Genomic DNA, 288358 nt, shown 5'->3' on the forward strand with positions numbered 1-288358 from the left:
GCTGGGGGAAAGAGGGACAGAAACGGTAACCTAGTACGACCAGCAGAGGGAGACAGGGTGAAAGGAAAGGACAGAAAGACACAACATGACAATACATGACAGTACCCCCCCACTCACCGAGCGCCTCCTGGCGCACTCGAGGAGGAAACCTGGCGGCAACGGAGGAAATCCTCGATCAGCGCACGGTCCAGCACGTCCCGAGAGGGAACCCAACTCCTCTCCTCAGGACCGTACCCCTCCCAAACTACGAGGTACTGGTGACCACGGCCCCGAGGACGCATGTCCAAAATCCTACGGACCCTGTAGATGGGTGCGCCCTCGACAAGGATGGGGGGGGGGGGGGGGGGGGAGACGAGCGGGGGCGCGAAGAACGGGCTTGATACAGGAGACATGGAAGACCGGGTGGACGCGACGAAGGTATCGCGGAAGAAGAAGTCGAACTGCGACAGGATTAATGACCCGAGAAATACGGAACGGACCAATGAACCGCGGGGTCAACTTGCGAGAAGCCGTCTTAAGGGGAAGGTTCTGAGTGGAGAGCCAAACTCTCTGACCGCGACAATATCTAGGACTCTTAGTTCTACGCTTATTAGCAGCCCTCACAGTCTGCGTCCTATAACGGCAAAGTGCAGACCTGACCCTCTTCCAGGTGCGCTCGCAACGTTGGACAAAAGCCTGAGCGGAGGGGACGCTGGACTCGGCGAACTGAGATGAGAACAGCGGAGGCTGGTACCCGAGGCTACTCTGAAAAGGAGATAGCCCGGTCGCAGACGAAGGAAGCGAGTTGTGGGCGTATTCTGCCCAGGGGAGCTGTTCTGACCAAGACGCAGGGTTGCGAAAAGAAAGACTGCGTAAGATGCGACCAATAGTCTGATTGGCCCGTTCTGCTTGACCGTTAGACTGGGGGTGAAAGCCGGAAGAGAGACTGACGGAAGCCCCAATCAAACGGCAAAACTCCCTCCAAAATTGAGACGTGAATTGCGGACCTCTGTCCGAAACGACGTCTGACGGAAGGCCATGAATTCTGAAAACATTCTCGATGATGATTTGTGCCGTCTCTTTAGCAGAAGGAAGCTTAGCAAGGGGAATGAAATGAGCCGCCTTAGAGAACCTATCGACAACCGTAAGAATAACAGTCTTCCCCGCTGACGAAGGCAGTCCGGTGACAAAATCTAAGGCGATGTGAGACCACGGTCGAGAGGGAATGGGAAGCGGCCTGAGACGGCCGGCAGGAGGGGAGTTACCGGACTTAGTCTGCGCGCAGACCGAACAAGCAGCCACGAAACGACGCGTGTCATGCTCCCGGGTGGGCCACCAAAAACGCTGGCGAATGGAAGCAAGCGTACCCCGAACGCCAGGGTGGCCGGCTAACTTGGCAGAGTGAGCCCACTGAAGAACGGCCAGACGAGTAGGAACGGGAACGAAAAGAAGGTTCCTAGGACAAGCGCGCGGCGACGGAGTGTGAGTGAGCGCTTGCTTTACCTGCCTCTCAATTCCCCAGACAGTCAACCCGACAACACGCCCCTCAGGGAGAATCCCCTCGGGGTCAGTGGAGGCTACTGAAGAACTGAAGAGACGAGATAAAGCATCAGGCTTGGTGTTCTTAGAGCCCGGACGATAAGAAATCACAAACTCGAAACGAGCGAAAAACAGCGCCCAACGCGCCTGACGCGCATTAAGTCGTTTGGCAGAACGGATGTACTCAAGGTTCCTATGGTCATTCCAAACGACAAAAGGAACGGTCGCCCCCTCCAACCACTGTCGCCATTCGCCTAGGGCTAACCGGATGGCGAGCAGTTCGCGGTTTCCCACATCATAGTTACGTTCCGACGGCGACAGGCGATGAGAAAAATACGCGCATGGGTGGACCTTGTCGTCAGAGAGGGAGCGCTGAGAAAGAATGGCTCCCACGCCCACCTCTGACGCGTCAACCTCGACAACGAACTGTCTAGAGACGTCAGGTGTAACAAGGATAGGAGCGGATGTAAAACGATTCTTGAGGAGATCAAAAGCTCCCTGGGCGGAAACGGACCACTTAAAGCACGTCTTGACAGAAGTAAGGGCTGTGAGAGGAGCTGCCACCTGACCAAAATTACGGATGAAACGACGATAGAAGTTCGCGAAGCCGAGAAAGCGCTGCAGCTCGACGCGTGACTTAGGGGCGGGCCAATCAATGACAGCTTGGACCTTAGCGGGATCCATCTTAATGCCTTCAGCGGAAATAACAGAACCGAGAAATGTGACGGAGGAGGCATGAAAAGTGCACTTCTCAGCCTTCACAAAAAGACAATTCTCTAAAAGGCGCTGGAGGACATGTCGAACGTGCTGAACATGAATCTGGAGTGACGGTGAAAAAATCAGGATATCGTCAAGGTAAACGAAAACAAAGATGTTCAGCATGTCTCTCAGGACATCATTGACTAATGCCTGAAAGACAGCTGGAGCGTTAGCGAGGCCGAAAGGAAGAACCCGGTATTCAAAGTGCCCTAACGGAGTGTTAAACGCCGTCTTCCACTCGTCCCCCTCCCTGATGCGCACGAGATGGTAAGCGTTACGAAGGTCCAACTTAGTGAAAAACCTGGCTCCCTGCAGGATCTCGAAGGCTGAAGACATAAGAGGAAGCGGATAACGATTCTTCACTGTTATGTCATTCAGCCCTCGATAATCTATGCAGGGGCGCAGAGACCCGTCCTTCTTCTTGACAAAAAAAACCCCCGCTCCGGCGGGAGAGGAGGAGGGGACTATGGTACCGGCGTCAAGAGCTACAGACAAATAATCCTCGAGAGCCTTACGTTCGGGAGCCGACAGAGAGTATAGTCTACCCCGGGGGGGAGTGGTTCCCGGAAGGAGATCAATACTACAATCATACGACCGGTGTGGAGGAAGAGAGGTGGCCCTGGACCGACTGAACACCGTGCGCAGATCGTGATATTCCTCCGGCACCCCTGTCAAATCACCAGGCTCCTCCTGTGAAGAAGAGACAGAGGAAACAGGAGGGATAGCAGACATTAAACATTTCACATGACAAGAGACGTTCCAGGAGAGGATAGAATTACTAGACCAATTAATGGAAGGATTATGACAAACTAGCCAGGGATGGCCCAAAACAACAGGTGTAAAAGGTGAACGAAAAATTAAAAAAGAAATGGTTTCGCTATGATTACCAGAAACAGTGAGGGTTAAAGGTAGCGTCTCACGCTGAATCCTGGGGAGAGGACTACCATCCAGGGCGAACAAGGCCGTGGACTCCCTTAACTGTCTGAGAGGAATGTCATGTTCCCGAGCCCAGGTCTCGTCCATAAAACAGCCCTCCGCCCCAGAGTCTATTAAGGCACTGCAGGAAGCTGACGAACCGGTCCAGCGTAGATGGACCGACAAGGTAGTGCAGGATCTTGAAGGAGAGACAGGAGTAGTAGCGCTCACCAGTAGCCCTCCGCTTACTGATGAGCTCTGGCTTTTACTGGACATGAAGTGACAAAATGACCAGCAGAACCGCAATAGAGACAGAGGCGGTTGGTGATTCTCCGTTCCCTCTCCTTAGTCGAGATGCGGATACCTCCCAGCTGCATAGGCTCAGCTCCCGAGCCGGCAGAGGAAGATGGTAGTGATGCGGAGAGGGGGGCAACGGAGAATGCGAGCTCCTTTCCACGAGCTCGGTGACGAAGATCAACCCGTCGCTCAATGCGAATAGCGAGTTCAATCAAGGAATCCACGCTGGAAGGAACCTCCCGGGAGAGAATCTCATCCTTTACCTCTGCGCGGAGACCCTCCAGAAGACGAGCGAGCAAAGCCGGCTCGTTCCAGCCACTGGAGGCAGCAAGAGTGCGAAACTCAATAGAGTAGTCTGTTATGGATCGATTGCCTTGACATAGGGAAGACAGGGCCCTGGAAGCCTCCTCCCCAAAAACAGATCGATCAAAAACCCGTATCATCTCCTCCTTAAAGTCCTGATACTGGTTAGTACACTCAGCCCTTGCCTCCCAGATTGCCGTGCCCCACTCACGAGCCCGTCCAGTAAGGAGAGATATGACGTAGGCGACACGAGCAGTGCTCCTGGCGTAAGTGTTGGGCTGGAGAGAAAACACAATATCACACTGGGTGAGGAACGAGCGGCATTCAGTGGGCTCCCCAGAGTAACACGGCGGGTTATTGATTCTGGGCTCCGGAGATTCGAAAGCCCTGGAAGTGGCCGGTGGATCGAGGCGGAGATGGTGAACCTGTTCTGTGAGGTTGGAGACTTGGGTGGCCAGGGTCTCAACGGCATGTCGAGCAGCAGACAATTCCTGCTCGTGTCTGCCTAGCATCGCTCCCTGGATCTCGACGGCTGAGTGGAGAGGATCCGAAGTCGCTGGGTCCATTCTTGGTCGGATTCTTCTGTCAGGTGCGTGAATGAGGACCCAAAAGCGAATTAACAAACAGAGTTTCTTTAATGATGAACACACGTGGGCTCAGATGGACAGGTAGATTCCGACAGGACAGGACAAGGTTGCAGCAAACACGATGATAGTCTGGTTCAGGCATGAGACACACAAACAAGAATCCGACAAAGACAGGAGCAGAAACAGAGAGAGATATAGGGACCTAATCAGAGGGAAAAAGGGAACAGGTGGGAAAAGGGGTGAATGAGGTAGTCAGAGAAGACAAGGAACAGCTGGGGGAAAGAGGGACAGAAACGGTAACCTAGTACGACCAGCAGAGGGAGACAGGGTGAAAGGAAAGGACAGAAAGACACAACATGACAATACATGACAAAGTTGTCTGTGCCTTTAAACCGCTTGGAAAATTCCAGAAAATGATGTCAAGGCGTTAGAAGCTTCTGATAGGCTAATTGACATCATTTGAGTCAATTGTACCTATGGATGTATTTCAAGGCCTACCTTCAAACGCATTATTCATCAGGTGTTCTGTAAATGTGTTCTGAAAATGAGCCATGTTGTGGACAGTCACTAAAGTTGTAAACTTCATAAGAGCAAAATCTTTAAACCACAGGCAGTTTGTCTCACTGCCGGGAAGAGACAATCGGGTCATGCAGATCTCCCCTACCACACAAACATGAGATGGCTGAGTTTGGGGAAGGTGCTTAAAAGGGTGTGTGACCTGAAGTTGGAGATTGCTGAGTTTTTGCTAATGAAAAGAAAATATGTGGATTTTCCTCAACTGGAAGATAAATGGTTGTTTGATTTTGCCTTCACCGTGGGCATCCTGGCCCTCATGAATGAACTGAATTCCGAACTACAAGGGAAGGGCCTTTTTGCACATCAGATATACAGCCTTGTCAAAGCCTTTAAGGGAAATTTACTACTCCTGTAGAAGCCAACAATCTCACCCACCTTCCGACACTACTAGTATGTTCCCTATCAGATGACCAACGGGAGAAGTATACACCACTGCTGTGAGCATTGAACAGTGAGTTCTCATCGTTTTGAGGATTTCAAAGTGTTGATAAATGGCATGGTGTTGGTTTCCTATCCTTCACCTTCAATGTGGATAACGCTACCACTGACCTGCAACTTGAGCTTAGCGATCTTCAGTCTGACGAAGTGATTGGAGAACTATTCAAAACAATGTCACTTATGAGGTTCTATGCATCTCTCGATGAACAAAACTTTCCAAAGATTAGGAGTCATGCTCAGAAGATGTTTGTACTGTTTGGGTCAACCTATGTATGTGAACAGACATTTTCAGTGATGAAATACAACAGCTCAAGGCACAGATCATATCTTACTGATTCTCACCTCTCAGCAATCCTGCGCGTAGCGACGTTAGAAACTGACTTCACTGCTCTAGTCAATACCCATCAGAGACTTCACTCCTCACACTGATTGAGTAGTTTAAAAGTAATGTTGAGCTCTCTCGCTTTCTTGTGTTTTTGTGCATACAGTAATAAGAGTTCTGTCCCTGGTGAGGAATGCACAGTGTACTTTTGCCTCCGTGTAGTTCATTGCATGTTTAATAATGAAAATACCTACCAAAAGGGGAACATGGATGTGGTTCATTTCTGTTCATGTTAAAAAGTTAAATAAGTAGCATATCTGGATATGATTTACAGTAGATAGATCTGTCAACACAGTCACACACATGATGTATTATCCTGTAATATAATTCTGGCTCGCGATGGCAAAAATATATTCTAATGTGGCACTCCATGAAAAATAGTTGCCTAGGCCTGGTCTAAACTATCTGATCCAGATGTTTTTTGGGGGTCAAGTTTAAGGAGTTCCTTTAGCACCTCGGACTCAGTGACTGCCTGCAGGGAAAAACTCTGTAGCGGGTCAGTGGAAAAAGAGGGAGGAGCATCGGGGCTAGTCACATTAGAAGGGGTGTGTGATGAGGAAATGTTAGATAAGCAAGGAGGCACGGCTGAGTTAATTAGGAATCCTGACTTAATGAAGTGATTAGAGATCAGCCATGTGCTTCTTGTCAGTAACAACCATATCATCAACATTAAAGGACATGGGCAGCTGCTAGGAGGGACTTCCGTTCGGATGTTCGGTGATGTTCTAGCTGCCACCGATCCACGTTTCTTTTTCCATTTGTTATGTCTTGATTGTACACACCTGGTTCCCATTACATTATTATTATTTCCCTATTTAACCCTCTGGTTCTCATTATGTTTTGTGCGTGATTGTTCCTGGTTTTGTGTTAGGGTTTGTTATCCCTGCGTGGTTTTATTGGCTGATTATTTTTCAGAGTAAAGTACGTTATTTTACTCAGTTCTGTGTCCTGCGCCTGACTCCGTCCTCACCTCTGCACAACTGACACTTGACACCAGTCCTCCGGTACCAGTGGAGGAACACGTCCAGCAGCGGAGGAACACTCGAAGATGCTCCAACATCTTGGCACAGCCATGGATCGCGTGCTGCTCACCATGGAGCGATGGGAAAGAGGGGGCTTTCCCACAACCCCATCAACTTCACTCCAACCAACACCAACACCACAACCCACACCGCTATCCACCCCTCCGTCACCTGGACCCAGTGGGATTCGGCTCTCACTCCCGAGCGCATATGATGGGACGGCTGCCGGGTGCCAGGGGTTCCTGCTCCAGTTGGAGCTCTACCTGGCAACCGTCCACCCGGCACGCTCGGGATACTAGAGCGTGTCCGCCCTCATCTCCTGTCTGTCGGGGAAGGCGCTTGAGTGGGCCAATGCTGAATGGGGAAGTATAGACGCAGCATTGGTCCACTATGAGGATTTCACCCGCCACTTCTGGGAGGTCTTTGATCATCTACCTGAGGGGAGAGTGGCGGGGGAATGCTTGTTCCATCACAGACAGGGGATGAGGAGCGCACAGGAATTCGCACTGGACTTCAGGACCCTGGCTGCCAGCGCAGGATGGAATGAGAGGGCCCTGATCGACTTTTACCAATGTAGTCGACGTGAGGACGTTCGTCGGGAGCTGGCCTGCAGGGACACCACCCTCGACCAGCTGGTGGATTTATCCACCCGGCTGGATAACTTGTTGGCCGCCCGCGTACGTCCGGATCGGGGTCCGTCCATTCCATCCCCCCGCACCTCCGATCCTACACCTATGGAGCTCGGAGGTGCTGCTCTAAGGGTGACTGGAGGGAGGGTTGTTTCCTGCACTACCTGTGGCCGCAGAGGACACACTGCTGGTCGGCGCTGGAGAGGTTCCCCAGGAAGTCGAGGCAGCAGGCAGGGCACTGGTGGATCATCCCAGGTGAGTATGCACCCAACTCACCCAGAGCTTTCTGTTGCGCACATGTATATACAGTATCTATAGAATTTCCTGAGTTTTCCCCGCTTTCCCAGCATAAGGCGCTAGTAGATTCAGGCGCAGCTGGGAACTTTATTGACCGTTCTTTTGCTCGTAGATTAGGGATCCCTATTGTTCCTGTTGATGTGCCCTTCCCTGTACATTCCTTAGATAATCGTCCTTTAGGGTCGGGTCTGATTAGGGAGGTCACAGCTCCACTATGTATGATAACGCAGGAGGGTCATAAGGAGAGATTTAGTCTCTTCCTAATCGATTCTCCTGTGTTTCCTGTGGTGTTGGGGTTTCCCTGGTTGGCCCATCATGACCCCAGTATTTCGTGGCAACAGAGGGCTCTCAAGGGATGGTCACGTCAGTGTTCAGAGAGGTGTATAGGTGTTTCCATAGGTGAAACTACGGTGGAGAGTCCAAACTAGGTCTCCACCATGCAAGAAGGTGACTCAACTCTCTACTCCAAGATCGCATAGCAGTTCAGACGTCTTTTGTCCTCGTCTTGTTGTGTCCTGTGTATATATATATATATATATATATATATATATATATATATATATATATATATTTACAACTTTTTTCACATACATTTTATTTTTATTTTCCATCAACTCATCTTCTAAACACTCTCCTGCAACCAGCCTCACCATTTTATATTTATAAAAGTATTATTTACCTCAGATCTGTAATCCTCCAAGAAGCTAGCCAGAAACTAGCCAGAAGCTAGCCAGGAGCTAGCCCAGAAGCTAATCCAGAAGCTAGTTAGCTTCTTTACTGGCAAATCGTTAGTATTCAGCTAACCACGGTTTGTGGTCATCAGCTATCCTTTAGCTCGAAAATCTATCGCCAGTTTTGTACGGCGCAGCGCGGCTCGGAACGGAACATACCGGACCAATTTTTCTCTCCATGTCCCTGGATTTCAACTGCTCTCTGGACATTCATACCCGGATCTCACAGCTAGCTAGCTGCTATCCGTGTGACAGTCGGCTTTCGTCGATTCCGGAGCAAACATCGATTGTTCCGGTGCTAGCCAGCTCCGTCAATCACTCCTGAGTTCCATCATTCACTCCTGGGCTGCAGTCACCTATCCGGACCCGTTTTACTGCCTACGCGGAGCCCCACCGGGCCTTCACAACTGGACTGCCGACGTTATCTACCTGAAGGAGATCCGGCTGGCTCCTTCGTCGCGACGTTACCTGAACGACCATCTGCGGCCCGCTAACCGTTAGCTGTCTTACCGGCTGCTATCTGAATAGACAATCGGACAATTTATTTATTTTTATTATTATTATGTTTTCTTCTCGGGCCTCTATAACTATATCTATTGTTCTTATTTTTGTTGTTGTTGTGTGATTTGGATTAATCCCCTCTACCACACGGAACCCCACTAATCTACTGACCGAACGCAAGAGGTGGCTAACAACAGACCTCCATCCTATGCTAGCTTGCTACCGATGGCCTGGCTAGCTGTCTAAATCGCCGTGACCCTCAACCAACCTCTCCACTCACTGGACCCTTTTGATCACTCGACTAAGCATGCCTCTCCTTAATGTCAATATGTCTTGTCCATTGCTGTTCTGGTTAGTGTTTATTGGCTTATTTCACTGTAGAGCCTCTAGTCCTGCTCACTATACCTTATCCAACCTATTAGTTCCACCACCCACACATGCAATGACATCTCCTGGTTTCAATGATGTTTCTAGAGACAATATCTCTCTCTTCATCACTCAATACCTAGGTTTACCTCCACTGTATTCACATCCTACCTTACCTTTGTCTGTACATTATACCTTGATGCTATTTTATCGCCCCCAGAAACCTCCTTTTACTCTCTGTTCCAGACGTTCTAGACGACCAATTCTTATTGCTTTTAGCCGCACCCTTATTCTACTCCTCCTATGTTCCTCTGGCGATGTAGAGGTGAATCCAGGCCCTGCAGTGCCTAGCTCCACTCCTATTCCCCAGGCGCTCTCTTTTGACGACTTCTGTAACCGTAATAGCCTTGGTTTCATGCATGTTAACATTAGAAGCCTCCTCCCTAAGTTTGTTCTATTCACTGCTTTAGCACACTCTGCCAACCCGGATGTTCTAGCTGTGTCTGAATCCTGGCTTAGGAAGACCACCAAAAATTCAGACATTTTAATTCCAAACTACAACATTTTCAGACAAGATAGAACTGCCAAAGGGGGCGGTGTTGCAATCTACTGCAAAGATAGCCTGCAGAGTTCTGTCCTACTATCCAGGTCTGTACCCAAACAATTTTAACTTCTACTTTTAAAAATCCACCTCTCTAAAAACAAGTCTCTCACCGTTGCCGCCTGCTATAGACCACCCTCTGCCCCCAGCTGTGCTCTGGACACCATATGTGAACTGATTGCCCCCCATCTATCTTCAGAGCTTGTGCTGCTAGGCGACCTAAACTGGAACATGCTTAACACCCCAGCCATCCTACAATCTAAACTTGATGCCCTCAATCTCACACAAATTATCAATGAACCTACCAGGTACCTCCCCAAAGCCTTAAACACGGGCACCCTCATAGATATCATCCTAACCAACTTCCCCTCTAAATACACCTCTGCTGTCTTCAACCAAGATCTCAGCGATCACTGCCTCATTGCCTGCATCCGTAATGGGTCAGCGGTCAAACGACCTCCTCTCATCACTGTAAAACGCTCCCTGAAACACTTCAGCGAGCAGGCCTTTCTAATCGACCTGGCCGGGGTATCCTGGAAGGATATTGACCTCATCCCGTCAGTAGAGGATGCCTGGATATTTTTTTAAAATGCCTTCCTAACCATCTTAAATAAACATGCCCCATTCAAGAAATTTAGAACCAGGAACAGATATAGCCTTTGGTTCTAGAAACCATTATACACAGGCAGTTAGAAAAGCCCAAGGCTAGCTTTTTCAAGCAGAAATGTGCTTCTTGCAACACTAACTCAAAAAAGTTCTGGGACACTGTAAAGTCCATGGAGAATAAGAACACCTCCTCCCAGCTGCCCACTGCACTGAAGATAGGAAACACTGTCACCACTGATAAATCCACCATAATTGAAAATGTCAATAAGCATTTTTCTACTGCTGGCCATGCTTTCCACCTGGCTACTCCTACCCCTGTCAACAGCACTGCACCCCCAACAGCAACTCGCCCAAGCCTTCCCCATTTCTCCTTCTCCCAAATCTATTCAGCTGATGTTCTGAAAGAGCTGCAAAATCTGGACCCCTACAAATCAGCCGGGCTAGACAATCTGGACCCTTTCTTTCTAAAATTATCTGCCGAAATTGTTGCCACCCCTATTACTAGCCTGTTCAACCTCTCTTTCGTGTCGTCTGAGATTCCCAAAGATTGGAAAGCAGCTGCGGTCATCCCCCTCTTCAAAGGGGGGGACACTCTTGACCCAAACTGCTACAGACCTATATCTATCCTACCATGCCTTTCTAAGGTCTTCGAAAGCCAAGTCAACAAACAGATTACCGACCATTTCGAATCTCACCATACCTTCTCTGCTATGCAATCTGGTTTCAGAGCTGGTCATGGGTGCACCTCAGCCACGCTCAAGGTCCTAAACGATATCTTAACCGCCATCGATAAGAAACATTACTGTGCAGCCGTATTCATTGATCTGGCCAAGGCTTTCGACTCTGTCAATCACCACATCCTCATCGGCAGACTCAACAGCCTTGGTTTCTCAAATGATTGCCTCGCCTGGTTCACCAACTACTTCTCTGATAGAGTTCAGTGTGTCAAATCGGAGGGTCTGTTGTCCGGACCTCTGGCAGTCTCTATGGGGGTGCCACAGGGTTCAATTCTTGGACCGACTCTCTTCTCTGTATACATCAATGAGGTCGCTCTTGCTGCTGGTGAGTCTCTGATCCACCTCTACGCAGACGACACCATTCTGTATACTTCCGGCCCTTCTTTGGACACTGTGTTAACAACCCTCCAGGCAAGCTTCAATGCCATACAACTCTCCTTCCGTGGCCTCCAATTGCTCTTAAATACAAGTAAAACTAAATGCATGCTCTTCAACCGATCGCTACCTGCACCTACCCGCCTGTCCAACATCACTACTCTGGACGGCTCTGACTTAGAATACGTGGACAACTACAAATACTTAGGTGTCTGGTTAGACTGTAAACTCTCCTTCCAGACGCATATCAAACATCTCCAATCCAAAGTTAAATCTAGAATTGGCTTCCTATTTCGCAACAAAGCATCCTTCACTCATGCTGCCAAACATACCCTTGTAAAACTGACCATCCTACCAATCCTCGACTTTGGCGATGTCATTTACAAAATAGCCTCCAATACCCTACTCAACAAATTGGATGCAGTCTATCACAGTGCAATCCGTTTTGTCACCAAAGCCCCATATACTACCCACCATTGCGACCTGTACGCTCTCGTTGGCTGGCCCTCGCTTCATACTCGTCGCCAAACCCACTGGCTCCATGTCATCTACAAGACCCTGCAAGGTAAAGTCCCCCTTATCTCAGCTCGCTGGTCACCATAGCATCTCCCACCTGTAGCACACGCTCCAGCAGGTATATCTCTCTAGTCACCCCCAAAACCAATTCTTTCTTTGGCCGCCTCTCTTTCCAGTTCTCTGCTGACAATGACTGGAACGAACTACAAAAATCTCTGAAACTGGAAACACTTATCTCCCTCACTAGCTTTAAGCACCAACTGTCAGAGCAGCTCACAGATTACTGCACCTGTACATAGCCCACCTATAATTTAGCCCAAACAACTACCTCTTTCCCAACTGTATTTTATTTATTTATTTATTTTGCTCCTTTGCACCCCATTATTTTTATTTCTACTTTGCACATTCTTCCATTGCAAAACTACCATTCCAGTGTTTTACTTGCTATATTGTATTTACCTTGCCACCATGGCCTTTTTTGCCTTTACCTCCCTTCTCACCTCATTTGCTCACATTGTATATAGACTTGTTTATACTGTATTATTGACTGTATGTTTGTTTTACTCCATGTGTAACTCTGTGTCGTTGTATCTGTCGAACTGCTTTGCTTTATCTTGGCCAGGTCGCAATTGTAAATGAGAACTTGTTCTCAACTTGCCTACCTGGTTAAATAAAGGTAAAATAAATAAATAAATAAAAACTAACACCCCATCGACAGGGGGATTGTGCGATAAATCTCCTGGTAGACACAGCACTTCCCAGGAGACGGCGTCTATGGAAACATATGTCACCAAATCTCTGGGACAGGGATACATTCGGCCTTCCACTTCACCTGCCTCCTCGAGTTTATTTTTTGTGAAGAAGGATGGAGGTTTACGCCCTTATAGAGGTTTAAATCAGATCACGGTGAAGTATAGTTACCCACTGCCTCTCATAGCCAGTATGACAGAGTCACTGCATAGGGCTAGCTTCTTCACCAAATTGGATCTCAGGAGTGCTTACAACCTGGCGCGTATCCGGGAGGGGGATAAGTGGAAGACGGCATTGGGTACCTCCTCTGGGCACTATGAGTACCTCGTCATGCCGTCGGGTTGATGAATGCTCCATCCGTCTTCCAGTCCTTTTAGATGAGATTTTCAGGGACTTGCACGGGCGGGGTGTAGTGGTGTGTATAGAAGACATTGTAATATACTCCGCTACACGCGCCGAGCATGTGTCTCTGGTGCACAAGGTGCTTGGTCGACTGTTGGAGCATGACCTGTAAGTTAAGGCTGAGAAATGTCTGTTCTTCCAACAGTCCATCTTCTTCCTAGAGTACCACCTGTCCGAGTCAGGGGTGGAGATGGAGAATGATCGCATTTCAGCCTTGCGTAATTGACCAACTCCAACCATGGTTAAGGAGGTGCAGCGGTTCTTAGGGTTTGCCAACTACTACCGGAGGTTTATCTTGGGCTTTGGTCAGGTAGCGACTCCCATTACCTCTTTGCTGAAGGGGGACCAGTGCGACTGCAATGGTCAGCTGGGGCGGACAGGGCTTTTGGTCACCTGAAGGCTCTGTTTACCTCGGCTCCTGTGTTGGCTCCTGTGTTGGCTCATCCTGATCCCTCCTTAGCGTTCCTAGTAGAGGTGGACGCATCCGAGGCTGGGATAGGAGCTGTGCTGTCACAGCGCTCGTGTACGCCACCAAAACTTTGCCCCTGTGTGTTCTTTTCGAAGAATGGCTGTTGTAGGGGCTCTGAAAGCGTGGAGGCATTGGCTTGAGGGGCCTAAACACTCTTTTCTTATTTAGACTGACCACCGCAATCTGGAGTACATGCGGGCGGGGAGGAGAATGAATCCTCACCAGGCAAGGTGGGCCATGTTTTTCACCCGTTTTGTGTTCACTCTATCCTACAGACCAGGTTCCCAGAACGCTAAGGCACTGTCTCGGATCTATGACGCAAAGGAGCGGTCCACGGATCCCACTCCTGTAAGTTAAGGCTGAGAAATGTCTGTTCTTCCAACAGTCCATCTTCTTCCTAGAGTACCACCTGTCCGAGTCAGGGGTGGAGATGGAGAATGATCGCATTTCAGCCTTGCGTAATTGACCAACTCCAACCATGGTTAAGGAGGTGCAGCGGTTCTTAGGGTTTGCCAACTACTACCGGAGGTTTATCTTGGGCTTTGGTCCCACGCCAGGCACCGGTGGTATGGGAGGTTGACGCGGAACATCGAGCGGGCGTCACGTGCGGAGCCCACTCCCACCCAGGGTCCAGTTGGACGCAAGTACGTTCCGTCTGATGTTCGTGATCGATTGATCTGTTGGGCTCATACGTCACCCTACTCTGGTCATCCTGGCATCGGTCGGACAGTGCGCTGTCTTAGTGGGAAGTACTGGTGGCCCACTTTAGCTAAGGACGTGAGGGTGTATGTTTCCTCCTGCTAGGTGTGAGCCCAGTGCAAGGCACCAAGACACCTGCCCAGAGGGAAATTACAACCCCTACCCGTTCCACAACAGCCGTGGTCACACCTATCGGTGGATTTCATGACGGATCTCCCACCGTCACAAGGAAACACCACAATTCTGGTTGTTGTGGTTTGGTTTTCTAAGTCCTGCCATCTCATTCCTTTGCCCGGTCTCCCTACGGCCATACAGACTGCGGAGGCCCGGTTTACACACGTCTTCCGGCACCACAGGGTGCCTGAGGATATAGTGTCTGATCGGGGTCCCCAGTTCACATCAAGGGTCTGGAGGGCGTTCATGGAACGTCTGGGGTCTCGGTCAGCCTGACCTCAGGGTTTCACCTCAAAAGTAATGGTCAGGTGGAGAGAGTTAACCAGGATGTGGGTAGGTTTCTGTGGTCTTATTGCCAGAACCGGCCGGGGGAGTGGTCGGCTTTCATCCCCTGGGCAGAGATCCCCTGGGCTCCGCCACTCCTCCACTAACCTGTCTACGTATCAGTGTGTACTAGGTTATCAGCTGGTTCTGGTACCGTGGCATCACTGTCAAGACTTCCGCCGAAGTTGGTGCTTCTCCTTGTTCGGGCGGCGTTCGGCGTCACCGGCTTTCTAGCTGCCACCGATCCACGTTTATTTTTCTATTTGTCATGTCTTGATTGTACACACCTGGTTCCCATTACGTTATTATTATTTCCCTATTTAACCCCCTGGTTCTCATTATGTTTTGTGCGTGATTGTTCCTGGTTTTATTTTAGTCTTTTGTGTTAGGGTTTGTTATCCCTGCGTGGATTTATTGGCAGAATATTTTTCTGAGTAAAGTACGTTATTTTACTCAGTTCTGTGTCCTGCGCCTGACTCAGGCGCCTGACTCATAATATTGGAGCTATATCGCTAGTGACAGAAGAAATTTGTATACAAAGGACTCTTATTTACCCATCATTCCCCATTTAGCTTCTGATTCCATCAATGTCTTTAAGACAGGAATCCCTGATTTTTGTACCGTATTACAAAATTGAAATAAACACAACTATAGAAATGAGTCAGGTTTTGGAGGCTGCCATTATTTTTCACAGCATTTCCGTTTTAATAGAATGACATTCAAATATTGAGAGAACTGGAAATGTATATATTTTCACATAACCTTGTGAAAGTAAAAATGTGAAAATGTAAACTACAGCCACCTACATACTTTTTAGGTTGCTCATATCAAAATCGAGCAACACTGCCACTATCCGTGGATAATCAAATCCTACCTTCTGAATAAGATAATACTACTTGAAGATGTTTTACTTATTCCTAAATAAAACAGAAACCTGTTTCCAAGCAATGTTTGAGTGATAGGGCGTAGGATGTAGTGAGGCAGTGTACTGTATACATACTTGCATCACATATTCATAAGTAAATGGCAATAGACCATGACACATACAATATAGATCACATGGTCCCCTTTATTCCTGCTAGTCTACATGTTATGATGAATTTTTAACATTACAGTGGGGAATGTGCTTAGTGTAGGAACCTTAGTTGGTATTGTAAGATAATTTACAAGGCAGGAAACAATTGAGATAAGTAATCTCTTCATGTGTGAGACACAGAGAGCTTGTTAAATCAAGCAGATAGGCTTTTCTGACATCCTTATAGGGACTCACTGACACTTTTGTCCATTGTACTCCACTGTATTTCTTAGCTATGCTTAGAGAAAGAGGCAAAGCATTGTGCACTATGGTTAAAATCTCACCATTTTCCTTGTTGCTCCAAAGAAACATACAATGTTTTCCATCAAAAGTACTCCCAACACTCCACTCAACTTTCACAAATGGCAAGGTGTTGATTTGTATCCTTCTATTCCAAAAGGATTGGGATAAGTTCAGTTTAGAGATAAGTCCACTGTTACGCAGACGGTGAGAATGTGAGGATCATCCATCCAATGACGAAGTAAAAAAGGAAGACAGGATACACCACCAAAGCTTTGCGATTGGGAGGCTGGCAATCTGCTAAGAAAGCTGTAGAGGCTGGGGGGAAATCATATACATACATACACTCATGAGTTATCAGTGACTTGTTTTATGATAAGATTAGACAGTAATAATATATTCAAATGTAGTACTAATGTTATGAGGAACATTAGAAGGTGAATCTTTATGCAACAGCTCCACCTACTGGAAGTCAGTATGACTGCAAACAGTCAATGTGTTTGTAGAGGTGTGTTTGCACCAATAAATATAGCCAACTAAATTTAAACAAATATAATTGTCTCCTTATGAAAAGGACCTTCCTTACCAAACGTGGACCAACTGAATGATGCTGTGACCACAATTAGTCGGACGATAAAGCTGAACCCCCAAGACCCACCCAGCAGCACTAGCCTACAGACGACCATTGCCACGGTCAGAGGCATGATGCAGTAGCCTAGCACACACAGGCTCTGGAAAAAAGATCTAGAGAGGGAGGGAAAACAGGCATTTATAAACAAGGTTTAAATTAATAAATTAAATTAAGGAACTAATCATATTACAGTATACAGTGGGGCAAAAAAGTATTTAGTCAGCCACCAATTGTGCAAGTTCTCCCACTTAAAAAGATGAGAGAGGCCTGTAATTTTCATCATAGGTACACACTTCAACTATGACAAACAAAATGAGAAAAAAAATCCAGAAAATCACATTGTAGGATTTTTAATGAATTTATTTGCAAATTATGGTGGAAAACAAGTATTTGGTCAATAACAAGTTTATCTCAATACTTTGTTATATACCCTTTGTTGGCTTCACAAGGTTTTCACACACTGTTGCTGGTATTTTGGCCCATTCCTCCATGCAGATCTCCTCTAGAGCAGTGATGTTTTGGGGCTGTTGCTGGGCAACACAGACTTTCAACTCCCTCCAAAGATTTTCTATGGGGTTGAGATCTGGAGACTGGCTAGGCCACTCCAGGACCTTGAAATGCTTCTTACGAAGCCACTCCTTCATTGCCCGGGCGGTGTGTTTGGGATCATTGTCATGCTGAAAGACCCAGCCACATTTCATCTTCAATGCCCTTGCTGATGGAAGGAGGTTTTCACTCAAAATCTCACGATACATGGCCCCATTCATTCTTTCCTTGACACGGATCAGTCGTCCTGGTCCCTTTGCAGAAAAACAGCCCCAAAGCATGATGTTTCCACCCCCATGCTTCACAGTAGGTATGGTGTTCTTTGGATGCAACTCAGCATTCTTTGTCCTCCAAACACGACGAGTTGAGTTTTTACCAAAAAGTTATATAAAAGTTATACCTCCAAACGAGCTTCAATGCCATACAGCACTCCTTCCGTGGCCTCCAACTGCTCTTAAACGCCAGTAAAACCAAATGCATGCTTTTCAACCGTTCGCTGCCTGCACCCGCACGCCTGACCAGCATCACCACCCTGGATGGTTCCGACCTTGAATATGTGGACATCTATAAGTACCTAGGTGTCTGGCTAGACTCTAAACTCTCCTTCCAGACCCATATCAAACATCTCCAATCGAAAATCAAATCAAGAGTCGGCTTTCTATTCCGCAACAAAGCCTCCTTCACTCACGCCGCCAAACTTACCTTAGTAAAACTGACTATCCTACCGATCCTCGACTTCGGCGATGTCATCTACAAAATCACTTCCAACACTCTACTCAGCAAACTGGATGCAGTTTATCACAGTGCCATCCGTTTTGTCACTAAAGCACCTTATACCACCCACCACTGCGACTTGTATGCTCTAGTCGGCTGGCCCTCGCTACATATTCGTCGCCAGACCCACTGGCTCCAGGTCATCTAAAAGTCCATGCTAGGTAAAGCTCCGCCTTATCTCAGTTCACTGGTTACGATGGCAACACCCATCCGTAGCACGCGCTCCAGCAGGTGTATCTCACTGATCATCCCTAAAGCCAACACCTCATTTGGCCGCCTTTCGTTCCAGTTCTCTGCTGCCTGTGACTGGAACGAATTGCAAAAATCGCTGAAGTTGGAGACTTTTATCTCCCTCACCAACTTCAAACATCTGCTATCTGAGCAGCTAACCGATCGCTGCAGCTGTACATAGTCTATTAGTAAATAGCCCACCCATTTTCACCTACCTCATCCCCATACTGTTTTTATTTATTTATTTTTCTGCTCTTTTGCACACCAATATCTCTACCTGTACATAACCATCTGATCATTTATCACTCCAGTGTTAATCTGCATAATTGTAATTATTTGCCTACCTTCTCATGCCTTTTGCACACAATGTATATATAGACTCCCCTTTTTTTTCCTTTTTTTTTCTACTGTGTTATTGACTTGTTAATTGTTTACTCCATGTGTAACTCTGTGTTGTCTGTTCACACTGCTATGCCTTATCTTGGCCAGGTCGCAGTTGCAAATGAGAACTTGTTCTCAACTAGCCTACCTGGTTAAATAAAGGTGAAATAAAAAATTTAAAAAAATTTTAAAAAAATATTTTGGTTTCATCTGACCATATGACATTGTCCCAATCTTCTTCTGGATCATCCAAATGCTCTCTAGCAAACTTCAGTCGGGCCTGGACATGTACTGGCTTTAGCAGGGGGACACGTCTGGCACTGCAGGATTTGAGTCCCTGGCGGCGTAGTGTGTTATTGATGGCTTTGTTGGCTTTGTTACTTTGGTCCCAGCTCTCTGCAGGTCATTCACTAGGTCCCCCCGTGTGGTTCTGGGATTTTTGCTCACCCTTCTTGTGATCATTTTGACCCCATGGGGTGAGATCTTGCGTGGAGCCCCAGATCGAGGGAGATTATCAGTGGTCTTGTATGTCTTCCATTTGCTAATAATTGCTCCCACAGTTGATTTCTTCAAACCAAGCTGCTTACCTATTGCATATTTAGCCTTCCCAGCCTGGTGCAGGTCTACAATTTTGTTTCTGGTGTCCTTTGACAGCTCTTTGGTCTTGGCCATAGTGGAGTTTGGAGTGTGACTGTTTGATTTTCTGGATTTTTTTTCTCATTTTGTCTGTCATAGTTGAAGTGTACCTATGATGAAAATTACAGGCCTCTCTCATCTTTTTAAGTGGGAGAACTTGCACAATTGGTGGCTGACTAAATACTTTTTTGCCCCACTGTATGCATGTTTAAATGCTCTCATGTCAATATTTTTAATACTGGAATAATTTCACTATAATGATTGGAAGCCAGATATAAAGTTGGGCAGTTGGAAATGACAGACACGTACATGGTGCCTCCCAACAGCTTTGAGTTCAGTGTGATGATGACAGATCCAAACCAGATGATCACAAACACCTCTGCAAACTGGGGCCCTCTGTCCTCCTTACTGTCAACTGAACCACCCTGCAGCATCCTAAAAAAGCAGGAAGGAAAGATTATCAATCCATAGCTCATCCTTCTCTAGTCATCCTTCATTCTCAAAGAGTGTTAGCAGTTAGTATATTCTGCTACTACATTGAAACGTTAATACTCACAGAGCCAGTGTCACGCAGAGCAATAATGGTCCCCACAAGTCCCCTGGAAAAGAAGACGAAGTAAACACAATATTCCTACTAAAACATCAAACACATTTAACATTGTCACATTTTCCTAGGTAGTATTGGAGAGAGCTAAAATAATATTAAAACACCTAGCACATTTTGTTTGCCACATTTTCCTAGGTACTACTACAAATGTAATTTAATATAATGTTTTTCATATCATTATACTGTTATCCTTGTACACATTGGTTAAATATATTACCAAGTTAGATACAGCTTTGTCATATCATATAACACCACTTGTTCATTGTGTTGGAATAGTTTAAAAGATGAATTCATCTTTCAAAGTACACAGTACTCACAGTCTCTCAGTAGTGCTGAACTCTTCTTGGGATACATCACATGAACAAACTTTTTCCCCACTGCTTTCAGATCTCGCAACTGTAAATGAGACATGAGGGAGATTTTAGAAGTGCCATGTATCAGGGAAGGGCCAAATTAAAGGTGTCATTAAATGCATACATTTTTATATCACTATCAAATAATTTCAGGGTAAAAGGTACCTTTACTGTAATAGATTTCAAATAGGGAAAAATTGCTTTTTAACAAAAAAACGATTTCTCAAGCAAGAATAAGAATGGTCTGAGTGGGAGGGGAAAACTGAAAACTAGCCGTTATTGGCAGAGAGGTTTGGAACTCTCTTTGTTATTGGTCTATTTTCCACCAGATCAGTCTAATCCTGAATGCTGATTGGTTAAAAGTGCATACATGCTGGTGTCTATTCCACAAGTTACCACCAGCTAAATCTCATGTTAAAATGTTGATTTACTCTGTTTCATCTGACAGCACAATCCACTGTCTCATCAGCCCAGCCAGGCACTTAATAAACTTGAGCTCCACTATAAAAAACATCTAGACATTATCTCACGTCTTGTAGACTAACATCTTGTTTTCAACAGCGGAGATTTGTATAAACCTTGCAGTCTGTCTCTCTGACATTTCAACATTGTTTCAATATTCAAATTCCATCTCCTGCTGTCCCATAGTAATGAACGTGTCAGGAGTAGAAATCATGAATCAGCTGGCATAATTTTATGGATATATACAAAGAAATGTAAAAAAAGGTAAAAAGAAACGAAGTGCAGCTAGTTTGCAGTCTTCCCAGCTTCAGTTTGAAGTGATTGTGTTAGCTGTGTTGTTGGCTAGCTCCTTTAAACAACAGTGTCCTGATGAGAGAGCACAATGTCTATGTCAGGCGAAATCACACCTCATTAGCTCATTGTTATGGATGTATCCAAATAAATGTTACTAGAAAACACCTTAAACATAAGCAAATGCAGCTATTTTTCTGTTATTCTTGATGCACTTTTTGAAGTGACTGTTTGCTAGCTGGAGTTGGCTAGCTAGTAAGCATGGGATAAGAATGTTGCCAGCCAGTATGACAATGGAACATTTAGAAATAATTACTGGGACACGTCCATAGATACAGAACAAAAACAATGAACAACTGGGTCGCGTCTCTGGCAACCGAATTGATAGAACGAATGACCAGCCTGCTTGGGTAGCAACCCTAGATTTGTGTCGGGACAATATCTTGTGGAAGGATGAAATAGTATGAATAGTTTTGAAAAGAAAATATGTCAATCATTATTTGAATACGTTGGTAACCCAACGTATTATAAGTGATAATGCCCTCTTAGCTGGTGTTTGGAGGATATATTATCACGGTTTGCTAAACACCAGCTTGTCAGGCATTATCACTTAATTATAAAACAGGTTGTTCAAATCCTGGATGCTGATTGGTTGATAGCAGGCAGTTATTCACGATAATTCCCATAAGATGCCTTAATTCAAATTGAAGTAACAATGGGCATCCACTGTCCCGCAGACCAACCAAGCATTCATAAACTTAATCTCCCCTGGAAAAAAAAAAGAGTCAAGACATTATTTCCGCATGCTTCTTGCCTAGCATTTGGTTTGGTACAGCGGAGGTTAATGTAAGCCTCGCTGTGTGCCCATCTGACCTATGCAACATGTTGCAGTTAATGGATTTTTCCAAAGAAAATGCACATAGCTTGCTGTTATTTCAGTTGCTTGATGCGATTGTGTGTAGTTTGCTGCTAAGCAAAGGAGGAGTAACAGAATTTTCCTAGCTAGCCTTCATAATTAACTTTAATGTTATATTATTGACTTGACAATCTGCTGATGTTTGCTTATTTATACATTATTTAACAAATCATTATTTGATGAAGTTCTTGTTACCCATTTATACAATATTTATGAAAACATTATTTATTGAAGTTCTTGTCTCTCATCATCATTGAACCTATGCTAGCTAGCTACATGCCAATGATTTGTTTAGCATAGCAGCATGGAATGAATAGAATGAACGACTGCGTCAAAACATCCCAAAATAATTCATGATCAGCCTGTTTGGTTAGCAACTTCACAACTAACTGGCCTTTGCCCCCGAATATATCATCTGGTGGAAGGATAAAATCAAACTAATCAAATTTACTCATTTATTTTATTTCACCTTTATTTAACCAGGTAGGCTAGTTGAGAACAAGTTCTCATGTACAACTGCGACCTGGCCAAGATAAAGCATAACAGTGCAACACAAATAACAACACAGAGTTACACATGGAATAAACAAAAGTCAATAATACAATAGAAAAAGTCTATATACAATGTGTGCAAATGAGGTAGGATAAGGAAGGTAAGGCAATAAATAGGCCATAGTGGCGAAATAATTACAATATAGCAATTAAACACTGGAGTGATAGATGTGCAGAAGATGTGTGCAAGTAGAGATACTGGGGTGCAAAGGAGCAAAAAAATTTATAATAATAACAGTATGGGGATGTGGTAGTTGGATGGGCTATTTACAGATGAGCTATGTACAGGTGCAGTGATCTGTGAGCTGCTCTGACAGCTGGTGCTTAAAGCTAGTGAGGGAGATAAGAGTCTCCAGCTTCAGTGATTTTTGCAGTTCGTTCCAGTCATTGGCAGCCGAGAACTGGAAGGAACTGCGGCCGAAAAGGTTATTTAAATAACCTTTTTTTAATGAAAACATGACGTTAATCTTTTTAAATGTTGGCAACCGTTTTATAAAAGCAATAAGGCCCTAACAGGGATTTATTACACGATAATCCTCTGGTTCTCATGTTTTATTACTTAATTAACCAATTTTTCGCATGGTGATGTCACCATAGAAAGCCGAAACTCCCATCCATGCAAACCTGCTGATTAGAAGATCCTGTGTAGATTGTATTTTCAACTAGCAACCATCAGGCAATAAAACTGATATAAATCTTTCACACTTTTACAGTGTCACACTTTTACAGTGTTCGCTTCATCAGCTGTTGTACAATTTGATATAAAACACAGGGGGGGGGACACATTTTTGACTGCACTAGGCCTTTAAAGATTCAAGTATGTACACAAAGAGGGAAATCTTACTATGGTATCTTTAACAGGTTCATCCAGTGTGGAGTATTCTTTGTCCTGACTCGGTGTTCCAACAGGGACATTGATCTCCCCCTCAACAGCAATGTCCCCTGAAATGGACACATCTGACAGACCTGCAAACTGGAAATAAGAAACACAGGTACAAATAAATTAGACATTTGGCTCTCAATAATGACAACCGATTATTCTATTTCAGCTTAGCTATAAAGTTAGTTTCTATATGATAATTCAATGCGGTCTTATTACAATATTTGGTTTGGGTGCTGCTGTTGGCACATGCATGGTGGAGAGCTAGCTTGGCTAAACAGACATAATACAGTAACGTTAGATAGCTACTGTTCTCCCTCTTGCTTCGTTCCGCAACGAGTCATTGTTTACATGGCTAGTTAAAGAACTAATCGATTCTCTCTCCAGGTTTTGGAAGCCATTGAGAACTTTTGCATGGACGGTGACTTTACTGAACATACAACAATGTTACTGTAAGCGTTTTCCTTTCCATGGAGTGTTGGTTGTGTAGTGCTAACCAACTTCAACACCAATGTTGACATTCCCTCATCTGTATTTAATATTAACACCACGCCTACAAAAACATTAATGTATACTATGTAAATGTGGTATATATGAACACGAATAGTTACGTTATGTGCTTTCATCTTACCATAAATTTACTTGTCTCCTCCACTTCCACCATTTTCTCTGTCCACACGGATATGAAACGTCATCCAAATGTTTTGACCAGGATGTCAAGTGCCTAATGCTGCGTTCTAACCAGGTGGGAAGGTGGTATTTACCAGTTGTGAAATCGTAAATATCAGTTGGAAAGTTTCCACATGCTAACTTTTTAGCATTTGTGGCACAAATCCCATTCAAGTCATGGGACCGATATTAGCATTGTTTTGCATATCATGTCCAAATCATCCGAAAGTATCTCGGATTGATTGACAGCTCAGCATTTAACACCATAGTGCCCTCCAAACTCGTCATCAAGCTCGAGACCCTGGGTCTCGACCCCGCCCTGTGCAACTGGGTACTGGACTTCCTGACGGGCCGCCCCCCAGGTGGTGAGGGTAGATAACAACATCTCCACCCCGCTGATCCTCAACACTGGGGCCCCACAAGGGTGCGTTCTGAGCCCTCTCCTGTACTCCCTGTTCACCCACGACTGCGTGGCCATGCACGCCTACAACTCAATCATCAAGTTTGCGGACGACACTACAATGGTAGGCTTGATTACCAACAACGACGAGACGGCCTACAGGGAGGAGGTGAGGGCCCTCCGAGTGTGGTGTCAGGAAAATAACCTCACACTCAACGTCAACAAAACAAAGGAGATGATTGTGGACTTCAGGAAACAGCAGAGGGAGCACCCCCTATCCACATTGATGGGACAGTAGTGGAGAGGGTAGTAAGTTTTAAGTTCCTTGGCGTACACATCACGGACAAACTGAATTGGTCCACCTACACAGACAGCGTCGTGAAGAAGGCGCAGCAGCGCCTCTTCAACCTCAGGAAGCTGAAGAAATTCGGCTTGTCACCAAAAGCACTCACAAACTTCTACAGATGCACAATCGAGAGCATCCTGTCGGGCTGTATCGCCGCCTGGTACGGCAACTGCTCCGCCCACAACCGTAAGGCTCTCCAGAGGGTAGTGAGGTCTGCACAACGCATCACCGGGGGCAAACTACCTGCACTCCAGGACACCTACACCACCCGATGTCACAGGAAGGCCATAAAGATCATCAAGGACAACAACCACCCGAGCCACTGCCTGTTCACCCCGCTATCATCCAGAAGGCGAGGTCAGTACAGGTGCATCAAAGCAGGGACATAGAGACTGAAAAACAGCTTCTATCTCAAGGCCATCAGACTGTTAAACAGCCACCACTAACATTGAGTGGCTGCTGCCAACACACAGCCACTTTAATAATGGGAATTGATGGAAATTGATGTAAAATATATCACTAGCCCCTTTAAACAATGCTACTTAATATAATAGGTACACTTAGGTACACTTCATAGGTACACTTCAACTATGACAGACAAAATGAGAAAAAAAATACAGAAAATCACATTGTAGGATATTTTTTTATGAATTTATTTGCAAATTATGGTGGAAAATAAGTATTTGGTCAATAACAAAAGTTTATCTCAATACTTTGTTATATACCCTTTGTTGTCAATGACAGAGGTCAAACGTTTTCTGTAAGTCTTCACAAGGTTTTCACACACTGTTGCTGGTATTACATAGAGTAATGAGTAAGATTCTGTGTTTTCACATGCAAAAGTGATTGCTTTTGATAAGAAGTATTTCTGTCTGTAATAAAGTCATTTTGTTGGGAAAAACTCATTCTGATTGGCTGGGCCTGACTCCCCAGTGGGTGGGGCTGACTGCTAAGTGGGTGGGCAGCCCTCCTAGGCCCACCCATGGCTGCATCCCTGCCCAGTCATGTGAAATCCATAGAATAGGGCTAATGAATTCATTTCAATTGACTGATTTCCTTATATGAACTGTAACCATAACTTGGCTTCCGAGTGGCGCAGCGGTGTAAGTCACTGCATCTCAGTGCAAGAGGCGTCACTACAGTCCCTGGTTTGATTCCAGGCTGTATCACATCTGGTTGGCCAATAGGGCGGCGAACAATTGGCCCTGTGTCATCCGGATTTGGCCGTCATTGTAAATAATAATTTGTTCATAACTGACTTGCCTAGCTAAATTAAAGTTAAATAAACAAATACAATTTTAAAATCTTACAAATTGTTGCATGTTGCATTTATATATTTGTTCAGTTTATTTTGAAAATTCAAACATATATTTGATGGAAAGATATGTTGTATGTTTCTGGATGATGCTATGCTGCCTTGTTGACAACATGACCAAGCAGCGCAGATTACTGTTCGATTTGAGAAGGGTACTCCTACCTCAACGCCTTTGCCTGTTTAAATCCCGGGCCATAGACTGGTGTCTAGCGGCTCAGCATAATCGAATCTGCCCAATATCAAATTACATTTTATTTGGTTGTGTACATACATTTTGCAAATGTTATCGTGAGTGTAGCGAACTGCTTATGTTCTTATCTCCAACAGTGCAGTAATACCTAACAATACTACACACGCAAATCCCAAAAAAGAAAATAAAGGAATTTAGAAATGTAGAAAAATTTGAACGAGCAATGTCAGAGTCTGGAATATAAATATATATATGTATATGCTGGTGTGTATAGACATTTTTATAGAAAATGTGTTGCCAGCAGCAGTAAATAATAATGCTGCATTCATAACAAATTGGTAATTACTAGTTGTGAACTCGTAAATACCAGTTGTATGCATTTACTTGCTTTGAACTTGTTGAGAAATGCTGATTGGCTAATGGCCAACAAGCTTCGTCAACGATACACTAAAGGTACAGCTATCATGCTTTTAAACAGATTATATGTTCAAAATCTATATTAATAGATTGCGTTTTATAAATAATGTTTTGTTGTTGCATTTAACTGTGGAAAATGCTGTTGTAGAGGTAATATCCTTATTAGGGGAGGTCAGCATGTGGGAGAAGTTGGAGCTCAGAGATGATAGAGGAGTTTCCCACTCGTTACTAATTACCAGTTGGATTTTTCCCAGTCGTTTATTTTGACCATTTATGAACACAGCATATTAGCAAATTATGGAACATTTGACTATTCAAGAGCATGGGCGTTGGGCATTATTATGGTTGAAGTGGTTCAGAGAACAAAAACGTATATTGTCTTGCCTTGTCAAGTTGACACGAAGTAAGCACAAATTAATAGACAAAGGCAGTCAAATATCACAATGTATTAACATATCTACAATTTTATATCATCAAAATCGTGCATATGGAAAATATTTTGTGTAGCTGTCCCTTTAAGAATTCTACTATGGGTGTGAAAGGAGGATGTGCTTGGCCAAACCCGCTTTTCGCAAGTCACTATTTTAACCCCCGCAAAAAGGAAAAAGTATCCAACGGAAAAATACATTTATGAGATGTAAAAAACGGGACCCAGATATACTCGAAGATACTTTGTAACAAAAATCACCTAACATTGTTTATTTGATGAATGAATGCATCAAGAATCTCTCATCAAGAATTACTGCGTTTCACGGGTCCGGTTCGACTTCATTCGTTTTTTGAGGAGCGGGCTAACCAAATCTCAACTTGGAAAATTGATCAACAATGTTCTGCAATATGTTGTTTTAATCCGAAGACTTCTCGTTCTAACATCTAGGCAGCTGCACAGCATTCTAAAAATAAGTAATGGGGCATCCTCCGCTTGAGTTCAGCGACTGCTATGGGGATAGTCCGGATTTTAGAGAAAGACTAAAATGCTATGAATTAGAATTGGAAAGAACAAGCAAATTTCTCAAAGATGTCATCAAAGATGGCAACAGTGTAATCAATGCAATCAAGGGTAAGATTCTCTCTTTCTCCCCTTTTTAATGTTTTACTTTATAGGCTGTTTGTGGCTCACGAGACAGCCTACCCACTGTTTGTAGGAGAGGAACCTCATTGTTGGGCAATTGTTTCCAAAAACAAAGCCTGCCTGATGCTTTCACTTGACCACCAGATAATCTGATTAGATATGGTGAAGCAGAGCCTGACAGATGGAAAGAATCTACTCTAGCCAATTTGAAAGATGCACACTGAGCAGTGGTGTGAAAAGGGGAGAGGGCTGGCCCTCTCCAAATTAAACCCATCTGACCCCCCCCCCCCCCCCCCCCATCTGTTGTTCTGATGGATTACTGTAAAAATACATGTGTGAATGCACTTCAACCACACATTCATAATTTGCTGAATTGCATCTGAATTACGAGAACACAATTTCAACCAATTTATCAGCCTAACATGTAACTTTTCTTGATAAGAATTGAGTGGATGGCAGTGGGCTGTGACAGCAGAATATTCTTTATGCAACCTATTTAAGATGTCAAAAACATGACCTGATAGACAACCTAAAGCTACATTGTAAATTAACTCTGAACTCTGGTATGACTCATCCCATGCTGACTTGTGCATGTTTACCTTTATTTAACTAGGCAAGTCATTTGAGAACAAATTCTTATTTTCAATGACGGCCTAGGAACAGTGGGTTAACTGCCTTGTTCAGGGGCAGAATGACAGATTTGTACCTTGTCAGCTCAGTCATTCGATCTTGCAACCTTTCGGTTAGTAGTCCAATATTCTAACCACTAGGCTACCTGCCGCCCCACATGTGACTCATGCACCTTCTATCCTATACTTCATAAAGTCAGTCCAAATCCACAGAGCACTGATGGTGGATAGCCTATGGAGTCAAGATCAGGAATCATTTAGAGTCCTTATGTAGGAATAAATGTTTCAATCATTAGAAAAATATGATCTGATGTTTGCAGCACAGTCTATAACCACACCCAAACCATGTGGTAAACAAGCATAAGTAAACAATGAAAGCCCTTAGTGATTCCTTATTATACACAAGATGAACTTGTAGCATACGTTATAACCATGTTTTTGTCAATGTTGTCGTGCTCTGCGTTTATTATCCATGCCATGGTCCTGTCTCTTTTCCTTCCTGTTTTCTCTCCACCAAAACCACTGCCATATGATATTCTACTCTACATATAAAGCGAGAGTGCTGCCTTTGCAGGTCTCAAGGAAGCAAAAATGTAAAACTCATCAACCAAATAATGTATGCTGACCAGTGTATTTGCCCTTGTGTTTACAGAAACTTGGTTGATGCCTTTTGCACTGTTGGAGTTGATCTTACTTAGGCTACTGAAGGCTAACCTCAGTATTTCACCAAAGTACCACTGTGCTAATCCCAAACGTCAGCTCTTGGACATTCTCCATGAGTACCACTGCCTTTTGGTATAGGACCAAATGACTGGAACAGTATTTGAATTGTTTGACCCACCAAGATTCCATTCCGTAGCCCAATTCACCAATGTCAAGCTTTTTATCTTGAAAACAGAAACTGCCATTGTAAAGAGAGATGAAGTGCTGAGTAGGGGATATGTCACTTATTCAGTCTTGGTGATAACTGGAGGTCACTTGAAGAGTGTTCATTGTCGATGTACAAGGGATGGGTCTCAAATAAGAGTCCCCCCCCCCCTATGATATACTGATTTATCATAAGTCATAGGCCTAACAACACCCATCTGGTGGTGCAAACAAGTCCACAGTGAGTCCCCTAAGATTTATTTTAGCAGCGGTGGTAAAGTTAGTGTGGGGGGGCGTGTGGTAGTGGGCGTGGCCAATGGCACAGTCTCCAACCATACTCTTGGTTGCTGAGACATAATGTTGCTGTTTTAAAGCTGCAATTTTACACATTTTGCCATGGGGCAGAGATACTTTTTTATTTTAAAAGCTAATTTTCTGCAATTCCACACATTTTGCAATGGCTTGTGCCGTGTTATGTTTGAGTGACTAAAACATTATAGCAAAGTCAGTGGGGGCTCCAATAAATTGCTCCATTATCGTTTCTTCATACTTTATATCTGGTTTTAGTCATTTGATGTTCACACTGTTTTACCATCCTGAAAATATTATCTTATCTTTTTGAAGTGGAGTTAATGATATATGTAAGTACTGTAGGTAGCGTTTGCTAGCGCTAGTCTGCTGTACCTGAGTAAAAACAGTATTTTTCATCCCATAGCTTGTTCTCCAGATTCTTTTTAAATAGTGAGCCAATAGGTTTTCAGCACTTTTATTTACCTGACTGATCAAAACTTGTTTTCTCATGCTTTCTTGTATGTCTGCAGCATACACATACTGAGCAATATGTTTGTTACGTCAATTTGCAATAAAATCGCAGTATAGAATCGCAATATATATTGTACCGGCACATAAGTACTGTGATAATGTCATATCGTGAGGTCCCTGGCAATTCCTGGCCCTACTGCTCTTTCGATGACAGACTGACCAGGTGAATCCAGCTGAAAGCTATGATTCATTATTGATGTCACCTCTTATATCCAGTTCAATCAGTGTCGATGAAGGGGAGGAGACTGGTTAAAGAAGGATTTTAAGCCTTGAGACAATTGAGACATGGATTGTGTGTGCCATTCAGAGGGTGAATGGGCAAGACAAAATATTTAAGTGCCTTTTGAACAGGTGCACCGGTTTTAGTGCGTCAAGAACTGCAACACTGCTGGGTTTTTCATGCTCAACAGTTTCCTGTGTATCAAGAATGGTCCACGACCCAAAGGACATCCAGCCAACTTGACACAACTGTGGGAAGCATTAGTGGGCCAGCAAAATGCCTTTTTTGCTAACTCAAAATCTAACAATGTGTCATGACATTGTCATAAACCTACCCCCCAGGCCAATCATAAATACCTCCCCCCCCCCCTTTTTCCTCTCTCTACCCTACTGAGGTTACATTTGCAAAACCCTTGGTTAACATAGAGATTCTGGGAACGTCAGTAGGTGGGGGGAAATGAACTATATTCTGGAAATCCGAACAATTGAACATATGCGGTGGTACTTAATGAATATGATGTCAGTTCGGTTGTCATCTGAGACATTTTCATCAATGATAAGATGACATAAACTCTACAGTGGAAAGTCTACACATCGGAGTTATCGGATTCACATGGAATTGTGGTTCAATTTAAATGTTTGAATATAAAATTATTTGTGATGGGGTGAAATGTGATTTTAGCTTCTAAAATGTGACATTTGGGTTTTCAAAAGATAGGCTGCTCAATCAGGGGCCCTCTCCTGTGAAGGGACAAGGGCTATAAAACTTTTCAAACACACCCTCCTCTCCCTTCCTATATAAGCCCTTGATGACAACATAACTTCCTGTTCCGATGATGTGAGGACGACGATCCAACTAACTACAGAACGAAGCCAACATCAGCGTGAGCTTTGGTTGAGAATGGTATGAACTTTGAACTCTTATTCACTACAGAAGTGATACCTCCTAGTCGTTGAGTTAGCAACAGCTGCTGCAAACGAGGGTTAGGAAGGAACAGGCAACACGGTCTTCCATCTACCACCAACCTACAGCTCAGAGTAAACATTTATTGCATTTTCCTTTTCCAAATGGGCGGTAATTTAGAATGCATAAGATACTGTATTTACAATAGCACAGCTTTTTCCCTTTGTTCCTCAGTCTCCCGCTCTTTCACTCAACCCAGACCCTTTTCCATTGTGTAACAAGCTGTCATATCTGTTCTGCCTGCTAGAGACGTTTTCCTTTATGATGTAATTTGTAATCAAGTTATGATTAATTGTGTGCATGTGTGATTCTGTGTGATTAGTTAGGTATTTAGTAAATAAATAATTAAACCCAATTTTGTATTGCTGATTCAACTTGTTAGCCAGGGTTCAATCAATCAATCAAATTTATTTTATATAGCCCTTCGTACATCAGCTGATATCTCAAAGTGCTGTACAGAAACCCAGCCTAAAACCCCAAACAGCAAGCAATGCAGGTGAAGAAGCACGGTGGCTAGGAAAAACTCCCTAGAAAGGCCAAAACCTAGGAAGAAACCTAGAGAGGAACCAGGCTATGTGGGGTGGCCAGTCCTCTTCTGGCTGTGCCGGGTGGAGATTATAACAAAACATGGTCAAGATGTTCAAATGTTCATAAATGACCAGCATGGTCGAATAATAATAAGGCAGAATAGTTGAAACTGGAGCAGCAGCACAGTCAGGTGGACTGGGGACAGCAAGGAGTCATCATGTCAGGTATTCCTGGGGCATGGTCCTAGGGCTCAGGTCCTCCGAGAGAGAGAAAGAAAGAGAGAATTAGAGAGAGCATATGTGGGATGGCCAGTCCTCTTCTGGCTGTGCCGGGTGGAGATTATAACAGAACATGGCCAAGATGTTCAAATGTTCATAAATGATCAGCATGGTCGAATAATAATAAGGCAGAACAGTTGAAACTGGAGCAGCAGCACAGCCAGGTGGACTGGGGACAGCAAGGAGTCATCATGTCAGGTAGTCCTGGGGCATGGTCCTAGGGCTCAGGTCCTCCGAGAGAGAGAAAGAGAGAAGGAGAGAATTACAGAACGCACACTTAGATTCACACAGGACACCGAATAGGACAGGAGAAGTACTCCAGATATAACAAACTGACCCTAGCCCCCCGACACATAAACTACTGCAGCATAAATACTGGAGGCTGAGACAGGAGGGGTCAGGAGACACTGTGGCCCACTCCGAGGACACCCCCGGACAGGGCCAAACAGGAAGGATATAACCCCACCCACTTTGCCAAAGCACAGCCCCCACACCACTATTGGGATATCTTCAACCACCAACATACCATCCTGAGACAAGGCTGAGTATAGCCCACAAAGACCTCCGCCACGGCACAACTTAAGGGGGGGGGGGGGGGGGGGGCGCCAACCCAGACAGGATGACCACATCAGTGACTCAACCCACTCAGGTGACGCACCCCCTCCAGGGACGGCATGTGAGAGCCCCAGTAAAGCCAGTGACTCAGCCCCTGTAATAGGGTTAGAGGCAGAGAATCCCAGTGGAAAGAGGGGAACCGGCCAGGCAGAGACAGCAAGGGTGGTTCGTTGCTCCAGAGCCTTTCCGTTCACCCTCCCACTCCTGGGCCAGACTACACTCAATCATATGACCCACTGAAGAGATGAGTCTTCAGTAGAGACTTAAAGGTTGAGACCGAGTTTGCGTCTCTGACATGGGTAGGCAGACCGTTCCATAAAAATGGAGCTCTATAGGAGAAAGCCCTGCCTCCAGCTGTTTGCTTAAAAATTCTAGGGACAATTAGGAGGCCTGCGTCTTGTGACCGTAGCGTACGTGTAGGTATGTACGGCAGGACCAAATCAGAGAGATAGATAGGAGCAAGCCCATGTAATGCTTTGTAGGTTAGCAGTAAAACCTTGAAATCAGCCCTTGCTTTGACAGGAAGCCAGTGTAGAGAGGCTAGCACTGGAGTAATATGATCAAATTTTTTGGTTCTAGTCAGGATTCTAGCAGCCGTATTTAGCACTAACTGAAGTTTATTTAGTGCTTTATCCGGGTAGCCGGAAAGTAGAGCATTGCAGTAGTCTAACCTGGAAGTGACAAAAGCATGGATTAATTTTTCTGCATCATTTTTGGACAGAAAGTTCCTGATTTTTGCAATGTTACGTAGATGGAAAAAAGCTGTCCTTGAAATGGTCTTGATATGTTCTTCAAAAGAGAGATCAGGGTCCAGAGTAACGCCGAGGTCCTTCACAGTTTTATTTGAGACGACTGTACAACCATTAAGATTAATTGTCAGATTCAACAGAAGATCTCTTTTGTTTCTTGGGACCTAGAACAAGCATCTCTGTTTTGTCCGAGTTTAAAAGTAGAAAGTTTGCAGCCATCCACTTCCTTATGTCTGAAACACATTCTTCTAGCAAGGGCAATTTTGGGGCTTCACCATGTTTAATTGAAATGTACAGCTGTGTGTCATCCGCATAGCAGTGAAAGTTAACATTATGTTTTCGAATAACATCCCCAAGAGGTAAAATATATAGTGAAAACAATAGTGGTCCTAAAACGGAACCTTGAGGAACACCGAAATTTACAGTTGATTTGTCAGAGGACAGACCATTCACAGAGACAAACTGATATCTTTCCGACAGATAAGATCTAAACCAGGCCAGAACTTGTCCGTGTAGACCAATTTGGGTTTCCAATCTCTCCAAAAGAATGTGGTGATCGATGGTATCAAAAGCAGCACTAAGGTCTAGGAGCACGAGGACAGATGCAGAGCCTCGGTCCGATGCCATTAAAATGTCATTTACCACCTTCACAAGTGCCGTCTCAGTGCTATGATGGGGTCTAAAACCAGACTGAAGCATTTCGTATACATTGTTTGTCTTCAGGAAGGCAGTGAGTTGTTGCGCAACAGCCTTTTCTAAAATTTTTGAGAGGAATGGAAGATTCGATATAGGCCGATAGTTTTTTATATTTTCTGGGTCAAGGTTTGGCTTTTTCAAGAGAGGCTTTATTACTGCCACTTTTAGTGAGTTTGGTACACATCCGGTGGATAGAGAGCCGTTTATTATGTTCAACATAGGAGGGCCAAGCACAGGAAGCAGCTCTTTCAGTAGTTTAGTTGGAATAGGGTCCAGTATGCAGCTTGAAGGTTTAGAGGCCATGATTATTTTCATCATTGTGTCAAGAGATATAGTACTAAAACACTTGAGTGTCTCTCTTGATCCTAGGTCCTGGCAGAGTTGTGCAGACTCAGGACAACTGAGCTTTGAAGGAATACGCAGATTTAAGGAAGAGTCCGTAATTTGCTTTCTAATAATCATAATCTTTTCCTCAAAGAAGTTCATGAATTTATCACTGCTAAAGTGAAAGTCATCCTCTCTTGGGGAATGCTGCTTTTTAGTTAGCTTTGCGACAGTATCAAAAAGGAATTTCGGATTGTTCTTATTTTCCTCAATTAAGTTAGAAAAATAGGATGATCGAGCAGCAGTAAGGGCTCTTCGGTACTGCACAGTACTGTCTTTCCAAGCTAGTCGGAAGACTTCCAGTTTGGTGTGGCGCCATTTCCGTTCCAATTTTCTGGAAGCTTGCTTCAGAGCTCGGGTATTTTCTGTGTACCAGGGAGCTAGTTTCTTATGAGAAATGTTTTTAGTTTTTAGGGGTGCAACTGCATCTAGGGTATTGCGCAAGGTTAAGTTAAGGGTTCGTGCAGATAAAATAATTTACAACTTTCAGATTGATATTGACTATTATGGATGTAAAATATTACTAGGTCTTTAAGAGTTTATTCAGAAGATAACAGCTCTATAAATATTATTTTTTGGTGCCCGACTCTCTAGTTAATTACATTTACATGATTAATCAGGTAATAGTAATTACGGATAAATTATTTTATAGAATAGCATGTCATATCACATAATCCGGCATAGCCAAAGACATGACAAATGCAATAATCAATTATGTAATACTAGAAAAACACAAGAAATATGAAGAACACAAGTTTAAGCATACTTTAGTATATACAGGGTCAGTTCCAATACCATATTTACAATGTGCAGGGATACTGGAGTGATGGAGGTAGAAATGTGTAGGGTTGACTAGGTAACAGGATATAAAATGCACAGAGTAGCAGCAGCTTGTATGTGAGTGGGTGTGTGTAGAGTCAGTATAAATGTATGTGCATATTATGTGTGAGTAAGCAGAGGATCGAGTGAGTGTGTAGGGCCCTGTGAGTGTGCATATAGAGAGTGCAAAAATATAAGGTCAAAAAAGATATAAGGTTAACACAGTCTGTGTAGCTATTCAGTCACCCAAGTCATAGACTGTTCTCTCTGCTACCGCACGGCAAGCTGTACCGGAGCATAAAGTCTAGGACCAAAAGGCTCCTTAATAGCTTCTACTTCCAAGCCAAAAGACTGCTGGACAACTAAACTAATTAAATGCCACCCCCCACCCCCCTTTGTTTTTACACTGCTGCTACTCTCTGTTTATTATCTATGCATAGTCACTTAACAAAGTACCCTGACTAACCTGTGCCCCTGCACATTGACTCGGTACTGTCTGTATATCGCCTTATGTTACTTTTTGAAGTAGATTTTTTTTTAAATTTTTTACTTTAGTTTATTTAGGGCTTGTAAGTAAGCATTTCAAGCATTTCACTGTAAGGTCGCATGTGACAAATAAAATTAGGCTATTTATCAGTCTTATTCCTTGGGAATAGAAGCTGTTCAAGATCCTGTTGGTGTCAGACTTGTTGCACCAGTACCGCATGAAAGCAGAGAGAATAGACTCCAACCACCCAAGCCATTGACTAATGATTTTCCGGGCTTTCTTTCCATACCGCCTGATATAGATGTCCTGGATGGCAGGGAGCTCGGCCCCAGTGATGTACTGTGCTGTCCACACCACCCTCTGTAGTGCTATGCGATTGAGGGCGGTGCTATTGCCATACCAGTCAGTGATGCAGCCAGTCAAGATGCTCTATGGTACAGTTGTAGAACTTTTTGAGGGCCCATGCCAAACTATTTCAACCTCCTGAGGGGGAAGAGGCCCTGTCACACCTTCTTCAGGACTGTGCAGCTGTAGACTGCGTGTGTGGACCATTTTAAGTCTTTAGTGATTTGCTCCACTGCAGCCCTGTGCAACAGTATTGCTTCTGTCCCTCTCCTCTCCCCAACCTGGGCTTGAACCAGGGACCCTCTACACACATCAACAACAGTCACCGTTGAAGCATTGTTACCTATCGCTCCACAAAGCCCCGGTCCTTGCAGAGCAGGGGAAATAACTACTTTAAGGTCTCAGAGCTAGTGACTTCCCCGATTTCAAATGCTTCTAGCGCGCACCGCTAACTAGCCAGCTATTTCATACCGGTTTCACTAGTCTGTCTGATATCTTGGGCCTCCTCATTGGCACGCCTCTTCTGATGTAATTTAAGAAAATATATTTGGCAGCAGAGCAGGAGACGGCAATTAAGCAGTGGAGCAACGTTCCAATTCTGGGTCCAGCGGAGTAGGCTGAACCTGAAGCTGAGTTTGCCCTCAGCTCTTGTAGTGTTTTACCTTGTTGATCTATGCCCCAACCTTAAGAACCATTCTAACCATTAGCATGTCCATGTCTTATCTGTATATTATACAATGGGTGGGTCTAATCTTGAAGGCTGATTGGGGAACTGCATTCCAGCTGGTGTCTATTCCACAAGTTACCACCGGCTAAATCTATGACATTTAAAATGCCTATTTACTCTGTTTCATCTGACTGTGCAATCCACTGTCTCATCAGCCCAGCAAAGCCATTTCTAAACTTGCTCTCCACTATAAAAAGCATCTAGACATTATCTCACATTTCTTTTAGACTAACATTTGTTTTCAACAGCGGATATTTGCATAAACCTTGCTGTCTGTCTCTGACATTTGCAACATTGTTTCAGTATTCAAATTTGATCTCTAGCTGTTCCATAGTAATGAACGTGTCGGGACGAGACGCGGGCAGGCAACGTTTCTCAGCCAGTCGAAACCATGAATCAGCTGACATTGTTATGATCTATACAAAGAAATGTAAATGTAAAAAAGTCTAACTTAATTAAGTGCAGCTAGTTTGCAGTCTTTCCAGCTTCGTTTTGAAGTGATTGTGTTAGCTGTGTTGTTGGCTAGCTCCTCTGAACAACGATGTCCTGACGAGTGAGCAATTTTTCGATGCCAGGTGAAATCGTGCCTAATTTCAGTCATTGTATGGATGTATCCAAATAAATGTTACCAGAAATCAGCTCATGCAAATGCAGCTACTTTGCTGTTATTCTGGCTGCACATTTGATGTGGCTATAAGTTAGCTGTAGCTGGCTGGCTGGCTAGTTAGCAAGCAAGGGATAAGGACATTGCCAGCCAATTTTGCAATGGAACATTGAGAAAAAAGACTGAACGATTGTGTACTGAACGGCTGGGAACGAATAGAATATTAGGGAGGTAAGGCAATGAATAGGCCATAGAGGCGAAATAATTACAATTTAGCATTAACACTGGAGTGAAATCAAATTTTATTTGTCACATACACATGGTCAGCAGATGTTAATGCGAGTGTAGCGAAATGCTTGTGCTTCTAGTTCCGACCATGCAGTAATATCTAACAAGTAATCTAACCTAAAAATTTCACAACAACTACCTTATACACACAAGTGTAAAGGAATGAATAAGAATATGTACATAAAAATATATGAATGCGAGATGGCCAAATGGCTAGATGCAGTAGATGGTATAGAGTACAGTATATACATATGAGATGAGTAATGTAGGGTATGTAAACATGATCTAAAGTGGCATTGTTTGTGGATAGTGATACATTTATTACATACATTTTTCCATTCGTAAATGGAGTTAGAGTTGAGTCAGTATGTTGGTAGCAGCCACGCAATGTTAGTGATAGCTGTTTAACAGTCTGATGGCCTTGAGATAGAAGCTGTCTTTCAGTCTCTCAGTCCCCGCTTTGATGCACCTGTACTGACCTCGCCTTCTGGATGATAGCGGGGTGAACAGGCAGTGGCTCGGGTGGTTGTTGTCCTTGATGATATTTTTGGCCTTCCTGTGACATCGGGTGGTATCGGTGTCCTGGAGGGCAGGTAGTTTGCCACCGGTGATGCGTTGTGCAGACCTCACTACCCTCTGGAGAGCCTTACGGTTGTGGGCGGCGCAGTTGCCGTACCAGGCGGTGATACAGCCCGACAGGATGCTCTAGATTTGTGCATCTGTAAAAGTTTGTGTTTTTGGTGACAACCCAAATTTCTTCAGCCTCCTGAGGTTGAAGAGGCGCTGCTGCGCCTTCTTCACCACACTGTCTGTGTGGGTGGACCATTCCAGTTTGTCCATGATGTGTATGCCGAGGACCTTACTTTCCACCCTCTCCACTACTGTCCCGTCGATGTGGATAGGGGGCTGCTCCCTCTCCTGTTTCCTGAAGTCCACGATCATCTCCTTTGTTTTTGTTGACATTGAGTGTGAGGTTATTATCCTGACACCACACCTCCTCCCTGTAGGCCGTCTCGTCGTTGTTGGTAATCAAGCCTACCACTGTAGTGTCGTCTGCAAACTTGATTATTTAGTTGGAGGCGTGCATGGCTATGCAGTTGTGGGTGAACGGAGTACAGGAGAGGGCTGAGAACGCACCCTTGTGGGGCCCCAATGTTGAGGATCAGCAGGGTGGAGATGTTGTTACCTACCCTCATTACCTGGGGGCGGCCCGTCAGGATTCCAGGACCCATTTGCACAGGGCGGGGTCGAGACCCAGGGTCTCGAGCTTGATGACGAGTTTGGAGACTACTATGGTGTTGAATGCTGAGCTGTAGTCAATGAACAGCATTCTTACTTAGGTATTCCTCTTGTGGTTGCGATTGCGTCATCTGTGGACCTATTGGGGCGGTAAGCAAATTGGAGTTGGTCTAGGGTGTCAGGTAGGGTGGAGGTGATATGATCCTTGACTAGTCTCTTAAAGCACTTCATGATGGCGGAAGTGAGTGCTACGGGGCGGTAGTCATTTAGCTCAGTTACCTTAGCTAACTTGGGAACAGGAACGTGGTGGCCCTCTTGAACCACGTGGAAACAGCAGACTGGGATAAGGATTGATTGAATATGTCCATAAACACATCAGCCAGCTGGTCTGCGCATGCTCTGAGAACGTGGCTGGGGATGCCGTCTGGGCCTGCAGCCTTTCATGGGTTAACACGTTTAAATGTTTTACTCACATTGGCTGCAGTGAAGGAGAGACCGCAGGTTTTGGTAGCGGGCTGTGTCAGTGGCACTGTATTGTCCTCAAAGCGAGCAAAGAAGTTGTTTTGTTTGTCTGGGAGCAAGACATCGTGGTCCGCGACGGGGCTGGTTTTTCTTTTATAGTCCGTGATTGACTGTAGACCCTGCCACATACCTCATGTTTGAGCAGTTGAATTGCGACTCTACTTTGTCTCTATACTGACGCTTATCTTGTTTGATTGCCTTGCGGAGGGAAAAGCTACACTGTTTGTATTCGGTCATGTTTCCGGTCACCTTGCCCTGATTAAAAGCAGTGGTTTGCACTTTCAGTTTTGCACGAATGCTGCCATCAATCCACGGTTTCTGGTTGGGGAATGTTTTAATAGACGCTGTAGGTACAACATCACCGATGCACTTGCTAATAAACTCGCTCACCGAATCAGCGTATTCATCAATGTTGTTGTTCAACGCTATGCGGAACATATCTCAGTCCACATGATCAAAGCGATCTTGAAGCGTGGAATCTGATTGGCCGGGCCAGCGTTGAACAGACCTGAGCACGGGTGCTTCCTTTTTAAGTTTGTCTATAGGCGGGGAGCAACAAAATGGAGTCGTGGTCAACTTTTCTGAAAGGAGGCCGGGGGAGGGCCTTATATGCGTCACGGAAGTTAGAATAACAATGATCCAGGGTTTTGCCAGCCCGGGTCGCGCAATCAATATGCTGATAAATAGGGATAGGGAGCCTTGTTTTCAGATTAGCCTTTTTAAAATCCCTAGCTACAATAAATGCAGCCTCAGGATATGTGGTTTCCAGTTTACATGGAGTCAAATAACGTTTGTTCAGGGCCTTCGATGTGTCTGCTTTGGGGTGAATATACACGACTATGATTAGGATCGAAGAGAATTCTCTTGGTAGATAATGCGGTCTGCATTTGATTGTGAGGAATTCTAAGTCAGGTGAACTTGAGTTCCTGTATGTTATGATCACACCACGTCTCGTTAATCATAAGGCATACACCCCCGCCCTTCTTCTTACCAGAGAGATGCTTGTTTCTGTCAGCGCGATGCGTGAAGAAACCAGGTGGCTGTACCGACTCCGATAGCGTGTCTCGAGTGAGCCATGTTTCCTTGACACAAAGAACGTTAGGCTCTGGAAGGCAACCCTTGCTCTGATTTCGTCTACCTTGTTGTCAAGGGACTGGACATTGGCAAGTAGTATGCTCGGGAGCAGAGCGCGATGTGCCTGTCTACGGAGCCTGACCAGAAGACCGCTCTGTCTGACCTTTCTGCGGCGCCATTGTTTTGGGTCGCTGGCTGGGATCTGATCCTTTGTCCTGGGCGGTGGGTCAAACAGAGGATCCGCTTAGGGAAAGTTGTAATCCTGCTCGTAATGTTAGTGAGTTGACGTTGCTCTTATATCCAATAGTTCCTTCTGACTGTATGTAATAAAACCTAAGAATTCCTGGGGTAACAATGTAAGAAATAACATATAAAAAAACAAAATACTGCATAGTTTCCTAGGAACGTGACACACGGCCATCTCTGTTGGCGCCGGATGTTAGATTTGCAAGTAGATATACTGGGTCCAGCGGAGTCGGCTGAAGCTGAGTTTGCCCTCAAAAGCGTAAGAAGATACATAACAATATGGGGATGAGGTAGTTGGGTGTGCTATTTCCAAATTGGCTGTGTACAGGTACAATGATCGGTAAGCTGCTCTGACAGCTGATGCTTAAAGTTAGAGAGGGAGATATGACTCCAGCTTCAGATTTTTGCAATTCGTTCCAGTCATTGGCAGCTGAGAACTGGAAGGAAAGGCATCCAAACGAGGTGTTGGCTTTGGAGATGACCAGTGAAATATACCTGCTGGAGCGTGTGCTATGGGTGGGTGTTGCTATGGTGACCAGTGAGCTGAGATAAGGCGGGTCTTTACCTAGCCAAGACTTATAGATGACCTGGATCCAGTGAGTTTGGCGATGAATATGAAGCAAGGGCCAGCCAACGAGAGCATAGAGGTCGCAGTGGTGGGTAGTGTATATGGGGCTTTGGTGACAAAACGGATGGCACTGTGATAGACTACATCTAGTTTACTGAGTAGAGTGTTGGAGACTATTTTGTAAGTGACATCACCAAAGTCAAGGATCGGTAGGATAGTCAGTTTTACGAGGGTATGTTTGGCAGCATGAGTGAAGGATGCTTTGTTGCGAAATAGGAAGCCGATTCTAGATTTGATTTTGGATTGGAGATGCTTAATACGAGTCTGGAAGGAGAGTTTACAGTCTAACCATGCACCTAGGTATTTGTAGTTGTCCACATATTCTAAGTCCGAATCGTCCAGAGTAGTGATGCTAGACGGGCGGACAGGTGTGGGCAGCAATCGGTTGAAGAGCATGTATTTAGTTTTACTAGCATTTAAAAGCAGTTGGAGGCCACGGAAGGAGTGTTGTATGGCATTGAAGCTCATTTGGAGGTTTAACAGTGTCCAAAGAAGGGCCAGATATATACAGAATGATGTCGTCCGCGTAGAGGTGGATCAGAGAATCACCAGCAGCAAGAGACATCATTGATATATACGGAGAAAAGAATCGTCCCGAGAATTGAACACTGTGGCACCCCCATAGAGACTGCCAGAGGTCCGGACAACAGGCCCTCTGATTTGACACACGGAACTCTGTCTGAGAAGTAGTTGGTGAACCAGTGGAGGCAGTCATTTGAGAAACCAAGGCTATTGAGTCTTCCAATAAGAATGTGGTGATTGACAGAGTCGAAAGCCTTGGCCAGATCCATGAAGACGGTTGCACAGTACTGTCTTTTATCGATGGCAGTTATGATATTGTTTAGGACCTTGAGCGTGGCTGAGATGCACCATGACCAGCTCGGAAACCGGATTGCATAGTGGAGAAGGTACAGTGCGATTCGAAATGGTCGGTGATCTGTTTGTTAACTTCGCTTTTGAAGACCTTAGAAAGGCAGGGCAGGATGGATATAGGTCTATAACAGTTTGGGGCTAGAGTGTCTCCCCCTTTTTAAGAGGGGGATGACCGCGGCAGCTTTCCAATCTTTGGGGATCTCAGACGATATGAAAGAGAGGTTGAACAGGCTAGTAATAGGGGTTGCAACAATTTCAGCGGATCATTTTAGAAAGAGAGGGTCCAGATTGTCTAGCCCAGCTGATTTGTAGGGAGACAGATTTTGCAGCTCTTTCAGAACATCAGCTGTCTGGATTTTGGTGAAGGGTGGCGGGCAAGTTTCTGCAGGGGTCACAGAGCTGTTGGCTGGGGTAGCGGTACCTAGGTGGAAAGCATGGCCAGCCGTAGGAAAATGCTTATTGAAATGAAATGATCGATTATCGTAGATTTATCGGTGGTGACAGTGCTTCCTAGCCTCAGTGCAGTGGGCAGCTTGGAGGAGGTGCACTTATTCTCAATGGACTTTAGTGTCCCAACAATGTTTGGAATTAGTTCTACAGGATGCACATTTCTGTTTGAAAAAGCTAGCCTTAGCTTTCCTAACTGACTGTATATATTGGTTCCTGACTTCCCTGAAAAGTTGCATATCGCGAGGGCTATTCGATGCTAATGCAGAACGCCACAGGATGTTTTTGTGCTGGTCAAGGGCAGTCAAGTCTGGGGTGATCCAAGGGCTATCTGTTCTTAGTTCTCAATTTTTTTTGAAAGGGGCGTGCTTATTTAAGATAGTGAGGAAAGCACTTTTGAAGAGCAACCAGGCATCCTCTACTGACGGGATGAGGTCAATATACTTCCTGGATACCCGGGCCAGGTTGATTAGAAAGGCCACGCTGAAGTGTTTCAGGGAGTGTTTGACAGTGATGAGGGGTGGTCAAACGGATCCATTATGGACGCAGGCAATGAGGCAGTGATCGCTGAGATCCTGGTTGAAGAACGCAGTGGTGTATTTAGAGGGCAAGTTGGTCAGGATGATATCTAAGAGGGTGCCCATGGTTACGGATTTAGGGTTGTACCTGTTAGGTTGCTTGATAATTTGTGTGAGATTGAGGGCATGTAGCTTAGATTGTAGGACAGCCGGGTTGTTAAGTATATCCCAGTTTAGGTCACCTAACAGTATGAACTCTGAAGGTAGATGGGGGGGGGGGTCAATCAATTCACATATGGTGTCCAGGGCACAGCTGGGGGCTGAGGGGGATCTATAACAAGCGGATACAGTGATACTTTTTTCTGGAAACGTGGATTTTAAAAAATAGAATCTTGAATTGTTTGTGGACAGACCTGGATAGTATGACAGAACTCTGCAGGCTATCTCTGCAGTAGATTGCAACTCCGCCCCTTTTGGCAGTTCTATCTTGTTGGAAAATGTTGTAGTTAGGGGTCGACATTTCTAGATTTTTGGTGGCCTTCCTAAGGCAGGATTCAGACACAGCTAGGACATCAGGGTTGTCGGAGTGTGCTAAAGCAGTGAATAAAACATACTTAGGGAGGAGGCTTCTGATGTTAACATGCATGGAACCAATGCTTTTACGGTTACAGAAGTTAACAAATGAGAGTGCCTGGGGAATAGGAGTGGTGCTGGGGGCTGCAGGGCCTGGGTTAACCTCTACATCACCAGTGGAACGGAGGAGTAGGATAAGGGTACGGCTAAAGGTTAACTGGTCGTCGAGTGCGTTCGGAACAGAGTAAAAGGAGCAGATTTCTGGGCGTGGAAGAATAGATACAAGGGTATGGAAGGATGTGAGTACATTGGAGGTAAACCTTGGCATTGAGTGACGATGAGAGAGGTTTTGTCTCTAGAGGCGCCAGTTAAGCCAGGTGAGGTCACCGCGTGTGTGGGGGGTGGGACAAAAAGGCAACCTAAGGCATATTGGGCAGGGCTGGGTGCTCTACAGTGAAATAAGACAATAATAACCAACCATAACAGCATTAGACAAGGCATATTGACATTCGGAAGATTCATGTGTAGCCGAGTGATCATAGGGTCCAATGAGTAGCAATAGGTGAGTCAGGGAGTCGTTCGGTAGTCACTACTACACTAGGCGAGCTGGAGACACGGCGATTCAGACATCTAGCAGGCCGGGGCTAGCAGATGCGGCGCAACGGAAGAGCCTGTTGAAACCACTTAGATTTACGATTTACGACGATTTACGTCGGTAGCATAGGGTTGGGAGGTATCCAGATTGTCATACCTTTTCTGTATCCGAATGTGCACACAAGGAGCGCTATAAAATAAAATAAAAACATTTAGGCAACAGGGCTCCTGATTCAGGAGGGGATTGAATGTCTCTGCTCTAACTAAGCTTGATCTTGACGCCTAGCCAATTAGTTAGCTGGAGAAAAATGAAAACACGAAGTACACAAACTCTTTGTTCCTTTTAAAAACCTGCTGTATATTGTGTTCTGTAGCTTAGAAAATAAATCATTGTTACCCGATGACAACATAAGGATATTTGTTTCTTACATTATAGCTGTTTTCCTGAAGAAGATAAATCTACTAAGTTCTTTGTTTCCTTGCCACGTTACACGATACTTGTATTTATTATGGATCCCTGGCAACAGCGACTCTTCCTGGGGTCCGGCAAAAATTAAGGCAGCTATACAATTTAAAAAAAACATTACAATACATAAATTACAGAATTCACAACACACTGTGCCCTCAGGCCCATACTCCACTACCACATATCTACTAGACAAAATACATACAGTACAGTGTGTATGTTATCGTGTGTATGCATGTGTCTGTGCCTATGTTTGTGTTACTTCAGTCCCCAGTGTTGCATAAGTTGTATTTTTACTTTCTTTTTAAATCTGATTCTACTCCTTGCATCAGTTACCTGTTGTGGAATATAGTTCCATATAGTCATGGCTCTATGTAGTACTGTGCTCCTCCCATAGTCTGTTCTGGACTTGGACTGTGAAGAGACCTCTGGTGGCATGTCTTGTGGGGTGTGCATGGGTATTTTAATCATACAGCTCAGTCCCTTCAGCTTGTCAACACCTCTTACGAAAACTAATAATGATGTCAATCTCTCTTCTACTACTTTTAAAGGACGGCCGTGCTGCCCTGTTCTGGGCCAGCTGCAATTTTCCCAAGTCCCTAACCACACTACTGAACAGTAGTCCAGGTGCGACAAAACAAGGGCCTGTAGGACCTGCCTTGTTGATAGTGTTAAGAATGCACACTACCGCTTTATTATGGACAGACATCTCCCCATCTTAGCTACTATTTTTATCAATATGTTTTGATCAATCCAGGGTAATTCCAAGCAGTTTTGTCACCTCAACTTGCCGTCGTGACAATCATTAATGTGGTTGATTGTGACATACCACATTCAATTATTACACAATTAAATGAATCATATAACAATGAAGTAGTAATCTGGGGCACCACGGGAAAAGTTATTTAACGAGTTACTATCTCCTGACTAAACTCTAAAGATATATATTTATCTTATATCAGTCACAGTCAATTCATTAATTCTTATTTACCTTATCAGTCTCATTCTGAATGTCGCAAAACTTTTGGATAACTGCACGAACCCTAGCATAAATTATGAATCAGCAATATACAAATTGGCTTAGTTATTTATTTACTAACTAAATAATCACACATAATTACAAACAGGATAGCTTACACATTGATTACTACACAATGCAATGAAAAGTCCCTAGTGGACTAAAAGGAGATGACTGCTTGTTACACAAAATGTCGGATTCAAAAGAGAGGGAAAGGGAGAGACAAAGGAATTCCACGTACATACAGTTGATAACTATGCTCATGGTAATGCAAATACTTTGAAAAGGCCCTCGCGCATCTAAGTAAAACTTTTTGCAGGTGCATGGCAACAGTTGAACAAGATGAATGAAAAAGGAAACCGCACACTGCTCTTGATAGTATCACTGATCTTTAATAAGTAAGCTTATTAATGCAAATACTTTGCATATGAACGGCTACTCATTCGAAATAATTGCAATGTACATATTTACGTGTGTATGGGTTTGCTGTGTCTGTTGAAAACACTCGTTCCATCTATGGGGAGTAATTCCAGAGTTTCTGGTTGTCCACCAGAGGTCACCATGTCCTTTGAAGCTGTAGCTTCTCTGTCTCAGAGTGTATGTTAGACCAGCTCTTCCAGAGGAAGTGTTTGTTAGAATGGATCTTTCTAAGTCCCAACCGGTGGTTCTTGGTCGAGTTTACTAAAGTACTTAAACAGCTGCACACTGAATGTTCCTGTGTAGTCTTCTTCGAGAGAGTTTCAGCATTTCTAACCATTTCGTACCTTTCAGCTCACACGGTCTGTCACATTGGTCTAATGTAGAGCTAGAACCATTTTACACACCTGTAGCAACCCTGCAATGTACTGATCTCTAGAGATTTAAATTCCTACCATTTCAACGTACAGCCACGCTCCATGTTTTTCTGGTCTCCTAGATTCTAACCTTTCGTGACATCCGGTTCAACACCATCCGCTTGCTTGGTCTGATACGTTAATTCTTCACGAGGGGTTTTATGCACTCTGGCAAAAGGGGCGTTCCAAGTGCAGCATCTAGTTGCTCCTCGTTACACACCACAGACCAGCAAATGTTCTTTACATCATCAACATATGAATCACTACAAAATGTATTGTATGACCTCTTTATATACTATATTATGCCCAGCCTTTAGTACTTTGGTTTTCCTAGATATGGCTATTATATTGTAATCACTACTATGGATTTGGATACTGCTTTAAAGCAAATTTCTGCAGCATTAGTAAAGATGTTATCAATCCATGTTGATTTAATTCCTGTTGTGTTTGTAAATACCCTGGTAGGTTGACTGACAACTTGAACCAGGTTGCATGCACTGATTACAGTTTGAAGTTTTTTCTTGAGTGGACAGCTTGATGAGATTCAGTCAATATTTAAATCACCCATAATATATATTTCTCTATCACATACATTATCAAGCATTTCACACACATTATCCAGACAGGATGCCCCAGGTGGTGAAGGTAGGAAACAACATCTCCACTTTGCTGATCTTGAACACTGGGGCCCCACAAGGGTGTGTGCTCAGCCCCCTCCTGTACTCCCTGTTCACCCATGACTGTGTGACCATGCACACCTCCAACTCAATCGTCAAGTTTGCAGATGACACAACATTAGTAGGCTTAATTAGCAACAACGACGAGACCGCCTACAGGGAGGAGTTGAGGGCACTTGGAGTGTGGTGTTAGGAAAACAACCTCTCACTCAACGTCAACAAAACAAAGGAGCTGATCGTGGACTTCAGGAAACAGCAGAGTGAGCACCCCCCTATCCACATCGAAGGGACAGCAGTGGAGAAGGTGGAACGTTTTAAGTTCCTCTGTGTACACATCACGGACAACTGAAATGGTCAATCCACACAAAGTGTGGTGAAGGCGCAACAGCGCCTCTTCAACCTCCAGGAGGCTGAAGAAATTTGGCTTGTCACCTAAAACCCTCAAACATTTTATAGATGCGCAATTGAGAGCATCCTGTCGGGTTGAATCACCATCTGGTACTGCAACTATACCTCCCACAACTGCATGGCTCTGTTCAGAGGGCGGGGTGGTCTGCACAACGCATCACCGGGGACAAACTACCTGCCCTCCAGGACACCTAAAACACCCGATGTCACTGGAAGGCCAAAACAATAATTGACAACAACCATGAGCCACTGCCTGTTCACCCTGCTACCGTCCAGAAGGCGAGGTCAGTACAGGTGCATCGAAGCTGGGACAGAGAAACTGAAAAATAGCGTCTATCTCAAGGCCATCAGACTGTTAAACAGCCATCACTAACACAGAGGCTGCTGCTTACATACAGACTTGAAATCATTGGCCGCTTTTTAATAAATGGATCACTAGTCACTTTAATAATGTCACTTTTATTGTTTACATATCTTGCATTACTCATCTCATTCATATATATATATATATATATATATATATATATATATATACACACACACACACAATGGGGAGAACAAGTATTTGATACACTGCCGATTTTTGCAGGTATTGCTACTTACAAAGCATGTAGAGGTCTTCAACTGTGAGAGACGGAATCTAAAACAAAAATCCAGAAAATCACATTGTATGATTTTTAAGTAATTCATTTGCATTTTATTGCAAATGAATTACTGGATTTTTTTTCTCATTTTGTCTGTCATAGTTTAAGTGTACCTATGATGAAAATTACAGGCCTCATCTTTTTAAGTAGGAGAACTTGCACAATTGGTGGCTGACTAAATACTTTTTTGCCCCACTGTATATATACTTATTTCATTCCTTTACTTAGATTTTTGTGTATTTGGTAGTTGTTGTGAAATTGTTAGATTACATGTTAGGTATTGCTGCACTGTCGGAACTAGAAGCACCAGCATTTCGCTACACTCGCAATAACATCTGCTAACCATGTGTATGTAACCAATAAAATTTGATTTGATGCTGACTGTTAGCACTTGGTGGTCTATAACAGCTTCCCACGAGAATGGGCTTTAGGTGAGGTAGATGAGCCTGTGGCCATATTACTTCAACAGTATTTAACATTAGAAAGTCTCTAGGCTTTACAGAAATGTGGTTCTTTATATAGACCGCAACATCGCCCCCGTTGGCATTTCTGTCTTTTCGGTAAATGTTATGACCATGTATTGCTACTAGAGTTCGACCGATTATGATTTTTCAACGCCTATACCGATTTATTGGAGGACCAAAAAAGCCCATACCGCTTAATCTGCCATTTTTTTTATTTTTTATTTTTTTGTAATAATGACAATTACAACAATACTGAATGAACACTTATTTTAACTTAATATAATACATCAGTAAAATCAATTTAGCCTCAAATAAATAATGAAACATGTTCAATTTGATTTAAATAATGCAAAAACAAAGTGTTGGAGAAGAAAGCAATATGTGCCAATATGTGCCATGTAAAAAAGCTAACATTTAAGTTCCTTGCTCAGAACATGAGAACATGTGAAAGTTGGTGGTTCCTTTTAACATGAGACTTCAATATTCCAAGGTAAGAGGTTTTAGGTTGTAGTTAATATAGTATTTGTAGGACTATTTCTCTCTATACCATTTGAATTTCATATACCTTTGACTATTGGATGTTCTTATAGGCACTTTAGTATTGCCAGTGTAACAGTATAGCTTCCGTCCCTCTCCTCACCCTTACCTGGGCTTGAACCAGGAACACATCGACAACAGCCACACTCGAAGCAGCGTTACCCATCGCTCTACAAATGCCGCGGCCCTTGCAGCGCAAGGGGAATAACTACTCCAAATCTGAAAGCGAGTGACGTTTGAAACCCAGCTAACTAGCTAGCCATTTCACATTGGTTACACCTTCCATTAGGCTGATAGGCTTGATGTCATAAAACACTTATCTGGAAACACTTATCTCCCTCACTAGCTTTAAGCACCAACTGTCAGAGCAGCTCACAGATTACTGCACCTGTACATAGCCCACCTATAATTTAGCCCAAACAACTACCTCTTTCCCAACTGGATTTTATTTATTTATTTATTTTTGCTCCTTTGCACCCCATTATTTTTATTTCTACTTTGCACATTCTTCCATTGTAAAACTACCATTCCAGTGTTTTACTTGCTATATTGTATTTACCTTGCCACCATGGCCTTTTTTGCCTTTACCTCCCTTCTCACCTCATTTGCTCACATTGTATATATACTTGTTTATACTGTATTATTGACTGTATGTTTGTTTTACTCCATGTGTAACTCTGTGTCGTTATATCTGTCGAACTGCTTTGCTTTATCTTGGCCAGGTCGCAATTGTAAATGAGAACTTGTTCTCAACTTGCCTACCTGGTTAAATAAAGGTAAAATATATATATATATTTTTTAAAAACAGCACTGTGCTTGCGAAGAGCTGCTGGCAAAATGCACCAAAGTGCTGTTTGAATGAACGATTACGGGCCTGCTGCTGCTCAGTCAGACTGCTCTATCAAATCAGACTTAATTATAACATTAACACACAGAAATACGAGCCTTTGGTCATTAATGTGGTCGAATCCGGAAACTATCATTTCGAAAACAAAACGTTTATTTCAGTGAAATACGGAACCGTTCGGTATTTTATCTAACGGGTGGCATCCCTAAGTCTAAATATTCTTGTTACATTGCACAACCTTCAATGTTATGTCATAATTACGTAAAATTCTGGCAAATTAGTTCACAATGAGCCAGGCAGCCCAAACTGTTGCATATACCCTGACTCTGCATGCAATGAAAGCAAGAGAAATGACACAATTTCACCTGGTTAATATTGCCTGCTAAACTGGATTAGTAGTTATAACTAGAATATGAATGTCATCTGTTACAAGCAAGTTATTGACTTCATGAACGTTGTTTCTTAGCCCATATTAACATTTGCAGCCTATGTTTGGCACTTCTGGGTTTCTTGATTGTTTTTAATACTTTACTGTGAAGCTTATCAGAAATCGACTTGATTGTGCAGCTCACACTGCACAAAAATCTCCCTACTAGGGCACACCGCCTCAGTGCTAACAGTGTAACTCTGGTTCATGGGCTCATGATTACTGCATCCAATAGCTGTAGGATTAACATACACATTTAAGCCCAATATTTGGCAATCATCAAAATAACAATCAGTTTAATTTATAAATTCCTAATACATCCACTATATTTTTGTTACCAAATTATGTAGATTGTGTTGATAATATGCAATATGTTTTTTATTTTTATTAAGGTTATTCTGTGGCAGTTCATAAGTTCTCCCAGACACTCAACGTGTTCCAGTTCGACTTCATTGGTGATTCCCTGACAGATGACGAGATTAATATTGGTAAGTTCATACAGGGATGTGATGTCACACAAACACTTACCTCATTGGTCAACCTAAGACCATATGGGAATAATGTCTTAGTGTGGGGTGGAAAGCAGGCAATACATTACCTTGTATGCAGTAAAAATCACATTGTGGGGGTACCTCCTCGAAGAGTATGAATTAGGTTGCTTGAGATGGTGTGAATCCGAAGCAACCTGCCTACACATTGTTTGAAGGACATTGTACAACGGTTGGGTCTAATCCTGAATGCTGATTGGTTAAAAATGCATTCCACAAATTGCCACCGGCTAAAGCTATGACATTAAATAGTCCTATTTACTCTGTTCCATCTGACTACACAATCCACCGTCTCATCTCAGTCAAGAAACGTATAAGCTTGACATCCACTATTAAAAAGCATGTAGACATGATCTCACATTTCTTTAAGGCTAACATTTTAGTTTCCAACACCAGAGATTTGTTTGAACCTTGCTGTCTGTCTCACTGACATTTGCAACATTGCTTTCAGTATTCAAATTCGATCTCCTACTGTCTCGTAGTAATGAACATGTCAGGACAGACATCCAGGCAGGCAGCGTTTTTAAGCCAGTCGAAATCATGAGTCAGCGTGCATCATTTTTATGGATCCAGTCAGTCCAGTCAGTCCAGTCAGTCAGTCAGTCGTTTACATACACCTTAGCCAAAAACATTCTTAGGTCAGTTAGGACCACTATTTAAAAAATGTGAAATGTCAGAATAATAGTAGCGAGAATGATTTATTTGAGCTTTTCTTTCTTTCATTACATTCCCAGTGGGTCAGAAGTTTACATACACTTAGTTAGTATTTGGTAGCATTGCCTTTAAATTGTAGCCTTCCACAAGCTTCCCACAATAAGTTGGGTGAATTTTAGCTCATTCCTCCTGACAGAACTGGTGTAACAGAGTCAGGTTTGTAGCCCTCCTTGCGTGCACATGCTTTTTCAGTTCTGCCCACAAATGTTATATAGGATTGAGGTCAGGGCTCTGTGATGGCCACTCCAATACCTTGACTTTGTTGTCCCTAAGACATTTTACCACAACTTTGTATAAAGTTGTATACTTGGGGTCATTGTCCATTTGGAAGACCCATTTGCTACCAAGCTTTAAGCTTTAACTTCCTGACGGATGTCTTAGATGTTGCTTCAATATATCCACATAATATTCCTCCCTCATGATGACATCTATTTTGATAAGTGCACCAGTGTCATGTCCTGACCATAGAAAGCCTTTATTTTCTATGGTGGAGTAGGTCAGGGTGTGAATGGGGGGTGTTCTAGTTTATTATTTCTATGTGTAGTCTAGTTTTTGTATTTCTATGTTGGCCTGGTATGGTTCCCAATCAGAGGCAGCTGTCTATTGTTGTCTCTGATTGGGGATCATATTTAGGTAGCCTTTTCCCACCTGTTGTTTGTGGGATCTTGTTTTTGTATTGTTGCTTTTGAGCCCTATTAGGCTGTACGTTTGTTTGTTTCTCTATTGTTTTTGTTGCTGGTTCTCATTCAAATAAATTATGATGCGCCTTGGTCTACCCATTTCGACGAGCGTTAAATCCAGTCCCTCCTGCAGAAAAGCACCCCAACAACATGATGCAGCCACCCCCGTGCTTCACGGTTGGGATGGTATTCTTCCGCTTTCAAGCCTCCCCCTTTTTCCTCCATGCATAACGATGGTCCTATGGCCAAACAGTTCTATTTTTGTTTCATCAGACCAGAGGACATTCCTCAAAGGTACAATCTTTGTCCCCATGTGCAGTTGCAAACTGTAGTCTGGCTTTTTTATGTTGGTTTTGGAGCAGTGGTTCTTCCTTGCCGAGTGGCCTTTCAGGTTATGTCGTTATAAGACTCCTTTTACTGTGGATATAGATACTTTTGTACCTGTTTCCTCCAGCATCTTCACAAGGTCCTTTGCTGTTGTTTCTGGATTTATTTGCACTTTTCGCACCAAAGTACGTTCATCTCTAGGAGACCGAATGTGTCTCCTTCCTGAGTGGTATGACGGCTACGTGGTCTCATGTTGTTTAGACTTGCTTACTATTGTTTGCACAGATGAACGTGGTACCTTCAGGTGTTTGGAAATTGCTATTTTTTTAGGTCTTGGATGATTTATTTTTATTTTCCCATGATGTCAAGCAAAGAGGCACTGAGTTTGAAGGTAGGCCTTGAAATACATCCACAGGTACACTCCCAATTAACACAAATGATGTCAATTAGCCTATCAGAAGCTTCTAAAGCCATGACATAATTTTCTGGAATTTTCCAAGCGGTTTAAAGGCACAGACAACTTAGTGTAGGTAAACTTCTGACCCACTGGAATTGTGATACAGTGAAATAATCTGTCTGTAAACAATTGTTGGAAAATTACTTGTCATGCACAAAGTAGATGTCCTAACCGACTTGCCAAAACTATAGTTTGTTAACAATACATTTTTGGAGTGGTTGAAAAACGAGTTTTAAGGACGTGTGTGTGCACACATAGTTGAAGTCGGAAGTTTACATACACTTAGATTGGAGTCATAAACTCGTTTTTCAACCACTCCACAAATTTTCAAATGTATAGTTTTGTCAAAACTATGGTATGTGTGTACACACACACACACATAGATAGATATCTATATTCATCTATCTATCAATTGAAGGAAGGTAAAACTAAACGCAGCTAATTTGCTGTCTTTTCTTCTATTTGACGTGATTGTGTTACTGTAGCTGTGTTGTTGGCTAGCTCCTCTCAATCCCCTCATCAGCTTATTTTTTAATTTGAATTTAATTTAAAATGTATTTAACTAGGCAATTCAGTTAAAGGACAAATTGTTATTTACAATGACGGCCTACCTCGGTCAAACCCTAACCCGGATGATGCTGGGCCAATTGGGCACTGCTCTATGGGACTCCCAATCACGGCCGTTTGTGATACAGCCTGGAATCGAACCAGGGTCTGTAGTGACACCTCTAGCACTGAGATGAAGTGCCTTAGATCGCTGCACCACTGGGGAGCCCTAACGGGTTATCAACATATTGTTATGGATGTATCGAAATAAATGTTACTAGAACGTTGCCAGTCAGTATGGCAATGGAACATTTAGAATGACTGGGTAAGCCCTTGACATCATCTCGGGCCTAACACCTCTGCCAATATATCCTCAACACTGGCTTCTCTGGCATTATCACTTAAATAGACGAACATAGCTGCTGTATGTCACAGTTGTGTGCTGGAAAACCTTGGTGGGTGAAGTAGGCCTTGTGATGCTCATGTAAATGTCCTTTTTCGACTTCAGACCTGCCTACTTCTCACTTAAAATACAGTCGTGGCCAAAAGTTTTGAGAATGACACAAATATACATTTTCACAAAGTCTGCTGCCTCAGTTTGTATGATGGCAATTTGCATATACTCCAGAATGTTATGAAGGGTGATCAGATGAATTGCAATTAATTGCAAAGTCCCTCTTTGCCATGCAAATGAACAAGATCCCAAAAAAACATTTCCACTGCATTTCAGCCCTGCCACAAAAGGACCAGCTGACGTAATGTCAGTGATTCTCTCGTTAACACAGGTGTGAGTGTTGACGAGGCTGGAGATCACTATGTCATGCTGATTCATTTCGAATAACAGACTGGAAGCTTCAAAAGGAGGGTGGTGCTTGGAATCATTGTTCTTCCCCTGTCAACCATGGTTACCTAAATTCTAAAGGCACTCACACATCTGAGCAATCTTTTTGCAGGTGCATGGCAACAGTTGAACAAGATTAAGGAAAAGGGAAACCGCACACTGCTCTTGAGAGTATCACTGATATTTAATAAGCTTACATATCGAGACTACTCAGTAACGAACGTTTCTATAGAAAACTGGAGAGTTGATCCCACACAGGTGTTCCAAAGGGATATATGCTCTAATCTGGAGCAAGCCCTATTAAACCACCTTGTCTCAAAACCTGAATATGAATATCTTTGCTGTAAATGTGCCATACGTCCATGTCTGTGCATTTTACAGAAAATACACATACCTAAAACACAACAAGGCAATTATCCAGAATGACCAGTGGTTGCAGGAATAGGCTAAATGCTAGAGCCATTGTTGAACTTCGTAGACTATTTTATTAAAACTCATGTGCAAGCATTGCCATCATATGTAAAAGACAATATAGAATATACGATATATAAACAAGATCTCCCCAATAACGGGTTTCGATGGGTTCCACATTCGCTCCGAGCTATGCTAACCTTTTTGAAGAAATTATTATTAACAAAACAAAAATTTATTTTTGAATAAAGTCCTGAAGTGGTATCGATATATTGATGACATATTTTGCATATGGGAAGGAACTGAAAAAGAGCTGTCAGATTTTATGGCACTACCCAATGACATTGACCCCAATCTCAAATTCACTATTGAGTGTGACACTCAACGTGTTCATTACCTCGATATGTAGATTGAGAAATCAAATGGAACCCAGTTTACAACTCTGTATAGAAAAGAAACGGACAGAAACTCTTACAAGGGGACAGCTTCCATCCTGAGCCATTAAAAAGAGGACTTCCAAGAAGCCAATTTTTCAGACTGTGCCTTATATGCCACTCCACAGAGGATTATCTAGAAAAAGCAGCGGAGATGCGCTTTAGGTTTCTAAGAGGCTATTCGCCACAATGTGTGGATGAAGCTCTTAATTTGGCATTGGGAAAAACACGAGATGAACTGTTACAAAAAAAGACCCGCTAAAGAACACTCCGTAATGTTCACAACTACATATACTTTGAATTAGCGAAAAGTGGGTGGTGTGGTCAAGAAACACTGGCATATTTTATTATCGGACTCAGCTTTGCCGGCTGAATTTAAAAATCCACCACTTATTGTGTATAGGAGAGGTCGCAATTTATAAATTGGTTCATGCCAACTGCTAGCCACAAAAGAAAATCAGCCAGGCTCTTTTACGCCCTCTACCAAAAGGTAGCTAGCTATAAATGCAGAGGATGCGCACAGTGCAACAATATGATGAAGTGTGAATATTTCTGCCAACCACACACAGGAAAATGGTTCCAAATAAATTACATTTTTACATGTTCCACCACCCATGTTCTTTACATTATCAAATGCCCATGTGGGCTCTGCTATGTCGGTAAAAAGTTCAATCAGGAGAAACGACAGGGATTATCCAGTCGCAGTACATTTTAATGACCTAAATCATGACATTTCTACCTTTTTAAAAAAAAACAATAAAAAAAAAATTCAAGATTTTGTGGCATAGAGAAAGTTAAGATATCAGACGGGGGAGGTGATATTACTAATACTCTGAGTAAAGGATAATGTTTTGGGATTTTCACCCTCCAGACATTATTTCCTAATGGACTTAATGATGAAATGCCTATGTACAGTGCCTTGCGAAAGTATTCGGCCCCCTTGAACTCTGCGACCTTTTGCCACATTTCAGGTTTCAAACATAAAGATATAAAACTGTATTTTTTTGTGAAGAATCAACAACAAGTGGGACACAATCATGAAGTGGAACGACATTTATTAGATATTTCAAACTTTTTTAACAAATCAAAAACTGAATAATTGGGCGTGCAAAATTATTCAGCCCCCTTAAGTTAATACTTTGTAGCGCCACCTTTTGCTGCGATTACAGCTGTAAGTCGCTTGGGGTATGTCTCTATCAGTTTTGCACATCGAGAGACTGAACATTTTTCCCATTCCTCCTTGCAAAACAGCTCGAGCTCAGTGAGGTTGGATGGAGAGAATTTGTGAACAGCAGTTTTCAGTTCTTTCCACAGATTCTCGATTGGATTCAGGTCTGGACTTTACCTTGGCCATTCTAACACCTAGATATGTTTTATTTTTGAACCATTCCATTGTAGATTTTGCTTTATGTTTTGGATCATTGTCTTGTTGGAAGACAAATCTCCGTCCCAGTCTCAGGTCTTTTGCAGACTCCATCAGGTTTTCTTCCAGAATGGTCCTGTATTTGGCTCCATCCATCTTCCCATCAATTTTAACCATCTTCCCTGTCCCTGCTGAAGAAAAGCAGGCCCAAACCATGATGCTGCCACCACCATGTTTGACAGTGGGGATGGTGTGTTCAGCTGTGTTGCTTTTACGCCAAACATAACGTTTTGCATTGTTGCCAAAAAGTTCAATTTTGGTTTCATCTGACCAGAGCACCTTCTTTCACATGTTTGGTGTGTCTCCCAGGTGGCTTGTGGCAAACTTTAAACAACACATTTTATGGATATCTTTAAGAAATGGCTTTCTTCTTGCCACTCTTCCATAAAGGCCAGATTTGGGCAATATACGACTGATTGTTGTCCTATGTACAGAGTCTCCCACCTCAGCTGTAGATCTCTGCAGTTCATCCAGAGTGATCATGGGCCTCTTGGCTGCATCTCTGATCAGTCTTCTCCTTGAATGAGCTGAAAGTTTAGAGGGACGGCCAGGTCTTGGTAGATTTGCAGTGGTCTGATACTCCTTCCATTTCAATATTATGGCTTGCACAGTGCTCCTTGGGATGTTTAAAGCTTGGGAAATCTTTTTGTATCCAAATCCGGCTTTAAACTTCTTCACAACAGTATCTCGGACCTGCCTGGTATGTTCCTTGTTCTTAATGATGCTCTCTGCGCTTTTAACGGACCTCTGAGACTATCACAGTCCAGGTGCATCTATACGGAGACTTGATTACACACAGGTGGATTGTATTTATCATCATTAGTCATTTAGGTCAACATTGGATCATTCAGAGATCCTCACTGAACTTCTGGAGAGAGTTTGCTGCACTGAAAGTAAAGGGGCTGAATAATTTTGCACGCCCAATTTTTCAGTTTTTGATTTGTTAAAAAAGTTTGAAATATCCAATAAATGTCGTTCCACTTCATGATTGTGTCCCACTTGTTGTTGATTCTTCACAACAAAATACAGTTTTATATCTTTATGTTTGAAGCCTGAAATGTGGCAAAAGGTTGCAAAGTTCAAGGGGGCCGAATACTTTCGCAAGGCACTGTATGTTGTGAATTTGAACATGAATTATGTGCCTGTTTAATGTCTTATTTACACACTTTTGTAATATTTATGAAATGCATGTTATGTGGGAGCACTTACTTGTTTTTCCTTTGCCTCCAACCCCTTTCGATGTGTGGAACGGATGTGGGTGGGGCTAGGTCTACATAAGGGTGCTAATTTCAGAAAATTCACAAAAGGCCGTGAGGCCGATACATAAACATGGTTACCTGCAAGGAAACACGTGCCTTCATCATTGCTTTGCACAAAAAGGGCATCACAGGCACGGATATTGCTGCCAGTAAGATTGCACCTAAATCAACCACTTATCGGATCATCAAGAACTTCAAGGAGAGCGGTTCAATTGTTGTGAAGGAGACTTCAGGGTGCCAAAGAAAGTCCAGCAACGTCTCCTAAAGTTGATTCAGCTGCGGGATTGGGGCATCACCAGTACAGAGCTTGCATCTGCATGCGCAGTGAGGCGAAGACTTTGAGGATGGCCTGGTGTCAAGAAGGGCAGCAAAGAAGCCACTTCTCTCCAGGGAAAAAATCAGGGACAGACTGATATTATGCAAAAGGTACAGGGATTGGACTGCTGAGGACTGGGGTAAAGTCATTTTCTCTGATGAATCCCCTTACCGATTGTTTATGGCATCCAGAAAAAAGCTTGTCCGGAGAAGACAAGCTGAGCGCTACCATCAGTCCTGTGTCATGCCAACAGTAAAGCATCCTGAGACCATTCATGTGTGGGGTTGCTTCTCAGCCAAGTGAGTGGGCTCACTCAGAAATTTGCCTAAGAACACAGCCATGAATAAAGAATGGTACCGACACATCCTCCGAGAGCAACTTCTCCCAACCATCCAGGAACAGTTTGGTGACGAACAATGCCTTTTCCAGCATGATGGAGCACCTTGCCATAAAGCAAAAGTAATAACTAAGTGGCTCGGGGAACAAAACATAAATATTTCGGGTCCATTGCCAGGAAACTCCCCAGACCTTAATCCCATTGAGGACTTGTGGTCAATCCTCAAGAGGCGGGTGGACAAACAAAAACCCACAAATTCTGACAAACTCCAAGCATTGATTATGCAAGAATGGGCTGCCATCAGTCAGGATATGGCCCAGAAGTTAATTTACAGCATGCTAGGGCGTATTGCAGAGGTTTTGGAAAAGAAGGGTCAATACTGCAAATATTGACTCTTTGCATCAACTTCATGTAATTGTCAATAAAAGGCTTTGACACTTATGAAATGCTTGTAATTATACTTCAGTTTTCCATAGTAACATCTGACAAAAATATCTAAAGACACTGGGGCAGCAGACTTTGTGAAAATTAGTATTTGTCATTCTCAAAACTTTTGGCTACGACTGTATATGGTTTTTGAGTTTAATCAGTATATGGCTATAGTCCGCCTCATTACTTTACCCCCTAGCATTGAGTCTGTGCAGCAACAGATGTATTGATGTTTCTCAATGTTTCAGTGTAATTTACTTCATGGAATTAGGATGTGAAACATATTTTCATGTTGTGGCACAAATCTTATGCTATCCTGTATTGATTTCACATCCTCCCCTGTACAGTGCCATGAGCATAATTTTTGCCCAATTATCTCACTAAACATGGATAACATATTTATTTTTGTCCACAGCGGAATCTTTCCAAGAGTTTGCTGGTCTCCTACAGGAAGTGGAGGATGACCGGATGATGCTGGTGGGTTATCAGCAGCACTTCTTTTAGAACCAGAGGTGGAAATAAGAGAAACCCCATCTGGAACTGGCTTCCTGTGCCCAGATTTTCAAAAGATATCTGACCGGATTCCAACAATCAGTTAGGATTAAATGATAGAATTGGGATTTTCAAGACTGTAAAATGAGATTCTTATCCTCCATATAGGGATAAGAATTTGGTAATCCAATCTGAACTTTAATCAGGATTGTATGTCATTTTTGCTTTTTTCATAACTCAAAGGTAGTGTTTTGATGCTAAAAATAAGGATTATCTTGATCCCACTGAAATTGATTTAAAAAGTTGAATGGCACTACAACCAAGAACTGTCAAGGTATCTATAGGTTTAAAGAACTTTCTTACAGCTGAAAACCAAAGGTTCATTATGTTGAATTGATCACAGTATACAGTACCAGTCAGAAGTTTAGACACACCTACTCATTCAAGGGTGTTTCTTTATTTTTTATTATTTTCTACATTGTAGAATAATAGGGAAAACATAAACACTATTAAATAACCCATATGGAATCATGTAGTAACCAAAAATGGTGTTAAATAAATCAAAATATATTTGAGATTCTTCAAAATAGCCACCCTTTGACTTGATGACAGCGTTGCACATTCTTGGCATTCTCTCAACCAGCTTTACCTGGAATGTTTTTCCAACCGTTTTGAGAGTTCCCACATATACTGAACACTAGTATACAGCTTTTCCTTCACTCTGCGGTCCATCTCATCCCAAACCATCTCAATTGGGTTGAGGTCGGGTGATTGTGGAGGCCAGGTCATAAGATGCATCACTCTCCTTCTTGGTCAAATAGCCCTTACACAGCCTGGAGGTGTGTTGTCATTGTCCTGTTGAAAAACAAATGATAGTCCCACTAAGTGCAAACCAGATGGGATGGCGTATCGATGTAGAATGCTGTGGTAGCCGTGCTGGTTAAGTGTGCATTGAATTCTAAATAAGTCAATGACGGTGTCACCAGCAAAGCACTATCACACCACTACCTCCATGCTTCACGGTGGGAACCACACATGCAGAGATCATCCGTTCACCTACTCCACGTTTCACAAAGACACTGGTTGGAACCAAAAATCTCAAATTGGCACTCATCAGACCAAAGCACAGATTTCCACCGGTCTAATGTCCATTGTTTGTTTCTTGGCCCAAGCAAGTCTCTTCTTCTTATTGGTGTCATTTAGTAGTGATTTCTTTGAAGCAATTCAACCATGAAGGCCTGACTCACACAGTCTCCTCTGAACAGTTGATGTTGAGATGTCTGTTACATGAACTCGGAAGCATTTTTTTCAGCTGCAATCTGAGGTGCAGTTAACTCTAATGAACTTATCTTCTGCAGCAGAGGTAACTCTGGGTCTTCCTTTCCTGTGGTGGTCCTCATGAGAGCCAGTTTCATCATAGCCCTTGACGTTTTCTGCGACAGCACTTGAAGAAACTTTCAAAGTTCTTGACATTTTCCAGATTGACTGACCTTCATGTCTTAAAGTAATGATGGACTGTTGTTTTCTCTTTGCTTATTTGAGCTGTTCCTGCCATAATATGGACTTGGTCTTTTACCAAATAGGTTTATCTTCTGTATACTACCCCTACCTTGTCACAACACAACTGATTGAGAAGGAAAGAAATTCCACAAATGAACTTTTAACAAGGCACACCTGTTGATTGAAATGCGTTCCAGGCGACTACTTCATGAAGCTGGTTGAGAGAATGCCAAGAAAGTGCAAGGCTGTCATCAAGGCGGCTACTTTGAAGAATCTCAAATATAAAATATATTTTGATTTAACAAGTTGTTTTTGGGGTGGTTACTAAATGATTGAATGTGTGTTATTTCATAATTTACGTCTTCACTAATACTAACACCACAATGTAGAAAATTGTAAAAATAAAGAAACCTTTGCATGAGTAGTTGTCCAAACTTTTGACTGGTACTGTCGGCATGTGTGCAGTTATATTGAGAGGTGTCAAATAGATGCATCTACTTATTTATAAGTGATATGAAGGCAGGCTCTATTTTAATCTACAGTGCATTTGGAAAGTATTCGGACCCTTCATTTTTTCCACATTTTAGAATAAGGCGTTACAGCCTTACATTTTAGAGTATTAAACAAAACATTTCCCTCCATCTACAAACAATACCCCACAGGGACAAAGCAAATTTATGACAGATTTATTACAAATAAACATACCTAATGTAAATAAGCATTCAGATCTTTTGTTATGAGACTTGAATTTGAGCTCAGGTGTATCCTGTTTCCATTGATCATTCTTTGTTTCTACAACTTTTTTTCCCCCTCTTCCACTTGCGCCAAATACAGCAGTACAGTTTTTTAAAGTCAAAAATAGGTATTAGGTGAACAATAAATAAGTAAAAATAAAAACAATAAAAAATCAAACGACAGTGAAATAACAGTAGCGAGGCTATATACTTACTGCTTATATACTGCTTAGTCAGGCAAATTGAGGTAGCATGTACATGTAGGTATTGTTAAAGTGACTATGCATATATGATAAACAGAGTAGCAGCAGTGTAAAAGAGGGGGGGGGGTGGGACACAATGCAAATGGTCCAGAAGTAGCACAACCTGTCCACTATGGCAAGGTGTAGGACTTTTCAAAGCACTGAAAATCTGGATTCTGTGATCTTGATGTCTCAATCAGAATGATCCTGCCTGATTTGTTTTTTCTTTAAAAATAATTTTTTTTAAATTACTTAACAGCCAAATTGATCTGATCCTGGATTGCAAAAAATAGGATTACAGAATCTGGATCGTTCTGATCCAGATTAAAAAGTAGTGAAGATCTGGGCCCTGGAGTGAACTCTAGTTTTTTGCTTTGTGCTATTGAAGTCATTATGTCATGACACTGCATTATCAGCGTGCAGTGAAAAGCAGCAGATCCTGTTATACTGGGCTTTCTGGATGCTTTAAGGATGTTTTTAAACACAGTTGCTCTCTGATTACAGCTGATGCTCTTTTTGAGGGGAAGAAGAGCAACACCTGCTGGAGTGCAAGAGATCTCGCTGTTTATTTGTTTGATTTCTAGGCTTATAGTTGCTGGTTTCCCCTTTTCACACATTCTTATCATAACTCACCTTGTGTGTTTAATGAAATGCATGAATGTTTTTGCCAAATGGTCAAATACAATTGTATTTGTTACATGCACTGAATACATCGGGTGTAAATGTTAGTGAAATGCAGGCTTACGAGCCCTTCCCAACGATGCAGAGTTAAAAAAAAATACAAATAAAAATGTAAATAGGAGTAAAATACATAGTGCCAGATCAATGTGCAGGGTTACGGGGTGTTTGAGGAAGATATGTACATGAAGGCAGGCTAAAGGGACTAGGCATCAGGATAGATAATACGAGTAAAATAAAGAACCGAGTACCAGCAGCATATGATGAGTGTAAAACTGTGTGTTGTCATTGTGTGGGTTTGGTGTGTGTATACAGTGCATTCGGAAAGGATTAAGACCACCCCTTCCCTATTTCTACATTTTTTTATGTTACAGCCTTATTCTAAAATTGATGAAATGAAAAAAATAAATCTTCAATCTACACACAATACCTCATAATGACAAAGCGAAAACAGGTTTAGACAGTTTGCCAAATGTGGTAGAGAGCGGTGCATTTGCCATGCAAATTGATAATACAGCCAATCAAGATGCTCTCGATGTTGCAGCTGTAGAACTTTTTGAGGATCCGAGGGCCCATCCCAAATCTTTTCAGCCAGAACATATAGTGCCCTCTGTAATTATTGGGACAGTGAAGCATTTTTTATTATTCTAACTCTGCAGGAGTACACTTTATTATTTGAAAAGATGCAATGACTATGAAGTTAGTGTGGACGGTCAGCTTGTAATTTTAGTTATTTTCATCCATATCGGGTGTACCGTTTAGAAATTACAGCACTTTTTGTACATAGTTCCATAAAGATGATTTTTATATCCAAAATAACTCCATTTGGTTGGCGCGTTATGTTCAGAAATCCACAGGCTCGAGCGGTCACGACGGGGCAGACAAATTCCAAATAGTATCCGTAAAGTTCATAGAAACATGTCAAACGTTTTTTATAATCAATCCTAAGGTTGTTTTTACAATAACTAATCAATAATATTTCAACCGGACCGTAGCTTTTTCAATAGGAGAGAGAGAGAAAATGTCTGCTCCAAGCTGCTCGCGCATGCAGAACTCTGCTGGCACCCAGCCATCCACTGAAGCGATATGATCTTTCTCGCTCATTTTTCAGAATAAAAGACTGAAACTATGTCTAAAGTCTGTTCAGACCATGTGGAAGCCATAGGGAAAGGAATCTGGTTGATATCCCTTTTAAATGGAGTGAAGGCATGCAATGGAACAGGGAGCTTTCAAAATAAAGGATCTTCCTCTTTGGATTTTCCTCAGGTTTTCGCCTTCAGTTCTGTTATACTCACAGACAATATTTTGACAGTTTTGGAAACTTTCGATTTTTCAATCCTAATCTGACAATTATATGCATATTCTAGTTTCTGGGCCTGAGAAATAGTTTAATTTGGGGACATTTTTCATCCAAACATCAAAATACTGCCCCCTACACTCAACAGGTTAAAGACCAAGTAAACGTTTACATAAATAACAGTCCATATTTAATCCTCACCTTGGTTAGTCTCATCTGAAAGTGTTAAATTCTTGGTTGTCTTCTCGAACCCTGGCTAACAAGTTGAATCAGCAATACAACATTTGGTTTAATAATTTATTTACTAAGTACCTAACTAATCAAACAGAATTACATATACACCGAATGGATCATACATTGATTACAAATTATGTCATAAATAGAACATCACTGGTGGACAGAGCCGACATGACGGCTGGTTACTCAAAGGAAAGGGGGTTGGGTTTGAGTGACAGAGCGGGAAGACTGAGTAACAAAGGGAGAAGCTATGCTATCTTAAATACAGTATTTTATGCATTCTAAATGACCGCCCATTTGAAAAAGGAGAATGCAATAAATATTTACTCTGAGCTACGCTTCGGTAGATTGGTCGTAGATCGTAAGCCGGTTGTCCAGCATGGATCTCTGGTCCTCTGAAGACTGTCTAGTGGTGAACTGGAGCGTGGTAGAATGGATACTCTGTCCGTCCTCTCCTAGCCCACGTTTACAGCTGCGGGTGCTAACGCAATGGCTAGGAGGTATCACTTCTTTAGTGAATAAGAGTTCAAAGTTCATACCAAGTTGCCATATTATATGCTCATGCTATATTCTGGCTGGTATTGTCGCAATTCATCCTTCCGACATGTAGGTCGTCACCTTCACATTGAAATTTGATGCTAATTTCATTAGGTTCTCTCAGGTTGGCTTAGTTCTGTAGGTGGTCTTGTCCTTTCATTGTGGGGATCTCAAGTCCACACGTCCTTGGAACAGCTTATTACAGTGCCTTGCGAAAGTATTCGGCCCCCTTGAACTTTGCGACCTTTTGCCACATTTCAGGCTTCAAACATAAAGATATAAAACTGTATTTTTTTGTGAAGAATCAACAACAAGTGGGACACAATCATGAAGTGGAACGACATTTATTGGATATTTCAAACTTTTTTAACAAATCAAAAACTGAAAAATTGGGCGTGCAAAATTATTCAGCCCCCTTAAGTTAATACTTTGTAGCTCCACCTTTTGCTGTGATTACAGCTGTAAGTCGCTTGGGGTATGTCTCTATCAGTTTTCCACATCGAGAGACTGACATTTTTTCCCATTCCTCCTTGCAAAACAGCTCGAGCTCAGTGAGGTTGGATGGAGAGCATTTGTGAACAGCAGTTTTCAGTTCTTTCCACAGATTCTCAATTGGATTCAGGTCTGGACTTTACCTTGGCCATTGTAACACCTGGATATGTTTATTTTTGAACCATTCCATTGTAGATTTTGCTTTATGTTTTGGATCATTGTCTTGTTGGAAGACAAATCTCCGTCCCAGTCTCAGGTCTTTTGCAGACTCCATCAGGTTTTCTTCCAGAATGGTCCTGTATTTGGCTCCATCCATCTTCCCATCAATTTTAACCATCTTCCCTGTCCCTGCTGAAGAAAAGCAGGCCCAAACCATGATGCTGCCACCACCATGTTTGACAGTGGGGATGGTGTGTTCAGCTGTGTTGCTTTTACGCCAAACATAACGTTTTGCATTGTTGCCAAAAAGTTCCATTTTGGTTTCATCTGACCAGAGCACCTTCTTCCACATGTTTGGTGTGTCTCCCAGGTGGCTTGTGGCAAACTTTAAACGACACTTTTTATGGATATCTTTAAGAAATGGCTTTCTTCTTGCCACTCTTCCATAAAGGCCAGATTTGTGCAATATACGACTGATTGTTGTCCTATGGACAGAGTCTCCCACCTCAGCTGTAGATCTCTGCAGTTCATCCAGAGTGATCATGGGCCTCTTGGCTGCATCTCTGATCAATCTTCTCCTTGTATGAGCTGAAAGTTTAGAGGGACGGCCAGGTCTTGGTAGATTTGCAGTGGTCTGATACTCCTTCCATTTCAATATTATCGCTTGCACAGTGCTCCTTGGGATGTTTAAAGCTTGGGAAATATTTTCCTATCCAAATCCGGCTTTAAACTTCTTCACAACAGTATCTTGGACCTGCCTGGTGTGTTCCTTGTTCTTCATGATGCTCTCCGCGCTTTTAACGGACCTCTGAGACTATCACAGTGCAGGTGCATTTATACGGAGACTTGATTACACACAGGTGGATTGTATTTATCATCATTAGTCATTTAGGTCAACATTGGACCATTCAGAGATCCTCACTGAACTTCTGGAGAGAGTTTGCTGCACTGAAAGTAAAGGGGCTGAATAATTTTGCACGCCCAATTTTTCAGTTTTTGATTTGTTAAAAAAGTTTGAAATATCCAATAAATGTCGTTCCACTTCATGATTGTGTCCCACTTGTTGTTGATTCTTCACAAAAAAATACAGTTTTATATCTTTATGTTTGAAGCCTGAAATATGGCAAAAGGTCACAAAGTTCAAGGGGGCCGAATACTTTCACAAGGCACTGTATCTTTTAATGTAGGACTGTCGCCCTATTGTCCTCGTAACAGAAAGTTACATTATCGTCAAGGGCTTTATATAGGAGGGGAGAGAAGGGTGTGTTTCATAGTCTATAACCAATGTCTGTTCACATGGGCAGGGCCACTGAGTTGAGCTCTATGACAAACCGTTTTCTCATTAAGAAGCTAAATTACATTTAATCTTTTCACAAATAGTTTCATATTTAAACATTTTAAATTGCACAACAATTCCATGTGAATCTGAAAACTATAATGTGTAGACTTTCCAAGATACATTTTATGTCGTCCTATCATCAGTAATATATCTCAGACGCCAACTGATCTGGCATCATATTCATTTAGTACCAATGCATATTTTCAGCTGGTTGGATTACCGAAATATGGTTCCTTTCCCCCCACTTTTTGATGTTCCCAGACTCTTTGTTTAACAAAGGCTTTTCAAGAGTCCTTCTGTAGAGTCAAGAGAGAGGGGGGGTCATAAACCTCACCCACAGGCCAATGTCATGACGGATGCATTTGCTGTTTGTTTTGGTTGTGTTTCAGATTATTTTGTGACCAATATAAATGAATGCTAAATAATGAATTGTGTTATATTGAGTCCATTTTATTGTAAATGACAATACGTTTCTAAATACTTCTACATTGATATGCATGCTACCATGATTACGGATAGTCTTGAATGTATCGTGAATGTTGAGTGAGATAGATGCACAAATAACATATCCCTATTATTGTAAAGGTGAGGGGTTGGCATGTCTTGGGGTTATGATATTTGTGCGTCTTTTTCACTCTTCATTCACGATACATTCAGGACTATCTGTAATCATGGTAGAATCCACATTAATGTAGAAGTGTTTTATTTACAATAAAAGTGAATCCAAAATTACACTACATTATTTACCATTTTAATTTTATTGGGAACAAAATAATCTGAAACGCAAATGCATCCAAGTTTGTTGGTGTAATCATCGCATGCTAGGAATATGGAACCGAATACTAAACGTTCCACAACTTTAATACACAAGTGAATTTGTCCCAATATTTTTGGTGTCCTGAAATGTCTAAACGGTTCTCCGATATGGATGGAAATACCCTCAAATGAAAACTGACAGTCTGCAGTTTAACCTCTATAGTCATTGTTTGATTTCAAATACAAAACTTTGGAGTATAGAGTCGAAAGAAGAAAGCAATGCATCACTTTCCCAATAATTACGGACGGCACTGTAAATATGTCACGCAATTTTTTTTTTTTTTTTTTCCCTGGTTCAGGTTCAGAATGCTTGTGATCTGCTTATCAAGCCACTGGAGAAGTTTCGCAAGGAGCAAATAGGAGTGACAAAAGTGAGTTCATATAAAGCTTTTTATTCATTTATTTAGGGTGATGGATACTTCAGTATGTACATTTTACAATTATGGGTTGTTGGATTGGATTGTTGAGTATACTCACTTTCTATTAGACATTCATGAGCTGAAGCAACACTCTTTCCTTCTAACAAGTGTGTGCACTTGATGGGAGAAAAGAGGATCAAAGTTTTGGCAGTACATATAAACAATTCTCATGTGTCGCTGAGATGTCACCCTCCAGATTTGCTTGCTGTGAAAATTTAGCAGGAAGCTCACCATGACACCAACCTTATTCAGCAAGGCATTCAGTCAAACTAAATGTATCTCTTTTGTATACTTACCCAGTGCCACCATAAACTGCCCCAGTTGATCAACGTTAAACTTTTTTACCATTGCAAAGACTATTCAAATGTACTAGTTCTATGAATGCTTATGCTGCAATGCAGGTTGACTAAATTGCGCCTTTAGATTGTGACTAAGTCAGATGGGGTGTAGAAACACCGCTAGTGTTGTACTGCACACTAAACATGTGGAAAGTTCAGTGGAAAATGTATAATCGCTAAGCCAAAGCTAAATAAATCAACTGAGTTTTTGAAAGCTGCCTATGGAAAACTGGAGCTGCCTAGTGGTTCTGGATTGGATATCCATTTTTCACATACCCTTGGTCTGTTGACCTACTTTTGACTACAATTGATTTGAGATATATCTAGCACATTGTATTAGGCTCAGTGTTTGTACTGAAAACCATGGAATTTGCTTTCAAAAAGTGTTAGCTTCCCTTTCTCCAACTCACCCTTTGTGTGCCTCTGTCCTCTCTGCCAAGGCAGCTGTGTCTGAGTCCAAAATGGGTTGTGGACTGGAGTGCTTTGACGTCTGTAATCATCTACAGATGACCTCAGCTGAGACATGATCTTAAACCAATTCTAGGCCTTCCAAATGTGTTGGCAGGACTATGTACACCAGTGTTCCCCTACTCTGTCCTGGGTGACCTCCCAGACAGTCCACAGTTTTGTTATAGCCCTGCACTAACACACCTGATTCAAGTAATAACCAAGCCCTTGAGTAGTTGAATCAGATGTGCAAAGCTAGAAGAAAAATGTGGACTGTTTTGTGGTCCCCCAGGAGGGGGTTGGGGGAAACTCTGATCTCAACAGATCAAGGCCAGCTATGGCTGTGTGGAGCAACATGTGCATGTACAAACTGTTGTGATTAAGATCTTGCTATTATTCTTCTTGACTCATGATGAAGTCTCACACTGAAAAAAAGATTGTTAATGTTTTGTTGAATTATGGTGTAATTTAATAAACTTCCTTCTTTTAGGAAAGAAGGAAGAAGTTTGAGAAAGAAAGCGAAAAATATTACTCTCAGTTAGATAAACATCTGAATTTGTCTGCTAAGAAGAAGGAAACTCAGCTGCAGGAGGTTGGTGGAAATCCCTTCCTGTAAACAGTTCAATGGAATTGTTTTTACAAAGTTTTGTTTGTCAAATGTCTTTATTGTATTATAATGCTCCCTAATTGGATAACTCGACTAGCTCAATGGCTTAAAGATGAGCTAATAACACTTATGAAGACTATTTGGAAATAAGCTGCTTTTGTAATCACCATGTGGTTCCTCCACAGGCTGACGAGCTGCTGGACAAAGAGAGGCTGAACTTCTATGAGTCGTCAGTGGAGTATGTGTACCAGATCCAGCAGGTGCAGGACCGAAAGAAGTTTGATGTGGTGGAGCCTGTAAGTGCTTTCTTCTAGTCTCCCACACTTCCTGTTTACGCCTCCCAGTGTTGCTGCATGGCTATCCACACACACACACACACTCACTCACTCACTCATTCACTCACTCACTCACAAGGCTATAGATGCTGCCTGTGTAACCTATTATATGATACGTCCACAGTGGATCAATAGCCCTCATCCTGAACTAACTATAGTTACCTCTGAACACCTGCACATTAAGGAAGGCAAGTCTAGCATGGCACTAGGAAACAATTACTCACAATTGCATTGATTTCTCATTGGACTCAAATGCTAGAGTAGAAATAGGTTAGTGTTCGAGTACATTATGAGTGAATGTTAAGAACAGCCTTTGAACAGCTGTGAGAGCCTAGAAATCTGTTACTCAAGGCAGGTTTGGAGGTTAACTCTTACACTTCACTTCATTAAGTTTTATGAAATACATTTGCCCATTAGAAGAATATAGTGACAGGACCATTTTCTGAATGATTATCAATATACTAATAATTATATGTATGTTGCATTTTCAATGGACAGGTGCTGGCATTTCTTCACAGTATCCTAACACTCAACAACCTGACGGTGGAGATGACTCAGGACTTTATGCCCTATAAGCAGGAGCTGCAGCTCAGCTTGCAGAATGTGAGTAGCTACCGATGATAATGAGATTCAATGATGATGGTGGCGATGGGTGGTAATGGTAGTGATGGGTCTGGTTAGGACTTCAGGAAGCTGTAATAGGGCTTTCTTATAACCATCCAACATGGACTGTTTTGGTGTGATCTGCAGACGCGGAACCACTTCGAGAGCACTCGTGAGGAGATGGAGGAGCTGATGAAGAGAATGAAGCATCCAACCCAGATCGGCAAAATGCACGGCCAACCAACCATTGAGGGCTACCTGTACTCTCAGGAGAAGTGTAAGTATTCATGTTAGTTTGTAAGCCCGCTGTCTTCCCACGAAGTGAGTGCCCTTTGATATTTTAAGTAGAAATTGTGCACCAATATTGAATTTTAAAAGCATGTTATATTAAATTAAGTGCTCTTTAATATAGACCACATGGAAAATTCAAGCAATCAGGTTTTTTATAAAGGCTTGCTAAAGTGCCAAAATTCAGCATTTTTACATGTCCCTCATCAACCCTCTGTCACTTCTAGAAAGATTTTAACTCACTTAATCCATAAATGTCACTTTCACAATCATTGTAAAGACCTAATTATTTTGTTCCTTTGACAAAGTAATTTCTGAATATTATTTATTTCAGGTGGTTAGTGATTCATGTGTCTGTCCCTCATTTTTAAGATTTTAACTATGGATTAAGTGAGTTAAAAACTATTCCATTAAAAGAAACAAAAAGAAACATTGAACATCTAAAAGTCAAATCATAGCGTAAAAGTAGGTGAGCTGGTTCTATGCTTTTTGGCCATTTTATGGTGGAAAACTGAGCAGGTTGAGCATAAACACATCAACCCTGTTACCCATAGATAGACAGGCTAGAATTTATTTATCAAGTTCATGTTTAAAAAAAAAAATTCATACATTTGCCACTCCCTGTTGCACACAATAAGCATCCATTCCCCCTTTCAGGGGATTTATTTATCGTCAACCTATTACTTTATTTGGCTCTATATAGGCACTTACTATAGTATTATTATATCTATGGTTACTATAGTATTATTATATCTATGGTTACTATAGTATTATTATATCTATGGTTACTATAGTATTATTATATCTTGAGATTGGAAAGTCTTTTCTTTTTTTTTAGGTTTAACATGCACTCTTTATGACAATGTTAAAATTAGGTGAAATCAAAAGTGCATTTCAACCAAGTTACACTTCTCAAAAGGCACCTAATTGGTGGAAAGAACCTGCTATATTCCTCTCAACATGTTGTATTGAATGAGCCCTGACATGATATCCTATCACCCTGCTCTCCCAGGGGCCTTGGGTGTGTCATGGGTGAAGTACTACTGCAAGTATCACAAAGCCAGCAAGCTGTTTGTCATGGTCCCTGCTGAACCAAAACCCGCAACCAAACAGGTAGGTCATAAAATTGGTCATATAATCTTGATTAGACACTTGAACAACTATTTGTTCATCTCTGATATGTCAATGGAATTATTCAAATGCACATGTGTTCATATAATGATTTAAAAATATATATATATTTTTTTATTTTCTCCAAAGCTGTAATGTAGAGATTATCTCTCTAGGCCTCTCCACCCTCCTTTTACTCACACACTGTGATGCTTTCTTCCAGGGCCCCACAGAGCTGAAGCTTAAATCCTGCTTCCGCCGAAAGACAGAGTCCATAGACAAGCGCTTCTGCTTTGATATCGAAACTTACGAGAGGTTAGTACAAACAAGCCACTTTACGACTTCGAGATGAGGTAGACTTCGTATAAGATCATACATGCCTTGTGGTATAAACAATTTTGAGTGAGGTGAACAGGTGGTCTACAAGGACACTGAGTGTGTGCATGTACAGAGTGGATGATAGCCCAAACAATCAGTTGGCAGCAGGTGCCTACTTCCTGCTGGAAGCAGATGGCAAACTCTGTGATTTCAGGGGAAGGGAACACCATGAACTCATATTTATACAAGCAAGGCATTCTTTACAATATTTACAGCAGAGGGACGCAAGCCATACACTGATATTTCATTGTATTTATTATGGATCCCCATTAGCTGCTGCCAAGGGTCCGGCAAAATTAAGGCAGTTATAGAATTTAAAAAACATTCATTACAGAATTCACAACACATTGTGTGCCCTCAGGCCCATACTCCACTACCACATATCTACAACGAAAAATCCATGTGTACGTGTGTATGGTGCGTATGTTATCGTGTGTGCATGCATGTGTCTATGTTTGTTACTTCACAGTCCCTGCTGTTCCATAAGGTGTATTTTTTTATCAGACAGAGGGACCACAATGGAAATAAGTCTGACTTTATTGTGATATCTTCGAGGATTTTACTAATGTGTATGTAAAGGCTTTTTCACGTTTTATATGTGCTTGTTCTTTTGGGTTTTTTAATGTTGGATTTAATAAACTGAACTTAAAAAAGGGAGCTCAGACACCATCCAATTAAAAATATATATATATTAGTCAAACATGCAATATTGTCTATGCACTAACTGTGGCACTTGTTCCTATCACAATAGAAACATACCTGTCACTCTCCAGGCTGTTTCGGAGGCCAACAGGAAGTTATGGATGGAGGCCATGGATGGAAAAGAGCCTGTGAGTTTCTTTACTGGAGGGTCCATACAGCCCCCTTGGTCCAAATGTTATTCTGTACTGTAAAGGCATTGTGTTTTATAGTCCTAATATTGCTGTTTTTCTTTGGTAATGATAATGAAATATGATAATGATAGTCGGATCTCTTTATAATATCATATATTCATGGTTATTTTTATGAGTGCCACAGAAAGCTCCACAGATATTAGTTTTTGGTGTTTTACATTGTTATTTCATTCCAGATTTATCATTCCCCAATTCACAAGCAAGCTGAAAGTATGTACCATTACCAATGTTCATTATTTGTTGTTTTTTACTGCAGTATAATATAGTAAATTAAACCGTATTAATCTCACTGAACATCCATAAAGACACATTTGTTTGTCATTCCACTGCTTGTGAAATCTGTTAAATGTTACTTGTCTTCCCCAGTGGAATTGAATGAAGTTGGATTCAAGTTTGTAAGAAAATGCATTAACTTCGTTGAAACTAAAGGTAAAGTAACCAGAAAGTTCTAGTCCATACCATGCGTTTTGTCTTTGTATGCCGCCTATCAGATATCATGCCAGTTTCGTCATAGTCTAGTCAGTTTTCCATATTGCCCGTTAGAGGGCAGAGATGAGTTGTTTGAAATGGACTCTGAAGCCTCACTGCTATCCTAAATGAACTTTCTCACCAGAGGGCAGCAGTAAATAAAACACAACGGCTGCATTATGACGTCCAGAGCTTGACTTTGCCATTTAGCCCACCACAATAAATGTCCTTATAGAAGAGCACTTCAGTCCATACTACATTTGCTGTTTTGCTTTGTTTACAGCAATATAACTAATAACAACGCACTAGTACTATACATAGTTTTTTAAGAATCATACCAGTATGTAGGCAACAAAAGTATTACTCCAGAGAGAGTATATTACCATGTGGCATCAGAAAACGGTTAAATGTGTGGGCACATTCAACTGCTCCTATCTCTCAAGCAGCTCAAATTCTTTAGATTCCATAGGCTTTCTCACTTCAGCCCTCCCTAATTCACTCGTCCAATTTATTTACGAGTTTGGTGAGGCACCGGCACTTTGATTTTGTATTGTTTAGGTGGTCGAGCATGGCGCTTCCAAAGCCAGGATTGTGGGTTCGATTCCCGGGGCCAACCATGCATTAAATGTGTTAACGCATGATTGTAAGTCTCTTTAGATAAAAGCGTCTGCTAAATGGCATACATTAAATTATACAGGCCTCGTATAATAACATAAACTCCAGCCATCCACTGGAGCAGTGAAGCAAATCATTCATTTGGAAGAGGCTGGGAAGTAGGCTAGCATTGTGAAGGCGTTGTCTGCTACGTCCTTATTTTCACTCCAGTTGATACAGGCCTGCACTGAGGAACAGCTTGTACATTTCCACTGCTCTGAATTTCTCTGGAGGAAACTCCCCCTTTTCTTTCCTTTTACCTAAACCCCACCCACTCTCTCCTTCTCTCTTTTACAGGACTCACACAAGAAGGAGTATACAGAACTGTTGGCAGTAACATCCAAGTGCAGAAGCTTTTAAATGCTTTCTTTGGTGAGGAAATTACCCAGTCAACATGTTCTCTCTCTCTCTCTCTCCCTCTCTCGATAGATAGATAGATAGATGGGATTGAAGAATGCATGAAACAGAGGGGCTGTTTGAAGCACAATACAGAGATTAAACTGTTACATTTCCCTGTTTTACTGGCACACACAGCTTGCCTGAGAACTCAAACTGAATTATTCTGCTTCTTTTTTTTTCTTCTTTTTTTTTTTTTTTTTTTACATCATTCTGAGATGGTTGTTGTGCAAAACAAAGACCTTTGTGATTGGATAATTTCTAACTAATCAGAGTATCAAAGCCAATGACAATTTTTTTTAAATCTGCTTTACCCATGTGTGTTCTGACTCTGGCCCAACTCAGCAGTTTTTCTTGGACCAATCAGAACGGTTAGAATGTGTTTGCATTCTAGAAGTTGTCGGGGAGCTACACTGATCCAGACTCATTGCGGAGAACAAAGTAACGTCCGTGGGTGTGGCGTAGCGTTTGGGCGGAGCAAGTATTTTGGGTAGCCAGGCAAACACACAGCAGATTTTGAAGCAATATTAAAAAGCACCAAATGCATATTTATGAAGTAGTTTATGAGTAATTCCCTTGCCCCTACGGCAGATGACTGTGACCGGATATAACATTTATTAAGCAAAGGCTTAATTTATCATAATATTGTATCCATATCATAATCTTGTATCCAACCCTCCATAATAGTTTTATTGTTGTGGAAACAGTGCAAAAGACACTGGCATTTTATATTTACTTGCATTTTAAGATTGAGTACTTTAATTCACCAACACAGTCAGATATTTCAACTGGCTGCACCTACTGTGATAACTTGCCAGTGTGACCTGAAGAAAAAAAAGAACACTAATCAGACGTGTTTGCAAGGGCCCCTGTGGAAAAAAAGGTTTGCCATTTCTGCTTAATTTTTTTAATATATTTTTTAATTAAGTTGAATTTAGAATTTATTCCAGTTTTTTTTAATTTTTATATATATATTTTTAACAAATAGTCTGGGGATGAGCATGCGCATCTTCAATATGTAACCATTGTTCCTCTTTAGTGCATTTAACAATACGAGTAAAAGCCCTGGATGACGAATTGATACAATTCCAAATCTAGAAGGTTAAAACCACCCTCCATTTAAAGAATGTCCTTTTATTTTTATTTTACCTACAGTGGGGAGAACAAGTATTTGACACACTGCCGATTTTGCAGGTTTTCCTACTTACAAAGCATGTAGAGGTCTGTCATTTTTATCAACAGTACAATTAAACTGTGAGAGATGGAATCTAAAACAAAAATCCAGAAAATCACATTGTATGATTTGTAAGTAATTAATTTGCATTGTATTGCATGACATAAGTATTTGATACATCAGAAAAGCAATTACGGAGATCATACGTTTCCTGTAGTTCTTTACCAGGTTTGCGCACACTGCAGCAGGGATTTTGGCCCACTCCTCCATACAGACCTTCTCCAGATCCTTCAGGTTTCGGGGCTGTCACTGGGCAATACGGACTTTCAGCTCCCTCCAAAGATTTTCTTTCCTGTTCAGTTCTGGAGACTGGCTAGGTCACTCCAGGACCTTGAGATGCTTCTTATGGAGCCACTCCTTTGTTTCCCTGGCTGTGTGTTTCGGGTCGTTGTCATGCTGGAAGACCCAGCCACGACCCATCTTCAATGCTCTTACTGAGGGAAGGAGGTTGTTGGCCAAGATCTCACGATACATGGCCCCATCAATTCTCCCCTCAATACGGTGCAGTCGTCCTGTCCCCTTTGCAGAAAAGCATCCCCAAAGAATGATGTTTCCACCTTCATGCTTCACGGTTGGGATGGTGTTCTTGGGGTTGTACTCATCCTTCTTCTTCCTCAAAACACGGCTTGTGGAGTTTAGACCGAAAAGCTCTATTTTTGTCTCATCAGACCACATGACCTTCTCCCATTCCTCCTCTGGATCATCCAGATGGTCATTGGCAAACTTCAGACGGGCCTGGACTCGCGCTGGCTTGAGCAGGGGGACCTTGCGTGCGCTGCAGGATTTTAATCCTTGACGGCGTAGTGTGTTACTTAATGGTTTTCTTTGAGACTGTGGTCCCAGCTCTCTTCAGGTCATTGGGGCCTGAAGGGGCCTGCTGTGTAGTACTGGGCTGATCCCTCACCTGCCTCATGATTATTGATGCCCCACGAGGTGAGATCTTGCATGGAGCCCCAGACCGAGGGTGATTGACAGTCATCTTGAACTTTTTCCATTTTCTAATAATTGCGCCAACAGTTGTTGCCTTCTCAAGCTGCTTGCCTATTGTCCTGTAGCCCATCCCAGCCTTGTGCAGGTCTACAATTTTATCCCTGATGTCCTTACACAGCTCTCTGGTCTTGGCCATTGTGGAGAGGTTGGAAGTAACGAGTTCAAACAGGTGCAGTTAATACAGGTAATGAGTGGAGAACAGGAGGGTTGTCACGGTTTTCTTGGTGAGAAGGAGAGTCGAACCAAAATGCAGCGTGTCTATTGCGATCCATGTTTAATGAAGAAACACACTAAACACAAACACTACCAAAACAATAAACGTAACGAAAACCGAAACAGCCTATACTTGTGTAAACTAACACAGAACAAGGACATCAGGACACTAAGGACAATCACCCACGACAAACTCAAAGAATATGGCTGCCTAAATATGGTTCCCAATCAGAGACAACGATAAACACCTGCCTCTGATTTGAGAACCACTTCAGACAGCCATAGACTTAACTAGAACACCCCACTAGCTACAATCCCCATACATACACACCACATACAAAAACCCATGCCACACCCTGGCCTGACCAAATAAATAAAGATAAACACAAAATACTTCAACCAGGGCGTGACAGAACCCCCACCCTAAGGTACGGACTCCCGAACGCACCTCAAAACAATAGGGAGGGTCCGGGTGGGCGTCTGTCCATGGTGGCGGCTCCGGCGCGGGATGTGGACCCCACTCAATCGATGTCTTAGTCCCTTCTCCTCGCGTCCTTGGATAGTCCACCCTCGCCGCCGACCATGGCCTAGTAGTCCTCACCCAGAACCCCACTGGACTGAGGAGCAGATCGGGACTGAGAACCAGCTCGGGACTGAGGCAGCTCGGGACTGAGGGGAAGCTCAGGAGTGAGCGGAAGCTCAGGAGTGAGAGGAAGCTCAGGAGTGAGAGGAAGCTCAGGAGTGAGAGAAAGCTCAGGAGTGAGAGGAAGCTCAGGCAGGTTGATGAATCTACCAGATCCTGGCTGGCTGGTGGTTTCGGCAGATCCTGGCTGACTGGCAGATCCTGGCTGACTGGCAGATCTGGCAGATCCTGTCCGACTGGCGGATCCTGTCCGACTGGCGGATACTGGCCGACTGGCGGATCTGGCAGATCCCGGCTGACTGGCGGATCTGGAAGAGTCTGGTCGACTGGCGGATCTGGAAGAGTCTGGTCGACTGGCGGATCTGGAAGAGTCTGGTCGACTGGCGGATCTGGAAGAGTCTGGTCGACTGGCGGATCTGGAAGAGTCTGGTCGACTGGCAGATCTGGAAGAGTCTGGTCGACTGGCAGATCTGGAAGAGTCTGGTCGACTGGCAGATCTGGAAGAGTCTGGTCGACTGGCAGATCTGGAAGAGTCTGGTCGACTGGCAGATCTGGAAGAGTCTGGTCGACTGGCAGATCTGGAAGAGTCTGGTCGACTGGCAGATCTGGAAGAGTCTGGTCGACTGGCAGATCTGGAAGAGTCTGGTCGACTGGCAGATCTGGAAGAGTCTGGTCGACTGGCAGATCTGGAAGAGTCTGGTCGACTGGCAGATCTGGAAGAGTCTGGTCGACTGGCAGATCTGGAAGAGTCTGGTCGACTGGCAGATCTGGAAGAGTCTGGTCGACTGGCAGATCTGGAAGAGTCTGGTCGACTGGCAGATCTGGAAGAGTCTGGCCGACTGGCAGATCTGGAAGAGTCTGGCCGACTGGCAGGTCTGGAAGAGTCTGGCCGACTGGCAGGTCTGGAAGAGTCTGGCTGACTGGCAGATCTGGAAGAGTCTGGCTGACTGGCAGATCTGGAAGAGTCTGGCTGACTGGCAGATCTGGAAGAGTCTGGCTGACTGGCAGTTCTACCTGCTCCATGCTGACTGGCTGCTCTGGCTGCTCCATACTGACTGGCTGCTCCATGCTGACTGGCAGATTTGGAAGAGTCTGGCTGCTCCATACTGACTGGCTGCTCCATGCTGACTGGCAGATCTGGAAGAGTCTGGCTGACTGGCAGATCTGGAAGAGTCTGGCTGACTGGCAGATCTGGAAGAGTCTGGCTGACTGGCAGTTCGGGCTGCTCCATGCTGACTGGCTGCTCCATACTGACTGGCTGCTCCATGCTGACTGGCAGCTCTGGCTGCTCCATGCTGACTGACTGCTCTGGCTGCTCCATGCAGACTGGCTGCTCTGGCTGCTCCATGCAGACTGGCTGCTCCATGCTGACTGGCGGCTCTGGCTGCTCCATGCTGACTGGTGGCCCTGGCTGCTCCATGCTGACTGGCGGCCCTGGCTGCTCCATGCTAACTGGCGGCTCTGGCTGCTCCTTGCAGACTGGCAGCTCCTTGCAGACTGGCAGCTCCTTGCAGACTGGCAGCTCCTTGCAGACTGGCAGCTCCTTGCAGACTGGCAGCTCTTTGCAGACTGGCAGCTCCTTGCAGACTGGCAGTTCTGAACAGGCGGGAGACTCCGGCAGCGCTGGAGAGGAGGAAGGCTCCGGCAGCGCTGGACAGGCAAGGCGCACTGTAGGCCTGATGCGTGGTGCTGGCACTGGTGAGGACACGCACAGGAAGCCTGGTGCGGGGAGCTGCTACCGGAGGGCTGGGATGTGGAGGTGGTACTGGAAAGACCGGACCGTGCAGGCGCACTGGAGCTCTTGAGCACCGAGCCTGCCCAACCTTACCTGGTTGAATACTCTCGGTCGCCCTGCCAGTGCAGCGAGGTGGAATAGCCCGCACTGGGCTACGCAGGCGAACCGGAGACACCGAGCGCAAGGCTGGTGCCATGTAAGCCGGCCCAAGGAGACGCACTGGGGACCAGATGGCATTAGGCTCGACGCTCAATCTAGCCCGGCCGACACGCGGAGCTGGAATATACCGCACCGGGCTATGCACCCGCACTGGAGACACCGTGCGCACCACTGCATAACACGGTGCCTGTCCGGTCTCTCTAGCCCCCCGGTAAGCACAGGGAGTCTGCCCAGGTCTCTTACCTGGCGTAGCCATACTCCCTGTTAGCCCCCCCCCCCAATACATTTTTGGGGCTGACTCCCGGGCTTCCTTGCGCGCCGCCGTGCTCGCTTCGCCATCTCCATTCTCCGATAACCTTCCTCGCACTGCTCCAGCGAATCCCAGGCGGGCTCCGGCACTCTCCCTGGGTCGACCGCCCACCTGTCTATCTCTTCCCAAGAAGTATAGTCCATACTGTACTCCTCTTTGGGCTGCTCCTGTTGCCTCTTCTCCTGCTGCACCATTGGGCGGCTACACTCCCCTGGTTTAGCCCAGGGTCCTCTCCCGTCGAGGATTTCCTCCCATGTCCAGAAATACTTATTACGCATCTCCTCTTTGGGCTGCTCCTGCCTGTTGACACGCTGCTTGGTCCTTTTGTGGTGGGTGATTCTGTCACGGTTTTCTTGGTGAGAAGGAGAGTCGGACCAAAATGCAGCGTGTCTATTGCGATCCATGTTTAATGAAGAAACACACTAAACACAAACACTACCAAAACAATAAACGTAACGAAAACCGAAACAGCCTATACTTGTGTAAACTAACACAGAACAAGGACATCAGGACACTAAGGACAATCACCCACGACAAACTCAAAGAATATGGCTGCCTAAATATGGTTCCCAATCAGAGACAACGATAAACACCTGCCTCTGATTGAGAACCACTTCAGACAGCCATAGACTTAACTAGAACACCCCACTAGCTACAATCCCCATACATACACACCACATACAAAAACCCATGCCACACCCTGGCCTGACCAAATAAATAAAGATAAACACAAAATACTTCGACAAGGGTCTGTGAGAGCCGGAATTCTTACTGGTTGGTAGGTGATCAAATACTTATGTCATGCAATAAAATGCAAATGAATTACTTAAAAATCATACAATGTGATTTTCTGGATTTTTGGTTTAGATTCCGTCTCTCACAGTTGAAGTGTACCTATGATACAAATTACAGACCTCTACATTCTTTGTAAGTAGAAAACACTACCGATTTTGCAGGTTATCAAATACTTGTTCTCCCCACTGTATTTAACTAGGCAAGTCAGTTAAGAACAAATTCTTATTTTCACTGACGTTCAGGGGCAGAACGACAAATTTGTACCTTGTCAGCTCGGGGGTTTGAACTTGCAACCTAGTCCAATGCTCTAACCACTAGGCTGTGGTTTAGTGGGGAAATTGGTATTACTGAGAATAAACATACAAACTTTGGGAGCCAGGCCATTCTAAAGAGGTTTATTCTACTTGTTAAATTTATGGGGAGATTGTTCAATTGAATTAGATCTAGGATAACTGTACCTTAATATATTTGTTTTATTATCACTTAAATATCCTAAGTATTTACATTTTTTGTGGTCCACTTAAAGGATTGCTGTAGATCATAAATTAAGTTGTATTTTTCCTATTGCCATAAAAAATTAAATGTTCACGTTTAATTTTATATCCTGAGATTGTATCAACTCGTCACCAAAGGCTTTTACTTACGACATATTGTTAAATGCACTAAAGAGGAACAATGGTTACATATGGGAGATGCGCATGCTAATCCCAGACTATTTTCACGTATTGTCAGTGCAAACATGAGGGGGGAGAGAGGACATCCCAGTCTCGTACCCAGTGGTGATTTTTAACATGTAATTCTTGGTGGGTGGGGGCTCATGGAGCAGAGAGAAAAAAAGTGGAATGCATGCCAGCAAAGCCACAACACTAGACAATACAGGATATCTTTATGAAATGTATTATTTCAGGTGGAAAGTTGAAGGCTTCCAAAGTTTTGAATAGAGAAGGCCACTCGACTGAAAAGCCTTTTTGCTATCAACAGCCATTATTGATACATCTTGTTTTTTAGAGTACTGTATTATACTGAAACATATTTTCATTTGTAAGTCTATATTTCTAATAAACCATGTTGGCTTAATATTTATCAAGTCTGGTAATACTTCTGCCATTCTGTTGCTTATGACTATTGTTATTATTTTGTCCCAATTTATTACATTTATGGGTCTGTAATCTGACGGTACTCCATATTTTCTTGGTTTCAATATAACTGAAATAACTGTTTGATACATGAAACTCAGAAGCGCTGAATTGAGTGACGTGTGTTGTCATTTGAGTAAATAGGGGCACTACTTTGTCCCAGAATATCAAATAAAATGACATAGGAAAGATGCCCATTGTGCTTTTCTCCGCGCTAATGTTTTAAGTGTCCAATATTTCTTCTTGGGGGATTTAAATTTGTAATATTTTTCTTGCTGCTGCTGATTGTTTCAAAGTTATTGAGTCTAAGAAGGCTGTAGGATCAGTCCAACTGTTTAATTCAGATTTTGTAGAAGTGTTTAAAATTGTTATGAATAGTGTTTCTAATTAAAGCATTTATCCTTATTTTTGGGAAATTATAACTGGTTTGCTGTTTATTTGTTTTGGGAGGGCTGCAAGGTGTTTTATCAGGTTTGTTTGCTATTAAATAGTATGCTTTATTTGAGTTTAACCTGTACTTGTTGTCACTCTTCAGAATTGTGTTTTCTTGTTTGTTTTTAATCGTCTTTCTCCTCTTCCTGTAGACCAGAAATGCCCAGGGGATGTGGATTTCCACAGCAGCGACTGGGACATTAAAACCATCACAAGTGCCATGAAGTTTTATCTCCGGTGTGTTCTCGTCCTATTAAATCTTGTCAAACTCATTCCACGGAGGGCTGAGTGTCTGTGGGCTCCTCCTTTATTCTTGATTGATGAATTAAGGTCACTAATTAGTGGAAAACTCCCCTCAGCTGGTTGTCTAGGTCTTAATTGAAAGGAAGAAAAAAAAAACCCTGCAGACACTAAACCCTCCATGAAATGAGTTTGACACCTCTGTCTTAAATCATCTAGCAGGTGACATACAAGAGCCAGTTGCTCTGGAACAACATGTTCTATAGAATGATGTTAGACCAAGCTTTGTCTGATGCCAATTAGCACTCAGCTTCTAAATTAGAGACATTTAAAGAGGGCGAAACAGCGCTCTGCCATTTCCAGACTGTATATTCTATGTTTTATGAGAAAATATAATGCCATGTTTTGAAATAAGTTATGTGCTGTGATTAGATATACTACATATTAAAGTTGTAATCATCTATGCTGGCAAAGGATGAGAGGTTTCTCTCTGCTCCATGAGCCTAGTATAATTGTTTGCTGCTTAAAGTGCTCAGTGACAAGGCCTCTTGTCTTCAAGGCCTCTTGTCTTCAAGGCCAGGTTTTTATCCTCCCCCAATACCCCTCATAATGATTTACTCACAGGTTGTCTCCCCACACTTTGAGGAGGCCAGGCAGCTGCTTGAAGGCTTACATTAGGCCTTTGGTCACTCATGCTTTAACACTGCATTGTTAAGTCTAATTTCAGACTAGGAAGGAACATTTTGATAAGGAGACATTTGTCAGTGGACTCTTAAATTCATTCAGAATGAGTACTGTAGCACTTGTTGATGCTGAAAGTGCATGAGCAACAATTCAGTAGCAGTTATTAAAAAGGCTGTTTTAGGGTATGACGTGAGTGTTGGAGTATTTGTACTGTACTTGTTTACCTGATCGCGTGTGTTCATCCACAGGAGTTTAACAGAGCCTCTGATGACCTACGGTCTCAACAGGGACCTCATCTTAGCAGCAAGTAAGATGTGTTTTCACACTTACTGATATATAGACAATTACTCAGACTCACCTCAAGATCAACATTTTATTTGCACACTTTATTTGCTTACACACTTTAAAAAGAAAAGCTGCACCAGTCCACTAAACTGATGGATTTCTGTTATCAGAACATGTACAGTAGTAGGTCAGATTTCTAGATCTTTAGGATAGTCTCATGGCACATTTACATTTCCTTCTCATGCGAGGGCATGTCTTTGTCGAACACTGTTTGGGTATCGTACAAGTCATTAGAAGTAACGTGTAGCTCAGTTAGTAGAGCAGTGCTCGTTGTGGGTTCGATTACCACAGGGGACCAGTACAAATAAAATATAAAAATGTATGCGCTCACTACTGTCACTCTGGATATGACTAAAATGTAAAATGACATTTAAGGTTGGCTTTGGGAGCTGAGCAACAGGTGGTTTACTTCCACATCTTGTTTTATGTCTTCCAAGTGCTCTTTCTACAGTTAATTGTGCATTTGTTCTCCATCAGACTGAGTTCACTCTCAAGTTCAACAGGCTGGGTTACAGCTATAAAAGGGAAGGGGGAAAAAAAACATTATCTCTGTTCAGTACAGTAAATTTAAAGTAAAATCCCTATTTTCTTTATACATTTAAAAAAATAAAAAATACACTATCTGTGTGTTCCCTGTGAAAAAAGCAATAACAAAGAAAAAGGATATAATAGCATCAGGCATTTTCTTTTATTAGATCCAGTCAATTAAAGTTCCTACCTCTGGATATCTTATTCAGTTCTCCTGCGGGGGATCCTAGTCCCTTGCCTCCTAATGTAATTTTATTTTGGTCCGTTTCTCCCGACTGGATCCACAGTATCATAGTGGGTGTGAAAAACTCCAGATTGCGTTTGAACATACCATAATTAAATGGTAAAACCATTGTAAAAGCATGTTATACACCAGTTCTAAACCTCTTAACTGAGATAAGCTCCCATGCCCCAGGAGCCCGATCTTTTAACTTCTTGAGGTTCACATTACACAGCAATGTAGCAGCGGGTTCTGCATTCGACACCTGAAATGTTTTGACTGGGATGAGGATTGGGCTTTGCTGATGAACTTTCTCATGCACAATGTCTATGCATATAAACCAAAAAAGTGTTAACCAAATCAAAATATATTTTATATTGATGGCAGCTTTGCACACACTTGCCATTCTCTCAACCAGCTTCATCTGGAATGATTTTCCAACAGTCTTGAAGGACTTCCCACATATGCAGAGCACTTGTTGGCTGCTTTTCCTTCACTTTGTGGTGCGACTCATCCCAAACCATCCCAAACCAATTTGGTTGAGGTCGGGGATTGTGGAGGCCAGGTCATCTGATGCAGCACTCCATCACTCTCCTTCTTGTTAAAATTGCCCATACTGTACACAGTCTGGAGGTGTGTTGGGTCATTGTCCTGTTGAAAAACAAATGATAGTCTCACTAAGCCCAAACCAGATGGGATGGCGTATCACTGTAGAATGCTGTGGTAGCCATGCTGGTTAAGTGTGCCTTGAATTCTAAATAAATCAGTGTCACCAGCAAAGCACCCCCACACCATAACACCACCACCTCCATGCTTCACAGTGGAAACCACACATGCAGAGATCATCCGTTCACCCATACCGCGTCTCAGAAAGACACGGCGGTTGAAACAAAAATCTCCAATTTGGACTCCAGACCAAGAACATTGCTCGTGTTTCTTGGCCCAAGCTAGTCTTCTTCTTATTGGTGTCCTTTTAGTAGTGGATTCTTTGCAACAATTTGACCATGAAGGCCTAATTCACATAGCCTCCTCTGAACAGTTGATGTTGAGATGTCTGTTACTTGAACTCTGAAGCATTTATTTGGGTTGCAATTTCTGAGGCTGATAACTCCAATGAACTTATCCTCTGCAGCAGAGGTAAGTCTGGGTCTTCCTTTCCTGTGGCGGTCCACGTGAGAGCCAGTTTCATCATAACGCTTGATGGTTTTTGCGAGTGCTCTTGAAGAAACTTTCAAAGTACTTGACATTTTCCGTATTGACTGGCCTTCATGTCTTAAATGAATGATGGACTGTCATTTCTCTTTGCTTATTTGAGCTGTTATTGCCATAATATGGACTTGGTCTTTTGCATCTTCTGTTTACTACTCCTACTTCCTTGTTATAATACAACTGATTGGCTGAAACGCATTGAGAAGGAAAGAAATTCCACAAATGTAACCAGGCACACCTTTTAATTGAAATGCATTCCAGGTGACTACTTCATGAAGCTGGTTGAGAGAATGCCAAGTGTGTGCAAAGCTGTCATCAAGGCAAAGGGTGGCTATTTGAAGAATCTCAAATATAAAATAGATGTTGATTTGTTTAACACTTTTTGGTTACTGCATGATTCCATAGGTGTTATTTGTCTTCACTACTATTCTACAATGTAGAAATAGGTAAAAATAAAGAAAAACCCTTGAATGAGTAGGTGTGTCCAAACGTTTGACTGGTTGTGTGGTGTGTGTGTGTGTGTGTGTAATGGATTGTGTTAATTACCAATGAATACATTCACATTGCTCTTAACATAATAGGTCTCAATCTAACTTATGTGTCAGTTATTGCTCATGTAAAAAATAAATGTATCTTGTTTCTTAGAATCAGATAGTCTAGATGATCGACTGGGTGCAATCCACTCCCTGACATACAAACTCCCAGAGAAGAATCGAGAAATGTTAAGCCTACTGATCGAACACCTGGTGAAGTAAGAGCTAACCTGATATGACATGCCACTGTTGTGCTTCAGTCTCTGTGTGCCTCCTAACTGATGAAGTTATACAAGTTATGCTTATTTAGGCCTTTTCTTGTTTTGTAATTGCATTTGTGGTGTTGTGTTGCATGTGCGTCAGTGAAGGGATTAAGTGGCATCTGTTCAGATGGGTAAAGTATCTGACTGAGACTCATGCATCTATGCATAGTGTAATAGCTGTCCAATCTTCCTAAAATAATACTTTTATTTAATGCATTAATAGTAGTTGTGCAATTTATAAATTGACATTAACTGGCATTAACTTCCCTATCCCCTATTTGAGAGGTGTTTGTTCTTGTTGGAGATGTCTTTAGAGAATTATGTTTACGAACCCGTCTGGATTCCTGTTGGCAGTGTCTGCAGCAACAGTGGAGACAACCTGATGACTCCCTCCAACATGGGCGTGATCTTTGGCCCCACCCTCATGAGGGCAGAGGAAGAGACTGTGGCAGCCATGTTGGATATAAAGTTCCAGAACATTGTTGTTGAGATTCTAATTGAGGACTACACCAAGGTGAATTTGAAAAATGTCATTAGGGGGTCATGTGATTGTTATTTAATGCACTGTGGCGTCATAAACATTCAAGTATTCCATGTACACTACATTCTAGATTTTATTAAATGTATATTCTCAAGTTGAATGTCTATATAATGTAAGTCATTTTGGACGTGCTGGGGTGATTACAGATCTTCTGCACTGCGCCAGAGGAGAGTTCCACAGCCCCACCCATGCCGCCTCCAAGGATTACCCCAAGGAAACGGCAACCAATCACCATCTCCAAGCGCACGCCCCGCGTTTACCCAGCAGTTAATTATGGCCAGCTCCAGAACATTGAGAGTAATTATCAGCCTCTGATTTAATCATCAATCTCATTATCACCATCACCGTTATTATCATTACCATCCCTTGTCCTGTGAATGCAAATAATTATATTAGGATTATTACAGTGTACACTTGGTATGGGTAAGGTGATTTATACAGTAGGTGGCTGATGTTTATTCTGGGCACTGTATTACTGCAAGTGTGAATCTTAAGTACTCGTTTTGAATTGCTAAAATAGAATAGTGCTTTTACTTTTCTTTCTAAATGTTTGATCTTTACATTAATCGCAAGCCTTTTGGTGGGACGTTTTATCAAGCCATTTTGTTGATTTGGAAACAATAAGCATTACATTTGTTGCACAGTGGCCAATGGCAAATCCAGATGTTGGCTTACTACGACCTCCTCAGCCAAGTTGAACCATTAATTGTTTTTGTTAACTGTGCTTAAAGAAAGGCAATTGGAGGTCTTGCTTAGGCCGTGATCACTGAATGGAAGTTATTGCTTCAGGCTAAATCATGTCATTTATATCTCTTGTAACTTTGTTAAATGTCTGTGTGAGTCATGCCTTTCATTTACTGTGGTATGGAAAGATGTGGAACACTTGCAGTGTGTCCTCCCCTCATTGTGTGGTATTTTATTTATCACTCTTCTTGGTTCCTGCTTGGAGTTACCAAATAACCAGCTCCGATTTGCTTGACGACAAACTACCACCTGTCTAAATCCCTCACAGCATTTGAATAGTGTATGTACCACTGGAAACCTGGCCAACATCATGACTCTAGATAAAAGAATGCAACCTAGTAGTCTGACTTTTAATTATCCAAGATTAATAGATCATTGTTATACACAATTCACTTTTCTTAAAACCATATTTTTCTCCAGCTTAGACTATTAATCCACAAATGTATTTAACTGTAAAGGGTTTGTGCTTTCTGCCAATGCATCCTCCCAAATGCCAACATTAGACGTGCTTTTATAATACTCTAGGAACCCCAGGAAGAGTAGCAGAGGTTTCTGCAAAAGCTAATAGGATCCATATAAACAAATAAAATCATATAAAGAATGTTTCATTTATTTTTATAATGGTTAATTTTTTTTTATTGGTTTTATAAATTTTCTAATAGGTATGCTATTAAAATATGCTATGATCACTCATACTACATGTATAGACATAACATTCTGTAAGTATAAGTATACTACTCGTGGTAGGTAGGAGCTCAGGAGAAGTAATGATATCAAGTTCAAAATCAGTTAAAATGACAACCTCTGCACTAAACCCAACCACAAGAAGGTAAACCAGGGATATGCCTGGGCTGAATGTGTACTCTCTTTGTATGTTGATTTGAAAATGTTCCTGTGTTTGTCTCACAGATGATCAGAATGGTAGCAGACCAGAGGGAGTGGAGGCTGGCGGGGACACCCCAACGAGCCCTACACCTCTCCAAAGGACCAAACCCATAACTGCCCCTCCACGGCTCCCTCGGGAACCTCCTCAGAGGCAGGCCCTCCTGCCCAGGCCATCCATCCGCCAGGACAGACACTCAGACTCTAACATCGTCAAACTGGTTGCTAAGCTACCGGATGGAGGTCAGAGGCCAGATGCAACAGCCAATGGAGAGACGGGAGTCACTGTGAACCGAGCGCAGTCCTTCCAAGGCAGGAGACCACCTCGAAGTGTTGCGGTCATTCGAGAAGGTAGCGGAACAACCTGTAGCCTATACAAACATGCTATGAATTTTAGACTGCATTTTATACTTCGCTTAACAACAGTGCAGCAGTACAGTACCTAGCTGCTCTGTGGTACTGATATCATGTTCAATGAGAAAGAAGGTTGAAAGTGGATTTCATTGTGTTAGCTCTTGGTTCTGTTATGGACGCTAAGGTTTTCGTTCCTTGCATTGCAGCAGAAAATGACGGTGTGATCAAAACGAGGTCTCCAGCTGAGAAGCCTGCCATCTGCAGACCTCCAACCAGACCCCCTGACCCCCCTAGCCGATACCCTGCACCCCACAAGAGCCCCACTGCAACCCCCAGCGAGGACACCCCGGCGTCGTAGTGAGTAGACCTTAGAACTCAGCCAGACCCAGACATTCCATCCAGACTGATTAAAATCTTAATCAAGAGAACAATCACAAAATGCTGTGTTTAGCCTTGAGTTTCCTTTTGGTCTTTCTCCAGTCCTTGTAAGTCTCTTATTAAATGTACCGTTTTGAACCCTTCACAACATACTAATTCCATTGGCTGCATTTAGATCAAAGATTTTACTCTTTCCCTAGTGTGTTCAGATGTTCCCCACTGTGTTCCCCATTTCAGTGTCCATTTATCACATTGTAGCAACAAAATAACTTACAATTTGCTACTCCCCAATGACCAGTCGTGTACTCTGTACATGCCTGCTCCTGTTGTTTTACAAGGGGTATGCAGTGCGATGCCATAATACACTGAGTATACAAAACGTTAAGAACACCTGCTATTCCATGACAGACTAACCCGGTGAAAACGATGATGCTTTATTGATGTCTCTTGTTAAATCCACTTCAGTCAGGGTAGATTAAGGGGAGGAGACTGGTTAAATAAGGATTGTTAAGCCTAGAGACAATTGGGACATGGATTGTGTATGTGTGCCATTCAGAGGGTGAATGGGCAAGACAAAATATTTAAGCATCTTTGAACGGGGTATGGTAGTAGGTGTCAGGTGCACCGGTTTGTGTCAAGAACTGCAATGCTGCTGTTTTTTTTTTTAACGCTCAACAGTTTCCCGTGTGTATCAAGAATGGTCCACTACCCAAAGGACATCCAGCCAACTTGGCATAACTGTGGGAAGCATTGGAGTCAACATGGGCCAGCATCCCGGTGGAAAGCTTTCGACACCTTGCGGAGTCCATGCCCCAACGAATTGAGGCAATTCGGAGGGCAAAATGGGTGGTGCTCAATATTAGTACGGTGTTCCCAATGTTTAGTATACTCAGTGTATATTTAGGGTGATTTTTTTTTCTTTCTGCCTGCTAAACACCAACAAAATGCACAAATGGAAAAGTGTTAGTCATAATACTTGCACTCTGGTGCATCTCAAAAGCTCTCTTTTACAGTAATAAGCACTTAATTTTTTTTAGACCGCTTTTCAATATGAGTAACAAAGTGCTTGACATCATAACATAATAAAATAAAAGTACAAAGGAAGGAGAAGGAAAAATGTAGCTAATTAGATAATGGCAATAATGTGCGTGCATCTCAAGTAAACTGTGTGCACAACAGATGAGATCACAAGCTGCACTGTTCCAAACTCCTTTTGTATTACAAGGCCATCCTGTCTATTTTAAATACTACTGTTTTGTAACATCCTAAGTAACATGCCATTTTCACATTGCCAGGGCTATTTAGTGGGCAGAAAATGTTGCCCATAAAGTTTTGCCGTTGTACTCCAAAAGAGTGTTTGGTGTGCTGTAAAGCCCAACATGCCTCAAATTCATCCCAGGTGATCCCTGTCTTTCTCTTTCTCCAGCGTTGCATCCAAAGCCAAGTTTTTTGAGAATGCTTCAAGGAAATTTGGAAGGTAGGTTCAAAACGAAACTCTTATCTCCACACGCCCCTTTGCCCCATGAAATGCTTATATAGAAGAAATCAGTGAGATATGCATGTTAGATGATGTGGCAGTGGATACAGTCAGGGTAGGCAAGGCCTCAACATGCTGCAAAGCCAAGTTGTTTAAACATAATGCTTCCCTATGATGGCTGAGAAATAAATCGATCAGTTCACTTTAACTATGAACTATTGAAAGTATCCTGCTCTTAAAAATGTAAGTAGTTCCTGTCACTGATCTCAGGTTGTTTGACGATTTACAATTGAACAGGAGCTGAGATGTTTTTTTGAAGTAGCTCAAGTGAATATTGAAACCAATCTTGATCATCAGACAATGTCCATGCTTGTATGACTGACGTGATGCACTTGTGATACCTGTCACAGGCATACATTTTTTCCCACTAAAAGCTTTAAACAAGGGATTGAGTTATATTGAAGGGATTGAATTATAAGAGCATTTCAAGCCAGACAGTAAAGCACATACAGAATAATGAAGTAGAAGCTTTCAAGCTAACAGGTTAATGTAGACAATAGTTGTGCTTGCAAACTGTAACTGGAGAAATACAAATGTATTTTTAAAATGGTATTTGCATCTGACTTTGTTGCATATTTCATGTGTAATGTGTTGTTCTGCTTCCCTCATGTAGCTCATCGGTCTCACCTCCAGCATCTACTTTGCTCAATGTGAAAGAAGAGGTATGATGTCCCTATAGTTTCTTTCTCTCCCCCACCTGCTCCATTTTGGGAACAGGCAGACAGAGGGAGGGTAATGGTTTGAGTGAGATGCTGCAGAGGGGATTTAGAGGTAGTTGAGATAATAGCTCAGCGTCATACATGTACCTGAAACTGTATTTCAGATGCACGTTATGGTTTGAAATAGGCCTTGCTCAGCTTTTATGAACTTATTTGGCCCTTAAATCTTTAAATAGATTTTACAAAAACTATTTGCTTTGCACTTTGTAATCAAAACCAATCTTTATTTTCCCTTAGAGTTTAAGTTGATTAGTCTGTTACCATGGCCTCTACTCCTGTGGAACTGCAGTGAGTATCTGGACACACTGTCCTGTTGTGGAATGGAGGCGCGCTCTCGGAATGACAGCACTTTTGTCCTGTCAGTGGATATCCTCCTGCTTGTTGTTATAAGGGACCAAATTAACATGTTGTTTAACTTGTGATAAAGGAGCTCCGGTCTAGATAGGATGCCTTTATATGTCTCCGTCTGATCCGTAGCTTTTAGCTTTTGGCATCTGGATCGATATTATATGGGATCAACTCTATATAATGTGTTAACTAAATTAATCCTGGTCCAAGTGGCTAGTTCCAGTATCCAGGTATTTGACACACAATATTATGACACGTTTCACATTAAATTTCAAATTGCAAAAAAAAAAAAAAAACCTACTGTAGCTACCTGATACCATTTGGAATTCACATAGTCTATAATGTAGTAAGTACCCTATTGTACCAGGTTGAAATTAAAGCACCCCAAGTGGCTCAGCGGTAGCACAATATTGTTAACTAGCATCTTAAATCAAAACTGATAACAAAAGGTATAGGTTCTAAGAAAGGTTGAGTTATATGCATTACTATCTACTCCTTCTGTTCATGATGCACTTTGATGAATGAAAACAGACCACGGAAATTCTAATGTGCTGAATACCATAATACATTTGGTTAAGCTTGAGGTTAGTCCTACTATACCAACCATGATAACAATGATAAGTAACAAATAATTATCCACACTGTCACACTACAGAATGCTGTGTCTTTGTTAGATCTAGTTAGATGTATTTCACCATTCCCATGTTCTTAAGAATCCTTAAAGCTGGAATACGTAGCGGTGATACTGCCACGTCCAACGAATATGTTACTTCAAACATGTTTCATTTATTTTCTAGGACATCATTGCACATGCAATAGAACAGCAGAGTATGTAATACATTTTTTTATGTCCTCTTCTTCATAAACAAAACATGTAACGAATGCGCCTGGGGGCGACCAGTGGCGCTGTTTCACCTAATGCGGAGCTCAGCTTTAAGGACTCTTAACTAAATTATTTTAGATTGTGGAATCCAAATAACCACTGGTTTATTTTGAATGATCAGCAGTTCAAATGTTTGCAATAGTTTTTTTTTTGTTTTGTTTTTTGAAACCGTTTGTTGGCATCTCTCTATTTCCATGTGGGTACTGTCATTCATACAACACTCCAACATGAATGTTTCTTTTGGTCCTACTTCGTATGTAGTGTCACTAAGGCCATCATTTACGTGGTAATTACATTGGCAGCTACTGTACATTGTACGGAGTGTGGGTACACATTGCTACATAGTACTAGCAACTGTTATACCTGTTTGTGGCTTGCACCATAGCAGATGACCTCACAATGGAGAATACTGTGTCATTTTAAGAAAGCATTATATTGTGAAGGGAGGTTTATGAAAAGCTAATATGTATAGCATTAAAAAAAATTGTCTTCAATGATTTCTGTCTCAGAATATTTTGTGAATGATTGACAGCGCAGGTAAGAGCTCGTCATTAGAATTCCCAGAGGTTTTTGGCTCATCTTAACATTTTGTCTTCACTCCCATTTGATTTCTGTGAAAATTTGGACAAAGAAACATTCCTTGTCTTGTGTGTCTCTTACCTGCTTGATCCTGTCTGTCAACAAAAAATTTAACAGCAACAGCTGTATTGATGTTTTTATGTTAATTGTCTTATTGTATAAAACAAATATGCTCTTCAATGTCCTGTCTTAAACTAATTGTCAGCTTTTCTTTTTCCCTTGTATGCATTCTGTGTTGTACAGATTTATCAAGAAACATGCCCAGATGTATCAGCATGAAAAGTAAAATAAATCAACTTTCCACCTTTTCTCAAAAACGTTGAAAGCGTGATTTTATTTTATTTTATTTTACCTTTATTTAACCAGGCAAGTCAGTTAAGAACAAATTCTTATTTTCAATGACGGCCTGGGAACAGTGGGTTAACTGCCTGTTCAGGGGCAGAACGACAGATTTGTACCTTGTCAGCTCGGGGGTTTGAACTCGCAACCTTCCGGTTATTAGTCCAACGCTCTAACCACTAGGCTACCCTGCCGCCCGTGATAAGAATGGTTAATAAGTTGAGCGTAAGGGGACTAGCGTGGTCATATCCACATCACAGAAAAACAACTATAACTCAAATGCAGGGCAAGAGAATACTGTGTAAAGTTACTCCAAAATGTCCTTTTAGTATTTTTTTCTAAGAGGGATTTTCTTTGTCAGAATTTGAGAAAAGGGAGACTTCGATGGCAATGATACATGCAGCAGTCAAATCAAATGTTATTTGTCACACATGCGCCAAATCCAACAGCTGTAGACCTTATCCACGAAATGCTTACTTACAAGCCTTTAACCAACAATGCAGTTCATTGCTAAATAAACTAAAGTAAAAAGTAACACAACAAGATTACATAACAATAACAAGGCTATATACAGCGGGTTCCAGTACCGAGTCAGTGTGCGGGGATACAGGTTAGTTGAGGTAATTTGTACATGTAGATGGGGGTAAAGTGGCTATGCATAGATAGATGGATAGTAAACAGCGAGTAGCAGCAGTGTAAAAACAAAGGGTGGATGTCAATGTAAATACTCCGATGGCCATTTGATTAATTGTTCAGCAGACTTATGGCTTGGGGGCAGAAGCTGTTAAGGAGCATTTTGGGCCTAGACTTGACGCTCTGGTACTGCTTGCCGTGCAGTAGCAGAGAGAACAGTCTTATGACTTGGGTGACTTGAGTCTTGGACTATTTTTTTGCCCTTCCTCTGACACGCCTAGTATATAGGTCCTCTATGGCAGGAAGCTTGGCCACAGTGATGTATTGGGCCGAATGCACTAGAATCTGTAGCGCCTTATGGTCAGATGCCGAGCAGTTGCCATACCAGGCGGTGATGCACCCGGTCAGGATGCTTTTGATGGTGCAGCTGTAGAACATTTTGAGGATCTGGGGACCCATGCCATATCTTTTCAGTCTCCTGGGGAAAAGGTGTTGTCGTGCCCTCTTCATGACTGTTGTGGTGTGTTTGGACCATGATAGTTTGTTGGTGATGTGGACACCAAGGAACTTAACTCTCGACCCGCTCCACTACAGCCCCATCGATGTTAATGGGGGTCTGTTCACCCCTCCTTTTCCTGTAGTCCAAGATAATCTCCTTTGTCTTGCTCACATTGAGGGAGAGGTTGTTGTCCTGGTATCACACTGCCAGGTCTCTGACCTCCTCCCTATAGGCTGTATCGTCGTTGTCTGTGATCAGGCCTTCCACTGTTGTCGTCAGCAAACTTAATGATGCTGTTGGAGTCATGCTTGGCCTTGCAGTCATGGGAAAATAAAGTAAACAGTTTGGTACTGTAGCCTGCATAAAACCAATGTCTTAGATATTGCACATGAACATATGGAAGATATCTTGGAAGATTAGTCCAAATGAGGACTAAAAAACAAACAAACAAAACATATACAGTGCATTCGGAAAGTATTCAGACACTTGACATTTTCCACATTTTGTTATATTACAGCCTTACTCTAAAATGGATTTTAAAAATTCCTCATCAATCTACACCCATAACGACAAAGCAAAAACATGTTTTTATAAAAAATAAAATACCTTATTTACATATAAGTATTCAGACCCTTTGCTATGAGACTGGACATTGAGCTCCGGTGCATCCGGTTAACATTGATCATCCTTGATGTTTCTACAACTTGATTTCAGTCCACCTGTGGTAAATTCAATTGATTGGACATGATTTGGGAAGGCACACACCTGTCTATATAAGGTCCCCTAGTTGAAAGTACATGTCAGAGCAAAAACCAAGCAATGAGGTCGAAGGAATAGAGCTCCAAGACAGGATTGTTCGGAGGCACAGATCTGGGGAAGGGTACCAAAACATTTCGGCAGCATTGACGGGTCCCCCCATCATTCTTAAATGGAAGAAATTTCGACCCACCAAGCCTATTCCTAGAGCTGGCCGCCCGGTCAACTGACCAATCGGAGGAGAAGGGCCTTGGTCAAGGACGTGTTCAAGAACCCGATGCTCACTGACAGAGCTCGAGAGTTCCTCTGTGGAGATGGGAGAACCTTCCAGAAGGACAACCATCTCTGCAGCACTCCACCAATCAGACCTTTGTGGTAGAGTGGGCACACAGAAGCCGCTCCTCATTGAAAGGCACATGGCAGCCCGCTTGGAGACTCTCAGACCATGAAAAACAAGGTTCTCATGGTCTGATGAAACCAAGATTGAACTCTTTGGCCTGAATGCCAAGCGTCACGTCTGGAGGAAACCTGGCACCATCCCTATGGTAAAGCATGGTGGTGGCAGCATCATGCTCTGGAGATATTTTTCAGCAGCAGTGACTGGGAGACTAGTCAGGATCAAGGGAAAGATGAACGGAGCAAAGTACAGAGAGATCCTTGATGAAATCCTGCTCCAGAGCGCTCAGGACCTCAGACTGGAGCGAAGATTCACCTTCCAACAGGACAATGACCCTAGGCACACAGCCATGATAACGCAGGAGTGGCTTTGGTACAAGTCACTGAATTTCCTTGAGTGGCCCAGCCTGAGCCGGGACTTGAACCTAATCGAACATCTTTGGAGAGACTTGATAATAGCTGTGCAGCGACGCTCACCATCCAACCTGACAGCGCTTGAGAGGATTTGCAGAGAAGAATGGGAGAAACTCCCCAAATACAGGTGTGCCAAGCTTGTAGCGTCTTACACAAGAAGACTCGAAGCTGTAATCGCTGCCAATGGTGCTTCAACAAAGTACTGAGTAATGGGTCTGAATATTTACAGTATCAGTCAAAAGTTTGGACACCTACTCATTCCATGCTTTTTCTTTATTTTTAATATTTTCTACATTGTAGAATAATAGTGAAGATGTCAAAACCATGAAACAACACATGGAATCATGTAGTAACCAAAAAAGTGTTAAACAAATCAAAATATATTTTAGATTCTTCAAAGTAGCCACCTTTTGCCTTGATTATAGCTTTGCACACTCTTGGCATTCTCTCAACCAGCTTTCCAACAGTCAGAATGTTGTGGTAGCCATGCTGGTTAAGTGTGCCTTGAATTCTAAATAAATCACTGACAGTGTCACCAGCAAAGTACCATCACACCACCTCCATGCTTCACGGTGGGAACCCCACATGCAGAGATCATCCATTCACCTACTCTGCATCTCACAAAGACATGGCGTTTGGAACCAAAAATCTCCAATTTGGACTCATCAGACCAAAGGACAGATTTCCACAGGTCTAATATCAATTGCTCATGTTTCTTGGCCCAAGCAAGTATCTTCTTCTTGGTGTCCTAGAAGTGGTTTCTTTGCAGCAATTCGACCATGAAGGCCTGATTCACGCAGTCTACTCAGAACAGTTGTCTGTTACTTGAACTCTGAAGCATTTATTTGGGCTCCAATTTCTGAGGTTGGTAACTCTAATGAACTTATCCTCTGCAGCAGAGGTAACTCTGGGTCTTACTTTCCTGTGGTGGTCCTCGTGAGAGCCAGTTTCATCATAACGCTTGATGGTTTTTGCGACAGCACTTGAAGAAACTTTCAAAGTTCTTGACATTTTCCGGAGTGACTGGCCTTCATGTCTTAAATGAATGGTGGACTGTCATGTCTCTTTGCTTATTTGAGATGTTCTTGCCATAATATGGACTTTATCTTTTTACCAAATAGGGCTATATTCTGTATACCACCCCTGCCTTGTCACAACACAATTGACTCAAACGCATTAAGGAAAGAAATTCCACAAATTAACTTTTAACAAGGCATACCTGTTAATTGGCATACATTCTAGGTGACTACCTCGTGAAGCTAGTTGAGAGAATGCCAAGAGTGTGCAAAGCTGTCATCAAGGCAAACGGTGGCTGCTTACCTCCAACACAATCAAATATATTTTATTTGTTTTAACACAATTTTTTTGGTTACCTGATGATTCCATATATGTTACATTTATTCTACAATGTAGAAAATAGTAAAAAATAAAGAAAAATCTGTATTGAGTAGGTGTCCAAAGTTTTGACTGGTAACGTATGTAAATGTGATGTTTCCTGTGGTGTGTGTGATGTATTATTTTTTATTTTTACAAAAATGTCTGAACAGTTATTGCTTTGTCATTATGGTGTATTGTGTGTAGATTAGAGGGGGAAAAATAAATTACAGCTAGTTTTCCCCTCCCCACTCAGACGACTCCCAGGCAGTCCCAGCAAAATTTTTGCTTGCTTAAGAAATATTGTTTTGCTAAAAACCTATTTTTGTCAGTTTCCATGGAAATCTATTACAGTGAGGTTTTTAATTGTTATCCAGAAATGATTTTATATTGATATAAAAACAGCTGCGTTTCCTTAAGAATCCAGGGGAGCCAGCTTCTAGTTTTAAAGCGTACAAATAACCTGTTCTAAATGCTCTATGGTCTTATCAAGAAGGAATTTACAAGATCGATTGGATTCTATTGTATTTTTGTTAATAAGCAGACGCATTTATTAATTGCCCTAAGGGGATAAGTTGTATTGAATTTTATATGTAATTATTGAACTGTGGTGGCATACTGTATGTGTCCCCCGGATTTGCAACAGTGAAAAATACTTTAAATATCAACCAAAACATTTGATGTGTAACTGTATATCAATGACAAAACATAATGCAAGTGGTTTATACTGCACAACTTGTTTTGCATTGTATAAAGTACTTAGGACAGGGGTGCTCAAACCTTTGGCTTGGTGGGCCCTGGGCTGAACAAATAGACATGTTTTATTTAGAATTATAAACTGGGTTGTTCGAGCCCTGGATGCTGAAAGCCGTGGTATATTAGACCGTATACCACGGGTATGACAAAACATGTATTTTTACTGCCCTAATAATGTTGGTAACCGGTTTGTAATATCAATAAGGCACCTCTGGGGTTTGTGGTATATGGCCAATATACCACGGCTAAGGGCTATATCGCGGCATTCCACGTTGCGTCGTACTAAGGAACAGCCCTAATGCCTTGGTATATTGGCCATATACCACACCCCCTCGTGCCTCATTGCTTAAATATAAAATGTAAAACATTGCATTTTAGGTCTTGAAACAACTGCAGTTCTGCAGTTGCAGAATGTTGCCGTTTTAATTCTACTTCCTTGCAGTTCTACACATTTTGCCATAGCATATGAACATGACATAAGTCATCTGAGTGCGAGACTAACAAAATCAATGGGGGGCCCCTGGAAGTCAGGGCCCCTGGGCACGTGAGTTTGGTTTCCCCGTCAGTAATTTGACTGATTATTACCAGGTTTAATTAACTGGCTAGTGTCGTGTCTTTACTATCATTAAATTGAAGACTTTGTTTTTATCAAAGATTCTCTGTAATTAGTATTACGCGATCAAACTGATTAATCACGTAACTGTAATTAACTAGGAAGTCGGGGCACCAAGGAAAATTATTCAGATTACAAAGTTACAATTTCCCAATATAACCTTTCAAATATTTTCATATCTGATCAATAGTCATCTGATTAATGAATTATTTATTGCAATCAATATATATATTTACGCTCAGTGTCGTCTTGATCGCTGTTGAAAAGTTAGTTTCTGAAACAAATACAGTATGTACATTTTAAAGAAAGTGAAACACACATTTACACTTGATTGTTTTTAATAATATGCAAAGGAAAATAAACAAGGTACACTAAGAACTACCTGACAAATCATATCAATAGCTGAAAATGGACAATCAATTTACAGGTTACGGATGGGGGTCATTCTTAAATAGACTCATTCAATAGTAGTAACTTCACATAAGAGACATTGTAAAAATACAACAAACTTTTAAAGATACCGTAACACCATTTTGATGGTCAGAATTCATCTTTAAGAAGTCATGCAACTTTGCATTTTACTCACAGAATATTTAAATCAATACTACTACAGAAGGTAGTCAAAAAGCATTAACTTATTTTGTAAGAAAAATGTTTTTCCATTACATTACATTTTGTAACAGACATAAAATGTCAGTAACATGTACACAAATAATTGTACCATTTACACAAAAACAGATTAATATACAAATGTATAAATACGTACAGCTATGTCCATTTTGACTTTTTAATATACTTGTGATGTCATTTACTTGTAGGCTTATATGGAAATTTCAATGTTGGTCTACCATGGTACATTAAAGTAAAGTTAATGATGGAAAATCGTTTATTGCTTGACAGAGCAATCCTGTTCTCCAAGTCAATCTAAAAAGAATGTTGAAAACATGTATAATGATAAACACAATAGTAATTGCATGATTACTGGGTGTATGAAGAGCGCTTTATCTTTGATCATTTCCTTAAATCTATTTACCTCAATTCAAATTCAGTAATGTGGAGTCAGTATGGTAGACACAACTGCTGCTAATTTTACTTTACAGATTATTTAAAAGTTACATGAACTGCAAAATAATATATGGTATAACATCCATGCTTTTTTAAGGCCTTCAAATTTAGGGCCCTATAAAATCTGCAGACATCACGGAATCCAGACATAAATGGATTTCAACAATATTCAAAAGTGTGTTGAATTTAGTAGAATATGAATCAAATGTTTATTTGCACAAGTTCCGCACAAGATATGAAAATAATGCATCAGTTTTTTTCCTGAAACTTTCTGAAGAAGCAATGGCATGGGAATGCCCCTGTCTGTGTGGTGGCCACACTTTGTGTAACCAGTTAGTGACGCTAATGATAACTGTATTGTGGGTATTGTAATTTTTACAGTGCAAAACTAAAATTGAAAACTTATCTGAAATCAGAAAACGTAAATGGGGAAAATACTAAACTGAATTTGACTAAATAATTATAGGGCCCTATAGTACATTTTGAATTGAATTAGAATTAGTACCCCAATTTGGGTTGCCTGATTTGAGATGTTTTTTAAGGAAAACCCTGTAATGAGTATGTCATTGCTTATAGGCATAGCCTATGTCTCTCCAGAAGAGAAAATGTCAGATATCTTCAGATGAGCAATTGTAACCTAAGACTGAATTCAATCAAATCTGCTGTAGCAATATTTATGCAGTGTCCTTGTGTACACAACTTCTGTGATGTACACGTGTCTTAATCTGCGGTTTTTACCAAAACCATGTTGCAATTGTGTTTAGCACATTGGACAACTGCTAATGTAAAAATGACTTTATAAAATACATTTGATTGTTTGTAAGGGAAATAGTATATTTATATACATGCTACTGCTTAAAAATTGCAATGGGCTCTGATTGAATTGAGCTACTTAGATAATTGCAGTCCATTTATAAGAATTATGGTCGTCAATGACAAAAGTTTCTCACATCTCAATTGACAGTAATATGCGTTATAGAGAAAGGGTTTAACTCACAATGTGAATACAGCTTTATGCACAAGCTATTGAAGAGATATAGACTCAGTGGCCAGTTTTTATTTACCCCTTTCATGAAAATGGTTCTTCCTACCGACAGTGAGTCACGTGGCTGTGGCTTGCTGTATAAAGAAGGCAGACGGGCATTGAGGCATTCAGTTACTGTTCGATTTAATGTTAGGATGGGCAAAACGAGTGGCCTAAGCGAATTTGAGCGTGGTATGATTGTCGGTGCCAGGTGCACCAGTTCTTATCCAGAGCGTCTTACAGGAGCAATTAGGGTTAAGTGCCTTACACATGAACAGATTATTCACCTTGAGATTCCAATCTGTCAGTTACTGGCCCAACGCTCTAACCACTAGGATACCACCATTTGTTCAATCAGATGTCGAAGACCATGAAAATGGGATCTTTCTGGAGTTTTTTTGTTTTCAAGATATCTACATGAAGATTTCACCATTTTAAAGGCATATAATTATATTCTTAATATGATAATGCATTTCACCTTATCTAAAATATGAAACTGTTTGATTTTATGAAGTAATTTAAGCCACAGTTGGCATATAAAAACAAGACAGGGAATTTGTTGAATTAAAAATGTCACTCACTTAGTTTGAACTAATGACAAAATGAATGGACACCATTCATTCCTATGTGAAGACTCAATAGAGCATTTGAAGCCAAGGAAGTCTGTTAAGATGGCGTATCATAACATGCGCAGTGTCGTGTCTTTACTATCATTACATTTAAGACTTATAGTTTTTATCAAAGATTCTCTGTAATTAGTATTACGCGATCAACTGATTAATCATGTAACTGTAATTAACTAGGAAGTCGGGGCACCAAGGAAAAATATTCAGATTAAAAGGTTATATATATATATATAACTTTTCAGATATTTTCATATCTGATCCATAGTCTTCTGATTAATGAATTATTTACTTTACCTCACGTTAGTCTTATTCCAAACGTTGTAAATTGCTGGTTATCTGCACGAACCCAGTCTTCACTATGAGTCATCCATACATCAATTGTCTTAAATCATTTATTTATTACTAAGTAATTCACAGAAATGCATAAACAAACAAACAAGGTAAATGTGGTTACAAGAAATGATAGGGGAATGTGCCCTAGTGGGCTAAACCGGCATCTCGCAGCTTGTTAGACAAAAGGGGAAGTGGGGGTCAACAGATGACACTACAAAGTTGATAGTTATAACAATTGAAATGCTAATCCGTTGCACATGAACGCTCACTCATTCGGGAACAATTGCAATCAATATATATATTTACGCTCAGTGTGTCGTCGGGATCTTTGTTGAAAAGTTTGTTTCTGTTGGAGAGTTTTGTACATCTCTCTGTGTCTTGGTTAGAGGGGATAGTTCAGAGCGACATTCATTCAGTTGTTATAGATTGGATGTTTCGGCGGTTGTCGTTCTTTTGCGTTAAATGACACCGAATTCCTAGCTGCAGACTAGTAATTATTTTCAAAGACTTGTTCTTATTCTGTCTGTATCGATAGTCTAAGAGTTTAACCACGTGGTATGGTTAAAAGATTCTGCAATGGTCTACAACCTTTGTCCTCTGCTAATGGAGAAAAACATGGTCTGGTGATAATTTCCCAATGTTGGATTTTATTCGGAATTGCAGAAAAGGGGCTGTCCCAGGATGCCTGACCCTAACTGGGCTCAGGGGTGGTCCTCTAATTTAGTTCAAATCAAAAGGGAATTGTATTTTCCTTCATTAAACAGTCCGAAATCATATTAAACAATTTTACAAACAGTATCATACTCACTCATTCATCTTATACAACAATTAGATGTAAACCTCATATCTGAGGCTATTATATAAACAGTGTTATGGTAATGTAGCCACACCGTCTCCCATGATCTTCCCCAAGTTGTAACAAACGGACCAGTTCTTGATAGAGCAAATTGTTGGTTATAAATGGCCACATGAATTTGGCACGCTATGTCCCCCCACTTCTAAAACCAAAGTTCCGCCCCTGTTTTTTTCAATAAAGATGAAATCATTCTAACATCTACAAACACATGGCGCATGCACCTCTGTATGTTCTGATGAACTAATGAATGCAAATATTCAGGCTGCGTTAAACCTTAGATGATTTTCAGCATTAATAGATTATAAGTATGTTCAGTTTGACCAACTAACTTGGGCACAGTACTGTCATGTGTGACGCAAAAGAGTCATCTGAAACTACATGCAGACTAAATGGGCAGCAAGTTGTAGAAGTTTTCATACTATGATTTACTTTTAAATAACTCAATAGAGATTCACTGCCACTGAAAATATTCTGGAAAGTTATTAATTCCAATTGTCTCGCTTTGTGTCTGGAATTAGTTAGTCACCGTTTGTTCACTACCTAAATAACTAGCAAGAAAGATTTAAATACTGTACAATACATGTAGTGACTTATGCATTGTATATGTATATTGAAAATAGCATTCTAGTACAACGTAGTCAGTCAGATACAACCGTTGAGTAGTTAGCTAGTAAATACAGAGACTGTATGTAAGAGTATATTGCAAACGACTGTTTCACATTCCTTTTGGCAATAGTTTTTTTTTTTTGCATAGCACAATCTCATGAAAGTTCCTAAAGTAGAGATATGCATAGCTATGTTTAACTGTTTCTGCATTTTGTTTAGTTTTGTCTTCATCCAGTCAATGGATGACATTCTTCTGTTTCTTACATTTGACATAAAACTACTAGTCTTGTGTATTTTTTTTTCTTGAAATACAGGACAGATTGGGCTGTCAACAAGGTGACACCTTGCAACTTGAAATAAATGCTAAAACCTTGCTGCCCTTCTGAGAAAATTATCTCAATTATGTCTGATAAGCGGCTAAACTACTGTAATGATACAATGATTTCAGAAATGGAACATTGAGCTATTAGATATAAAAAAAAGGGAGAGAGAGAACATTACAAGGGAAACACTACAGAGCCTTGGCAGAAGTATATAGGCAGCTTGGATTGGATTTTTCTCAGTATGATGGCAAATCCTGCTACTTGTGGAACAGGATTGGTTTGGCCAGGCCTGCCAGGATCTTTGGCAAATGTACTGAGATTATCTCTGCAATCATCTCTGGAAAGTTGACCTTGGTGGGCAGAGACTGGGCCTGGACAAACAGATCAAAGGTAAACTGCTGGAGTTTCCTCACAACCTGGGGGTTGGAAAGATGGACAGAGACGAGACAAAGTTACAATTCTGTCACATTCTACGATTTTGCTTTGGAAAACAAAGTAAGATATTCATAACTTAGCAGATTTTTATCATACATTCTATGACAACAGAATAAATCAAATACAGTTATTGAGGATGCACATTGTTTCTCACCGGTTGGAGGGAATCCATGAGACGGGTGAGTTGATACAACCTCTGAGAGCAGTTGGACTTCCTTCCATAGTTAATGACGCGACCAAGTTCATTGATGTAGGTCAGCCGCAACTCATCAAAGTACTTCTGACTCTTAAGACCGTCCACTGGAACTGCAAATGAGACAGCGTGTAGTTGGTTTGTCCGCAATATTGAATCTCTGTTAAACTATAAAAAAATGCACTGATTGGTTTCAATAGAAGCTACACTATACTGTATATACTAAAGTATGTGGACATCCCTGTTGCTGACAGGTGTATAAAATCGTGCACACAGCCATGCAATTTCCATAGACAAACATTGGCAGTAGAATGGCCTTACTGAAGCGCTCAGTGATTTTCAATGCGGCACCGTCATAGGATGCCACCTTTTCAACAAGTCAGTAAGTCCAATTTCTGCCCTGCTAGAGCTGCCCTGGTCAACTGTAAGTGCTGTTATTGTGAAGTGGAAACTTCTAGGAGCAACAACGGCTCAGCCGTGAAGTGGTAGGCCATGCAAGCTCACAGAACGGGACCGCCGAGTGCTGAAGCGCGTAGCGTGTAAAAATTGCCTGTACTCGGTTGCAACACTCACTACAGAATTCCAAACTGCTTCTGGAAGCAGCATCAGCACAGGAACTGTTCGTCGGGAGCTTCATGAAATGGTATTCCATGGCCAAGCAGCTGCACACAAGCCTAAAACCACCATAGCGCAATGACGAGCATCTGCTGGAGTGGTGTAAAGCTTGCCGCCATTGGGCATTGGAGCAGTGGAAACGCGTTCTCTGTAGTGATGAACCAATCCCGCTTTACCATCTGGCAGTCCGACAGACTAATCTGGGTTTGGCGGATGCTAGGAGAACACTACCTGCCTCTGCATAGTGCCAACTATTAAGTTTGGTGGAGGGGGAATAATGGTCTGGGGCTGTTTTTCATGTTTCGGGCCAGGCCCCTTAGTTCCAGTGAAGGGAAACCTTAATGCTACAGCATACAAGAACATTCTAGACGATTCTGTGCTTCCAACTTGTGGCAACAGTTTGGGGAATGCCCTTTCCTGTTTCAGCATTACAATGCCCCCATGCACAAAGTGAGGTCCATGCAGAAATGGTTTGTCAATCGGTGTGGAAGAACTTGACTGGCCTGCACAGAGCCCTGACCTTATCCCCATTGAGCACCTTTGGGATGAATTGGAATGCCGACTGCGAGTCAGGCCTAATCACCCAACATCAGTACCAGACCTCACTAATACTCTTGTGGCTGAATGGAAGCAAGGCCCTGCAGCAATGTTCCAACATCTAATGGAAAGGCTTTCCAGAAGAGTGGAGACTGTTATAGCAGCAAAGGGGGTACCAACTCCATATTAATGCCCATGATTTTGGAATAAGATGTTCAATGAGCAGGTGTGCACATACTTTGTCATGTAGTGTACCTCAAATTGTATTCCATTTCCACAGCATTATGAAAATGGCCTAGAGGAAATTGCTTGCAAGTCAATTTCATGAAAGAAGAAATACACAATGTGATGCTTTCTATAGTCTGTTAATGGACCTCTCAGCCTTTGATTGGGCAACAACACTCACTGATGCTGAAGAGGAGCAGGGCCTTCATGCAGAGGAACTCTTCCTGAGTGACTTGCAGCAGGACAAACTCCTGGGAGAGTTGTCTCATCCGTATGCAGTGATCGAACATGCTGGAGATGTGCATCCGATGGCTGGGGACATGAGAAAAGAGAGGAGGAACAGGGTGAGATACAGTATATTGAGAATGAGCCAATAAAAAGACGGGGGGGGGGGGGGGGTAGCCTATGGGGAATATATTAAGAAAGGGATCATCTGTTGCTATGAGAGATTATGTATAGAGGGGGCAAATAGATGAGAGGATAAGATGGCGAGACCAGTATGTGAAACTTTTGCAATGATTACAAAATTGGCATCCTCCCTCTTTTTAACGATATTTACAGTATGTGACCTTTGACCTACTGCTATGCGGGCAAATCTGGTTGTATTGATGTCATCTCAACCAGTTGTGCCCGCAGGGTATACCATCTGAATACAGGATTGCAGTGATTGTTACTGAATATTATTTATTTCTTTTTCGTAGTTAGTTTTTTTATTAAATGTCATGTGGAGATGTAGCTACTGGAAGCTCACACACATTTTTTGCATAAAGAAGTAGTAAAGAATTTCCTTTCTCGGCATCAGACCGACCTAATTCTCACTTGAATCATAGTTTTTGTGTTTCATAGGCTAAATTACACATTCTGTTAACATCTGACTCAAAAGTGATCTGTTCTTGCAATTTGTAGTCTATGGCATTTCAGATCTAGATATGATAAATATTACAAAGTAGTTTGGATTTTCTTCAAAGTAACTTTAAGTAAACTATATTTTACTCAAGGGTAGCTTTAGTGTAGCTTAACTTCTTCCAGTGTGGTAGCTTGGTAAACTATATAATCTTCTCCAACACTGCTTATAGTATATGTTAAAAGGTTATATTCTCTATATTACTTAGCTACATGGATCAATGCTAATAAGGGTACTCTAGTTCCAACATTTATATTACCAATTAATAATGCATTCATTATCGGTAATATACACTACATGACCAAAAGTATGAGGACACCTCCACATCGAACATCTCATTCAAAACTCATGGGCATTCATATGGGGTTGGTCCCCCCTTTGCTGCTATAACAGCCTCCACTCTTCTGGGAAGGCTTTCAAGTAAATGTTGGAACATATACCCCACAGTGTCCAAGTGGAATTATATTTTTAGAAATGTTTACTAATGAATTACCAATGAAAAGTGTCTTGAGTCAATACGTATTCAACCCCTTTTGTTATGTTAAGTCTAAATAAGTTCAGGAGTAAAAATGTGCTTGACAAGATACATAATAAGTTGCCTGGACTCACTCTGTGTGAAATAATAGTGTTTAGCATGTTTTTGAATGACTACCTCATCTCTGTACCCCACACATACAATTATCTGTAAGGTCCCTCAGTCAAGCAGTGAATTTCAAACACAAAGACCAGGAAGGTTTTCCAATGCCTCATAAAGAAGGGCACCTATTGGTAGATGGGTAAAATAAAAAAAAATAAAGCAGAAATTGAATATCACTTTGAGCATGGTGAAGTTATTAATGCACTACAAAGACACAGGATCCTTCCTTACTCATTTGCCGGAGAGGAAGGAAACCGCTCCAGGATTTCACCATGAGGTCAATGGTGACTTTAAAACAGTTACAATTTAATGGCTTTGATAGGAGAAACCTGAGGATGGATTAACAACATTGTAGTTGTTGATTTCAAGCATAGTGTTGGCTGTATCATGTTATGGCTATGCTTGTAATCATTAACGACTGGGGAGCTTTTCAGGATAAAAACGAAATGGTGCTAACCACAGCCAAAATCATAGAGGAAAACCTGTTTCTACCAGACACTGGGAAATGAATGCACCTTTCAGCAGAACAATAACGATTAACACCAAGCCAAATCTACACAGGAGTTGCTTACCAAGAAGACAGTGAATGTTCCGGAGTGGCCGAGTTACAGTTTTGACTTAAATATGCTTGAAAATCTATGGCAAGACTTGAAAATGGTTGTCTAGCAATGATCAACAACCAGCAAGACTCACCGCTGTAATCACTGCCAAAGATGATTCTAACATGTATTGACTCGGGTGTGAATACATATGTAAATTTGATATTTCTGTATTTCATTTAAAATAAATTTGCAAAAAAATCTAAAAACATGTTTTCACTTTGTCATTATTGGGTATTGTGTGTAGATGGGTGAGAGAGAAAATATATATTAATCCAGGCTGTAAGACAAATACATTTGGAATAATTCTAGGGGTATGGATACTTTCTGAAGACACTATGATTGAAGGCAAAAAAAATGAATATTCCTCAGGACTTTCCATGTGACAAAAGAACACTGAACAAGGAAATTAAATATAAATGTTACTGAAAGCCAGGTTTGTAAGCCCTTGTGCACATGTAATTCTAGACGTATCGGTGAGAAAGATAGACCGAGAGTGAGCAGGAGGTAGAGAGGGGGAAGAGAGAGAGAGAAAAAAGAGACAGGGACAGAAAGAGATGGACAAAAAAATTATTATAAGTATCTGCCATACTTATTACAGCCAACTCACTGGAGGAAATCTCCACCAACATAATGGGGACAACACTGAGTTGGTGGACCTGGTGGAAATAAGTTCATTTAGCGGAGATAATTGAATTCACTTTCACATCGTATCACATACTCATTGAAAACAAGGTCCGGGGCGAAATAGAGCATTCTGCCGTTGGCATTCTTGTAGGACCTCCATCCCAAGCCGAACACCATCACCCCCATCCATGAATGCTGGATGACTGTCATCTGGTCATCCACATGCAGATTCCGAAAACCTGAGAAGAAAATTAATAACCACATGGAAATGGATAACAATCATTGATTACAATATAATTATCAAAATATGATACATGCCTTCACGACCTCCAATGTGCTGCAATGCCATTGCAAACTTGTTGTAAATAAAATTTAATCTTCTAAACAATTAATCAAGAACAACATGGAAATACATTTCTTCTATTCCAGTACTGTACCTGGCAAGCCTTTGGCCCACTTGACCACTTTGACAAGTTGGCGCTCCCCGAGTTCGTTAAGGCTGGTGAGCAGCGCTGCAGCTGAGTCAGGCTGGCATTGGTCATGTCCCGCATGTACCACCTCTGGCTCAATGGATTCCAAGATGTTAAGGAACACCAGCTGGGAATGGAAGCTCAGGCCGGATTGGGGAGAGACTCCCTGGATGGTATCAGTGGGGCCTTGGGTGGGAAGATCCTCCTCCGGACTCTTCAGCTGTACAATCTTCTTTAGTTTACGTGCTACATAAGGTCAAGAAATCGGACACGGATGAGTAATGGTAGAAGAATAGTGTAATATTTGGTGCAGCTGTTGTGAGAGAAAAATTACAAGATCGTTATAATACTGTTTATGCATCTCTAATAGCTTTGATGAGTATTCTCTCATCTGTGTCTATGGGACTGAGTTGGGCCTCTGGAGCTTGAGCTGACTTGGTGATAATAACCTACAGCTGGCATTCCATAGATAAGATGTGGTGTGTGTGACCCGAGATAGAGACAGCCTGGAGGAGTAGAACAATCCCTTATTGCTTCTAATCATTCTTGCATCTGGGAAATGGCACCGGGTGCAGATGACCACAGGAGATTAACCCAAGGTGGCTTATGATGCCCCCCGATCAGCATTGGAGGGGTGGAACCAGCCCTGACTAAGCATTTTTAGGTCTCCTATAGAAGATCTCTGTTTTTTCATTAAAGGTTAAACTCCCAGCATCACACCTGAGAGTGTGCGGTAGACCAGCTTCATTATTGCAAGAATTAATCAATATTAAATATAGATGATTGTTTGAAGAAATTACAAAGTCTCTCTCAGTTTTCATGAATTTCCACAACACTGTTAACAATTGCCAAATCAGAGGAAAGGAAAACGTGAGAGGAATGAAAGTTTAAATATAACAAAAGAACAACAGAGAAGGACGTTCCAAGGGAGCGCATACTCTTTACAGGTGAGACTGTAAGAAGATATGTCACACTGTAAGCTATAGTGAAAAGCCAACTTGTTTCAAATAATATCACATTCAAAGTTAAATTATTATATACAGTGCATTCGGAAAGTATTCAGACTCCTTTACTTTTTCCACATTTTGTTACGTTACAGCCTTATTCTAAAATTGATTAAATACAATGTTTCCACATAAATCTACACACAATACCCCATAATGACAAAGTAAAAACAGGTTTTTAGAATTGTTTGCTCATTTTTATATAAAAATAAATGAATTGATTGATTACATTTACATAAGTATGCAGACCCTTTAACTCAGTACTTTGTTGAAGCACCTTTGGCAACAATTACAGCACCAAGTCTTATTGGGAATGACGCTACAAGCTTGGCACACTTGTATTTGGGGAATTTATTTTTACAATTATTTAAAAAAACTGAAATATCTTATTTACATAAGTATTCAGACCCTTTGCTTAAAGACTATAAATTGAGCTCAGGTGCATCCTGTTTCCATTACAAATCCTTGAGCTGTTTCTACAACTTGGTTTAATTCCACCTGTGGTAAATTCAATTGATTGGACATGATTTGGAAAGGCACACACCTGTCTATATAAGGTTCCACAGTTGACAGTGCATGTTGGAGCAGAAATCAAGCCATGAGGTTGAAGGAATTGTCCATAGAGCTCCAAGACAGGATTGTGTTGAGGCACAGATCTGGGGAAGAGTACCAAAACATTTCGGCAGCATTGAATGTCCCTAAGAACACAGTGGCCTCCATCATTCTTAAATGGAAGAAGTTTGGAACCACCAAGACTCTTCCTAGAGCTGGCCTCCCGACCAAACTGAGCAATCCTTCCTCTGTGGAGATGGGAGAACCTTCCAGAAGGACAACCATCTCTGCAGCACTCCACGAATCAGGCGTTTATGGTAGTGGTCAGACGGAAGCCACTCCTCAGTAAAAAGCGCATGACAGCCCGCTTGGAGTTTGCCAAATACTAATTGAGTGTATGTAAACTTCTGACCCACTGGGAATGCGTTGAAAGAAATATAAGCTGAAATAAGTCACTCTCTACTATTATTCTGACATTTCACATTCTTAAAATAAAGTGGTGATCCTAACTGACCTAAAACAGGGAATTTTTACTAGGATTAAATGTCAGGAACTGTGAAAAACTAAGTTTAAATGTACTTGGCTAATGTGTATGTAAACTTCTGACTTCACCTGTATATTTGAGATTCTTCAAAGCAGCCACGCCTTAATGATAGCTTTGCACACTCTTGGAAGTCTCTCAACCAGCTTCATGAGGTAGTCACCTGGAATGCATTTCAATGAACATGTGTGCCTTGTTAATTTATGGGATTTCTTTCCTTCTTAATGTGTTTGAGCCAATCAGTTGTGTTGTGACACAGAAGCTAGCCCTATTTGGTAAAAGACCAAGTCCATATTATGTTAAGAACAGCTCAAATAAGCAAAGAGAAACGACAGTCCATCATTACTTTAGGACATGAAGGTCAGTCAATCTGGAAAAGTGCAGTCGCAAAAACTATCAAGAGCTTTGATCAAACTGGCTCTCATGAGGACCGCCACAGTAAAGGAAGACCCAGAGTTACCTCTGCTGCAGAGGACACGTTTATTTGAGTTACCAGCCTCAGAAATTGGAGCCCAAATAAATGCTTCACAGAGTCCTCAACTGGCAGCCTCATTAAACAGCACTGCAAAACACCAGTCTCAACATCAACAGTGAATAGGCGACTCCAGGATGCTGGCCTTCTAGGCAGAGTTCCTCTGTCCAGTGTCTGTGTTCTTAATCTTTTCTTTTTATTGGCCAGTCTGAGATATGTCTTATTCTTTGCAATTCTGCCTAGAAGGCCAGCATCCCGGAGTCGCCTCTTCACTGTTGACGTTGAGACTGCTGTTTTGCGGGTACTATTTAATGAAGCTGCCAGTTGAGGACTTGTGAGGAGTCGAGATCTTCAGTTTCTTGGCAATTTCTCGCATGGAATAGCCTTCATTTCTCAGAACAATAATATACTGACAACTTTCAGAAGAAAGTTCTTTGTTTCTGGACATTTTGAGCCTGTAATCAAACCCACAAATGCTGATGCTCCAGATACTCAACTATTCTAAAGAAGGCTAGTTGTATTGCTTCTGTAATCAGGACAACCGTTTTCAGGTGTGCTAACATAATAGCAAAAGGGTTTTCTAATGATCAATTATATATAATGTTGCAAATGTCGGAGAGACAGACAGCAAAGTTTATACAAATCTCCGCTGTTGAAAACAAAATGTTAGTCTAAAATAAATGTGAGATAAGGTCTAGATAGATGCTTTTTATAGTGGATATCAAGTTTATAAGTTGCCTGGCTAGGCTGATGAGATAGTGGATTGCGCAGTCAGAAGGAACAGAGTAAATAAGCATTATAATGTCATAGATTTACCCGGTGGCAACTTGTGCAATAGACACCGGCTGGAATGCAATTTTAACAAATCAGTATTCAGGGTTAGACCCACCCATTGTATATATGGAATAATCAACAGAAGAAAGTGTTCTTAACACACACACACACACACAAACACACAGACACACGTCATACACAAGCAGACTCTTGTACTCACATATACACTCACACACATGCATACGCCCATACTCACAAACACACTTACATATGCCCATACTCACAAACACTTACATACAGTGCCTTCAGAAAGTATTCAGGCCCCTTGACTTTTTCCACATTTAGTTATGTTACAGCCTTATTCTAAAATGGATTAAATATATATATTTTTTCAGCCATCTACACACAATACCCCATAATGACAAAGCAAAAACAGTTTTTGTAAATGTTTGCAAATGTATAAGAAAACATACCTTATTTACATAAATATTCAGACCCTTTGCTATGAGACTCAAAATTGAGTTCAGGTGAATCCTGTTTCTTTTGATCATCCTTGATGTTTCTACAACTTGATTGGAGTCCACCTGTGGTAAATGTAATTGATTGGACATGATTTGTTTGGAAAGGTCCCACAATTGACAGTGCATGTCAGAGCAAAAAACAAGCCATGAGGTCGAAGGAATTGTCTGTAGAGCTCCGAGACAGGATTGTGTCACGGCACAGATCTGGGGAAGGGTATCAAAAAATGTTGGCAGCATTGAAGGTCCCCAAGAACACAGTGGCCTCCATTATTAATAAATGGAATAAGTTAGGAACCAACAATGCTCTTCCTAGAGCTGGCCACCCGGCCAAACTGAGCAATCGGGGGAGAAGAGCCTTGGTCAGAGAGGTGACCAAGATCCCGATGGTCACTCTGACAGAGCTTGAGAGTTCCTCTGTGGAGATGGGAGAACCTTCCAGAAGGATAACCATCTCTGCAGCAGCCCACCAATCAAACCTTTATGGTAGAGTGGCCAGATGGAAGCCTCTCCTCAGTAAAAGGCACATGACATTCCGCTGCCAAAGGGCAGCTAAAGACTCTCTGGTCAAGATTCACCTTCCAACAGGACAACGACCCTAAACACCCAGCCAAGACAACGCAGGAGTGGCTTTGGGGCAAGTCTCTGAATGTCCTTGAGTGGCCCCACCAGAGCCCGGACTTGAACCCGATCTAACATCTCTGGAGAGACCTGAAAATAACTGTGCAGTGACACTCCCCATCCAACCTGACAGAGCTCGAGAGGATCTGCCAAACTTGTAGCGTCATACCCAAGAAGACTTGATGCTGTGATTGCTGCCAAAGGTGCTTCAACAAAGTACTGAGTTAAAGGGTCTAAATACTTATGTAAATGTGATATTTTTTATTTATTTTTTATATAAATTAGCAAACAATTCTAAAAACCTGTTTTTACTTTGTCATTATGGGGTAATGTGTGTCGATTGATAAGGGGAAAAAAACAATTTCATCCATTTTAGAATAAGGCTGTAACATAACAAAAATGTGGAAAAAGTCAAGGGGTCTGAATACTTTCTGAAGGCACTGTACACATACACTCAAACACACACAGCCAACGATGCTGTCCCATGTACTGTATATTGAGACTGGACACTTCCTGTTTCCTTTATACTGTTTTTCAAACTGTGTATTTATATACTGTATTGTTCACATAGCTCATTCTAATATATATACTACTGTACATTGCATTTTTGTTACAATGTTTATATAAACCACATGTATTTATAAACTGGATTCTTAACATAGCCCACTGCAATATATCTACTGCTGTCAGGTTGGATGGGGAGCGTTGCTGCACAGCTTTTCAGGTCTCTCCAGAAATGTTCGATCAGGGTCTGCCATCTCCACAGAGGAACTTTAGAGCTCTGTCAGAGTGACCATTGGGTTTTTGGTCACGTCCCTGACCAAGACCCTTCTCCCCGTATTGATCAGTTTGACCGGGTGACCAGCTCTAGGAAAAGTCTGATGGCGCCACTGTGTTCTTGGGGACCTTCAATGCTGCAGAAATATTTGGTACCCTTCCCCAGATCTGTGCCTTGACACAATCATGTCTCGGAGCGCAACGGACAATTCCTTCAACCTAATGGCTTGGTTTTTGCTCTGACATGCACTGTCAACTGTGGACCTCATATAGACAGGTGTGTGCCTTTCAAAATCATGTCCAGTCAATTGAATTTACCACAGATGGACTGCAATCAAGTTTTAGAAACATCTCATATCAGAACTCAGGATAAGACCCAGATGCAGACAGCTAGAGGCACAGGAGACAAAGGGCTGTGAGACATAGGTTTAATCCTAGTCACATGAAAAGTGGGATGTATACGGAGGGTACGGGGCAACACAAGATGAACAGCAGAGGGACTAATAATCTTGGAGATGGGGAAAGGGCCGATAAAGCTGTGGGGAATGTTTGCGGGATTCCATCCTGAGGGGCAGGTCACGAGTGGACAGCCATGCCCTCTGCCTGAGATGATACCGGGGAGCCGAGGTCTGGTGTTGTTCGGCTTGTCGTCGATACCTGGAGGTGATCTTGAGAAGAGCCGACTGGGCTCTCTTCCAGGTACGGCGACAGAAGCGGGCAAACATTTGGGCTGAGGGTATGCCGACCTCTTCCTCTTGCTCCAGGAAGAGCAGGTACTGATACCTCAGGGAACACTTGAAAGGCGAGAGCCCAAAGGCAGAGCAGGGGAGGTTGTTGTGGGCATATTAAACCCACACGAGTTGCTATCTCCAGGTGGTGAGGTTGACGAAGACAAGGTTGCGAAGAGTCATCTCCAGGTCTTGATTGGCTCGCTCCGACTGGCTGTTGGACTGGGGGTGGAACCCGGAGAATAGGCTGGCCGACGACCCAATGAACGTGCAGAATGCCTTCCAGAACAGGGACGAGAACTGAGGACCCTGGTCGGAGACCATGTCCACCGAGAGTCCATGGATCCGGAAGACTTGCTGGGCCGTCTCTATGGCAGAGGGTAGCTTGGGGAGAGGAATAAAGTGAGCGGCTTTGGAAAACCAGTCCACTACTGTCAGGATGGCGGTGTTGCCATCAGACGGGGGAAGACCCGTGACGAAGTAAAGGATATGTGAGACCAGGGACAGTGAGAGACAGGCAGTGGTTGAAGGAGACCAGTCGGAGCTTGCAGAGGACACATGTTCTGCACACCGTGCAGGCGGAGACGTCCGGGACCGTTGGTAGGCCACCAAAAGTGTTGCCACACAAAGGCCAGGGTCCGACGGGAGCCTGGGTGGCAGGCAAGCCTGAAGGAGTGGGCCCACTCCAGAAACGTGGAGCGGAAAGCGTCAGGCACAAATGATGCTGCACCTCACGGACATGCTTCCCTATTCCCCACCTGAGTGCCGTCGCCAGACACGAGGTGGGAATTACGGTCTCGGGATCCGAGGGTGTAGCCGCGAGGCTATAGCGGCGTGATAGACTGATTTTGCACACCTGAGTGTCGCACTTGCTCCATTCGGGCTCAAACTTATCTGTCATGGTCTTGAGTACTTGAGTGAATATTCAGTGATGAGATTTCCTCCACTTGCTTAGAAATCAATATTTCCATCTTCATCATCTGAGTTCATTCATTAGGGCAGCAACTTCAATGAGTTCTGCTGATTTGTCATCCAACTTAGTCATTGTGTTCATTAACTGATTGTCATTGGTCTGCAGCATTTGGAGTAGAACATTGTTACTTTGAGTAACGTTCAACAAAACTTCATGCATGTTATCAAGTTGCGCGCTCTTGTTTGTAGACAACTCATCAGATTTATCTAGTTTGGCGTGGACATCGTCATATCTAGTTTTGGCTAAATCGAGTTGTTCCTGTAGAAGACAATGTTGTTCCTGTAGAAGACGATTTTGTTGAAGAGTTTGTGCTCGTTCGTCTTCATAAGTTTTTGCGATAACTTTGAATTATTCAATTCAGTTCCATAGCTAGTAGTATTTTTCCCTTTTCTGCGTTTGTCATTAGTTTCCCGGTTCTCTCCGCCTGTCCCTTTATGTCTACCGTTTTCTGCCCGTGCTTCAGCTGAGCACTGCAGTATTGGACCAATGCCAATCTAAGATGGCAAGACATCAGGGCTAAACTGGAGAGAACCTTTACAAGGCCTGCGCCCGATGGTGGATTTTGGAGAGTGTTTGTCGCGATTTCTACTGTTTATCTGCTAATGGCATAGTTAGGATTGGTATCGCTGCTGAGGTCAGAGATAAATAATTTTATGTGGGAGGTGTTCACTAATTGGCGGGGGAGTGGGGACCACCCCGTCCGATTACTAAAACATTTGAGAGGGTTGAATTTTTTTCCCCTATTTTTCCAAAGTTTGGATTTGGAATTCGTTGGAGGCGACAAAGACGATCTTAATCTATTTATAGACTTTAATGAACCATCAGTACTGTATCAGTAATGTTGGAGGTGGATGTGAATGAATTTGCAAAAACAAATTGAATTGATTAATCAATGTTAATGATAAATCAAACGGTATTGGCTATTTGGGAATTAAAATGTAATTAACCTGAGAGCTTTTCTTCATCTAGGTTAATATGGAAAAGTTTAAAATGTCTCATTTGATTGGAAGAGCCTGAAAAGGTATGTTTAACAATTTAATTTATTAAATGAGATGATGAAATCCAATCAACAAAAAAAAAACTTTAAAAAAAATCGATTTTTTAAATATATTTTTTAAATCCAATCAATTGATATTGGCTGGATTATCATAAGTGTAACCAGTAGTTTAAATGTTAGGGTGCATTCACCACCAGGTTCACATAACCTAAGGTCGAAGCCACATGGGATTCCCGCAAAAGCGGGACTTCTGTCAGTACTGGGTAGTTATAATCAATGACCTTTGCAAAAGCAAATTTGACTGATTAATCAATGTTAATGATAATTCAAACCTGTACAGGCTATTTGGGAATTAAACTTTAATTAACCTGAAAGCGTAGCTGTACCAAGATTAATGTGGACAAGTTTAAATTGTCTCATTTGTAGAAACCAATCAATTTGGATATTATTTAAAATGTCCATTTGAAAAAGGTAGTCTGGCTATTTTACCTCTTAGTTAAATTGAATGAGACAACGATATCCAAATCAGTTAAGATTGGCTGGATATCATAAGTAACCACTTGACATAAATGTGATAAACGTTTGGTGACACAAAAAATAATGAATCTTTTTTATTTATTTTTTATTTTTTACTGGCGATTCAACTCCCCCAGGGGTCACGATCGCAGAAAGCTGAAATCAAATGGAAGTACAGACGGGTGGGACTTCCGTCGCCCAAGACGGAGGAATTTCAACGTAACACAGGAAAAACAAAAATGGCTGCTCTCCCTTTGTTACCTTTAGCATCTCGTGCAAGCTAATCGTACTTTGTACACTTTCAAGCATGATATAGGATAATTTACACTACGGTAAGAGGTTCTACTAATGACGTCTCACCATCAACCCATTCGGCATTCTTCTTTGCTAGCACTAAATTACCGGAACTCGTGGACATTTTAGAAATAAAACACACTTGTGGCCTACCCACACCATCTAAGCGTGGTAGACGGATACAGTTGAAGTCGTAAGTTTACATACACCTTAGTCAAATACATTTAAACTCAGTTTTTCACAATTCCTGACATTTAATCCTAGTTAAAATTCCCAAGCCTCAGGTCTGTTAGGATCACCACTTTATTTTAAGAAATGTCAGAATAATAGTAGAGAGTGATTTATTTCCGCTCTTATTTCTTTCATCACATTCCCAGTGGGTCAGAAGTTTACATACACTCAATTAATAAAATCAAATGTATTTATAAAGCCCTTCTTACATCAGCTGATATCTCATAGTGCTGTACAGAAACCCAGCCTAAAACCCCAAACAGCAAGCAATGCAGGTGTAGAAGCACATTGGTTAGTATTTGGTAGCATTGCCTTTAAAAATTGTAGCCTTCCACAAGCTTCCCACAATAAGTTAGGTACATTTTGGCCCCTTCCTCCTGACAGAGCTGGTGTAACTGAGTCAGGTTTGTAGGCCTCCTTGCTCGCAGACGCTATTTCAGTTCTGCCCACAGAGGTTTGAGGTTAGGGCTCTGTGATGGCCACTCCATTACCCTGACTTTGTTGTCCTTAAGCCATTTTGCCACAACTTTGGAAGTATGCTTGGGGTCATTGTCCATTTGGAAGACCCATTTGCGACCAAACTTTAACTTCCTGACTGATGCCTTGAGATGTTTCTTCAATATGTCCACATCATTTTCCTACCTCATTATGGCATCTATTTTGTGAAGTGCAAAGCAACCCAACAACATGATGCTGCCACTGCCGTGCTTCACGGTTGGGATGGTGTTCTTTGGCTTGCAAGCCTCCGCCTTTTTCCTCCTAAGATAATGATGGTCAATATGGCCAAACAGTTCTATTTTTGTTTCATCAGACCAGAGGACATTTCTCCAAAAAGTACGATCTTTGACCCCATGTGCGGCCTTTCAGGTTATGTTGATATAGGACGCGTTTTACTGTGGATATAGATACTTTTGTACCTGTTTCCTCCAGTATCTTCACAAGGTCCTTTGCTGTTGTTCTGGGATTGATTTGCATTTTTCGCACCAAAGTACTTTCCTCTCTAGGAGACAGAACGTGTCTCCTTCCTGAGCATTATGACGGCGGCGTGGTCCCATGGTGTCCCATTGCGTACTATTGTTTGTATAGATGAACGTGGTACTTTCAAGCGTTTGGAAATTGTTCCCAAGGATGTACTAGACTTGTGGAGGTCTACAACATTTTGTCTGATTTCTTTTGATTTTCCCATGACGTCAAGCTTAGAGGCACTGAATTTGAAGGTAGGCCTTGAAATACATCCACAGGTACACCACCAATTGACTAAAATGACTGTCAAGTAGCTTATCAGAAGCTTCTAAAGCCATGACATCATTTTCTGGAATTTTCCAAGCTGTTTAAAGGCACAGTCACAGTATGTAAACTTCTGACCCACTGGAATTGTGATACAGTGAATTATAAGTTAAATAATCTGTCTGTAAACAGTTGTTGGAAATATTACTTGTGTACTGCACAAAGTAGATTTCCTAACCGACTTGACAAAATTATAGTTTGTTGACAAGAAATTTGTGGAGTGGTTGAAAAACGAGTTGTAATGACTCCAACCTAAGTGTATGTAAACTTCCGACTTCAACTGTATATAACCCACCATTCACTCAATATAATTATTTCTGCCAGATAACACTAACACTGTGGAGTTGCTGAGCTCTAGGTTTACACAGATATTTCAGCTGCCTCTATATTTATTTTATTTATTGAACTAGGCAGGTCAGTTAAGAACAAATTCTTATTTTCAATGACAGCCTAGGAACAGTGGGTTATAACTGCCTTGTTCAAGGGCAGGATGACTGATTTTTAACTTGTCAGCTTGGGGATTTGATCTTGCAACCTTTCGGTTACTAGTCCAATGCTCTAACCACTAGGCTACCTGCCACCCCATGCTTGGCACTTGCGTGGCACTTGCGTGAGTGACAGAGAAATACTAATTGTCGCTTCCCAACTATCGGATCAATAACCTAATAGGCATTTCAAATACTCGAACTAAATGGTATGGCTAAGGTTGATAAGAGACATCCTCACTGCTTTTACAAAGTTTTGTTGAAGTCTAAGGTTTTCCTGTGCATAGTTATTTCTCAAGTCAGTAGTTTAGTTCATCACAGTGGGACACGAAATGGAATCTAGAGGATAAGGGATTTGCTTATATGGGATCTTCAGTCTGCTTGCCCGTTTATCCCAGGCTTAAGAAGCCCCTGAATCATTGACTGTTGATGTCCCTCAACATGTGGTGCATGCATAGTAGCTCTAACCTGGATGCAATCATGGGAACTTGAGACTTCATCTTCTCAGTCTTTGTGTTTGTGCCATTAACGAAGGGAGTTATGCTTAAAACATGCATTGTAATATTGATAACAGTATTATTAAACAAATTATTAATATAATCAATTAGTAACAATTATGAATTTGTTCAGTGCGTGCCTCAACAGGCTTGGCCTCAACAGGCTTGGCCCCCACTACCACTACCATCCTCATAGGCACTAGGTCATGGCTCTGAGAACTATTTCAATTCTAGCTTGGCATATCGCTTTATGAGCACAGGCCCAGAATAGACCTGTCCAGTTCTTATACAGTATACTGTACATGTGAACACCTGTTTTAACCCTCTCCGAGCCTATTCATGTGAAATACATGTTTGTAAGCAATTGTAAAGATAATGGTGGCGAAATCATTGCATATTAATCCCCAAAACGTATCATGTACTACCAATACTTTATTGAGCTTAAGCCATCCATAGAAACCCAGCCACAGGAAAGGAAAAATATTGTTCCAAATGCATAAAAGATAAATACACCAGGGCAAGGGATGACACATGGTCATGCATTTAGTGTCACACATGTTTGAGAATTGAATTTCCATATTTTAACGTTGGGATTAGTGTACTTTGTAATGTGTTATGCTGTTTTTCTATAAGTGTCTACCAGGGGTACAGTGCCGTGAAAAAGTATTTGCCCACTTTCTGTTTTTTCTATATTTACATGTTTTTTACACTGAATGCTATCAGATCTTCAACCAAAACCTAATATTAGATAAAGGAAACCTGAGTGAACAAATAACACATTTGTATACTTATTTAATTTATTTAATTAGCAAAGTTATACAACACCCAATGCCCCTGTGGGAAAAGATTATTGCCCACTTAAACTCAATAACTGGTTGTGCCACCTTTAGCTGCAATGACTGCAACAAAACACTTTATTGTGGTTGTTGATCAGTCTCTCACATGGCTGTGGGGGAATTTTGGCCCACTCTTCCATGCAGAACTGCTTTAACTAAGCAACATTTGTGGGGTTTTGAGCATGAACTGCTCGTTTCAGGTCCTGCTATAACATTGGGTTTAGGTCTGGACTTTGGCTAGGCCATTCCAAAATGTTATATTTCTTGCTTTTCAGCCATTCTGATGTAGATTTGCTTGTGTGTTTTGGATCATTGTCTTGCTGCATGTCCCAGCTGCACTTAAGCTTCAGCTCATGGAGGGATGGCCTGACATTCTCCTTTAGAACTCTCTGATACAGACCAGATTTCATGGTTATTTCAATGATAGCAAGTCATCCAGGTCCTGAGGCAGCAAAGTATCCCCAAACCATCACCATGCTTGACCATTGGCATGAGGTTCTTACTATGGAATGCAGTGTTTGGTTTTTGCCAAACATAACGAGACTCATGTCGTTAAAAAGTCGACTCGAGTTTGCCAAAACGCACCTGTCAAGACTGGGCAAGTCTTTTGGAATAATGTTATATGGGTAGATGCCCCAAACTTGTTGGACGACATGATTCCCTTTATGTCTGTCAAAAACCAAACACTGTCCAAAAATGGATGAAGCAACTGCAGATTGCCCCTTTAAGGAAATGTAGAGTGAACCATCGGTGCACCCTTGGATCCCAGTATTATTGTTCATTTATTTTTTCAATCTGCGTAATGAAAAGTGCCTCAGTAGCTGAATCAGTAATAAGCTGGTAAATCATGACATTTCTATTTCAGCTGTAATAAATAACCCTTCATGTAATTTAGAGAAAGAAAATAATTAAAACATTCCTCCAAGGATTCCCAAATATATTAACAATTTTAGTATCTTATCTTGGCACTGATCTTTGCATAACACATAGTAAATAGGTCAGGTTAAGATCTACGCCTCCATCAAACTGATGCCAACCCAAACAAAGGCAGCCATGACATGAGTTTTCTCTGTAACTCACCCAATTTAGAGGAAATCTAAACATATACAATATACTGATTTCCACAATCTTTACGGAATGGCTCAGACGAGTAGAGGAGATCTATTAATTAAGAGGTACACATGGCATTTGGTATTATTTCAGATTTGTAGGTATAGCTAAACAATGTCAAGCTGAAAATGAATTAATACTTGAGCGCCACTGAGTGTACAAAGCATTACACTTCCTAATATTGAGTTGCACTCTACATGGACTATACAAGGTGTCGAAAGCATTCCAGAAGGATGCTGGCCCATGTTGACTACAATGCTTCCACAGTTGTGTCAAGTTGGCTGGATGTCCTTTGGGTGGTGGAACATGCTTGATACACATGGGAAACTGTTCACCGTACATTGCAGTTCTTGACACACTCAAACCTGTGCGCACGGCACCAACTATCATACCCCTTTTAAATATTTTGTCTTACCCATTCACCCTTTGAATGGCACACATACACAATTCATGTCTCAATTGTCTCACGGCTTAAAAATCATTTTTAACCGGTCTCCTCCCCTTCATCTACACTGATTTGAAGTGGATTTAATAAGTGTAAAGTTTAATAAGTAATAATCCCATCAATAAGGGATCATAGCTTTTACCTTGATTCACCTGGTTAGTCTACAGTTGATGTCAGAAGTTTATATACACTTTAGCCAAAAACATTTAAATACTCAGTTTCACAATTCCGGACATTTAATCCTAGTAAAAAGTCCCTGTTTTAGGTCAGTTAGGATCACCACTTTATTTTAAGAATGTGAAATGTCAGAACAATAGTAGTGAGAATGACTTATTTCAGCTTTTATTTCTTTCATCACATTCCCAGTGGGTCAGAAGTTTACATACACTTGATTAGTATTTGGTAGCATTACCTTTAAATGGTTTAACTTGGGTCAAACGTTTTGGGTAAACTTCCACAAGCTTCCCACAATAAGTTGGGTGAATTTTGTCCCATTCCTCCTGACAGAGCTGGGGTAACTGAGTCAGGTTTGTGAGCCTCCATGCTCGCACACGCTTTTTCAGTTCTGCCCACACATTTCCTATGGGATTCAGGTCAGGGCTTTGTGATGGCCACTCCAATACCTTTTTTTGCCACAACTTTGGAAGTATGCTTGGGGTCATTGTCCATTTGGAAGACCCATTTGCAACCCAGCTTTAACTTCTTGACTGATGTCTTGAGATGTTGCTTCATTATATCCACATAATTTTCCTTACTCATGATGCCAGCTATTTTGTGAAGTGCACCAGTCCCTCCTGCAGCAAAGCACCCCCCACAACATGATGATGCCACCCCCGTCCTTCATGGTTGGAAGGGTGTTCTTCGGCTTGCAAGCCTCCCCATTTTTCCTCCAAACATAACGATGGTCATTATGGCCAAAGAGTTCTATTTTTGTTTCATCAGACCAGAGGACATTTCTCCAAAAGGTACAATCTTTGTCCCCATGTGCAGTTGCAAACCGTAGTCTGGCTTTTTTTTTACACACTCTTAAAAAACATTGAATTCATCATGGTATTTAAATTGCCCTTCACCAAGAAAAGGTCGCCCAGGTTATTAGATTATATTTTCAAGGTTTTTTCTCTTTCAATGAACCTCTGCTAAATGAAATAGCTTAAGTGGATCTGTAAAATGAACTGCCATATCAAATGTTCTATTATGGAAAGTAATTACAGTTCTGAGAGTAATAACGTAATATGGAATTCAGCATTCCAAATGAAAACCTCCAAGCAATGATACTTGACTGGTCTCTTCCATTTTTCAGTAGTAGCAAATTCAACAATGCATTATTCCGTAATCAGAGAAGAATCTTTCCCATTTGAAGCTCTCGTCTGAGCTTTCAAATTACAGTCCCAAACTTATCTGTGAGAAAGTACACAGTGCACAATAAAAATCCAAGAGAGAAGCATCTGAGGGGAAGGAAGGCTCTTTCTAACTACATCCGGAATGGAGGTACCTTTTCCCTGACAATCACAGCATCACATCACATTTTCCCCCCATGGGCTTGTCAGCATCTGGTGGCTAAATTACCAGCATTTCTGCTCCTTTAATTCACGTGTCTCATGTCTACTTTGTGCTTCTCTGTGCAGTTGTCACCATTAACAGAATGAGAAAATGGAAGGGAGTGAAAATTTAACACAAGAACTAAAATTAGTCCAGAACATGTCCATCTTTGAGACCTCATACGACAAACAGCTAAGGAAAAGTGAATGAAATAGGTCTAAATTGCCTGGTGGCACAGCCAGGGGCTTGATTAGCAGTAGTATTCTCCTTTGTGATGCAGCGATTCAACAAAGCTGGCTAAGATGTGTAGTACAGGTTGCAACATTCACAAGAAATCAGGTACTTATTCTAAAGGAGACCATTTCTGAAAAATAATCCATGCTGAGTTTAACACTAAAGTTCAGTTCTATTCCCTAAAATTGGAAATGTGCTGAGGGTCTTATGCTGTATATGGGGGATTCTACAGAACTGAGGCAAATTGCAGTCCCATCCCCAAAAAAACATTTTTTTTTAAACTGTTAAGTCTCCAAACAGGGCATTTATTTACATCATGATATGTTCAAATTTAATCCAAGGAAATAACAACCATATATTTAAATTAATATAGTCAAAAGTAATTGTTTATACACCTATTTGTATTGAAAGGTGGCTGTCCCAAACTCCTAAACTCCTTAACACTCCTACACTCCTTAACACTTAACACTTAAACACTGCTATTTCAGTAGAACATCTTGAATTGTTATATTATTACACTGAAATATACTTATCTAATTAGTAGTTTTGTTTATTGTTAAACATCTTTTTTTTAAAAATGCTGTCCCACCTTTTGATGTCACTACCGAAATACACACACTAAAAGAGTGTAGAATGAATGCGTCATAAGTCAACCAATATCACCAGGTGATGGCACATCACCCGACCCACCACAATACGCCTTTTACTAACAGAAGCATCATCAGACCTCTGTAGTAGACTATTCAATTTCTCTCTTTCAAAGCACTGGAAACCGAGCAGAAAATGCTGTGCTCTAAAGATGGCATCGTAGACACACATACATTAGAAGATATTTGTCAATCTGATTAGAAACAGTATGCTCACAACCTTAATCTCCTAAATGATGTCACTGGTGTATTTTGTTAGAACACTACTGTTCAAAATGTTGGGATCACTTAGAAATGTCCTTGTTTTTGAAAGAATAGCTATTTTTTGTACATTAAAATAACATCAAATTGATCAGAAATACAGTGTAGAAATTGTTAATGTTGTAAATTACTATTGTAGGTGGAAACGGCAGATTTTTTATGGAATATCTACATAGGCGTAGTGTCACGTTCTAACCTTAGTTCCTTTGTTTTGTCTTAGTTTTAGTATGGTTAGGGCGTGAGTTGGGGTGGGCAGTCTATGTTCTTTTTTCTATGATTTGGGATTTCTGTGTTTGGCCTGATATGGTTCTCAATCAGAGGCAGCTGTCAATCATTGTCCCTGATTGAGAACCATACTTAGGTAGCCTGTTTTCACCCTTGAGTTGTGGGTGATTTGCACCATTCGGGACTGTTTCGGTTTTCATTTTGATTCTCTTGTTCTTTTGTATTTTGTATTAATTTTCCATTAAATCACATTATGGATACATACCACGCTGCATTTTGGTCCTCTGATCCTTCCTAGAAGACCATTACATACAGAGGCCCATTATCAGCAACCATCACTCCTGTGTTCCAATGGCACGTTGTGTTGGCTAATTCAAGTTTATCATTTTAAATTGATCATAATTGATCATTAGAAAACCCTTTTGCAATTATGTTAGCACAGCTGAAAACTGTTGTTCTGCTTAGAGAACCAATATTCAACTATTCTTCCTTCTTCAGAATAGTTGAGTATCTGGAGCGTCAGCATTTGTAGGTTCGATTACAGGCTCAAAATGGACAGAAACAAAGTACTTCCTTCTGAAACTCATCAGTCTATTCTTGTTCTGAGAAATGAAGGCTATTCCATGCGAGAAATTGCCAAGAAACTGAAGATCTCGTACAACGCTGTGTACTACTACCTTCACAGAACAGCGCAAACTGGCTCTAACCAGAATAGAAAGAGGAGTGAGAGGCCCCGGTGCACAACTGAGCAAGAGGACAAGTACATTAGAGTGTCTAGATTGAGAAACAGCTGCAACTTGATGAGTGGGAAACGAACGATGCCAGTCAGCCTGCACAGCCGGACCATTGAAAGCCTATAGACAAGATTAAATTAACAATAATCTGATGAGTAACAATTGTCAAATTGGACATTAAGAAAAACACTATGTCTGACGCAAACCCAACACCTCTCATCACCCCGAGAACAACATCCCCAGTCCTTGCCAATGTTTTTCATCGGTAGGGACTGGGAAACTGGTCAAAATTGAAAGAATGATGTATGGCACTAAATACAGGGAAATTCTTGAGGGAAACCTGTTTCAGTCTTCCAGAGATTTGAGACTGGGATGGAGGTTCACCTTTCAGCAGGAAAATGACCCTAAGCATACTGCTAAAGCAACACTTGACTGGTTTAAGGGGAAACATTTAAATGTCTTGAAATGGCCTAGTCAATGTTCAGACCTCAATCCTATTGAGAATCTGTGGAATGACTTAAAGATTGCTGTACACCAGCGGAACCCATCCAACTTGAAGGTGCTGGAGCAGTTTTGCCTTGAAGAACGGGCAAAAATTCCAGTGGAGTAAAAAAAAATTCCAGTGGACAATGCAGTAATAACCAACGAGTAATCTAACCTAACAATTCCAAAACTACTACCTTATACACACAAGTGTAAAGGGATAACGAATATGTACATAAAGATATATGAATGAGTGATGGTACAGAACGGCATAGGCAAGATGCAGTAGATGGTATCGAGTACAGTATATACATATGAGATGAGTAATGTAGGGTATGTAAACAAAGTGGCATAGTTTAAAGTGGCTAGTGATACATGTATTACATAAAGATGCAGTAGATGATATAGAGTACAGTATATACATATTTTTTTTATTAAAAAAAATGTATTTCACCTTTATTTAACCAGGTAGGCTAGTTGAGAACAAGTTCTCATTTGCAACTGCGACCTGGCCAAGATAAAGCGTAGCAATTCGACACATACAACAACACAGAGTTACACATGGAATAAACAAAACATACAGTCAATAATACAGTAGAACAAAAGAAAACAAAAAGTCTATATACAGTGAGTGCAACTTAGGTAAATTAAGGAAATAAATAGGCTATGGTGGCGAAGTAATTACAATATAGCAATGAAACACTGGAATGGTAGATTGGCAGAAGATGAATGTGCAGGTAGAGATACTGGGGTGCAAAGGAGCAAAATAAATAAATAAATACCAGTATGGGGATGAGGTAGGTAGATAGATGGGCTGTTTACAGATGGGCTATGTACAGGTGCAGTGATCTGTAAGCTGCTCTGACAGCTGGTGCTTAAAGCTAGTGAGGGAAATGTGAGTCTCCAGCTTCAGAGATTTTTGCAATTTGTTCCAGCCATGGTCAGCAGAGAACTGGAAGGAAAGAAAACCAAAGGAGTAATTGGCTTTGGGGGTGACCAGTGAGATATATCTGCTGGAGCGCGTGCTACGAGTGGGTGCTGCTATGGTGACCAGTGAGCTCAGATAAGGCGGGGCTTTACCTAACAAAGACTTGTAGATAACCTGTAGCCAGTGGATTTGGCGACGAGTATGAAGCGAGGGCCAACCAACGAGAGCGTACAGGTCGCAATGGTGGGTAGTGTATGGGGCTTTGGTGACAAAACGGATGGCACTGTGATAGACTGCATCCAGTTTGTTGAGTAGAGTGTTGGAGGCTATTTTATAGATGACATCACCGAAGTCGAGGATCGGTAGGATGGTCAGTTTTACGAGAGTGTGTTTGGCAGCATGAGTGAAGGATGCTTTTTTGCGATATAGGAAGCCGATTCTAGATTTAATTTTGGATTGGAGATGCTTAATGTGAGTCTGGAAGGAGAGTTTACAGTCTAACCAGACACCTAGGTACAGTATTTGTAGTTGTCCACGTATTCGAAGTTAGAGCTGTCCAGAGTAGTGATGCTGGACGGGCAGGCAGGTGCGGGCAGTGATCGATTGAATAGCATGCATTTAGTTTCATTTGCGTTTGATAGCAGTTGGAGGCCACAGAAGGAGAGTTGTATGGCATTGAAGCTCGTCTGGAGGTTAGTTAACACAGTGTCCAAGGAGGGGCCAGAAGTATACAGAATGGTGTCATCTGCGTAGAGGTGGATCAGATAATCACCAGCAGCAAGAGCAACATCATTGATGTATACAGAAAAGAGAGTCGGCCCGAGAATTGAACACTGTGGCACACCCATAGAGACTGTCAGAGGACTAAACAACAGTCCCTCCGATTTGACACACTGAACTCTATCAGAGAAGTAGTTGGTAAACCAGGCGAGGCAATAATTTGAGAAACCAAGGCTGTCGAGTCTGCCAATAAGAATGTTGTGATTGACAGAGTCGAAAGCCTTGGCCAGGTCGATGAATACGGCTGCACAGTAATGTCTCTTATCGATGGCGGTTATGTGGTTGTTTATAACCTTGAGCGTGGCTGAGGTGCACCCATGACCAGCTCTGAAACCAGATTGCAAATCGGAGAAGGTATGGTGGGATTCGAAATGGTCAGTAATCTGTTTGTTAACTTGGCTTTCGAAGACCTTAGAAAGACATGGTAGGATAGATATGGGTCTGTAGCAGTTTGGGTCTAGAGTGTCACCCCCTTTGAAGAAGGGGATGACCGCGGCAGCTTTCCAATCTTTGGGAATCTCAGACGTTACGAAAGAGAGGTTGAACAGGCTAGTAATATATGAGATGAGTAATGTAGGGTATGTAAACATTATATTAAGTAGCATTGTTTAAAGTGGCTATTTATATACACTGCTCAAAAAAATTAAGGGAACACTAAAATAACACATCCTAGATCCGAATGAATGAAATATTCTTATTAAATACTTTTTTCTTTACATAGTTGAATGTTCTGACAACAAAATCACACAAAAATTATCAATGGAAATCAAATTTATCAACCCATGGAGGTCTGGATTTGGAGTCACACTCAAAATTAAAGTGGAAAACCACACTACAGGCTGATCCAACTTTGATGTAATGTCCTTAAAACAAGTCAAAATGAGGCTCAGTAGTGTGTGTGGCCTCCACGTGCTTGTATGACCTCCCTACAACGCCTGGGCATGCTCCTGATGAGGTGGCGGATGGTCTCCTGAGGGATCTCCTCCCAGACCTGGACTAAAGCATCCGCCAACTCCTGGACAGTCTGTGGTGCAACGTGGCGTTGGTGGATGGAGGGAGACATGATGTCCCAGATGTGCTCAATTGGATTCAGGTCTGGGGAACGGGCGGGCCAGTCCATAGCATCAATGTCTTCCTCTTGCAGGAACTGCTGACACACTCTAGCCACATGAGGTCTAGCATTGTCTTGCATTAGGAGGAACCAAGGGCCAACTGCACCAGCATATGGTCTCACAAGGGGTCTGAGGATCTCCTCTCGGTGCCTAATGGCAGTCAGGCTACCTCTGGCGAGCACATGGAGGGTTGTGCGGCCCCCTAAAGAGATGCCACCCCACCGACTGACCCACCGCCAAACCGGTCATGCTGGAGGATGTTGCAGGCAGCAGAACGTTCTCCACGGCGTCTCCAGGCTGTCACGTCTGTCACATGTGCTCAGTGTGAACCTGCTTTCATCTGTGAAGAGCACAGGGCGCCAGTGGCGAATTTGCCAATCTTGGTGTTCTCTGGCAAATGCCAAACATCCTGCACGGTGTTGGGCTGAAAGCACAACCCCCACCTGTGGACGTCGGGCCCTCATTCCACCCTCATGGAGTCTGTTTCTGACCGTTTGAGCAGACACATGCACATTTGTGGCCTGCTGGAGGTAATTTTGCAGGGCTCTGGCAGTGTTCCTCCTGCTCCTCCTTGCACAAAGGCGGAGGTAGCGGTCCTGCTGCTGGGTTGTTGCCCTCCTACGGCCTCCTCCACGTCTCCTGATGTACTGGCCTGTCTCCTGGTAGTGCCTCCATGCTCTGGACACTACGCTGACAGACACAGCAAACCTTCTTGCCACATCTCGCATTGATGTGCCATCCTGGATGAGCTGCACTACCTGAGCCACTTGTGTGGGTTGTAGACTCCATCTCATGCTACCACTAGAGTGAAAGCACCGCCAGCATTCAAAAGTGACCAAAACATCAGCCAGGAAGCATAGGAACTGAGAAGTGGTCTGTGGTCCCCAACTGCAGAACCACTCCTTTATTGGGAGTGTCTTGCAAAATGCCTATAATTTCCACCTGTTGTCCATACCATTTGCACAACAGCATGTGAAATGTATTGTCCGTGTTGCTTCCTAAGTTGACAGTTTGATTTCACAGAAGTGTGATTGACTTGGAGTTACATTGTGTTGTTTAAGTGTCCCCTTTATTTTTTTGAGCAGTGTATTTTCCATCAATTTCCATCAATTCCCATTATTAAAGTGGCTGGAGTTGAGTCAGTGTTTTGGCAGCAGCCACTCAATCTTAGTGGTGGCTGTTTAACAGTCTGATGGCCTTGAGATAGAAGCTGTTTTTCAGTCTTTCGGTCCCTGCTTTGATGCACCTGCACTGACCTCGCCTTCTGGATGATAGCGGGGTGAACAGGCAGTGGCTCAGGTGGTTGTTGTCCTTGATGATCTTTATGGCCTTCCTGTGACATCGGGTGGTGTACATATATGCACAGCCCTTGTCTTACTAGACGCCGCTCTTCTATCCTGCCGATACAGCATATAACCAACCAGGTGTATGTTGATAATGTCGTCGTTCAGCCACGACTCCGTGAAGCATAAGATATTACAGTTTTTAATGTCCCATTGGTAGTTTAATCTTCCTCATAAGTCATCGATTTTATTTATCAATGATTGAACGTTAGCTAGTAGAACGGAAGGCAGGGTTATTCGATCACCTACAAATTTTTCAGAAGGCAGCCCGACCTCCGTCCTCTTTTTCTCCTTCGTCTCTTCATGCAAATGACTGGGACTTGGGCTTGTTCGCGGGAAAGCAGTATGTCGTTCACGTCGGGCTCGTCGGACTTGTTAAAGGGAAAAAAATCTTCTGCCAGTTTGTGGTGAGTAATCGCTGTTCTAATGAAGTTATTTTCGGTCATAAGAGACGGTAGCAGCAACATTATATACAAAATAAGTAAAAAAAATAAGTTACAAACTACGCAAAAAAACGAACATAAATACACAATCGGTTAGGAGCACGTAAAACATCAGCCATCTTCTCCAGCGCCGTCTCTTGTCAAAAAGCTCTGTCAGAGTTCTGTCAAATAGATTAAAAAAACATCTTCCCTCATCAATCTACACACAGTGTCCCATAATGACGAAGCAAAAACTGTTTTTAGACATGTTTGCAAAGCATGGTGGCCCCAGCATCATGCTGTGCCCACAAATTTTCTATAGGATTAAGGTCAGGGCTTTGTGATGGCCACTCCAATACCTTGACTTTGTTGTCCTTAAGCCATTTTGCCACAACTTTGGAAGTCTGCTTGGGGTAATTGTCCATTTGGAAGACCCATTTGCGACGAAGCATTAACTTCCTGACTGATGTCTTGAGATGTTTCTTTAATATATCAACATAATTTTCCTACCTCATTATGCCATCTATTTTGTGAAGTGTACCAGTCCCTCCTGCAGCAAAGCACCCCAACGACATGATGCAGCCACCCCCGTGCTTTACGGTTGGGATGGTGTTCTTCGGCTTGCAAGCCTCCCCCTTTTCCTCCAAACATAACAATGGTCATTATGACCAAACAGTTCTTATTTTTGTTTCATCAGACCAGAGGACATTTCTCCAAAAAGTACCATCTTTGTCCCCATGTGCAGTTGCAAACCGTAGTCTGGCTTTTTTATGGTGGTTTTGGAGCAGTGGCTTCTTCCTTGCTGAGCGGCCTTTCAGGTTATGTCAATATAGGACTCGTTTTACTGTGGATATAGATACTTTTGTACCTGTTTCCTCCAGCATCTTCACAAGGTCCTTTGCTGTTGTTCTGGGATTGATTTGCACTTTTCGTGCCAAAGTACGTTCATCTCTAGGAGACAGCTGCAATTGTCCCATAGTGTTTATACTTGCGTACTATTGTTAGTAACGTGGTAACTTTAGGCGTTTGGAAATTGCTCCCAAGGATGAACCAGACTTGTGGAGATCTAAGAAAGAATTGCTGAGGTCTTGGCTGATTTCTTTTGATGTTCCCATGATGTCAAGCAAAGAGGCACTGAGTTTGAAGGTAGGCCTTGAAATACATCCACAGGTACACCTCCAATTGACTCAAATTATGTCAATTAGCCTATCAGAAGCTTCTAAAGCCATGACATCATTTTCTGGAATTTTCCAAGCTGTTTAAAGGCACAGTCATCTTAATGTATGTAAACTTCTGATCCACTGGAATTGTGATACAGTGAATTATAAGTGAAATAATCTCTGTAAACAATTGTTGGAAAAACGCCTTGTGTCATGCACAAAGTAGATGTCCTAACCGACTTGCCAAAACTATAGTTTGTTAACAATAAATTTGTGGAGTGGTTGGTAAACGAGTTTTCATGACTCCAACCTAAGTGTATGTAAACTTCTGACTTCAACTGTATATACAGGGGGTACCGCTTTCCAAGTCATTGTGCGGGGGTACAGGTTAGTCGAGGTAATTTGTAAAAGTGAATAGTTCGGGTGGCAATTTAATTTGTTCAGTTTTTCAACAGTCTTATGGCTTGGGGGTAGAAGTTGTTAAGGAGCCTTTTGGTCCAAGACTTGGCGTTCCGGTACCGCTTCCATGCAGTAGCAGAGAGAACAGTCTTTGACTTGGGTGACTGGAGTCTTTGACAATTTTTGGGGTCTTCCTCTGACACCACCTAGTATATAGGTCCTGGATGTCAGGAAACTTGGCCCCAGTGATGTACTGGGCCGTAGGCATTACCCTCTGTAGCACCTTATGGTCGGATGCCGAGCAGTTGCCATACCAGGCGGTGATGCAACCGGTTAGGATGCTCTCCATGGTGCAGCTGTAGAACTTTTTGAGGATCTGGGGACCCATGCCAAATCTTTTCAGTCACCTGAGGGGGAACAGTTTTTGTCTTTCCCTCTTCACAACTGTCTTGGTGTGTTTGGAACATGATAGTTCGTTGATGATGTGGACAACAAGGAGCTTGAAACTCTCGACCCGCTCTACTTCAGTCCCGTCGATGTTAATGGGGGCCTGTTAGGCCCTCCTTTTCCTATAGTCCACGATCAGCTCCTTTGTCTTGCTCACATTGAGAGAGAGGTTGTTGTCCTGGCACCACACTGCCAGGTCTCTGACCTTCTCCCCATAGGCTGTCCCATCGTTGTCGGTGATCAGGCCTACCACTGTTGTCAACAAACTTAATGATGGTGTTATGGTTGGCCACGACTTCAACAGAGAGTACAAGAGGGAGTACAGGAGGACACTAAGCACAGTAGGCTAATAAAAGCATGTTGATCTCAGCATAAACCAGCCTAGTATCTCTGAAGATCCTTCATTTATTGGTGATGGATAGTTTAACTGAACGTTTAGGATACTTTTAAAGAGGTCATATAGGCTACTTCTCTGCCAGAGCTCGTGAGATAACTAGTCCTACCGGTAAGTGTGGTCTGAGCAATTCCCTCATGATATCAAGTTACCTCCCTACACATAGGCGGCTCATCCATAAGGCTAGGGAAAGCTTTCCCTAAAGTAAATTGAATTAAATTGACAAAAAAATATATAGCCTAATTAGCCTACTCCTGTCTATACAGAAATAAAACCTATCAAAATAGGCTACTAAAGCATGACTTGGCCTCGGAGGTTCATTAGCTTCTTTAAAAGAAATTGCATTAAATTGCATTGCCTACAGTTGGAAGGAAGGGCAGCGCAACCAATTTGTGCAGTTTACACGGCAAATAACAACTAGATTATTGTTGAGTTGCGACTGTCAGTGAAAAGTAGAGGCCCAGCCAGGCATAACACAATATTTAAAAATACAATCACGGGATGACATAGTTTGGAAAGCAAATGGCTATTGCTGTAAAGAGAATACAATGAAAATACTCTAATCTGGCTTTTAGTTATCAAAATTCTCAATTTAATTGTGTGAACAACACTATAGCCTATCTTATTGGCACCAGTGAAGAGCATTGGCCATATCCCTGGTGAGTGCGCACTGCGCATATTCACATTTTATCATTGGGTCAGTGCCAAATTTTTGGACGTCATATTCTATTTGTGTCTCCCCTTCTCGTAGGCCTATTATATGGACAACGTTGTTTTCATCTATCTGTTTGTCAGTGAGTAGAGTAGGCTCCCTTGCAACTTGTCATATTAAACAAGATTCTGTTAATGTCTCCAGTCATATAAGGTGTAGTAGAATTGCATAACATTTGTTTATAAAAAGGCCACATTTTTCACGTTGTCACGGCTGTTGAAGGATGAGGACCAAGGCTCAGCGTGGTGAGCGTACATTATCTTTATTTTTTTAAATGACGCCGACAAAACCATAAACAATGCAAAACAAACCGTGAAGCTTAAGGCTATGTGCCATCAAATAAAGTTAACTTCCCACAAACACAGGTGGGAAAAAGGTACCTAAGTATGGTTCCCAATCAGAGACAACGATCAACGACAGCTGTCCCTGATTGAGAACCATACCCGGCCAAAACAGAAAATCATAGAAACACAAAACATAGAATGCCCACCCAACTCACGCCCTGACCAAACCAAAATGGAGACATAAAAAGGATCTCTAAGGTCAGGGCGTGACAGTACCCCCCCCCCCCCCCCCCCCCCTGGGTGGGCATCTATCCGCGGCGGCGGCTCAGGTGCGGAACACAGACCCCGCTACACCGCTGGCTCACCCCACTTTGGTGGCACTTCTGGTGCAGGGACCCTCGTAGCAGGCCCCGGACTGGGGACCCTCGTAGCGGGCCCCAGACTGGTGACCGTCGTAGCTGCGGGCCCCGGACTGGTGACCGTCGTCGCTGAGGGCCCCGGACTGGCGACAGTCGTCGCTGCGGGCTCCGGACTGGCACCCGTCACGGCTGGGGGCTCCGGACTGGAGGCCGCCGTCTCTGGAGGCTCCGGACTGGAGGCCGCCGACGCTGGAGGCTCCGGACTGGAGAGCGTCGCTGGCGGCTCCGGACTGAAGGAGGCCGACGCTGGAGGCTCCGGACTGGATGTCTATAATGTGTTATACTGTACTGTAATTCACTGTACTCTACTGTATTGTATTGTGCTGTACTATATTGTACTGTACCCTACTCTACTGTACCATACTCTACTGCACTCTAATGTACTGTGCTCTCCTGCACTCTGTGCTCTGGGGCTGGGGGCTCCGGACTGGAGGCCGCCGTCTCTGGAGGCTCCGGACTGGAGGCCGCCGACGCTGGAGGCTCCGGACTGGAGAGCGTCGCTGGCGGCTCCGGACTGAAGGAGGCCGACGCTGGAGGCTCCGGACTGGATGTCTATAATGTGTTATACTGTACTGTAATTCACTGTACTCTACTGTATTGTATTGTGCTGTACTATATTGTACTGTACCCTACTCTACTGTACCATACTCTACTGCACTCTAATGTACTGTGCTCTCCTGCACTCTGTGCTCTACTCTACTGTACTGTACTCGAGTTTACTCTACTTGAGTATCTTACAATTGAAGAAAGGGCCCACGGACTCCTGATCTAGTGGTCTTGGTCTTGGCAATGTCTATACTAAAACAAGTTACATCCATCTAGAGTCCTAGATGTATTTATTTATGTGATTGACACTTCATACCGAAACACCTCTTATTTTGCCAAAATAAACATAGGTAAAGGAATAATTAAACGTCTAATAATATAATTAATTAGATGCATAACTAATTCAATCGATAAACAAGTTTCAGATTCATACAATCAACATTAAACATTTTACAGAGAACAATAGAGATTATATTTCTCTAGGTTTTGAAAATCGGGTAAAACATTTTTTTTTTTACTATTTTGTCAATTTTGTATGAAAATTCAAAGTATCTGTAATAAAAGGTTAATCACAATGATCCCTACTGGTTCTCCCTTTAATGCAACTTTTTTACTATGTTCCAGTATGGAACAAATTTAGTGGAGTGGTAAGGAATTCAGGTAAATATTTAAAATATGCAGAAAGGTAGAGTCATCTCCCAGTGTCTGGTGGAAAGTAGACTGAACCAGGTTTTCCTCTGCTTTTTTGCCTGTGCTTAGCTCCAATCCGTTTATTTGTTATCATGAAAAACTCCCCAGTCCTTAACGATTACAAGCATACTCATAAGATGATGCAACCACCACTATGCTTGATAATATGGAGAGTGGTACTCAGTAAGGTGTTGTGTTGGATTTGCCCCAAACATAACACTTTGTATTCAGGACAAAACGTTAATTGCTTTGCCACATTTTTTTGCAGTATTACTTTAGTGCCTTGTTGCAAACAGGATGCATGTTGTGCAATATTTGTATTCTGTACAGGCATCCTTCTTTTCACTCTGTAAATTTGGTTAGTATTGTGGAGTACTATAACTACAAGGTTGTTGATCCATCCTCAGTTTTCTCCTATCACAGCCATTAAACTCTGTAACTGTATAGTCACCATTGGCCTAATGGTGAAGTCCCTGAGCAGTTTGCATCCTCTTTGGCAACTGAGTTAAGAAGGATGCCTGTACCTTTGTAGTGACTGGGTGTATTGATACACCATCCATAGTGATGACAACGGTCCCGTTCACGGGATGGGGTGTCACTACAGGTTAACAAGTCACATAATAAGTGGCACGGACTTTATTTCTTGCTTTATGCCTTGCTAGCAGCAGGCAACCTTGTCACGGAAATCAGAAAAGCAATCAAATTAAATTGTTTACCTTTGATGAACTTCAGATGTTTTCACTCACAAGACTCCCAGGTAGACAGCCAAAGTTCATTTTTTCCCAAAATATTATTTTTGTAGGCGAAATAGCTCCGTTTGTTCTTCACGTTTGGCTGAGAAATCGCCCGGAAATTGCGGTCACCAAAACTCCGAAAAATATTCAAAATTAGCTCCATAATATCGACAGAAACATGGCAAACGTTGTTTAGAATCCATCCTCAAGGTGTTTTTCTAATATCTATTCGATAATATATCCGTCGGGACAATTAGTTTTTCACTAGGACCGATTAGAGTAATGGCTACCTCTGTATTTTACGCGAGAATCTCTCTCGGAGCCACCATGTGACCACTTACGCAATGTTGCCGCCTACGGCTATTCTTCAACAGAAATGCGTAAAACTACGTCACAATGCTGTAGATACCTTGGGGAATACGTAGAAAGTGTATGCTCGTTGATGGTACATTCACAGCTGAATAGGGACTCATTGGAACGCAGCGCTTTCAAAACCTGGGGCACTTCCGGATTGGATTTTTCTCAGGCTTTCGCCTGCAACATCAGTTCTGTTATACTCACAGACAATATCTTTACAGTTTTGGAAATGTTAGAGTGTTTTCTATCCAAAGCTGTCAATTATATGCATATTCTAGCATCTTTTCCTGACAAAATATCCCGTTTAAAACGGGAACGTTTTTTTTTACAAAAATGAAAATAGTGCCCCCTAACACCAAGAGGGTTTAAGCACATTTTTACTCCTGAACTTATTTAGGCTTGCCATAACAAAGGAATACTCAGATACTTATTGACTCAAGACATTTCAGCTTTTCTTTTTTTAATGAATTTGTTAAAAATAATAATAATAATAATAAGTTATTCCACTTTGACATTATGGGTTATTGTGTGTAAGCCAGAGGCAAACATCTCAATTTAATCAATTTTAAATTCAGGCTATAACATAACAAAATGTGGAAAAAGGCAGGGGTGTGAATACTTTCTGAAGGCACTGTATGTTGGAAGACATGTGCTGAAAGTTTGGGGGAAAATAGGATACAAATTAGCTTTTTTTCAACCCCCAATTTGCACCACTTCTGTAGAATGGTCCATATTCACTCACTGGCCAGTTTATTAGGTAGGGCCATCTAGTACCGGGTCGGACACCCTTTGCCTCCAAAACCGCTTGAAAAATTGGAGACATTTTACAAGGTGTGTTGTTCCATGCTGATGCGATGGCATCACGCAGTTGCTGTTAATTGGACAGTGGTACATTCATGCTGCGAACAGCCCGTTCCATCTCATCCCAAAGATACTCTATTGGGCATGGCCGCTGGGTGGGGGTGCAGTGGGGAATAATAAAGGCCAAGTGCACTATTTTTATTGTATTTTTTCAGTTCCCTCAGCACCCCTACTTCCCGCAGCTATGCTATTGGGTTGAGGTCTGTGGACTGTGCAGGCCACACAAGTAAACTGAACTCGCTGTAATGTTCAAGTCGATGTTTTTCCACTCCTCAATTGTCTAGCATTGGAGCCGCTTCTTCTTGGTTTTAGCTGATAGGAGAGGAACCCGGTGTGGTTGTCTGCTGCAATAGCCCATCCGTGACAAGGATCAACGAGTTGTGTGTTCTGAGATGCTGTTCTGCACACCAGTGTTGTACTGCGCCATTATTTGTCTGTCTGTAGCCCGCCTGTTATCTTGCACAATTCTTGCTATTCTCCTTTGACCTCAACAAGCTGTTTTCATTGACTGAATGTTTTTGTTTGTCGCACCGGTCTCGGTAAACCCTAGACACTATCGGGTGTTAAAAGCCTAGGAGGGCGGCTGTTTCTAATATACTGGATCCGGCGCCCCCGGCACCGACAATGATACCACGCAACATGCCCATTCTAACATTCAATTGAACAGTAACTGAATGCTTCAATGCCTGTCTGCCTGCTTTATATAGCAACCCCACAGCCATGTGACTCACTGTCTGTAGGAGCGATATGTTTTCGTGAACGGGGTGGTGTACCTAATAAACTGGCTGGTGAATGTATGTAACTGTGCATATCACAAACTTTTGTCCATGATTATCGATCAGTGGGTGGATGGATGGATGGCTAAGTACTTTGATTATTTCTCATTGACTTAAGAAATTGACATAATAGTTGTATTTACTTCCGAGGGTCATCCCAGCTTCAAAACACCTCCGCAGTCGACATGATGGGCAGTTCTTCCTTCTCAGCTTATCGATGGTGCAGTCATTTCTGCTGGCACACAGGTATTTCTGTTTCCCTAACAAAGATGCAAACAAAGATAAGATTTAGAATACGAAATTCTACTTTGAATGATTAAGAAAGGTATGTCATGGTTGTAAGTTGTAACATGGTTGTTAGTTACATCATGAATGATTACAGCAGGAACAGTTATACATTTTGCTCTCTTGCTTATCATGTCCAGTGTGATGATCATAAAAAGAAGGAGCTTAGACTATAAAATCTCCTCAGTGTACACACTGTTGTTGAAGAGTACATTGACATGCTCTATAAGTAGCACGTTGAAATAATCAAATCTATAATTTTACAAGGCATGGTTTGATGGCAGTTATGCGGCTTCCACTCACAGTTCAATTAAGAAAGGAAAATACTGAACAAAACAAATGAATACCTAGGAGCTGGAAGGCAGCATTTTAGCTGGTGTTTTCTGTTATTTTTATGGCAGAGCATGGTCAATTAAAGAGAAACTATATTGCATCCAAAAATATTTTGCATCCAAAACTGCCATTGTACTGAAATAGTAATGGATTAGATATAATTGTCAGTCAAAGCCTGATTAACTTGCCTTGCTAGCTCAGAATGTTTGTGTTTAAATGATTTCCCAGAGGAGTAGGCTAGGATGAATGTAACTTTAGGTAATTTTGTAAAAAAAATGACATAGATTTCTGTTGACATATTCCAAATCAACCATACTATGGACCATGGGAATTTTCCTTTGAAATACATTTAAAAATTTTCCTTATGACATAATTTACATCTATACTGAACAAAAATATAAACGCAACATGTAAAAGTGTTGGTCTCAAGTTTCATGAGCTGAAAGAAAAGATCCCAGAAATGTTCCACACGCACAAAAAGCTTATTCCTCTCAAATTTGGTGCACAAATTTGTTTACATTCCTGTTAGTGAGCATTTCTCCTTTGCCAAGTAAATCTATCCACCTGACAGATGTGGCATATCAATAATCTGATTAAACAGCATGATCATTACAGAGGTGGACCTTGTCCTGGGGACAATAAAAGATCATTCTAAAATGTGCAGTTTTGTCACTCAACACAATGCCACAGACGTCTCAAGTTTTGGGGGAGCATACAATTGGCATACTGAATGCAGGAATGTCCACCAGAGCTGTTAGAGAATTGAATGTTCATTTCTCTACCATAAGCCGCCTCCAATGTTGTTTTAGAGAATTTGGCAATAGGTCCAACCGCAGACCACATGTAACCACACCAGCCCAGGACTGCAACATCCAGCTTCTTCACCTGCCGGATCGTCTAAGACCAGCCACCTGGACAGCTGATGAAACTGAGGATTATTTCTGGCTATAATAAAGCCCTTGTGGAGAAAAACGGATTCTAATGGGCTGGGCCTGGCTCCCAGGTGGGTGGGCCTATGACCACCCAGGGCCACTCATGGCTGCACCCCTGCCCAGTAATGTGAAATCCATAGATTAGCGCCAAATTATTTATTTCAATTGATTGATTTCCTTATATGAACTGTAACTCAGTAAAATCGCTGAAATTGTTTCATATTGCATTTACAGTATTCAGACACCTGGACATTTTCCACATTTTGTTACGTTATAGCCTTTTTCTAAAATTGATTAAATATTTTTTTTCACTCATCAATCTACACACAATACCCCATAATGAAGAAGCAAAAACTAGTTTTTAGACATTATTTGTATTAAAAAAAGGAATTAACTGAAATATTACATTTACCTTAAGTATTCAGACCCTTTACTCAGTACTTAATTGAAACACCTTTGGCAGCGATTACATCCTCGAGTTTTCTTGGATATGACGCTGCAAGCTTGGCACACCTGTATTTGGAAAGTGTCTCCAATTCTTCTCTGCAGATCCTCTCAAGCTCTGTCAGGTTGGGTGAGGAGCGTCGATGCACAGCTATTTTCAGGTCTCTCCGATCAGGTTCAAGTCTGGGCTCTGGCTAGGCCACTCAAGGACATTCAGAGACTTGTCCCGAAGCCACTCCTGCATTGTATTGGCTGTGTGCTTAAGGTCGTTGTCCTGTTGGAAGGTGAACCTTCACCCCAGTCTGAGGTCCTGAGCGCTCTGGAGCAGGTTTTCATCAAGGATCTCTCTGCACTTTGCTCTGTTCATCTTTCCCTCGATCCTGACTAGTCTCAAAGTCCCTGCCGCTGATAAACATCCCCACAGCATGATGCTGCCACCACCATGCTTCACTGTAGGGATGGTGCCAGGTTTCTTTCAGACGTGACGCTTGGCATTCAGGCCAAAGAGTTCAATCTTGGTTTCATCAGACCAGAGAATCTTGTTTCTCATGGTCTGAGAGTCCTTTAGGTGGCAAACTCCAAGCGGGCTGTCATGTGCCTTTTACTGAGGAGTGGCTTCTGTCTGGCCACCCTACCATAGAGACCTTATTGGTGGAGTGCTGCAGAGATGGTTGTCCTTCTGAAAGTTTCTCCCATCTCCACAGAGGAACTCTAGAGCTCTTTCAGAGTGACCATCGGGTTCTTGGTCACCTACCTGACCAAGTTCTTTCTCCCCTGACTGCTCAGTTTGGCCAGGCGGCCAGCTCTAGGAAGGGTCTTGGCGGTTCCAAACTTCTTCCTTTTAAGAATGACAGAGGCCACTGTGTTCTTGGGGACCTTCAATGTCACAGAAATGTTTTGATACCCTTCTTCAGATCTGTGCCTTGACAAAAATCCTGTCTCTGAGCTCTACGGACAATTATTTCGACCTCATGACTTTGTTTTTGCTCTGACATGCACTGTCAAATGTGGGACCTTACATAGACAGGTGTATGCCTTTCCAAATCATGTCCAATCAATTACATTTACCACAGGTGGACTCCAATCAAGTTGTAGAAAAATCTCAAGGATGATCAATGGAAACAGGATGTACCTGAGCTCAATTTTGAGTCTCATATCAAAGAGTCTAAATACTTATGTAATGAAGTTTTTTTTAAATATATATATATAAAAAATAAACTTAATTACGTGTTTTATATATATATATAAAAACAACGTAATTACATATATATATATATATATATATATATATATAAAACATTTGCAAAATATTCTAAACCTGTTTTTGCTTTGTCATTATGGGGTATTGTGTGTAGATTGATGATTTTTTACATTTTTTAAAATCAACTTTTGAATAAGACTGTAACGTAACAAAATGTGAAAAAAGTAAAGGGATCTGAATACTTTCTGAATGCACTGTATGTTTTTGTTCAGTGTAATACATAAAGACATTATTTCCAAAAAGCATGAGAGGTGGCTCTGACATATGGATCCCATTTCCACCATTAATGCTCTGCTCTGTCTTCTGTGTGGAGAGGTGCAATGGCATATTACTTCATTAAGTCTTACCTTCTGCGGCTCTCTTGAAGAACACTTTGCAGCTGCCACAGGTGAGTGCTCCATAGTGGCAGCCGGATGCCTCTTCTGCACAGATCAGACAGGTCCTCTGGGGCGGGAAGAAGAACTCCATGGGGTACATGTGGTCGCTGCCACCCTCAAACCTTTAGGAATATAGTAAAGGCTTTTAGAAAATAACAAAAACATATACACAAACAGTACCGTATTAGTCAACAGCATCATTCAATAAGTATCTGAGTTCCTATTATCTTCTGCCTCTCTCTATTGCCACTACATACACTCTGATAAGGTGTTTCCTGCCATTTTAACAAAAGTAATATAATATATGCTATTTAGCAAACACTTTCATCCAAAGTGACTTACAGTCAGTCAGTCATGCATGCATACATTTTACATGTGGGTGGGCACGGGAATCAAACCCACAACCCTGGAAGTGCAAGCGCAATGTTCTCCCAACTGAGCCATACAGGACCATGAGGTGACCATGAACCTAATGCTTGAGGCCTGTATTTTTTTCTATAGGGGTTAAACCATTGAGAAAGGACTAGTGGACTTGTCTAAAATATTCAAATTCATCAAAACTATCATAGTATAACTGCAGAGCTTCATTGTCCACATGATAATTGACAAACACAGAGCAATTGCTCTGATGAAATTAACATTATGCAAGGCACGTCACATAAGCAAGTTGATCTTCTGCTAAAAATAAACATGGTTAGCTATAAGCCACTGACTTAGAAGGGGAAAAATGACCAACACCTCACACAGAAGCTGACTGCCAATCTGGACCATAGTCCATGATCAAAATGAAACGTGATTGCCTCTGGCTGGCATTCTATAGGACTCCTCACATTGAGGCCTCAGGTGCAATACTACTACCATCAAGTGCATCACCTAGTCGTGTGGTTCTATAGAAATAGTGAAAAGGGTAAATCCATTTGAATTGAATCACCCCTTTTGACTTGAACGAAACCTTCCATACATATTTGCCCATTGTAGAGGTGTTGTAAATAACAAGGAGGTCTGCACACTCTTTAAGCTCCCAATTCACTGCTTTATTGACTACGTTTCCATCGGAAACCGATCTTCTTCAGTTTTTTTTGTTTGACCTGGCGAAGATTAGTTTCAAATGGAAACATAGGCAATAAAGTGGTGAATTGGGAGCTTAAAGAGTGTGCAGACCTCCTTGTTATTTACTAGTATTCTTTATTAGCACCTATGTTTTTTAAGGATGTGCATATGACCACAAACCTTGCCATTGTAGAAGTGCCCAGAAAGTGACTTTTTGAACCTGAATGCCAAAACATTCAAGAGATAAAGGTGCTCAAAGTTGACCTATTTTGCATACCCCACCCTACCATGAAACATCCATGTCTTCATCACTGGAAAAGATAAACGGTTGAGACTGATATAATTTAAAAGCTTACAAACAGGGTTGTCAAACTATAAGATCATTTCTAGAGAATTGTATTTTTTTTATTTATTACATTTTAACAATTCAATTATCTACAAAAACATAAAATTCATATTCACATGTTGTAGCTTAGACCCTACTTTACATTATCTAAGGTTTTTGTGTTGTGCCTGCCATCGGTTTTGACATAACATGCTCTTGAATACAAGGTGGGTGCTATGTTTTGGCTGATAAATGTACTAAAATGGGAATACAAATAAAATGTGAACTTTCAAATGATACCACAAAGATGGTTGGAGGTCCACACATCAGAGAATATTGACTTGAATGGATATATCTGTTGTTTTAAATGTTATTGTCAATCCTCCATAGGAAACCTATTTAAATCATACTAATATAGATAATAGAATAGACTTGACCATTTAAGTTGACATACAACGGGTGGATCTGTGGTATAGTAATTAATTAGTTGTTACAATGTCAATTAAATTTAAATGTCAATAGTGTACCAGCTACATTGCAATGGTCTGAAGAGATAGGTCCATTCTATGATGTCACATCCTGACCTTAGTTCCTTTTTTATGTCTCTGTTTTAGTGTGGTCAGGGCATGAGTTAAGGTGGGCATTCTATGTTTTTGTTCTATGTTTTGTATTTCTATGTTTGGCCTGGTATGGTTCCCAATCAGAGGCAGCTGTCGATCTTTGTTTCTGATTGAGAACCATACTTAGGTAGCCTGTTTTGCCACAATGTTTTGTGGGTAGTTTTTTTCTGTGTCGGTGTTTACCATACAGAACTGTTTCGTGTCATTCAAGCGCTGTTGTTTTTGGTCATTTAGTGTTCTGTTTATTTTATTAAACATCATGAACACTTACCACGCTGCACCTTGGTCCTCACCTTCTTCCACCAACGACAGCCGTTACATGTGAATTATATTTCTATGATTGAAATGACACCCAATCTGTATTCAAGAGCATGCCGTGTCTTAACCGATGGTGGGCACAACACAAAACCTCAGCTGATGTGAAATAGAGTGTAAGCTACAACATATGCAAATATGGAGAAAAATCTAATCTGAGTTTACGTGTTTTCAATCATTTATGTTAAAGGTTTGTAAATTACAATTTGTATTCCTTTATATACATATATTTTTTAAATAATACAATTGATTGACAACACTGTGTGAGCTTTTAAATGATATCAAACTTATTTTCCAGGGATGAAGACATGGATGTCTCATGGTATGGTAAAGTATCAAAATGGCTCAACTTTGAGCATCTTTATCTCCTAAATGTTCCCTTTCTGACCACTTCTTACATTAAAGTTGTGTTTAAATCAAAAGGGATGCTGATTTAAATCAAATGCATTTAACCAAAATTGTATTTTATGAACAGATCCAGATTTATTGAATCATTTTCACTTTTCTCCCTCTAATTCACAGTTTCTAAGTGAGATCAGAATTTGTCTGATCTCCCATTAGAGCTGGACAGAGGGTGTGATGAGAGTGTGGGAAAGGTGAGAACAGCAGTGCCTGGGCCAGGGGGGCAAGAGGGGTGCTCTACTGCAGACGTGAGCACAGGAAGAGATTGGACAGTGTGTACAGACATAACTATAATTCAATGACACGTAATGTAAGATGTCAAGGCTCTATATAAAAAAGGCAAGGACAAAGCTTATAACCAATCACCAAAACAGTCATCTATACAGTATCTGCAGTATGCTAAATGCTAAATGGCCACTCGGTCAGAATCTAGAGTAAGAGAGGTCAGCTGTAAGGGAATAAAGCACAAGGCTCAGTTTTGTCATAGTTACCTCTGAACAGCTATCAGTGGCTTAATATTTCATTTGACATGACTATATACAGTTGAAGTCGGGAGTTTACATACACTTAGGTTGGAGTCATTAAAACTCACTTTTCAACCACTCCACAAATTTCTTGTTTACAAACTATAGTTTTGGCAAGACGGTTAGGAAATCTACTTTGTGAATGGCACAAGTAATTTTTCCAACAATTGTTTACAAACAGATTATTTCACTTATATTCCACTGTATCACAATTCCAGTGGGTCAGAAGTGTACATACACTAAGTTGACTGTGCCTTTAAACAGCTTGGAAAATTCCAGAAAATGATGGCTTTAGAAACTTCTGATAGGCTAATTGACATCATTTGAGTTAATTGGAGGTGTACCTGTGGATGTATTTCAAGGCCTACCTTCAAACTCAGTGCCTCTTTGCTTGACATCATGGGAAAATCAAAAGAAATCAGCAAAGACCTCAGAAAAAAAATTGTAGACGTTATCCACTTTTGCAATAAACATTTCAGGGAAATAGTTAGAATTCTTGGAATTCCAAAATGAGAAGTGCATTTAGGATAGGTGGCAATACTGCAGGACATTAATAAGTTGATGGAATATCCTGTGGATGTCAACATGGCGTATTAATGTGAATGTATAGGGCATGCATGGCAAGGCAGGGGTAAACAGAAATGATCAGAAAAGCTGAATAATTGTATTTCAGACAGGTTCTGACCATTTTGACTATTCATAAAACTCTATTAGGCAAAACATCTCCACTTATAAATTGTATTGTTAAAATCATCAAGGATTAAAAAAGTACGTAATTTTATATTGGAACGAATCTTACTCCTCTGAAATTACCGTTCAGCCTAACTGTCAAAGACTTGTAACCACAGAATTCTACTGAATCAAAGCGGATGTCCTTTGTCAGGGAGAGCCTGGACCAAAGTAACACGTGGCGAAAGTAACACGCCCATTTTCTCAGATAACACAGAAGCTAGAAGGGTGTAGTCAAGTCAGCACGTTCCTAATGTGGAGGATGAGCTCACTGCAAAGAAACAGCCTAGTCCCACCATGTTTCGCAGAGTTATCAACAAAAAGTGGTTATGAGCGATGTATGTAAAAAAACGGACCAGGAAGTGTTTTTTTGGTTGTAGAGTTGAGTTATTTAAGGGTCCAAACATATGTCCTTTTCTTAACCCATCTAGTGACTAAATGACAGCATAGGTTTCAAGTCTTGGGTGTTAGCCTGGGAGAAGCTACAGGGGAGACGGTTGGGAAGACACTAACACACTGTAAACGAATGACTTTTAATCCAATCAAATAAACGTTCAAGCACAGGCCATTGTCTCCTCTAGTTCATATTGCTTTTATAATGTTAGCAAAACATTAACTGACTGACTGACTGAATGTTTGAAAATTGTATATGACATCATTAGAATTATGCCTTAATCAATTGACTTGATGGCTCAGCTTCTCACATAAGCTTTTATCGACAGGTTAGTGGTTAAAATACATATCTTTGTGAATCTGGGGGTCAATTACCTTATGTCAAGCCATGGAAATGTGATAAGCATGATATGTTTGCAGTTTGTAAAGAGAATTAAGATGTTTCTATCAAGACACGAGGAGTGTCCATGACAAGGACAGCTGGAGTGCACCTGATTGGTAGATCTAAGCATGAACAGTCATTGAAAATGGTGAAAAACATATCCTACTACATTCCTATTAAAGTGAGATGAGAAAATGATGGTTAATGTAGCTATTATGTGATCCATTTTAGTCTGATTAATATTGTAAGGCAAAATATTGTGGTTGTGCAGCATTGCTATGTTGATGGTTCATTTTCATACATTTCTAACCTATAGCATTATTGTAGCTCCCTGGTACACAGAAAATACCCGAGCTCTGAAGCAAGCTTCCAGAAAATTGGAACGGAAATGGCGCCACACCAAACTGGAAGTCTTCCGACTAGCTTGGAAAGACAGTACTGTGCAGTACCGAAGAGCCCTTACTGCTGCTCGATCATCCTATTTTTCGAACTTAATTGAGGAAAATAAGAACAATCCGAAATTCCTTTTTGATACTGTCGCAAAGCTAACTAAAAAGCAGCATTCCCCAAGAGAGGATGACTTTCACTTTAGCAGTGATAAATTCATGAACTTCTTTGAGGAAAAGATTATGATTATTAGAAAGCAAATTACGGACTCTTCCTTAAATCTGCGTATTCCTTCAAAGCTCAGTTGTCCTGAGTCTGCACAACTCTGCCAGGACCTAGGATCAAGAGAGACACTCAAGTGTTTTAGTACTATATCTCTTGACACAATGATGAAAATAATCATGGCCTCTAAACCTTCAAGCTGCATACTGGACCCTATTCCAACTAAACTACTGAAAGAGCTGCTTCCTGTGCTTGGCCCTCCTATGTTGAACATAATAAACGGCTCTCTATCCACCGGATGTGTACCAAACTCACTAAAAGTGGCAGTAATAAAGCCTCTCTTGAAAAAGCCAAACCTTGACCCAGAAAATATAAAAAACTATCGGCCTATATCGAATCTTCCATTCCTCTCAAACATTTTAGAAAAGGCTGTTGCGCAACAACTCACTGCCTTCCTGAAGACAAACAATGTATACGAAATGCTTCAGTCTGGTTTTAGACCCCATCATAGCACTGAGACTGCACTTGTGAAGGTGGTAAATGACATTTTAATGGCATCGGACCGAGGCTCTGCATCTGTCCTCGTGCTCCTAGACCTTAGTGCTGCTTTTGATACCATCGATCACCACATTCTTTTGGAGAGATTGGAAACCCAAATTGGTCTACACGGACAAGTTCTGGCCTGGTTTAGATCTTATCTGTCGGAAAGATATCAGTTTGTCTCTGTGAATGGTCTGTCCTCTGACAAATCAACTGTAAATTTCGGTGTTCCTCAAGGTTCCGTTTTAGGACCACTATTGTTTTCACTATATATTTTACCTCTTGGGGATGTTATTCGAAAACATAATGTTAACTTTCACTGCTATGCGGATGACACACAGCTGTACATTTCAATTAAACATGGTGAAGCCCCAAAATTGCCCTTGCTAGAAGAATGTGTTTCAGACATAAGGAAGTGGATGGCTGCAAACTTTCTACTTTTAAACTCGGACAAAACAGAGATGCTTGTTCTAGGTCCCAAGAAACAAAGAGATCTTCTGTTGAATCTGACAATTAATCTTAATGGTTGTACAGTCGTCTCAAATAAAACTGTGAAGGACCTCGGCGTTACTCTGGACCCTGATCTCTCTTTTGAAGAACATATCAAGACCATTTCAAGGACAGCTTTTTTCCATCTACGTAACATTGCAAAAATCAGGAACTTTCTGTCCAAAAATGATGCAGAAAAATGTATCCATGCTTTTGTCACTTCCAGGTTAGACTACTGCAATGCTCTACTTTCCGGCTACCCGGATAAAGCACTAAATAAACTTCAGTTAGTGCTAAATACGGCTGCTAGAATCCTGACTAGAACCAAAAAATTTGATCATATTACTCCAGTGCTAGCCTCTCTACACTGGCTTCCTGTCAAAGCAAGGGCTGATTTCAAGGTTTTACTGCTAACCTACAAAGCATTACATGGGCTTGCTCCTATCTATCTCTCTGATTTGGTCCTGCCGTACATACCTACACGTACGCTACGGTCACAAGACGCAGGCCTCCTAATTGTCCCTAGAATTTTTAAGCAAACAGCTGGAGGCAGGGCTTTCTCCTATAGAGCTCCATTTTTATGGAACGGTCTGCCTACCCATGTCAGAGACGCAAACTCGGTCTCAACCTTTAAGTCTCTACTGAAGACTCATCTCTTCAGTGGGTCATATGATTGAGTGTAGTCTGGCCCAGGAGTGGGAGGGTGAACGATAAGGCTCTGGAGCAACGAACCACCCTTGCTGTCTCTGCCTGGCCGGTTCCCCTCTTTCCACTGGCGGAGGTCTTTGTGGGCTATACTCAGCCTTGTCTCAGGATGGTAAGTTGGTGGTTGAAGATATCCCTCTAGTGGTGTGGGGGCTGTGCTTTGGCAAAGTGGGTGGGGTTATATCCTTCCTGTTTGGCCCTGTCCGGGGGTGTCCTCGGAGTGGGCCACAGTGTCTCCTGACCCCTCCTGTCTCAGCCTCCAGTATTTATGCTGCAGTAGTTTATGTGTCGGGGGGCTAGGGTCAGTTTGTTATATCTGGAGTACTTCTCCTGTCCTATTCGGTGTCCTGTGTGAATCTAAGTGTGCGTTCTCTAATTCTCTCCTTCTCTCTTTCTCTCTCTCGGAGGACCTGAGCCCTAGGACCATGCCCCAGGACTACCTGACATGATGACTCCTTGCTGTCCCCAGTCCACCTGGCTGTGCTGCTGCTCCAGTTTCAACTGACCTGAGCCCTAGGACCATGCCCCAGGAATACCTGACATGATGACTCCTTGCTGTCCCCAGTCCACCTGACTGTGCTGCTGCTCCAGTTTCAACTATTCTGCCTTATTATTATTCGACCATGCTGGTCATTTTTGAACATTTGAACATCTTGACCATGTTTTGTTATAATCTCCACCCGGCACAGCCAGAAGAGGACTGGCCACCCCACATAGCCTGGTTCCTCTCTAGGTTTCTTCCTAGGTTTTGGCCTTTCTAGGGAGTTTTTCCTAGCCACCGTGCTTCTTCACCTGCATTGCTTGCTGTTTGGGGTTTTAGGCTGGGTTTCTGTACAGCACTTTGAGATATCAGCTGATGTACGAAGGGCTATATAAAATAAATTTGATTGATTGAATTTGATATTGGGAGTCCCATTGGGCGGCGCACAATTGGCCCAGGGTCGTCCGGGTTTGGCCAGGGTAGGCCGTCATTGTAAATAAAGAATTTGTTCTTAACTGACTTGCCTAGTTAAATAAAAGTTAAATAACTATTTTACCCTACCCACCCCATCTAACCAGTTTGAAATGAAATTCACATTCAATAAATAAATGTCGCCTAGGTGAATGACTACTCCACATGAGCAAAATAAGCTATTCTGAATTTGATATAACAGGAGGCTGATATCAAGAATGCTGCCCATAAGCCAATTGGAGCTAATAGCCATATGGTTTGTAAGTTCAAAAACTGACGCAAATAGCACTTAGACATTTTAGACCTTGGAATCCACATAATATTTTACACTGCAGGTGGTGTGTGACTTTGACATGCGAATTGTCATTAGCACAGCACTTTCATGCTTGAGGTGCAATTTGGAGAGTCATTTAGAATCTCAGGTAAATTCATTGTCTCATTTAGTGAGTGGATCAGATGGTTAGGTTAACAAAATCAGCAGTGGAGTGCTGACCATTAGTGCATCCAGCCCTTTGTCCTCAAAAAGTGTCGTCGCCCCCCCCCCCCCCCCCCCCCCCCCCCACACACACACACACACATACACCTCAAATGACGAAACAAATTCAAAACAACCTTTCCCAGTCATAAAGCCCAGTGCATTGCAGGCTGCCACCTGCTTGTGTTGTGGGTGTATAAAAACAATGCCATAATGAGCCATGGGGCCAAGGAAGCAACATCAAATAGGACGAGAGGGATCTGAGGCATGAAGCCCACTCTTAGTCCAGTGGGGAGTGAGAGTGATCTGAGAGATGGAGTGGTGGAAGCCACCTCTGGCAAAGATGATTCAACTTTACAGCCAGACAATTCTGATGAAATGCCACAGGCATTATTAATCCTACACTTATTGGGAGTGATGGTGGAATAAACACACATATAGTAACAGTACTGAGCAAACAATATGCACTGAATGCACTAACAGCATCGCAATTGACATACTCTAGAGAAAACTCATTAAAAACACCAGCATTTCATGGATAGAGTTAGTTTTAAAGCAAATGTTATATCGTTTTGAATAGCGAATGCAGGAATATACATTTTATTGTTGTTTTTTTCAATGTAACTACAAACTCAAACCATCACCCTGAAATGTTAAGTAAATATGCTCAATGTGGTGGTAACTAATAGTTTTTTTTTTTTTTTTACTGAAACTTACAGTGTAAAGAACTATACCGCCTGTGTGATATTGGTTGGAAATCCGTCCGGCTGCTATAATGTGGAAACGATAGAACATCATCTTCATTAATAGTTACAAATATGCAAATATGCCTCTCATGACATGGTGATGACAGCTAAAGGTAAGGAACAGTCCAAAAAGAAGTGTTAGGTGCCAGTGACTGCTTAGTAAGACAAAAATCTATTTTCACACCAAACAGAGCATAATTGCTGCAACAGAAATTGACAACATAATTGACCCTTTGTCTAACAAGCCTTTTATAGGCCTATCTTGTTCTTCCACACTTCCATATTCCACATATATCCATATTCAGTCACTGTGCTGAGCTTTTTGGAGCCACAGTATATATTCTCTATAGATAATATATTATTACTGACCAATTGTAACATGTATCCATAGTACACCGTAACATCACATGGTTGGTGAATTATCTCTGATGTTTGTATTTACTTCCATAGTTGGATGAAGCCTGATCAGACATGCTTTGTTATAGTTCCAGTTCGTAAAAAAAATACACCATTGGATAATACATTGCTTATAAAAGCATCCTATAGAGCAGGGGTATTCAACCTCACCTGGTTGTCTAGGTCTTCATTGAAAGGGAAAAAATGAGTGTCCTTGGTCTAAATCAGTCTACGATTAGAGGGGAATGCAGTGGAACTGGCTTCGAGGTCCAGGGTTGAGTGTGAGGGCTATAGAGGAAGCTATAACAATTAGCACTCATGTGTAATTGAAAAGGCATGGTCTGGATGTCCCTTCGTAGTTATAAACTGGCTATTGGGATACTTCTAGAACTGTGAACACACCAGAGGGGTTACTGTTTATGTTGACTAAAATACAAATCTTAAAAGCACTCAATGTGATGTAATAGGTCTATGTTTGGTATAATTGTAGTTGCTGCTGTTATATTGCAGATCAGAACAATGTACGTGTTAATGCCACAATGTGAAACATTTTCTGACAAAGACAATATTACTGTCTATGGGGTAATTGAATAAACAATCAAATTCACATAGGCCCACTATAACTGAGCCCTAGCTTGAGTTCCTATCAGACCATTTAAAAATGTATATAGATGAGCTCTCCAAGTCAGAGAAAGATATTCTAAAATATGGCCATGTGTATGAATAATGTGGGGCTGCTGTCAAACGGGCAGTAAAGTAGATTACCAGTTAACTCATGTAAAACTAGATCTCTATCTCATGACATTAATCAAAGTAGTGCTAAATGTAAAGACTTCTGACAATGTGGAAACGAGGAATACCGTACACACAAGCATGCAAATCTAGCGTTATTGATACCCATTACAATACATGCAACTGTTTGATATAAATTCCATACCACTTCAATATCTTAAACATCTTGTAAATGCAAATACAAAAATTCAAAACTACAGGGCAAAATTAATCAACAGGTAAGGGCATCAATGATGCACTATTATCTTGAGTTGGAGAAATATTACTCCCTGTAACAGATATTATGGAGATGCGTATTGTCTAAGTCTTTGTCTTCTGGTTGGGAATAATTGAGCTACAGATTCAAACATGTTTGAGATTCAAAAATGCTTTCTCATGGGCAGGAAGGAAGAATGTTGTTTATAAATCTCTTGTAACTAAATTTAAATGAAGGGGCCCACGTCTCATATGATCATGTTAGTAAATGGTTTATACTGTAAACAAGATTTTATAGCATTTCTTGTTCTGAATATATGGGAATTGAGATACTCAGTAGTCATTTTTGGAGTAAAAAAAATGTGACTGGACCGATAACAACCTTCTCCCTCCACTCAGTGTTAGGGTATGCAGTGTCTTGTGTGTAAGATAAGAAAGTCTGCTCATTGAATTCTTACAGCCCCTCAAACGCCTACCTTCACAGAGCCTGTACATCAGGGATCATCAACTAGAGTCGACTGCGGGCTGATTTTTCCTTGAGTGGTTGTTCAGGGGGCCTTAAAATAATTACAAATAATTTGTAGACTGCAAATTGACAGCAAGAAGCCCAAATAGATACATTTGACTAAAACATAATCATTTCACACCTGCTTACATTTGTATACAATCACGTGTCTCTCTATTATGTGTGGAAATACTTTGGACCAGATTTTCTAAATTAATAGCACTTGGAGCTGATTTGCTGGCATTTTTTTAGGTTATAAAAAATCTCAGAAAACGTTCTAAAATGTGTCTGGCGGTCTACCAGTTGGGGAACCCTGCTCTTAGGAAAAAAGATGCTATCTACAACCAAAAAGGGTTCTTTGGTTGTCCCCATAGGAGAACCCTTTGAAATCCTTTTGGGTTCCATGTATAACCCTTTCCACAGAGGGTTCTGCGTGGAACCCAAAATAGTTATTATACCTGTAACAAAAAGGGTTCTCCTATGGGGACAGCTGAAGAACTCTTTTGGAACTCTTTTTTTCTAAGAGTGTAGTCTGTATATATAATGTATTTCTCTTATTATATAGGCTACATGACAAGCTCTTGAAAAATTACAGGTTCACTTTAAGGTTGAGACATTGATTTGACTACCTTTGAAGGAAAATAATGTACACCATATACCCTGTGTGGTCCAATAAGGGCTCTATTTTGTGTCATTCCATCCATCCTACTACACCAAACACCAAATCACTGTGAGTAAAACGTTAAAGACGTACTCAGTGTAATACAGACACTACAAATATGATATTAGTTGCACATTCCACAAGCAGGATTTATGTTGGACAACTGTTCATTTTCATAGTAGCCTATGAAAAGCATTGTTAATCAATTCAACAACACATTTTTTATTTTGCGATCGAGAAATGTTCCATGGCTCTCTACACAACAGATATGTAAATCATGCGGCATGTGGCTGTGTCCAATCAAATTATAGGAAAACGTTATACAGACAACATAATAATAAAATAAGTTCTAATGAAGCCTAGAAGGTCTCATTTCTTTAAAAAAGCAAAAACAGACAAGCACTATGGATATACACTATTCAGAGCTTAGAACTATAGATGCTCAAAGTAGTCTACAAAGTAGGCTTATAACACCTTTATTTGCTGTAATGACAATGATATGGAGGTGCAACTTTGCAATTCCTCTACGATGTACAAATCTGAACTGTTAAAATGTGATGTTTTTTCTGTTCCTTCAACACTATTCACAGCTATCCTTTACAGGATCAGTAGTGGCCTAACCTATGCAGAATTCATTCTCATTCTATGTTACTACTGCAGTAACCACCACATAGAGAAATACTGAGAGTGCTACATTTATTAAAGATAATAAAATAAACGCAACACTATATAATTTGCAATATTACCATTTGGCAATGGGGTAGTTGATTTTTTTCATAAAATACATATTATCAATATAACAGTAGGAAGAGGGAATTAAGAATTGGAATTATGCAGCCCATAACATTGTAAAATATGACAGGTGACAGATTGCTTTTAAACACTGAATTTACAAATGTAGGTTAATTACACCATAATAAGGGCACTGTAATGTAAAGTGTTTCTGTGTATTTGTGCATTTGTGCATGTCAATAAAGTTCTTACCTGGCATCTGTGTAAGAGACATCCAGACTGTCACCAACCTCATTCTTTATGCATGGTGAGTTGGGATAGGGCATCCTCCCTAGCATCTCGCCCGGGTACCACTGCTCAGGAGTTGGCCGCTCTCTACGCACGAGTCCACCACCCCTCTCATATTCATGAGGGTTACAAATTAACGCAGTGTCCGGTCCCGCAATGTATGAATTCAATCCATATTGTGTATTGTCATTGTCATTATACCTGTACTGAAAGTCCCATGACGTTCCGGCAGGTTCATTATGCCTATTAAAGGCCTCAGATTTTATCTTGACACTGTACTGTTGTTGTAAGTAGTCAGCATATTTGTCCTCCATAGTCTCTCCAGTTTCACCGACATGTGCTGGGGGTTTGTAGAACACATGAGAAGAGTTTCTGTCTGTTTCGGTTTGACTGAAGTGTGCCAAGTGTGCTGGCAACAGTTGGTCAAAATGATAAGACGCTGAGCGAGCTCCTGTATTCAGAAAATGATCTGTTTCTTTTGAAGTCGGGTCATCCCTGTTTTCATTCAGTCTAAACTCCTGTTTATCTGTGGATGGATGTCCGGAGCTAAGGTGCTGTATGGTCGCCACTTTTTCTGTAAGGTTGTTTGCAGGGGAACGTTGAAACATCTCAACTAGTTGTTTATCACTTTGTAGTGGCTTGGCATTGCGCTCACTGGGGCATGTGTATTCTGTTATGGAGACGTTTTCTCCAGCTCCAGAACATTTCAATAGAGGCACCTCAAACAAATAGTTTCCTTGACTTTGGTGATTTACGCTGGATGGTGCGTGATTAGGTCCCAGGTCAGTCATCTCATTTGCGTCCATGGTCAATCCCAGTGACACAGAGACAGCGTTGCAGAGCTCCCTCGCCGTTTTTGAGATGGTGCTGCAGGCAGAACTGGAGCAACTGCTAGCCACACAGGCCTCACTGTTATGATTTAACTCATTTCCGTGATGGGACACAGAGGGTTGACAGGACTGTTGTTCCGTGTTGGAGACTTGCTGTCCAGAGCGACACGATCCATATTCATTCGCGTTTGGATTGTCTGATTCGTTCAAAGAGGAAAACCCGGCTTTGTTCCCTTTTGAGCTTTTGGCAAAATGAATACGACATGCCACTGATTCGAGTGTTCTGGAAAAACCAACGCTGTCATCTTCCCTCACTTCAATATCAGAATTGCGAGCCGTTCCTGACCATATTTCTTTTCGGGATGATTGCCGGCTCGTTTGGCGCATCTCCCAGGGTTGTTTATTCTGCAAGAAACTGAACTTTGAACTACACAAGTCCAAGCTTTCAGTGACTGTCGTGTTACTCGGCAGTGCTTGCACGTTGTGGAAAACGTTTTGGAAAGGTCCGCGAAAAACTAGGTTTGTGGAGTCACAAACTCCCCCTAATCCAACCGGAATCTCCATAGTCCAAAAAAACGTCGTAAAAGTTGTAAAAATGAGGCTTGTGAAAACGTAAGCTTATTGACCAAGTTCATTGACAAGAATGTAAAGTCATCGGCCCATTGGCGTTTAACAAAACAATGAGTCAGCTAATTAGACTTATCTTTAAAAAAACAGGAGGAAACGCTTATTGCGTAATTTAATAGATTTTTTTGGTCCGAAATATTTAGCCTAAACCAAAAATGATTTGCCCAGTTAATATAAAAATGTTTTGAAAACAAATATGTCGTTATTTCATAAAACGCTTACGGATTCAGATATAAAAAAAAGTTTATGCATGCATTTTGACATTATAAAGCCAACAGAAGTATCCTACATGTCAGATTTGCTCTCACCATCCATGAAGGCGAAAATGAAATGTGATGTTCTGAAGTCGATGGACTATAATCGTGGCTATTTTTCCCTGTTGTCTGTGTCCAATCTGGCAAATGCGTAACCGGAGGGAAGCGGTGCCTGTTTCAATCATGAAACTCCTCTAGTAGGCTAACGTTTAATATCCATAAAGGTGCCAGCCTACAAAAGAGTGATGCATCCAAAAAACTCGTCAGACAACTGAACACACCCCGGTAGAACAGCAATTAATGCTTGTTTTTTAAGAATGTTTGGATTGCTGCAAGTTTGCGCAGGGACAAAGTTATCTTCCAATGTCCTTGAGCGCTTTTTGCCGTCAGCCTGTGAGTTTGGCAGCATTCCTTTATGACAAAATAAATATATTTGGATTAAGGCCAGTTGGCCTACAGAACGTAATTCAAAATACATGTGTGTATATAAACAGTACCAGTCAAAAGTTTAGACACACTTACTCATTCAAGGGTTTTTCTTTATTTATACTATTTTCTACATTGTATAATAATATTGAATACATCAAACTATGAAATAACACATATGGAAGCATGTAGTAAGCAAAAAACTGTTAAAACAAATAAAAATATATTTTAGATTCTTCAAAGTAGTTTTGCGGGTACTATTTAATGAAGCTGCCAGTTGAGGACTTGTGAGGCATCTGTTTCTCAAACTAGACACTAATGTACTTGTCCTCTTGCTCAGTTGTGCACTGAGGCCTCCCGCTACTCTTTCTATTCTGGTTAGGGCCAGTTTGCGCTGTTCTGTGAAGGGAGTAGTACACACCGATGTACGAGATCTTCAGTTTCTTGGCAATTTCTCGCATGGAATTGCAGTCATTTCTCAGTTCAAGAATAGACTGACAAGTTTCAGAAGAAAGTTCTTTGTTATTGGACATTTTGAGCCTGTAACCGAACCCAAAAATGCTGATGCTCCAGATACTCAACTAGTCTAAAGAAGGACAGTTGTATTGCTTCTTTAATCAGGACAACAGTTTTCAGCTTTGCTAACATAATTGCAAAAGGGTTTTCTAATGATCAATTGGCCTTTTAAAGTGATAAACTTGGATTAGCTAACACAACGTGCCATTGGAACACAGGGGTGATGGTTGCTGATAAAGGGCCTTTGTATGCCTATGTAGATATTCCATTAAAAAATCAGCCGTTTCCAGCTACAATAGTCATGTCATTTACAACGTTAACAATGTCTACACTGTATTTCTGATAAATTTGATGTTATTTTAATGGACATAAAATTAGCTTTTCTTTCAAAAACAAGGACATTTCTAAGTGACCTCAAAATTTTGAACGGTAGTGTATATATAAATATCCTATTGATACAAGTAGACTAGACAGTCAAACGTATTTCAATGTGAATATTAAATATGAAAATCATGAAATGTCTTACTTAGATAAGATTGGGTTGAAATGAGGACCTATACATAGCCTATAATAAAAAGGTTAGAGTTGGCTGAGTGTAATGGACATGCACACAGCAAATTCTCCAGTGTTAAATCAACACTAATAGTGTTAAATTTAACACTGGTCCAGTGTCTATAGGGGTCTACACTTTTTAGTGTTCAATTAGCACACTGCTTAGTGTAAAGCCTTATTTGCATATTTCCCAGAGTACGTTGCCTTTCAAGTGAATTGTAGCGTTACCACCCATGACAGTATTTGTTAGTGACATGGTTGTTGCAGTCATTCATCTTCAGTCCTGCGATCTTCACCAAGTGAAATCCTAAGTGAATATATTACCATTAAAATTACATTCTTTTACACAATACAGCAAGTATTTACCCTAATACAGTGGCCTGAAACTCAAGGATTTCAGGACCCAAGTCATATTATGATGGCTTACAAAATTACAGTGGCTTGCAAAAGTATTAACCCCTCTTGGCATTTTTCCTATTCTGTTGCCTTAAAACCTGGAATTAAAAATGCTTTTTTTGGGGGGGGGGGTTCATTTGATTTACACAATATGCCTACCACTTTGAAGATGCAAAATATATTTTATTGTGAAACAAACAAGAAATAAGACAAAAAAAACTGAAAATTTGAGCGTGCAAAACTATTCACCCCCCCCCCCCCCCCCAAAGTCAATACTTTGTAGAGCCACCTTTTGCAGAAATTACAGCTGCAAGACTCTTGGGGGATGTCTCTATAAGCTTGGCACATCAAGCCACTAGGATTTTTGCCCATTTTTCAAGGCAAAACTGCTCCAGCTCCTTCAAGTTGGATGGGTTCCACTGATGTACTGCCATCTTTAAGTCACACCACAGATTCTCAATTGGATTGAGGTCTGGGCTTTGACTAGGCCATTCCAAGACATTTAAATATTTCCCCTTAAACCACTCGAGTGTTGCTATAGCAGTATGGTTAGGGTCATTGTCCTGCTGAAAGGTGAACCTCCCTCCCAGTCTCAAATCTCTGGAAGACTGAAACAGGTTTCCCTCGAGAAATTCCCTGTATTTAACGCCATCCATCATTCCTTCAATTCTGACCAGTTTCCCAATCCCTGTCGATGGAAAAACATCCCCAAAGCATGATGCTGCCACCACCATGCTTCGCTGTGGGATGGTAGTCTCGGGGTGATGGAGATGTTGGGTTTGCGCCAGACATAGCGTTTTCCTTGATGGCCAAAAAGCTCAATTTTAGTTTTATCTGACCAGAGTACCTTCTTCCATATGTTTGGGGAGTCTCCCACATGCCTTTGGAGAACACCAAACGTGTTTGCTAATTTTTTTCTTTAAGCAATATTTTTTTCTGGCCACTCTTCCATACTATGGACAGATACTCCATTCTCAGCTGTGGAGCTTTGCAGCTTGTTCAGGGTTATCTTTGGTCTCTTTGTTGCCTCTCTGATTAATGCCCTCCTTGCCTGGTCCGTGAGTTTTGGTGGGCGGCCCTCTTTTGGCAGGTTTTCTGTGGTGCCATAATCATTCCATTTTTTAATAATGGATTTAATGGTGCTCCGTGGGATGTTCAAAGTTTCTGATATTTTTTTATAACCCTACCCTGATCTGTACTTCTCCACAACTTTGTCCCTGACCTGTTTAGAGAGCTCCTTGGACTTCACGGTGAAGCTTGCTTGGTGGCACCCCTTGCTTAGTGGTGTTGCAGACTCTGGGGATTTTCAGAACAGGTGTATAGTATATACTGAGATTATGTGACAGATATTGAGAAACTTAAATAGATTGCACACAGGTGGACTTTAACTCATTATGTGACTTCTGACAGTAATTGGTTGCACCAGATCTTATTTGCACCAGATCTCAGTGTTGTTGTTTTTGTCACAATGCTTTGCTTTATCTTGGCCAGGTCGCAGTTGTAAATGAAAACTTGTTCTCAACTGGCCTACCTGGTTAAATAAAGGTGAAATAAATAAATAAATACTAATAACATTTAGGGGCTTCATAGCAAAGGGGTTGAATACATATGCATGCACCACTTTTATGCTTTTTATTTTTTAGAATAAAAAAAAAATAAAATAATTGAATTTCACTTCACCAATTTGGACTATTTTGCGTATGTCCATTCCATAAAATCCAAATAAAAATCCATTTAAATTACAGGTTGCAATAAAACAAAATAGGAAAAAACGCCAAGGGGAATTGTCACGGACGTTGTCGTGGAAATGACCGGACCATGGTGCAGCGTGGTGAGCGTACATTTTCCTTTATTTATATAAATGTCGCCAACAAAACAAGAACCAAAGAAACAACCGTGAAGCTTACTAGGGCTATAGTGCCACTAACAAAGTAAACTACCCACAAAATACAAGGGAAAAAAGGCTGCCTAAGTATGATTCCCAATCAGAGACAACGATAGACAGCTGTCCCTGATTGAGAACCATACCCGGCCAAAACATAGAAATAAAGAAACTAGAATGCCCACCCTAGTCACACCTTGGCCTACCCAAAATAGAGAATAAAAGCCTCTCTGTGGCCAGGGTGTGACAGGAATGAATACTTTTGCAAGGCACTGTATGTGTAATTCCTATTGGAATCCAGCCAGAGTGGGGATACCCAATATTTTGAATTTTTACACACCTGCAACCTGCATTCAGAATGACTTCTAGGTTGGAAAGACTAAGATATGAGCCTACCTTAACCATCTAAACTGGAAAAACCATTTCAGTAACATGTGCAATAAGTCCAAGTAACAGATTGTATTAGTAAAAAAACATGTATGTAGTTTATATTTGATTAGCAAAAGATTAATTAATCAATGTACATGCAAAAACATAGGTATTGAAACAAATAATTTTTAAAAATCAACCTGCAATGGAGCACTGAAAAATCAACACTAGGTAACGCTGGCCAATTTGCTGTGTAATGGCAGAGTACAGGTCTAATTACATCATTATGTAGGATGATGACACATCTCTGCTTGTAGCTACTAGAAATACGTGTCTGTTTCACCACAACAGGCTTACATTGCTGACACAGTTATCCAAAACAACCTTCATTCACTTTAGAGTCTAGGCAGTAGCAGGTAACGCTTCCTTCACAAGAGCATGTACTTATGCCATCTGGGATAAGAATCATCAAACATGAATGCAGAGTACATGGGCAAAGATCTGTCTTTCCTAAAAACACAGGTTGTTATATAACAACATTTTAAATAATTCCTTGTAAAAAAAAAAGTTATAATTCCAATACCCTTTGAACACCCGCTGTAAAGTAATAACTATGCAAATGTCATCTAATGTGTCCAAAAAACATATGTAAAATGAAAATCCCCAAAATTACACACAACAAATATTAAAAGAACATTCTTGCACAGTGTAGACCTAATAGATACAAAATGCAGCAAGGATGGTTTGGTAGTAAATGATATTCCTATTCCGCCTATAGAAAACACAAAAAAAGGATATACCACATGTAGGGTATTTTTGAATAGGAGGAAACTGAGTTACTTGTCAGAATTCTGAATACTTACACAAGTACTAAATGTATGTATGTAGCTTCATATTTATCAACACCATGAACTTTTGTATATTAATTAACAAACATCACACCACCACCCATCTATTGTAGGCTGGGTCAAATCTCTAATGAAAGTCAACCTTGAAACAGAACATTGTATATAAGAGGGTTAACTCAAGGCTGTCTGCAGGCTCAGTAAGGCCATCCCATTCTATACATGCCTGGTTAGGAATTAGTGATGTTTTTTGTGGAACTATTTCAATATTTTAATGTATAGACAAATAGTATATAATAATCCATAAAACAAAACACCTTCTGTCATCATTATGCCAATCTGGTGAGGAGACAAAATAATTGGTTGCAGCACAAAGAACTGGTATAATAGAGGCAATGTTTTAACCAAGAGTTAAGTTAAGCGTAAGTGACGATGGTATAATAGCTATGGGGTTCAATATGGGCAACATGTCCGATCAGATATCAATGCAATATCACTGTGAACCACTGGGGCATCTGGTCTTCAAGATCTCTCTGAAACAATATCCTCCTGATCCCAACCCCCTTGTTGCTTCCTGGTTACAAACTGTAGGCTACAAACCAACAGCATATCCATATAATGCATTTTATTATGTATCATCAGTAGGGACAGGAGTTTTCCGGATCACTTGACTTGACCAAGTAACCTCTGGGTCCTAGTTGTCAGACATAACAAGAAACACTTTTCAGCTTCGGTCTTTACCATATCCTTGTCTTTTCAGAATTGGGCTTACAGTAAGCTAAATAGTTGCCATAGGATATAGTAGATGAGATTCATTAACATCACTTCAGTTTATACCTAAACTGACTGTTAGAATATGTATCGTTGTACCATGTACCATTTTGAAGGAGAGTAAGAACAGGGAGTTCTATTATGTGCAAAAGACAAAACATGCAGGAAATAACTCGATGGGGAGTACTGTTGAAATCATTGAATCAAGAAGGGCTTTCATCTATGAATTACAATTACATGATTGAAAAACTATGAAAAGAGTCATCTTTTGTGGTTCCTGCTGAAACATACACAATAGAACCATCTACAATGTATGTACTATAAGTCCCAATGTATTATGTGATTAATTAATTCATTGACTTCAAAAGAAAATACAAAATAAATTACTGTCCCAGAATGCTGTAGTAAAAAAGTTCATTTAAATTGCACTTTGTCTTGCTCCAAAGGCACACTTATGCACTAGTTAGGATGTCAGCTCCAGCGAGGTACCCCTACAGTAATAAGCAATAGTGACATTGTTATTCACACATTTGATCAAAAACAGTGTCTCAGCTGAAATTACTTGTCTCTCTGTACCCCCGGAATTTATCTTAGGGATTCAACTTACGACTCCCAATTTAGCTCAAAATGAGATATGAGACTAGATTTGTGAAAAAAATATTAATGTGCTTTGTTCATGCGAGTCTGTGATTTTCATTCTTTAATGTAAGGCTGGCCAGCTGAAACAGGGTGAAGGGAGAGGAATGAATGTGTGGGAGAGGGAAAGAGGAAAAAGGCAAGGTTTCCAAGAGAGGAAATGCCAAGGCTAAAGCATTTTTTTTTTAAATTAAAGGTTACAAACAGTGAACAGAGTAATAAATAGTTTTTCCACCTATGGCTGGGATTTTAACCCACTGCAGTGTTGGCCGATTGATACAGTATTACCACTTTAATAGGTATTTGGTAGCATTGCCTTTAAATTGTTTAACTTGGGTCAAACGTTTTGGCTAGCCTTCCACAAGCTAAATGAGGGGATATCTTTTTAAATATGCACATACATGTATTTGCATATCCTGCAAATCCATTTTTTTGGTCTCTGTGAAGTGAGCCTTAAAATGTTAGTTTCCTTTTTTTGAGAAGCTACAGGACCAGACACTTACATTTATATCTGTAAAATACTGAAGACGTGTACATGAAAAGCATTTTTGGCACATTTTTCTGAAGAAAATGTTATCCAGGATAAACAATTCCCTCTGTAAAAGTCTTGTCACGACTTCTGCTGAAGTCGGTCCCTCTCCTTGTTCGGGCGGTTTTCGGCGGTCGACGTCACGACCTTCTAGCCATCACTGATCCATTTTTCATTTTCCATTGGTTTTGTCTTGTCTTCCTTCACACCTGGTTCCAATTCCATCCCACATGTTGTTTATTTAACCCTCTGTTTCCCCTCATGTCCTTGTCTGAGATTTTTTGATTGTATGTTATGTGCAAGTTATGATTTGGTGTGCGACGGGTTTTGTACCCACTTTTATTATTTTGTATATTTTGGTTTTCGGAGTTTTGTGAGCACCATCTGTGGCCGCAGAGGTCACACTGCCGGTCGGTGCCGGGTTGGTTCCTCTGGGAATCGAGGCAGCAGGCAGGGCGCTCTGGCGTCACCCCAGGTGAGCCGACACCATTCTCACCCAGAGCCCTCTGTTGCACATATGTTTGTGTCTGTCACGTTCCCTGAGTTTTGCGCGCATTCCCAGCATAAGGCGCTCGTAAATTCAGGTTGGGAATTTTATTGATAGAGCTTTAGCCTATAGTTTAGGAATCCCCATCGTTCCCGTGGATGTGCCCTTCCCTGTTCACGCCTTAGATAGTCAACCTTTAGGGTCAGGGTTGATTAGGGAGGTCACCACGCCTTTGGGCATGGTGATGCAGGGGGGTCTTACAGAGAGAATTAGTCTCTTCCTCATTGACTATCCTGCATTTCCCGTGGTGCTGGGCCTACCCTGGTTAGCTTGTCATAACCCCACTGTTTTTTGGCCACAAAGGGCTCTCACGGGGTGGTCACGAGAGTGCTCAGGTACTGTAGGTGTTTAGGGGTTTCCGTTGGTGCTACTATGGTGGAGAGTCCAGACCAGGTCTCCACCGTGTGCATTCCCCCTGAATATGCAGATTTGGCTCTCGCCTTCTCCAAAAAGAAGGCAGACTCAATTACCACCTCATCGACGGGGCGATTGTGCAATAGATCTCCTGGTAGACGCTGCACTTCCCAGGAGTCACGTGTATCCCCTGTCACAGGCGGAGACAGAAGCTATGGAAACATGTCTCCGAATCCCTGCGTCAGGGGTACATTCGGTCCTCCACTTTACCCACCTCCTCAAGTTTTTTTTTGTGAAGAAAAAGGAGGGGGGTCTGCGCCCGTGTATTGACTATCGGGGTCTGAATCAGATCACTGTGAGGTATAGTTACCCGCTACCGCTCATAGCCACAGCGATAGAGTCAATGTACGGGGTGCACTTCTTCACCAAACTAGATCTCAGGAGCCTCCTGCTCGGTGTGCAGTCTTACAACCTGGTGCGAATCCGAGAGGAAGATGAGTGGAAGACGGCTTTCAGTACCACCTGTGGGCACTATGAGTACCTCGTCATGCCATACGGGTTGATGAATGCACCATCAGTCTTCCAAGCCTTTGTAGACAAGATTTTCAGGGACCTGCATGGGACGGGTGTAGTGGTGTATATTGATGACATTTTGATATACTCCGCTACAGCCTTACCTCAGGTTTTCACCCCGAGAGTAACGGGCAGGTGGAGAGAGTTAACCAGGATGTGGGTAGCTTTCTGAGGTCTTATTGTTAGGACCGGCCAGGGGAGTGGGCAGCGTTTGTGCCCTGGGCAGAGATGGCCCAAAACCCGCTCCACCACTCCTCCACTAATCTCTCTCCCTTCCAGTGCGTACTGGGGTATCAGCCGGTTCTGGCTCCTTGGCATCAGAGTCAGACCAAGGCTCCTGCAGTGGACGACTGGTTCCGGCACGCGAAGGAAACATGGGACGGCGCCCATGTCCACCTTCAGTGCGCCGTGACCGTCACCGCAGTGAGGCCGGTGGACCGGGTCTGGCTCTCGACCCGAAATCTTCCCCTCCGCCTGCCCTGTCGGAAGCTGGGTCAGCGGTTTGTAGGGCCATTTAAAGTCCCGAGGAGAGTGAACAAGGTTTGTTATAGGTTACAGCTTCCCCCCAATTACCGTATTAACCCCTCATTCCATGTGTCTCTCCTCAGGTCGGTGGTGTCTGGCCCGCTCCAGGAGTCTGAGGTGCGGGAGGTTCCTCCGCCCCCTCTGGACATCAAGGGGGCCCCGGCGTACTCCATTCGTTCCAAACCAGATGGGATGGCGTATAGCTGTATAATGCTGTGGTAGCCATGCTGGTTAAGTGTGCCTTGAATAAATTGCAGACAGTGTAACCAGCAAAGCACCCCCACACCATCACAACTCCTCCTTCGTGCTTAGTGGTGGGAACCACACATGAGATCATCCATTCACCTACGCTGCATCTCACAATGACACGGCGGTTGTACTCATCAGACCAAAGGACAGATTTCCACTGATCTAATGTCCATTGCTCGTGTTTCTTGGCCCAAGAAAGTCTCTTCTTATTGTTGGTGTCCTTTAGTGGTGGTTTCTTTGCAGCAATTCAACCATGAAGGTCTGATTCACACAGTCTCCTCTGAACAGTTGATGTTGAGATGTGTCTGTTACTTGAAATATGTGAAGCTCTCATAAAGGATTGTCATTGTATATTGCATAACGCCTGGCAGGTACCTTTTGGCAAAGGAACCTCTTGTTTAGGACTCTTGAACCATAAGGGATTTGTTGTTTGATATCATTGACCGAAAGCTCATTCACTATTAAAGAAAAGTGCATCTGACTGGCAGTCTGCAGAGACTTCTTCCCGTTTCTCCAGTTTTGCCTTTTGCCTCCAGCACCTCCCTAATCACCTCTGGGTGTGCAGTAGATTCTGTCTATTGTCTGATATCATTTAAAGTTTGGCTTTATAAACATCTTAAAAGATAAGCAGGATTCTGCTGAACGTCAGCAAGTTTGCTCAGTTCAACCTGTCATAAGCAGGTACAGTGTAATTAATTACGTTGTTATAGGCAATACATTATCCACCAAGCCATGATGAAGGCTACTGAGGATAATAGAGCTCCTCAGTTCGATTTTGGTATTGCAGGTCATGAGCGCCATCAACGGAGGTGACTTGCAGTGCATTGAGCTATTAGTGCCTAGTGGCCTATAGCCACTCTTCCTGTAAGGCAGTGGTTCCCAAACTTGGGTTCCCAAACGTGGGGTCCCTTGAAATTTAAATGGGGTCACCTGAAAAAAAATCTGTAATCTTATCAAACAAAATAAGAAATGTTTTCTCTTCAAATGGGTGTAGAATATAACCTTTTAGCGTCAATTAATAACTTACACTAATAGAATGCGCTTTCATGTCATTATTATATGTTGAGACAGTGTGTAGGACCTACAATTGAATGAAAATGAACACACAGTGTTAACTAGGGAATATAATTTGTCCATGTGTGGTTCCCTGCATTTTCTAGTGTCAATTTGGGGTCGGGTCGAGTAAAAGTTTGGAACCACTTCTGCAAGGCTCTGCTGTGGTTGTGTTGTGCTGTACTCTGAGGCTAGCCACAGATTAAATATTAACATCATCGGTACCGTAGCCATCCTTTCAAAAGAGAAGAAGTCTGATATTCCAATTTAATTTTGGGCTCTTCCTGCCTAGTCACATCCAACATGTCTGGTGTGTAAGAGATGTGGACCAATACACTTGTGCCAACAACCATTGTCTGCAATGGGCCTATGAGAATAAAGGAGAAGCAGCCAGATGGAACTCACTAAGATTTATCAACGTCATCTGGTCAGTGTTCACTGTGCCATTGGACAATAAAATAATAAAATCACATACAGTAGCTCAGAAATTTGATGTGGTAAAAGTAGAAAGTAGTTCATATTTTTTATGGATTCATACAAGTCACCACTAACTCTGCAGTGACAGGCACACTGCGACAAAACAACATAAATCCTCCCAGGGGTAACATTAAATTACTCTATGTCTTGTTATATATACTACATTTGAAAGACACTGACTGTGTCTGCTGACTGTCCAGTCAAAGTCTGCTGACTGTCCAGTCAGTAAAATGAGATTTATTAGACCAAAATGACATCGGCATCTTTGTCTTTGATAAAGTAATATGGACAAGTATATCAGACAATAGCACAGCCTACATCATTTCTTACTTTCATAAAATGCTGTCCTTTTGTCGGTAATCTTTTGAATGATGTTTAGGCTTCAGAATGGATGGGATGATTACTGTAATGCTCTGTTTTATACCCTTGAAATGACTTAAGACAAAGCATGTTCCAGGTTATAATATTATCAGAACACTGGAAAATTCCTATTTCCCATGGTGATGAGGAGCTAAGGATAAACTGGTAGTCTCTTTATGGAGCTGGCGAGGTTACTTGGGCAAGCAACAAATGTGTTTGACAAAAATATAACTTTTTCCCTTTGGCTGCAGGTGTTAAATGTTTCCGTCAGGGTTCTTATCTTCAACATTTCTGTGTCCGCCTGTCTGTGTTTGGCAGTCCTTCATGGCCTTCGGAGGACCAGCTCCCACTGGATTAAAAAACAGTCCTTCAAGTAGGCTACACAGCACTAGGTAAAAGACCACTGGCTACTTTCTGTCAGCACTCGAGATTCCTTCCAAAGCAGCTAAGACAGCATTATGATGCATTGTTAAAACGGTCACATTAATGCTATGTTTGCTTATGTTTATGGTTAGGTACAGAAGCCTCTTTGTTGACCTAGCAAAATATGGCTACATGTTTGAACAACGCTTTGACATTGACTTATTTATGTATTTAAAAAATAATGACTCTCTTTTGGTGGTAAACAAAGTAAATAAATCCATGGTTAACACCACATGACAGTAAACTAAACATAAAACTATTGGTGAGCACTGGGTGACAGTTCCTTTTTGAGTTTGAGAAATAAACATCTTGAAAAGTACTTCATGACACCAAAAGGAAATTATTGTGTTAAATCTTGAGTTTAGCTATTTTAAACATTGTTAAAGAAATGGGAAGAAAATGCTTTAACTGCAATATTTGAAAATTGAGAAAAAAAAACGAATTAGCTACAAAATAACATTCCACACTATACAAAGTCAGCACTCCACTTTCTTAGGTGGTCTGAGTGCTTCTTCTGAATAAGAGAAGCACAGTGAATTAGCCAGTCTCCCTGCTGGGTCTAAGGGAGACATTGCAGGCACTCTGAGACAGTGGGCGGAGCTTCTTTCTATAGTAGAGTACAGTTGTAGAAAGTAACATTACTGGTAATCAAACTGTTTGCATACATTCACACAATAAATTGCCATCAGCCTATTGTTATTTTTTTTTATCATAATGATGTTTGCATTCTTAGAGGACTACATTTGATATTAAGAAAATTATGTTGCAATGACAAAGACAGTAAGCACAACCGTGTAATACCAAGGTCACATCATTCACTGCAAATAGTTAAGATTATGAATATGAGAGAATTCACTATCTTCTTGTTTGTAGTCTATCAGAATACAGAAGGCTCCTCCACCTGTAACAATAGCATTTAAGTCTGACGTAGAGTGTGCATGACCTCTGTTTCCTCGTCCAATGGAATTCTCTAGTTCTCACAAAACATAACAACTGTCCAACAGCTACAACATACATATTGGCGACAAACAATACTTAGCTTCCCATAACTTTCTAGAAAAGATTATGCAAGGCACATTCAACAATCAGACATCTCTATGTCATCTATATCAAACAATGGAATTTGGAGGCTTTTCAGAAGAACATTATGTCATGTCTATTGAATCCATACATACCCTATACTATAGCAGCTGTGGTGTAACTGACCCGATATTGATAGAAGGTCGTCCTCTTGACTTACATAATGCTGCGTTATCCCACTGCCCTGCATAGTTTCTGGCTCTAAGGAGATGACAGGAGTCTTCAGGTCTAAAGGAAACATCACTCATCACATAAGTACAGTTCACCTCCATTACCAATGGTCCACTCTGACCTGCTCCTCTCCACATCACCCTCTGCAAATGATAAACATCAGCTGGGCTATATGAACTGAGTCACATCTACATTGTTTGGCTGCTTTAAAATAAAGGATTTAGTCTACAGTTCAAATGAGAGGATTGAGCATTTTGATGTCCTCTTACAATGCGAGGATATTGATTCTCTGTAGCCTACCCCAAAGGTTTGTTTTAGGGGGTTATGAAGACTGTGTGAAAGTCATCCCACACTTGGATTACTCCCTGTCCTTTGTGAAAGATGATAAGTAAGTAGGCCTATGTAGACTGAACAATGCTTGGCTTGGAAAAAGATAACTTGTTTCAAGCAGTAACCAGGTCAGCGATGGAATTTAGTGGATGGAATTTAGTCGTAAACAATGGAGATGGCACAAATTGAAAGTACACTATTGAGAAAAGTATCAAAACTTGACAGAGATTTAGTCCCTCCTGGATGAAGGGAAAATGCATTGTCCAACATTAGCCAACATGCTGGTGTGTTATGTTGTGAAATTATGAGGAAAGATTATTATGTTACCGCAGTTTTGATCCTACTGACAAGCACATATTAAAACCCCAATTGAAGCAATTTGATGTTTACTTTTCATTCTATGACAACAATTTCTAATTAACTCAAATTAGCCATAATTCTCTAGCAGAGAGAAACAGTAAAATGTTTTCATTGTCACAAAAACAATTTTATTTAATTAATATTATTTTTGATCATTTAAATTACACAGAGACATACTATTAGCCCACACAGTCCTTAACTATTACAGACTGTACACATGCTATTATAGGTCTACTATATTGCATAGAGTAGCTCTAGTATTACACAGACAGACAGGCAGTCTTCTACCGTTTGTTTATTCTCTGTTATTAGCCAATATTCCAGCACTGCTCTAACAAAAATACGGCTGCATATTCTCTATAGATAATTTTACGCAGAACTTCAGACGTTTCCCAATTAGAGCGCATTGAGGATGGTTTTGGCCGCCCGACGTGCAGTCTGTAAGGCATGTCAGGGCATGTCCAGATTGGATGAAGTGGCACTGTCTATCGATAGCGTACTAAAGTATAGGCTCGTGAAAACGATTTTAAAAAGTGTGCTTAAGTATCTTCGTAAAACTTATGGATCAAGGTAATGTGACAGTGAATATATATTTAAATGTGTTGTGATACTAAGGGTGGGAGGTGTAATTTATTAGCTTGTAGCCTAAGTGATGGATGTATCAGAAACGCACCGCTGGTAATGAATGATCTTTCCAGTTGCCAATGAGCTGTTCAACCTTAGTGCTTTTGCTTTGTAGCATTTCATAAAACTGGTAAGTAATCTCACCAATCAATGTTAGTATAGCAGGGTTGTAATTTAAAGTAGAGGATACAGTATGCTAAAACCTCTGCATGTATTCTTTCTCAATAGTTTTCTCTTGCTTTTCACCCCTCAACACAACACATAGAGATGACGATGGAGCCTAGCTGATTTCAGCTTTAGACATTCTTTGCCTGTAATTCTATATACTCTTGTTTGTGTTTTGCATTTTTACTGTACTTCAGTGACATCCAGTTATGGGATATTGAAAATTGTTCAACATGCACACAAGCAAAACTTTTAATTCAATGTGTTCAATACTCCCCCCTATCTGAGATATCTACTGCAGCCCACATCCTCCACATACACCACCCGTTCTGCCAGTCACATTCTGTTAAAGGTCCACAAAGCTCACACATCCCTGGGTCGCTCGTCTTTTCAGTTCGCTGCAGCTAGCGACTGGAACGAGCTGCAACAAACATTCAAACTGGACAGTTTTATCTCAATCTCTTCATTCAAAGACTCAATCATGGACAGACAGTTGTGGCTACTTTGCGTGATGTATTGTCTGTACCTTGTTGCCCTTTGTGCTGTTTGTGCCCAATAATGTTTGTACCCTGTTTTGTGTTGCTACCATGTTGAGCTGCAGCCATGTTGTATTGCTACCATGCTGTGTTGTCATGTGTTGCTGCCATGCTATGTTGTTGTTTTAGGTCTCTCTTTATGTAGTGTTGCGTTGTCTCGCATGTAGTGATGTGTGTTTTGTTTATTTGTATTTTTAATCCCAGCCCTGCAGGAGGCCTTTTGCCTTTTTGATGGCCGTCATTGTAAATAATAATTTGTTCTTAACTGACTTGCCTAGTTAAATAAAGGTTAAATAAATAAAATACAAAATACAATATTCAGTGCAGTGGTTAAGATACAGCAATCTCAATGCATTTTGTTTCCATTTTACTCAGTGTTAATTATAAAGATAAAAAAGGAGCTAACTACTGAGCTATAAACTATCATACATATTACATTTTCCTAGGAGTTACATTGCTGTCATGGATTGTTCTGAAACCCAGTACTACTTGAATGGGAACTGCCACCCTTGTCTGCAATGTGGACCAGGACAAGAGCTGTCAGAGGTGGGTATTATTACAGTATAGAGGAATATTTTTGTTTTGGAAGAGAATTTACTGTATTTTCACTAAGGACAACAAACAGATAGGCCATGTCTAGTAGCCTATCCACTCAGCTGAGCAGTAATTGTGTGACGAATGGAAAACATTTCTTAACGTTTAAAGGGGCATTTTGTTATGGGTTTCGAGTTAATAATAAGGAAAATAAAAATGTTTAAAATTCCACGTGAATTCACAATGCAGCTGTACCGCTGCCTGCAACGGTTTGGGTCTCATGTTTGGGTCACACGGTGCATCCCTTTCAAATGATTAAGCATTACACCTGTACTACCATTACTGTAACTCAATTCCACCTTGCATTAACTTCTCATTGAAGTTCTCAAAGTATTGCCAAACAGGATTTCACAGTTGTCGCTTGCATTTCTCTGCCATTTTTTCAACTAACTTCAAAATAATTGATTCATCGACTCCTTGCACGTCAACTCCCGGTGTCGACTCCCATTTCCCCATTTCTGAGTGTCAAGATTCGACTCCTCTAGGAACGGAGGAGACTGATTAGCTCTGGTGCTTACGATAACTCGGTTAGGGATTTTTCTTAATGTTTAGGATCCCAATTTCCTTTAAACGTTTTAAGGTTTAAATGTTCACACCCTTTACTGCAGAACCAGGATTTGTCATTACAGGTGTAGGATCTTAATTGTATCCTTAATTTGCAGGATAACTTTCCTGCAATGCAGGAAATGTAAAACGTGTAGTGTATTTTAGGTTTAAAAAAGCTTATGAAATGTGGAATTTCCATTGAGAAATGTCCGCCTTGATTTTCCCTTTAGAAAAATATAGCCTATCAACCCCTACAAAAATGTCCATTGGTTATCCACATAATAATTCACATTTCCTGTTGCTGTAGCAAACTGGTTCAAATGAACATCCTACAATTTTATGAAACCACAAAAAGCTTGGTTTGACTGTCTGTGGTGATCTCACTCTTAACATAATCCCACTGGCAGAGAACCTTGTTCCAAGTTCACACAAGTCCACTTGGCAGGCATGCTAAGGATCTTCACATATGGGTTTACCCATGACCTAAAATAACCCCAGTGCTCATTGGAAGGGGAAACAGTAATGTATTTTGTAATCTAGACCTCTAATCATCATATTCATTTCTGTTTTGCAACCGTCTGCTTCAGAAATTAACTTCAGTGAAATCCTTAGCTGTAAACAGATCTGCACTGTATATTTTGATTCTTATTTCCCGGCAGGACTGTGGTTATGGAAGTGGACGGTCGGCTTATTGCATCCCCTGTAATGTCAAGACTTATAAAGAGGGTTGGGGTTACCACTTCTGCAGATTCTGCCAGTCATGTAAACGCATAAACAGGAACCAGAAGTCACTGTGCACCTCTAAAAGCAATGCTGTCTGTGGGGAGTGTTTACCAGGGTTTGTACTGTGCATTATCTCATCGCTTTCTTACATATAGTATCTACAGATCTTTATAGTTAAGACATAGCTGTGCTTTTAAGTCATAAAAGCTCTTCATCCAGACCAGAACATGTGGACTTAGTTTTACTAGCTTGTTTACTTGAAATACCACTATTTCAGACTTTTTTCCCTGCTTTAATTTGATCTGATTTCAGCTTTTACAGTAAGACACGGATAAATGGCTTGCAGGACTTGGAGTGCATGCCATGTGGTCCCTCCTCCACCACTGAGCAGCAGTGCAGCCGTAAGTCTCAGTAAAGCTTGGACGGGACTCTGAGAAAGGAAAACAACTTCATTATTGAAGTCAATTGTGTAGCCTACTGTTATATTAGAAAATTATCTCCATATGCTGGAAACTTAATTACCCATGTTTTTATTAGCCTAATTTTCTGTGTGCAATTGTTGACGTAGATAATTAATTGTTTGGGTTATGAGATATTTAAGAATTATAACACTGTTCTTTATTAATAGAATAGTGTTATAATAATTGTATTTGCCAAAGGATCAAAGTCAGAAATTGAAAACATCAAATAAATGTTGTGTGTAAGCATTTGCTCAGCCATTTGCTCAGCACCAACCTCAATTCTTTTGTTTTGCAGGAAGCAGAGAAGTTGATGTGGAAAAAGTCTGTAGCCCAGAATGCCCAGCCCATAATGCTGCTGTTACCGCCACCATTTCTGTAGCCCTGGTTACCATGGCAATCCTAGCTGCTGCCTTGTTTATATACTTCAGACATACCTTACTAAAGAAAATATTTAAAGGTATCTCATTATCCACACGCAAATCTCTCCTCTAATGAAGTTTTTGTTGCATGAGATGTTCACACAACCACTGATGAAACTGTAATAATGTGGATTCTGTCAGTGTGTTTGTTGAAATCTCTTTTATAGTAACACGCAGGGTACAAGTAATCCTCCTCAAACTGTGTCTCCTCTAGCTCATTAATTATCTTCTCTCTCTGAAAGGATGCCTGGCTCCTCAAAGCACAAGTCAGAATGACATGGAGTGTGCAGCATACCCAGTGAACAGGGTCACACTGAACCTGGAGCAGGAAGGCCAAGGCTCAGGTAATTATCAGAGTAAAACCCACCACGCCTTAAACATCCCCTAATTGACTCATATTCTAGTCAATTTGTGAATGCATGGTTCATAAGGGGTTTGTTAGGGTACTAATGTAACCCTCTGATGACCTGTCTTCCTACAGGTGCATGTGCTAACTATACCACCACTGCAGAAACATTGGCCAGACTGCAGTCCAAAGTGGACATGATTGTCCCTCTGGGGTCCATTGTACTAAGCCCTGACCTTAAAACTCAGGACCACAGATACCTCCTGGAGACCCAGCCGCTGGTGCAGAACTCCACCTGCAGTAACTGCTCATCTGGGTTTGTCTCTCAGATATCCTCTGAGCCGCCCTCAGTCAGTGGGGACGTCCCACTCACAATGGAGATCCCTGTGGGTCCAATAGACAGTGGGGAGTATGTGGCAGGGTCCTTGTTCCTGCAGAGCAGTGAGGGATACTGTGCCTCTGAACTGCAGGAGAGCCCTCTCCATCAGCATGTCCCAGTGGAGTGCACTGAGCTAGACTTCCACACCACTGCAGCCTCAACACTGGACCTTGACAGTACTACAGACCCAGACTGTAGCTCTGTGAGCCTGGGGATTACTGAGATATCTGAGATTAGGGACGGCTCCTCCGGAGACCGGATAGGAGGAAGACAACTGAGGAGGAGTCCATCTGACTGCCCAGAGGAGCAAACTGACAGCTGTTGGAGCAGCCATCAACAACCCTGCAACAGCAGTCTGCGAGGCAGTAATGCGGTAATTACCTTTAGGAAAGACAGAGATGTTTCACCTGCTGTTCTCACACAGGTGACCATTTACTCAACAGTAGTGAGTTTGAGTGAGCAGTCACTAGATGTAGCTGTATTTTATGCTTACACAGATTTTTTTTTTAAAGCAAATGGCACCCTTCATTTCACTCTTAAGTTGTGGCCCATGGGATGCAATGTAAACACACACACACACACACACACACACACACACACACACACACACACACACACACACACACACACAGGCTGATATCATAAGTTGTGATATCCTCCCATTATAGGCAAGAGACTGGATGCCCATAGATAATTTGTTTCATGTTTCCCACTTGTCATTTAAGACATAATTAGCTAGATATGACAAACTAAGTTTACAGCTTCACTCATTTAGTAGAGAATGTTTCCCTGGACGGAGCAAAAAAAGTATTCATTCATTAATATTTATATTTGTAGATGGAAACAGTGAGCCTGCTGAAGAAGTGTATCCGAATCATGCAAGGTGGGTTATTCTTCAGTTTACTTGATATCTAAAGCTTATTTTAATGCTGGAGCACATTCAACAGAAACCAAACGAAACATTGCAAATCTCAAAGAAACCACAATACACAGTAAATGTGACTGATGAGGTGAAGTTCTGTTGCTGTTGTGGCTAGGAATTTAGTTGAGCTACGTATTCACATAATCTAATCTTGTTCTTGATGGTTCTGGATTTCAAAGTTAATGCAGCAGTTTATACCAGTAGTTTTTAAAGTTGTTTTTTGTTGTGTCTTAATGGTTTTAAAACGTTTCTTTATCTTGGCCAAGAGGAATAGTCAAATATACAATGTCTTACTGTTCTACAGGCCACATGGAGAAACAGACAATCGTTGTGCCAAGAGACTTAGCTGCATACTAGGCACCACTGGCTAAATATTCAAGAAGAGGATAAATGTTTTCCCTTTACAGCATGGGCTAGTCCTGAGGTAGTAAAATGACAGCATGATACAATTGCTAGAATTTGCTACCTGTATGCTTCCTGGTGAAGCAACACACCAACTGACCTGGTGTGGGGTCCGCAGAGGATGAAGTTATTTGCACACTGTCACTGTCCATGAGACATTCTCAAATGTTGAATGTAGAAACAGTAACACCCAGTAATAGCTGAATAGTTAACCTCTTGTGGTAGGTGGACAGGGGGATCTGTGCTCATTTCCCCATTGGCCTGTGTATCTTCTGTCCAGGGGTCCGTCTAGGCAGGCTGCCGCAGGCCTTGGTGGATTCTCTGGCTCTGAAGCTGGACCCAACGTTCCCAGGAGTACAGAACTACCAGCATGTGGCGCTGAAGATGGGCATATCTCACGAGTTGCTGAAAGACCTGCGCGGGTTTGAACAGGTCTTTCGGTACCTTTCCTCCTGCACTCTGCTGACAGTACCTGAACTGCTCCACACCTTCTATCTCCTGCAAAGGCCTGACACCCTGCTCCTGCTGTGTGAATATGCCCTGCAGCGCTATGTCACAGGATGCACATACTAACTGTTGATGCTAACAACACTTCTGCCAACACAACCTAGAAGGCTGACATCAACAGGTTATAATATGATCAGTGTGCGTACTACTGAACTAGAACCTACCTGGAACAACATAACTGCTCAAACTCAGATGTGGATGTGTAAACATTTAGGGGTTCACAGCAAAGATGTAAAAACCTATTGTAATTAGATTATTTGTTTTCCTTGACATGGTCAAATAACGCAAGCATAGATTGGTAACTTTTTTCTAATTTTACACACAGAAACTAGAGACCTGAATAACTTGGTCCAAAATAATGGCACTGATTGACCTATATGTGGCACTGTTATAAGCAGTCTCACTTAAACCCTCATATCCGCCATCTCGTTTGACCTAGAGACGTGAAACGTTGTATCTAGGTGTTGTTCTTCATACTGAACAAATTTGCCTCAAATAAGAGCTGTCTGGACAGATTTTCCTCCATCTTGTACATTTTGGAAAAACTTTGAAAAATTTCTCATGAACCATAGGTAACTTTTCATGAAATTTGGTATGTAGGCGCATGGTACATTTCATAAGTTAGTTTGAGAAAAGCTAAGCCATTGGTTAAGAGATGGCTGAGTTATTGTTAAATCAGGAAATCCCATTTTACGTGTCCATTTAAATCCTTTGTAAATCCACCCCACAATGGCCTATCAACTTGAATCTTTTTAGAATAATCAAATACATTACCACAATGAGCCATGCTACACTTGGATTTGATATCTTAAAAATATGGACACTGTTAACAATGACCTTTTTTGACTATGTAACGCTAAACTTTAAATCATTTTTACAAATCCTCTCATGGACTAAAAGTCAGATTCACTCCAAATGTTGTCTTTGGACAGTAGTCCATAAAGCATTTGAGAAAAGAATTATTTGAGGAAATAATGTTGGTTCAAAGATGGCCGCACTATACCAGTAGATTCATATTTGAAATCTAAGTCTCATGAACCACAGGACCAAATGACACCAACTTTGGAATGTAGACCCATGGTGCATGTCTTAACTTAGTTTCAGCTAACGTATTGGTCGAAAGATGGCTGAGTTATTGACAAATCAAAAATCTGATTTTACGTGTCCATTTCAACCACTGTAAATCCACTACATAGTGGCCTATCAACTTGAAACTTCATCATCGCTATCATGGAGGTCCTTGTGGTTTTGAGAGATAAACATGGTAATGCTTTCACTGATTCCACATGAAGGAAGATAGTTCCTACATGATGGGGTGATAGATTTTTTTATCCTATTAATATTTTGAGTCCTTTCTGTCATCGAGCCTGGTCAGCTATATTTGTATTTTTTATTCGGAATAGATCAAATGTTATTTTTTTACCTGGTTTCACATGTAATGTATGTGAATGTTAATGTGACATAATTTACTCTATGTTTCAGATATTTAGTCATGCATCAAAAGCTATCCATGAAAATGATGCATTCATATTTGAAAAGTTTGTCAGAAGATACATTCTTTTAAATGCATACTGTACAAACTGTTAATGGCTGTACTGAATGAATGAAGAAAAAGTATTTCATTTTGTATTAGTATTACTTTTTATACATGTTTTGGACTTTTGTAAACAAAACTAAAATTACATTCCTATTCATGGAAATTATGTTGTGATGTAATTTGTTATAAACCTTACTTAATAAAGAAGTATATAGTCATAGACAAATTTGAACAGAAAACATGGCCAGTTGCTGTATTTCTGCAACACATAATTGAAAAGCAGACTTAAAATTAAGATTTGCAGAACTAATGCCACACTACTGACATTTCTACTAAGCTACCGTTTAGCAAGGATTTTACATTGTGTAACAACACAAAATATTTTGTTATGAAATTAAACTTGACTTTTTCTCAACATTGTTCATTTACTTTTCCAAACAAGTACAGCATAGAATCACAAGAAATATCCACAAAGACATCACAATCCACAGTCAAAAATAAGAAAAAGTACAATAATTATACATCTGTAGGAGACTGGATATTATTACTTTTATATTGTATGGTCAAATTAAGCAATTTTACTGTTTTACAGTCATAAACAAGCTGATGGAGCCCTCTGATGTGCTCTATGTGTATTACAGTAGATATCATGATTTCAGTGACATCAATGAGACAACCAATTTGTATTAGCAACCAAAATCATAATGTATTGTTTACAACCATACCAATATCAATTGCTTATACCTTATTGTGTTGTTTTTTTTGTGTGGTAAAACTGTAAACTGTTACAAAGCTGACTTCCCAGAAATAACATCTAATTTGAGATTGACAAACATGCCATATGTAAAATAAAATGTGTCTTATTTTGTGAAATTACATTTCTAGTTGATGATCTATTGAAAATAACAATATAATTCTGACACTTTAATCCATAATATGATGAAAATATGGTGGAAATTCAAATGTGAGGTAGTTCACAATATTTTACACCAGGTGGCATGAGTAGGATGATGTTCTACTGCGATGAAATATTTTCTTATAGGCTTTTAAATCAAATCCAATTTTATTTGTCCGGAGCGCCAAGTCTAGGTCCAAAATTGTTGTATTCACATGCGCCAAATACAACAGGTGTTGTATTACAGTGAAATGCTTACTTACAAGCCCTAATTAAAGAGCAGCAGTAAAATAACAGTAGCGAGTCTATATACAAGGGTACCGGTACAGAGTCAATTTGCGGCGACACCGGTTAGTCAAGGTAATTGAGGTAATATGTACATGTAGGTAGAGTTAAAGGGACTGCATAGATAATAAACAGAGTAGCAGCAGCGTAAAAGAGCGAGGGGGGGGGGGGGGGGGCAATGCAAATAGTCTGGGTAGCCATTTGATTAGCTGTTCAGGAGTCTTATGGCTTGGAGGTAGAAGCTGTTAAGCCTTTTGAACCTAGATTTGGTGCTACAGTACCGCTTGTTCTGCAGTAACAGAGAGAACAGTCTTTGACTAGGGTGGCTGGAGTTTTTCACAATCTTCATAGTGCCTTCCTCTGACACCGCCTGGTTTAAAGGTCTTGGATTGCAGGAAGCTGGGCCCCAGTGATGTACTGTGTCGTACATCAAATCTTTTCAGTTTCCTGAGGGGGAATAGGCTTTGTCGTGCCCTCTTCATGACTGTCTTGGTGTGTTTGGACCATGATAGTTTGTTGGTGATGTGGACACCAAGGAACTTGAAGCTCTCAACCTGCTCCACTACAGCCCTGTCAATGAGAATGGGGGTGTGCTCGGTCCTCCTTTTCCTGTAGTCCACAATCATCTCCTTTGTCTTGATTACATTGAGGAATATCCTGGCACCACACGGCCAGGTCTCTGGCTTGTTGGCGTTAAAGGTATAGATCACCCAAATAACAAAATTACATATTGGTTTCCTAACCATCAGTCTATTGACAAGGTATGACAGCAATCCATGCATTGGATAGTAATAGTAGCATTTTAGTAGCATTTTTCTGTAATCGGAACGATATTAGCATTTTTCCCGCATCATGTTCAAATCATCTATAAATGACTTTGTTGAGCTTCACAATACATTTTAGATAGTTTTGGATGATTTTACATGATACGTGAAAAATGCAAATATCGGTCCCATGACTTGAATGAGATTTGTGCCAATGTTAAAAAGTTCGTTTGTGGAAACAGTGCCAGGGAAACTAAACCAAAGTATGGATTGATGTCATACCTTGCTTTATTTTTCTAGATCAAATAACATTGAAAACAACCACTTTCTGTGCAGTATTAATTTACCATCCTTACAAACCACTTAATGTAAATGTTCATTACTGTATTGTACATAGGCTGGTCATCTAGGTTTGTACCTGTAGACTTTCTATCACCATGAAGAAAAACAATGCACAATACAGTAATTGATTACATTGAGACATCGAGTGGTTTGTGATGATGTAGCTCAGTTGGTAGAGCATGGCACTTGCAACACTAGGGTTGTATGCACTCACTACTGTAAATTGCTATGGAGAAGAGCATCTGCTAAATTGTAAAAGGAATGAATAGACCATTTCAGTTTTCAAATAGAAATACGTTCTATTTGCAAAGTATTTCAAAAAACTGGAAAACAAGCAAGTACTTTTATATTCCACAAGTATTATCAGATGAACTGTTTTGTACAGATAATTATCGGACTCAAGTTACAAATGCGGGTAAACACTCAAATACAAATACATTTAGTTTAAATACAAATGACATACTCACACATAAGCACATCTGATTCCCCTGGCACTGACACTATTTCATAGTGTATATTCAACCAATTTTATACATGAAGATTGTCTATGATTCAACCAGCAGATGGTGTCGTGAGAAAAGTACATTTTTCTATCCGGCATGCTGATTGGTCAATCCAAGCCATTCAATAACTTTGTGATTTTTAATGATCATCTATATATCTAATTATATAAATTCATGAAATTATCGAATTAAGCAATTATAATTTTTTTTTTATGGGAAAGCAATTATATTGGTAGATAGTTCTGCTCAGATTATTTGAATGATTTCAAGTATCATGACATGACATTATGGGTACTCCTTTAAAGGTAATTCAGTGAAAAGTATTCACACTTGCTTAATCTTGGCTCATCAGATCTGACTAATTGCATAATGCTATGGCAGGGCCAGGAAAAATCCTTGAGGGCCACACACATAACTGGTGGTTTTACTTCCTCCATCTGATCAGGGACTGAATGAATCAGCCCTGAGAATACATTGTGGGTCAAGTCTAAGGTCAATGACATACACTGATCAACTAACTACCAGGGAGGAAAGAAAAACAGCAGTACTACTGTACATCTCTTGAGGGACAGAATTGCAATAGTGTGCACTAATGAATGATTGTGAATGTTTCGAGTTTACTCTGTGCACAGTTACACATTTACAAACATTATACTATAAAAGAACGATAGACATTGAAACAAATATTTTTTTACTTGAATTGTGTAAGCTATCATGTTTTGAAAAAACACATAACATGCTAAATCACATTAGTTTTATTTACCATTATGGTATCCATACAAGTGTTTCACTAATATTCTCTTTCCTGATTATTTACAAAATATTTTACTACTTCACCATTTTATTATTTATTTTTTACCTCCCCTTAAAGAAATAGACTTCTGTTATTCTCTAATATTTCATATTATAGGTTGACCTAGATCTAATTATAAATTACATCAACTGAATGGAGATAGGTGCAACCTTGACAGAATCTTATGGAAAGATGTTAACCTCTGCATTAACCTCTATATCTTTATACATAATCTATGTAGTTATAGAGATGACAAATGAACGCCAAATGAAAGGCAAGGATTGTAACAGGTGCTACTCATGGCAAACCAATGGAAGGTGAAGTAGATAGCATTGTTAGTGTTAATGGCCTGGCTGGACACCAAAATCACATAACAGTTTAAAGGGAACCAGCCAATAGCAAAAACAGCCACCACCAACATCAGCATCTTCAGAGTCATCTTCTTCCTTTTTCTGTGGGCGACATCCCCTATAGAATTACGCATCCATAGCTTCTTAGCAACGATAATGTAAGCTACGGAGATGATAGAAAGTGGCAACAAGTAGAGGAGGAAAAACGTGGCCAGGTCCAAGTATTTCCAAAACACATCTGACGGCTGTGGAAAGCTGACACACCATTCGAACCTTTCTGTGATTAGTGAAAAACAGGATGTTTGCTTACAGTCTCTACTTTTGGAAGTAAGTAGTTATGGGTTTATAGAGGCTTATATTAGTTATTATAGAAGCTATTAAAGGTAAAAGGCACATTCAAAATCAGAGGCTGTGTTGGCTAAGAATGACTGTAATTGGGTTTTACTCAACTCTGGAAACAGGAGCCATTTATTAGTGTCTAAAAGGAAGCATAAATATTACTGTATGGTACTGATTGTCTGGAGAAAATATGTAATTTACATAAATAGATAATATTGCTCCCTTACCCAAAGTCAAACCACAGCAGCTTCTGATAAATGGCATGAGGTAGAGAGAAACACGAGGCCGTCACCCAAATCATGCCACAAAACATTGATATCCGCTGCCTCATCGGATGCATAACTACCTGCAAAGAAAATGTGTTTAACTGAAATCATTGTTTAATTCAAGTTGAATAATCTTTGGATCCCGACAGCATTCGCACTTTTGGAAGACATAACTTGGACTGTAGACTACAAAAATCTATTCCTGCTCCTTTTCCGCGATCCATCAAACACATTTGTTTGGTGTGTCGTCATAGTGATCTCTGACTTGTGGTCAGACTCGCTCAGGCGGAAAACAAACTTGCGCCATTTTCCAATACCGATTTGAATGTCATAAAAAAAAACAGAGAAGTGTCAAACATTTTTTTCGAAAACATCCTTTCTGAATTTAAAAGTAATCCTCGAAGTAGTCATCTAATTTTTCTAAAGTATCTGTAATCTGATTACAATCTTTTTGCTGGTAATGTAACGGATTACAGTTATCGTTTTTGTAATCCCTTACATGTTCATCTGTCACCCCAGACAGGCTCAAGCAAATACATTTGAATGGTTTGTAAATATTATTTCAAATCATACGCTTCGTAAGCAACAAGTGTAGACTAACAGTGATGCTTACTTACGGATCATTCTCAACACAAAGAGAAAGAAATTAGAGAAATAATAGAAAAGTAATAACAAGTAATAATAAATACACAATGAGTAACGATAACTTGACTATATACAGTATATGGGTTACAAGTACCGAGACGATGTGCAAGGGTACGAGGTAATTGAGTTAGATATGAACAAATAACTAGGAATAGTGTTACTAGCCAACATGATAGATAAGAAACAGTAGCAGCAGTGTATGTGATGAGTTACAAAAGTTTGTGCAAAAAGGGTCAATGCAGATAGTTAAATAATTAAGCAAATAGCTACCCAGAATAACCATTTAGCAGCCTTATGGCTTCGGGGCAATAAACTGTTCAGGGTCCTATTGGTTCCAGTGCATCAGTACCGCTTGCTGTGCGGTAGCAGAGAGAACAGTCTATGACTTGGGCTGCTGGAGTCTTTGACAACTTCCTCTGACACCAACTGGTATAGTGGTCCTGGATGGCAGAGAACGCGGCCCCGGTGATGTACTAGGCCGTACGCACTACCCTCTGTTGCGCCTTCCGGCTGGATGCCAAGCAGTTGCCAAACCAAGCGGGGATGCAGCCAGTCAAGATGCTCTCAATGGTGCAGCTGTAGAACATTTTGAGGATCTGAGGGCACATGTCAAATCTTTTCAGCCTCCTGAGGGGGAAAGGTCGTTGTCATGCCCACTTCACGACTGTGTTGGTTTGTGTGGACCTTGATCGATCCTTAGTGATGTGGACACCGAGGAACTTGAAGCTCTCAACTCACTCCACTACAGCCCGTCGATGTGAATGGGGGCGGCCTTCCCTTTCCTGTAGTCCACGATCAGCTATTTTGTCTTGCTGATGTTGAGGGAGAGGTTGTTGTCCTGGCACTGCCAGGTCTCTGACCTCGTCCTTATAGGCTGTCTCATCGTCGTCAGTGATCAAGCTTAGCACCTTTGTGTTGTCAGCAAAGTTAATGATAATGTTGGAGTCATGCGTGGCCATGCAATCGTGGGTGAAAAGGGAGTACAGGAGGGGGCTAAGCACACACCCCTGAGGGGCCCCCGTGTTGAGGGTCAGTTTGGCGAATGTGTTGTTGTCTACCCTTACCACCTGGGGGTGGCCCATCAGGAAGTCCAGGATCCAGTTGCAGAGGGAGGTGTTCAGTCCCAGGGTCCTTTTCTTAGTTATGAGCTTGGAGGCCACTATGGTGTTTAATGCTGAGCTGTAGTCAATGAACAGCATTCTCACATGTGTGTTCCTCTTGTCCAGGTAAGAGAGGGCAGTGTGGAGTGAAATGGAGATTGTGTTTCCAATTTATGTACAGAATAATACTAAATCCGCTGAGACCAGGTTGTCTCCATTGGTGGATAGGTCGAGATAATGGTTTATTTCATTACATGGTATCAATAGACACTAATACTGAATTATTTGACAAAATAATCACAAATACACAATACACAATAAATCCATCAATACAATAATCATTATAATATCCTAATAATACATTATGTAGGCCTATACTCCCATTGTTTCATTCTAAATTAATGGATTTTACATTATAACATATTTATATTTTATGGCCACCTATGGAAACCATTGAAGGTTCGTTGTTCAATGTAGGCCTAGCATAATACCTTATTTCTGGTGCGAACGTAAGTCAAACAGACGACCTGAAAGAATAGCGTTGGATCTGTGGGTAGCTGTGCTTCGAGTCAAATGATCTGACCAACCAGTTTAGACGAGGAGGAATACATGCTACAGCATCTGTCATTTATAGACACAAATGATCAAGAAATGGTGAAGTGAAGTTCCTCATTGCAAATTCGCATGTGTTAGTTTTCAATGATGGAAAGAACAAATAGTTCCGCATTCTTTTATAAGATTTTTACACACAGTCAGATAATTTATCATTTTTGAATTTTTATGTTAATGAAGAAATGTACGGCAACGGAACTAAATATAAGACAGCGTCACAGAATTCATCAACCAAGACTTTACTCATTATAGTTTATAATTTCACTTTTTGGGAATATTGTGGTTTGCTACGTTGTGATAAAGAACATGAATATGTATTCTGTCACAAGTTTTTATTTTTTTTATTTGGCGGTTGCTGATTTAATGATTACCCGAGCTAAATAGTTACCACAGATATGGTCTATACTTGTTTGTGACTATGTCGTAGGCTTGTTGTTTTCAAATGCATTTCTGTGCAGTCTTTAAAGGCACAGTCTGTCATTTTAAATAATGACTATATTTCGAATAGGCTCCTTACTAGTAGCCTAAAACCCAACTTGTTAAAATGTTTGTTGACACTGGAGAATTTATTCACAAATGTAGCATAATGTTTTCTCTCATGGAAAGATAAAAAAATAATTTGCTCTATTGTTTACATTTTTATGGGTGGACCACTCTTTGGGGTAGACTGTGGTGTAATTACAGATCATGTTTTTTTTATTTAGCCTTTGCAACTAACAGGCTACTGTAACAACTACTGTAACAGGTGTACTGTGTGTAAGCATTGTACTGCAATTACATCTGGGCTTTTGTGGTACAGTCTGATAGCTCGCCTATGCACTGTATGAGTTACAGTTGAGAGCTCTCACTCCCTCCTGCTACACTGGTGGCAGCGGTGGGATACACCCCATTTCTCTCAAGTATTGGGGAAGTGTTTTCTGGTTCGCAGCTAGGGCTCTGTGCATGAGGACACTTTTCCTGATACGGGGAATACTGTAAAAGGTGTACAGTATGTGATTGTTGTACTGCCTCACAGAGGTCCAGGTTTTTGTGGTAGGCTTCAGGCTGTTACGAGCTTGTCACTGCACTGTAGGAGCTACAATTTGAGTCCCCCTTACAGATTTTACTCTCTCCTGCTACAAACTATCATCAATGTTATCCTTCTGACAAAGGTGATGAATAATTATTTGATTAAATGCACATCAAATGCATAATGATCAACATGACGTCTGTGCCCTGCACTCTTAGAAAACAGGGTTCCAAATGGGTTCTTCCACTGTTCCCATATGATAACCTTTTTTGATTCCAGGGAAAAACCTTTTTGGTTCAAGGTAGAACCTTTTGTGGCCAGAATATCTATACTGAACTAAAATATAAACACAACAGGTAAAGTGTTGGTCCCATGTTTCATGAGCTGAAATAAAAGATCCCAGAAATGTTCCATACACACAAAAAGTGTATTTCTCTAAAATGTTGTGCACTAATTTGTTTACATCCCTGTCAGTGAGCATTTCTCCATTGCCAAGATAATCCATCACCCTGATAGGTGTGGCATGTCAAGAAGCTGCATAAACAGCATGATCATTACACAGATGCACCTTGTGCTGGGGACAATAAAAGGCCACTGTAAAATATGCAGTTTTGTCACATAACACAAGGCCACAGATGTCTTATGTTTTGACGGAGCATACAATTGGCATGCTGACTTCAGGAATGTCCACCAGAGCTGTTGTCAGAGAATTGAATGTTCATTTCTCTACCATAAGCCAACGTCGTTTTAGAGAATTTGGCAGTACGTCCAACCGGCCTCACAACAGCAGATCACGTGTAAACCCGCCAGCCCAGGACCTCCTACTTAACCAGCGGGATCGTCTGAGACCAGCCACAAGAACAGCTGATGAAAATGTGGATTTGCACAACTGAAAAATTTCTGCGCAAACTGTCAGAAATTGTCTCAGGGAAGCTCATCTGCATGCTCGTCTTCCTCACCAGGGTCTTGACCTGACTGCAGTTTGGCGTCGTAACTGACTTGATTGGGCAATACTAACCTTTAATGGCCACTGGCATACTGGAGAAGTGTTCTCTTCATGGATGAATCCTGGTTTCAGCTGTACTAAGCAGATGGCGTTGTGTGGGTGAACGGTTTGATGATGTCAGCGTTGTGAACTGAGTGCACCATGGTAGCGGTGGGTTATGGTATGGAAATCAGTCAATAGATATACATTTATTAGGCCCTAATTTATGGATTTCACATGACTGGGAATACAGATATGCATCTGTTGATCTTATGGCTGCCGCAGGCATAAGCTACAGACAAGGAACACAAATACATTTGATCAATGGCAATTTGAATGCACAGAGATACCGTGATGAGATCGTGAAGCCCGTTGTCGTGCCATTCATACGCCTCCATCACCTCATGTTTCAGCATGATAATGCACGGCCTCATGTCGCAAGGATCTGAACACAATTCCTGGAAGCTGAAAATGTCCCAGTTCTTCCATGGCCTGTATACTCACCAGACATGTCACCCATATTTTTGTTTAGTGTAATTGACTTATTTTTCAAATATGTCTGTACACTGTTATAAGCATGGCTTTGGTTGTGCAAGTTTGAACAAATGTTTCAATTTGATGGTCATCCAAATTGGCATAATTGTAAGGGTTGACTACCACTTGTTTTATATATTAATAAGGAAATGTTAGGAAGTGTTTACTAAATGAAAACCTCAGATTGTGTTTGTATTAAATGTGTCCTGTTTTTCAGGTCAGGTTTGTAAACAGCACCTGGGTCTTTGGGAAGACCATGTGCCATGTCAGCCGATTCGCACAGTACTGCTCTGTTCATGTGTCAGTGCTAACCCTAGTGGCTATTGCCCTAGACAGACATCAAGTAACTCACTTATTGTATCTTCTTACTTTCTTCACTTGAACTTACTTAACGCTTGGAGGTAAGGATGACAGCAGTGGTGTAGTATATGGCAATACGGATATAACTTATTATTGATATCTACATAGCACATTGATGTGAATCATTCTTACTGCTGCTCTCTCATTTAGCTATTTGTGCCCTTACGGATTGTGGTTGTTGTGGATGGCTGTTCACAAATCTAAATATGTATTTGAACCCAATAATGGTTGAATTCAAGAAGTTTAAGCAGCCTATCAATCATTGTTTTTGAAACCAGTGGACAGCCAGTGAAAAATGCGCTCTTGCAACAGCTGCACAGTGCGGATCCCAGCTAGTGAAATAAAAGTGGGGCTTTTATTGCTCAATCTAATTCACGCTGATAAAAAAAAATCCATAGGCCTAATGGACACATGCTCAAATTTACACACTTTTGACAGATTTAAAGGGGCAATCTGTAGTTGCTACGTCAATTTCTAGACTTATTTTTAGACTGATATATATATTTATATATATACAGTGGGGCAAAAAAAGTATTTAGTCAGCCACCAATTGTGCTTATTTTCCACCATAATTTGCAAATAAATTCATTAAAAATCCTACAATGTGATTTTCTGGATTTTCTTTCAAATTTTGTCTGTCATAGTTGAAGTGTACCTATGATGAAAATTACAGGCCTCTCTCATCTTTTTAAGTGGGAGAACTTGCACAATTGGTGTCTGACTAAATACTTGTTTGCCCCACTGTATTCTAATGCCTCTTAATTATTTGTTGTTTCTTTTTTATTTAACCTTTATTTAACGAGGTAAGTCAATAAAGAACAAATTATTATTTACAATGACAGACTACCTTGGCCAAGCCCTAACGACACTGGGCCAATTGTGCGCCGCCCAATCACGGCCAAGGCCTGATACAGCCTGGAATCCAACCAGGGTCTAGCACAAAGTGCCTTAACCCGCTGCGCCACAGGGAGCCCTGTGTAGGCTTGAGAGCCCATGTAATCTAAAAGTAATGGAATGTAATCAAATCAAAACTTTATTTGTCACATGCTCCGAATACAAGTGTTGCCCTTACCGTGAAATGCTTATTTACAAGCCCTTAACCAACAGTGCAGTTCAAGAAGAGTTAAGAAAATATTTACCAAATAAACTAAAGTAAAAAATAATCAAAAGTAACACAATAACATAACAACAACGAGGTTATATACAGGGGTACCGGTACCGAGTCAGTGTGCGGGTGTAAAGGTTAGTTGAGGTAATTTGTACATGTAGGTAGGGGTGAGGTGACTATGCATAGATAATAAACAGCGAGTAGCAGCAGTGTACAACACAAATGGCGGTGGGGGGTCAATGTAACAGTCCGGTGGCCATTTAATTAATTGTTCAGCAGTCTTATGGCTTGGGGGTAGAAGCTGATCCTTTTGGTACCGCTTGCTGTGTGGTAGAGGAGAAAACAGTCTATGACTTGGGTGACTGAAGTCTCTGACAATTTTATGGGCTTTCCTCTGACACCGCCTATTACATAGGTCCTGGATGGCAGGAAGCTTGGCTATTACCTTACTGAGTTTGGGTAATCCAAAAGATACATTACTGATTACAATTTTGGACAGGTAACTAGTAACTGTAACAGATTACATTTAGAAAGTAACCTACCCAATCCAGAGTATACCTTTACCTGACTGATTGAAGACTCCCTTCGAGGCCAACCAACGGGGTTGAATTAGTCTAATCTCAGAGGAAATCACAATGGGAAAGTTACTGTATGGAAATACATACAGTATAGTCATATTGGGTGGTTTTGGTACCATGTCGGTAAATTACAACGATATTCAGTGTTACTGATGACACATGACACTGATGGGTGATGACTATATCTTTTTTGACCGCCATTTCAATGCAGTATGTGAGTCACACACTGCTATCTAATCACAAGATAGCACAGACATCCGCTCTTATTCTAGCTCATATGGCTTTGTGAGCACAGGAAAGCGTGTGGGACTGACAGATAAAGGGTGGCGTTTTATATAAGTATCCAAAGGCAGGTTATTGACCATAATAATAGGCCTTGTAAAAGCACAGAGTGCAAGATAAATATGTGATATATCGTCCCTATATCTCCCTTAATTAGTTGAAAGCAATGTTTAGACGCTGCTTCATATAAGCACAAACTCTCCTTTAATTTCCTCTGTCATAACTGCTTGTGCTGAGAATTATAGAGCAATGTGCCACCACTCACTGTTCCTGTGCATCACCCAGTGATTACTTTACATTGGTAGTAGTGGGTCAGTCACCCTTACACATAATGCAGGCCTACATAAAGTGCATAGAAACCTGATGAAAAGTTATCTATATAAATGCAATCGTAATTCCATTTCTATTCATTCCTATTAATCTATACACATCGTCTATAAATATACTAGGGACCTCAATGTTTTATAACCCAGTACTTATTTAATGCAGTATTTAATACAGAGACACACACTTGTTACACAGTGTACTAAGTTCCATCATACAAACTTACACAAAATACATGAGACATTTATGACAGTGCGTGATCAATTGCACATAATCACTCATAGTAGATAAAGATAATAATTTTCACATAATCAAAATGTTTTGCCTCTGAAAAAGTCTTAACAGTGAAAGTCACTTGGAGGTTAATGAAGTGTTCTTCTTTGAAGTTAGTCTGATGGGAGATGCTCAGCAGACAAGTGACCCCTCACTTGGGGTATTTGACAAACTGACACCCTGTCATACTGAGTGTCCAACTCAGCTTGGCAAATACACTAAGTGGGGGGCCTGCTCTCACAGTTGCAGACTATAAACCTGTAGTATGAACAGAAGAGACATTTGGGTAATGTTTAAACATGAATGTATTCCATGTCCAAACAATTAACTCCAGGTTATTTTTTATGTACTTTTTTGTTTTGGTGTACTTAACTGTACTTCAGTGAAACCAGTGGACCAACATGGACCAGCTCATTTCAACTGTTTGTTTAGGGTAGATATAAGACTTCCATTCATATCTTCATGAAACTACAATTCTTATTTATTTAACTAGGCAAGTCAGTTAAAGAACAAATTCTTATTGTCAATGACAGCCTAGGAACAGTGGGTTCCTTGTTCAGGGGCAGAATTACAGATTTTTACCTTGTCAGCTGAGGGATTTGATCCTGCAACCTTTCGGCAACCTTTCGGTTACTAGTCCACTAGGCTACCTGCCTCCCCAAGTCAAATAGAAACAATGACTGAAGAAGACCCATTACATTTAGAAAAAGCAATACATTATACTGTATTATATATTCCAAAATTGTGCAGATGTTTTATGTAAATTTAATGAATTAGAAATTAAACCATGAAATAATATAACGTTATACCTGAATGATTTGACCTCTAGTTGAAATGGTGGATGTTTAGTTGGTGCCCCAATGATTCCTTAGTTGAGTTCTCTCCTTTAAACAAACGGCGACAGGGACGCTGATGATACTGTGCATCTGACAACACGCCTGATCATTAATAAGCCTTAACATCACAAAGAGGAAGCTAAAATGAGGAAGACAACTGCAAGGCTAGTTAGCAGGAAATATCTGGAACCACAGTGACAACATGCCATGGTTGTGAAATGCTTCAGATGGCAGTTTGAAATTGAGCCACTTTGTCAAAACAGTTTCAGAGATCATGAAATACAATGTGGAAAAGGAATTAGCTTTTGATGAAAGTAAAAGCACATTATATCTTATTTGAGTTCAATAGTCCACAGCTACTGTGACAAACAATATATTACTTACAGTGCATTCAGAAAGTATTCAGACCCCTTTACTTTTTCCACATTTTGTTACGTTACAGCCTTATTCTCAAATGGATTTAATATTTTTTCCCCTCATCAATATACACACAATACCCCATAATGACAAAGTGAAAACAGGATTTTAGACATTTTTGCAAATGTAATAAAAAACAGAAAAATGTTATTTACATAAGTATTCATAAGTACCCTTTACTATGAAACTTGAAATTGAGCTCAGGTTCATCCTGTTTCCATTGATCATCCTTGAGATATATCTACAACTTGATTGGAGTCCACCTGTGGTAAACTCAATTGATTGGACATGATTTGGAAATGCACACACCTGTCTATAAGAGGTCCCACAGTTGACAATGCATGTCAGACCAAGCCATGAGGTCGAAGGAATTGTCCGCAGAGCTCCAAGACAGGATTTTGTCAAGGCACATTTTAGAATAAGGCTGAAATGTAACAAAATGTGGAAAAGTGAAGGGGTCTGGGGGTCTGAATACTTTTTGAATGCACTGTATTCTTTACCAACCTGACAATCCTTGTTACTTGTCAATGCAATAACATTAGAGGGACTCGATAACCTTGTAATAGAGTGTGGGTTGTGTTTGTTTCAACATGTCTGCCATGTCATAGGTAATGTCATACAACACAATTGATGCATGTCACACAACACAAGCAATTTTCTTGGTACTTAAAGATATTGAACCATAGAAGTCCATGTTCTACAATAGCTACAGAATCACCCTGCGTATTATCATGGTTAAATTGTTTATCAATGGTACCGCAATTATACAACTGTCAAAATGAATGTGTAGTAACGTGTAGTCATGTTTAGTTAGGTACAGCCTAGCAGCTTCTACTGTAGTATCTTTCAGTTGATTTCTAGCGTATATGATTCCCTTAATTGAGGCGAGTCTAAGAAATGTCGTCCATGATAACTGAAAATGAGTGCATGTCAGAGATAAATATATAAACTCACAGCTTTGTTTCACATGGTGTGTGAGTGTGAACATTCAGTTCACCTCTAAAAGAAAGAAAAAAAAACACTTCCTCAGATCATTCATTCACTTCTCTCTATTATTACACTGTGTGGTTGAAGGAAATTACAAGCCACTTAAGACACTGTTGAAACAAGAAATGTTTGACATATGAGTGTAAAAAGGCTCAGTAGAATAAGTAATATCTTCTTACAGCAAATAAGGTGTCATCTCCTGTAGGGTAGGCCTATCATGACCCTATGACCCATGTTCATAGCACTGGATCTTTTAAATGCTTTGATGGGTAACACTAGTATATTTGGGAGTGAGCAAGCTGCAAGAGAGGGTGGAAAGAGGGGGGAATAAAAAGGCCTTTGATTGAATGGTTAGAGAAGAAAGGTGCTCTTGCACTTGTGTGTTGACCCCAAACTGTGTGGTATTCATCTTGAAGCTAAAACCATTTCAATTCCGCGTGCACCTCTTTCGTCCTACAACAGTAGCTCTTCCTAGGCCTACACATATTTCTCAGCAAGCAAATCAGATCCTATTAACCCATGTCAAGTCACTATTCTTGGGGCTGAAATATATAGGCTAGCTCCGCTCGCTTGATCATTCATTTAAAGCAAAGCTACCTTGCTTAGCTGGCTATACCGTCTTCTAACTCCTTAGCTTTGCACATCTCTCTTTCAATGCTGTACTTTCTACACCTTACGAAATACACATGCCTATACCATGTGAAAATTATTAGAATGCATGCCAATCCATTGAGTTCCCATTGAGTTCACTATCTTAGAACAAAAAGACAATTTCTCTGCCAGATTCATTGATTGTTATTGTTCCCTCTAAAACACTGATCTATAAATCTGCTGCCTATACAGTGTGTATGATGTGTGTATCACTGCATTGTAATGTAATATTGTCTGTTGTTTCCTCTGCTCCTCCTTTTTTCACAGTTTTGAACTTTTTTTTTAAAGTACAATGTTCTGGCTTGAAATGTAAGCCCATTTTAAAAATGTGTTTTATTTTTTACCTTGATATAACTAGCCAAGTCAGTTGACGGCCTACCCGGGCCAGACCCGGACGACGCTGGGCCGATTGTGCGCCGCCCAGTGGGACTCCCAATCACGGCCGGATGTGATACAGCCTGGATTCGAAACAAGGGACTTTAGTGACGCTTTGTTAAAGTGAAACTTTGCAAGGGCAGTGTGTGGGAACTTTGATTCATGTCTCTGCAAATGAAGATCATTCATCATGAGGTGTCACAGTATAAGCTGCTAAAAACACATATCTGTTATGTCAGTGCTGCCTTAGATAGCTTATTCACAAGGGGATGCCGTATTTATGATGAATACCAATTACTCTATAAACATTCAGAAAATGCATCACGTAAGATGGCACCGGAGAAGATGGCAGATGTTTTACATGCCCCCAGCCGATTGTGTTTTTTGTTTGCTTATTTGCATTGTTTGTAACTTATTTTTTAAACTTATTTTGTACATAATACACCGGCTCTGACGTTCGTCGGATGTGGCAGGGCTTGCAAACCAATACGGACTACAAGGGGAAGCACAGCCGAGAGCTGCCCAGTGACACAAGCCTACCAGACGAACTAAACGACTTCTATGCTCGCTTCGAGGCAAATAACACTGAAACATGCATAAGAGCACCAGCTGTTCCGAAAGACTGTGTGATCACGCTCTCCGCAGCCGATGTGAGTAAGACCTTTAAACAGATTAACATTCACAAGGCCGCAGGGCCAGACGGATTGCCAGGACGTGTACTGCGAGCATGCTCTGACCAACTTGCAAGTGTCATCACTGACATCTTCAACATCTCCCTGTCCGAGTCTGTAATACCAATATGTTTCAAGCAGACCACCATAGTCCCTGTGCCCAAGACAACTAAGGTAACCTGCCTAAATGACTACCGACCCATAGCACTCACGTCCGTAGCCATGAAGTGCCTTGAAAGGCTGGTCAACACCATCATACCAGAAACCCTAGACCCACTCCAATTTGCATACCGCCCCAACAGATCCACAGATGATGCAATCTCCATTGCACTCCACACTGCCCTTTCCCACCTGGACAAAAGGAACACCTATTTGAGAATGCTATTCATTGACTACAGCTCAGCGTTCAACACCATAGTGCCCTCAAAGCTCATCAATAAGCTAAGGACCCTGGGACTAAACATGGATCCTTGACTTCCTGATGGACCGCCCCAGGTGGTGAGGGTAGGTAGCAACACATCCGCCACACTGATCCTCAACACAGGGGCCACCAGGGGTGCGTGCTCAGTCCCCTCCTGTACTCCCTGTTCACTCATGACTGCACGGCCAGGCACGACTCCAACACCATCTTTAAATTTGCAGATGACACAACAGTGGTAGGCCTGATCACCAACAACGACGAGACAGCCTATGGGGAGGAGGTTAGAGACCTGCACCATCGAGAGCATGGTTGAATCACTGCTTGGTATGGCAACTGCTCGGCCTCTGGCCACAAGGCACTACAGGGGGTAGTGTGAACGGCCCAGTACATCACTGGGGCCAAGCTTCCTGCCATCCAGGACCTCTGTACAAGGTGGTGTCAGAGGAAGGGCCTAAAAATTGTCAAAGACTCCAGCCACACTAGTCATAGACTGTTCTCTCTGCTACTGCACAGCAAGCGGTACCGGAGCACCAAGTCTAGGTCCAAGAGGCTTCTAAACACAAGCCATAACACCCCTGAACATCTAGTCAAATTGGTGACGCCTTGTTAAAGTGAAACTTTGCAAGGGCAGTGTGTGGGAACTTTGATTCATGTCTCTGCAAATGAAGATCATTCATCATGAGGTGTCACAGTATAAGCTGCTAAAAACACATATCTGTTATGTCAGTGCTGCCGAAGATAGCTTATTCACCCCCTCTTTACACCACTACTACTCTCTGTTGTCATCTATGCGTAGTCACTTTAATAACTCTACCTACATGTACATACTACCTCAAATAACCGGTGCCCCCACAAATTGACTCTGTTTCTGTACCGCCCTGTATATAGTCTCGTTATTGTTATTTCACTGCTGCTCTTTAATTACTTGTTACTTTTATCTCTTATTCTTATCTGTATTTTTTTAACTGCATTGTTGGTTTGGGGCTCGTAAGTAAGCATTTCACTGTACACCTGTTGTATTCGGCGCATGTGACAAATAAAATTGGATTTGATTTGATTTGTGTGTACATGTTCTCAATTAGAAAATGTCCCAATTTTCATAAGAACAACTTAAAAATATATATATATTTAAAATCAAGCTGAAAATGCCATCGATGTGCATTACTACTAAATACAGGGAACATTTATATTATTACAATTGGGATCGTCTGATAAAAATAAATGTTTGTAGCAAACAGGGAGATGTAGTGACTCAGACTTGATGCCTCCACATGTGAAATGAGTATGTAATTGTTGATACCTGACTTGTGTTATCTACAATATGATGGTGAATATTCAGGTAGTTCAAACCAGGGCAACCATATTGTGTGCTATTTATCTTTCAACACCTCAAGTTTTGGGTTCCTCCCTCATATCACAAGGGAAGTACCAAACCACTACCCCACTTTGCTGTGGTTGGAAGGGTTGGTTGCTTGGTTGCTTCAGAGATACAAGTGGTTGTTTTCCATTGTGTACTACATTAACAATTAACTTCCTATTACACTACTACTACATGTACTACTTTCAGGCCTCAGGGATCCTGGGGTTTTTGCATTTTTCAAAATGTTCAAATATACATTATGTTGAATTATTTTTTTTTTTTTTTTTTTTTTTTTTTTTTTACAGGGACAGTGCACATTAATCAACTCAGTAAAAGTGCCGGTTTCAGCCAGCCGGCTAATTTTCAACCGCAGTCCCTGGGACAGGATAGGATGTACCTATCCTTGACTTATTGCTAAACCCATTATGGATTTTTGTTATATGCAAATGTAAAGGTTTGTTTATGAAATGGTGGACACAATGTTTACAAATATTTTATGGATGCAGGACCAATCTTGGACTATTTTACTGTATCAAAAGATGTTCTGTATGCAACCAACATCAATAGTCTTGGCTCCAAATTGACTCCATAAATTCAAATATGCATTATAAACAGTCTACATTGTACTAATGAGAGATGGTATGTTGATGGAGATTTACAGTAATAACAACAACAGATGCACTGCTCCTACAAAACATGAGTAGTGACATTTTCATGGATTTACTTTCCATCCCCAGGTCCACAGCTTGGGATAGGGAGCTCCAGTCCCTGGGAAGGGGGTGGTGTCACACAATTTACCCATCCCTAGCAAACACAGCTGATTGAACAGAACTAGGCCTTTATTACTACAGTATGAGTTGTCGTGTCTTTACTATCATTAACTGAAGAATTATAGTTTTTTTTATCAAAGATTCTCTGTAATTAAGTATTACACGATTAGACTGATTAATCATCAAATCAAATGTTATTTGTCACATACACATGGTTAGCAGATGTTAATGTGAGTGTAGCGAAATGCTTCTGCTTCTAGTTCCGACAATGCAGTAATAACGATGAGTAATCTAACCTAACAATTCCAAAACTACTACCTTATACACACAAGTGTAAAGGGATAAAGAATATGTACATAAAGATATATGAATGAGTGATGGTACAGAACGGCATAGGCAAGATGCAGTAGATGGTATCGAGTACAGTATATACATATGAGATGAGTAATGTAGGGTATGTAAACAAAGTGGCATAGTTTAAAGTGGCTAGTGATACATGTATTACATAAAGATGCAGTAGATGATATAGAGTACAGTATATACAAATACATATGAGATGAGTAATGTAGGGTATGTAAACATTATATTAAGTAGCATTGTTTAAAGTGGCTAGTGATATATTTTTACATCAATTTCCATCCATTTCCATTATTTAAGTGGCTTCCCTGACCAAGGCCCTTCTCCCCTGATTGCTCAGTTTCACCGGGCGGCCGCCTCTTGGAAGAGTCTTGGTGGTTCCAAACTTCTTCCATTTAAGTATGATGGAGGCCACTGTGTTCTTGGGGACCTTCAATGCTGCAGACATTTTTCAGTTCCCTTGCCTAGAACTGTGCCTCGATAAATTCTGTCTCAGAGCTCTATGGAGAATTTATTCGACCTCATGGCTTAGTTTTTGCTCTGACATGCACTGTCAACTGTGGGACGGTTAATGTCCAATCAATTGTATTTACAACAGGTGGACTCCAATCAAGTTGTAGAAACATCTCAAGGATGGTCAATGGAAACAGGATGCACCTGAGCTCAACTTCAAGTCTCAAAGCAAAGGGTTTGAATACATATGTAAATAAGGTATTTCTGTTTTTATTTTTAATACATTTGCGAAACAAAATCTAAAAACCTGTTTTCACTTTGTCATTGTGGGGTATTGTGTGTATATTGATGAGGAAACAAATGTATTTAATATTTTTTTTTATAAGGCTGTATCGTAACAAAATGTGGAAAAAGTCAAGGGGTCTGAATACTTTCCGGATGCACTGTATCTGCCTAAATAAAGGAAACACCAACATAAAGTGTCTTAAAAGGGTTGGGCCACCACAAACTGCCAGAACAGCTTCAGTGTACCTTGGCATAGATTCTACAAGTGGACCTAAACCATGCCAAGAAAATGCACCCCACACCATAACGCTAACTTTGTATCCCTTGTTGACTCAAGTGTTTCCTTTATTTTGGCAGTTACCAGTATGCCTACATTCGTGATGGCCGCAGTTTGGGTAGCATGCCCGCAAATTATACAGCTTGTTGCATGTTGTGGCGATAGACATGTATTCCATAGAAGGGTTTTGTAACCTCTTAACCTGGCAATTTGTCTGTTAAACTCATGGGGACACTAGCAATTAATGCCAGTCCTGACTTGATTGGAATCTGCCATCAATGGATTATATTTCTGTGTTTGGTTATAGCTGTCAGTTTTCCTTTTGCAGATTTCAAAACACAATTGTTGGAAAAACGTGAGCCTGCAGTTTGGAAAGCAAATGCCGACTGCTGAAAAGAGAAGACTAATCTTTCTGTAGAACCAATAGAAGAAAAAAATATCTCAACAATTCCCATTTTTTTGCTAATAGCAGCATTGTTTTTCAAAGTAGCTCATCTTGATATAGGCTATTGACACAATGGGCCATCACCATGAGTAGCCCTATGGCTTCATCTTCATCATTAGGTGAGTCAGTGTGCCACTGGACATGTTATTTAGTAGCCTACTGTAGCCTATGATATATATATAGGCTACTGTATATTTCTTCCTAATAATGTACAATCTGTGTAATAATATACATTTTTAAGCTACCTGAGCCTATGATTTCTTAAACCGGCTCTGTAGGCACTTTTATTCTCACCAAGCTCAGTCCTACCACAGGCCTGAGCGGTTGAGAGCACTGTGCAGCCTCAAGTCCCCACAACTTCCTCCTTAGTGCCCCCTGGATGAAGGCAGGGTAATGAATTGTAACCTGAGAAGGTCCTCTTGACCGACTGTCTGCCCCAACCTACAGTGTGAGGAGACTAAGCTGGGATATGTTTATTTAGTTAGTGAGGAGGAAAGAGGGAGGCCTAGCCCAGAAAGCAGTGGGGTTTGGGAAAAAGCAGGAAAAGGGTGCAACTGTAGAGGGCTATCAGCAAAAAACAATTATTTTGTCAAAAAAAGTGTGACTTTGATTGCTTGCTACCTCTCTGCAAGACTTTTACAAACATTTTAAATGTTCCTCTCTAGTGAATGTCAGCATCGAAGTGCACTAGGACATTACAGTAGGTGACGTCGTTTGTGACCTTACCGGGCTTAAAAAGATGACCCCTCAACAAAGCACTGGCCCCTACCCCAAAGTAAACCGCAATGAGTCAAGTATTCAAGAGAAGGTGAAGGTAAGTACTAATCATACTTCATTGTCATTAATGTTCTACAGTAGGTACTGTGTTTGTGTGTGTGTGTGTGTGTGTGTGTGTGTGTGTGTGTGTGTGTGTGTGTGTGTGTGTGTGTGTGTGTGTGTGTGTGTGTGTGTGCGCGTGTGTGTGCGTGTCTTTCAAATCAAATCTAATTTTATTGGTCACATACACATGGTTAGCAGATGTTAATGTGAGTGTAGCGAAATGCTGTGTGTGTGTGTGTGTGTGTGTGTGTGTGTGTGTGTGTGTATGTGTGTCCCCACTCCAGGACCTTGAGATGCTTCTTACGGAACCACTCCTTAGTTGCCCTGGCTGTGTGTTTCGGGTCGTTGTCATGCTGGAAGACCCAGCCACGACCCATCTTCAGTGCTCTTATTGTGAGAAGGAGGTTGTTGGCCAAGATCTCGCGATACATGGCCCCATCCATCCTCCCCTCAATACGGTGCAGTCGTCCTGTCCCCTTTGCAGAAAAGCATCCCCAAAGAATGATGTTTCCACCTCCATGCTTCAAGGTTGGGATGGTGTTCTTGGGGTTGTACTCATCCTTCTTCTTCCTCCAAACACGGCGAGTGGAGTTTAGACCAAAAAGCTCAATTTTTGTCTCATCAGACCACATGACCTTCTCCCATTCCTCCTCTGGATCATCCAGATGGTCATTGGCAAACTTCAGACGGGCCTGGACATGCGCTGGCTTGAGCAGGGGGACCTTGCGTGCGCTGCAGGATTTTAATCCATGACGGCGTAGTGTGTTACTAATGGTTTTCTTTGAGACTGTGGTCCCAGCTCTCTTCAGGTCATTGACCAGGTCCTGCCGTGTAGTTCTGGGCTGATCCCTCACCTTTCTCATGATCATTGATGCCCCACGAGGTGAGATCTTGCATGGAGCCCTAGACCGAGGGTGATTGACCGTCATCTTGAACTTCTTCCATTTTCTAATAATTGCGCCAACAGTTGTTGCCTTCTCACCAAGCTGCTTGCCTATTGTCCTCTAGCCCATCCCAGCCTTGTACTCAGCTCTCTGGTCTCGGCCATTGTGGAGAGGTTGAAGTCTGTATGATTGAGGGTGTGGAAAGGTGTCTTTTATACAGGTAACGAGTTCAAACAGGTGCAGTTAATACAGGTAATGAGTCGAGAACAGGATGGCTTCTTAAAGAAAAACTAACAGGTCTGTGAGAGCCGGAATTCTTACCGGTTGGTAGGTGATCAAATACTTACAGTATGTCATGCAATAAAATGCAAATTAATTACTTAAAAATCATACAATGTGATCTTCTGGATTTTCTGTCTCTCACAGTTGAAGTGTACCTATAATAAAAACATGCTTTGTGTCACGAATATTACCGAAGGTGACTCCCCTTCTTGTTCGGGTGGCGCTCGGCGGTCGTCGTCGTCGGTCTACTAGCTGCCACCGATTCTGTGTTCGTTTGTTTTTGTCTAATTGGTTTCACCTGTTTCTTGTTTGGTTATTAGGGTGGGGTTATATAAGTTAGTTCAGCCCGCTTCTGTTTGTGCGGGCTTGTTTGTATGTATGTGTTCGATTGGTTTGTGTTTGCTTTTCGGGTTCTCGCTGTCCTTTATTTTTTCACATTATTTGTTCCTGTGATTTATTTCTGGACATTAAAGCGTGTTTTTCCCGCATCCTTTTGCTCTCTGCGCCTGACTCCACACCTATACACTCATTGAGCGCTACACTTTGTAAGTAGGAAAACCTGTCAAATCGGCAGTGTATCAAATACTTGTTCTCCCCACTGTATATAGAGAGATGTGCAATACCATAGAAAACACTTGCACAGCACACATTACATAGCAAGTGAATCAATATTTATATTTTTGTGTCCATCCAAATGGATCAAGATATTGGACCCCACAGATTATATAGCTCTATCACCATGGGCTGATAATACAGATGGGTGCATCTGTTTCCTTCCTCTGCTAGGCAGCTGTGGAGTGAAGGAAGCCCTCACCATCCTATCCCACAAGTTGCTTTCCATCAGCTATGGACAAAACATGTTATTTATTTATTTATTTATGCAGTACTACAATTGCATTCTATTGTACCGTATGAGATGCACTAACATACGTTTCTATATACACTACCGGTCAAAAGTTTTAAAACACTTACTCATTCAAGGGTTTTTCTTTATTTTTTACTATTTTTTACATTGTAGAATAATAGTGAAGACATCAAACCTATGAAATAACACATATGGAATCATGTAGTAACTAAAAAAGTGTTGAACAAATATTCTGCAAAGTAGCCTATGGCTATTTGAAGAATTTCAAATATAAAATATATTTTTGATTTGATTTTTTGTTGTTGTTTTGTTTCCTTGCCACGATATTAATGAACATCGCAAAACTTATAATGTCCCAGCCCTACTAACCATGTGCACAGTAGGCCTACAGATATCAATTCCTAGTATTACCAATTTTAAATGGGCTCTACCCAGTGGGCAAAATTGTCAGTGACTGCCTGACTGCACCACAAATAACATCAGTATGATGTCTCATTTATTTAATAAAATATTTATTTAACCTTTATTTAACTAGGCAAGTCAGTTAAGTACAAATTCTTATTTACAATGACGGCCTAGGAACAGTGGGTCAACTGCCTTGTTCAGAGGCAGAACGACAGATTTTTACCTTGTCAGCCCAGGGATTCAATCTAGCAACCTTCCGGTTACTGGCACAACGCTCTAACCACTAGGCTACCTGCCGCCCAAATTGTGCCTGCTGGCTTGTAGATTTTTCAATTATAGCCAAGAGAGAGCGTAGTCTGCGGTTCAGATTTCTTTTCTTCTCTGCCACTGACTGCAAACTTATTTTCCTGCTGCGTTAACGTTTTCTAAATTACAGTGCAGAGTCAAATCAAGGTTCTCCTTGGCAAAATGACATGAAGGTCACTGCACACCAAGTCATTATGAAACACAACCCAAACACTTTGAAGGTTGGTTGTATGTAATTAAATAATAACAATAATTAATAACAATGAAAACATGATCTCCTCTCAAGAAGTGTTTTCCACAAGCGTGATTAAAGCATAATTAAACTGGTAAAGTTAGCAGTTGGTGTCAGTGTAACAAATGCAGTCTGTAGGTCTGCGGTCTGTGGGCATACGCCACAAAAAATCAACTGACACTCGACTTTTCCTACTAGCACTGACTTTGCTGATAGCTCCTTTATTGAGGGAAAATGTACTGACTATGACTGAGATATATGGTTGTCTCACCTAGCCATCATAAGATGAATGCACTAACTAACTGTAAGTTGCTCTGGATAAGAGCGTCCGCTAAATAACTGAAATGTCAAATGTAAATGTAAACCGTCTCTCATGTTCCATAGAATACTTTCAAGGTAGGGAATCATCTAATGTTGTTAATTTGGGTGAACTATCCCTTTACCAAGCCACTTTTGGCTCCAGGAATGAATGATTTGTTTATCTCATCCTTGATCAAAAAAATAATGTTTTTTCTCACAGAAAATGAGGACAACACTTCAGCGAAAACACTGGCAAATCGGCCATGACAAAGGCCTTCAGCAAACCGAAGGGCCACAGCAGGTCAGCTATATGAAGAGTACTGCCACTTACAGTGCCTGTCTGTCTGTCTGTCTGTCTGTCTGTCTGTCTGTCTGTCTGTCTGTCTGTCTGTCTGTCTGTCTGTCTGTCTGTCTGTCTGTCTGTCTGTCTGTCTGTCTGTCTGTCTGTCTGTCTGTCTGTCTGTCTACATACTTGTCTCCAGGCTTGTTTCCCCTTTTTACTCATGCTATTTGTATTAACAGATCCATTTGTCTCATGTCAGTGACTGTTTGTGTTTACTCACTGTTCAGGCATAATCATGGTCTCATCTGACATAATAACGGTCTCATTTCCAGCCATTGTTATTGTTCCGTAATTCAATACCACTGCTGCCAGCTTTGCACAGACCCTGCTGCTGCATTTGCCATGAAAGCAAACTCGAAGCAGACTAGTGATAGACTTATGTTGTGAGGAGTTATTGAACGACATCATGTCATACTTGATAAGGTATGTTTTGTTAGTATTCAGCAGAAGAATGCATACTGTACTGTCAGTTTCATCAATCTGGTTTCTCCAAAGATGTTTGTACTGCCCTTGAGATGTGCAGCAATGACTAGCATTTTGTTTTCATGTTCAACTCTCCTGTCGTCTCCAAGCCCTGCTCTAGCTCACTGTCTCAGTGACGCATAATGCACACGGCACTCCACAGTCCCAAGGTCTGTAGCGCTGCCATCCGCAAAGAATTTCTGCCTTTATTTGGCCTCAGAGCTTCTCTATCATGGTAATGGCAGATAAACAGTGAGGGGTAACACAAACAGCCCCTTTGAAACACAGCACGTGGGGCTATTGCCATCTCGGATTAGCTCCTATAAAAACTGAAGAGAATTTAGTCTCTATCTAATTTTTGGTTGGCTTGGTTTACAAAAGATGGCTATCAATCCACACTTCATTCTGTAGACGACTGGATTCCCTCTCTGTGTCCTTTCTTGTCTCACAGTCATGTACAAATTAAGAACGTTTTCAAGGCAGATAACCATTACTGTAGTATATGCTTTTGTATTTGCAGCAACAATCATAGTGATTTCAACATGGATACTAAATTAATCATTGTCATTTGACATGTTTGTGTGCTACTGGGAGCTCCGTTGTTGTTCCATTTCCCTTAGGCAAGTATTTGAGTTGTCAGATCAGACACAGTCATATTTGTTGGACATTGAATTATTTAATTAAAATGAAACTTAAATTAAACAGGCACTTATATACAACCGGTGCCCAGAAGCCATGCATTCCCATGAGTATCAGACATCTAAATTGTTCAATTATTCAAATATGTAACCCCTACAAAGAATGTAACCCCTGTGTGTTTTTTGTGTAATGTGATAAATGTATTGTAAATGCCTGTTTGATGGGAGACTCAAGGCAAAGTCACCCAAGGGGATTCAATTCAATTAAAAGTACAATTAACTGAATCATTGCCAGAGACATGATATCGCCTTTACAGAGTGGTTTTTGTCTTTAGGGATGGCGTCCCAGTCCCATCACCAAGAGCACGGCTGATCCAAAGCCTAACGTCCCAGAGTGCAGAGTTTGTGATGGAGGAGCACATGCAGCTCAGCACTGGACTGTAGACCCAAGAGAGACACTTTTCAGTGACACACTCATCATCACTAAATCAAAGTTAGTCCTCAGCGTCTAAGGCTGGTGTAGAATATAAAAATTACTTCTGAAATTAAATGTTGACACTTAGGGAAAAAAAGTGTTATCTAGAACCTAAAAGGGTTATTCGGCTGTCCTCATAGGAGAACCCGTTGGAGAACCCTTTTTGGTTCTAGGTAAAAACCCTTTTGGGTTCTATGTAGAACCCTTTTCACAGAGGTTCTACATGGAACACAAAAGGGTTCTACCTGGAACTAAAAAGTGTTATCCTATGGGACATCCGAAGAACCCTGTTGGAACAATTGTTTTCTAAGAGTGTAGGATTATGTATCTACCTGATGCAGGCACATTAAGATATCAGACATGTATAGCACTAATATATGCCTATTTGCCACAGGCACATCACCAAATCCAAAAAAGTGGAATATCCCAGCAATCTAACCATGAATGTTGTTCTCCGCTACCACTAGCCTACATCTTTACTCATAGATCTTTAGAGTAAGCCAGAAGAGTTACCACTAGCCTACATCTTTACTCATAGATCTTTAGAGTAAGCCAGAAGAGTTACCACTAGCCTACATCTTTACTCATAGATCTTTAGAGTAGGCCAGAAGAGTATCACAAGAGGAACAAGAATAATTGACAACGTTTTGTGGTCTCAAATGGCATTTCCTGTCTCTGACCATTCCTGGGGGTGTAGATATCGCTGAGTTTCTTTTCTTCCTCCTAAACATAATTGTATTTTTCTATTCCCACGGGGCAGACCCACTGACTACCGGCTCTGGGTTGTCTCAGGGAGAGAGGAAGCCCCATGCCCTCTCATTGGTGAGGAAATGTGTCAGAACTATCACTTTGCACTGAAACACACCTCCAAACACAGTCAGGATGGAGGCACACTTGGCTTGGCTCTGGTTTTACACCATAGTGTTTCTGTGTAGGCAGGATTACCCAAAGCAAACCAATATTTCAGTAGGGCAGGTTTTCGGTCCGTACTCATCCTTGATGTGTTCACATGTAGGGTTTGTGACTTGAAACTGTAATCTGGCGACATGGCTACAGGAGCCTCTCTAGAAAGCCAAGGCATATTTAAGAATCTGATGAAAGGGATTCATGGGGGCCTTTGGGTGTCTGGAATGAATGCCTCATACAACTGCATGCTATTCTGTCTAAAGGGCACATACAGTACCTCATTGTCTCAAGTCAATACTGGTAGAAAATAATATAATTTAGTACCCTGAGAATTGTAGGTGATCTCAGTTCAAAAGAAAATTGCAAAGGATTGGTAAGACTGCAACCATGTTTATCTAATATTTGCTTTAAGCCCATGTAAATATAAGGGGCGTGTGATTCAACATGTTTCTAGCATCATTTAATTGCTCCTTTAAATTCTCGACTTTTGCCTTTTGACTCCTTCTCATTCCTTTCAATTTTGTTGGTTTATTTGAATAGATAGTAAGCTGATGACAGATTACCAGGCCGGATTCAAACCTACTGTGACAGTGGTACATACAGTACATGTACCAGGAGCAACAGCACTAACTACTTGACCATATAGGCCACATCCTCATTCATGATTAAACAGAAATGGTAGAAGCAGTGACTGAACGCATTCTCCCATTCTACACAAAAACCTGATTTGATCAGATCTACATGTGTCATGTCTGTCAGGTCATGAGCATCCCTTCAGTATTATCCTAAACTCCTTGAGGGAAACAGACTGCCAAGTCTCAGCAGTCACCAACAACATCCTGACTGTAGGTGGGAGCCTCTACCTTGATCACCTTCTCAAAGATGCTTCCGGCCCAAACTTCATCATCAGGCTAAAGGCTGATGTGGGAGGACTTGGCCGAGCAGGTGAATCCTTTATTAACTTTCAATGAGAGAACGAGAGAGAGAGAGAGAGAGAGAGATAGGCTAGCATATATTGATTTTTAACAAGTTCCATTGATATACACAACAGGAATAGAAAATACAATTTTCTTTAGTGCATTTTGTTGAACGTTTTCTACTTTTTACACATCAATTATCTCACCCTCTTTACGGAAGTTTACTTGGAGATAGTAAATAACTTCCTGTCACGCTAGCACTGCTTCCTGTAATTTGGATAATTACAGTGTTTTAAATGTGCCATTGCTTGTTGGAGGTATAGCACACAGTCTCTCTGTCTTAACATTGTGGGAATTTTTTTTATAATTTTTATTTTATAACTAAGCTGCTCTTTAAAATTAGTAATGTTTTCTCAAATGCCAAATAAATTATTCTGCCAGGTCATTTTGTATGAACCGATGTGAAAGGTATATCTGAAAAAACATGTATGGTGATTTATCTGCATTGTGCCTTTTTTTAAATTTATTTTTTTACCCCTTTTTCATGGTATCCAATTGTTGTAGGAGCTACTATCTTGTCTCATCGCTACAACTCCCGTACGGGCTCGGGAGAGACGAAGGTTCAATGTCATGTGTCCTCCGATACACAACCCAACCAGCCATACTGCTTCTTAACACAGCGCGCATCCAACCCGGAAGCCAGCCGCACCAATGCAGGCTACACCGTGCACCTGGCAACCTTGGTTAGTGCGCACTGCGCCCGGCCCGCCACAGGAGTCGCTGGTGCGCGATGAGACAAGGACATCCCTAGCGACCATCCCCTCCCTAACCCAGACAACACTAGGCCAATTGTGCGTCGCCCCACGGACCTCCCGGTCGCGGCCGGTTACGACAGAGCCTGGGCAGGAACCCAGGGACTCTGATGGCACAGCTGACGCTGCAGTACAGGGCCACCCGGGATGCCTGCATTGTGCCTTTTAAGGGTGTTTTTAGCAGCTGCCTTGTAATGCAAAAGTTCTCTAAGAAACAATTTATGGCAAGACTCAAGTATTTTACTTTTTCCACCAGCCATCAGTATTCACATCCATGTCTTCACATGTTTGCCTTTGTAGCTCAAATCAAATCAAATCAAATGTATTTAAATAGCCCTTCATACATCAGCTGATATCTCAAAGTGCTGTACAGAAACCCAGCCTAAAACCCCAAACAGCAAGCAATGCAGGTGGAGAAGCACGGTGGCTAGGAAAAACTCCCTCGAAAAGCCAAAACCTAGGAAGAAACCTAGAGAGGAACCAGGCTATGTGGGGTGGCCAGTCCTCTTCTGGCTGTGCCGGGTGGAGATTATAACAGAACATGGCCAAGATGTTCAAATGTTCATGAATGACCAGCATGGTCCAATAATAATAAGGCAGAACAGTTGAAACTGGAGCAGCAGCACGGCCAGGTGGACTGGGGACAGCAAGGAGTCATCATGTCAGGTAGTCCTGAGGTATGGTCCTAGGGCTCAGGTCCTCCGAGAGAGAGAAAGAAAGAGAGAAAGAGAGAATTAGAGAGAGCACACTTAAATTCACACAGGACGCCGAATAGGACAGGAGAAGTACTCCAGATATAACAAACTGAACGCTGTATAATGCTGTGGTAGCCATGCTGGTTAAGTGTGCCTTGAATAAATCACTGACAGTGTAACCAGCAAAGCACCACACCCACACCATCATACCTCCTACTCCATGCTTCACGGTGGGAACCACACATGAGGAGATCATCCATTCACCTACTCTGCGTCTCACAAAGACCCGGTGGTTGGAACCAAAAATAAATTTGGACTCGTCAGACCAAAGGACAGATTTCTACTGGTCTAATGTCCATTGCCCGTGTTTCTTGGCCCAACCAAGTCTCTTATTCTTATTGGTGTCCCTTAGTAGTGGTTTCTTTGCAGCAATTCGACCATGAAGGCCTGATTCACGCAGTCTCCTCTGAACAGTTGATGTCGAGATGTGTCTATTACTTGAACTCTGTGAAGTATTTATTTGGGCTGCAATTTCTGAGCCTGGCAACTCTAATGAACTTATCCTCTGCATCAGAGGTAACTCTGGGTCTTCCTTTCCTGTGGCGGTCCTCATGAGAGCGCTTGATGGTTTTTGCGAAAGTTCTTGAAATTTTCCGGATTGACTGACCTTCGTGTCTTAAAGTAATGATGGACTGTCATTTCTCTTTGCTTATTTGAGCTATTCTTGCCATAATATGGACTCTGTCTTTTACCAAATAGGGCTATCTTCTGTAAACCCCCCTACCTTGTCACAACACAGCTACTTGGCTCAAACGCAATTTCCTCACTCTTCATTATACAGGATTAATTCAGGATTATCTGTAGTCATGGTAGCATCCAAATTAATATAGAAGTGTTTTGAAATGTATTATGTTTTTATTTACAATGACAGTAACTCCAAAATTACACAATGCATTATTTAGTATTCATTTCTATTGGGCACAAAATAATCTGAAACACAACCAAAACAAACTGCAAATCCATCCAACAAGTTTGTAGAGTCACAAGCTTGATGTACTCAATGTGTGCTAGGAATATGGGACCAAATACTACACTTTTGACTACTTTATTTATAAGGATATTTACATATGTCAATCATTTTGACCCCTACCTTTTTGAGAAAAACAATTATTACCTGTTAAACAAAATCTTTCTTTTAGCAATTGTATTAATATTAATATAATTTCCCTTTTTTTTAGCATACAATTGCTCAGTATTGTTTTATACAGTCATTTTTGCTCATCTTTATCAAGGGTGTCGGTAATTTCGGACCCCACTGTATACGCTGAATTTGTCAGTTCGTATTTGGTACTGCTTTTGGAATAGGCTTCATTTTCTATCTATTCTGCAGCTTACTGCTAAAATGATCATTTTAAAGAGCAACATGATGTCAAGGCTAAGAAATGTATTAAGTTTAATTTGCAGAGGACCAAAAACAGTCTACATGGTACATTGTTGTCTACAACACAATTTGGCCTACACAATTATTATGCCAATTAAACGTCAGCACATTAATCTAGTATTTGACATTTGTGTTGCTGTGAAACATCACCAAGATTTTTTTTTAAAACAGTCCTCAAGAGTTCTAAACACATCAACACATCAAAGTTGTTTCTGTGTAAGTTGGAATAATATATTGAATTGAATGTATTTTCCATTGGACCCCAGTAATGACTCTGGTGTTTTAGCTAGCGAAAAATATAATTATCATCCATGAGCAGATAGTGTACGTTCATCTCCTGTGCTTCCTATTTGTTAAGGGTTTCTGCCTCAATTCGTTTTTCATGTCTCCTATGCAGGTTGCAGCTCTCATTCAACATCTAATTGAAAACACCCCAGCCATTTTTGGTGAAGATGTTGAGTGCATTTTTACTGAGCCAAAGAAGGAACAAGGAACTGCAGAGGATGTCATGGGTGAGATCTATATTAGATAAGTGTTTCTTCACTATTTTAGCATTTTCATGGTAACCATGTGCTCTCATTTGGATCTTTTTGTGTTTTTTCTTTCAGTGGAGTCTTACCAGCAGATTGACTCGTCTGATTATTGGGACTGAGAGAAGCAAGAAGGACTTCACTCTCCTAACAGGGAACCTTTTTCCTGCCATTGGAGAAACTGGTCTTGAAAGAGATTTTGGGGCTTCTGAATGAGGTTGACTCCTTGAAAAAGCAACATGTGACTGAGGACAGTGCTTATAGCTGTGGGAATCTAGACTTAATGTCTTCCTTCTCCAGTAGGTCTATCTGCTCCCTGATGGGGACACAAAGTTTTTGCTCAGCCCGCTGCTCCTCAGAGCCCATTGTGTGTCTAAGCTCCCCCCGGTTGGGGTCCCACAGCCAGCTCTACACTCTTGTCTCCCGCCAGTCCAGTTGCGATGCATCAGTGATGTGTGGCCATGCAGACCACTCCCAACACACACACAAATCCCACACTAAGGAGCTACTAAAGTGGGACAGCAGCCCCAGGGTAGGTGGCAGCAAGTCTAGGTATGCCTTCTGGAGGTCCCCTCATGTAGCCTCGAGGTTCTGGCACCTTGCTCCATAGACAGCGCCTTCTCCTTCTGCACCGACTCTGTGTCCTCTCCCAACGAGCCTAACTCCCCCCCCTTCCTGTTCGGCATGTCGGCACAGTTACGCCCTCTCACTCCAGACACCACATAGAAATTCCTAAAAGATTGGAGCATGACATTCCCAGTGGCAGTTGCTCAGGCACCCAAGGTTTTGGACGGGTATAATTGGTCTGATGAGAGAAAGGGAGACTAGAAGCATTGCCATTCTATTAGCATTCAGAATAGAGAAGACCACCAGATGCTCACCCAAAGCCTCTGTAGTTTAAAATGTGAGTATATTCAAAGCCCTGTCTCTCAACCAGACAGTGAAAGGATTATCTCTGATTGGAGAGGGGAGCAGGTGCACCAGAGCCAGAAGGGTAAAGTGTTCAAGATGTCAGAGTGAAAAGGGCAGACCAAAGAAACATCCATTGCACACATACAGCTGAGAAATAAAAAAAACTTGCTGTCAAGAAGGAAGAGGTAAAGGGGACAAAAATTACATTTTACACCTCCTCTAACAGAATGCTGGTGAAAAAAACAGTCTGATCAATCTGTGGAAGAGTGTGGAGTCTCTCTGGTATCTGACACAAGGAGAGAACATCAGGAAAATGTGGAACTGCTGGCCCAAAGTGTGCAGCTCCACATACCCCAGACAGTGTCCTATGGTCAAAACACTCCACTGGTCCTGCAGTCTGTGTCAACCAGACAATTTGCAAATAACAAGAAAGGATCAAAGGCCAAAACAGATATTCACCTTGGTGAAGTGGTCCCTGAACAGTTGGGTAGTTGGTGCACTCCTCTCTCCCACACATCATCTAAAACTCATGCCAAAACTGCAAGCACAATCAGCCACAAGACTGCAAGCACAATCTGCCAAAAGACTGCAAGCACAATCTGCCAAAAGACTGCAAGCACAATCAGCCACAAGACTGCAAGCACAATCAGCCAAAAGACTGCAAGCAAAATCAGCCACAAGGATGCAAGCACAATCAGCCACAAGACTGCAAGCACAATCAGCCACAAGACTACAAGCACAATCAGCCAAAAGACTGCAAGCACAATCAGCCACAAGACTGCAAGTACAATCAGCCACAAAACCGCATGTGCAATCAGCCACACTATTAGAATAAAACTGCAAGCAACTGTCAGAAATACTGTGAGAAAATACTTCAACTCAAGTGACAGCAAGAATGGCCACTTAGATGCAAAACTGAATGAAAAAGAGCTCCTCCAGTGGCAAAATAAAATGTTGGAACCAACAGAAAATGCCACAAAGCGATCACATGGTGAGGAGTTGTCTGATTGTTAATGCTCATCATTTGGTGTTTTGTAATGGGCTGTCAGAATGTAGATCATCCTGGGTTATTTCACCCTCCTCTTTGTGTGTATTTTTTGCTAAATTATAAATTAAGTCAATGAAGGATCCCACTGGGCAGAGACATCAGTTCAAAGTCTAATTTTGATTAACTTTAAGTTGAGTCGTCATCTAAGGTGAATTCAACGTGAAATCAAGAAAACATTTCACCATGTCATTGGATTTAGGTAAAAAAAATAGGGTGAAAAAATTACGAAATTATCTTATATTGATGACTTTTTGCAAATCCAATCGGTTTTTACACATGGATTCAACATCATCACATTTCGTTTTTTGGTTGAAATCATGTGGAAACAACATTGATTCAACCAGTTTTTGCCCAGTTGGATGGTGCAGATTGAATGAAGGCACTCAAACCACTCAGACAGAGCACTTCCTCCAACTGAGTGGGGATTCATAACCTTAATCATTTTCTATACAGAAGCATTATGAATAAGGACCAGAAATCTTGACATCACTGTGATGTATGTGTTTCCTAATGGGGCTGTGATAATCTGTAGGTGAAAAAGTAAAAACAACCCAATTTGAGGCACATGAGGTATAAGATGCACAACTTGTATATGGGCAAACACACATGGCCTGGATTCTGTTTTGCAAACAAAAAAAATATACAGAATAATTGTAACAATATAAATACCTGAGAAGGAATATTATCCAAACTGAGTTCCAAATAATGTAAAGTGATTGTATGGTGTGCAACACATATTCCTGCTGTATAGTTAACATCTGGTTAATAAGTAATCACCTACTTCTCACTTTTATCGCTAAAGAGAAATGACCAACGTAAATCACATTGCATTTAGTGAGTTGAAATGTTTGTTTTGTTTTTGCACAGTTCAGTGCTATTTTGCATTTGCAAAATGAAGCCTCATGTATAGATCTCATTTAGACGCATTGATATAACGGTCTTAAACACATAATAACATATACTGTACCACTTTTACCACATCAGTGTTTGTTTTTATGTTTGTTTTATCCTAGAACTGTAACTTTGAACAATAATCATATGTAGCAGGCTGGATGCCTTGTTACAGAGCAACAAACAATGATTTGTAACACTTAACTTACTATTTCTAATTACAGAAATGACTTCTAAAGGCATGCTACTTTAGGCAATGGCCCGCTGCTGGCAGTATTTTCTTTTTAATGCTATGTACCGTTAACATGTAATTGCTACAACTGATTCTACAACCGAACCTACTTCAAGCTAGTTGATTGATAGGGCAAAGGGTAGTGATATGTTCCTGAGTGATATGTTCCTGGGGATGTTTGATTATTATAGACTTGGTACAATAGGTGCGAGGGGCAGCAGGTTACATGAAGGATCACTGGCTGCCTTTAGATCCCACAGTGTCCCTCAACTATTGGGGCACTTAGACAGTCATACCATCCATCCACTTCTGCACTGTCACGTGGCAACCAAGATGGGACCTGTCAATCAGAAGCAGATTAGGCTCAGACAGATAGTTTCAGAGCATTTACATAGACAACTTCAGATTTGTTTTACTGAATTACTGAATTTACTGCAACCTGTTGCTTCTACGTCAGTTCAGCAGTCCCTGTCTGGAGTAAATCAAGAAAATGTGTGTGTGCTTGTTTTGCTTGAGCCTTGATCATGTATGTAAATCATAACATTTCGACAAGCAAACACATGTAAATTGTTTATGTAACCTAGTACCATCATCTTTGAAATGCAAGAGAAAGGCCATAATGTATTATTCCAGCCTAGGTACAATTTAGATTTTAGCCACTAGATGGTGTAGGTGTATGTGCAAAGCTTTAAACTGATCCAATGAACCATTTCATTTCTGTTTAAAATGTTGTATCAAGACTGCCCAAATGTGCCTAATTTGTTAATTAGTAACTTTTCATGTTCAAAATTGTGCACTCTCCTCAAACAATAGCATGGTATTATGTCAGTGTAATAGCTGTAAAATGGAACTGCAACTTTCAGGGAAGTCAGGAACCAATATAATCTGTCAGTTAGGAAAGCTAAGGCTAGCTTTTTAAAACAGAAATTTGCATCCTGCAGCACTCATTTCAAAACGTGTTGGGTCGCTGTAAAGTTAATGGAGAATAAGAGCACCTCCTCCCAGCTGCCCACTGAGGATAGGGAACACTGTCACCACCGATTAATCTACGATAATCGATCATTTCAAAAAGCATTTTTCTACAGCTGGCCATGCTTTCCACCTGGCTACCCCTACCCCGGCCAACATCTCAGCACCCCCTGCAGCAACTTGCCAAAGCCCCCCCACCCCCGCTTCTCTTTCACCCAAATCCAGACAGCTGATGTTCTGAAAGAGCTGCAAAATCTGGATCCGTACAAATCAGCTGGGCTAGATAATCTGGACCCTCTCTTTCTAAAATGATCTGCCAACATTGTTGCAACCCCTATTACTAGCCTGTTCAACCTCTCTTTGGTCTGAGATCCCCAAAGATTGGAAAGCTGTAGCGGTCATCACCCTCTTCAAAATGGAGACACTCTAGACCCAAACTGTTACAGAGCAATATCCATCCTGCCCGGCCTTTCTAAAATCTTCGAAAGCCAAGTTAACAAACAGATCACCGACCATTTTGAATCCCACCGTACCTTCTCCACTATGCAATCTGGTTTCTGAGCTGGTCAAGGGTGCACCTCAGCCACGCTCAAGGTCCTAAACGTTATCATAACCGGCATTGATAAAAGACAGTACTGTGCAGCCGTCTTTATTGACCTGGCCAAGGTTTTCGACTCTGTCAATCACCACATTCTTATCGGCATCCTCAGCCTTGGCTTCTCAAATTACTACCTCACCTGGTTCACCAACTACTTCTCAGATAGAGTTCAGTGTGTCAAATCGGAGGGCCTGTTGTACGGACCTCCGGCAGTCTCTATGGGGGTGCCACAAGGTTCAATTCTCAGGCCGACTCTTTTCTCGGTATATATCAATGACATCGCTCTTGCTGTTGGTGATTCTCTGATCCACCTCTACTCAGATGACACCATTCTGTATACATCTGGCCCTTCTTTGGACACTGTGTTAACAAACCTCCAGACGAGCTTCAACACCATACAACACTCCTTCCGTGGCCTCCAACTGCTTTTAAATGCTAGTAAAACGTAGTGCATGCTCTTCAACCCGATCGCTGCCCGCACCCTCCTGCCCGACTAGCATCACTACTCTGGACGGTTCTGACTTAGAATATGTGGACAACTACAAATACCTAGGTGTCTGGTTAGATTGTAAACTCTACTTCCAGACTCACATTAAGCATCTCCAATCCTAAATGTAATATAGAAGTGGCTTCCTATTTCACAACAAAGCCTCCTTCACTCATGCTGCCAAACATACCCTCATAAAACTGACTATCCTACCGATCCTTGACTTCGGCGATGTCATTTAGAAAATAGCCCCCAACACTCTACTCAGCATGTAGTCTATCACAGTGCCATCTGTTTTGTCACCAAAGCCCCATATACCACCCACCACTGCGACCTGTATGCTCTCATTGGATAGCTCTCACTACATATCCGTCACCAAACCCACTGGTTCCAGGTCATCTATAAGTCTTGGCTAGGTAAAGCCCTGCCTTATCTCAGCTCACTGGTCACCATAGCAACTCCCACCCGTAGCACGCGCTCCAGCAGTTATATTGCACTGGTCATCCCCAAAGCCAAAACTTCCTTTGGCCGCCTTTCCTTCCAGTTCTATGCTGACAATGACTGGAACGAATTTCAAAAATATCTGGAGCTGGAGTCCTATATCTCCCTCTCTAACTTTAAGCATCAGCTGTCAGAGCAGCTTATACTGTACCTGTACACAGCCAATCTGTAAATAGCACACCCAACTATCTCATCCCCATATTATTACTTACCCACTTGGTCTTTTGCACCCCAGTATCTCTACTTGCACATCATCATCTGCACATTACACTCCAGTATTAATGCTAAATGGTAAGTATTTCACCTCAATGGCCTATTTATTGCCTTACCTCCCCTACTCTTCTACATTTGCACACACTGTACATAGATTTTTCTATTTTTCTTTTCTATTGGGTTATTGACTGTACGTTTGTTTATGTGTAACTCTGTGTTGCTGATTGTGTCGCACTGCTTTGCTTTATCTTGGCCAGGTAGCAGTTGTAAATGAGAACTTGTTCTCAACTGGCCTACCTGGTTAAATAAAGGTGAAATAAAAACAACCTGGAAGATATGGTGCACAACGTCCAATTAGGGTAAAAGGGACACAAGGGCACTATGTCCCATGGGGATCACAGGACCTGGACGACGGAGCTGGAAAATGGATTAGAACCTTTGAAGTACAACCATGGGGAAACTAGTAGTAGAAAGTAGTGGGACCGGTAGAAATGAAGAGTGTACTGTACTGTGTGCCAGTGGCCTAACAGCGGCAGTATGGGATTCACTGGGGGATAGAATGGACTTTGATACATACCGTCCTGGATTCTGGCAGGCCCTAAGAGCAGAGTACCCCACAAGGATTGTCCCAAAGTCGCTAAAAGGAAAACCACTGGGGGAGTCATAGAATCCGGCTGCGTATCTACATGGTCAGCTGAAACGATGGAGGCAGGAAACAGAACGGGATCCAGAGGGAGACCCACTGATGACGATTCTGTTCCGAAACTCGGTGATAGAAGCCTTGCCCCAACCAGTAAGAAGCAGGTCGGAGGATGTGGTGGGACTGACTTCAACATCACACAAGGAATTCTGTGACCCTATGCTCCATGCAGTGGAAAAATACAGAAAGGATGAACAGAGACTCACAGAACAAGGAAAAGACGTTCAGAGAAAACTGACCCAGCTTCAACTGGAAGAACTGATTGCTGAAGTACGTTCAGGGAACGTTATTAAAATCATCATGTCATGGAGTCACAGTAACACTGTAATGTTTCATGAGAACCACTTCTATTTCTCCCACATTATTGGAACATTGAAAGAGATCCTTAGGAGAATGTTCTGTGGTAGTTTTTACAGATGTTTTGAACAACATTTTAGTGAATGTTAAGAGAACCTTCCAAGGATATTTCATTTCAACTTTTCTTAGAAAAAAAATATTTGGTGATGAAAAACATTATTTGAATGTTTGTGGGATGTTATCATCTTAATGTTGGCTGAATCCCTAACTATAACTTAATGAGCATGTTGGCTAATGTTCTGGGAATGTCCCATTTTTCCTGAGTAGCTTACAAAAAACAACCCACATATCATCCTCTAGGAATGTATGTGTACATTACGTGTATGTTTACATTAAGTGCATTAGGTTGTACTCAATCTAACATTTGTTAAAGCTAGACATTGTACACACACCCACACAAACGTGGGAGTACAGGTTCAGCCATGGAGTCAATGCCCCTGGGGGAGTTTAGGGGTTAAGTGCATTGATTAAGGACACAATGGCAAGAAAAGGCAACTAGAATCTCAACCAACTAATCCAACTAAACAAATTACCTTATTGTTTTTGGATTGTACGAGATCAAGTAAATTATTCGGAGCTCTGATGGAGGTCACTGACCTTTACAAGAGCTCACAGCAAACTTCCGACATATTTTAGAAAATGCAGGTATGACCTAAAAAGTTCCACTAATCCAACTGTTTTGTGACTGAAGGAAAATGTTGTGCTCAATGTGAGAGTAGTAACTTCATGTCAATGGATTTAGTCAAAATTATTTTAGGACTGCGTTGCATGGCAACTGGTGTCCTTGTTGCTATGCAGCTCTGTCCTTTTTTAAAAATGATTTTAACTTTATTTTTTATTTTACCTTTATTTAACTAGGCAAGTCAGTTAAGAACAAATTCTTATTTACAATGACAATCCTTCATGACCAATGTCTTTGAAGTTCTGAGTATCCATGACAAACCTGTTCAGTGATAACAACATCCTGACAAAACATTGACTTGGCACTTAATTAGGTCATTATAACTGGGTAAAGTATTTATATTTTGACATTGCGGGACAGTTTTTGTATAAATTAGCAAGGACTGGACATTTGAATAAGAAGTATGTTTCTGTTTTTCCCATCTCCATCTCATAAATAGGATAATCATTATAGCTAGATTTTTTTACGGTGAACAACATGAGGCAGCATGTGTAGTAAATTAGACACAGGTGGCCAAAATACAATTTAGGTACAAATAATAACTGCAAGCGTCAATGTGAAGCAGTGGCTGCCCAATGACGTGGAAATATGCGGAGAGGCAGGATACTGAATACAATAACCTTCAAAGACAGACATCAGATCACACAGCATTGTGTTTCAGCTTGAATCATTATCTCCAGCTATGTTTTTCTTTAGAACTCCTGCACACAAAAATAGAACTACAGGAGAGTGTGACTCCCCTCTGTTCTTCATTCTTTTCATCCTAAATGTTTGTATCTTTCTGGGTGCAGATGTTCTGAGCGTGACTATTCTTCATTCTCCTTTGATCATTTGCATCGACTCCATACACCAGCTGTCTGGAACCCAGGGTAATCAACTACTCTCATCCCACTAGGTACAAATACATGAAATATGACGTTCTCTATGCGTCATATTTCATTTCCCCCCAATGTAGCAGTATTGCTTCCGTCCCTCTCCTCGACCCTACCTGGGCTTGAACCAGGGACCCTCTGCACACATTGACAACAGCCACCCTCGAAGCATCGTTACCCATCGCTCCACAAAAGCCACAGCCCTTGCGGAGCAAGGGAAACAACTACTTCAAGGTCTCATAGCGAGTGACTACTTCAAGGTCTCATAGCGAGTGACGTCACCGATTGAAACGCTATTAGTGCGCACCACCGCTAACTAGCTAGCCATTTCACATCGGTTACACCAACATATTGATGTTTAGCATCGATGGAAGAAGTAGTACACGTACACAGTTTGAGTCATTTTGAACCACATATTAATGACAGGATCTCAAGGGTTAGTTTATCTGCAGGCCCAGTGGAGTCAAAAATGTGATTTTTCTGTGTTTTATATATATTTCAATTTTTTTTATATTTATTTCTAAAATTTCCCCTCCCCTCACACCACTCCCAGACAGTCCTAGCTACATTTTTGCTTGAGAAATTGCTCTTTGCTAAGAAGCAATTTTTCACAGTAACATATTTCATTGTTTCTGTCACGCCCTGACCTTAGAGAGCCTTTTTATGTCTCTATTTTTGGTTTGGTCAGGGTGTGATTTGGGTGGGCATTCTATGTTCCATTCTATGTTCCATTTCTATTTCTTTGTTTTGGCCGGGTATGGTTCTCAATCAGGGACAGCTGTCTATCGTTGTCTCTGATTGGGAACCATACTTAGGCAGCCCTTTTTCCCACCTGTGTTTGTGGGTAGTTAACTTTGCAGCCCTTAAGATTCACGGTTGTTTTCTCGTTTGTTGTTTTGTTGGCGTCATTTTTATAATAAAAGGAATATGTACACTCCCCACACTGCACTTTGGTCTTCTTCTTTCAACGGCCGTGACAGTTTCCCAGAAATGATTTGATATTAAGATAAAAACGGCTGCATTGGACTTTTTAAAGTAGAATTTACATTTGTTGACAGCTCAAGTAAATATCAACCAATATTTGATGTTGATTTGATGGGAACAGGGTATCCATAAGGTATTCATAATGTCTTTATAAGACCAGTCATGATGACACCTTCATGAATGTTGTTGTATCCTTCATACAACATTCATAAGAAATTTATTAAACATGATTCATAAGCAGTCTTCAAAATAAAAGTAAATTTTACTGACTGGGTGGGTTCAAGCCCGGGTCTTCTGTGCACCACAAGACTGTGTAGGCCTGCTGAGCTAAGGACTAGGCATTAGTTTGTGGAGCTATTGTAAGTCTTCAGGTCTCAGCCAAGGTTTCAGACTACCACATTACAATGGCAAACAATTGGTCAGTTGCCACCCAGACCTGGGTTCAAATGGTATTGTGCTGACCAACTGGCAGGTGTCTTCACTGACATTTTCAACATGTCCCTGATTGAGTCTGTAATACCAACATGTTTCAAGCAGACCACCATAGTCCCTGTGCCCAAGAACACAAAGGCAACCTGCCTAAATGACTACAGACCTGTAGTACTCACGTCCGTAGCCAAGAAGTGGTTTGAAAGGTTGGTAATGGCTCACATCAACACCATTATCCCAGAAACCCTAGACCCACTCCAATTTGCATACTGCCCAAACATATCCACAGATGATGCAATCTCTATTGCACTCCACACTGCCCTTTCCCACCTGGACAAAAGGAACACTTATGTGAGAATGCTATTCATTGACTACAGCTCAGCGTTCAACACCATCGTGTCCTCAAAGCTCATCACTAAGCTAGGGATCCTGGGACTAAACACCTCCCTCTGCAACTGGATCCTGGACTTCCTGACGGCCGCCCCCAGGTGGTCAGGGTAGGTAGCAACACATCTGCCACGCTGATCCTCAACACTGGAGCTCCCCAGGGGTGCGTGCACAGTCCCCTCCTGTACTCCCTGTTCACCCACAACTGCATGGTCAGGCATGACTCCAACACCATCATTAAGTTTGCAGACGACACAACAGTGGTAGGCCTGATCACCGACAACGACGAGACAGCCTATAGGGAGGAGGTCAGAGACCTGGGTGGGTGGTGCCAGAATAACAACCTATCCCTCAATGTAACCAAGACAAAGGAGATAATTGTGGACTACAGGAAAAGGAGGACCAAGCACGCCCCCATTCTCATCGACGGGGCTGTAGTGGAGCAGTTTGAGAGCTTCAAGTTCCTTGGTGTCCACCACAACAACAAACTAGAATGGTCCAAACACACCAAGACAGTCGTGAAGAGGGCACGACAAAGCCTATTCCCCCTCAGGAAACTAAACAGATTTGGCATGGGTCCTGAGATCCTCAAAGGTTCAACAGCCAACATCGAGAGCATCTGACTGGTTGCATCACTGCCTGGTACGGCAATTGCTTGGCCTCTGATCGCAAGGCACTACAGGGGGTAATGTGTACGGTCCAGTACATCACTGGGGCTAAGCTGCCTGCCATCCAGGACCGCTACACCAGGTGGTGTCAGAGGAACGGCCTAAAAATTGTCAAAGACCCCAGCCACCCCAGTCATAGACTGTTCTCTTTACTACTGCATGGCAAGCGGTACCAGAGTGCCAAGTCTAGGACAAAAAGGCTTCTTAACAGTTTTTACCCCCAAGCCATAAGACTCCTGAACAGGTAACCAAATGGGAACCCGGACTATTTGCATTGTGTGCCCCCCAACCCCTCTTTTTACGCTGCTGCTATTCTCTGTTTATCATATATGCATAGTCACTTTAACCATATCTACATGTACATACTACCTCAATCAGCCTGACTAACCGGTCTCTGTATGTCGCCTCGCTACTTTAATAGCCTCGCTACTGTATATAGCCTGTCTTTTTACTGTTGTTTTATTTCTTTACATACCTATTGTTCACCTAATACCTTTTTTGCACTATTGGTTAGAGCCTGTAAGTAAGCATTTCAATGTAAGGTTGTTACAGAAATTAAATTCCTCTGTTTTAATAGCCAATTAAAATTAATCACACTGTCAATTCATAAGAGTTTGTAAGACCCTTATTTGTATAAAAATGGACAGAGACCAGCCTTTGAACCAGCTGCGTTTATTCTCGTGAGTACTGCCCCTTACACATTTTACCACAGGTTATAAACTGAAAATGACGTCATTAGTTTTAGTACCAGCCCCTGTCATCTCCGCTCTAGTACAATGGCTGTATGGTTCTCACATCGTCTCTCCCTATTAAGATGATATATGACCGAGCCTAGGCCAGCTTGTGTAGATAAGCCTTCTAGCCAGTCTGGCTATAAGTTCATTCATTTCTACCATGGTACAGACAGTCATTGTTCTAATTCTTGATTATATTTGCACACATTATATTCAGTACTAAGATTAAACAGAAAATTCATACATATACAGTAACATGATAGTATTCTGATTAGTACATATACAGTAACATAATAGTATTCTGATTAGTCAGTCCTGATTGAAATGTATACATAATTAGTCATCATTGATAAAAATTCCCTTAACAAAGGTCTACTAAACCTGTTGTATTCGGCACACGTGACAAATAAACTAATTGATTGATTGATATTTGAAATCTTTCAAATACTTTGAGTGTTTTCTTGAGCCTGCTTGCTGTGACAGATGGGTGGGTGGGGTTTGCACTTTTGGGAATATCCATTTGATTCCTTTGCACCAGGCAAGCTCAATGAAGCCCAGGTATTTCATATATTTAAATTATACCACACCCAGGGTTGTGCCATTCCCTATCGCCATAGTGGCCTCAAGCAAGGCATTTAACACATACACTGCTACAAGGGTTATGCTGTAAGGGCTACTATGTGCTTCTCCCAACCTGTTGTGTTAATAGTGTGTCAGCAGGTTGTGTACTGTGAAGGTAAAAAATGAAAATATTCTTTATACAAAGGTTTAATACAATGTCATTTGAGTTAACTTTTATTTTGAAAGCATCTTATGAATGATGAAAGTGTTATGAAAGTTATGAATGATACAACACTCATAAAAGTGCTATGACCGGTTTCATAAATGTGTTATGTATACCCCCTTCATATCAAGTGTTACTGATTATATGCACATTTTTGCCCAGAGGGATCTCTTTGCGCGGCACTCTTTGGTTTGATACTTCATGTGCATGAGATATCTGGCCACTCCGGGGAAACGGAAGTGCTTGTTAATGATTAAAAATCATTACGTTGAACTGAACCGTCAAAGTTAAGTCATCCGTCAAATTGTTAACTGAAACCGGATTTGATTTCTGAGTTTAACATATTCAAGAAGTCTACATGCAAACAAGAGAAGATATTTCTGAAACCCTACCTTCATATTGTGCTGAGAATAAACCACTTTCTGAAGAGTTTGAAATATATGTATTGGTCAACCAAGGACCTCTAGGGTCCTTGCAGGATACTGCACCTATTCCAATGGATTTCATATGAGATCAGACAGGAGACGGACTGGACAAGAAATCGTCCCAGTCATTTTTAACAAACCTGCCTATTTTTAATCGAGGCACACATTATTAGCTAAATAACGGTACATTTGCGCAAAAACACCAATTTAGACATGCCCGCTTTGCTAAAGATGGACCTGCCCATCGGGCATTTACCCAAACTTACCTATGGCCAGGTAGTTTCTGAGCTCAAACAAAGATAAGAGAAACAGGAAAACAGAACACATAAAACAGTGTAGTTTCCACTTTTAATGACAGTTGAAATGAAGACTCAAGCAGCAAAGGTCTGCTGAAACATTCTGCAGATGACAAGGCACTGCCCAGTACTGTAAGAATTACAATATTCATCCTTGTTTTAATTCTGGCTGGTGGCTTCCAGTCATTCATATAATTTACTGAGAAAAGGCTAGAGGGACACTTACAATCCGTAAGACATCCATCTTTTTACACATAACTTGTTTTATTAAAAAATCCAAATGACAAAATAAATCTTTCGAGGCAGGTCTTCGAATCATATTGCTTCAAATGCCATATAATACAAGATTTAGCAAAAGATTGATATACAAAAGAAACTCCTAATCATGGCAGCTACTAGTGTGCATGGCTATACATCATAGCAGATACACTTGGTCTATAAAGAGTCATTCAAATGGACTTAATCAAATCTTACGTAAAAGCAATACTGCTGGGGGTTTCCAAACAAAGATGTCCTTCTCTTAGAAAGACAACCATCTATTTAAATGCTTAAAATTAGAATTAAAAAATGCTAATTTAAATACAGTTTGATGTTCTCTTCATTTGCTGAAAATGCTTAACGGTCCACCTCAAAACAAACAGACCTGCTCTGAAACAATGACACCCAAATAGTGACCAACCATAATGTAATTCAAATTGCAGCTGTCCTGCATCGAGTTGTTATTTAGTTCGTTTTCAGTTTAAAACAGTGTGAGGAATGAATCAATTAAAAATAACTTGTAAAGGATAATCAATAAAACACCCTCCATCTATAATAAAATTGATCACTTTAAACTGTTCTATTAAATATCTCCCTTATTACCTGTTGCACTTATTTCATTACTTGTAATGTAATTTCTGCACCATTATTCAAATGCATTGTTCTGTACTTTTTTGTTGTTGTTGCTCTTTGATATGTATACTGGTCTTGTTTGGGTAGAAGGCACTGTAGCTTGTGGAAGGCAGTGTCTGCAGTCTAGAATGAATGGACCAAGTATGGCACCGCTGTGGGGCCTATAGCAGTTGCAAACAAGATGCATCACATGCACTCAAACTCGTCTATACGCTGCTTGGTGTTGCCCGACCGAATCTGCCGGAGGGTCTTGTACTTGTCCCGTCCCGCTTTCACATTATCTGCGTGGATGATGTCATTTGCGGTTTTCTTGGTCTCATCCCGAGCGATGGCCAACTCCGAGCTCAAAGCCTGGTAGAGGAAACATAACATTACGGCCATGTCTCACTATGGCACACACAACAACACAGGCATAACATGATACATTTCTAAGCCCCATTCTTGTGATCTCTACACTTTCATAAACAGTGATAGAACCATTATAAACATCTGTCTCCAGTGCTGGGGGGGATTTGATGTGGGCAGCAGCCACAGTCGGTCACTCACCTGCAGGTGTTGCTGTACACGCTCGTTCTTCTCGGCTTCGGTCATGCGCTCCTCCTCGCTGCGGTCTTTGTGGGAGATACCACCTGTGAACTCGGCGCTGGCCTGGTCGCTGGTCTCGTCGTTCTCGTCATGCTCGTTCTCGGCCTGCATAGGCTCCTGTATGTGGGACGCCATGATTTTGCTCTTCAGCTCCTCTTTGGTCTTCTCCAGGTCCTCCTGTACCATGCAGGCCTAAGGGGGGCAGCCACTCATGTTAATGACTCATGGTATGAACTGATTCAGGAGAAGGAATATCAATAGGTTATGTGATACATAAAAAACGGGTGAACTTCAGGTGAACTACAGTGTCAGCTATCAGGTTTAGCCGAGTTCAGTATAATATCCATAAAGGATTTTGTTTCACCATAGCACAGTGTTGGCCAGTGTTTCACCTGTCTGGTTCTGTTTTCCCCAGCTGAAGGAATACACTATATATAAAGAAGTATGTGGACACCCCTTCAAATTAGTGGATTCGGCTATTTCAGTGCACCTGTTGCTGACAGGTGTATAAAATTGAGCACACAGCCATGCAATCTCCACAGACAAACATTGGCAGCAGAATGGCCTTACTGAGTAGTTCAGTGACTTTCAACGTGGCACCGTCATAGGATGCCACATTTCCAATAAGTGAGTTTGTTACATTTCTGCCCTGCTAGTGCTGCCCCGGTCAACTGTAAGTGCTGTTATTGTGAAGTGGAAGGGTCTAGGAGCAACAACGGCTCAGCTGCTAAGTGGTAGGCCACACAAGCTCACAGATCGGGACCTCCGAGGGCTGAAGCATGTAGAGTGTAAAAATCGTCTGTCCTCGATAAGAACACTCACTATCGAGTTCCAAACTGCCCCTGGAAGCAACGTCAGCATAATAACTGTTCTTCGGGAGCTTAATGAAATAGGTTTCCATACCCGAGCAGCCGCACACAAGCCTAAGATCACTATGCGCAATGCCAAAGTATTGGCTGGAGTGGTTTAATGCTTGCTGCCATTGGACTCTGGAGCAGTGGAAACAAGTTTTCTGGAGTGATTAATCACACTTCACCATCTGGCAGTCAGACAGACAAATCTGGGTTTGGCGGATGCCAGGAGAACGCTACCTGCCCTAATACATAGTGCCAACTGTAAAGTTTGGTGGAGGAGGAATAATGGTCTGGGGCTGTTTTTCATGGTTTGGGCTAGGACCCTTAGTTCCAGTGAAGGGAAATCTTAACGCTACAGCATACAATTACATTCTAGACGATTCTGTGCTTCCAACTTTGTGGCAACAGTTTGGGGAATGACCTTTCCTGTTTCAGCATTACAATGCCCCCATGCACAAAGCGAGGTCCATACAGAAATGGTTTGTCGAGATCGATGTGGAAGAACTTGACTGGCTTGCACAGAGCCCTGACCTCAACCCCAGTGAACACCTTTGGGATGAATTGGAACACCGACTGCGAGCCAGGCCTAATCGCCCAACATCAGTGCCCGACCTCACTAATGCTCTTATGGCAGAATGGAAGCAAGTCGCCGCAGCAATGATCCAACATCTAGTGGAAAGCCTTCCCAGAAGAGTGGAGGCTGTTATAGCAGCAAATGGAGGACCAACTACATATTAATAACCATGATTTTGGAATGAGATGTTCGACGAACAGATGTCCACATACTTTTGGTCATGTTGTGTATAATGACCTCTATAAGATTATACAGTTATACAGTCCAAAATATACATTAATATCCTGTGTGACAGTATGGTGCACCAATCAGCTCATAAATCTTTCAGATTAAAATGTGGGGGGGGGGGGGGGGGGTAGATCTACCTGCCATTTAGATTAGCATTCTTTCAAATGTGAAAATAGGTCAGATATAACAATGGGGTGAGATAAATCCTCCCAGGCAAACAGGATTTCCCTAGTGTAAAGACAAGAGAGAAACCATCCCTTCCAGCCAGGCCCACAGCTTGAGTCACCATGCACACAGGGGGAGAGAAGAGGAGGGGCCCCTCCAATGGAGCAATTCCCTCCACCAGAGGGCTCAGACGCGCCAATAGCGTTTACTGGATGATTGCATTTAGCACCTTCTGAACAGAGTCTCATCCATGATGTAGAATCGTGTGATTTTTTGGGTCAGTCAGACGATTACAGCGGGTGGTCCCTTAAACACAGCACACTGAACAATCAGAGACAAACGCTAGATCCACATTCGGTGCTGTGCGCACACACTGCACCGATTGTCGTTCTGCTGTTTGTTTGCAGTTCGTTCGGCAAGGTGTGCTTTAAGGACCATCCCTGCCGGTGGGCGTCTCTGACTGCCGTCATTTTGCACTCATTTTGCAAATTACGACTGGCACTCTGTTCAGAGATGCTAGTACTCTCGGCTGACAAAAGCTACCAGTGTGTCCGTGCCTGAAGTACGGTCTGCATGGTGACATTGGATGTAGTTGTAGTTAATGACACATGGGGACTAAACCATTTGAGAAGGTGGGGGAGGTCAGAGTGAATGAGGAGAGCAGTAGCTAAGACCACACCTTCTGTTGCCACTGCGTTGCCTCATCCTCCTTCCTCTGCTTGGCGTCCTCCAGTAGGGAGATCTTTGAGGTAAGCTCAGCCAGTTCCGTGGCCTGTGAGAAAAATAGGTTATTTTCACTTTCTTTCTTAGCTATCATGATAATACATGTTTCTGTACAATACAAACAATTATTTATTTGTTTTATTCCAAAAAATTAACTACAGTAATTAACAATCATCACATTACTCAGTAGCTCATCACTCTGTAGCACAATGCTACATGCTGACACTGCGTGTGCTGTTGATGAATGTGTGTAATATGTGGGTAACTTGCCAAGTGTTCCTGGTTTTTCATCTGGTTCTCAGACTGCTGGAGCAGGGCAGTCTTGGCCTCCTCAGCCATCCTGCGCTCCTTCTCCAGACGCTCCGCCTCCTCCTGAGCACGCTTCCTCTCATGCTCCAATTCCAGAGCCTTCCGCGTCTGTTCCTCCAACTCTGCACACACACAGTAATGATGATAATAGACAGAATGGACTACGTGTACTGTAGCTTTCATTAAGTCTCTCTTGTAAAATGGAATTTCTCTCAACAAGACTAAGTTCCTTAAATAAAGGTTACATTAGGTCTTACAGTGCTTCACAGTGTGTTGGTTGTATTTAGACAATAATCAATAATAAGCAATGAACAATCACTCTCTTATAAGACTCTAAGCTTTAAGAGAAAAGATAATAGGTTTTCTCTTATTTATTCATACTACAGCAATAGGGGGTTTCCAACCTTGCTGAGCTTTTTTCGTCTGTTCCTCAATCTGTTTCAGTTTCTCCATAAGATCCTCCTTCTCCTTTTCAATCTTTTCCTTTTCTTTTTCAGCAAGTTCTCTCTTCTTCTTTTCATTCTCCAGCAGTGCCCTGGTGGACAGAGGCCGTAGAGTAAACAGGGAGATAGAAGGGAGGGAACATGGACAATTTCCTAACATTTTCAAGCCTTCTTTATCAGACAATAGGCCAACCTAAACATTAGCTAAAGAGATCTGTCAATGTTCTGATGGCTACTGAAGTTAGAGGGACTTTAGTAAGAAGAAGTAATAATGTCTGGCCAGTGGCCACTATTTTCCACCCACAACAGACTGCTGTGATTTTAATGTTAGAAATTATCAATTGATGCTCTTCATGTTCACCTTTCTTTTTGAGCATTACTGTTGGGCAGATACAAGGATGATACAAAGACAGAGGCTGGAGTAACAACGGGTCTCTGAAGTCTTGAAATAGTCTTGTAAGCAGTAACTACAGTGCGGTGGTGATACTGACCTCTCCATCTTCTTGTGGTTCTTCTCCTCTCTGGCCTGGGCCTTCATCTGCTGTACCTCAATGGTGTCTGGTTTGCGGCGACGCATATACAGCTCATGATTGCCCATGCAGAGTGCCAGGATGCGCTTGTTGATACGCAGTCGTGGAGCATAGAATACAAAGTCCTAGGAAAGAAAGTATGTGTGAGTACCCGTAATCTTTAAAAAAATAATAATTATGGCAACAATAATAATTTCTCTCCCTAGTAAATACTTTATAACTTTATCAAATCAAAGTTTATACAGTTTAGCAGATGCAAGATTCATGTTTCTACTTACCCAGAGTCAGATGAACTCATGGATACCATTTGTATGCCTCTGCATGCAGTAGAAAGGAAGTTAGAGGTAGTTTTGCATATGCTAGCATATCTGTAGACTTCCCGTTGTTGCGCTAACGCTAATTAGCATTGGCTCGCTAAACTACCTCTAACTTCCTTCATACTGCACACATAGAAATAAAATGAGTATCCACGAGTTCATCTGACTCTGGGCGCATCTGACTCTGCCATAATCTCACAGTATTCCATTAACCATGAGTACAGAGAGGACATTGGTGGTACATACTGGTGCTTTCTTGTCAATGGGTTTGATAACAAACTTCTTGTCATTGAAGGAAATATTCCTGATTTCACTCCATGGGAATCCAATTTTAGGTGTCATCCTGTTGAGGCAAAAATGTGATATCAACACATTGATATTTGCGTTCTCATTTACACTTTGTCACAATCATAAAACAACCATTGGACCAGAGTTTGTACGGCATATGTATAACAGCTTTCAGTCCCATATGTGTGAGTACCCCTGTTGAGTACATTTTCTACATGAGTCACTCACTTATCATTCTGTTCGTAAATGTTGAGTCCCAGGGCGTCCACTCCTAACCATAGCTCTGATCCTTTCTTGTTCTTGATGCTGAAGTAGTTGACACCGTACATCTCCAGGTCCTGAGCGATCTTCAGGTACTCCATCATTGAGTCCTCTCTGTGTGGGTATAACAAATCAAGTCATTAAGCACAGAAGGAACACAAGCTGTTAAGTTATTAAAATACTACCAGCAAGGTAGCTGCCAAAATAATTCTCAATAAGAGCTGATTGTCAAGATGCTTCAAAATCACAGCATATGCTTTCACATACTCAAGCTCTGAGTGCAAATCTATTCACTCTATGAGAGAAGCTAAAGCAATTTTCCACATGGTATGTTGTACTGTAAAGAGAGATATAGAACTTTCAATTGAAACCAACAGCTGCAGATTTTTTTTTAGGCCAGGAACAACAGAACTAGGAGGGGTAAGTAATGTGTGTGTCTGTGTGTGTGTTTCACTACCTGAGCATGCCCTTGTGTTCCTCATGCCACACCTGGATCCTCTCCTCCCACTGCTCCTTGTTGAGCTTGTGCTGGTCCAGGACTCTAAAAAAGAGAACATTACATTACACCATAAAAACATGACACCATCAAAAACTGTAGGCCATCATAGACTGTTTACGGTAAAGAGAGTATGGAGGTCCAATCAAAAGGTGTTATGTAAACTCTAGAGATGGTGGAGGCCTTACCTCTGAGGCAGCAGTTTGTCACTGGACAGGTATCCTGTCGAGTGGATGTCCTTGTTGTAGTCAGCATACTTGGCCTGTACGGCGTAGGAGGCCAGCAGCACAGCAGTCTCCGGGGGGCAGTAAATGTCATCGTTGAGGATCCCCTCCTTCACCTGCAAGAAGAACAGCCTCTGGGTGGCCTCCTGGATCAGCTCCTCTGACACGTCCTCAGGGAAGAACTTTCCGCGGAACTTGAACAGTAGTGGACTTTCCTTCCTCACATCCTGGGCAGTCACCTAGGGTCAGGGGTCATACAGCTGAGTGAAGGCACCAGGAGCAGTTTCTCTTTTACCTACACTCTTAGAATTAGTGGTGACTAGAGGAACCCCAGAGATCCTAAAGTAACCCCTGGAGTTCCTCAGAGAACCATTGCTAGTCAATGGTTCATATTTGCACCTTCGATTAGTTGAGGGGTTCTTGGAGGAACCATTATGGATTCAATGTAGCAACAGGTTCCTGGATAAACCCTGGAGTGGAGGCGTGGCTTAGTAGGGTTGTGGCTTTAAGATATTTTTGGCTATCCGTTAGAGTAAATGTCATTCCTGTTAATGTGATGACAATACAACAGAAAAGATTAAGGTTGAACACTGACAGTTTTGTTGCTTCAATGAGGCTAACACAGATGTATGAGTTCCTTAAGAGCCTATGCAAATCCGAAAGTTGGAATAGTTTCCACTATATTACTGTATGTAATCAGCAATGTTAATATCATTAATATTATATTAGAATATGTAATATGCATAAATATTCAAGGAACATTTTAATATGCAGTGTATACAAACTTAAGACGATGAACAGGAATGACATTTAACCTAACGAGTGACCAAAAACAACTATCTGAAAGCAACGCCTACAATAAGCCACGCCTCCAATCTGATAGGCTGCCACCTCTACAATATATTATCAAAAAGGTTCAGGTTTGACCTTTACACAGGGGTTCCTTGAGGAACCTTTGTCAACTGGAAATGTTCCGCCGGGGTGGCAACCCAAAAAGTTTTTTCCGGGCACGTTTACTTTTAAGAGTGTAAGGTGGCATAGAAGCATTGTTCACTATATCCTTGTTCAAATGGAGGCACTCACCTTCTTATTAAGCTTGAGCCAGGTTGAGAAACCTTTTGTATCCTGGTACTGCAGTCCGAAGAACCACACCTCCCGCAGTCCGATTGTCTTCACAACCTTAGAGCACAATTTTTTTTTAATGTAAGCTAGCTCTCAACAGGGGTTAATTATGTTAAATTGTCTGTGAAAACAGTGTTATGCGACATTCTTGTTTCATGTCAGGTTTTAATTTACTGTTGGTAATGGTGCATGATGGTTGAGTCATTAATTGAAAAGAATATGACGATCTAATAGTCTTTAGTTTAGTCTTTCTTTAGAGTTATATTAAAGCACTTTTACTGAAGTATGAATACAGAATCATCTTTGCTTAGTGCATAGATATTCTACTTATCTTTTACATTTTATATTTCATTTTCAGTTTCAAACTAACACTGTATCAAATAACCATTTCTAAGCTAAACCTAACGGCCAAAATAATACAGTTGGCAGCCATTTCCTAAGAGTAATTGCGTGGTTCTACGTGTAGAAGAGCAGTTTAAACTTTATCAACATAACTTAACTCTTCATCTTCTACCCTAGACACTGGTACTCTTTTTTTGTTATATGAGTAGATCATCCCTCTCTCACACACACAAACAAACAGAGGCTTTAGATCCAATATGCTAACTTGTGAAAGGCACCCATTTTATGTATTACGACAATCATAACCAGATTGAAATAAGAATTAAGTCACATATTAAACTTAGTGCTTCAGCATTGTTGCCCCATACGGCTCTCTTTCTGATTGCCTGAGTAAAAATAGAGGGGAAACTCTGTAATCTTATCTAATGGTTGTGGAGTGAGTCATCCAGTCCCCTGCCCAGAATGCCCACTACATCAAATGCCACTTAGAGGGGTCTGTGGCTGTCCTGACACAGATATGTCTGGACAGCAAAGTCCACATTAAGTTTAAAAATTCAGAATAATAAAAGTAATAGAAACAAATAAAAAATATATGTGTGATTATATGTGTGTAATATTTTACAGCGAACACTGCAGCAGAAGCGAACGCGTTCCTCCACTACCCTTTCCTCCACGTGAGGCTACAATAAGTTGAGTTTCCCCAGGAGGCTGTGAAGCGCCAGGGGAAGCTGTGAAGCCAGCTGTAGCCTATTGCATGATTCTGTTTATGAGTTGGGTTGTTACAAAATGTGAAACAATGCTGTGTATGTTAACTATTGCTTGATTGTGTTTATGAGTCTGTTATTAAATGTGTATGTTCACTGCTTTTCATTAAATCATGTACAGTACCATTCAAAGTTCGGACACACCAACTCATTTAAGGGTTTTTCTTTATTTTTACTATTTTCTACATTGTAGAATAATATTGAAGACATCAAAACTTTGAAATAACACATATGGAATCATGTAGTAACCAAAAATGTGTTAAACAAATCTAAATATATGTTGTATTTGAGATTATTCAAAGTAGCCACCCTTTGCCTTGATGACAGCGTTGCACACTCTTGGCGTTCTCTCAACCAGATTCACCTGGAATGCTTTTCCAACAGTCTTGAAGGAATTCCCACATATGCTGAGCACTTGTTGGCTGCTTTTCCTTCAGTCTGCGGTCACTATCTCAATTGGGTTGAGATCAGGCGCCAGGTCATCTGACGCAGCACTCTATCACTCTCCTTCTTGTTCAAATAGCTCGTACACAGCCTGGAGGTGTGTTGGTTCATTGTCCTGTTGAAAAAAAAATGATAGTCCCACTAAGCGCAAACCAGGTGGGATGGCGTATCGCTGCAGAATGCTGTGGTAGGCATGCTGGTTAAGTGTGCCTTGAATTCTAGATAAATCACAGACAGTGTCACCAGCAAAGCACACCCACACCATCTCACCTCCTCCTCCATGCTTCTTGGTGGGAACCACACATGCGGAGATCATCCGTTCGCCTACTCTGCGTTCAAAAATCTCTAATTTGGACTCATCAGACAAAAGGACAGATTTCCACTGGTCTAATGTCCATTGCTCGTGTTTCTTGGCCCAAGCAAGTCTCTTCTTCTTATTGCAGTATTCGACCATGAAGGCCTGATTCACGCAGTCTCCTCTGAACAGTTGATGTTGAGATGTGTCTGTCACTTGAACTCTGTGAAGCATTTATTTTGTCTGCAATCTGAGGTGCAGTTAACTCTAATGAACTTATCCTCTGCAGCAGAGGTAACTCTGTGTCTTCCTTTCCTGTGATGGTCCTCATGAGAGCCAGTTTCATCATAGTGCTTGAAGGTTTTTTTTTGCATTTGAAGAAACTTTCAAAGTTCTTGAAATTTTCTGGATTGAATGACATTCATGTCATTTCTCTTTGCTTATTTGAGCTGTTCTTGACATAATACGGACTTGGTCTTTTACCAAACAGGGATATCGTCTGTATACCACCACTACCTTGTCACAACACAACTGATTGTTTCAAACGCATTAAGAAGGGAAGGAATTCCACAAATTAACTTTTAACAAAACACACCTGTTCATTGAATTAAATAAGAATTTGTTCTTAACTGACTTGCCTGGTAAAATAAAGGTTAAATTAAATTAAAAATGCATTCCTGGTGACTACCCCATGAAGCTCATTGAAAGAGTGTGCAAAGCTGTCATCAAGGCAAAGGGTGGCAACTTTGACGAATCTCAAATCTAAAATATATTTTGATTTGTTTCACACTTTTTTGGTTACTACATGATCCCATATGGGTTATTTCATGGTTTTGATGTCTTCATAATTATTCTACAATGTAGAAAATAGTAAACATAAAGAAAAACCCTGGGATGAGTAGGTGTCCAAACTTTTGACTGGTACTGTAGATATAAATACATATATAATAAAATCTTCAAGAGCCCCCCAAAAATGTTTTGCTCTCGGGCCTATGCCATAGCGAACAGCTTGACACAATGAGAAGAACAGCGAGATAGTGAGAGTTCCTAGAAAAATAAACCATTCACTCCAGTCCCACAACTGGGCTTCCATTCCCCAACTTTCAATTTACACTGATTAGCATTAGAAGAAAAGCACCACAAGAACATGTCATTTGCCACTGAGGAGGCAAAACCGTTAGCATGTTTCAGCAGAGCAAGCATTGTTCTTACCTGGTCGAAGAGTTGCTTTCCCGTTGTGTTGGGCTGGATGGCAAACTCCAACTCTGCATCCATCGTGGTAACTCGCACACTAATCTGTTGAAGAAACCAAAATTAGTTAGTACGCTGTTACTGACAACCAGTGAATTCCATTTAAAAAAAGTTACATGACAACCAGTGAATTCCATTTTAAAAAAGGTACATGTGTCGTCGGTGTACCTAATTTACAACAAATGTGATTATCGAGTTAGATGCCTCTGAGAATTCGAGATTGAGAATCAATAGCATGTTGGAGCAGACTACATTGATTAGAGACTGTTAGAGTTACTTACTTATGATTTATGCTAATAAATATATACATGTATGTACATTTATATGCTAAATTTTGTTTTGGGATTGATCAAAGGGGAATAGGTCTCATAAGCATTAGAATGAACCCTCATTCTATGACCGGAGGCAGTAGAGTTTCACAGCAGGGTAGGAGTGCACCTACATGACAACTTGGGCCAGGCATATGAGCACACTAACTTGGCAAAATCTTTATTTTATTAAACATTTTGGCAGTGTAATTTATAATTGTCTACATCTCATGAAATATTTATGGTTATAGCAGGGTGGACACACATACTTTCAGAAAAAAATGGTGCTTATGTGGGTTGTCAGATATGTTTAATCCAAAATGTCAGTGGTTTGTAAACTGATAACTACTGAACATATTACCAAAGAGCAGGCAGCAAAGGCATCATAGTACGTTAGGTTCGAAATACTGCTTTCATCAGGCGGTAAGCAAAAGCCATAATACAACAATTTAGGCTGACATTCATCTAGTTTTTCTAGACAGTTGGGTTGCTTCCGGCAATGTTCCAATGCTCCAGTGCCATTGCCTAGCTTACATTGTTCCCAGGTCTTGGATATCTGAGACTAACACTCAACCATTACTCCTTTGAGACGTCTCCTTTGAGACGTAATATGCATGTTCATTTCAACTCCCTTACTCACTAGAGAGGGGAGGGTGGGGCAGACAATTACAATGTTTCAAAGATGTACAATGTGGGAGAGAGGCCATTTTCCGTGCCTGGTACAGATGATTGCACAAGGGGAGGTGCTAGACTAAAAATGATTGATCAGCCTCAAACCCTGGAAAAAACAATTGCAGGAAACCCGCTGAGGGAGACAGTGCACCAATTCCTGCCACAATGAGGTATTATTAGCTTATATTGGAAAAAGAGGCACACTGACTTCACAGAAACCAAAGGGGAAATAATAATTTTATCTCAATGATGCGATAAAACCTGTCTACTACACTAACAGAATTTTAAACAGAATTTAATCGGAGTAGATTTGACACAGAAATAAAAACTTCCTACAGTTACTATACTAATACTGTGTCAAATTAAATAGTTTTGCATCTGGCAATAGTGATGAGTATATCTCTCTAAATGTAGCAGAAATACTTTGGGGGTTTTAGCATGCTAAGTGAACATGTTGTCCCCCAGCTCACTCTCTCTCTCTACCGAGCTGCTTCACTACAGGAAGTAACCACATCCTCTGGTAGCTGGGCCTCGCAAAGCGAGGGTGGCCCGCCCAACATGGAGCTCACTGACATTACATCCTGTAATGCATCACATTGCTGCTTGCCTGCCTTTCTCTCAGAGTTAACGTGTGCTCAGTGATTGCACCAGCACAATTTCTCTTTTTGATTTCTTAACATCCATACACACGTGCATGCAAAAAGGACTTGTAGCTCTCTATCGCACTGTTTTGCCCTCATATGACATTTACTGTAGGCCTATGCGTAATTATGATAAAAAGTTGCTCTTAGACTGTTCTAGTGACACGATAATAACGTGATCATTTTGTAATTGCAAGTTCTGCCATTTTTGTAATTACAAAAGTGGAATTAGGAAAAGTGGCCTTATTTCTAGAATGATTTATATAACAGCAGGCATACAAAACCTGATGAGCTAGCCATCATGGATACCTCAGTCTTTAGACCACAACATCATGGCCCAACACTCACAGCAGTTTTACAGCCAGTATGAATTAGAAACAAATGGAATATGCCCATAAAAGGAATGCAACAAAATGAGTGTATGCTGCCTGCCTCGTGGTATATAAGCTTCCTCCTGCTGTGCACCCTAAACATATTTCCATCCCACGCTGTGAGTGATTAATAAAGCTATATTGACATGGCTCCATGTTCAGTCCTCTCAGAGATGACATGAGTGTGTGTGTGTGGGGGGGGGGAATAACTGAGCAGAGCAGGGCTGAGGCCCACGCCTGAGCTGAGCCACAATGGCATGCTTTATTTCCCAGCTGTGTGGCTGATTAGGGCTGCGTTCTTTCCCCTTTGTGTCAGCAGGCCCCATTTGCTGGTCAGTCCACTTGCCACCCTGCCACTTCCTGTCATCACCGGCAGCACAGAGCAGACTGGAGTGGCTGGACTGATGCGGCCCACAGAGTAGAGGGCTGTAGAGTAGAGCTGTGACTGGACCGAGGCCTGTAGGAGCTAACTACTATGAACATTAACCTCATTTAGGCTTCACAAATGACTCAGACACATCCAGCCATCTACAAGTAATTAGTACAAACATTTAACATGGTTGGTTCTCAAACAAATTCTATGCCACTCAACAGTGCATAGTTGAGTTCCTTGTTTTCTTAAAATGTATGACTAAACAAGATCTGAACACATCTCAAAGGTGTTATCTAATGTTGTAGGGGAGAGATTAATAAATCAACTTTTTATTTCACACAAAATGAAGGCCCAGTTTTCTAGGGAGTGGTAGGCTGAATGTTTCATTTCCTCTTTCCATGTTCCGGCAACTTCTACCAGTGAAATTAAGCTTTATGTGCACTTGCAGGCTATACCAATAACTTATGTTTGTAAACAAGTTAGGGCCTATATCTGTCTATTGCCATTGTCACGTTTCCCAATAACCAACCAAAATCGTTGCTCAACATAAAAAGGTAACTAACAAATGAGTCACTGACAAACAAAACAAAACCAGGTGGGGGTTTAAAATGGGTTCTGAAAGGCATCCACTGAATGCTGACCAATCAACCTCGACTAGGGTCTTAAATATACACCCACAATGGACGCTCCCGTAGATTTGCTTGATAAACTAAAGGAAAAGAACACACGCCAACTTAGGTTAGGGAGTGAAAATAAACATCAATCAAACCAAATGGCAAAAAAATAAAAGATGTCGCATTAAACTTGAAGCAGGAGTGTTAAACAGCAGTCTAGCTTTTTCAACATCTCTCGTGCCAACTGGAACACTGGCTTTGCCGCTTTTAAATATCACCTGTGCCAGCAGGTGATTAACGAGGTGCAACACATCCTGACCAACAAGGATGATTCCAATCAGGGCAAGCCACAAACTCGAAGTCGAAATTCCAAAGCCTATAACATCTTCCCCCTTAAGACAGAAAAAAACTCCCATTTCACAACAAGATCGCCTTCTCTAATATAAACCCGGTATTTGCTGCCAGTCTATTGTACAAGACAAAACAGGCACAAAAAAATGCTATATTATATTTTTCATATTTGTAAATATATATATATATATATATATATAAAATAGCTGCCTAAAACTCAAAAGTTTTGAGAACAGAGGGAAAATCTCGATCTGTGTACCTTCCTAGTACTCATCCCATTGGGACAAGCCCAACCAAAACAAAAATAATACAGCAAAACGTGTAGTCAAAACAAAAGCCAGGATACACATTGGCTAAACACAAAACAAAACGTATGACTGCCAACCCTTGAAAAACAAAATCGACAACAAAGTTGTCCTTACTACGCATTTCAAGGGGAAACTCCCACAATATCCGTAGTAAATTTCCTCTCAGGATTTTCATCATTTCAATTGCCTCAGGGAAACGAGTGGCAGCACACATAACGGTTACAAGAAAATGGTGACCACTCTTTGTTTTTGGAAAAGGACCAACACCGTCCACCAGAACCCTGCTGAAGGTTAATCAAAAGCAGGAATAGGCTGCAAAGATGCAACTGGCACCTTTGCAGCTTACAGTTTGGTTTGGTTTGCCTGTGAGCTGGCAAATGTGACAAGATTTACAATAAGCCACAGCATCCCATTTCAGATCAGAAGAAGTTACACAAGATACGGTCATACATCTTGTTGACCCCAAGATGGCCTGCCATACTACCACCGTCAGCCAACCTCAGTATCTCTTGTCGACAATTTGAAATACACTGAGCCAATCGTCTTGCCCGGTTTTGGCGTGGGAATGCCATTTTCTCATCAGAATACCATCTCTGTCAAAGTAACCCACACGAACTTCATCAAACTCCTCCTCTGGACGTATCTCAGCAAAAAAAGGAGTGAGGAAAACATCTTTACTATATTCAGCAATCAGCTGCTTCCTAGACATCGAAGTGTCAACTGTATGGATCCTCTCTCTTTCAGAGGTCCTACAAACTTGCTCAACTTTAGGGTTTTCAAAGGAGAGGTCAGCTCAGGAGGTATAGCGAAATCAGGACCACACATAAACGTCTCAGACAGATCAAACATGGTGGGATCACTGACATCCTCCTGAACACTAGACTTGCTCTTGGCAATCTTGTTTGACATAACACATATAACCACACATGCTGGAAACACTCTAGGGTACATTTCTGATAACCCATCAGGTTCCTCTACACTTGGTTCCTTCATAAATAACAGGATTTATTAGCCACTTTAAACAATGCCACTTAATATAATGTTTACATACCCTACATTACTCATCTCGTATGCATTTCTATATACTGTACTCTATATCATCTAATGCATCTTTATGTAATACATGTAATACTAGCCACTTTAAACTATGCCACTTTGTTTACATACCCCACATTACTCATCTCATATACTATACTCGATACCATCTACTGCATCTTGCCTATGCCGTTCTGTACCATCACTCATTCATATATCTTTATGTACATATTCTTTATGCCTTTACACTTGTGTGTATAAGGTAGTAGTTTTGGAATTGTTAGGTTAGATTACTCGTTGGTTCTTACTGCATTGCGGAACTAGAAGCACAAGCATTTCGCTACACTCACATTAACATCTGCTAACCATGTGTATGTGACAAATAACATTTGATTTGATTTGGATTTGGCAAAACCTTCCCTCAAGCCAAATCGTTGCCCAAAATGAAAGAGACCCTCTTCACCAGTATGCTAGGCCTCACTCCAACGATAACGGACCCAGTAACAATAACAGACTCGAGTTCCACATTATACAAAGGAACTTCCATGCAACCCATCTTCATGCCTTGAACGAACACACTGTAACAAGTTGCTCAAGTGTCAGACAAAGGCAACACACCCTCCAAATATAAAAGGTTGGACTGCCCCAGTGTCTCGCAGAAGACGGGCTGCCCAACCTTTTATTTTGGAGGGTGTTTTGTCTTTGTCTGACACTTCAGCAACTGGTTACACATACAGTATAATCCAAAACCTTGTTTAGGCGATAAACCAGTCCCAGCCAGAGACCTAACGGGCTGGAGTGATCCCACAAAAAGAAACAGTTTCTCTCTCATTTTTCTGTTTCAACTTAGGACACAGAGACAATGTGTCCTTTGTCACGGCAGTAGTGACAAACTGGCAGATACAAAGCACAAGTTTTCTGCCTTGTCTTTGGGCACTGCAGAAAATACTTAAACCTCACAGAGGGAGGTGACTCTAGATTGCTTTTTGTGTAGGAATAACTACTGGGCGCTTTGTTTGTGAAGGTAGTTTTATGTGTCAACACAAACTCATCTGCAAGGACTGCATCTTTCTCAAGAGTCAGATCCTTGTGCTCATAAATGTAGGTAGCAACCCTTTCGTGAAGGCAATTCTTGAACTACTTGAGTGGTAGGAGTGCCTTTAACTCTTGAAGGACCTTGACCTCTTGAGAACGACACCAATGATCAAAAATAAATGCTGGTTCCCTTGAGAATTAAACATGGCTTTTGAATGTCTTTCGTAATTTACTGATCTGTTGTCTGTATGCCTCTGGGACCAACTCATAAGCCAGAAGGATAGCAGCTTTAACAGTGTCATAATCTGAACTCTGATCAAGAGATACACCGTACACTTTCAGAGATTTCCCCACAAAAACACTTTGTAGAGGAGGACCAGTTATTGCGCTGCCATTCTAGCGACGTGGCATTCCACTCATAGTAGAATATACCTTCACCTCCTTTTCCTTGAAAGGCGATACAAGCCGACCAAGATCAAACTCTGTTGAGGGTGGAGGATCATGGCCTGACTTGATTGTGAGGGCATCCACTTCTGGTGCTGCTTTGGTGGCCAACAGTTCTATCTGTTTTAACTGAATGGTGTGCTCGAACTCTAATCTCTGTTGCTTCAATCTTGCCTTTAGTTCTACCTCTCACAGTTGCACCTCTACGGGGTGTATTCCACCATCCGTAGGACCCTTCTCATCATCCTCCCTCTCCACGAGGATTTCCTCTTCCACTAAAACAGTAGTGATTAACTCTTTGACTAGTGCTTTTGAATCGGCAATTGCCACTGTCACATAATGCTTTGCAATGATGAGCAGATTCCCCTTTGTACATTTTATCCAGTACCTCCCAAGTAGGGTTGCCCACAAATGCTTGCAAATAAAAGTCCATATTTATTTTTATTTACAGTATGAGTTTTTATGCAACTTTCCACTGATTTCACCAATTTTATAACCCATCTGAGTGGTTGTCAGTGACAAACCCTACAACAAAAGTGTATTTTGAAAACTCAAATATCTGGGCACAGTAACACTTCAGAGGTGATTGGAGTGACTACCATACTCATAGGAAACAATGATCCTTCCTGGCTGAGCCCCCATTTTGTTAAGTTCCCCAATAACCAACCAAAAATCATCGCTCAACATGAAAAGGGAACTAACAAATGAATCACTCACAAACAAACCGAAACCAAGTGGAGTTTTAAAATGGATTCTGAAAGGCATCCATGGGGGTACCTACTGAATGCTGGCCAAGCAAACTAAATCAATGGTTCCCAAACAGGGGTACTAAGACCCATGGGGTTATTTGGCCTATCTACAGAAGGTACTTGAGAAGACTCGTGACCATAGGCTTACTGGTAAAATGCACATGAGGGGGTACTTCAGGCAGACCAAAGTGTTGTTGCTGGTACAGTAACTGAAAAAGGTTGGGAACCACTGCCCTAAATCATACCACTTTTATATTTTCTCTAAACACTATACTTTATTTTCCCAGTCAACCAAACGAACTGCTTAACATGGCATAGCCTACTGATTAGATATTATTTTGTTGTGTAGTTCAGGCCTACAGGTCCTTGGCTACCAGTCAAGGGTTGTTAAGAAGAGCCTTTCCTGGGTAAAAATAGTTCATCTCACACAGGAAAAAAATAACTACGAATGGGCAGTTCTGCCTGGTAAGGGTGTGTATCGCATGGCTAGAGCTCAGAACACTTCTCACACACTAGTATTAGAACAGCAGCAAAACATCACTCTCAGTAACAGGACCAATGATAGTTTTGTGGCTGATTCCTCACAAAACATGAACAAATCTGACTATTTACACTAATCGTAATATTGTGTACATACAATGCCGGCGGTGTTACTATTGGTCAGTCATCAGGATCAGCTCATAACACCAGCCGCACTACACAATGAAGCCAAAAAGTTTACGACCGCATGTAGATATACTTAAATCGGCAGACCTAGACCATGCCACACTGAACGAGCGAAGACATCCGACAATTGTTTCCGACATAAGAATTTGCCCACGCCGTGGAAATTTTGTCTGGGACAGCAAAATCGTGGCATAAGACGGCTAAAATTGTACAGTCTACAAAGGCCTTTACCCAGGCCTCCTTTAAGACTCTATAATGTTTAATTTGTATGTGCTACAAAATCACGATGTTAATGTTTCCATTCTGTCTTGGGAACATTCAATGCCTTTTCTGTCTTGTAAAGGGCGTTGGGTCATACTGAGGAGCAAACAAAGCTATAACAAATCTTAGCTATAGACTGTATTTCAGTAAAGTACGCAAATTATTATAAACTGGGACACCAATCACTGGGAAAAAAATTCTCTTTCCAAAATGTTGGAATGTCTCCTTCAACTGCATCCCCTCAAGACATCTGATCGAAATACACTTTGAAAGAGATTTAAAAATCATAAATATGTGGAAATCAGGAACTGATGGATAATTCTTATACTATGTTGTTAGATTGTTGATCACACATACTTTTATCTGTTTTGGAGGTGAATGTTAACCATTCACAAACATATTCACATACACAAATGGAATACAATCAATTAGAAAAGTATTCATAGTATGTTTTTAGGTCAAAATCATGAACAGGAAGATTAGAGCCACAGGCACTAATGTAGAACTAAAAGCTCTCTCTGGGTTTAATTCTGAGAATGAGGTTAGCCTCAAACAGCTAATGCTACTCTCCGTAGAGCCAAAATGTTATAAACTTCCACTATAGACAGTTTTTCAGAATCAATATAAGAATTTAAATTATGTTGATATTTGTTCAGATTGAATGTGATTGCGAGTCTTATATTAGTTTCAAGTTAGTTATGACTTGCCCTTTTTCAAATCAGGTTCATGAATCACAGATAATGCAAGGTCCTTCGTAATTCAAACACCTTAAAGCAACCACTTATCAGTACAAATTGATACGGTCGTTATCACAATCATTACTGTTCACTTACCAACGTAGTAATAGTGCAGTGATTTATGTTAACCTAGGTTGAGATCCTATGTAAAAAAATAAATAAAGTTCTGTTTTTAACAAACCTCATCTAAATCAACTCAAAAACACACCAAAACAACAACAAAAGACAACTCACTGGTTGGTTTTCTGCAGCCAGAGAGATGTTTCAGAGCTGCTGCACAGTTACCCTCCATTTACGGGCTGAAGCCCCCAAAGGTTCGCATAATTTCTGCCTTTCATACACTCTACCACCGGTAGCTTAGTTTATTACAAATTGTTAATCTCAGCTCTGCTATGTGCGTTTACAGAGCTGCTTAATCCCCTTCTTACATACCACTGGACTTTCCACTTCACTTGGTTCTGTTATTTGTTGTTTGTGAAGAACTAAGGCTTTTCAACTAACAGAAGTATACTCATGCAAATATAGTATTTCACTTCACTGGACAGTAGTAAGTAGAAATTGCTGTTGATTAGAATATCGTAGTTCTAAAGAAAAGCAATATCACTGAGTAACACATTTATTAGTGATGTGTAGAGTTCTAGAGTCTAAAGGTACATCTGAAATAAAATTAACCAGACTGCAAGTACCTTTTTAGTGATGAGAGGGTCTTATGAATATAATCAAATTGATTGATGTAAAATAGCATATCATAACATATGTATTATGACATTATCTGGGAAATGAGACAGGAGTCAATTTGGTGTGTGACATGGGGTGGCCTGTAGAAGTGCTTAAAAACCTAAATGGTGAAACACTGGGGAAGAGGAACGTGCAATTGCGCAAGACGGAGAAGGGGGAGTCTGTGCTGTGAAACACCAAATAAGGCTTTCAGTGGCAGCGTCAAGAGACTGCAGGCCAGGAAATGGCTCAAAAGTAACTGACGCAATCTTAGAAACCTTGAGTCACTAGATTACAGTTCCTTGGGAAGCTGTAAAATTGCCAAAAGAAGCACAGCCAAAGCCTACACTAATGGTAGGGGGACACAAGGATGACTGCTGTGAAAAGACATGTTAATACATAAATACAGATTAAAATAAATACAACTATAATCTTCTCATGCGTTCACAATTGATTCTTAAAAGCTAAATGTCACAATACTGCACATTATTTTACTGTCATTACCTGGGGTGCATTTGATCACAGTGACTGATTAAGCAAAACATATTTTTCAAATCCTCATGTCTGACATCCTGACCTAAAACATGATGCTATCCAGAGTGTTTTATTCATTGTTCCTAATTTGGAGTAAATACTTGATTAAGATAACGTAGAAATCAAATAAATTACAAATGCAATGCTATTTAACATCAATAGAACTGATCCAGTGGATTCTACATTCAACTAAATTTCCCTGGGCCGGGCTCTATATTGGGCGGCAGGTAACCTAGTGGTTAGAGCTTTCGACTATTAGAAACCGGAAGGTTGCCAGATCGAATCCCGGAGGTGACAAGTTAAAAAAAAAATAGCCCTGTCCCTGAACTAGGCTGTCATTGAAAATAAGAATGTGTTATTTTAACTGACTTGCCTAGGTAAATAAAGGTAAAATATAATAAATATAGCAAATATCTAAATCACGCAGGCCTGGTAATCTTCTAGGCTAAGGTTTGCCATAGATCAAACTTTAAGAACCTACATTTCTAGATACTGTACCTCCTAGAATAGCCTATACTTTGATAGAGCACAATGCAAGTGATCTAACCTCCATCACCTCCATCAATAGCAGGCCTATAGGACAGGATAACATGGGAGTCCACTGTTGAAGAGTGCATAGGCTAGCTATTGTACTATGGTGTACCACAAAGACAAACACAACGTCATCGAATGGGCCATGGGAACCTCCGGTAGGCCTACAGCAAACAAAATCAACACTAATAGGCCACATTGATATGAATTGGGCCCGGTGACGCGTTAATGTTGTCTAGAGACTACATTTGAACAACATTTAAAATGTCTGACATAATTATTCATGAATATGGATCGAGTTGATATGAACCCAACGCTGGTCTATTCAACTTCTTGAACGTTCATTCAAAAGCCAATCACGTTCCGAGGAACGGGGGATTGCCGATGGCGCATAGCTTGACACAAAATAACGGTTCATAGGATAGACACAAACCTAGGGTAGCCTAACAAAAAAGAACGTTGGGCAACATTGTATCAATTCCTTGTAATTCGTAATAAAAACAAGTTTAGGGGATGCTGGAGAAAAAATATAGGCTACAGCGTCCTGCCCTATATGAAATACATGTTTTAAAATACACTTTTCATTCATTTGAGGGGCGCTAAACCTTTTCTGAACCTATATGGCTCTACATGGGCTATACAACGTCAGACACATTCAGTAGCCCAATTGAGTTAAATCTGCCAAATATATGCTTTCGAAGAATTATAGGATATCAATTCAAACATTTGACTTTATAGCCTGTTATGGGCTAAATTATCTTTCTCGACCAAACAAGACAACAAGTTGGAAAGCTACATTTTGACCAGAGATAGCGTTTTATATAATGTCTTATTTCTATGTAAACATCAGTGTTTTAAAGCTGGTCCCACACACGAATAAAGGCTACTCACAGTCTTCGGCATTTTCGCAGTTATCTGTCCTTAGTCACTGATGTCAGGAATTGGATGGTAGCAACAATGGAGTCAACAAAAACTTGTGTCCATTAGATAAAGTGCACAATCTGAAAATCGTCCGTCAAGTTCAGTTAAACTTTGATTTCAAACTTTTCAAACTGCTCGTATTTTCCTATTTTCTTTGTATCGCCTCAAAGTGGTGATCCAGAGCTTAATTTCCTGCTAACGGCACGGTGACTGAAAAACCACACCCAGCCCAATGAAGACATACTAAAATGAGTTTTTCAGCAGACTCCGCCTGTATTCTCAATGACCCGTTATTCCTTTGTCAAGCTCCAGTTGAACGTGAGCAGCTAAACTAAATTCCTGGACTTTAAATTTAAGCCCGGATACCCCACAAGATTTTGATATAAGTAATTTCCCGCATACCATAAGTATATAGCTAGCGACATTTGATTTTACTCCAGTTTTTCAATCTAAGATATAATACCATTTTGAGGGTAACACACTGTTTGGGACAGGCGCACCGGATAGGGTGGTTAGGCATATTTGATTAAAAAAATTGCCATTGCATATTATTTTCAACAAACACCTAGTCAGAACTATATTTTATAGGCTAATGGATCGAATAAATATGAAGCAGATTTATTTTTCCAATCAATTATTGAACCTCAGACGAGTTTTTTCTAATGACACGGTCTGACACCCCCATATGACACAACTTCCAATCAATACAATAATCACCATTTCATATGATGTGCATTTTGTGTACGCAAATGCATCATTGATATCCATTCAAAAGGAATCCAGACAGAAATAGCCTCATTCCACTTCCCCTGACCCATGGACAACCTACTGTATATGGACAGCTACTGAAATAATTACAGAAATGGGATAGGCCAAGGTCTACTATAAAGGCCTGTCACGATGCATACAAATATATGCCACATTTCGATACCAGTAAGCTAAAGTAGTGTAACGACCCTGGGTTTATAAGCGCGGAAATCGACCCTGCCGTACGAGCATGCTGTTGCGGCACAGTCGATAACGCGCTAGATCTCGGGCTAGAAGGTCGAAGGTTCGAGACCTGCTCCCTGCCTGTTTCATTACAGTAGCTTACAATATATTTGATTTCCTGTCCATAAATATAAGTTATAATTCACAATAAGTTTGGCCAGGGATGGGCAACTTTTATGGGAGTGGGGCCATAACAAATCTGAACTCAAGGGGCTGCAGTGACTCGAGGGTCTGCATACCCACGCACGAGCCGGCTCGGGGATTTTGGGGGCCCTAAACAAAATTTTAGCCCCCCTCTTGACATCGTTTTAGAGTTCATTTCCTGCAATTGTACACATTTTGCCATAGGGCGTAGAGAACATGTTGCAGTTTTAAATAAAATATTGCAATTATACACATATTGCCACGAGGCAGAGGGGGGATTTTGCAATTTTATAACTAATTCCATGCAATTCTAGTAATTTTGCCATAGGTTGGAGAGACATGTTTGCCGTTTTTAATATGGATCTGAGTGAGGGACAAACGAAATCAACGAGGGTCCCCTGGTCGGTAATTTGACCATGATTACTACACGTTTAGATAGGTAAATGCGTCTAGCCAGCTATCTAAAAATGTTTTGCTGACATGGCCTAATTGAGTGACTGTCAGTGACTGACATGAGAGGAAAAACTGCTGATGCACAACCAAATTTCGAAATTGCACTTTGTGTATTCTACTATTCTAACTCTCATCAGTAAGTAGAGACCCCAACTGAGTTCCAAACAAAATGTTAGTTTTTGTTTTTATTTTATCTGCGGGCCTACAAGAGGGAAGGCTTTAGCCTACATTCATGCGCAACACCTATGACAATACATTACACAATATAATTGTATGATTGAATGGCAGACTAGATGTTAACTGTTATCTTTGCTTATTATTTCGTTGTGTTTTTCTATTTATAGCGTTATAATTTGGCGGGTGCAATAGCGGAACATTTCTGCGCGGTATCGGTTTCTTGCTGTTGCATTTAACCGACCCCACTCTAGTCTGTGGATGATGTTGGCAGGTTAGCATAGGAACATCCCATTTTGATTAGCCTAGCTAGCTACATGTTTAGCATTATAACTAAACTAACTAGGTAAAAACGGTTTGTCTCTAATTGTCTTTCTGTCGTTTCTTTAGCTGGTAAATATGAAGAAAAAAACAACAGAGAAAAAGGGCCATGTAGTTGCATGGATCAACAAAGCAGAATGGGACCAGGTGCTCGAGTATCTGTACTCAAAGGATTGTGCTTTACAAAAGTATGCATTACACCGAATATCGGCGTGGAAGGGCAGGTAAGGCATACACGTATTTGATCTTCAGATAATGTTTTCCTGTTGCATAATTACTATTTTGTTAGCTAGATAATTGCAGAATAGTTGTTTAGCTTAGCTTGTAGCTAACGTTAGTTCGTGTCCAACTCATCCCACCACTGCTGTTTTCTAGTGGACAAAGCCGTTCCTAGATGAAAAATATTATCACATTTGATTTATTTTTTCAGATTTGCCCACAACACTCCCATCGCTGTAGAAAGCACAGCAGACCTGGTCAGATGTCAAATACTTGACAGATCAGGAAAACTTGACGCCGACGACCTGGTCTTGCTTTATGGAACAGCACTCATGAGGTTGGAATCGCTTTTTTAATGTTTAAATGTCCTCATACGAGTCCGATTCATTGTTACATTTTCTCACGTGGCTGCATACTGTTGCAATCAATGATGTGTGTATATACAGTGCCAGTCAACAGTTGGACACCTACTCATTCCAGCGTTTTTATTTTTACTATGTTCTACATTGTAGAATAATAGTGAAGACATCAACTATGAAATAACACACATGGAATTGTGGTAACCAAAAAAGTGTTTAAACAAATCAAAATAGATTTTAGATTCTTAAAACCTTTGCCTTGATGACAGCTTTGCACACTCTTGGCATTTTCTCAACCAGCTTCATGAGGACTGCTTTTCCAACAGTCTTGAAGGAGTTCCCACAAATGCTGAGCACTTGTTGGCTGCTTTTCCTTCACTCTGCGGTCCAACTCATCCCAAACCATCTCAATTGGGTTGAGGTCTGGTGATTGTGGAGGCCAGGTCATCTGATGCAGCACTCCATCACTCTCCTTCTTGGTCAAATAGCCCTTACGTAGCCTGGAGGTGTGTTGGGTCATTGTCCTATTGAAAAACAAATGATAGTCCCAGTAAGTGCAAACCAGATGGGATGGCATATCGCTGCAGAATTCTGTGGTTCACCTACAGTCTCACAAAGACACGGCGGTTGGAACCAAAAATCTCAAATTTGGACTTTCCGCCGGTTTAATGTCCATTGCTCGTGTTTCTTGGCCCAACCAAGTCTCTTATTCTTATTGGTGTTCTTTAGTAGTGGTTTCTTTTGCAGCAATTCGACCATGAAGGCCTGATTCACGCAGTCTCCTCTGAACCGCTGATGTTAAGATGTCTGTTACTTGAACTATGTGAATAATTTATTTGGTCTGCAATCTGAGGTGCAGTTAACTCTAATGAATATCCTCTGCAGCAGAGGTAACTCTGGGTATTCCTTTCCTGTGGCGGTCATGAGAACCATTTTCATATAGCACTTGATTGTTTTTGCGACTGCACTTGAAGAAACTTTAAAAGTTCTTAATTTTCCGGATTGACTGACCTTCATGCCTTAAAGTAATGATGGACTGTCATTTTTCTTTGCTTATTTGAGCTGTTCTTGCCATAATATGGACTTGGTCTTTTACCAAATAGGGCTATCTTCTGTATACCACCCTTACCATGTCTCAACACAACTGTTTCCCTCAAACGCATTGAGGAAAGAAATTCAAGGCACACCTGTTAATTGAAATGCATTCCAGTTGACTACCTCGTGAAGCTGGTTGAGAGAATGCCAAGCGTGTGCAAAGCTGTCAAAGGCAAAGGGTGGCTACTTTGAAGAATCTTGTTTAACACTTTTTTTGGTTACATGATTCCATATATTATTTCATAGTGTATGTCTTCACTATTATTCTACAATGTAGAAAATAGAAAAAATAAAGAAAAACCCTTGAATGAGTAGGTGTCCAAACTTTTGACTGGTACTGTATATAATTTTTTTAAAAACGTGTTTTATTGATTCCTCTATTGGCTTGATATTTTTCTCAATAGGTTTGTCAACTTAATTACAGAGCGTCAGCAGGGGAAAATTGCTCGTCCCCTCAGAAGGCTAGCCAGCAATGTGAGTAATTAAAAAAAATATATGTAATTCTTGCGTCATGATTAATAAATCTAATATTACATTTTCCTCTGCTCACTACTCATGAAATTATCATGTCATCTGGGGGACCTCACTATACAGGTGATGGAATAATAAATACATGTTTTTATTCTAATGGCTTTTTTAACAGTTGAAGATCCCTGAGTGGATTGTAAACCTCAGACATGACATTACTCACCGCAAGCTCCCTACCTTGAAATGGTGTCGCAAAGGTGAACATGAACGAACCCATTTAATTTTTCTCTTAAGAATTTCATAATCTCAGAGACCATGGGTTTTTATCCTCATCATCCTCAATAACAATATGATATCATTCCTACTTTCCATTGTGACTTTGGACTTTCTGCAGTGATCTTACTCTTAGTTGTGTTGATGTCTTTTCTATGTTGCAGGTTGTAAGTTTGTGCTGGAGTGGCTTCAGCAGGAGTACTGGTCCAGGCAGCTGGGCAGTGGGCTGGCTGAGAACTGGGAGTCCCAGTCAGAGGGGGAGGATGGAGAAGATGAGCTTCAGAGGCAGGAGGATGAGTTCATCACCAGACAAAAAGAAATTGAATCCTACAGTAAGTTGGAAACATTTGAACACTTTAGATGCTGCTTATTACCCAGTTACATTTTCAAAGGGTATTTAAAACAGCTTTTTTCCCTCTCTTTTCAGAGAAGGCACGAGAGTTATTGATATCTTTTGAAAAAGAGCAGTTTCAGGTATTTACACCCCCCCCGCATTACCCTTTGCCTGTTACATTTTTGTATTGATTTGTGAAATCCCTTAACAGCAGGATTGTTAGGTTTATTTGCACTGTATGCCATGTACGTCAAATGTATGTGAACCATGCATAATCAACATCAAGGACGATATGGTTGTGGGAAGTCCTCAAAACATTTAATCACAATTCATAACCACGTAATAATTTTCCTATGATTGTGAGACTTGCTCACTCAACTCAACCCACTATATTAGAGGGTGAAGACGTCTGTTCTCTAGTCTGCACAGCATTTCCTCTTCCATCTATAAATGAGGGCCTCTCAAGATAGGCATTTTGTTTTTGACATCACTCTTGAGTGATTGGGTTTTCTCTACTGCCAGAAATGTTTATAGTGGTTGGTGGTCATTACTCTTTTCTTTTGTTTAGACGTTTGAAGGATTTCTAGAGGAGGACAAACAGGCGAGCTTGTGGCCAGAACCCTCTGCAGACATGAGCTGGATCCTTGCCCAGATCAAGCACTTTGCACTAGAGTCTAGGTCAGTTAACACATTTATTGGTATTGCAGTGATTGTCAAATCCACAAACTGCATCAGATTGTGTTCTACAAGAATAACGTAATTTAAAAAGCAAAGCTCCGGGCCCTCATTGTTCTTTTTCCCATATAGTGAAATACTAATAGATGCATTGATTGAGGATGGATTCATGGTTCCAACCATTGAACAACTGGTGTCACTTAGTGTCGACAACTCAGGTAAGACTGGGATTAGGTAGATTTTCTACCAATACATTTCTTAAAATAAATCTGTGTGTAAATCCCATGTTGATTTTATTTACAGATGTTGTAAGACTGGGAACATGTTAAATGCTGTAAGCCATACACACTTACCTGAGTGACTAGAATGCCTTTGTTTTTGAAGATGCAGACCTCACTGCTCCCCACCTTTCTCGAGTTGTCCTGCGTTTCTGGCTGCCCCTCCTGAAGGATCTCAACTCTCAGCTCTTCATTCATCTCCTCCTGGAGAAACTGTTTGTGGAGCTGCAGCAGCTCTCTGAAGACAACCAGAAACACAGATCCTTCTACATCGCTGGGTGGATTTCTGAGGTCATCCTCTGCAACTCCAACAGTACGATCATTTTCTACCCCAAAAACAAAATAACTATGTAAATACAAAAATGTGCTGGATTTACTGATGTGGATTAATTTTGTTTCTACAGAGAATGAATACCATTATGAATCGAAAATCCAGAGGAAAGGCAGACTGAAGGACAAGATCTTTATGAAACGCATCCAGCTGAGGTGGCAGCAACTCCTTGCAGCATGTCTGAATGCTCCCTGCGTGGCCACGCCTCACCTGCTCCAGCAGTAAGTGACTTCATAATGTACATGCATCACTTACTGTGTTCTCTACTGTATTGTACCAGCTTATGAAATATCATTTGTCATTATGTTTGAAAAGGACTTACTGTTTGAACTTTTAGGATCCTGGAGGACATGGAACATCCGATGCCCTTGGACACACGACAGAAGCTACTCAGACTGAGCAGTATCTACACTCAGGGGGCAGACTTGGGGTGTGATCCTCCCATGGAGCATTCAGGCCAGCCTAGCGGTATCTACACCCTGGAGAGCCTGCATGAGAGGCTGCGGGTGCAGTCCAGACGCCAGGTCTACATGATGCACCCAGGAATCGTGTCTGACTCACGCAAGGCCCTGCCAGAGAGGACCGAGGACTTCCAAGAGCACCTGAGCCCAGATGTCCTGGCCGAGAGGGCCGCGGAACTCAGGGGTTCTCCCTGGCAAGTTTGCACAGGTCAGTTCAGTTGTCATGCCAATTTGCAGAACATTAATCTGATTCCACAATATTTCATTAGAATATTACATTTGATCTAAATAGGTTTGTTTTCTCACCTGTCTAGACAAAGTCCAGTGGAAGAACTATCCTCTTGGGAAAGTTCCAGGCCAGTCAGAGGACCCTTCCTGCCTAATGGTAGATAACTTCTCTACCATTATGGTGTTTGACCAGCAGGTGGAAATGGAGAATGCCACTCAGCACAATACACATGCAGGGTAAGAAACAAAATGTTATACTATATATCTGTAGGCATCCATAGAAATAAAAGTATGAGTAAGTAAGATCAACCATCACTAAGCAATTGTACTTAATCTGATCAGTAATGTTTCTCTTAATCTCTCCAGTGTCTCAATGCCACACAGAGTCACCACGGATGGGCTTCTCTGGACACACAATGACATCAGCAAATTGAAAGCTGGCCTGCAACTGTTTTAAACAAATATGCCAATACTGTAAAATAAAGGCCTTCACTGTCATTGATCTTCATATGCAAACGCATTGCATTGTTTCTACCCTGACATGCCAAAAGCATTTATTTTATTCCAGCAAAGGCACGTGGCAAATAAAAGTACTTAGAGTACCCAAGACATTGTATTACGTGCTTTTGATTTTAAATATTACATTTCATCTTACTTGCAAATTTAAGGTTCCTGAATCCCTGTTATGCCACTAATGTCAATTACAATTGGCTAATTATTTTGAATTTAGTCAGTCAGAACAGTGTTCTGGAAATCAGTGTGTGGCACAAATAAATCAAATCAAAGTTTGTCACATGCACAGGACACAGTACCATTTAATTGCTTACTTACAAGTTCTTATAACAAAGGTGACTAGTTTCAGCAGCCATCTGAACCCCTCTGCTGGCCCTTGGATGGGGAACTGCTATAGAATATCAAAATTCCGTTGGACATCAAAGAGAACACTTGACACGGCCAACAAAAGAACACTGTATAAACATAGTCTTGCTTTATTTGAGGAAACAAACACTTCGTCATTGAGACTTACATTTTGTTTGAGCCAACAGACCCAAAGAGTTCGTTTTGTCTTTTGGTAATTGTTTTGTCACTTAAAACAATTTTAAAAGCAATGCATTTAATTCAACATGGAATAGAACAAACTACTGCAGCTCATAACACATGGCCTAGTTGTCAACTCACTCTAACCCTTTTACATTGCAAAACCACAATACAAGACGGTTCAATGTAACTTTAGGACATGAGAGCTGCACTAATTCACAAATCTGACTTGGTAAGCGCATTTATCATTCATAATAGCACACATCAATATTGTTTTTGTTGTAAATCTCATAGTACCTGAGAATTTATATTGTGGGTGTATGAGAATTTACCATTTCAGGTAAGCTGATATATTTAGAACACAATTCAAGGTTAATCTACACATTGGAAATTTCTGTAGTTTTTCAAACATCTACCTGCTGTGTTCAATTCCAACAAAATCAACTGCAAGTTGCTCAGACCAATATCAGACTGAAATCAGTCAGTCATCACAAACAAGCCTATCTTGTAAATTCAATGTAATTACAAAGGCTCACAGCAAAAATACAATTTCTCATTTGAAACAATATAATTTAAACCAATATACTCTCACATGCTTTAAAATACTTAAGGCTAGATCAAGTGCCATTGGTGAGAGTCACAGATTTCTAAAGTAAACCACAAATCAATAGTTATAATCTTGTCACCAAAAAAGGGGGTTATCCATCAAATATTTTTCCACAGGTTTTACCCATGTCCAATCAGAGGTAATTGACGCGGTCTCAATACTAAATCATATTGACACCGTCACTCGACTTTACTGTGGCAGTAGCCTAAGAGTTGAATATAGTATTATGTGGGTCAAATTATTTTTTTTAAAAGTATTTATTTAATAAATAACCCCCTAAGTGTCGTAACCCAAGCATATATGACTGACATTGCAACCTATTCAGTTTTCTGTGCAGCAATTAAAAGTTAACCAGTTTTGGCATGTTTTTCAATATGTCAGTACATTTAAATATAGATGGTATCAACACAGGAATAGAGCAAATATGGATAAAAAGTTAGAGGTCACATTTTTTACCAAGCTGCTTGGGTTACAACACAGCAAAAAAACATTGATGCAACAAGTTAAATAGTGCATTGAAACTGTACAATGAGTGGTCATTTCAGTATTAATACATACACAGAGAAAGGACACAATGCTTACAGCTGCACACAGGGTATCTATGCACTTCCATGTAGCGCGTAAGTGTCCCTGTAAATAAACTACTGTGCCCAGTAAGAAAAAGTACATACCAATGGGCTACTCCCAGTGACACACAGTGTCACAAACATTATGGCATTGTATTTTTTTTTCTTAAATAAAACTTAATGATACTGTACATTTCATAAATATATTTTACAATCAAGAAATAGATACAATTTGTATCAACAAACAAAGGTCATTTCTAGACATTTTAGGCTTTGTTGTTTGCGGCACTTCAAAACGCGGGGGGTGGGGGGGGGGGCTCTCTTCTACTCTCATCAAAAATATGAAACATGCACGTCATGTCAAAATAAACTAAATATGAACGTGCATTAGATATGGCCCAAGACCTTGATTTCAGATCATATTTTACTCACTGAGAAAAGAAACAATTCCATAAGTCTTTAGAAATGATATTATAACCAACATATTTCACATCATAATGAAACCTTTCAAACGTGATGGAAAGTAGTGAGGGGAAAAGGTAGGCACGCAAACTGTAAGCCAAATGCCAGAAACAACCCTGACGGCAGCCTCGCATTCTGAGTGTTTCACAGGAAGAAACATTTAGGCAGTGTGTCACACCTTCTCATGAAGAGACAACAGGCCCAACATGGCCTGCTCTTAGTTCATGAAAAAACAAAAGTCAACAAAGCCCCAAAATTCTTTTGGGCAAATAACATTCAGAAATGTTTTTTTTTGTTTTCTTTACATGTGTTCATTTATATGGGTTGTCTCTCAGCATTAATAAGGAAATGGATGCTTTTCTTTAAAGCATTTTGCCAAAGAGACTTCACCAGTTCCTTAGTAATTACAAATAAGTCATGTTAGACACAATGGAAGTGCCATTCTGTGCCATTAAGTCACATGCCAGGTCCCAATGATATATACACATGCTCAAAATGATTCCAATAATGTTCATGTAACACAGTTACATTAATGTAACTAATCAACACAGCAAGCCATACAATATACCATAGAAAAGGCTTACAACACTGGTGTGATGTTACACTACTATCCAATCAATTGTCTGCATCAAAACTATAATTGCTTTATAATGACAAGGTCAATTATCTATCTTTTTGGCATTATTTCAGCAGCTTTGAAATGGCTTTCATGTGTCATACTAGCACAGGTGTTTTAAGTCTGATCTTTCCCAGTTCTAGTTTGGCTTGCTTATATACGTGCACTCACAAGTTCTACCAAAATAGTAGCTTTGTAAAGTGAGATTGAGAAAATATATATATCATTCTAAATACTTACAGTGCTTAACATTTAAAAAGCAAAAGAGACTGACCTCAACAACATAAGGATATTCATTGAAATCCATTAAACAATGACTGGAGAAGTGAGGTCATTCAGATATAAGGCCATTAAAATGTCAAAGTTCATGCTCTGAGGTATGGTTGCACTCACTTCCCTCTGTCTTTTACCACAAATCATTGCACAATAAACAACAAAGTCACATAGTATTTACATCAGTGTCAGATATGCACAATATTATCTAGGTATAGTGAACTAATTCCTCACTGTATCAAATGATAGAGGACTACGTTTCAATTCAAATACATAATCTTACCATCAGTCAAAGTTTCCCTTACATTTGATTATAATGATTTTGGGTTTCTGAATTTCATGAGGAGAAATTGTTTTGATGACAATCAAATAACTTCAAATATAGAATACTAATACTATTCAGACAATTGTAGCTTCAAAAATAAAATAAACACACTTAATGGCAAGACCTCAGCTTCGTGACAATGACAGCAGCGAGTTGTTGTGGGTCCGTTAGATGAGGGTTTTTCTCCATGACAGAGTGCACCACGAAAGCGGGGAAGATGTTGCAGAGGTTGCGGTATGTTTGGTACTGGTGCTCTGGGATGACATGGCGCTCGGCTTGAGGCGGGTTCTCCCACGGAGACCTCCAGATCTGCTCCATCTTGTCAGGCATACTGCGGACCATCACCCGCTCACAACACGGCTGCATCAGGCTGTTACTCAGGGGGTACGAGTGGTATCCATAGGATTCACTGCCGCAGGGCAGCGGGTCCCAGCTGGCATGCTGCTCGCGGCACAGTGGGGGTCTCCGCTGCCTCATGGGGTTACTCTCGTACAGCCTGGAGTCTGAGATGCTGTCCATGCGTGTCATGCCCAGGGAGCGTCCCGGTTGTGAGGACTGTGACGGGAGGACATTCTGAGGTAAGGGGTAGTCCCCTGGGCAGCTGGACCTGGCCCCAACAGCAGGGTGCTGGACATGCGGTGCCAGGTGGGATATGGACTGCTTCCTGCTTGGACCCTGCTTAGGCTGCTCAGGGCCATAGCTCTGCACTCGGGTCAGGGCCTCGTGGTGGAACCCCCCATGGGAGAAGGCCTGGAGTCTGCTCTGTGCAGGAGACTGCTGCCCCTTTATGCTCTCATCCAGGCTACTGTCCACTGAGCTCATGTATAATTCCCCATAAGAGGAGAAGGAGTCACTGTTAGAGTGGCTGAGGCAGGGCTCAGGGCAATGCTGGCTGGGATTTCGCTGATAAATCCCATGCTCATGCTCCATGCTACAGAAGCTGTCCACGTTGTGCATGCTGCTCATGCTCATGTTAGAAAAATCACTAAGCATAGAGTAGTATCCGTGGTCTGTGCTCACAGAATCATACTTAGGAAACTGTTCACTGTAAGTGACAGAAGCACCATGGCTGTTGGTGACTAGGATGGGTGGGTGTGGGTACTGTACACTAGACATGTGCTCCAGGGAGCTGTGGGTGAACTGGAGGGAGCCGGGTACTGGGCTGCTGGCTGATCGAGTGTTCAAGGCACCAGCCCCGTGGCTCTTAGCAGGCTGCATGGTGGGCACACTGAGGGCAGACACGAGGGAAGGCACAGAATTTGCCTCAGGCTTACGGACAGCAGACAGTCTCTCCTCTGGCTCGCAGGCCACTGAGCGGATGCTGGGATCAGACTGGCGCTTGGGGGCCACACGTTTAGCCTCAGAGCCACTGTCCCCCTTAGCTGTGGTGGGTCCAGTGCCACACTTGGCCAGGGCCCCCTCGCTCATTGTCTTTACAGCAGACAACTTGGCAAACGCTCTCAGTTCATCAGCCACTGACCGCTGAGGCTGGTTTGCACGCTCTGGGTGATAGTACTTGCACTTATGTCCATAAGTGCATTTTTTCCCTGTTTAAGGTGATATAAAAGAGAGCACAAGTTAAACAATATTGACATCAGCAGTACAACCACAAAAATAAAATCATAATTTGTTGAGACAACCTACCATATGGACAGGGTTGCTTTTTGTGCTCTGGAACAACAGGACGCTTGCGAAGGAAATTCTCTAAACTTGGACCATGTCTTCCTAAAGGATCATCAGGTGGCATGAATCTGAAACATAAAAGGAGAATATGCTTAGTCATTCTGTAGTTAAGTATACTCCCTACCCAAGTCGCTGATGGCTCTGATGACTTACTTATCATTGACAAATGAGTACATCAGCAGTCGCTCCTCTATGAACTTCTTCCACTCTGGCTTCTCATTCTGTAAGTCCCTGTAGTTGTCATTTGACACAATAATGCCATCAGAGTCACAGGCCAGCTTCACTATGAAGCGATCATCATAGCACACCACTCTCCTTCCTTGGACTCTTCTAGATGGGGTGAACACTAGGATCTTTTCTTTCTCTAGCTTCCGCAAAATGTCTTGGTCTGTGAAAAGAAAAGCATTAAATCAGTGAAGAACAGCAGTGTACAAATTGTTACATAGAACTATGTAGGCCTATGTACCTGTGGTTTCACATTGACATTTTCATATGCATTGCATTTGAAAACAAACTCAAATTAATTGCGGCTAAACATTTATCCAAATTCATGTTATTGTTCATTCAAAATTATATACTTAAAATGTTAGTTATTTTTTTAACTGTGGGTCGTGCTTTTTTGCATGGGGAAAATGGAGCTCAATGTCAAAACATGTTGATTAAAAAAGCACACACACACACACACACACACACACAGATGCCCCCCATCCCTCTCCCAACACAGACAATTTTTAGAAAACATCTTGTCTAATGTGGCTAATTGAAGTAGAGCTTTAGTACCTGTAATGGGGGCGTCAGGTCTCGACTGCTCTTTCCTCCAGGCAGGAACAAACACTGTGATGTCTTTGTGTCCTTTCTCCACAAACCAATCAACAGCCAATTGGATGCCAAGGCAAGAGAACACCTCTTTGTTTCCATGACTACAAAACAACACAACCAAATCTAGTAAAAGGTCTGCTTGTAAACCTAATTCAATTACAGCCATAAAAAAACAGATGGTTCAGAACATTCTGCATGAGGCGAGATTTGTTTTGATTGTGTGCGTCTAATAGAGACTTACCTCATCGCCACATTCGATCCATCAATGACGATAGGCCTGAGATTATCATAAGGATCCACAGAATCATCTTCAAGTGACACCTCCGGACTGACAGCCTCTTTGACACAGGGGCCTCCACGGGAGACGAACGTGCCGGTGTTACTGCTGGCTTGAACCTCCGGTTCTCCTTTATTACCAAGCCTTACAAGCTCAGCCAGAATGTCATTGATAAGGGCAGCAGCCCCTAACTTGTTCAGCACGGTCTCCACCTGTTCACCTGAGTATCCCAGCTTCAAGGCAAACTCCATCTTGGTTTGGTACTCCTTGTCACTGGCATGTTTAAGCACTGCAGTGGCCTTGGTGTCTTCAATGCGGAGCTCTGGTAGAGTGCAGCTCTGGGAGAAGCTGGGCCGGTCCAGGCATGGAGAGCGACAGAGCTGCCGGTGAGGCTTGGTGGCACTGAAGGGCTCTTTCCTCTTACAGCCGCCGCTGTTCAGCTGCAGCTGATTCTGCTCCTCTGACTCGCTCTCTGAGCTGCTTCCCTCCTCAGACTCCCCACTGGGCTGCTGGGCCTCAGTCAGCTCAGGGGCCTCTTCCCTGCATGGGTGTTTCTCCATTTTGATCTTCTCCACCATCGACCATGCCGTCATCACGTTCCTCTCGCCACCGGAGATGTCCACCACATGCTCCCTCACCTCCACCACAGCCTGAGAATCATACTCGATGGCTGACTTCAGCGCAGCCAGCTGTATGTGTAAAGCCAACGTTAGACGCTCCCGCTTTCGGTGAGCTGGCGAAATTAAGGACACTATGTAATCCTGAAGGAAAACAAAGGGTAATTGTCAATAAATCACCAAACAGGCCAAATGTCATCCCTGTCTATAAGTACAAGATTCAATGCATGTCTAATTCATGTGTAAATGTTAAGTATGGCCTCAGAGGAAATCTAAGGCCCCTGAACTCCCCATGAAATGTAAAAACTGGAATGGTGCAATGCACCAGACTCTTCAATAAATTGATGTGTCAATGTTAATTGTATCCGTTCCTGTTCAAATAAAATATAAATCTTATCCATTGTCATTGACAATGTAAAGACTGAGATGCATGAGATTACATGAGCATTTAAACAATAAATATGCATACAGACCCAAGTGCTTTAAAACAAATGGAAACGGATTGCATGTGCTCCTGAAACCGGTACTTCCCCAGGTCTTGCAGATAGTAGATTGCTAGCTACTTCCATTAGTGCTTCAAGAGGCTCAGCCCATGAAATGGGTTGCCTAGCAACACAGCCCTGTCATCAGCTAACTGCTTTTTAGCAGTCACGACTAACAGAACACAGTCCATCTTTCTCTAGGCAGCCTGGCAAACATGGTTAACGTAGCATGCCTCAAAATATGAGATTTACAATGTAAAACACTAGTAATATAAGGCGCATAAATCAATGTAAGAAACAAACACAACAAAATCATTAATTCAGTACATTGCTACATATTTTCCCCAGTTTTATACAGATTGTATCCTAACCACCACATTGTCAAGAGCCAAAGCTAAGGGAAAAACAGACATTTGATAATCACATAAAAACAGAAAATGTCCATCTCTAGTAGTCTTTCTATGGTGTTCTTCTATCAAAGGGTAAAAATAATATAATGAGCCTTATGCTTATGATGAGCCTAAAGGTTTTATTTACTTACTTACTTAGAGAGCCTAATTATTTCCCTCATATCAAAGAAAGTGAGTCAAGACTATAGAAAACATAAGATAATAGAGTAGATCTGACCTGAGAAAGTGGTGGAATGAAACTACTGTACTTGATCCTTAGAAAAAATATAGCTAGGCTATACATGATATGAACAATAACCTATTAGGAAGAGACGAGCACATTCAATAACAAAAGTGGCAGATTATTTTCAGATTTCCTCACAACATCAACACAAAGACATTTGTGTATATGTAGGAAACCTGGTAGCTACCCCACACAACAATACTGATGTGTTGGAATTTCCTGGCACTACATGGCATAACAGCAAAGAAGCCCCATCCTTTCCCCCCTCCACAGAACAGGCTGAGGCACAGCAAGGCCACAAGACTAAAGCACTGCACATGCACAGGCTTGTGCAGCCCTGTCTCATAGCAACAAGTGGAACATGTGCCTTCAGAAGCACTAGATGGTTGGTCAAGTTGAAACGTAAATGGATGCTGAGGCCCCACAGCGAAGCTGCAAAGTACATATATGCTGCAGTAATGGAGGTCTCTAAAGCACACAACACCATGAGTAAGTCAAAACGATGTCATTTAAGTAGCTATGATGAGGTTTGCAACATTAGTGCGAAATGTTCGTAGCTGGTGCTGCTTACAGAATGAACGTTAGACACCAATGAATCCGTTCTAAGGTGAGCTAATACTGATTAGATAGATAGCAAGATCCTACGAGTTTATTTGGCATCACGTTTCAGAAACATTCGTGCAAAGTGTAGTTAGCTGGGCTAGTTAATACTACTAGCTAGCTCACAATCATATCAAATAAATAAATACCTGTGATCATATTTCCCATACATTACTGGTAACGTTAACGTCGTTGGCTAGATGAGATCGAGACCTGTAGACACTAGCTAGCTAACACATTAGCTGAAAAGCGTCCAACAGAAATTAACCACATCATTCATGTCAATTTTGGCACTGTAAAAATGGCATCTATTCAGAGCAAAAAAAATACTCAAACAAGTTGTATAGCACTAGCTAACTACGTTTGCGAAGTAGCTAACGTTAGCTACTATTAGCTAGTTAGCTAAGAATGTAGCAGTAACGTTAGTTAACGTATACTAGCTAGCTAACGTTAGCAACATAAGACTGAAAACAAAAAGGACAGTACGTTACATGTAACTCTAGTCAGACGTTACCAACTCCACTACAATAACAGATGAGCTTAATAGGCTAACCTTCGTTGGTACTAGTTAGCTGCAAACATTAGCCTGCTAGCTAGCGAACGTTACTCTCCAGTCCAGAGATAGATAGGCTGTTAAACACAAAGCATATGTTAACGTCCCAGAAAAGTTACATACTTTTGCCTTGGTGCAGTCATCTTCCTCGCCCTCTCCGACACGAACTATGATTATATTGCTGGTGCTGACATTTGCGCTGTCGCAGTTTGACTCAGCGGACCCGTAGCTGACCCTCACCCGGAAAATACGCTCAATGTGCTGGATGGAGCGGTGAAGCAATGGGCCTGCATTTGCGGGCACTGCCAGCTCCAAAACCATTTATTATGATAAATCAACGACTCACGAATACAACGCACTCAGCTGTCTAACGAATTGCTTAGCTGTGATGTTTTGTTCAGAATGTAGTAAAGTATATGTATTTAAGTTATATAGCTGGCTAGCTATTACAGTCTATTCACGAACATTACAGCTAGCTAAATATCATTCATCATCCCCTCCCTTCATCATTTCTGACAGCCTCCCACATACTGTCTCTTAGCAACAAGTAGGACGCCCTCTGACGCCGATTCCGTGCAATGTCTGCTAAACTAAAAATAAACATTCTGGGGCTGTTCCAGGTCGTCTTTTTGCAATGCCGCTGCATAGAGGATCATATTTTAGATTATCTGCAGAAGGAATTTGCAGAAGGAATTACCACCTCATAAAGCCAGTCCACTTTAATCAACACAGACTGTTTTAACTGCAAATTCAATTTGGCTATTTATTTTCAGCAAACTTTAAAAAGTATTAGCAGACTCACATGGCCTCAAATATCATAACTCTTGTTTTTGGGTGGGCATTCCATCTACAGGCTGTTATCATTTGAAATGTGCATGTTGAACTGAAATGTGCATGTCTTACTAAATACCTTATTACCCATTCCTTATTATCTAGGCTACTGTATCACAATGTCCTATGTAAAACTGTTTTTAGCCTCGACACTAATGATAAGGTAGTTGATTATCTGTGCGCATCCCCTGAACCCCAAGCTGTGCCCTCCTATGTACTTATCCTTCACTTCCCCCAACTCATTTTCAAGAGATTACCACAATCCCCTCTTTACCTAGGTTTATTCAGAGATTGCAACCTCCGTCCATTGTCCTTCCCTCCCGCTGTTTTTCCCCACACACCAGTAAGTACACTCTTTTGAAAACATCTGGGATACATCACAAAAGACTTTAACTCCAAATCTTCTGGCCATCCTGAAGACAAAGCTTGTTTGCAGCCCAAAACATTGGAAGGCTATTGTTTTAGCATTCTATCATGGTACCCATACGTAAAAAGTGTCTTCGAAATAGCATATGATTAACTTTGCAATATCATGAGTAGGGCTCCTTTTGACAATATAGGCCTATGGGATGATTGTCATGCTATGTATTAGTCACTATAGTACAGTGGGATTTCAGACTGTTTGGAATCCTTATTACAGGATCAGAGTTAAGACAAAAAAAGTTAAAAATACATTTTATTTACACTCATAAATATACACTGAAATCAGTGGATAATAAACATTCCATAAATAACTCTTAGACAAGGCAAGTGGGCACTCAAAAAATGACTGTCATGTGGCAAAAAGTTGTCCATAGAGTAATCGCCTCATATTGTGACACCTGTGTACAACTGTTCTGTGTGCATTGGAGTCTGAGGGATGGAATGGACCAGTTGGTGTCCGTACATTGAGCGGTTATCTAAGAATGGAGCCATTAGCAAAGTGTGCTCTGGGGGCATCCCATAGTTTAGATATGGCTGATAGAATGGACCAGGGGGCTGCGGATGAGGCACATACTGGTTAGACTGTGTGCTTGAAACAGGGTATCCATTATTCAAAGGCGCAACATACATGTTTACGTTGACATCAGTGCCAGGAGTGGAGGTGGTTGGTTGTCTTGGGGGTGCCAAGGTTGATCTTCCTGTTGAGCTGGAACTAGACTGGCGAGATGGAGTCATGCTCTCTGGAGATGGCCCTCCAGATTCCATCAGGCTGGTCTGGAAGGGTGCTGATGCATTTTGACGATCCTGTGCCTTTGGCTTTAGGCACTGGCAGCAACATATGGACACAATGGTACCAAGTAGCACAAAGGACAGAAATGTGCTCACAACTATCACAAATGGCAAGTAGGCAGGTACTGGAGGGGAAAAAAGATAGAACAACATGTAAATGCTGAACCACAAACCACGATCGATGAATTGTATACATTGAACCAAAATTACTATGCCTGCTATTTACTTCTAACATAAATGCTTTAACCTTTCCAAGGGAGAGATAATTTAGACATTAAAGTTTAAATGTTGAATAAACCAAAAATAGAAAATGTTGACACAAAATCTTACCCGTTGGTGTCATGTTGATTGTGTTATCGTTTTCAAATTCAAAAAATTCTTCCAGGTCACAGGAGCTCTGATCCAGCCTCGCCTCCGCAGCCGTGCAACAGTAGCGGAGAGCACAGGTCCCACAGCAGTACTTTGCATCCTGGCCGTCATACTTCTCTGGACACTGGAAGCCCTTGTGCCAGATCTTGTAAGAGTCGGACCAGCCATGGCAATACTCTCCTGAGCTGGCCACAATATGTTTGTGCATCAAAGAGAAAAATAAATATAAAGCAATTAAAAAACGCATATTGTATGACAGGAAAAACCCTCACACCCAATTGGTGAAACAGTTGTTTGGAGCTTCAAAAAGTTCAAATCAAAAGCCCAATGACATGCTCACAATTGGGAAGAAAATGGTCAATGAAATAACAACAATTCAATGAATGAAAAAGTGACGTTATCCAGTCAATGGTCAAGTGGTGAAGCAAGGCAGATCTGTGACCATAATGTGAGTATGTGGCTATTTCACTTCTGTTTTATCCTCTGTCCCCCTCCCTCACACCTATTGTGTGCCTAATATGGGAGGGGCTTGATACATTACTTTGCTAATTTCATGTAGGCCTGCCCCAGGCCAAGACCTGTCTGCACTTTTGGATAAGGAGACAATACTATATGGGCTAATAGGCTACTGGATATTTTTTTTTAATGTTCATTCAGATTCAACCAGCCTTACTCAATTAGATATTCAAAATAGCAATGTGAGGTCTGGGTGTTATTTGTTACCTTGCATATTTCTTTGAAAAGTTGTTGGAAGAAAATGAAGAGGTCTGCATTCAGTGCAAACAAAAATAAAGTGAGGAGTTGAGGGAGGGAGCATGTGTTTGATACTACAATGTAGACTTTCAATCTTTAAAATGAATGAAATATACCCTCTGATTCTTGAAGAATATAACTTATAAATGCCTCATGACCTTACTTCAACTGTCATACACCATCAAAACTCCAAATATAACCTAAAATCAAAGGTTATTGGTAACGTACACAGTTTAGCAGATGTTACAGTGGGTGCAGCTAAATGTTTGTGTTACTAACTCCTAACAATGCAGTAAAAATGTAAAACAAGTACACAAATAATAATAATCCAATACTAAAAAAGAAGAAATCAGGAATGTTAGGAGAAATCCATTTAACAACCCAAATAACACTGTATCAGTAATCCAAATGCATACTGTGTATATGCACCAGAAATATATACTAAGAATGATATGTACAGCAGTAGATACAGTATATTACAGTGAGCTAGGTTAAGAATCCGGTAAATAAATACAGGCGGTGTATATAAACATTGTAACAAAAATGCAATGTACAGTAGTAGATATATAAGAATGAGCTATGTGAAGAATACAGTATATGAATGAGAATCCAGTATATAATCCAGTATATAAATAAGAATCCAGTATATAAATATGCTGTGAGTATTAACAGTGTAACAAAACTGTAGATATATTGGAGATATATTTGAATGAGCCATATGAGATCACAGTAAATGAATATGCAGTGTGAAAAACAATCTAAAATAAACGGTCCAGTGTTTAATGTCTATATATACATGGGTCAGCAGCGTTGACTCTGTGTGTTTGTGTGTTATGTGTGAGTGAGTCTATTTTTGTCTCTTACTTACTACAGAAGTACTGCTTACAAATCTTACTTACTACAGGAGATGGCGTGATGTGATGGCTGTTCAACAGTCTGATGGCCTGGAGATAGAAGCTGTTTTTCAGTCTTTTGGTCCCGGCTTTGATGCACCTGTACTATCTCTGCTAGATGGTAGCAAAGTGACCTTGTTTTACTCAATGTTTTTTTAACAATGTAATTGTAAACAAACACAATAAAGCCTCAGAACATGGTTAAAACTTTCATTTTGATTTCTAGGATGGTCAGTTCTTGCATCCATAGATATGTATTGGCGGGGACACGCGTTGTTATTCTTTTAAATGCAGATTGCCCCTTTAATATTCTTCTAATTTACTGTGGTGGTTGCGTTAACCGTTTAGAGTTTCATGGACTGGCTATGTCAATGTAGGCCTAAGCCTGGTCTGTCTGATTATTATACTAACTGGATAGCGTAAGATACTAGGCAGAAGAAATACTGATTACATTTAGTCATTTAATCCTTCAACCCCCAACCAACAGGGTAGAGTAAACAAACTGTGCAAACAGTACGCTTGTCAGAGCTTGGAGCCGACTGGGGTGGTGATAATGAGTCTTTATCTTACCACAAATTTTTAAGTCTAGATTTAGGAGGTCAAACACTATCTGTACCACACCCGGAGAAGTGCTGTATTCCCATTTACCTAATGAGCTGTAGCCAAGTGACGTTGTTTTGTATATGCTTTCTCAATAATAAACAGAAGTCAGGTCAATTGAATAATATCAAACTTTGAAATCAAACACCTAGCTATCCTAATCAAATGTTGTTGCTGTATTGCAATAATAAAGTGACAGGTTTCTTATTGATAGCAGTCAAGATACAATACATTTTTTATGTCCTTATATAAGCAGTGGTGGAAAAAGTACCCAGAAGTCATACTTGAGTAAAAGTAAAGATACCTTATTAGAAAATTACTCAAGTCAAAGTGAAAGTCACCCAGTAAAATAATACTTGAGTAAAAGTCTAAAAGTATTTGGTTTTAAATATACTTAAATATCAAAAGTAAATGTAATTGCTAAAATACACTAAAGTGTCAAAAGTAAAAGTACAAATAATTTCAAATTCCTTATATTATGCAAACCAGATGTCCCATTTTTGTATTCATTTTATTTATGGAAAGCCAGGGGCACACTCCAACACTCAGACATAATTTACAAACGAAGCATGTGTGTTTAGTGAATCTGCCAGATCAGAGGCAGTAGGGATGACCAGGGATGTTACCTTGATAAGCGTGTGAATTGGACACTTTTCTTGTCCTGCTAAGCATTCAAAATGTAACAAGTACTTTTGGGTGTCAGGGAAAATGTATGGAGTAAAAAGTTAATTATTTTCTATAGGAATGTGGTGAAGTAAAAGTTGTCAAAAATATAAATAGCAAAGTAAAGTACAGAAACCCTAAAAAACGACTTAAGTAGTGCTTTAAAGTATTTTTTACTTAAGTACTTTACACCACTGTATATAAGCACCTAACCTCCACATTCATATTTATCAGACAAGAGCAGGGAGAAAAAATACATCTCCTATATGCCATATCACTGAAATCCATTGCAACGCTAAGGGCCATTACTAGCAAGTCAGCCTCCGTGAAACAAGCTTGCTGAATTAGCATCACAAACCCTAAACTGGCTGGCATTGTTTGTTGAATGCTAATTGGAAGGCACTTTAGACAATTGCAATTTACTCTCTTTGTGCTATACCTAATCTCTGCTAATAACATGATGACATGACCAGGATTCTCCAGGTTTAGAGCATTCTCTCAGGTTTAAAGTTAAGTCAGTATTATAAATTAAATTGAAATAAAAGTAGTTGAGGACTATGAAGAATCATTTAGACTTTAAAGCATGTACTAGCATTCACTAAATTCTTTCACTCAAATATATTATGAGAATATAACAAATCTGGTGTAATAAATTAGCAACAGAGCTCCCCAAGGTAAATTTACTCAGATTCACTAATTCAACAGGTTGTTTTATTTGTGATTATTTTGACAAAAGGACAATCAATGCCCTAAATTGTATTCTTTTTCAATCAGCAATGACATTTTCTCAGTTATCAGGTAAGTAAAAGGTAAGTAAAAGAGTCGTTCAGATGATAATAGGGCTATCAATGGGGGGCCTCCCAAGTAATTAGGCAAATCATGGGCCACCCTGCAACACCTCACCCTAACGGGTTTGACTAGATAGAGTACAGTTTATGTTAAAATTGCCTTTTCGTAGCAGGTTAGGAGAATTAACATAGCAGGTTAGGAGAATTAGGTTATGGTTAGGAAAAAGGCCCCCATGATAATAAGAATATCCATCTTGACGTTCTAATACAGTAAGTGATATTCCATGAATGCATTAATAACCTTTTGTCAACATTGTTAATGAAAGCTTTAGGATATGTTCTTTGTGTGTTCTTATGGTTTAATCAAGTGTTGTATTTCATATAATTGAAATTACTAATACCCGTACAATAATATCTCATATCAGCACAATGTTGGTATTTTACCCTTGCTAAAATTAGAGCAAACAGACACAAAACATAATAAAGTGTTATGGGTGTTTGAACAAGCCAATAAGCAGTCTCAGCAAGTGCATGCAATGTCCAGACATGCTGTTTAAAGGCACACCAAATAATGCCGGTGTGCGTGATAGGGGTATATTTTCCTGTATACATTTTCCTACCGCAGCAAAATATAGCTGGCAGCATGGCTGCATGGATTTGAAAGCGGCAACCTTGTCAAATTTTACGAATTTTGGCTGCGTTTACACAGGCAGGACAATTCTGATCTTATTCCACTAATTTGTCTTTTGATCAATCAGATCAGGGCTGGTGTGATTGGGCAAAAGACCAATTAGTGGAAAAATATCGGAATTGGCTGCCTGTGTAAACGCAGCCTTAATTCATCGTCTACAGTTCCCCACAAATAAGGCGACCTGGAACGCATCCACCGTTTTTTGCTCGGCGGGGACACAAAATTGCTTAACGTGCAAAATCGTTTCCTCGGGAAATGGCAAAAGACTATAAGAAAAAACTAGCTGTGAAAAAATGTATCTGGTTTAGACCAGCATCCATTTCTCGGCATAGGACAATGGAGCACATTTTAACGCCAAAGGTAAGTGACCACTAGCTTGCAACTACGCGAACATTAACTTCACTAGCCAGTATAACTTGTTCAATTTCCTAGGGGAGCATTAACTGAGTCGTCTACTCGTTCTTTGATTTAGCTAACTATTAAGTATGTTATAGCCGTTTGGGCACTGGTTTAAATTAGTAGCTTGCTAGCTGTGTCATCAGAGAAATGTATTAGAAATACATGGCTCTGGGTTTCATGAGACTAACACAGTCACTACAAGCTAGTTAACTAAATGACATCCCTGCAAATAATGTATAACTAACCCAAGGTAGACAACGACCTGTCGAGTCCAATGAGAACAAATTAGTCCTAGTGGGAAGAACCAGCAAGGACCGGGGGCAGAGCCAAGCACGAGCTAGCGAGATCCCTTGGAGTGTTCTAGCATGAATTTGCATATTCCATTAGGGAACAGCTACTCTATTACACATGCTCACTTCAGAGCAAAATGTATCTCACTTCAGAGAAATGTAATGTATCTCACTGTTCTGTGTGTGTGTGTGTGTGTGTGTGTGTGTGTGTGTGTGTGTGTGTGTGTGTGTGTGTGTGTGTGTGTGTGTGCGCGTGTGTGTGTGAAGAACAAATTCTGATTTACAATGAAGGACTGACTACATTTTATTGCTTTGGCAAAGGGTAACATCTACCAAACTTAGTCCACTCTGTTTGTAACAGATTCTAGTTTTGGGAACAGAAAAGTACAGTTTTGAGATCAAATGTTTTATTGATGAGAACATTTGCATAATGTCAGCCAGTAATCATCTTCTACCACTGCTGGCCACTGGGCTTCCTCATTACCATATTTGGTAGTAGTGAGTGGAAACATGGATGCTTCACACTTATGCATCTGGGGAAATATCTGGCTCATTGTTCTGTCTGTGATCCCTGTGTTGGAACCTCTAGGTCTCCAGGATTTCCTGTACTTGGAAATATTTCTCAGCCATTCATTCACCTGCTGATATTTGTTTTTCAGAGAACTGACTGTGAACCTCAATCTGGCCTAATATATATATATTTTTATTTGAAATGACAGGTGGAAGAAGTGAAATTGTTAGAGTGATACACTGCAAAGAAGCCAGCCACTGGCACTCTCTATCTCACAGGAACCCATCTCATCTTTGTGGAGACATCCTGTAACACTCGCAAGGAAACATGGGTATGACATTTGTTCAGATATCATGGCAAGGGGTGAGAACCAATGTATGTGCTATGAAAACACCCCTGGCCCTTTCTAAAACCATGTACCCCTTTGATGTTCACAGCTATGAAGGCACTGGATAGATGTACGCTTAGTTGGTGTGTAAGCAACCATGCCCCTTGGTAGGAGGAGTGGTGCCACACTGATTACGCCTACACTTATCCAGGTTTCTGCCAACTTTGAAGTGGTAGGGGTAAGAGACTTAAAAGCCAGGACTCAAGATTAATAGTTTTTGTTTCACTCATAACCAGGTTTTACACCATCTCATAGCTACAGTAGAGAAACTCCCTCTTACAGCCACAGGATGCCCGCTTCACATTTCCTGCAAGAATTTCCATGTGGCTCACTTTGTCATTCCCAGTGGGGGGACTGCCAGAATGTGTATCAGTCCCTGCTCAAACTCTCCCAACCAGGTACTTACAGTTCCAGATCAACTCTCCTTTAACATTACACTTTGGAGAAAACAAGATTGTGATCATTGTGAATATTCATCAAATTCTTACCTACAATAACATTGGGCTTTTTTATAAGGCAAGTGGATGATTTGTATTTTTTTCTTTACAACCCAAAACAAGACGAAGATGAGAGAAGACATGGTTGGGGCTTTGACTCAGCCATGAATTTCAAAAGAATGGGATTGCCCAACGAGTTTTGGGAAATGACAGAATTCAACAAGAACTATGAGGTAAATTGACCAATTCTCAATTAAATTCTATGCACATGTTTTCATGGCTATTGTTATAGTCATAAATGTTTTGTTCCCTCTGATGGATTGCTTAGCTTTGCAGCACATATCACTCAGAACTGGGCATTCCTAAAACTGCAAGCAAGGGCACAGTCTTGGGGAGTGCCAAATTCAGGAGCAGAGGGTGCATTCCTACTCTCTCCTACTTCCACAAGCGAAGAAATGTAAGTTCAGACTCTCCTTTATTTCATGCAAGGGTCAGCGACTCATCTCTGCTCATGCTATACTTACAGTATATGTTAATGATTACAAAGGCATTCCAAATGCACTTCATGGTGACGCTGTTCTGGTTTTCCTCTCACATACCAGGCTGCCATTTGCCGTTGTAGCCAGCCCCTGTCTGGGTTAACTGTTTGATGTGTAGAAGATGAGGCGATGCTACAGGCAATCAGCTGGGCTAATCCCAAAAGCACCTTCATGTATGGTGGATACCAGACCTAAGGTAAGAACCACATTTTAAGATAAATGTATTGCTAATTTCCCCTCTGTTGTATTTTGCTCAACCCTAACCCAAACTGTCCTGCCTTTCTTTTATTTCAAGTTTAATGCCATGGCCAATAGAGCAGCAGGGAAGGAATACGAGAAAGAGGACAACTAGTCAAACATCCGCTTTCAGTTTGTGGGCATCGAGAATATCCATGTCATGAGAAACAGCCTGCAGAAGCTTCTAGAAGGTTACTATCATTGGTCTCACATAAAAAGGGGTGAACCATAATCTTTGGGTGTAGTGGTTTTTATTTATTAATCATATACTTGTGTGTAAAACTCAAGTCATTTTGCAGCATGAAAAGACGAGGCAAAGTTCATGCTTAACAAAGCCTCCAGTTTATAAGGTGCCTAGTTGTCTGTTTTCAGTGTGTGCTATGAAGTCTCCAACAATGAGTGACTACTTGACGGGACTGGAGAATTCTGGTTGGCTGCGTCACATCAAGGCTGTGATGGATGCTGGAGTGTTTCTAGCTAAGGTAATAGACATCCTTCCATGTAGCCATCTCCTTTGTGTTGCTATGTTTGAATTAAACATTCTTATTAGGTATCTATAACCTGTGAAAAAATGTATTAAAACCCCCAAATGATCATGTTTGCATCTACTTTTTACTCTAGCATGTGGTTCTGAGCTATCCCTAGTCTCTACTAAGGCTGTGGCTGAGGAGAAGGCTAGCGTGCTTGTGCACTGCTCAGATGGCTGGGATCGCACAGCCCAGGTGTGCTCTCTGGCCAGAATCCTCTTGGACCTCTTCTATCAGACCATCAAGGGACTCATGATGAGAACAGTCTGGTTTACTAACAGTATCTTGACAATATGAGTATTTGTGTGCTGGACTGCACAGTTATTATCTACTAAATCTAGGAATTATATTTGGGGAAATATCTTATTCTATGTTTAGTTGCCTGTCTGCACTATTCATATAGCTTCACGGTTCGTTTAGTTATTTTGTTAGTTTGTTCAGTGTTTATTCTATTATTCTATGTTTATTCTATTTAATAAAGAAGAATGTACACATACCACGCTGCACCTTGGTGACAGAAGAACCCACCATAAAAGGACCAAGCAGCGTGTTCAGGAGGAGCAGACATCATGGACATGGGACGAGATTTTGGACGGTAAAGGATCCTGGACGTGGGAGGAAATATTGGCAGGAAAGGATCGCCTGCCATGGAAGCAGGGGGAGATGTCGCCGTTCCTCCTGCGCTGATATGAGGGGACACGGTTAGCACGGAAGCACGAGAGGCAGCCCGAATAAAACATTTTTTTTGGGGGGCACATGTGGAGATTGGCTGAGTCAGGTTGGAGACCTGAGCCAACTCTTCGTGCTTACCGCGGGGAGCATGTGACTGGTCAGACACCATGTTATGCAGTGATGCACACGGTGTCTCCAGTTCGCATTCATAGCCCGGTGCGCTCTATTCCAACTCCTCGCATTTGCCGGGCTAGAATGGGCATCCAGCCAGGACGGATGGTGCCGGCTCAGCGCTCCTGGTCTCCAGTACACCTCATTGGACCAGGATATCCTGCGCCGGCTCTGCGTACTGTGTCTCCGGTGCGTCTGCACAGCCCAGTGCATCCTGTGCTAGCGCCCCGCACTTGTCGGCTCAAGTGAGCATCCAGCCAGGACGCATTGTGCCAGCTCTACGCTCCAGATCTCCAGTGCGCCTCCACAGTCCAGTACGTCCTGTGCCTGCTTCCCGTACTCGCCCTGAGGTGCGTGTCACCAGCCCGGTGCCACCTGTACCGGTCCCACGCACCAGGCCTCTAGTGCGCTTCCAGAGTCCAGTAAGTCCTGTGCCTCCTCCCCGCACTCGCCCTGAGATGCGTGTCTTCAGCCCGGTACCACCAGTACTGGCACCACGCATCAGGTCTCCAGTGCGCCTCCATAGTCCGGAGCTTCTGGCGACGGTCCCCAGTCCGGAACTCCCGGCGACGGTCCCCAGTCCGGAACTCCCGGCGACGGTCCCCATTCCGGAGCTCCCGGCGACGGTCCGCAGTCCGGGGCCTCCGGCGACGGTCCACAGTCCGGGGTCTACGGCGACGGTCCGCAGTCCGGGGTCTACGGAGACGGTTCCCAGTCCGAGGCCTCCGGCGATGCAGCGATGATCCGTAGTCCAGAGCCTCCGGCGATGATCCATGGTCCGGTTCTACAAAGGCGGAGGGATCAGCGTAAAGAGGGGCAGGGGCGGCGTCCAGAACCAGAGCCGCCACTGAGGGTAGATGCCCACCAAGACCCTCCCCTATAGGTTCAGGTTTGCGGCCGGGAGTCCGCACCTTTGGGGGGGGGGGGGGGGGGGGGGGGATACTGTCACGCTCTGGCCTGAGATATCTCTGTTTTCTTTACTTTTTGGTTAGGTCAGGGTGTGACTAGGGTGGGTACGCTAGTTTTTGTATTGTCTAGGGGTTTTGTATTGTCTAGGTGATTTGTATGTTTATGGTGGCCTGATATGGTTCCCAATCAGAGGCAGCTGTTTATCGTTGTCTCTGATTGGGGATCATATTTAGGTAGCCATTTCTCTTTGGTGTTTGTGGGATCTTATTCTATGTTTAGTTGCCTGTCTGCACTATTCATATAGCTTCACGGTTCGTTTTGTTAGTTTGTTAGTTTGTTCAATGTGTATTCATAATAATAAAGAAGAATGTATGCATACCACTCTGCACCTTGGTCTCCTTTGTTTTACAAACATGACAGGTTCACTGTTAGCTTATAACTTTTTTGATGAATTTAAGCAAAATTCCCACATTTCCCGGGCTTAGCTTCCCATGGAACATTTCCGGAAAAGTTACAGCCCGTTGCAACCCTAGTTATTGCCCTAATGCTCTATTATCATTACTCTATTTTATTCTATTCTATTCTTACTCTATTTTACTCTATTCTTTATTCTACTATGAGAGGGTCCCTGGTTCGCGCCCGGGTATTGGAGAGGGGACGGTCTAAAGTTATACTGTTACATGAGCAAGTGAGGTGAGATAAGGGAGGTAAAGGCAAAAAAAGGCCATGGTGGTGAAGTAAATACAATATAGCAAGTAAAACACTGGAATGGTTGATTTGCAGTGGACGAATATGCAAAGTAGAGAGAGAAATAATGGGGAGCAAAATAAATAAATACAGGAGGGAAAGAGGTAGTTGTTTGGGCTAAATTATAGATGGACTATGTACAGGTGCAGTAATCTGTGAGCTTCTCTGACAGCTGGTGCTTAAAGCTAGTGAGGGAGATAAGTGTTTCCAGTTTCAGAGATTTTTGTAGTTCGTTCCAGTCATTGGCAGCAGAGAACTGGAAGGACCTAAGGAAGAATTGGTCTTGTGGGTGACCAGAGATATACCTGGTGGAGCGCGTGCTACAGGTGGGTGCTGCTATGTTGACCAGCGAGCTGAGATAAGGGGGGACTTTACCTAGCAGGGTCTTGTAGATGACCTGGAGCCAATGGGTTTGGTGACGAGAATGAAGCGAGGGCCAGCCAGTGGTGGGTAGTATATGGGGCTTTGGTGACAAAACAGATGGCACTGTGATAGACTGCATCCAATTTATTGAGTAGGGTATTGGAGGCTATTTTTTAAATGACATCGCTGAAGTCAAGGATTGGTAGGATGGTCAGTTTTACAAGGGTATGTTTGGCAGCATGAGTGAAGGATGCTTTGTTGCGTAATAGGAAGCCAATTCTAGATTTAACTTTGGATTGGAGATGTTTGATGTGGGTCTGGAAAGAGAGTTTACAGTCTAACCAGACACCTAGGTATTTGTAGTTGTCCACGTATTCTAAGTCCAAGCCGTCCAGAGTAGTGATGTTGGACAGGCGGGCAGGTGCAGGCAGCGATCGGTTGAAGAGCATGCATTTAGTTTTACTTGTATTCAAGAGCAATTGGAGGCCACGGAAGGAGAGTTGTATGGCGTTGAAGCTCGCCTGGAGGGCTGTTAACACAGTGTCCAAAGAAGGGCCAGAAGTATACAGAATGGTGTCGTCTGCGTAGAGGTGGATCAGAGCAGCAAGAGCGACATCATTGATGTATACAGAGAAGAGAGTCGGTCCAATAATTGAACCCTGTGGCACCCCCATAGAGACTGCCAGAGGCCTGGACAACAGACCCTCCGATTTGACACACTGAACTCTATCAGAGAAGTAGTTGGTGAACCAGACGAGGCAATCATTTGAGAAACCAAGTCTGCCGATGAGGATGTGGTGATTGACAGAGTCGAAAGACTTGGCCAGGTCAATGAATACGGCTGCACAGTATTGTTTCTTATCGATGGCGGTTAAGATATCGTTTAGGACCTTGACCGTGGCTGAGGTGCACCCATGACCAGCTCTGAAACCAGATTGCATAGCAGAGAAGGTATGGTGGGATTCGAAATGGTCGGTAATCTGTTTGTTGTCTTGGCTTTCGAAGACCTTAGAAAGGCAGGGTAGAATAGACATAGGTCTGTAGCAGTTTGGGTCAAGAGTGTCCCTCCCTTTGAAGAGGGGGATGACCGCAGCTGCTTTCCAATCTTTGGGAATCTCAGACGACACGAAAGAGAGGTTGAACAGGCTAGTAATGGGGGTGGCAACAATTTCGGCAGATCATTTTAGAAAGAAATGGTCCAGATTGTCTAGCCCGGCTGATTTGTAGGGGTCCAGATTTTGCAGCTCTTTCAGAACATCAGCTGACTGGACTGGGAGAAGGAGAAATGGGGAAGGCTTGGGTGAGTTGCTGTGGGGGGTGCAGTGCTGTTGACCGGGGTAGGGGTAGTCAGGTGGAAAGCATGGCCAGCTGTAGAAAAATGCTTATTGAAATTCTCAATTATAGTGGATTTATCGGTGGTGACAGTGTTTCCTATCTTCAGTGCAGTGGGCCGCTGGGAGTAGGTGTTCTTATTCTCCATGGACTTTACAGTGTCCCATAACTTTTTTGAGTTTGTGTTGAAAAAGCTAGCCTTGGCTTTTCTACCTGCCTGTGTAAATTGGTTTCTAGCTTCCCTGAAAAGTTGCATATCACGGGGGCTGTTCAATGCTAATGCAGAACGCTATAGGATGTTTTTGTGTTGGTTAAGGGCAGTCAGGTCTGGAGAGAACCAAGGGCTATATCTGTTCCTGGTTCTAAATTTCTTGAAGGGGGCATGCTTATTTAAGATGGTGAGGAAGACATTTAAAAAAAATAACCAGGCATCCTCTACTGACGGAATGAGATCAATATCCTTCCAGGATACCCCGGCCAGGTCGATTAGAAAGGCCTGCTTGCTGAAGTGTTTCAGGGAGCATTTGACAGGGATGAGTGGAGGTTGTTTGACCGCTTACCCATTACGGATGCAGGCAATGAGGCAGTGATCGCTGAGATCTTGGTTGAAAACAGCAGAGGTGTATTTAGAGGGAAAGTTGGTTAGGATGATATCTATGAGGGTGCCCGTGTTTACGGCTTTGGGGTGGTACCTGGTAGGTTCATTGATAATTTGTGTGAGATTGAGGGCATCAAGCTTAGATTGTAGGATGGCTGGGGTGTTAAGCATGTTCCAGTTTAGGTTGCCTAGCAGCACGAGCGCTGAAGATAGATGGGGGGCAATCAGTTCACATATGGTGTCCAGAGCACAGCTGGGGGTAGAGGGTGATCTATAGGAGGCGGCAACGGTGAGAGACTTGTTTTTAGAGAGGTGTATTTTTAAAAGTAGAAGTTCAAATTGTTTGGGTACAGACCTGGATAGTAGGACAGAACTCTGCAGGCTATCTTTGCAGTAGATTGCAACACCGCCCCCTTTGGCCGTTCTATCTTGTCAGAAAAAGTTGTAGTTAGGGATGAAAATGTCAGAATTTTTGGTGGTCTTTCTAAGCCAGGATTCAGACACGGCTAGAACATCCGGGTTGGCAGAGTGTGCTAAAGCAGTGAATAAAACAAACTTAGGGAGGAGGCTTCTAATGTTAACATGCATGAAAACAATGCTATTACGGTTACAGAACTCATCAAAAGAGAGCGCCTGGGGAATAGGAGTGGAGCTAGGCAGTGCAGGGCCTCGATTCACCTCTACATCACCGGAGGAGGAGTAGGATAAGGGTACGGCTAAAAGCTATGAGAATTGGTCATCTAGAACGTCTGGAACAGAGAGTAAAAGGAGGTTTCTGGGGGTGATAAAATAGCTTCAAGGTATAATGTACAGACAATGGTATGGTAGGATGTGAATACAGTGGAGGTAAACCTAGGTATTGAGTGATGATGAGAGAGATATTGTCTCTAGAAACATCATTGAAACCAGGTGATGTCATCGCATGTGTGGGTGGTGGAACTGAAAGGTTGGATAAGGTTTTGTGAGCAGGGCTAGAGGCTCTACAGTGAAATGCATGTCATTTAAAGTCAATTTAGCAATTGAACAAAAATCATTTTTTTTCGCCACCTAGCTAACGTTAGCCACAACAAATTGGAATTTGTAACATATCAAACATATCATTCTTTCATCACATTCCCAGTGGGTCAGAAGTTTACATACATTCAATTAGTATTTGGTAGCATTGCCTTTAAATTGTTTACCTTGGGTCAAACATTTTGGGTAGCCTTCCACAAGCTTCCCACAATAAGTTGGGTGAATTTTGGTCCACATTCCTCCTGACAGAGCTGATGTAACTGAGTCAGGTTTGTAGGCCTCCTTGCTCGCACATGCTTTTTCAGTTCTGACCACACATTTTCTATAGGATTGAGGTCAGGGCTTTGTAATGGCCACTCCAATACATTGACTTTGTTGTCCTGAAGCCATTTTGCCACAACTTTGGAAGTATGCTTGGGGTCATTGTCCATTTGAAAGACCCATTTGCAACCAAGCTTTAACTTCCTAACTGATGTCTTAAGATGTTGCTTCAATATATCCACATAATTTTCCTTCCTCATGATGCCATCTATTTTGTGAAGTGCACCTGCAGCAAAGCACCCCCAGAACAAGAGGCTGCCACCCCCGTGCTTCACAATTGGGATGGTGTTTTTCGGCTTGCAAGCCTCCCTTTTTCCTCCAAACATAACGATGGTCATTATGGCCAAACAGTTATTTTTTTGTTTCATCAGACCAGAGGACATTTCTCCAAAAAGTATGATCTTTGTCCCCATGTGCAGTTGCAAACCGTAGTCTGGCTTTTTTTATGGCGGTTTTGGAGCAGTTGCTTCTTCCTTGCTGAGTGCCCTTTCAGGGTATGTCGATATAGGACTTGTTTTACTGTGGCTATAGATACTTTTTTACCTGTTTCTTCCAGCATCTTCACAAGGTCCGTTGCTGTTGTTCTGGGATTGATTTGCACTTTTCGCACCAAAGTACGTTCATCTCTAGGAGACAGAACGCGTCTCCTTCCTGAGCAGTATGACGGCTGCGTGGTCCCATGGTGTTTATACTTGCATACTATTGTTTGTACAGATGAACGTGGTTCCTTCAGGCGTTTGGAAATTGCTCCCAAGGATGAAGGAGACTTGTGGAGGTCTACAATTTTTTTTCTGAGGTCTTGGCTGATTTCTTTTGATTTTCCCATGATGTCAAGCAAAGAGGCAGTGAGTTTGAAAGTAGGCCTTGAAATACATCCACAGGTACATCTCCAATTGACTCAAATGATGTCAATTAGTGTTTCAGAAGCTTCTAAAGCCATGACATCATTTTCTGGAATTTTCCAAGCTGTTTTAAGGCACAGTGAACTTAGTGTACGTAAACTTCTGACCCACTTTAATTGTGATACAGTGAAATAATCTGTCTGTAAACAACTGTTGGAAAAATTACTTGTGTCATTGTAACGATCTTCGTCGGGAGAAAGATAGGAGGACCAAAGCGCAGCATGGTAAGTGTTCATGATGATATTTAATTAAAATTAGAACACTAAACAATAAACAACAATGTGAATTTACAAAACCGAAACAGTACCGTGTGGCCCAAACACTCACACGGAAACAAACACCCACAAACCAAAACCTAAGTATGATTCTCAATCAGGGACAACAATTGACAGCTGCCTCTGATTGAGAACCATACTAGGCCAAACTCAAACCAACATAGAAAAACAAACAGACTGCCCACCCCAACTCACGCCCTGACCATACTAAGGCAAAAACAAAGGAACTAAGGTCAGAACGTGACAGTCATGCACAAAGTAGATTACCTAACCGACTTGCCAAAACTATAGTTTGTTGACAAGAAATTTGTGGAGTGGTTAAAAAAAAAAATTATGACTCCAACCAAAGTGTATGTAAACTTCTGACTTCAACTGTAGCTTTAAATGGCATTTCATAGATGTTATGTATTTATATCAATTCAAAACTGGAATTTTTCCTCAAAACAAAGGTTCTAAAGGTATGCCAGACATTTATGGAATAAATCATACCTAGCTTGATGATTCTGTGACAAACAGTGAATTAGTTATTGATTTTTAAATGGATTTTGGCAAATTTCTGTTGAATGTCTGATGAATGTTTGTTGAGTGTCTGTTGAATGTCTGAATGTGTGAATATAAAACCAACTTTGCCTCGGTCTCTTTTTCATGGCACGTCGATACAAAGTGATTTTCTTAGCAAATTGGGGGAGGATTTTTCGACTATTAGGTTAACGCGGCATGAAGTCGGAAATTTCGGGGTTCCCAATTGTTTTGAATGCGGCACACCGAAATAATCGAATATGGATTGTCATTCAGGAAGTCAACTACTAGCTAGCTATAAACATAACTAAAATTGCTAAAGAAGCTATTTGCGGGAAAACAGACTAACATTTAAGTGATTATTAAAGATTCTTCCATTTATTGTTGTGTGCATAGCATAACTAGCTTTCAATTGGTGAAAATGTCCACCTCGTCCTCCCTCATAAAAAAAATAGCTAGCTAACGTTAACTAGATAGCCATCAACAGCCTTTTAAAAAAGGCCTTTAAATGCACATCATTTGATGAGCCTTATTTAGGCTTTAATTTAGGCTCTAGGCTTTAATTTAACTTATTTAGGATATAATTTTTTGTCCTTTGTTTTAGAGAATATTTGTGTAATATACATCTGTTTGAATGTATGTGCATTTTGAAAGACTGCAATGTAAGTATAAAATAAAATGTGATGTAAAAATTACAGCCATTAAAATGAAATTTTGCAACAGAACATTTATTTTATTTTTATTTTTACACTTTATGTGCATACACCCCTTGAATTTCTTTCCACATTTTGTTGTGTTGCAGCCTGAATTTAAAATCAGTTAAATTTAGAGTTTTTTTGGTCACTGGTCTACACACAAAAAATACCCCATAATGTCAAAGTGGAATTCTGTTTTTAAAATGTTTAAAATTAATAAAAAATGAAAGCTGAAATGTCTTGAGTCAAGTATTCAACCCTTTGTATGGCAAGAAGTAGTGGAAATGTGCATAACAAGTCACATAAATTGCATAGACTTACTCTGTGTGCAATAATAGTGTTTAACATAATTTTTGAATGACTCCCTCATCTCTGTAGCCCTCACACAATTATCTGTAAGATCCATCAGTCGAGCATTGAATTTCAAACACAGATTCAACCACAAAGACCAGGGAGATTTACCACTGCCTTGCAAAGAAGGGCACCTATTGGTAGATCAGTAAACATCATAAAACAGTCATTGAATATCCCTTTGAGCATGGTGAAGTTATTAATTACACTTTGGATGGTGTATCAATACACCCAGTCATTTCAAAGATACAGGTGGTCCTTCCTAACTCAGTTGCCGGAGAGGAAGGAAACCTCTCAGGGATTTCACTATGAGGCTATTCACTATGAGAATGGATCAACAACATTGTAGTTACTCCACAATACTAACCTAATTGACTGACTGTTCTGAATACAAAGTGTTACGTTCAGGCAAATCCAATACAACACATTACCGAGTACCACTCTCCATACTTTCAAGCATAGTGATGGCTGCATCATGTTACGGGTATCCTTGTTATTGTTAAGGATGGGGGAGTTTTTCAGGATAAAAATAAATAAATGGAATGGAACTATGCAGAGGAAAAATTCTGGAGGAAAACCTGGTTCAGTCTGCTTTCCACCAGACACTGGGAGATTAATTCACCTTTCAGCAGGACAATAACCTAAAACACAAAGCCAAATATACACTGGAGTTGCTTACTAAGAAGACAGTGAATGTTACTGATTGGGCAAGTTACAGTTTTGACATAAATCTACTTGAAAATCTATGGTAAGACCTTAAAATGATTGTCTAGCAATGATCAACAACCCATTTGACAGAGCTTGAATAATTTTGAAAAGAATAATGGGCAAATGTTGCACAATCCAGGTGTGGAAAGCTCTTAGAGACACCCAGAAAGACTCACCGCTGTAATCGCTGCCAAAGATGCTTCTACAAAGTATTGACTCAGGGAAGTGAATACTTACGTCAATTATTTCATTTTCAATACATTTGCAAACATTTCTAAAAACATGTTTTTAGTTTGTCATTATGGGGTATTGTGTGTAGATGGGTGAGAAACAAACCTATTTGATTCATTTTTAATTCAGGCTGAATAAGTCAAGGGGTATGAATACTTCCTGAAGGCCCTGTATATTATTATGTCCATGGTGCATTCCACCAATGAGATACATATTTATAGATACATATCTCATTGGTGGAGTGCACCATGCAAGTAATAATATACATAATTGACATTACATTGATGGTGTAGCTGACGTTCCAGTAGTCTACTAACAATACAATTTCAACTGAGCTATGATAATAGCCATGTAGACCTAACAACGTTTCAAGTGTGTACAGTGAAACGCTAAACTTGCAAACCCTACTCAACAGTGCAGTATTCAATGTATATAAAAACACGTGAAATAGGAAATAAGAGCAGAAGCTATATGCAAGGTCTGCCAGTAACACATGTACAATGTGCAGGCATACTGTAATATTTGAGGTAGGTACTACGTAACTAGAATTAATGAAAGATAAATTGACCATCAAATTATTTAATGAACGTCTTGTTGCCGAAATTTTCCTAGTTTGAGCATCCGGAGGCCAAGAAGGGCGCAAGCTCCGACCCTACTTTTCTGTTTTGTGATTATTTTGTCGTTTATTTTTACTTTATTTTCACAATATGTATCAGATATGATTTCTTACAACTGACAAGTTTCTAATTTCTCGTGTTTTTTTCTTATAGTATTTACAATAGACGATAACTAAAAAGAAAGACATACCCCATCCTCACTACGACTACCAGAATTCAATGCGCATATGAACAAGAGGCTCCAGACTGTTAACGCGACTGAACAAAGTGAATCGGATTTATTGTGTATATTATCCTGGGGTGTAGCAGCCAAACAACAAGGTTGGTTAATTTATATATCTCCCCATCGCCTAAACACGACTTTTATTGGGAAGGTGTTTTGAAAAATTTCCCTCGTTGTTATGCTAGCCACCGTTTGACGCTTGCAGGGAATTATTGTATTCTAGGCTAGCTAACTAGTTAGCTAACGTAGTTTATCACCTCTGCTGCCAGTGTGTATATTTCCCAACAATGGTAGTTACTGTAGCAAGAAAGTAAAATGTTATTTCTTGGAAGTAGCTAGCTAGATTGCTAGCAAGCTAGATTAATACAATCACCTCAATTTCGGAATATTAGCTAGGTAGATGATAATTTGCTGGTAGTTTACGTCCTTCAGATTTACAGGCCACACACAAGCTAGCGTTAGGCATTAATTTAGCTACACATAGCTAAGCTTTGTTGTTGTCCTAACCCGACGACTGCTTGGGTAACAAACGTCATGCTTCTCTGTTTTCTCGCGTAGTATAGCATAATAAACAATTATCCCTACATAGCTAATGATTTTGTTTCCAAAACAGGTGGTGACTTGATAGCTATGCCAAGTTAAAACAGTTTTGGCACATCCTATTGTTTATTTATTTGCGCATAATGTTGCACCTAGATAATGGACAACTTGCTTTACACTTTTTATGCAGATAGCATGACATTGCTGTTGTGAAGGTTTGTCAGATCATTAACTATAAACGTGTTATTTCCTCTAATGTGAAGAAAACCATTCCAACATGCTTGATGTAGGCCCACCAGTGTATAAAACAGAATCGAATCATTCTATGCCTAATCCTTCATTTGTCCTACATTTCAGAAAACATGGAAGCAAATGGTTTTGTAGGATGGCATGGCAGCAGTCTTCTTTGCACCTGATGGTGATGACTGTCATGCGCTCTGTTCATTTCATCTTCCTGTAGATTGTGTTGCCATGGAGCCCTGCGGAGGAAAGGAGCCAGCAAGTTATACAAAGCATTTGTCTGCTGGCTGCGAGCAGACAGCCATGGGTGGCCAGGATTCACAGACTGAGGTAAAGCCTCCATCTGACACATTTGATGCTGTGCCCCCTGAGCCTCAGCCATCAGGGAAACTGAAGAGGACTGCATTGAGATTCTTTGGAGGACGTAAAAGCATTTGTGTTTTGCCCAACTTCTTTGGAGGGAGGAACAAAAATCAGAACAAGTGTGCCTCTAAAAAGGGAGTAAGCAAGAGTAAAACGCATGATGGACTTAGCAAGGCAGGTTGGGAGGACAGCCTGGGAAGTGGATATGTTCCAGCAGGAGATTTTGAGTACCACAGCCAGACTCCTAGCACTTGTTGTAGTGAATTTGTTCACTCTACTGGTGATCAGAAGTCCTTTTCCCTCCCCCGTCAGAAAAAGGGTTTGAGGGGACTTTTTAACAGCATCAGGCGTCATAGAAAGAATAGAAATTGTGATTTAGAAAAAAATGAAATGGTTGCAATGTCTCATGTCTGCAACAAAGAGGTGCCTATTGCCCAGACTAAGATTGACCAAAATGACACTGAGTGCCTGAACAGTTTGTCTGAATCCAATGTGCCTGTTTCGGCAAATGTCGAAGATTGTTTGACTATTGCGCCTGAATGTATTAATGTTGATGTCATAGTGTCTGAGAACAATATGGTGAAACAAAGGAGTGTGGACTCTCTTGTAGGGGAACTGATGAAAGGCAAGGACGTTGTTGCAAAGAATGATAACCCAAATAAACATGAAGAGACACTCCATGAAACCACTGAACCTGGTTCTCTCCCAAACACCAACCTAGAGTCTACAGTGAACGCCCAGCTGCCTACTGGCTCATCTCAAATAAGCTTGCTTTATGGTGATGTGGCGTCTCTGAAGAGTTTTGACTCACTCACTGGCTGTGGTGACATAATAGCTGATCAAGATGACGACAGTATTGCAGAGAGCACAGTCTCGGGGGAAAGGAGTCGAAATGCAGGCAAAAGGAGTTCCTGTTATGTTACCTACCAGGGTGGAGGAGAAGAAATGGCCACCCCTGATGAGGTGGCTGGAGACTATCTCCATGACCTCTGGGAAAATTACGCTGTAGAGAACATTTGCTATACAGACAGCCAGGAACCAGACTTTCTAGAACACAGTGAAAGTCCTAGGATGACACCTGAAGAGCCATCTAGCTCCTATAACATGGACATCAGCAACAACAGCAATGGTGATCTTGAAGTTACAGAGACCACCCTTACATCTGCGGATGTCATGACCCCTCAGAGCGACCATCAAGAGTCAGTTCCTAACAGCGATGAGGGTTACTATGACTCTACCACCCCAGGACAAGATGAAGACGGGCGTGACAAAGTTGACAATGTCAGGACGGATAGACTACCAAGGGACAGTTACAGTGGCGACGCTCTGTATGAGCTTTTTGAGCCTGATGATAGTCTTATCAGTCCACCTCTTGAAAAATCTAAGCTGCCTGATCCACTTGAGTTTTTAGAAATGCCAGCTCAGTGTAGTGATGTAAATGCTATGTTCACTCCTGAAACAGATCTAATGGAAGAGGACAGGCTGACTTTGATCCAGCAGGACCTTCTCTGCGCGGAGTTGAAAAGCATGTGTAAACTTTCCAAAGAGCAGGCTCTGTTCACCAAAGGGAGGATCCACCAAGATAATAGCTTCCAGGAAAGCATTTCTAAGGTCAACTCAAAAACTCAAGCTTCTATGAAAGAGGACCAGGTCAACCCAGAGGCTTTGAATAAAAAAGAAAACCGATCGCATGCCATAGAGCAGAGATATTTCAAAGCCTGTAATGGTGGGAATAGTGAGAGAATGTCAGATGCAGCTTTTAGCTCCCTTGCTTCAAAAACATGTCAATCACAAGAAATGTGCCCTGAGCAAAACAAGCCACAGTCCCCCAACTTAAGAGGAAATCATGATATTTCTAAAGAAACAAATAATGATTTGAAGGATGACCAGGCAATTTGCTTCTCCCAAGCCCTAGTGGACTTTACAAAACAGTCACAGTTTTATAGTGATTCAAATGAAAGCATGGGAGGCTCTGAGTCAGGCTCTCCCTTTTCCCAAAACATGCAATCCCTCCCAGCCATTGTCACATTTGATGTCGTGGACATCGATAATGAGGGGGAATATGATCAGCAGATGGATATGGTAATGGAGGAGGAAGACATCACGTCGCCTTACGAAGTGTTTGAAGAAAGCTACCTGCAAAAGGATGCTTTTGCTGAATGTGACTTACAAATGTTTGACCTCTATGAACGGAGTCTCCTCAGTAATACTTGGGGAATCGCCAGCCTGCCACGTCACCTTAGCCTTACACGAGTCCATCAGTCAAGTCCACTGGCTCCTCTGTCGAGTCCTCTGGCCTTAAATCGGAGGAGTAGATCCCTGGACACAGAGAGCTTGGAGTTAGAGATGACTGACATGTATTTAGGGAGTGGGGCAGCGCTAGCATCATGTCCTAGAACTGAAAGAGTGTCAAAGATGGCGTCCTCACTTCAACGCAAAAATAATGGTCACATTTCCACTTCAGAAAATGGGGACAATAGAAACATGTTGCAGTCATGGCAACCAGATACTGAGGGGACTGTAACCCACCCTGGAGCAGATGGGAAACGAAAAGAGCAGACGCACAGTCTCTATCAAACCCAAGACGGACACGTGGTATCATTCAGTCAGTCTGTCAGTCGAGTCCCAAACTGTAAACCTCAACTGATCTCAGCTAGCAAACTGACTGACAGAGTATCCTGTAATTCTATCCCTCAGAATACAGGACCGTTGCATAGGCCATCTCATCTTCCTTTGCAATCAGAATCCTGTCGGCCTCAGGCCCCTGGTCGACCTCATGCTCACTATGGGAGGTCAGATAAGGCATCAGGTGGTGGGGGTGAGGCCCTTTTTTACACATCGACTGTTGACTCTCATCCTTACAATCAACACAGTAAGATTAGGCCAGTGGGGATCACCCATGGAATGCCTCATCTTTGCTCTGAGTCTGGGAGTCCTGTAAGCCCAGTGGACTATGAGCAGCTGCCAGACTTCACCAGTAAAGGAAGAAAAGCAGTG

The 288358-nt window shown here is 41.4% G+C and overlaps 9 protein-coding genes, 4 long non-coding RNA genes and 1 pseudogene across 37 annotated transcripts in view; 8 read left to right on the plus strand and 6 right to left on the minus strand.

Moving 5' to 3' along the window:
- Nucleotides 1-16023: 16023 nt before the first annotated feature.
- Nucleotides 16024-24553, minus strand: LOC110537285 (protein YIPF6). The gene is made up of 7 exons (XM_021623209.3): nt 24180-24553; nt 23513-23641; nt 20413-20491; nt 20045-20087; nt 19798-19923; nt 16876-17033; nt 16024-16607 (listed from the first exon to the last, which is right to left on the minus strand). The coding sequence occupies exons 1-7, from the start codon at nt 24210-24212 to the stop codon at nt 16486-16488; spliced, it is 690 nt and encodes a 229-aa protein (XP_021478884.3). The 5' UTR covers nt 24213-24553; the 3' UTR covers nt 16024-16485.
- Nucleotides 24554-24614: 61 nt separating this feature from the next.
- On the plus strand, nt 24615-94145 carry ophn1 (oligophrenin 1). 13 transcript variants are annotated; one of them, XM_090192120.1, is made up of 24 exons: nt 24615-25320; nt 51406-51501; nt 60151-60212; nt 68558-68629; nt 69953-70054; nt 70255-70365; nt 70903-71007; nt 71155-71284; nt 72308-72408; nt 72629-72720; nt 73535-73613; nt 73853-73886; nt 74043-74105; nt 75096-75170; nt 82994-83078; nt 84014-84072; nt 86713-86818; nt 87218-87377; nt 87551-87701; nt 89058-89381; nt 89591-89741; nt 91189-91239; nt 91913-91961; nt 92256-94145. In XM_090192120.1, exons 3-24 carry the CDS (start codon nt 60204-60206, stop codon nt 92265-92267), a joined length of 2121 nt encoding a protein of 706 aa, XP_090048246.1. In that variant the 5' UTR covers nt 24615-25320; nt 51406-51501; nt 60151-60203; the 3' UTR covers nt 92268-94145. The 13 variants fall into 13 exon arrangements, 11 of the variants coding, with proteins under 11 accessions (XP_090048246.1, XP_090048245.1, XP_090048247.1 ...); XR_016484964.1 differs by having other exon boundaries at nt 24622-25320; nt 89594-89741; nt 90441-91239; nt 92256-92662; XM_090192121.1 differs by having other exon boundaries at nt 24622-25320; nt 89594-89741.
- Nucleotides 94146-102701: 8556 nt separating this feature from the next.
- ar-alpha (androgen receptor alpha) lies at nt 102702-160099 on the minus strand. Of its 4 annotated transcripts, NM_001124184.1 has the most exon segments (10): nt 104699-104857; nt 105031-105182; nt 106628-106758; nt 109308-109452; nt 109651-109929; nt 139972-140088; nt 143431-143582; nt 156250-156507; nt 156510-156516; nt 156518-157679. In NM_001124184.1, coding segments are annotated over 10 exon segments (2562 nt in total).
- On the plus strand, nt 156680-169798 carry LOC149979114 (uncharacterized). The gene is made up of 2 exons (XR_016484965.1): nt 156680-156836; nt 167001-169798. It is a non-coding gene; the product is annotated as an uncharacterized LOC149979114 (long non-coding RNA).
- Nucleotides 169799-171605: 1807 nt separating this feature from the next.
- Nucleotides 171606-179996, plus strand: eda2r (ectodysplasin A2 receptor). Of its 7 annotated transcripts, none has more exons than XM_021623215.3 (9): nt 171606-171990; nt 173192-173291; nt 174545-174723; nt 174921-175009; nt 175365-175526; nt 175731-175832; nt 175970-176586; nt 177051-177096; nt 177818-179996. In XM_021623215.3, the coding sequence occupies exons 1-9, from the start codon at nt 171833-171835 to the stop codon at nt 178108-178110; spliced, it is 1746 nt and encodes a 581-aa protein (XP_021478890.3). In that variant the 5' UTR covers nt 171606-171832; the 3' UTR covers nt 178111-179996. The 7 variants fall into 7 exon arrangements, with proteins under 7 accessions (XP_021478890.3, XP_090048249.1, XP_021478891.3 ...); XM_090192123.1 differs by having other exon boundaries at nt 171607-171990; nt 177440-178046; XM_021623216.3 differs by having other exon boundaries at nt 171835-172174.
- An 11795-nt stretch (nt 179997-191791) lies between these two features.
- On the minus strand, nt 191792-192910 carry LOC110537289 (uncharacterized). Its single transcript, XR_016484799.1, has 3 exons — nt 192738-192910; nt 192511-192578; nt 191792-192186 (listed from the first exon to the last, which is right to left on the minus strand). It is a non-coding gene; the product is annotated as an uncharacterized LOC110537289 (long non-coding RNA).
- Nucleotides 192911-204473: 11563 nt separating this feature from the next.
- On the plus strand, nt 204474-207638 carry LOC149979115 (uncharacterized). The gene is made up of 2 exons (XR_016484966.1): nt 204474-204627; nt 206105-207638. It is a non-coding gene; the product is annotated as an uncharacterized LOC149979115 (long non-coding RNA).
- A 3774-nt stretch (nt 207639-211412) lies between these two features.
- LOC149979116 (uncharacterized) lies at nt 211413-215377 on the plus strand. Its single transcript, XR_016484967.1, has 2 exons — nt 211413-211527; nt 211624-215377. It is a non-coding gene; the product is annotated as an uncharacterized LOC149979116 (long non-coding RNA).
- Nucleotides 215378-224747: 9370 nt separating this feature from the next.
- Nucleotides 224748-247924, minus strand: LOC110537292 (moesin a). The gene is made up of 13 exons (XM_021623219.3): nt 247059-247924; nt 235782-235865; nt 232686-232781; nt 231567-231841; nt 231340-231423; nt 230850-230996; nt 230580-230676; nt 229978-230141; nt 229448-229578; nt 229005-229165; nt 228691-228783; nt 226152-226382; nt 224748-225956 (listed from the first exon to the last, which is right to left on the minus strand). The coding sequence occupies exons 1-13, from the start codon at nt 247068-247070 to the stop codon at nt 225792-225794; spliced, it is 1740 nt and encodes a 579-aa protein (XP_021478894.1). The 5' UTR covers nt 247071-247924; the 3' UTR covers nt 224748-225791.
- Nucleotides 247925-248810: 886 nt separating this feature from the next.
- Nucleotides 248811-254498, plus strand: las1l (LAS1 like ribosome biogenesis factor). 2 transcript variants are annotated; one of them, XM_021623224.3, is made up of 14 exons: nt 248811-249123; nt 249240-249394; nt 249601-249726; nt 251248-251317; nt 251487-251568; nt 251749-251916; nt 252012-252058; nt 252487-252596; nt 252726-252811; nt 252978-253184; nt 253276-253423; nt 253540-253871; nt 253978-254128; nt 254258-254498. In XM_021623224.3, the coding sequence occupies exons 2-14, from the start codon at nt 249249-249251 to the stop codon at nt 254346-254348; spliced, it is 1764 nt and encodes a 587-aa protein (XP_021478899.3). In that variant the 5' UTR covers nt 248811-249123; nt 249240-249248; the 3' UTR covers nt 254349-254498. The 2 variants fall into 2 exon arrangements, with proteins under 2 accessions (XP_021478899.3, XP_090048252.1); XM_090192126.1 differs by having other exon boundaries at nt 248941-249123; nt 252984-253184.
- Nucleotides 254499-254860: 362 nt separating this feature from the next.
- LOC110537293 (putative ribonuclease ZC3H12B) lies at nt 254861-264006 on the minus strand. Its single transcript, XM_021623222.3, has 6 exons — nt 263566-264006; nt 260522-261318; nt 260242-260381; nt 259615-259849; nt 259423-259529; nt 254861-259325 (listed from the first exon to the last, which is right to left on the minus strand). Exons 1-6 carry the CDS (start codon nt 263761-263763, stop codon nt 257890-257892), a joined length of 2913 nt encoding a protein of 970 aa, XP_021478897.1. The 5' UTR covers nt 263764-264006; the 3' UTR covers nt 254861-257889.
- A 901-nt stretch (nt 264007-264907) lies between these two features.
- Nucleotides 264908-266062, minus strand: shisa2a (shisa family member 2a). The gene is made up of 2 exons (XM_021623226.3): nt 265816-266062; nt 264908-265610 (listed from the first exon to the last, which is right to left on the minus strand). The coding sequence occupies exons 1-2, from the start codon at nt 266060-266062 to the stop codon at nt 265081-265083; spliced, it is 777 nt and encodes a 258-aa protein (XP_021478901.3). The 3' UTR covers nt 264908-265080.
- Nucleotides 266063-270425: 4363 nt separating this feature from the next.
- On the plus strand, nt 270426-275703 carry LOC110537297 (phosphatidylinositol-3,5-bisphosphate 3-phosphatase MTMR8-like; annotated as a pseudogene). Its single transcript, XR_016484968.1, has 9 exons — nt 270426-270602; nt 271651-271773; nt 272067-272228; nt 272391-272500; nt 272596-272724; nt 272870-273002; nt 273102-273234; nt 273416-273525; nt 273665-275703. The product of XR_016484968.1 is annotated as a phosphatidylinositol-3,5-bisphosphate 3-phosphatase MTMR8-like (transcript).
- Nucleotides 275704-283750: 8047 nt separating this feature from the next.
- LOC110537298 (APC membrane recruitment protein 1) overlaps nt 283751-288358 on the plus strand; it is a 7093-nt gene continuing 2485 nt past the window's right edge. Inside the window, exons 1-3 of one of the 2 annotated variants that reach the window (XM_021623228.3) lie at nt 283751-283905; nt 284149-284316; nt 285116-288358. The exon at nt 285116-288358 is cut by the window's right edge and continues 2485 nt beyond it. In XM_021623228.3, the coding sequence (XP_021478903.3) occupies nt 285149-288358 (3210 nt within the window). In that variant the 5' untranslated portion in view covers nt 283751-283905; nt 284149-284316; nt 285116-285148. The remainder of the gene's footprint in view (nt 283906-284148; nt 284317-285115) is intronic. The other variant, XM_021623227.3, reaches the window with a different exon arrangement.

Source organism: Oncorhynchus mykiss, chromosome 12, assembly GCF_057628025.1.
Source record: "Oncorhynchus mykiss isolate SJ-2025 chromosome 12, ASM5762802v1, whole genome shotgun sequence".
Lineage (NCBI taxonomy): Eukaryota > Metazoa > Chordata > Actinopteri > Salmoniformes > Salmonidae > Oncorhynchus > Oncorhynchus mykiss.

Coding starts and splice junctions, on each gene's coding strand:
- eda2r (XM_021623215.3), top strand. CDS start 171,833: ATGGTTTTGGCCGCCCGACGTGCAGTCTGTAAGGCATGTCAGGGCATG. Junction 173,292..174,544: donor CAGGACAAGAGCTGTCAGAG/GTGGGTATTATT, acceptor ATTTCCCGGCAG/GACTGTGGTTATGGAAGTGG. Junction 175,010..175,364: donor CACTGAGCAGCAGTGCAGCC/GTAAGTCTCAGT, acceptor TTTGTTTTGCAG/GAAGCAGAGAAGTTGATGTG.
- shisa2a (XM_021623226.3), bottom strand. CDS start 266,062: ATGCACAAACATATTGTGGCCAGCTCAGGAGAGTATTGCCATGGCTGG. Junction 265,611..265,815: donor AATCAACATGACACCAACGG/GTAAGATTTTGT, acceptor TTTCCCCTCCAG/TACCTGCCTACTTGCCATTT.
- ophn1 (XM_090192115.1), top strand. CDS start 27,792: ATGGGGCATCCTCCGCTTGAGTTCAGCGACTGCTATGGGGATAGTCCG. Junction 84,073..86,712: donor GGACCTCATCTTAGCAGCAA/GTAAGATGTGTT, acceptor CTTGTTTCTTAG/AATCAGATAGTCTAGATGAT. Junction 89,742..90,440: donor GAGGACACCCCGGCGTCGTA/GTGAGTAGACCT, acceptor AACGCTCAACAG/TTTCCCGTGTGTATCAAGAA.
- LOC110537292 (XM_021623219.3), bottom strand. Junction 230,142..230,579: donor CCATTGACAAGAAAGCACCA/GTATGTACCACC, acceptor TTTCTTTCCTAG/GACTTTGTATTCTATGCTCC. Junction 228,784..229,004: donor TGAAAAACCAGGAACACTTG/GCAAGTTACCCA, acceptor TTTTTCTCACAG/GCCACGGAACTGGCTGAGCT.
- ar-alpha (XM_090191319.1), bottom strand. CDS start 157,679: ATGGAGATTCCGGTTGGATTAGGGGGAGTTTGTGACTCCACAAACCTA. Junction 140,089..143,430: donor CTTCAAGAGAGCCGCAGAAG/GTAAGACTTAAT, acceptor CATCTTTGTTAG/GGAAACAGAAATACCTGTGT. Junction 136,417..139,971: donor AGCTGGGATGACCCTCGGAA/GTAAATACAACT, acceptor AACACATTATAG/ACATCCAGTCCGGAGCCTCC.
- las1l (XM_021623224.3), top strand. CDS start 249,249: ATGAAGAAAAAAACAACAGAGAAAAAGGGCCATGTAGTTGCATGGATC. Junction 252,812..252,977: donor ACTTAGTGTCGACAACTCAG/GTAAGACTGGGA, acceptor TTGTTTTTGAAG/ATGCAGACCTCACTGCTCCC. Junction 253,872..253,977: donor TCCCTGGCAAGTTTGCACAG/GTCAGTTCAGTT, acceptor TCACCTGTCTAG/ACAAAGTCCAGTGGAAGAAC.
- LOC110537293 (XM_021623222.3), bottom strand. CDS start 263,763: ATGGTTTTGGAGCTGGCAGTGCCCGCAAATGCAGGCCCATTGCTTCAC. Junction 261,319..263,565: donor ATGACTGCACCAAGGCAAAA/GTATGTAACTTT, acceptor GTTTTCCTTCAG/GATTACATAGTGTCCTTAAT. Junction 259,326..259,422: donor AAAGCAACCCTGTCCATATG/GTAGGTTGTCTC, acceptor CACCTTAAACAG/GGAAAAAATGCACTTATGGA.
- LOC110537285 (XM_021623209.3), bottom strand. CDS start 24,212: ATGGTGGAAGTGGAGGAGACAAGTAAATTTATG. Junction 19,924..20,044: donor CTCTGCGTGACACTGGCTCT/GTGAGTATTAAC, acceptor CTGCTTTTTTAG/GATGCTGCAGGGTGGTTCAG. Junction 17,034..19,797: donor AAGCTGTTGGGAGGCACCAT/GTACGTGTCTGT, acceptor CTCCCTCTCTAG/ATCTTTTTTCCAGAGCCTGT.